Source organism: Sorex fumeus, unplaced genomic scaffold, assembly GCF_029834395.1.
Source record: "Sorex fumeus unplaced genomic scaffold, SorFum_2.1 ptg000018l, whole genome shotgun sequence".
In the NCBI taxonomy this organism is placed as follows: Eukaryota; Metazoa; Chordata; class Mammalia; order Eulipotyphla; family Soricidae; genus Sorex; species Sorex fumeus.
In genome coordinates, this window is record NW_026606075.1 from 29,156,007 (window position 1) to 29,368,766 (window position 212,760).

Sequence of the window (212,760 nt, forward strand, 5' to 3'; positions counted from 1 at the left end):
CAAATTAAACAGTTGAGCAACTGAGAAGGTTCCAAGAGAAGGGCCTGACTCATAGATTTACAAACCATGTGAATTTCTCTCCCAACCCCCGGCACTGACCAGAGCACAAAGTGAGATCATGCCTTGGGAATGATGACTCTGGGTGAGGAAGGAATCCGGGGTTGCTCTTCTTACTGAATTCTCTTTGTTTCCTTCACATGGTGTATCACAATGATGCCTGCATGTGCCTGACTGCCCTAGAACCTGCTCAGCTCCTGGGAGACAGATCCCTTGGCCAGGGCTGAGCATCATTTGCATTCTCTTCACATCAGCCTCATCTGAGGGCCTCTGGAGGGAAAGTTTCTTTCCAACTGTGACAGACAATCAGGCGGAATGACAGAGCCAGGTGCACTCTCTGGTGTTCCAGCTTCAGCACCAAATTACCACACATTAATGCTGACTTCTGAGAAAGTTCCAGATTTATGTTGCTTCCAGTACATTGGAGAGAATTTTTTTAACTGTTAATGGAAGAGTAATTTAGCAAGTGAGAACACAGGCTTTTAGGTGTTTTTTTTTTTTTTTTGGTTACACAAGGTGAACACCTGAATTCTACCCTAGGCTATGGAGTAGTGTAGAGAGCAGTGGTTTTCAAACTACATGTTATGACCCATATGGTTCACAAATCAACTGGGGGTGAGGCCAGTATTTTCACAAAAAGGAATTTACTGGAATAGATAATATCAGAAAGTATGATGTATCCTATGGCTAAGTGCTTTGGGTGTTTTTTTTTTTAATCTATAGTTAGCTAATGGATAGTTGGTTGGATGGATTCCAATGTACATGTTTTTCTTACTGATGTTGAAGGTCAAAATAGCCCTAGAGTCACTGAAATGAGATGAACTGAAACATATGCATGTGTTATCAAAATAAGTGAAGACACCTGCCTCAGTTTAGAGCTATATGAAGATAATGGAACACCCAGATCACTCAACCAAGTCATACCTTATCATAAAATGTGTGTGAGTGTGTGTGTGTTTGTGTGTGTGTGTGCATGTGTACATCACTTCAGGGCATTTGCCTTGCATGCAGTCAGCCCAGTCGAGCCGGGTTCGATTCCTCCACCCCTCTTGGAGAGCCCAGCAAGCTACCGAGAGTATATTGCCCGCACTGTAAAGCCTGGCAAGCTACCCATGACATATTCAATATGCCAAACACAGTAACAACAATTCTCAAAAAGGAGACATTACTGGGCCCGCTTGAGCAAATTGATGAACAATGGGAGGACAGTGACAATGTTCCAGAGGCCTTAATGTAATTTCTTCTGGGTAAGGGAAGCTGTTATCAGTTGGGAGATCAACGAATTATATTCAGATTTAGTCTCCAACTAGTGGGTACACTTGATTTTCATTTCCTGAACAATAATGACCCAGGCCCCTCTTTCTTTGGGTTCTCTCATAACATTTATTGCAACAGGCATTTGAGATTTTGTGTTGACCTGAATGTCTGTGCAGAATGCAGTGAAGGACTGATTGAGAGCATTCCCTTTGAAAGCCTTTATATCAACTGCCCCATAAGGTTTTCAGGTATTTTCTGTGAGCTCACATAAAGCACCCCCTGAGTGAGGAGTGCAGTGGGGTCTCCAGGCAATTCCCAGGGGAGAGAGCTCCTAGTGCTAATGGAACACCCAGATCACTCAACCAAATCATACCTTATCATAAAATGTGTGTGTGTGTGTGTGTGTGTGTGTGTGTGTATCACTTCAGAAGGGATTACGTTCTCTTTTCCAGAGGCCTTAATGTAATTTCTTCTTGGTAAGGGAAACTGGTCTCAGTAGATGATGGGTGTACAGAGATAAGAGTCAACTCCATCTGGGCAGAGACTGAGAAGCCAGGCAGCAGCCATTCCAATTCTAGGGACCTGATCTATGCTTTTACAGGCACTTATGCAAAACTATACACAAAAAGATTGTATACAAGGTTACCATAAAGCATACTTTAAAATACCAAAGCAATCTAAATTACAAAGGGTTATTAGTAAGAATTTCCTACATAACTGATACTCAGTGACATACTAAATAGCTTTGGAAAAGTCTAAGAAGATGGTATATTAATGTGAACTTATTACCCATAAAAAGGGTAAAGAAGTACAAAAAGAGCTCAGATAGAGAAGGGAAGACCAAATAAAGGGTGTTGGGAGGATCCTCCCAGGATGGGAGATGCATGCTGAAAGTAGACTATAGACCGAACATGATTGCCACTCAATGCCTCTTTTGCAAACCACAGCACCCAAAAGGAGAGAGAGAACAAGGGGGAATTCCCTGCAGGGTAGGATGGGGAGACGGGGGAGTGGGAGGGATACTGGGATCAGTGGTGGTGGAGAATGGGCACTGGTGGAGGGATGGGTATTCGGTCATTGCATAACAGAAACCCAAGCACAAAAATTTGTAAATCTACAACTGTACCTCATGGTGTTTCACTAATAAAATCTAAATAAAAAACAAAACAAAACAAAAGAAGAAGTGCAAAAAGAATTGCTTAAAAAAGGTAAACTTGCCTCAGGAGCCAGGCTCACATCAGAACTCAGTGAGTTCCTCAAAACCTGGACCTTCACCACCTGTTCTATGGGCTATTTATTGCTTTGTCACCGATCTCCTGCAAATGTAGCAAGTTGAGACATTTATAAGCATTGTCACTGTCACTGTCCTCCCGTTGTTCATCGATGTGCTCGAGCGGGCCCAGTAACATCTCCATTTTGAGACTTGTTGTTACTGTGTTGGCATATTGAATACATCATGGGTAGCTTGCCAGGCTTTGCCATGTGGGCGAGATACTCTCAGTAGCTTGCTGAGCTCTCCAAGAGTGGCAGAGGAATTGAACCCGGCTCAGCCAGGCTGGCTGTGCGCAAGGCAAATGCCCTACTGCTGTGCTATTGCTTCTGTCCTTATGAACATTATTTTCCTTTATCCATTTCTTTAGGCATGAATTATGAAGCTGCTTATCTAGGTTCTTTGGTTTTTAAGGTCTCTCATAAGACTGCAGCCAGGAGGTGAGTGTATTAGTTTTCTGCATCCCCCAGTGAAGCAAGCTGCTGGCAGTTGCAAGTGCTTCTCATGCCAAGGCATGAGATGTGAGAGGGTTGGGATGCAGCTACATCAGACCAAGATCCCCTCCTGTTCACATATACCCTGTGGAGGAGAGTCTATTACCCAGACCCAATCCCCCTCTGACTGTGACTTCACTCTCTTTTCTTGAAATAGTTTAAATGTACTGAGATAAATACTCCTTCATAGAAGTCTGTGTTTAGAGACTGGGTAGATAGTTCAAGAGGTTTTAACATATGCCTTACATGTGCTCGGCCCCAAATTCAATCCAGATCACAATGTGAGCCCTGCCCTCAGCACCTATGGGTGTGGTCTTATTGATCCCAGCAATGCTGAACAACACTGAATCATGGGGCCCAAGCACTGAATGCCAGGCCTACACAGCCAACTGTTGCTAGAAGTGGTCCTCAGACCCCCAGAGCACTGCCTTTAAGTCCCTTTCCTACAAAAAAAATTAAAAAGAGAATAAATGTCTACATGTATTAGGGGTCATATATTACACGCACCACTTAAGTGCCTATATCACATCACCACAGTCTCTTCCATACCTAACCCAACCCCCTCACCATAACTAATATCAGTTATGTTCTCAGAAGCTATGGATTTGTTTTTCTGGGGCATTATCTGTCTCCTTGCTTGATTTCTTTCTACACTAAGTATGACTGAGATTATTTGATATTGATTTAGATATTTCTAATTTATTTTTCTTAGCAAGGCTCTTTCCAGTTCAATCCAGTATTGTTTAAGGCAAGGCTTCATGTTCCCTCGTAGCTGAGTAGCATTCCATTGAGTATATATCCCACATCTCTTCATCCATTCATCTGTCAAGGGGTACTAGGTCCAGCTCTAGTTTTCGAATCTTGACTATTGAATCTTGACAATGAACCTAGATGTACCTATGTCTCCAACTTATTGTTTTTATATTCTTGGGATAGATGTTCAGGATTAGAATTACTGTTGCATGTCTATCTCAGGTGTGGAGAATATATATAAATCATTATTTTCCCAATATCCTTTAAAGATATTCCCAATATCCTTAGTGATAAATGCTTTCTCCCTCTTTTCCCTGGAAAGGAACATTCATTATTTTCTTTTGTACATGGATTAAAATGGAAATTCAGCTTGGAAATCTAAACTGTATTCCCTTGCAGTCAATATGTGCTAAATCAGTATTTAATTTATTGACTGTTTATTGCTGTGTCATAGATCACCTTCAAATGAACCAACCAAAACAATAAGGTAAAGGTAAAGGTAAAGGCCCTCCCGTTGATCGTCGATTTGCTCGAGCGGGCCCAGTAACGTCTCCATTGGAGACTTTGTTGTTACTGTGTCTGGCATATCGAATACTCTCGGTAGCTTGCCGGGCTCTCCGAGAGGGGCGGAGGAATCGAACTCGGGTCGGCCATGTTGGCCGCTTGTAAGGCGAACGCCCTACCCGCTGTGCTATCGCTCCAGCCCAACCAAAACAATAATAAATATTATTTTTCTTTTATCCATTATTGTAGGTCAGGGAATATGAAGTTGCTAATCATGGAGCTACTGCTCAGGCAGTTCCTTTGTTTGTGTTGTTCTTTGCTGCCATCATTGCTCTTTGGAAACCTCTATTATAAAGCTCATCTCTGCATCTTCCACAATACTCCTTCAAGAGTGAGGGAGTTTATGAATTCAACTCTGAAATGGAGAGGAACCAAGAGGAGACTTGAAGACTCTGGGCTCTATAGAGACCTCAGCCCCATCCCCAGATTTTAAAAAAATGGAACTAAATAGGTCTCTCCAATTAGGTCTCCCAACTCCTTACAACACTTTTCATTCTTTCAATCTATGTCCTGCATAAATTCAAGCATGTCTGATAGTTTGGGTACTTTGTATGTCAAATCACCCACCACTCTGATTTTTAACCTTCTGTTCACAGGGAGCAGCTGACTTGGATGCTAAAAGAAGGTCTCTAGATATGCACTTTGCTAATCAAGTTAAGAGCATGAAGTCTGCTTGTTTCTTTGATTAATTTCCAGATGAGTATGTCTCTGAAACTAAAAGGTCACACCACTGACAGATTGTGTAAAATCCTAAAGGGGCTCAAACTCATTGACTCTTGTTCAAGATTCCTAGTGCCTTTGACCAGCCTGTAATACCCAAGCCCCAGAGAGTTAGTGAAATTAAAAAAAAATTCCAGTCTCACAGAGGGCAAAATGGTCCTAGCCTAAGTCTACCTTTTCTCCTCTATTCTTGTGCTGTTTTGAACTCCTGAACAATTAATGTGATTTCTTCTCTTTGGCTCAGCACACTCATGCAGATTTTGTCACCTTCTGCTCTCTTCAAATCAGATACCCCAGAAAACTAGTTCGCCTTGTAGTGCTAGAGTCTAGTAACCTCCTTGTGACAGACTGCTTGGCTATTTCATGCAGTCAGATCCTGTGACTTACAAAAGGCAGATAAAAGGAAAGGAAAACTGAGTCATGGGCAAAGTTCAAATTTCCAGATTAGTATGTGTCTGAAACTCAAAGGCCACACCACTGACAGATTGTGTAAAATCCTAAAGGGGCTCAAACTCATTCGAGCAACTACAATTTCTCAGAAGCCACCAACTTCTCTAATAACATCAAATGTCTCTATGGAGTAGATTATACCCGCAGGTGACATTTAGGATTCTGTGAGCCATGCACCAGTTTCAATGCAATCTCTGGAGGTCAAAAAGTTTTAGAAGATGATCTCCTACCTCAACTGTATTTAACTTGTCAGTGAAAGGAGCTCCAGGAGGACATGGAAAAGATTCATTGACAGAAATTCTTATCAAAGAGTTCTTGTTCTATTGCTATGTCCTTCTATGTTCTTATTCTTCTGCTTTCAACCACTATCACCATCTCTTATGACTTTGTCTTCATGTCAGTGATTCTAAGAATTACTTTCTACTCCTCCAATATCTATAGGCTATATTTGGGTTTCCAGGTACTTTGTGGCACTTATATCAAGTGATGGTACAGAGATGACTGTAGCTAAGCTGCCTGGTGGGGTTAGGACTGGTTTATCTGGAGCAAATTTACAAAGGAGAGCCTGGCTGAGTCAGCAGCCTTATGTCTGTATGATCACACGACTACAAATGGTAAAGTTAGACAAAACTAGAATCTAGAGAGGAAATGGAAAAACTAGATATCACATTTAATTCTTTTTTCTTCATCCCAAACATACTGTCTTTAAAGGAACAGGTCCCTGAAAAATTAGGAACATATAGTAGCTAGCTTATATGACTGGCATACCAGGAATTAGGAGCAGTTTTTGGCAAGAATCAATAGTCACTTGCAAAGCTTTAAAGGAACATTTTTTAAATTGAATCACCATGAGATATCGTTACAAAGCTTTCATGACTGAGTTTCAGTCATACAATGAACACACCAGTGCACATTTTCCACCACCCATGTCTCCAGTATCCCTTCCGCCACACTCACCCTACCCCATCCCCTGCCTCTATGGGAGACAATTTGCTTCTTAGTCTCTCTCTACTTTGAAGAATTATGGTTTGCAATACAGATACTGAGAAACCATCATGTTTGATCCTTTGTCTGCTTTCAGCACACATCTCCCATCCTGAGCAATCCCTCCAACCATGATTAACTTAGTGATCCCTTTCCTATACCAGCTGCCTTCTCCCTAAAGGAACATATTTAATAGTATGTGAATGAACAGCATTCCTGAGACGTCAGAGATGAAGATAAAAATCCTAAAAAAACTATTACTGCAATTATTTTGAAGGTATGAAAAAGAAAAATATGAAACAAGATCAGTAAGATCAGGGTCAGTGTCCCTGTGGAAGAAAGTATTAATATTATTGAGGGGATAATTATTTTTAGGAGGAAATAATGGGAAAGACTCAGAAACAATATTTTATGATTCTTAAGTTCTACTGAATAAGCCCACAATATGATTGTTTAAAAAATCAATATTTTAATGAGGCAAATGCATTCATTTATTGATATTTCTGACTGAAAGACTGGGTAGCACAGGTAAATAGAATGGCAGAGATTTTGTTGCAATTGGCACAAAGATTACTGGTGTTCCTGGAACTTCCACTCATCAGGCACTCGTGGGAAGTCCCATCCCATCCTGCTAAAAGCAGAGCATCTCATAAATTCCTAATGCCCCTCGCTAAAGCTCTCTTTTTCAGAAGCAGATGGCTTATAAAGGCAGTGCTGAGCAAAGCTTAATGTTGAGAAAAAAAAAGGAAGATGTGGAAATGGGAAACTGTAGCTAGCAAATATTTGCTGTTCTTTGATATTCCATCATGAATTCACCCCAGGTTGGGGAATTGTATCCTGATTGTATTCTTTCTAGATGATTACCCCCACCCAGTTGTATGAAATCTGTGGGTTCTCTGCCTTTCTTTAACCAGTCAAATACCTCTTCCAGAGCCTTTTAAAAATCTTAATTAGATTGACATAAGGACAGAACAACTCCTGTGGTGTAAACTCCTGGTCCTGGGGCCACCCAGATTCTGTCTGCTTCAGAATCTGCTTCCAAGTCTTTCCATCAGTCCAGGCCCTTCCTGATAACCCTCCCAACAAATTCCATTTTCATTTAAGTTAACCATGGTCTGTTTTTGCAGATCCCAGTATAATAGCCATATTGCAGTGTGACATGCACCTATTTCGTTTTGTTTTGTTTTGTTTTGGGGCCATACCTGGTGATGCTCAGGGATTACTCCTGTCTCTGTACTTAAGAATCAATCCTGATGGGCTCAGGAAGCCATCTGAGGAATTGGGGAGACCAAACCTGCAGCTGCAGCTGCTGTGTGTAAGGCAAGCACTCTGCCCACCATACTATCTCTCTGGCCCCACTCATACTTGTATTTGTTTTTCGCTTGGGGGGTCATACCTGGCAACGTTTCGAGACTACTCCCAACAATGTGTGCAGGAAACCACAGGCAGTGTTGGAGATTGAACCGGGGTTGGCTGTATAAAAAGCAACTCCTGTCCTAGCATTAGGGCACGATTCTCATACACTCTCAACTGAAAATGACATGCCATGCCAATCTTGTGACAGCACAGAGAAAAGCAGAGCACGAGGAAGAATCTATCTGAGACCGCAAAAAGTCATAAAAGGTAGAAATGTTGACACAGTTAGAGCCTATAAAAGGAGAAATGATTTTCAAAAAATAAATCTGAAAGTATTTTTTTTAATTATCCTGGTGTGACAGGAAAGAGAGAGACATGTAAGGGAACTGATGAGTAGCTAATGGGCCCCTTCAGTAAAATCCGATTCCAAGAGATCACACACAGAAGGGATCAAAGACAGTACATTACTAGGAGAAAAAGAAATATAGGTATAAAAGGAGGGAGCAGAGATCACAGGTAGAAGGCAAAAATCAATGGGTGGTGGGTGAGGAGAATCAAAGCCGCTGAAACATCTGGAGATATCCGAATGATCTTTCGTTGGTTAGGACCAGAGCAAAAATGGGTCTGTTCTGAGATCATATTCTAAGGCTGATGGGTGGTGGAGAGAAATAGAATTTCTTCACAGCCCTCATTTTGCTCTCATTTTCTCTATGAAAGAGAAAGATCTTTACACCTGAGAAGCAGAATATAGGGAGTGAAGATGTAATTGAAGTGCAAGACAGGGGTCTCACCAGTAAGAAAACTGGGAGCCTTTCTAGAAGGCTGTATTCCTCAGGGTTCAATTGATTCTAAAACAATAAACGGAGAGAACTAACCAAAGTCATATCAAATGGCTGCCAATATATTTTGAAATTTAAAAAAAAATAGAAAAGGTCACCAAAAACTGAAAATGAAGAGATGGCTATTTCCGAGAAGAGCAAGTGTAGCAGCTCACTGTGGTTTGGAATCTGCCAGCACATGACTGATGGCACCGCCAGAATTGTAAGACTGAGATCAAGTCTGCAGGCTGCAGAGTGACTACAGTGACTTGCCCTGGCAATGTTTTTCAAGTTTCTGGGATGCAATTACACACTAACTTTTGGGAATAACAAACTTAAATATTAAGCAGAGAGACTGTAAAAATCAGTTGTGTAAGTCACTAGCAGTGTTATCACAATCCCCTCATCTGTATAATGAGAATGGAAGTAAAATCTACCACATACTGGGTGGTGTGGCAATTAAACACACACACACACACACACACACACAGTAGTTAGAATGACAACTCTGAACAGTGTTAGCAAACATTGCTCTTATTAGGAGTTGTTAGAATGGTGGAAGTAGAACCAATACTCATGCTGCAGGATGAAGTCAGGAAGTTTGAATTCAAAGATACTTTTATTCAAGTTCCAGACTTGCCTGTTATGAGGGCTAGGTACTTCCAGCTGTGGAAAGTGGACAAGTCAGAGACCCAGATGTATATTTTAACAGTGTTATCAACAGACAATGTTTGAGTATCATGATGCCCTGTTTACTACTCTGAAAAAGCAAAACCAGGGCTAATGGATATAATATAAAATGGTTTTCAGACAATGGTAATGGAAAGACCCATTTCCCACAAAATAGGTTCTGGTCAGTGAATAGCTCTTATACTTGAACACATGCCCAGCAAGCATGAGGCCCAGCCCCAACCTCAGCACCACTTGACCCCTCAAATCCTCAGGACCATCAGGTCTAAGAACTAGGTCTGCAATGCCAGAAGGGAGACTCAGGTCAGGATGCCCAACCCTGCTCTGAGAAATGTTTTTTGAACAGATTATTATTATTTTTTTTAAGTAATGCAGACACTATCCTATTGTATACAGGTAGTCAGATGTAGCCTGGTCAACATTTGCAGGGAATATCATGAGATCTATTACTGATTTCAGATTTATCTTCTTTTTTCCTAAACTGGGAGGCAAGTAAGAGTCTTGGTGATTTTTTTCCCTGTTTAGACTCCAAGAGACTGGACCTTGGAACGCTTAACCTGGCTCTAGGCCCCTGCCTTGCTGTGAATGCCATTTTTATTAGTGTAAGTGCCCCCTGCCCCAAAGACACTGATTTTTTGGGGCTCACATTCATTTCAGGTTTGGAATCCAGATATGATCTGATTCTTAGTCTGGGATAAATTAATAAACAGCAAGAGGGGCTCTTGTAATATTAATTGTTGCTGTTTTGTTTGTATGTATGTTTATCTCCTGACTATAGATTTTGGGAAAGAAACAAAGAGGATTTTTATCCCTCTCACTCCACAGAAAAGGACTGAGCAGGTAGGCCTTGATTTTTACCTTCAAGGAGGAGTTACCTGCAGTTTTACATGCTTCAGTGATGCTACTCTGCCTCGCTGTCTCTGTCTCTGTCTCTCTCTTTCTCCAATGCACAGGAGGAACTTCAGGCACCAGGAAGAAGAGTCTAAAGAGGCCTATTTTTTTGTATACATTTTCAAATTTATCCAATACTTACATAATATTGGTATTTCTTTTTTTAAATTTTTTTATTAGTGAAACACCATGAGGGACTTGCAAATTTTTGTGCTTGGGTTTCAGTTATACAATGATCAAGTACCCATCCCTCCACCAGCGCCCATCCTCCACTACCACGGGTCCCAGCATCCCTCCCACCCCCCATCCCCCCATCCCACCCTGCCTCTGTGGCAGGGCATTCCCCCCTTGTTCTCTCTATCTTCTTTTGGGTCCTATGTTTTGCAAGAGAGGCATTGAGTGGCAGTCATGTTTGGTCTATGGTCTACTTTCAGCATGCCTCTCCCACCCTGGGAGGATCCTCCCAACACCCTTTATTTGGTGCTCTCTTCTCTATCTGGGCTTCCTTTTCCCCTAGCACGTGTGGCTGGCCTCCAAGTCATGAAGCAAAATTCCTGGTACTAATCTCAGCCACTCCTGGGTGTCAGTCACCCATTTTGTTGTTTATATTTCCCAGATGAATGCAATCTTTCTGTGTCTATCCCATTCTTTCTGACTCATTTCACTTTACATGATACTTTCCATGTAGTACCACTTGTATACAAAAGCAACCGGTGCTGGAGCAGATGTGGCGAGAAGGGACCCTCTTTCACTGCTGGTGGGAATGCCGACTGGTCCAACCCTTTTGGAAAACAGTATGCATGATTCTCAAAAAAATTAGAATTTGATCTCCCATTTGACCCAGCAATACCACTCCTGGGAATATATCCCAGAGAGGCAAAAAAGTATAGTCGAAGTGACATCTGCAATTGTTTGTTCATTGCAGCACTCTTTACAATAGCCAGAATCTGGAAAAAACCTGAGTGACCTAGAACAGATGGACTGGTTAAAGAAATTTTGGTACATTTACACAATTGAGTACTATGTAGCTGTTAGAAAGGATAAAGAGGCCTATTTTTAAGGTCTGGAGATTGCCTTGCAAGGAGGAGGACAACCTCTAATATTTTGAAAATAAAAAAGGAACATAATTCTTATCAAGGACGATATCTTTCAAGATCTCAAATCAGACTGGAGTTTGTGAGACAGGGTCTGACTTACAAAGTCTGGATTATGCCAAAAGGGCACACCAACTAGCACAGGCCCAGCCCACAGTGTGCGTGTATGCATGCACACACACACACACACACACACACACACACACAAATGCCTAAATCTTTGGAGGCACATCTACGAAGAGCCACTGTCTAGGCAGAAAGAAAGAAAGTATAGATATGAAGCTGACAATGAGGTGATGTCCCTTTGAAGTGGGATGTTGAGGCAGCATTTGTTGTAGAAAAACAAATCACACAGTATGTATACAGCCAACCCTCATTCAATCCCCGGCACTGTGTATGATCTCTTGGACACTTCCTGGAGACTCCTGAGTACAAAGCCAGGAGTAGTCCCAAAGCACTAAGAAGTGTGTTTCCAAACTCCAGGAAATAAAAGGAAAGAAAAACAAATACAGCTGTTATATCTCAAAGCTGAAATTATCTAATGCAAGTGGTTAGTTATACATCAACAAATCTGCATTGCGTATCTAAGAAGTGACCAAGCAGAAAACATCATGGGGGATAACTCCTCTCTCCTTTGGAAAAATCAGGGTCTGGAAATGCTTTCAGAGGCACCAGAAAGATGTAAATGCCTCCTAACCCTTCTAAAGTACCATGGGAGCTTTCTGTCACACCTTTAGTGAGTGGAACATAAAATACAAAGGGGATTCTGATGAAGAGAATATCGAGCGTGTCTGTGCCTTTAATTGACCTGAGCTTCTATTCTATCTATTATATTCCTGTGTTCCAACGACAAAGGACCAGGGTCAAACATCTGGCACTGGCTCACTTGCTGGAATGAATGCCAGCCAACTGCTCCTTTCTATAGCTCTGGGCTCTAATGGATTTAGGGAGATGCTCTCTTCTCTGGTCTGAATAGGGCTGTCCTGTTGGGTTGTTTCATTTGAAATCTGATCCTTGAAAGCTGTGTAGACACAAACCTAAGACAGCAGACTGGCCAGGTAAAGGTAAAGGTAAAGGCCCTCCCGTTGATTGTCGATTTGCTCGAGCGGGCCCAGTAACGTCTCCATTGGAGACTTTGTTGTTACTGTGTCTGGCATATCGAATACTCTCGGTAGCTTGCCGGGCTATCCGAGAGGGGCGGAGGAATCGAACTCGGGTCGGCCGTGTTGACCGCGTGTAAGGCGAACACCCTACCCGCTGTGCTATGTAAACTTTAACCCCTGTGACACATTGCAAAGCTGAAGGCCCATCTCTTCTGGTTTCTAAATCTCTTACAGAGCACTGGTAGCACCTTTTAGATGAGGGCAGAAATAATGTTTACTAAGTTCAAATACCACTTCTAGCTAAGTGTGAGTGTGCAGTAGTAGACACTTTCTGAAAAATCGGGCCATGGAGATGTCCTAGAAATGCCACAGAATATGGACATCTGTTCAAACTTCCTCTGCCTGTCCCTTGCTCACTTCACAAGGGCTGATCTCTGTGGTCATGTATCTGCAGCTCCCTGGCCTCCTGTTTGTGGGTAAAACACTAAGAAACTGGGAGATGGGATTAGAGGAGGAGGCTGAGGGATGAGAGGAAAGGTGCCGCTCTTTCCCTGGGCATCTCTTTTGAAAGTCCCTCCCAGGGATCTAGCACTGCCCCAGACTGGCAACTGCTCTAGATCTCACGAAATGCTCCCAGCAGTTGTAGGAATCTCCCCTTGAAATTCTGGGTTGCCTTTGCTACTGATGGCTCTTCATAGTCTTTTCTGGAACCCATGAAACCCATTTTCTTACATTAACTTCTCACTATTCTAAAACTTTTAGAAGGCTTTTGTTTTCCTCATTCAATTCTAAATGATACTCTTTCTGACCCATCATCTGAGAAAACAACATGGAAGGTCTCTGTTGTGGAAGTGTGGGTTTAACCAGAAGGTAAGTCAGAGGATATGTTCAAGTCCCCACCCCTAGGACCTGTGAATTGTCTTTCTAGAAATAATTATGTTAAATCATGTATTATTAGATCACACTTATTAGGTCAAAGTGGACCCTACGTCAATGAATGGGGTCCTTATAAGAAAAGGGAAGCAGGCATAGAAACACTTAGGAGACTATCACATGCCAGTGGACGCAGAGGTTGGAATGAGGCAGCTGCGAACCGAAGCCCACCAAAGCTGCTGGCCACGCTGTGAAACTAGAAGAGGCAAAAAAGATTCTCCCCGTGAGTTTCCGAGGGAGCTTGGACTGACTAAGTACTGTATTTCAGATGCCAGTGTTCAGATTATTAAAAAATACAATTGTCATTTTGTGTCACCTTGTTTGTGGCGATAGCCCTAGGAAACTAAGGCAATGACTTGTAAACTCTTGAAGAACTATAATTTACTAAGAGAACTGATAGTTAAACACACATAAAGTTATACATGCTAAAAATAATATATAATATAACTGAAAGGATTCATTTCAAATTCCATTTCTTAGATTCTGATGTAGATTACTTCATTTCAGTAAGTCTGGCTTAGCAGCCAGTAATGTGTTCTTGAAATCTTCGCTATGATCTAGTGGTCGACTTCACATTCACTCCCAGCTTCAGCCAATCACACTGGACCTTAAACTTGCTCCCTGGCAAAGAATTTATATTACTGAAGAAAAGGAGAGGGAGAAAATGAAGAGTGAAAAAAAATTAAAGAGAGAGAGGAAAGAGTGAAAGGAAAAGGAAGTGAAAGAGAAGAGAAAGTGATGAGAGAGTGAATTTCTTGTTTTTCACTCACAAGTAGTCTTAAATTTCAATGGAACCTTAATTTCCAGCTAATTAACCTGTCAGTCTGACTTTGAAGAAATTGTTTCCATCAATGAAAATTGCAAAGATATCATTGAAACCTGAGTAAGAAGTGTTTGCCAGCTTTCTGACAGTCTTAGACAAGTATCTTCTGATCCCAAATTACAGAAATCAACTCTAACTAAATTAAAAAGAAAAGGTAGATAAGAGGAAAGTATCAGGAAAATCTGAACCAGCACAAAGGAAGGGTAGACCACAGCTGCTCCAGTCATTAGCATGACTATTCTGCACCACCATCCAAACCAACACCTTTCTGAAATGTCTCCTGAGTCCTTCCCACATGAGTCCCATCCGTGTGAAATTTGGGTTCTTGTTCATCTTTCTCACTGAAGGGTTTCAGGGAAATTCCCTTTTTGGAGGAAAGTCCTTTAGGATCTATGCAATGACTACTCTTCAGATAAATGACACCAGGAAATGGGAATTCATGAGTCTGGGCTTGGGTAATTTTTCTTGTGGCAGTGGTAGGTCATTCTGAATCATACAGACTCATTCCCCTATGACAACCATCATATTTCAGAGAGCAGATTGGCAGTTTAGGAATATAATCTTTGACTACTCTGAAACAGGGGTTTTCCTAGTAGAAAAGCAGGGAGAGAAAAGTGAGTCTGCATCCAACATAACCAGACCCTAAACAGAATGAGTTATCTGTTTGGAAACCGACTTGTATTTGAACCATGCCAACTCTTTTCCAACCCCTCCAACAAGGAGATGCTGATCACCCTGTGAAACATTTATGCTTTATTCTTTCCATGGAAACGTCTCTCTCCAGCTATCACATCATTGAGCATCAGATGAAACAACACAGCTTGTAAGAGTCGTGGCAAGGTGCCACAGAACTTGGTCAAGTTGTCCACTGAATGGAATTTTTTAAGAAAATGTTGTGGAAAAGCTTATGCTAACTTTGTGGCACTGGGGCCAGTTACATAATCTTTCTGTGACTGTTTTCTTATCCTAAAATGGCATAAATAAGAGTCCCTCCTCAGTGGATTGTTGAGATGATTAAATCAGTGTTTTAAAAAATTAGAGCAGTTCCTGGCATGTGGTAAGTGCTCAATAAATGTTAGTCTTCATAATCATTTCCTGCACCCTGGGGGATGGCTGGATGCTCATCTTCATGAAAGCAGCCTACATAAAAGTTATTTGCAATGTCTTTCTCATCCCTAAATGAGGGACTCAGGTGGAAACCCCTTTATCTCTATGTCTCTCACATCCACGCAGCTGAAGCAGACAGGTAGAGAGGAGCCTGTAGCAGTGAGTTTATGGAAGTTATAAAACAAAGCATGAAGGATGGATCCCCTTTGCAGATACAGGAACTGAAGCTGATGAGACTCTAAATGAAGTGCCATTCCAGAGAAGGTTAGGCTGGTTGAAACCCAAGCACAAAAATGTGTAGGTCTACAACTGTACCTCATGGTGTCTCACTGATAAAAATAACCAAAAAAATAAGAACATAAATAAATGGAGCTTGAGCAATAGTACAGTGAGCAGGTAGGGCACTTGCCTTGCATGTGGCTGATCAGAGTTTGATCCCTGACACAAAATATGATTTCCTGAATCCTGTTAGGTGTGATCCCTGGGTGCAGAGCCAGGAGTAAGCCCTGAGCAGTGTCAGGTGTAGCCCCTTAAAAACAAGAATATGAAAGAAGACCACCAAAAGTCCAAAGTCCTTTTCCTTTCAAAACATCCTAGCAACAGACTTCGATCTACACAGAAAGTCCCAAATGGGGATAGCTGGGGGAAAAAAACTTATAAATCCAACTTGGCAAAAGCAAACAAGAACTCTCTTCTGGAGAAGCACCCTCTCTCTTCCCTTTTCCCTCGCATCTCTTTCTGTGTGTCTGTCTCTCTGTATCTCTCTGTCTCTGACTCTGTCTGTCTCTCTCCCTCTCTTTCTCTCTCTCCTCCTTTTCTCCCCCCCACTCCCAACCATGTGAGAGCTCACTCACTCATTCATTCTCTCTGAGAAACTTGAGTGGAAGTCAGGACTGACTTTCCTTTTCCTGCAAAGATCCAGAAGCCTGAAGCTCTGGGCCACTCAGAACACAGCCTGTGGGCATCAATTCTGGTGCTGTGCAGAGCAAGTGGACCTCAGATGCAGCCTGACAACTGCCTTGTGAGGCTGGTGGGAGGCCAGCAAGCACATGGCAAACTTTTACCTGTCCTGACCACCCCTCCAACCCCCAATCCCCATCCTCTGCCAGACATTTCCTCAGGGAGACTCGTGGTGGACAAAGCAGGAGAGGGGCAGCAATCTCTCTTTTTGAGGCTGTGACCTTCCTGGCTCCCCACCTCCCTCACCTGGAGTTCAGAGCCAGTGATACTGGATAAATGATTTCTGTGGTATTGGGCTGTGTCCTCAGGAAGGGGATGGTTAGAGAACCGTGATATATGAGTCTAACCTGCAAGACAAGTGAATGGGTTATTTAAGAGCTTTGCTGCAAGATCATACAGAGTGGAAAGAACTAATTAGGAGTGACCGTCAACTAACTATTAAATTAACAAATTAGCTTACCAATTGTTAAGCTCAGGGGTTTTTTAAATCTGTTATTATCTAAACAAGAGTTACTTCATAGCATTTTGTGAGAATTGAATATGACCCAATGGGAGTAAAGTCCTCAGCATGTGCTAGGCACAAGTAACTATATACATAATTCTTTAAAGCTAAACAAATAAGAGTTTTCTTACCAAAGGATATAACCAAAGCTGGAAATATCACTAGCCAGCACCTCTAGCTGCAGTTCTATATTCACCACGTAGACAAAGAATTGCCTTCTAGGTAGTGATTGAATTTTCCCAGGCCTTTCTTATATGAGATATGTATGGGACGGGTCAATCGACAGGAATCTACTTGACTCTTTGGAGTCTTGCTTTAGGTCGGCAGTTATAAGTGTTCTCTAAGACTCCCACTGCGCTGAAATAAGTCCTGGAGAAATAAAGAGATGCTTCTGCATCTGCAGAAATCTTGACCTAGTACAGGCATGTGAAAGTCCCCTCCTGTTTGGCCACCTGTCCCAAGCGCATTCCCCAAAGTTCCCAGTTCATCAGTACCTGCTTCCATTTAACACTTTTGGGGTAGAAACAGAATGAAGCTTAGAGACAGTACAGAGGTTGGGGTGCATGCTCAGTGTACAATGACCCAGGTTTGATATGTGGCACCATATCCTCCCACCACATACCCCACACATACACCAGTGTCTCCTGAGGGAAACCCCTGAGCACTACTGGGTGTGGTCCTGGAGGACCCCAGAGCCACCAGAGTGACCCAGGTATCCCCAGCATTGCTGGGCCAGAGCATCACCACATCCATGGGTCCTTATGCTAAACTATAGCCCAGATGACCAAGAATTAACAGTTTGGTCCCTGGGCCTCCTGAACACCACTTGGGAGCTCCTCCCCTCCCCCCCCCCCCCACAAAAAATACAAAATAGAAGAGGGCGAATGAAGCAAATGAGGTCACAGCTACATCATAGAAGCAAAGCTATACTGGAATATTCATTATTCTGGGAATGCTCTTTTAGAAGGCACACAGCTAACTCCATCTCATACTTATATGTGAAGCATATTTTTATTGGATTGAAATGCTATTAGATTTTTAAAGGAGACAGAAGACTATATATATGATTCTGGCATTTATGTGAATAAGACATTTAATTTGTTCTTATTTTTTGGGCCACATCTGTTGACATTCAGGGCTTTCTCCTGCTTCTGCACTTAGAAATAATTTCTGGAGGTACTTGGAGAACCATATGTAATGCCAGGTATTGAACCCAGATCAGCTGTATTCAAGGCAAATGCCCTACCCACTGTGCTATCTCTCCAGACCCAAATAAGATGTTTAAAAGTATAAACATCCTAGGAATATCTGAAATAACTTCCTGATCTTGGCAGCCTATGAGGAGAGGAGAGGCAAGAGGAAGCCTTTCTCTTGCATATTCTTTTGCATCTTTTAAATTTTGAACCATGAGAATGCATTCACTTGTTCAAAACCATGATTCAAAACCATGAAAAAATTAATTGTAACAAGACATTTCTACCACAGTCAGTAATCTCCTAAAAGCTCTTACAGGTCTATGGTTAATTCACAATTCATTACCTAATAATTATTTGGAGAAAACCTGCAATTTTAGTTCTGCCCTTTCTAAGTATATTCATTTCTAATTTTCTTTTACACCTCTTGCCTTTTGGTTATTTATTTCCACATTCACTCTTGTTATAATCTCAATAAAATTTCTGAGGGGAAATTTTTTAATTTGAAAGAACACATGATCACCTCAAAGACATACATTGGGGGCGTGGAGGGTGCAGGGAGTTAAAACAAAAGGAAAAGAGAAACACTTTTCAGAGACCATTTTGTTTCCATTTATTATTAGCTAAGTGTGATGATTGATGATCCTTTATTTGTTGAACTTGCCCTATGTCCACTTTCACCTGAGAAAGATGAATTAAGTCAGACATTTAACATGCCTTGGTTTAGAGAAGATTCTTCTGCTACTATTTTCTTGAGAAGGGGTATGTGGGCTACAGTACTACCCTGCCTCTTACCACGTAGTGAGCTGGACAGAGCAAGGGGAGGTGAAGGTGAGTGCTCTGAGATTGTCCACCTTTACTTCAGTCATATCCCATTCCTTGGTGTCTCCTGTCTTTCCCAGTATTCCCCTCTTCAGGCATCCTGGCATAGAAACATGCATATGTCCATACTCAGTGCCTGAGGTCTACAGTGGGTCCATGATTACCACTAGTTGATATGGAAATTTTTGGAGCATTTCTCCACTCCAATAACCTACCAACCTTCTACTTTGGGATTCTGGTGAAGCCTAGAGAGCAGAGGGGTGAGAGGTGATAGTGCACAGGAATTATTCACAGACTTATTAGAACCCACTTTTATGGGCTCCACATTCAGAGATTCTGATTTAGAAGTCTGGGATAGGAGCCCCAAATCTGTATTTCTTGCAAGTTCTCAGGGTGTTTCTAAAGCTACTGATATTATTTATATCTTTGCTCTTCTCAAAGTCTGGTCTCTTTGGTCATTTAGAAAGAATCCATGACTAATCAATGAATTAATTCTAGCTCAATAGGAAGAAGTAGGACTTAGAAGAAAATAAAGCACATTTGCAATATTGTTGTTTCCTAGCTGGGTTTTATGTACAAAACATCTTTTTTTCTCAGCCACATCTCCTCATTTTAAAAAATGGAATGCCAATGAAGTCATCTAATTCTAAATATTATCACATGTGTAAAGGTTAAGATCATATAAAATAGTCAGTGTATTGAATTTATTGACCACTACTTCCTTCCCTGATATATTTCATTTCAAATTATTGACCAGTCCAGAAATCCCAGGATGGGAATTATATATATATATTTCTATAACCTTTGTATTTGCAAATAAGTTCTCTTTAGAAAAAACTTGAGAATCTACAATTTTAAAACCCAAGACAATCTTCATATTTATCAAAATTTGAAAGCACATACAATTTCATTTAATCCTAACAACCTGAAACATGGCATTATTAACTAGATTTTATTGATAAACCGGAAAAACCGGTGCCAAAAGAAGTTAGGTGACTCGCTCAAAGAATGACACAATTCAAGACCTCTGACTTTGAAACCCAGTTTTCAATGTCTAGATAAAAATCTTTAGTGATGGTCTTTTAGGCACTAGAGACTTAAAGTGGGGCAGATATTTTTGCATCGTGGACTATTCTTGGCACTACCTGATGCCCAGTGGGTGATTTGTATGAGCATTTGGAAAGCTGATTGGTCAGTTCCCACTGGAAATTATCTGACAATATGACTTCTATACAGTGGAGACAAAGAAGGAAGCACCTGATACAGGTGTCCTGTGGCCTTTCAACTCTAGCTGATCAGGTGCCAGTTGGCTTTCTGGAATGGAATATTTAGTAATCTTGCTGACAGACAAGCTTCCTCCTTTTCCATTCCTCCTTCTGTAGCTCAAGCCTTAATAAGGGAAGGATACAGTTGATCCTAAATGTGCTTCTGGGAAAATCTTAACCCAGGAAAGAACAAATCTTGGCTTGTACCTTTGTAAGTGAGTATGGCCAGCTGCCAAATCACTACCAGTTGGGTTATTTATACTGCAAAAGGAAATAATTTACTTGTAAGCTACCTCCGTTCAGCTTCTGCTAAATCCAAAAAGTCCCAAAACCTAAAAGTTAGGGTTGAAATGAACAAAACAAAATATTTGCTGGACAATCACGTGACTTCCTTGATAATAGAGCAATCCCATGGAGTAACCTATGGGATTAGAATCTTAGCGACTAAGTGGCCATTTAAAATGGAGACTGACCTTATTCTTTCTCTGACCTTCCCATCCAGAGCCTTTTAGAAACTCTTCTATGCTCATGTGTGCGTTAGGCTACCGTGGAGCTATTGTTCTGATAAACTATTTTGACTAAAGAACGCAGAGATCAACTTAATTCTGCTACACTGAAACTCACAAAGAGAAATTAATCCTGCAGTTTATTCAGAGTTTTACGATTGGGAATGAGTTTATCATACCTAAGGATATTTTGACTTCTCTGCAAAACCCTATAAGCCAAAAATTTGTTTGTGGCAGCAAAACCCCATAAGCCAAAAATTTCCCCATGAGCTTTGAAAGGGAAATCTCACGTTTTCATACAAGAAATACAGTTTATCCCCTCCTGCTTCCAATTAGAAGCAGAATGTGAGTTTTCTTGATGTTGATATCCTAAGAATTTGCATTAAACCCCACCAGGAATATGATACCTGTGCTAATGGATATGGTCCAGTGCTTATGGGAAAGAATTTGAATACTAGATGATGTAATACTTTAGGCTTTTAATTCAGAAGTATTTCTACCCTCTTTTTTTTTTTAACAGGTAAGCATAAGCCTGGATTGAAGAGAGTTCCTCCTGAAAGAAGCAGTAACTATGAAAGAGACTATTGTATGGGTAGACCATGATGAAATCAAATCAGAAACATTAAAACCAATTTCTGCAATCTGGCTAAAGATCCAACGCAAATTCTCAGGTTGCTGGTGAAAGGATGAAAATGAAGGGGCCTCCTTGGGAATCTTCCTAAGATCACAAAAATATAAATCACAAACCATTTTCTTTACACATTATACATTTCTTCAGTTGGAATGAATGTTTGAAGATAAGCCAAGGACATGGTCTATTTTGGAAAACATTCTGTGAGCACCGGAGAAGAATGTGTATTCTTTCTTTTGGGGGTGTAAAGCCCTGAATAGGTCTATAAGTCCTTTCTCTTCTATTTCTTCTTTCAAAGCCAATGTTTTCTTGCTGAGTTTTGTTCTTGTTGATCTATCCAGAGGTGATAAGGTGATGCTGAAATCTCCAGCTACTATTGTGTTGCTAGCAATATCCTCCTTAAAATCTGTTAGCCGTTGTTTAAATATTTAGCTGTTCCCTTCTTAGGTGCGTATACATTTAAGAGTGTGATTTCTTCCTGTTGTACGTAACCCTTGATGAAGAGAAAATAGCCTTCGCTGTCCCTTCTAATCTTTTTCATGAGAAAATGCTCTACATCACTAATCATCAGGGAGATGCAGATCAAAACAACAATGATATATCATTTCACACCACAGAGACTGGCCCACAACCAAAAGAACAAAAGCAACTGATGCTGGTGTGGATGTGGCGAGAAAGGGACCCTCCTTCACTGCTGGTGGGAATGCCGACTGGTCCAATCCTTTTGGAAAACAGTATGGATGATTCTCAAAAAATTAGAATTTGATCTCCCATTTGACCCAGCAATACCACTCCTGGGAATATATCCCAGAGAGGCAAAAAGTATAGTCAAAGTGACATCTGCAATTGTTTGTTCATTGCAGCACTCTTTAAAATAGCCAGAATCTGGAAAAAACCTGAGTGCCCTAGAACAGATGACTGGTTAAAGAAACGTTGGTACATTTACACAATGGAGTACTATGTAGCTGTTAGAAAAGATGAAGTCATGAAATTCACATACAAGTGGTACTACTTGAAAAGTATCATGTTAAGCGAAATGAGTCAGAAAGAGCAGGATAGACACAGAAAGATTGCATTCATCTGGGGAACATAAAGCAACAAAATGGGAGACAAACACCCAGGAGTGGCCGAAATTAGTACCAGGAATTTTGCTCCATGACTTGGAGGCCAGCCACACACATGCTAGGGGAAAAGGAAGCTCAGATAGAGAAGAGAGCACCAAATAACGGGTGTTGGGAGGATCCTCCCAGGGTGGGAGAAGCATGCTGAAAGTAGTCTATAGACCAAACATGATTGCCACTCAATGCCTCTCTTGCAAACCACAGGACCCAAAAGGAGAGAGAGAGAGAGAACAAAAGGGAATGCCCTGCCACAGAGACAGGGTGGGATGGGGGGGATGAGGTGTGGGAGGGATGCTGGGACCCATGGTGGTAGAAGATGGGCACTGGTGGAGGGATGGGTACTTGATCATTGTATAACTGAAACCCAAGCACAAAAATTTGTAAGTCTATAGCACAGCGGGTAGGGCGTTTGCCTTACAAGCGGCCAACATGGCCGATCCGAGTTCGATTCCTCCGCCCCTCTCGGAGAACCCGGCAAGCTACCGAGAGTATTCGATATGCCAGACACAGTAACAACAAAGTCTCCAATGGAGACGTTACTGGGCCCGCTCGAGCAAATCGACGATCAACGGGAGGGCCTTTTATAACTGTACATCATGGTGTTTCACACACAAAAAAAGGTAAGACAGTCAACTTGGTCATCTGCTCTTCAAAGTTGACTTTGTACTTATATTTGTATTCAAAGTATACTGAAGGTGGGCTTCTTCTTGGCCCTCTGAGACATATTCGCCACTGGAATTTTCAGCTAATTCACAAGAAGAAGCAAATGAGGCAGAATTCTTTTCTGTTTATTAGTTTCACTACTATTTCCTTCATGCTAGCCCAACACTGATTTATACCAGGAAATTCTGGTCCAAACTTGAGACTCAGTTAAATCTGCTTCATGATATCATGAGCACAAATTATAACTACTTACTAGGACAACACAACTAGTTATGAATACATAATATGTAATCCTGAGGTGTGAGCACTTGCTTCATTTGTTCATTCAATCATTCAATAAATGTTGAAGGAGACCCAGGTCAAAGGGAAATGGCATTACCCTAGGCGGTGTGTGCCTTTCATAGAAGTGTCTGTGTCTGCAAAGGGTAACAAGGGGCTCACAGAGCTATAAAGAAAAGGAGCAAAAGGTCCAGTTCTTATATGTGGAGGAGAAAGATCTAAGAAGAAACAGCACAAGCAAGTATGGGAGCTCGCAAGTGAGGCCTTTACCCCAGGACATGGGTTCTGAACAGACTAAGAAGAGAGAGTGAGTCTAGCCACGTGCATGACAAAGATGAGAAAGAAAAAGTGGAGAATCCACAACCATATGGGACCAGTTGAGCAGAGAAAGAAAAGCAGAAAGTTGCCAAGAGAAGGAGAGGAGAGGGCAGAATAAAGAGAGAAATGAAGAAGAGAAGGAGAGGAGAGTATAGAACTAGAGTTCTCCATATCATCTGTATTCTCTGAGTCTTTTTTCTGCCTTAGAATGGGACCATATTATTCTTTATAATCAAAGTAATATTATACTTACAGGAGATAATTGGTATTCAACAAGCTGAAATAAAAATGAAATAAAAATGAAAAAAATAGTAGCACTTCCACTTTTTTTAAAAAAAAGAGTGCAGCTAACAGGCATGTGGTTTGTAAGACATAGCTTTATTAAACTTGGTCTTTTGATTGTATGAATATAAGCAGTTACTTAGAACTTGAAGGTGAAAGTTTGAGTTCTGATACATACTGTTTATCATGTAACCTCTAGTTAACGTTATTAAGTATTATTACAAACTCCCTTTGCTACTTACTGGCTTTGGTCTGCCCACTACAAGAAATGTTCTCACTAAGGTCTTTTCCATCTTAGTAGTTTAACAACTGGACATTCATGGATAATTAGAAAAATATAGGTTGCTGGATCGGTGCTGGCACTGATGTGGAGAGAAAGGGACTCTCTTTCACTTCTGGTGGAAATGCCAACTAGTTAAGCCCTTTTGTAAAACAGTATGGATGCTTCTTAAAAAATTAGAAATTGAGCTCCCATTTGACCCAGCAATATCACTTCTGAGAATGTATCCTAGAGATGCAAAAAAGGTATAGTAGAAATGACACCTGCACTTACATGTTCATTGCAGCACTGTAACAATAGCTAAAATCTGAAGAAAAAAAAAAACCGAGTGCCTGAGAACAGATGACTGGTTAAAGAAACTTTGGTACGTCTACACAGTGGAATACTATGCAGCTGTTAGAAAAGATGAAGTCACGGAATTTGCATACAAGTGTTTCTACATGGAAAGTATCATGCTATGTGAAATGAGTCAGAAAGAGACAAGCATAGAAAGATTGCACTCATTTGTGAAATATAAAGTTATGGAATGGGAGACTTACACCCAAGAATAGTAGAGATAAGGACCAGAAGGATCACTCCACAGCTCAGAAGCTGGCCTCACATGCTGGGGGAAAAGGCAGCTCAGATAGAGAAGGGACCACCAAGTAAAGGGTGCCAGGAAGACCCACTCGGGATTGGAGATGTGGGCTGAAAGTAGACTATAGACCAAACATGATGGACATTTAATATCTCTATTGCAAACTACAACATCCAAAAAGAGAGAGAGCGAGTAAGAGGGAATGCCCTGTCACAAAGGCAGGGTAGGGTGGAGGGGGAGGGGGTGGGGTGGTGGGAGGGATGCTCGGAGCATTGGTGGTGGGAAATGGGCACTGGTGAAGGGATAGATACTTGATCATTGTATGACTAAGCACAAAAGTTTGTAAGCCTGTACCTGTACCACGGTGATTCACTAATAAAAAAATAAATTAATTAAAAAATTAAATTTAAAAAAAGAAGAAAAAGAAAAAAATATAGATTTCTGGGCTGGAGCAATAGCATTTACTTTGCACACAGCTGACCTGGGTTCGATTCCCAGCATCCCATATGGTCCCCCAAGCACTGCCAGGAGTAATTTCTGAGTGCAAAGCCAGGAGTAACGCCTGTGCATTGCTGGGTGTGACCCAAAAGGCAAAAAAAAAATTAAAAAATTAAAAAATAGAAAGAAAGAAAGAAAGAAAGAAAGAAAGAAAGAAAGAAAGAAAGAAGAAAATATAGGTGGAGCAATAGTACAGCGGTTAGGGCATTTGCCTTGCATGCGAATGACCTGGGTTCGATTCCTCCGCCCTTCTTGGAGAGCCTGGCAAGCTACTGAGAGTATCTCACCAGCACGCAAAGCCTGGCAAGCTACCTGTGACGTATTCGATATGCCAAAAACAGTAACAGCAAGTCTCACAATTTGTTGTGAGATGTTACTAGTGCCTGCTCGAGCAAATTGATAAACAATGGGAGGACAGTGCAGTTCAGTGCAGTCCTGACTTCAAAGCCGGATTTGAAAAACAAAAACAAAAACACCAGGTCATTATATTCTATTGGGCAATATACTCTATTGGGGAAACAACCAAATTTTTTTTTTTTAAAAAGAAACAACAAGTGCTATCTCTTCCTAGATACTAATTCTTTTTTATATTTTATCCTATACCTTTAAAGCCACCCTGGTTCAATAAATAACTTCTTAACAACAATAACAGAAGCAACTCTGTCCTATTTTAGAGAATTCATTCTTTTCTCTTAACCACTTCCTATTCAAATCATCGTCTATTAAATGTTTTCACACCCACATTCAGAAACCGATAACGCAAAGTTACTGAACATGAACATTGCTAGTCTACCTCTTTCTTACATTTTGTTCCTCATTTTTCTTCCCACTTCCCCTTAAGGACGATTTTTCTCTCTTTCCTACATGAACTCAAGTCCATCATCGGTCCTGTGAAAACCTGCCCAGCATCTAAGCTTTAAAGGTGTTTGCAGGCAAAATCCCCTTTAGTACCCTAATCCCAACACAATAATCTCCAAAGATACAGTGGTTATTTTATTTGGGACAAAAAAAAATAAAAGAAATTTGAAAAAGCTGGAAGTCTCATAATAGACTGTGGTAGCAGTTGTGACCATAAACAAAAACATAATAAACAAACAAAAATGACCTTCTTGATAAATAACCTTGTCCTTTCTTAGCCTCTAATTATATTCATCATCTTCAAGTATTAAAATAAGGACAATGTACTCTTGCAGTCATTAATGTACTCTTCTACATCTTACTTTCTATTGTCTGCCCATGATTTTATTCCTATCAACCTTTATTCCAATCCATCTACATTCAACGAGTTAGGACTGAGGATTTAAAGGAGCATCCAACAACCAACTGTCACCATCCTCTCTCCTTCTGACCCCAGCAGTCATGGGGACCTGTGTTAACTGTCCTGCTGCAACTGGCCACATTCCTTTGAGCGAGCCATTTCCCATGGCCTGTGAACCACATTCTATCTCTACTTCTCTCTGGAAGTTTCAATTCTTAAAACTTGGTAAAACAGAATCTCTTTTTAATTTCCCCTCAGCAAATTGAATTCTTATCTACGAATAAACTTTTTTTCTCAAAAAAAAATTTTCCCATCTTATCTCACTCTTTTCTGCTAATCACTTTTTAAGTCTTTTCTCCCTTCACTTAAATCCATTTTGGATCAGTGCTAACCCTTTCTATTACTTTCAAGTGAGCACAATAGAAGCTAATTACTTTTTCTCTAATGTTCCCTCCGCCCTACCCCCATAGCCTAAAAACATCTAAAGAAAACCTGTTCTGTTTCTTCATTTCTTTTAAGAATATATATGTTAAGCAATTAGGAAGATGGCCCAGAGTTCCTGGTTTGCATGCAAGAGCCCTGGATCTGATCCTCAGCACCATGGACTGCCTCAAACATCACCAGGAATAATCCCCAGTACCAAGCTGGAAGTAGCATCTGAACACCACCAGGTGTGTGGTTTAAAAATAAATTAATTTAAAAATATACTGGGTCCAAAGCGATGGTACAGCAGGTAAGGTATTTACCTGGCTCGCAGACCCCCCAGTTTCAATCTCTTGCATCCCACATGGTCCCTTGAGGACCATCACCAGGAGTAACCACTGGGCATCACTGGGTGTGACCCAAAAACCAAAACCAAAAAAAAAAAAGTTTAAGCAGTAGTTCCTGTGTGGGGGACTAAGGTGGTGGGATTAAGGATAAAGAGAGCACCTTTACATTTTACTTTGCCTATGTCTGCTTGAAGCTGTTATAATATTTTATTTTTGCAATGAAAATATTTTTTTCATTCAGAAATACTTTTGTACTGGTCTAAAGAGAGTGGATTACCTTTCTAGTGTTTTTTCAACTCTTCAAAGATTTTGATTATTAAGATTTTCACGACTAAATACTCCATGGAAAGAAGAGGAGCAAGAGATAATAAGATCTCAAGGAGGGGCCATTGTCAAGGTCACAGTACCCTTCACCAGTGCTTCCTCTGTAAGCAAATGACCAAGTTCTGGAAGCATTATCACCCTCTGAAGGCTGACTGCAGTGTGTTTAGAGAACTGAGAAGTAAAAACAATGCGATTTATTTACACAATGTCCCTTTGTAGCTTCTGGTTCCAAAATAGGGGAAAGGTGTTTCTTAATTTTTCCTCTGACAGTTCGAAAGACTCAGAAATTTCTCAAAATCAGCACATTGCTGTGACAACTAAACACACAAATATCATTCACCTGCCTATCACAAAGAGTAAATGTAATCAGATATCTTTCCAAAATACCTCCCAATAATATACAGTATTTGTCAGAATTCCAGCAGGAAACCAGAGGGCAAAGGGCCCTGCTTATGACCCAGGGCAGCCTTCCAAGGCCCTGCGCCAATCGGCGACCGAAAGAGAAAAGAACAAGCAGCAAGTGTGGCAAAGGTTTAGCACAGGGGTGACGACACAGCCAGTCAGGTTGTTATATTTTTAAGGAGAATCATATGCAAATATTGAAGCATTCATTAGAAAGCTCGTTAACGATCATTACATAGGGCACAAATGAGTCTACCTGATAGGTAATGGCAAGCAGGTTGGCAGACCCAGAGAACCAGGAGACTTGCCAGTCTCTCGTGAGGTCAGCCTTGCTCAAAGGGTCAGGAAGGCTCCCCCTAACCAACGCAGAGTAGGGATTGTCCCATAAGCATCACTTAGGTATGGGAAACTCACGGCAGACGAAACGTTGTGGGTCTAGGAGCGGAGGTGAATAGAAAACCCATTACTTATGGGATGCAGATTTTTTTTTTTTTAAGTAAAGAGCAGGAAAGGTTTTGGAAACTGAAAAGATTTTATCCTTTTCTCAGTGCTTTGCCCTTTTTTTCTTTCATTTACTTTCATTTTTATTTTTGACTGCCATACCTGAAGGTGTTCAGGGTCTACTCCTGGCTCCTTGCTCACAGATCACTCCTGGTGGGACTCAGAGTCCCATATGCAGTACCAGGAATTGAACCCAAGGTTGGCTGAGTGCAAAGCCTAATCCCTGTACTATCTATCTGGACCCTTTTTAAAAAAAAAACATTTAAGACAGTGGACACGGTCCTCCCGTTGTTCATCGATTTGCTCGAGTGGGCCCAGTAACATCTCCATCATGAGACTTGTTGTTACTGTGTTTGGCATATCGAATACATCACGGGTAGCTTGCCAGGCTCTGCCCTGTAGGCGAGATACTCTCGGTAGCTTGCTGGGCTCTCCGAGAGGGACGGAGGAATCGAACTCGGGTCGGCCATGTTGGCCCGCTTGTAAGGCAAACGCCCTACCTCTGTGCTATCGCTCCAGGCCATTTAAGACAGTAGAGGTAACAAAGTTAAATAGTTTTCATGTCCATGGTACTGCAGTTCTTTTGCTTTGTTTTCCTATGCACAACATGAGAGAAAGATGGTTCAGTATTTATCCTTCTCCCACTCCCATTTCACTTACAATGACAACGTCTACCTCCATTCAACTTGTAGAAAAAGACTTTGCCCTGTTCCTAATAAAAGAAGCACTCACTAGTCTGCCTTTAACTCTACAAGAACATCCTTAAGAGAGTACTACCCAAATAAGTTTATCAGGGAATCTGGCCTTGTGAAAAACTCAACTCTTCATGCTCAGTGTGAAGATGAGATTGTCCTCTTCTTGCATTTCCCTTTCCTGGACACCCTAGGTCCTTTAGTATAGTATGCGTTTTCCAAGTATGCCCTATTTTATTTTAGTGCTTATAGTCATGTGGCTTCTCCGTACATATGCTGTTAAACGTAGGCATTTCCTTCTAGAAAGCTGTCTGACTTTTTTTTATTAGTGAATCACCGTGGGGTACAGTTACAAACTTACGCGAACTTTCGTGTTTGCATTACAGTCATACAGTGTTTACCCATCCCTCCACCAGTGCCCATTTTCCCCCATCAATGTTCCCAGCATCCCTCCCACCACCCTCACCCCATCCCCCACCACCTGATTTGATTTTAACATGTTTGTTAATCCAGCCTCAGAAGACTGGGGGAGGTGGACTTGCTTCTCCACACAGACACTGGATACTTTCTCTTTGATGACAGTATTCTTTTGTGACATTTGTGAGTCATGGTATTCCTCCCAGTCCCTGGGAGGGCCTGGAAACTTTAATGGTCTCTCTCTCCTCTTGCTTTCCCAAGTTCTCATAACCCTTTTATAGCCCTCCAGTTCTTTCCAAACTTAATTTCTCTGTTTCAGTGCTGTAATCTGTAAATTACCTGTCCCCAGCACCACATTCCAAAACACAGACTTTCTCTGAATTCCTATAAGAAGAATATTCTACCTACAGAATTAAATTTGTCCTTAGTACTGTTGCTTTGTTCCCTCCACCCATATGTTAATTTTTAAGTACTGGCTTGTGTCTAAGGTAGGTATTGTTTATTTCTAATTTTTTGCTTCTTTCAAAGTACTTTCCCTTCTTAAGGGAATTATTTTGGTACTCTATCTTATCAACCCTCTTAAATTCTTCTTCTGGAAAATCTGGCGAATAGTCTCGCTTCTGTGAAATGGCTTTCTTCATGGTGGAATCATAAGCAAAACACAGTCTCAAAGGTTATCTGTACTAACCTGTTCATTTGACTTATGAGGAAAATTCTTCCCACTTTTTCCTTTTATGATGACAGTTGCTTAGATTTCAGCTAATCTCTTCCTCTCTCTTGTTCCATGATACCATTTATCTTTCAGCTAGAGTCTTGTATCTCCCACATCTCTAAAAATTTAAGATAAAAGCATAAAATGGCACGGTATCTTTTTTCCAGAGAGCTTTCCCTGGATTCTATTCCCCAAATTTTATCTCTGATGATACTTGGTAGTTTTTTTTTTCTCAGTATTAGGTTAGGTTTATTGCAGGAATGAAGAATTTTGCCACGAATAAATTGCCTTCACCTCTAGCCCACTGGCTTTTCATGCTAGCAAGTTCTCATCACACTCAGTTACACTTTGCCCCTGAACTTCTCTGGATCTTTGGGCAGAGTTCACAGGGTTCCTTATTCTGTACAGCAGTCACATTCACCATGTACCTGACCTTTACAACCTCTTGTCAAGTAGAATTATTGTTCCCATTTTTTAATCTCTTGCAGTTTTCTACAAATTAATTTTCTTATATTTTCTTTATTCCCATTTTTTCTTGGTTTTGGGACCACAAATGGTCATGCTCATGGTTTATTCCTGGCTCTGTACACAGGGATCAATCCTGGGGCTCAGGGGATCATATGGGGTGCTAGGAATTGAACCCTGGTCAGCTGATTTCTAGCAAACATCTTACCTGCTGTCCTATCACTCCAAACCCTATTCCCATTTTTAATATCTATAGTTAATTTCTACCTTCATGGCACTGTGATCTAAAAAACAATGCTTTCAGTTCTATTTTCATGACCTTACAGGTTCTCAGATTGTTCCTCAGCACGTGATCTATCCTAAAAAATGTTCCACGTGCACTGGAGAAGAACGTGTATTCAACTTTTTGGAGATGTAGGATCCTGTACATGTCTATTAATCTCAATTATTCCAGTTCTTTATTCTTGCTTCCTTACTTTTTGTTCTGTCTGGTTGATCTGTCCAATGGTGAGAGTAGGTTGTTCCTCTCTCACTACTATATGTTGCTAAAATATATCTCCTCAGGTCTATTAGAAGTTGCTTTATAAACTTATCTTCCCCTTCATTTGGTGCATATATATTGATGAGTTAAGCCCTCTTGATCTCTTAATCACTATGTGATATCCATCCTATCTCTTCTTAATTTCTTTTGTTTGAATTATATTTTGTCTGATATAGGTTTGGACATTCAAGTACGATTTTCAGTCTACCATTAGCTTGTATTTTTGTTTTTCAATAGCTCACTCTGGGCCTATGTTTATAATGAAAGTTTGAATATGTCTTGTAAAGAGCAGGAAGTTAAATTTTGTTTCCTGATCCATTCAGACACTGTGAATTTTAATTGGGGAGTTCAGCCCATTGATATTTAGAGAAATTATTGACTCAAAGGAGCATATTGCTATTTATCTATGAGGAACTTGGTTGCTTTCGCCATTTTTATCTTTTTAAACAAATAGGAGACCATTAAATATGCCTAGCAAAGCTGGTTTAGATGCAATAAATGTTCTTGGCTGTTGTTTGATATTTTCTTTATCAGTCCTTTAAATATGAGTGATAACGTTGCAGAATAGAAGATTCTTGGGTAGAGATTCCTTTTACTTACTACTTTGTACATGTCATTCCATTTTCCAATATCCTTGAAAAGCTTCATTGAAAAGTATGCTGTGGATCTTATGTTTTTCCCGTGGTATATGAAACTTTGCTTATTTTTTTAATGCTTTAAGTCCATCTTTGTCTTTGGTTCTGCTATTTTAATTTCAATATATTTTGGTGTTGTTTTGTATAGGTTTACTCCGATTGGCCCACTCACTGCACCCATCTCCCGGTTCAAATTGGGGGAATTTTCAGCTATTCAACAAACTGTTCCGGTACTTACCCTCTGTCTTCTCCTTAGGAATGTCTGTTATTCTGAGGTTATTATTCTGGTATTATCAACAAACTCTTTTAAAGTCTCTTAATTTTTCTCTAAATCTCTTTCCTACTTCTCTACTGATGGAGTTGTGCATCTTTCCATTACGGTCACTGATTTGGTTTTCAGCTTCTTCCATTTTGTTGCTGAGATTTGCTGCTGTCTTTAGCCCCTTCACTTCCATTTTAATGAGTTCTTTTCATTTTTTTCCACCAGACTCTTTCAGTTTATTGATTCACTGTTCAAATGTTTTTGTTTTTTCCCAGTTCATTAAACATCAAGGGGATTATTGTTCTAAAGCCTTCTTCAGGCAGTTAAAAAAAAATTAATGTAGTTGAGGCTCTTCCTGGACTTCTGTCACCATCTGTTGATGTGACTGAATTCCTTCATTTTTTATTGTTTCTGGTGTTGCATTGTCTGTGGAGGGAGGCTTCAGCTGTTTGTGACTCCGGAAAGTCTTTCTCTAGTGGATTTCACTCCCTCTTGGGCCAGGGCCAGGGGTTGGGTTGAGACTCCTGGTGGTCCAGATGGACCATCATGGATTCCAGTCACTCATGTCTCCAGAAGCATCTCTCTCTTGAAACTTCTCTTTTTTTATAATCCCACAGGGTCCCAATATGAACTGAAGGAGCATAGGGGTGAGCTTAGTCAGCATTTTTGCTGCTGGTTTGGAAGCCGGTGGAGGCTTTCATTCCCATTTTGTCTTATTATGGGGGGTTCACACCATGCCAGAGATGGTTTGACTCACCAGGACCACACCTAGGGGTGCTGGATGGAGCCTATGGTGACCAAGACCACAGGGTCTTGCATGTGCTACACAGGTGCTCTGTCATTTGTGCTAAGTCCTCAACCTCTTATTCCCAATTTTTTGCTCGATTTGCTCGAGCGGGCCCAGTAACGTCTCCATTGGAGACTTTGTTGTTACTGTGTCTGGCATATCGAATACTCTCGGTCACTTGCCGGGCTCTCCGAGAGGGGCGGAGGAATCGAACTTGGGTCGGCCATGTTGGCCGCATGTAAGGCGAACGCCCTACCCGCTGTGCTACCTCCGCCCCTCTCGGAGAGCCCGGCAAGCTACCGAGAGTATTCGATATGCCAGACACAGTAACAACAAAGTCTCCAATGGAGATGTTACTGGGCCCGCTCGAGCAATTTTTTGCAGGTTTTAAAAAAATTTATTTTATTTATTTTTGGGGGGGAGGGGGAAACACTTTTTTGGTCACACCCAGCGATGCTCAGAAGTTATTCCTGGATCTGTGCTCAGGAATTACTCCTGGTGGTGCTCAGGGGACCCTATGGGATGTCAGGGATTGAACCCGCGTAGGCCATGTGCAAGGCAAATGCCCTTCCTGCTGTACTATCACTCCAGTCCTTTATTCCCATTTTAAAGAAAAAAAAAAGAAATATATCAAATGTCATGAAGGCAGCAGATTAGCAGATTGGGGGACAGTGGGGTGGAGCAAAGATGTAAGAGGTCTGAGGAGCCTGACTCCATCTTGTCCATGTTATTCTTTTCTTAATAGCTTGCTGACTGTGAGCTTAGTCTTCCGTCTTCCCTTTACATTGTATTGACCCACTCAATCCCATGACTTCGGAAGAGAAAAGACAAAGATAGAGAGCAAAACACCAAGATTCCCTCTCCTGCTTCACCTAGAGAATCAAGATTCCCCCAAACTCTTCTCTATTTTTTTCTGGCATTATCCCCAGAAAGAATTATGAGGGTTGATTTGTAACCATATCTCCTATTGTCTTGATAATAGTAACTTATTGTTAGATTCACTACAATTCCCTAATAGTAACTTTATGTCATTTTTTAAAATTTTATTTCACCTTTTATTCAACACAAGTTCTTTCCCTTCTATTTGTCAAACAGTTTTATAGGAGCTGTGATAGCTCAGATGGGCCATGTCATTCTTGACACTGCAGGCCAGAGCAGCACCATATCCGTGGGCCCTTGCATTGAACCACTTGCTGTCTGGTTGACTAGAATAACCAGGAGTTGTCTCAGGACTCCTTAGCATTGCTGAGAGTCCCCCCACTAAGAAAATTTAAAAATAAGTCAGATTGGGAGAAAATGTTTGGGAATCCTATAAAGGGTTGTTTTTAGCACATATAAGGAATGTTTACAAGTCAATAATACAAATGCCCCAACAAAAAATATGCAAAAAATGTCAGTTTTCATTTCACAAAAGATACAGGAATAACAGTTTACCAAAGAACATATAGCAGATATAGAAAACATAGACATGAGCATATGAAAAGATGCTTCATATCTTTACTCACCAGAAAAATGCAAAACTAAAACAATGACCTATTACCATTTCTATGATGATTAGAAGAGATAAATTTTTTTAAAGTGTTAGATGCATTGAAGACGTGATGGAGATGGAGAATGTCATACAATGCTGACTAAGATATAAACTACTAGTCACTTTGGAAAACTCTTGGCAGTTTCTAAAAAGTTCAACAAAATTCCACAAACCCATCAATGCCACTGTGAAATAAATTAAAATCAAGCATCTAAACAAACACCATCACATAATGTTCATTGCAGTATTAATTGTAATATCTAAAATTATATTTTTAATTTAAGAAGCCAGATGTACAACAAAATACATATTGCATTTATAAAAAATGTATATAATCAGAAAATAAATCCTTGGTCACAGAAAATGCAGAGGGCAGAGGGCAGATTTATGGCAAGCAGGCATAAATAAACTTCTGTGAGACAATGGAAAGTTCTCAAACTGGGTGTGGTGAGGATTGCACAACTGCCAATTGGTTAAAAATAATTGAACAACTCTAGTGGATAGGTTGTATGGTAGTAAATTAGACTACTGTTCTCTTATTTTGACTTTGCTAAGATTTATGATTTATAAATTCCCCAGCCCACTCTACTTTACTAAGGGTTCATGCTACTTAGAGTTCAGAATTATTGCCTTGCTTTTTGGTGTCATTTATCTTTTCCTGGGAACTTATTGACATAAACTACAACTATATTTTAGTGGATGTATCAAATTCTACATTGTTAGTTGATATTTTTAAATTCTAACTTGTGATAGACGAACACATTTGGAATATAAATTCTAAAAGAATGTTTTTCTTTATTGAATCAATTAAAATAATTAAACACAAGCAATGGAAAAGAGAGCATATAGCTTGCCTTTGCCAGGGAAACTTCTTTTATAAAATCTGGGTTTTCCATTACCTTTTGGATTTGACTTCTTTATACAAAGAGGACATCAACCTATTCTAATTTCCTGTTGGAAGAAGGTCAAGAATGTCTGCCATGTGTCCTCATCCCAATTAAACACCCTCTGGCCTCCTTTAGAGCTGTGCTATTTTTGTAATAAGAATCATCATGCTTGGGAAAGGAGCCAGTTTGACTGAAGAAATCGGACTAGAAGTGGTTAATGGGCAGAATCTCCCCATTTTATCTTGCAGTAACTGGAATGAATTGATAATTTCTTGTCATATACACAATTGATATTTCCACATAGCTTATAACTGTACTCTACACCTGAGGTAGTTTATTTATCATCTGACAAATAAATTTAACAAGTTAAGCAATTGTTTGCTTGCGAAAACAAAATTTTCATGAAGAATGGGGGAAATTAGATTGGGATCTATTAAGCAACTTCAACATAAATGCTGTGATTTTCAGGGACTCCTTGAGTATTGTGAAACTTGAATTCCCCCTTTTTCTATAAAGGTCATTGGTACAGTTGGAAATGAAAGGGGATCTCATAATCCATGCTTGCAGAAGGACAGCCAGTTAGTTTCTAAAAGATTAACAATAAGGTATGCACCTTGAATGTTTCCTAGAACTTGTGTATTCGTCTTAAGTTGAATTGTATCAACCCATTGTTTAACTGATATTTAATAGACATGAGAACAGTATGCTCCCTCATTGAGACTCATATTAACCAAATTCACAAGGACATATAAACAAACCAGAATGATCATTAATTAATTGTTATCTGGAAGCCTCCAAGACTTGTGTTAGCAAACTGCTACATCCTCTCCAATCCTATTATGAGAAGTCAGTACTACTAATATGTTCAGAGTATTCATTTTCAATGAGAAATAAAACTGTGAAGTCGAAGTAGTTTCAGTTCAACATCACCTCCATAATTTTGATCTCTTTCTCAAATTGCTGCCTGGGGACACAAAGGTGAGAACAAAACCACAACAATAGTGATTAAGCAATCCTAAGGAGCATTTATTTCTCAACTAAGACATTTGGGTGTCCTCTCACCCAGGGGAGGAATATTTCTCCATGAGTGTTTGAGGATCTTGGTCCAAGAACTCCAACCCCTATGTAGGACTTGATTAAGTATCCCCAACCTCAATCTTCCCCCACTATAATCTCCTTTTTCTTTATTTCCATGAAAGTGTCCATCCTGTTTGGACTGGCATTCTTAACCAATGACAGTCATTTCCAAGGGGCTCAGAATTTTTTATCTCCTTCTGGGTGTAGGTTTCTGTCTCCTTCTAAAATGTAGGTTCTCTTTACCATAAAACATGGTGTTTTGATTCCAGAGGCTAGTTTCCAGTCAATATATTAAATATGAACAAATCTCAGAATGTACTCAGCACACAGCTTTATCTTTTGTCCCCACACTCTCTTTAATTCTAGTCTATGGGCCAGTTTTTCTCTAGTCTTTAAAAGAAATCTCCATAAATGCCATGTCACTTCTATTTATTGTCTTGGGAGAAAAAAATAACAAGTTATGATCTCAATTTAATAAGCAAAATACCCATTTTTATATAGTTGTTGGAATGCTTGGCTTGGTAGGAAATCTGAAGAAATCCTCCCTCCAGCTTGCAAATTACTGTCTGACAGAGAAGATGACTTACTAAGCTTCTCATTGAGTTAGTTTGCTCAGGCTGCCATAGAAAAATCCCAGTGGAGATTCCAACAGAATTTATTTTACACAGATCTGGAGGCTGGAAGTCCAATTTTATGGCTAACTCTTCCTGGTACAGACCATCTTCCTGACATGCAGACAATGTCTTGCTTTAAATGCCCTGCCAAGGTTTCCCTTCTTAGAACGGGACTAACAATTCCATCCAGGCAACATCTTTATAACCTTGTTCAACTTTAAAAGCCCTGTCTCAATTACAGTTATGTTGGGGAGCTGAGGCTTCAATATATGAATGGAGAGGGCCTACCATTCAGTTCACAGTAATCACTTGCATCACACTGCTTCTTCTCCTTCTTTTCTTGTACCTAGTGTGTGACTCATGAAATGAACGAGATAGATTTAAGGAAGCATGGCGATTTGTACTTTTCTAGAGGTGACATGAGCCTGGAGTACACCCTCAGGGCCTGGCAGAGTCTGAGTCCTTCTCTTAGGGGAAATGTTTGTCAGTTTTTTATATGCTTGCTAACTATCCCCTGCCCTATGCTTCTAGCTCTTTCCTTAATAACTTCAGGGCTGACCTCCAGACTCTTTGTGCTGAAGGCCCTCCCTGTTCCAGAGAGCTCACTTGCATAGATATGAATCAATTTTACAGCAATGCTCTCTGGTGTGGACTAAGAGGTCAATTGGAAACCCTCCTGCTACCTTTATTATTCTTCCTATATATTCCAAACTCGGAGAATAGGCCATCGCAATACAGCTCAAAACCCACCTGTGCTTCTGCAGTTAGATTGTGCCTCATTTTTTGATTCTCCAGGCAGGGATCAGAAGCATTTCGCCCCTTCCCTACCCCAGCCCCACTCACCCCCACCTGACTGGGAGAGAACACATTGCCAATAGTCCTGCACCCCTTCTCTCTTCTTCTGAGCAAAGGGAGAATAAGCCCCTGACACTCAACTCTTCCCCTGTACGCCAGATACAGTCCTCAGCGTCCATTCTGATCTCTTGTGTGCCTTTCAATAATGCAGTTGAAAACCATCACTTTCAGTTTCTCTTGCAATTAGAGATCTGGATGCAGATTGGGTCCTGCCAATGGATGGTGTTTGAACTTTATTTGGAAAGTAGAGTGGAATGGCAGTGGAGTGGGGAAGCTCCCCACAGCAATACAATGGCATGGAGATGGAGTGAATGCTCACACATTTCTGTGCTCATGACATGGTTGCAAACCACTACTTCATACACATTAAGAAACACTTACAGAACGGTGATAGGTTGCTCCTTATTTCTAGATCCCAGTTCTGTAAGATGAACTTGACACGAATGATATCAGTGTTCTAGTCCTGATCTCTAGACTCCTCACCTCTAGATTATCACCCAAGAGGCAGACCATTCCTGACTCCATTCTGAAGATCATCTCTGCAGGTCCGGTCCAAAAGGCAGTCCCCTAGGTCTTATGAAATGACCCAAGAACCCAACTGTTGAACTAAATCTGGTTTTACTTAAATTCCATGGAATGGTTTCGGTTTCCTGCAAGAGGTCCTTGGAGGCACCTCCTACCCTTAGTAGTTGATTTGCTCGAGCGGGCCCAGTAACGTCTCCATTGGAGACTTTGTTGTTACTGTGTCTGGCATATCGAATACTCTTGGTAGCTTGCCGTGCTCTTCAGGAGGGGCGGAGGAATCGAACTCGGGTCGGCCATGTTGGCTGCGTGCAAGGCAGACGCCCTACCCGCTGTGCTATCGCTCCAGTCCTGATATTTCCTGGTACAACAACAGAAAGGCTGAAATGGCTGTGTGTAGCCCCCCTTTCAGACTCAGTGACGTGGTCTTTCAACCTTTGAAGAGGACTTGCTTTATCATGCGAGAAGGACCAACTGAATGAAATAACATGTCTTGTTCAAGAAAGCTTTATATATTTCATACATTTTCTATGTATTGATATGGTCTATAATGCACATACATATTGCCAAAATAGATGAACTTTTCTAGAAGCCCAGGGGTCTGCAAAGATCAGTGTCTCCTTCAGAATACTTCCTCCACTGATAAGCAACACTTTACAGAGAAACTGCTTCTTTGGCTTGACTTTTGTTTTCTGACACAAGGAAAGCAGCCCAGTGCTTGGGACCAGCGAGACTCTAACCAGAGGTGCCTTATCAGAGCTTGTCCTCAGCAGCAGCACTCAAAGCCCAGCTTGATGAGGAGGAAACAACTGCAAAAGGTCAGTGGTCAGTGGTGTCAGGAATGCGTGTGGCCAGTGAGGGTTTCACTTCCTCACTTCCCTAAGCCACTCCACATAAAAGAAGAGAAAGGTTGAGTTGAATAACTAACTTTCTCTTCATGATAGGTAGGGTGTAAATAAAAAAAATATTTAGGGGAGGCTGGGGATGTGCATGACACTAGAGTTCTTCTTGCCTTACACATGCCAGGCCCTGGGTTGGAGCCCCAGCACTGTTAAAAAAAAAAAAAAAAGAAAAAGAAAGAAAAGAAAAAAACTTTTTTAAAAATGTGAAAAAGTATTTTTGGAGGCTTTGCTATTTGTCATGTATTAGAATCCCCCCTAGGTGAAAAAGTGATTTGCATGCCCTAGAGAAAGAACTTCAAAATTAGACCTCTAATCATCCCCCTTTTATACTCCAATGCCTACACCAATCCTTCCACTATAAAGAAAAATTGTGACCCATAGTATTAGAGATGGGAACACTCTTTAAAAAAGGAGAAGCTGATGACAGAAACATGGAGACCCTGACCAGGTGAGACTGCCTTTGCCATTTTTCCTGGAACTAAAATGCATCATTTCTGCATCCTTCATCCTGGCCCACCCCAAACAATATTAAAAATTAGTCCTGTGGGGGCTGGACCAATTGCACAGTGGTAGGGTGCTTGCCTTGCATGCAACCAACCCAGGTTTCATCCCTGCCACCCGTATGGTCCCCCAAGCTCACCAAGAGTGATTCCCTAAACACAGAAGAAAGCTCTGAATATGGCCGGCTGTGGCCCAAAAAAACAAAAACAAGTTAAAGAAAAAAATGACTCTACAGCCTATGTTGTATTTTGTTGTTGTTGTTGTTCCAATCTGAATCAGAGTCATCAGTGTTGAATCGCCTGCCAAGACTTAATCAAAATTTCACAGTGTCCTTCCTATGTGAACACTCTGGCTTCTCCTTTCCATCTTATTTTGGCCACAAAAATATCCTTTGAGAGGGTGGTTCTGGGACCTGCATTCCAGGGGTTTAAACACTGATTTGGGTTCCTCCTGGCTCTCCCCGAGCTTGGCAGGGCCTGGCAAGGTCAGCTGCTCCCTTTGTTCTTTCTTATTCTCTTGCTTGTGTCACTTTTCTACCTCCTTTCCTTGTGTTATTTTTCCTCACCAAAAAGCTTCGTGCTGTGAAGAGAGAGAGAGAAAGAGAAGAGAGATGCCTGCCATAGAGCACCTCTATGGTGGTGGGGGGTGACTTGAAGGTGTGGGAGGGAAACTGGGGTCACTGGTGCTGGGACATTACACTGGTGAAGGGACGGGTATTGGAACATTGTATGACTGAAATCCAATCATCAGCAATTTTGTAATGCTCTATCTCAAGGTGATTCAATAAATGAATGAATTAATTAAAAACTTCCGCCCCCTCTGAGGGTGTTTCCAGCCACTGATGGATAGTGGCTCTTCAGGGCTTGCCAGGGAATGCTGGGAATCAGGCAGGTGGCTCAGTGCCTTGCAGTCTTTGATGCGCCTTGGATGCTCAGACACAGATTTTCTGTAAATGTAAATCACTCTGGGTTCATGTCCAGAGTTGGTTTAAAGGGTTTTGGGTAAAAATTGACCACTGCATAGGTATACTCCACTTCTACCATTCCATAAAAACTTGATTTCTGTTCTTTCTTTTTCCTTTTTAAAAACATTATTTGTGTGTGAGGGAGGTGAGGGGCTGGCTGACACCCAGCCATACTCAGGGGTCAATCCTGGCAGTGCACATGGGACCATATTTGGTGCTGGGAATACAACAGGGTGTGGGTGGGGGATTATGTTCCCTAACTGCTATGCTATCTCCAGCCCCAGAACCTTTCTTAGTTGAAAACAGTTTTCTGAATGCTTAGCAGCAGGACCTTATCAAATAATGATGCAAGTATTGAAAAACACAGAGACAGCTCTTAAAGTACAGCACCTGGAACTGTGGTTTGCAACCATATTATACCTACTCACACCTGAATTAACATATGCACTCTATGGTGTCCACCACTGTTATGTAGTCTATTACATGTAAGTATGCCTGTGGCAAGAAAAACTCTGACCAGCTAGAGACCACACGTAACCATGACTACATTACGTGAGTTGAGGAGGTGGAGGAAGTGATAAAGGAGTTTTTCCTTTTTCTTTCTAAGCTTCTAAATTGTTTTAAAATTTTACCCTTATTTCTTCAGTACTTAAATGACACCTATTTGAATCATTTTACAGAAATATCTTCTATCTTCTGGATCAAAGCTTGATGGACATGCTTAAAATCATATAAAATTAAGGATCTTATGATAAGCATTCTCGTCCCTAGAGATGAATGATTGATTATTTGCTTTAAAAATGATGTCGGCTGGAGAGATGGTACAAAGGGCTGCAGTGCCTTCCTTGTACTTGGTGGCCCTAGTTTCAATCCTGGGAGACCCCTAAGAAAAAGACAAACAATCTATTCCTTTGTACACTTTGCCCGTGGAAAGTTTCCAGTTGTTTTGACCCCCAGCTTTTGTTCGGCACTTAAGTAGTATCCCCCCTTTAAGTCTTCTGCCTTCTTCTACCTCAAGCATCTATGGCCCGCACAGACCACAAACTGCATGATTTTATTTATTTATTTATTTATTTAGCTTTTTGGGTCACACCTGGCAATGCACAGGGGTTACTCCTGGCTCATGAACTCAGGAATTAGTCCTGGCGGTGCTCAGGGGACCATATGGGATGCTGGAAATCGAACCTGAGTTGGCTACGTGCAAGGAAAATGCCCTACCCACTGTGCTATTGCTCCAGCCTCAGACTGTATGATTTTAAGAGAGGAAATGGGGTTATAGCACAAGGGAAAGGAGAGAGCGAGAGAGACTCTCTTTATTAGGTTCAAGTCCAAAAAATGCTGCTTTATGAGATTTGTTCATTATCCAGAGAACAGACCCAATTTCTGCCTCAGAGACCAGACTTTTTTTTTGGCAGATGGCCTCTTACCAAGTTATTTATCTCAAACCCTTTATCATTGCTGCAGGCCATTTAGCTAGAGCATAAAGTTTACTCTAGTGGGGTTTTTAGTTCTCCTTTGTTTCCAAATGAAGCCATTACTCTCTGATCCTTTTCACTAATCTCAGTTCTATAAATTTGATTTTGTTTATAAGATTTGTTTGGTCTAAGTTCTGTTTTGCCCATAACTAAAAGCAGAATACTGAAAGCAGAGAAACACACATGCACTCAGTCCAAACCTCATCTCCCAGGATAACCTGATACACCTTTAATAATAGATCCCTCTGCATCCAAAGCTCCAAGGAGGAAATTAGTCAGAACAAGGGGGATGGGGGGGTGGTGATTTCCTCCTCCTTCCCTCATTCTCTCCAGCCTATTTTAAGACAGTTGTACATAAACAGGCCTGTTGACTGCATGACTCAGCCTCTGCTAATCATGAAGAGCAGGAGTTTGCTTGGCAGGAAAATCCATCAGCCTTGCCATGCGCCTGCGCTCACGGCTGGTGTGTTTTGTCCTCTCCTGTACTGCAGGCAGACCCACAAAGGTACAAGTCAAATCCTGGACACTTATGACAGTTAGATATTACTTGTTTTAGAGCATTAGTGCTTTTCTTGAGGACAACATCGAGCTCAAAACATTCCTTTTCATTATTCTAGAAAACCACGTATTCAATAGAGCTATCCAGGCACGTGAAACCTTCATTCCCTTTCTTCCGGAGGGTGTCACTGTCACCAGCCTGGTAGAAATCCCTGCCTCTCTCACAGAGGGCAGTGAGGACTCTGGTCTGGACTCTCTGCTTTTGATCTGACTGCAATCCAACCGCAATCCAACCCATCCTGGACCTGAAAAGGTGGACCATCATTAGAAATGCAGATCAGACAACAGAAGATGAGTAGATAAAGAAGTTGTCTACTACTTAGCTATGGAAATTCTGTGGTCTCCTGCAACTTGGATGGACCTGGAGTACATCAGGCTGAGCAAAACAAGTCAGAAGGAGAAGCACAAATACTGGATGGTCTCACATGCCTATGGAATATAAAGAAACACAGTAAAAGAATCAATAAAAATTAAAGATGGTTGACCCCGTGCATCAGCATTCAGAATTTCCAAGGGTGGGGGTGGGAGGAGCCAGGGCAATGGGAAGGGACATAGAGTCAGTGAGAGAGGAAGAAACTCTGGTGACAGGTGTAGGGCGATGACATTGAATTTCTGAAACACTAATATTAATACTGTGCTAAATCACCATAACTCCTAAAAAAGAAACTATAAGCTAACAAAAGCTCAAAATGCAGATCCATTTTCATTCCAGGTTGGTCTCTAAACTCTCCAATGGCTTACCATAAAGAACCCAGAGTGTCCATGGCATATTTGGGCCTGGCTCTCAACTTTGGCATAACGTGCTGACCACCCTCACAGTCACACTGACTTTGCCAGGCCTCTGAGACCACAGCAGACTGACCACTCCATCCCTGGCTGGGCACTCAATACACCAGACCTTTCCTCGGCTTGCCCAGTCTCTATCTTCAACATCTCCTGGCACCTCTTCTTATGTTGGTACAAAGTGAATTCTCCTCAACACTTTTCTGTGGTATCTGTAAGTGCATTTCGTGATTCCTTGTTTATTTCTCTTCACTCCCTACTGACTCCAATTCCTACACGGGGACGGCCCATTCCAGCTGCTTTCCTTCCATGCTTAGTTCACTCGGGGATCCACAAAAGGCCCCACAACTCTGGGAGGCTGACACAGATTCTTTACTTGACCATACCTGACTCAAGCTTCTGAACCTTCTTTCAGACTAACTGAGCACTTCCCTATAAAATCCAGTTTTAGCAAAAACCCTGCCTAGAGCATTTAGCTGAACTCTCCTTATCTGATCACTCTCCATATCTGCCCATGGTCTTTACTCTGAACCGTCCCTCTGGTGTTGTCAACTCGCTGGCCCCTGGCCACCTTCAGTAAGAATCCAGCTAGATGGGCTTAGGGGAAAAAACATTTCTCCTGATGTTTCCTCTGAGTAATTTTCCAGAAACTTACCCCATTCTATTCTTACTATAAATTCCTACTTACCCACTGTATTTAGAAATAAGCCCAATCCCTCTCCCCAATTGTAAAATCCCGATGCAGTGGTCCTGGCACCAATCATGATGGTCCCACCTACCACCTATGGAAAGTCATTGATTTTCAAGGAAAACCAGGTTATGAATTGCTGACTTACTATAAGTGTGTGAGTCATCACTAGCAAAATTTGACTTAATGTTTTCATTAGTAGCATCTACTTTTATCAACTTGTATCAAATTTTACTAAACAATTTGAAAGCATTTGTCTAACTCTGTTAACTTTTTCTTTTTAATGAGGCTGTGAATTGGGACACACATAGCCATACTCAGAACTGCTCTGGTTGTGGTCAAGGGTCACTCCTGGGGGTACTTGGACCATATGTGGTGCTGGGGACTGACTGCATGCAAGGCAAACACTTTAGCTCCTCCACTCTCTCCGCTTTAAATTTGTTTTTGTTTTGTTTTGCTTTCTGATGCAAATCTATAAGCAAAGTGTGTAACTAGACACCGTGGATATGAGATATAGAAAACAGCTTGAAGAGTGGTTCTACATGGAAAGTATCATGCTAAGTGAAATGAGCCAGGAGGAGAGAGGGACAGACATAGAAAGACTGCACTCATCTGGGAAATAAAAAGTAACAGAATGGGAGTTGAACACCCAAGAATAGTCAGATAAGTACCAGGAGGTCTGTTTCATGGCTTGGAAGCCTGCAGCACATGCTGGGAGAAAAGGCAGCTCATATAGAGAAGGGAACAGCAAGTAAATGATGTCTGGAGGACTCTCAGGATGCGAGATGCATGCTGAAGGTAGACTATAGACCGAACACGATGGCCACTCAGTACCTCTATTGCAAACTACAAGACTCTGAAGGAAAGAGTGAGCAAAAGGGAATGCCCTGCCACCCTGCCACAGAGGCGGGGTGGGGTGGGGGGATGGGATGGGGTGGGAGGGCTACTTGATCATTGGTGGTGAAGAATGGGCACTGGTGGAGGGATGAGTACTAGATCATTGTGTAACTGAAACCCAAGCACGAAAGTTTGTAAGTCTACAACTGTATCTCATGGTGTTTCACTAATAAAATAAATAAATAAATAAATAATATAGAACAGACTATCAGTAATAAAGCAGAATTAACTGATCTGTCAATAACTTAAAAAAAGAGAGAGAGAGAAGGAAAACAGCTTGAAGACAAAGGCATTATGGGCAGTCCCTTCCCCTCATTTTGAGAGGAACTGTGTCTCCTCTTAAAAAAAAAAAACTTTATGATGGAGTAACGCTCAAGGAACAGCTTTGGAGGACAGGATACAGAAGCATTACTCAGCTCTCCTGAAATCCAATATTTGCACAATGACTTCATTATTTTATTTAAAACAATGGGAATTCCAAGATCATTGGCGCATCTGTGCTCAAAAATAGTCAGGAGATTATTTTAAGGTTCACCTCAGAGTCTCTGTCTGTGTCTTCTGTTCAAGTGAAAAAGCAGTGTGATTTCTTATGTAAGTTCACCCAAGGCAAGTGTTTATTTAACTAGAGTTTAAATTTCTTTATTTTTCAGTAATAAAGTTATTTGCGTATTTATAAAGATTTAGTCAAAGCTACAGATACAAATTACTGCTATTCTGTGGGAACTTCGATTTGAGACACATAAAATTAAGTATGGAGCTATTATAAGATATGCTTTATGTTGGGTACAGAGTTCTACTCTGTAATTATTGTTACTGACACAAAATAGATGTTAATTAAGACAAGGATTTTAAGTAAACCATAATATGACCATAATTAGCTAAATTAACATATATTTATTGATTTTCTACTAAGCTATTAGGAGACATAGAAAGGTCCCAATTTTAAGCACCAAATTTGGACGGGAAATATGGTAGGGGATTATTGTATCTCACATTTACTACATTGTTAAATACCTACTTTAATGAACTTACTGCTTGCTACTTCCAAGTTCTCTGCTACGACATTACTTAGTTACATTATTTAATCTTCTTGACTCATCAGGCTCTCTATTTAAATAGCAATTTAACATGTAAGACAATAAAAGTTTAAAGCAGTTCCTCAGCCTGTCTTTTGACATACAGCTAGTTAGAGGCAGAGCTAGGATGTCACTAAGGTATTATAGCTGATATTAGATATTAGAGCTGATATTAGAGTTGACTCAAAATTAGAGCTTTTTTGGACCTTCCAAAATATGAAAGAATTGGAAAAAAGTGTTCCCTCTTTCTCCAAGAATGTGAAAATAAGACATAACATTGATTAGAAGATAAACTTTATGAAAAAGTGTACTATATCCATTTTGTTTTCCACAGTATCCCCAGGACCCCAGATTTGACAAGCACACACAACATTTCTCTTAATAAATATTTTTTAAATGAATGAATAAATAAAGTTTTGAAAGCTGCAGTTTCCATCTCAGTATGGGGATGAACAGAGAATTTACAAATAACTTGCCATTATGTAAAATTTGGGGCAGGGGTGGGAGAGGCAAGTGAATGTATTGTTGTATTAGAAAAAAGATTTAGATCAGTCAGCCATCAGATTGGTTAGCCTTGAAAACACAGAAAAAGAGAATGAAGCTAGAGAGACAAACTATACATGGAAGTTCCCATCTGGGAATTCTGATTTATGAGCCAATTTTACAAGTCTGTTTAACAAGAACTCATGTCTGAAAGATGAGACACTCTTTTCATGTGGGGGGTATGATCAATCTTTGAAGCAATAATTCACTGAAAGGAGGGTCTCAAGAGTAGGCACATTAGAGTTTCCTTGGGAGATCCTGGGAGATCTTGCCAGCTCCCTCAACTCTGTGAGACATCAGAGGAGCAAACCACTCAGGATGCTGGAGCAGATTGGGCCACTCTGTGGAGGAAATGAACTTGGTGACATTTCAGCCTATCGTTTCCAGGTCCTAAAATGACATTTTTCAATAACATGCAAATATTTCATGCACAACGCAGCAGTTAACCTAGGATGAGCAGAATATGAACTAAGGTTGATGCTCAAAAAAAATGTTGATGAGAGAGTTGACTGGGGACAGATATCAGCTGTGGGAGGCATGACTCTGAGGGCACCATTGGCAACTTTGGCAAGAGCAGTTTTAGTTAGGTGAGAGAAGTCAGTCTAGGTGAGCTGAAGAGAATACAAAAGCGGAGGAAATGATGGTGAAAGGGACCACTCCAGAGACAAAGCCAGAGGGAGCTGTGTGGTTTAAAGCATCAGTTAGAAGTAGTTTTCCTCTCAGTGAGGAATACCAAAGGACCCATAAAAGAGTTTGGCATAGCTAGTGAGATTATCAGAACAGTGGTTGGACACACGAACCTCTGAACAGTTATAAACATTCTGTCTAGGAAGACTTTTCTGGAAAAATTTTCATAACCTCCATCATATTTTCAAAACTCATGGGCTCAGCGAGGTTTCCAAGCTATGAATCTAATCATAGCTTTATTAATTTACAAAATGAGAAGATGAGTGCTTGGGAAGACATATGGCAGTTTCAAGGTTATACAACTGCATAAGGGCTGGCTCTGACCGCAGAACACAGATACACTGAGAAGTTGGATGTGGTTTTCTTTGTAGGGTTGATCTCTCTCTCCTTCTCTCCCCCTTTCTCTTTCTCTTCTCTCTCTCTCTCTCTCTCTCTCTCTCTCTCTCTCTCTCTCTCTCTCTCTCTCTCTGTTGGTGTTGGGGGCAGGGGAGGTGTTGGAGAGACAGTGGGAGAATAGGGAGCTGACAGGGTACCCTGACATTGGCATTGTGGAGTGAATTTCCCTGGTTTTGTATTAGACCCTGTGGCCTGCTCCAGGATCATTAGTGAGATATTTGTCACTGTAAACTAAGGAATCAGGAATCTGGGTTATCTATTCATTCATTATCTGTAGGGGATATTTTTATATATCCTGAAATCTCACACGGTACCATATTTACATAAGCCCTTTATAAATTGTTTTCTCTTATATATGCACTGGGATGGAGCGACAGCACAGTGGGTAGGGTGTTTGCCCTGCACGCGGTCAATCCGGGTTCGATTCCTCTGCCCCTCTCGGAGAGCCCAGCAAGCTACCAAGAGTATCCCACCCGCACAGCAAAGCCTGGCAAGCTCGGTATGCCAAAAACAGTAACAACAAGTCTCACAATGGAGACATTACTGATGCCCACACAAGAAAATCGATGAACAATGAGAGGACAGTGCTATATATGCACTGTTCAAGCAGGTGCCAGCAACGTCTCCATTTGTCCCTGTCACATACTAGTGTAGCCCAATGGCGCCCACTCAAGCAGATCGATGAGCAATGGGATGACAAGTGATACAAATGATATGTACTGCTAAGATAAAGCTTGATTTATAAATTAGACATAGAGAGAACTGAACAATAATAAAATTAAAAAATTCATATTATACTGCAATGAAAAGTACTTGAATACGATCTCTCTCAAAGTACCATATGATGCTGTACCCACCTTCTCTCTGTGATGATGTGATAATGTTGCTGATGAGATGAGGGGATGTGAAGTGGATGCTTCATGACCTAGAGCTCGGCTGCTATGTCCACAGTGGAGGAAGGGATGACTCACCTCCTGGGGGAATAGATCAGGCTCATGCAAGGTTTCAATATACAACTCAGAACCACTAACAACTGAACACTTAGAATTGACTGCAATTTTTAGTTTTAATGTTTTTGCATTGTACTTGATCAGGGATAATCAAAAACCTGGAAAGCAAAATCACAAATGGGAAACTATAGTGAACCTATGAAGTCCCAGAGAAGTATACCTGCCTTCTGCCATCGGTATCTTTCATATCTTTCTTGTCTATAGGTAATCTGTGAATTGTGAATGTCTTTAGTTTCTTTAGTTTAGTCAACTTTAGTGTATTTAGTTTAGTCAACTATCTCTCTAGGCTGTTTTGGTTTCCTTGTTTTGGTTTTCTTGAATATTGTTTGTTGTGTGGGTGAAACAATGCAAGTCAATGACCTTCAGGATCTTGGGATCATTTCATTTTTGACTGAAATTTCTGGGCACTGATGTGTCTTAGTTCCTGTTCTTTTTCTTTGGGCCTATACCACTTTCATCCATGACTCGCAAAACACCTTCTACTGATCTGTGCGCTATTTTTTTTAAAGACAACTAAAGTGGCCTTGAGGAATGCTTTAGGCATTCTCCATGTCTTTGTTTTCTATGTATGGATTTATGGTTATCTGAGGGGATAAGGAGATATCTTCCTGTATGAATATGTCCTCCCTTTCTTCCTAAATTTCACACTTCTCCAACCACAATTAGGAGAATGTGTCCCACCAAGAACCTTAATCAGCTCACATGTGTATTTCAAGCTGCATTAGACTGAAATACACCAGATTTAAATATTATCTATACATACTGAACATGGGCTGGAGTCATAACACAGCGGTAGGATGTTTGCCTTGCGCGTGGATTCGTCTTCCCCTCTCGGAGAGCCCAACAAGTTACCGAGAGTATCTAGCTCGCACGGCAAAGCCTGGCAAGCTTCCTGTGATGTATTGGATATGCCAAACACAGTAACAAGTCTCACAATGGAGACGTTGCTGGGCCCGCTCAAGCAAATTGATGACCAATGGGAGGACAGTGCTACAGTGCAGTGCTACATACTGAACAAATGGAAAGTTCTCCTGGGAATTATCACAGCTGTCTTCTTAATCAACAAGGGTCGGAATGAAAAACAAGGCATTTTTTTAAGCCATTAAGAGGCTTTGAGATCATAGTGTCATGGCATTGGAATGAAAGTGACCTGCGTATCCAAACCAATCCCCCTGTTTGAGAGCCAGAGAGGTAGTAGAGCAGTGCTTGCTTTGCAGGTCTATGCAGGTTCAATTCCTGGAATTGCACAGGGTCCCGTGAGCACTGCCAGAAGTGATCCCTGAGCATAGAAACAGAAGTAAATCCTGAGCATCACCAGGCATAGTCTAAAAGCCAAAACAAATAAATCAATCAACTCCCTGTTTTCTGGGTCTGCTGTCTGTGAGACCAGCACTAAATGCAGATTTCCTGAGTGCTGAGCCAAAGTCCTCTTTTCCACCTATCCTGTTTTCTCCGCAACTGTAATTGGAAGAAGTCCACTTAGAAAGTTCATCTATTGTTCATTCTATAAGTCACTGTGGTGATCTTTTTTCACAAGGGAGGAAACGAGGTCTCTTGCTTGGGGTCCTGGGAGGTAGACACCAATCCCAGAAGTCATGTCTTCTCACTGCTGAAGAGTGCTCCCTCTCCCAGCTTACCTGGGCAGCCCTTCATTGGTGATTCAAGTTCTCTGAGGTGTAGCAACATTTCAGAAGTATCAGATGGTAGCCTCGAGCAGGCCCAGTAACATCTCCATTGTGAGACTTGTTACTGTGTTTGGCATATCGAATACGTTACGGGTAGCTTGCCAGGCTTTGCCGTGTTGGCAAGGTACTCTCCGTAGCTTGCCGGGCTCTCCAAGAGGGTCAGCCACGTCCAAAGCAAACACCTTACTTGCTGGAGCGATAGCACAGCGGTAGGGCTTTTGCCTTGTATGCGGCCAACTTGGTCGATCTGAGTTCTATTCCTCTGCCCCTCTCGGAGAGCCTGATAAGATACCGAGAGTATCTTGCCCACATGGCAAAGCCTGGCAAGCTCCCCGTGATGTGTTGGGGATGCCAAACACAGTAACAACGAGTCTCACAACAGAGACGTTACTGGGCCCGTTCAAGCAAATTGATGAACAACGGGAGGACAGTGCTACAGTGCTACAGATGGTAGCCTCAAAAGGTGAAGAAAAGGCCCCTTCCTCCTTATGCTCTTGGAAAATGTTCTGGCCTTGAAGGTGGTTTGCTTCTGTCTTTGATACCTCATTGAAAATCTGTTTTCTTGGGGGGCCTTTTGGTTTGACTTATAGACTAGGGGATCTGTATCCAGAGTGGGTTGTGGGATATTTCATTAGTGAGCTATTTCTCAGCTTTCCTAGGCTCTTTTTTTCTTTTTGGGTCACACTCAACATTACGCACGGGTTACTGCTGGCTCTGCACTCAGAAATTACTCCTGGCGATGCTCAGGGGTTAGATGCTGGGAATCAAACCCGGCTCAGTCGCCTGCAAGGCAAACACCCTACCCACAGTTCTATCGCTCCAGCCCTTAAGTTAGGCTCTTTAGTTTATACATAATATTGCATTTAGCAGCCATTGACAGGGGATTTTACTATAGGAACTGAGATAACTCCAGAGACAGTTGACTTGAGGAACTGACCTGTCCCAGAGACCCACTTGTCTCTCTATCTCTTTCTCTCAGCTTCCTGCTTCTCCTTATTCAGCTTTCTTCTCTCTGACTTATCCCATTTACTGGGGGGAAGGTTCTGAACTTCTTCATTCAGGCACATCCATAGCTTTCTCTGTCTTGTTTGACTCTCCTTTAGGGCATTTGTAATCTACTTGCTATAGCTGATTTCTTCTGTGTTTTCTAGTCCCACTTTTCGAAAGACAGGGAACCAGATGGACTTAGCCTCTCTATTTTTTGCACTGGACTGGAGCGATAGCACAGGGGTAGGGCATTTGCCTTGCACGCGGCTGGCCTGGCCGAGCCGGGTTTGATTCCTCTGCCCCTCTCGGAGAGCCCAGCAAGCTACCAAAAGTATCTCGCCCACATGGCAAAGCCTGGCAAGCTACCCGTGACGTATTCAATATGCCAAACACAGTAACAACAAGTCTCAAAATAGAGACGTTACTGGGCCCGCTTAAGCAAATTGATGAACAACGGGAGGACAGTGCTACAGTGCTTTTTTTTTTTGCACTAGGATGAAAGTCACAGCTACTCTTCAGACCCTGAGATTTACTGCCATCAAGAGGGGTCATTTGAGAGACTGAGATGATACTGGAACTTTGGTGGCTGACACACAAACAACAGTGTGCAGCTACATCGCTGAAAATCTATAGCACTGTAAACCTGTGAGAAAAATTTGAAAATTCAAGTCTAAGAGAGTCAGTTTCCATCTGCCTCATTAAGGGAAGGGTATGTGTGTGTGTGTGTGGGGGGGGGGGGGGCGGGGGGATGGTGGCTATTTTCAAAGATAAACATATCTCTGACATTTGCATTGTTTTTTTTAAAGGATAAAAAATAAAATATCATGAAACTGAATCTGTTTATTGGCATCTTTTGTAAATTTGGGAGAATTATAAAAATACTTTATTCAATAACTTTTTAAACTCTAACAGTGAGTCATGGCAATCCTATAATTTCCCATCTATGGTCTGATTGACTCTGTTGCAAGTATATGTGTTGGGTTCCATAACCTTGAAATTAAAATTTTCTGTTTCACTGGCAGAATTATCTCACGTACTTTGGCATCTGAGTTTCATTCTGAAAGAGTCTGATGGTGTCTACAGTCTTGACCTCGTCTGTTTGTACATGAAAGCTTTACTGCTCCTAAACTTTATTCCCAGATGTAAATCCTATGCATGGTCCATTTGATAGAAACTAATTTAGGATTTTAGGAGTGTGCATAGGAGTTGGAGAGATGTGTAAAGAAAATAAATGAGCTTTGACTCAGCACCTAGTACTATCCAGGTATGGACATTTTCATTTGTAGACGAAAAAGCTAAGATTTGGATAACATAATACAATTGTCCAGAGTCACACAGTGACATAGGGGGCAGTGCTACAATTTAACCCAAATCCAGATAATTCCAATTCTCCAGATTGGTAAACTAGCAATTAGTGCTTGAGAATAGGGAGTGGAAGGAGGAGGACACTACCTGAGAGAATGGAGACTACCACAGGTAAAGGTGGAGAGGAGCGAGACTAGAAGTGTGGTCTATATTGCCTGGAGTGATAGGTTTCTAGTAGAAACAGGAGATTGAATGTCAGAGCCAGCCAAATTCTTGCCAGCCCAAGTGTAACTGACATTTTTGAAGGCCTAGGAGTTAATAAAGGCAAGGCATGACAAGACAGAGGCAGCTGTTTACATAGAAGGATTAGACCAGAGACAGGTGTCAGATGGTTGGAGGAAGAAAAGACTCAGGGTGATGTAATCATGCAGATGATGCATATTGGTGGACCTCCATAATGTTTGGGAATTTTTTTGAGGAGCCTCCGAAATGGTGCTCTGGGTGCCCTTCTGGGCAATTTTTGGTTGACTTTGTGGCAAAATTTGGTTGGATAGAAGGGTCTGAGGATGTGATGCCATTGGGCTCTACAAAGGCAGGGAATACCAAGGTCACTTCTGGAGGCAGGAGAGACCTCCTAGCTATGTTCAAGAGGTCATGAGGTATTGGAGATGGAACCAGGGTTGGGTGCAGGTGCCTTTACCCCTGAGTCTCTCCAGTTCAACGCTGGGGATGCCTCACTGCTGATCTCATCATCTCAGGCAAGGTCCCATTCAAGTACTCTCTCGCCTTGTTTTCTCCGTAAAAGTTACACATGTGAAATTGTCTCTCCTCTGGGAACTGAGGTCTTCTATAGAGCAACACCCTTGATGGAGAGTATGGCGCACACTTCTTAGAAAATATCCTACTTGAATCTTCCAAATGTTGCTTTTCTTTTCTTTTTTTTGATTTTTTTTTTAAAAACAGAACTTCTTCAAAGGGTAGTAAGCACTGGGAAGCTGAGGCTGTGGTCTAAATTTCCCCTGAAAGTCTTGACCACGAGTGAGATTTTGTCTGTGTTTCAATCATACCATTTCCATCTTCGCTCTCTGTTCCCGTCACTCCAAGTATAAGGAGAAACAGACAGTTGAGATAAAGGAGAAGTTCTCAGAATTTTACCTTCTTTCTCCCTTCTGTCTTTTCTATTGTAAAATTACCATAAAATTACTTGTTAGGTGTTGCAAGCAAATTGGCTAGGGCACTCACGCATTTGTCTTGGGAAGAGTGAAAATCAGTAAATTTTATTTTCTTCCCTGTGTTTGCAGCTAGAGAGGCTATTTATTTAATTTAAGCATGCCAATAACATCAATAACGCTGAAACATGTCTGCCACGAGAGATTGAGTTTTAGAAAGGAGGTGTGGTAGTTTGTCAGCTTTATTGATGAAACTGAAGAGGAGAGAGATTTTTAACTTAGAGGTGGGAGCTCAGTGGGTAAGAACGGTGCTAGATGAGCCTTCCCTTTCCTTCTGCCCCCCCCGCCCCCACCGGAAGCCTTTCTCAAGAAGCTGGATTCATGAAAGACAAGCACAATGTAAAAGAAACCTGAGGAAGAAGTGGACTGTGCAAAAGTAAAAGTGGTGCTTCTCAGCCCCTCCTCCCAACACCACCACCTCCCTCCGCCACCACCTGCATATGAGAGTAAAGAAAACAAATCAAAACCATTAATGGGTTGGCTTCAATGTGTACTGCACTAGAAGTAAACACTAAATTACCTTTCTTGAAGTTTAGAGGCAGAATGAGTGTATGGTCACAGTAACAGTCTGCATGAAGGTTGAAGTGAGTGAGTCATTATGATTTCAATTCCAAGTAATGACCCCAAGGACACTCTGTTCATCCAGCAACTTATCAGTAGAGTGCTCAAACCAATGCACTGCAGTCTCCAGTGCTGAAATCAGGATACTCCCAACATCCTGGATTCCTCAAATAGGTCCCTCTCCCATTTAGGTGGGGCACGCCTAGCAGTTATAGGGCTATCTCCAGTCTCAATGCTGAGTGATAATTCCTGGTGGAGTTCCAAAGATTGTGTAGTGCCAAATATGGAACCCAGGTTGGTTGCATAAAAGGCAAATACCCTGCTTGATTTACTATCCTATGGCCCCCAAAGCCACTTTTTCAGGGGACTGGGGGGAAGTGGGGTGTAAAATCTGAGATTGCTGTGATCTTCTGCCTCATAAGTGGTTTGCCTCATAAGTGCACCTAAGAGTTGTTACATTTTAGGAATGAATTATGAGGCATAGAGTACATACAGCCCATAGACTTGAGTTGGATAGGGAAAGCTTTGTGCACAGTCCTTTGTATCTAGTTCAGAACTATGGGGTGCATCCATTGATGTGCATCTCCAGAAGTTCTGGGATCCAAGATCAATTTGGATATATTACGGTGGAAGAGGGGATAGGGAGGTCCATCTCAGATGAACAATATAAGTGCTATGGGAAGGGTCAAAGCTTGATTTTTACCATGACCTAGAGTCAGACTGGTTCTTCTTGACACATTTACTTTTGCCAGCCCCCAGGACTCATATCCTATGGGAAATGGAGGGGGGGCTGCTGTTATACTGCAATCAACTGAGAAGAAAAAGTTTCACAAGCCCATGAGGACATTGGCTACATAAAGCTAATGAGAGATCATAGACCTCCTCCACTCTTGCTGGGTCAGTTGATGATGGAGCAAAGGAAAACATTAGGATTTGCCTCTGTGACATTTGCACATTTTGCACCTCCTGTGGCATGAACATCTGGTGGAAGATTCTTTAAGAATATATCATTGCCATGTATTTGATTCTCTGAGAAGCCATGGCATTCTTTTTGTTTGTGATAGATCTGCAGTTGCCTCTTAAGAGTGTAAGCAAGTGAACAATCTCCTTCATACCTATGTATTGTACCTATAAACCAAAGTCTGTAATATACTCCCCTCTCAATAAAGGAGGAGGGATGCCAACTATCCTTAGCTTGAACTAGATGCTTGTAGAGATCCAAAAAGAAATTACTATTGCCTTGTTTAAAGGCCCCATCATCATCAATTAGATATACGGGTTGAGTAAAACTTCCCCAGAAACAGCCTCGGAGGACTTAGAAGCAAGATCAGCTGCCTCGTAAGTGGAGGTTAGAAGTGTCATCCCATATGCTGCTCATTGTGCCGAGGGTTATCCCAGAAGCTCTTCTATTTGGGACCATCACCCCCCAACACCACAACATAGTTTGTGATCTGCTCCTAGTCAAGTGTGTACAAGTGCTGTAGCCAAAAGATATTCTAGCACCATCCCTAAAGAACGCTCCCTGCAGTAAGCTCCATAGCTAACTGTGTGTATGTCCCTGGTCAGCAAAGCAAAGGGAATTCACCCCACCACCCAGTAAAGATTATATAGACAAAATCACATGTGTATGTTTTATATGAATAACAAAACAGGATATATTAGTCTCTTGTAGAGCTGTCACCACCGCTTCATTAGGTTTTCATTTCCTTATTTTGCCTGGAGCCTTAGTAAATGAGACCCACATTCCTTTAGAGCCTCAACTGCCATGTGAGTAAGCCCTTTCCAATACTAGGGTTCTGTTGGTTCAGTGCTAAGTCTTGGATATGCCCCGTGGTATGCCGGCACCTGGACTGCCTTTGTGCCTCTAGTTATGAGAACATTTTCTCTCTTCTGCTCAAACCAGTTCAGAGGTGAAATTTGGTAATCCTGGATTGGGAAGTGAAGATCACCTTGTTCTCTGGAAAGTGAAAGAGGAATTGAAGCAAGGAAGCGAATAATCATTGAATAGTTCCAGAATCTCCATGGAGCACTCCTGTCAAGGCCTCATGGCTTTGCTTCGTTGCTTTAAAGTTGGGCTTGAAATACTTGATGTGGTTGAAAGAAAACATTTCAGTACCAAAATCTCATCTATTCTTGAGAAAAATCTTTGTGGCTTTTTTCCCTAATTCACATAGTATAAAAGGAAGATTTGTTGGAGCGCAATTTTATGAGTTTTGTTATATGCATAGACTCATGTCCTACCACCATAAACAATCAACGTAACAGTTTTATCATTTCTCAAAACTCTCCTCCTGGTCCTTTATGGTGACACACTCCCTGTCACGAGCTCTGGGTATTAGCTGATCTGTCCTCACTCCACTGCTTTGCCTTTTTCAGAAAGTCATTTACTGGAATCAGGCAGGATGTAACCTTTTCAGACTATCTTCTTTCCCTCCACACCATGCCTTTGAGATTCATCCCGGTGGCTGCATTTATCAATAGCTTATTTCCTTTTATCACTGAATAAGAGTCTGTTGGCTGCATGCCTATTTCATTTGGCACATTTCAGAGTAGCACCAACTCCAAGAGTCCTGAGATAAAACGACACTTGGGCAGCCAAGTGAAGATGTAGCTAAGGGTTCTTCTTCAAGTTCCAGAGCGACATCATAATGGTGTTGGTGAATCACTGGAGATGAAAAGAAACTGGCAGCCAAATTCAAAAGCAAACCAAGACCAGAGAAAGCAGAGGCTTGATTCCTTTAGAAGGCGTTGGAGCTCCCTCCACCCAGCATTTATGGTTGCTAACACATTTTTCTTCAGCATGTTTTACTGGGATTGTCTTAACTATTACCAGGAGTGACTTTGCCTTTCCCCAGGAGCCAGTAGGTAACATCTGGACATAGGTTTTTGGTTTTGTTTGTTTGTTCTGGGATCACAACTGATGGTACTCAGGGCTTATTTCTGGCTCTGCACTCAGGGATCACTCCTGGCAGAAAGTGCTTGGGAGACCTTAAGGGATGCTGAGAGTCAAATTTCTCACCTGCTGTATTATCTCTCTAGCCCCTGAAAAAAGGTTTTGCTTTTTGCACTGGGGAAGTGCTACTAGTTTCCAGAGGGAAGAGATCAAACATGCCCCTAACCCCCATATGTTTGAGGTAGTCCCCTCACTAAAGAGTACTCTAGCCCCAAATAGTACTGGTATCAAAGTTGGGAAACTCCCATTTACTGGAAGTTTACAGCTGTCCCTGCTGAAACCACATTTTGCGTTTATTCGGAGGTCTTGGGCAACACCCAGAATTGCTCAGAACTTCCTCCAGGTTCTAAGCTCAGGGATTACTCCTGGTGGGTTCCGGGACCAGACAGGGTGCCAGGAATCAAACTCAGGTCAGTCACGTGCTAGGGAAGCACTTTCCCTGCTGCATTACCTCTTCAGCCCCCACCTTTGTGTTATGGGAGTTGACTGAAGACATCAGGAAAAAGGTGGGGGAGAACACCCTTTTTATTGAACATCATTATTTACTGAATGACAACCAAGGGAATACAAGTCAAAAAGATCAGAACAGCAATTACTCAAGCCCCAGCTTTGGACAACTATTTTGTTCCTTGAAGAAAACTGCAGTTGCCTGACCAGGTCATGGTCTGCTCCCGGCCCTTCACACACCTCACCACACAGAGGAACTTTCTTAGGGCTCACTGTCTAGGGCTGTCATGTCTGGTCATTTTCCTTCCAGGTCACAAGACACCTATGCCTTCACCTGTCACAGGATGTGCTTTCCAATACTTTTGAGTATGTTGCTCCGTCTTCATTGGGGTGTCTTTGCATGAAGAGTGGGGATGGCACAAAGGGTCCTCAATGACTTAATTTTGAAAAAGCATTTTTTAAGGTATATGTGGCTATGCATTCATTCATCTATTCCATCATTTAACCAGTATTTCCGAACACCCACTAAGTACCAGTTAGAACAGTAAGAAGGAAACACCCTGTCTTCAAGGAGCATTCAGAGCAAAGAGCAAGATTTTCTGTATAGAGCCACTTAACAAATCTTTTGTGGACTATACAGTGCAGCCTCTATTGCAGCTTCCCAGCTCTGCAGCTTTTGTGAAAGCAGCCAAAGAAGATGTATAGACAAAGGAGATGAACCATCGATGAGGTCCTAATAAAATTTATTGACAACAACAGGCATGTGTGATTTGGTCCTTAGGCTAAAGACAGATTTGGCAAATGACAAATACGCATGGAATTCAACAGGGAGTGCCCTTCCTTTGTTGACTCCAGGATAAGGGCTGGCGTGGAGAAGAGGTATGATTTATACCAAGTCATCAGGGAAGGTGTCTCTGAAGAAAAAATATCTGATTAAGGAGACAGACAGTGGCAATGGACAGGCCAATGGCCCAGAAGCAGACGCATGCTGGAGGTCTTCAGGATACATGTAGGGGCTTCTGCAGTAGGAATGATGAAAACAAGGGAAGGACATGAGGTTGGTTGGGGTTGGGGAGTTCAGTGAGAAGCTTTTTTTTTCCTTTGTAGACTTTGGAGGTGATTCTCACTGTGATAAAAAGCCTCTGGATATTTTGAGAGAGGGAATAACATATCACTCTCCAGTAGGTGTCAAGATCACTTTTCAGAGCCCCCATTTGTCTGCAAAATGAGTTGAGGTGAATTAGGAAAAATGATTTTCAGTGGAGGAAGGAGCCTTGGATTTCTGAGTCCACTTAGGCCCTAGGTCATATTCTTGGTGAGGGAATTCCTAAGATGTGGCATACCAGGGCTCAAAGTGGCAAATGTTATTGAGGTTCCTTAAGGAATTCCTAATCAAGTGGTATTCAAGACTTTTTAAATTAGCATGTAGGTAACAATTACTACAGTATTTAAGTTTATAGAACTGGTGTACAAGGTCACTATACCACTGAAGTGCCCACCTCGACCACCATCCCCATGTCACCTCTAGTTCTTTTTCAAGTGGTGCTCTTGAGCCTTTCTAGAACATTAATTTATCTTGTATGTAACTCTCTAGAGTTTTGCACAGAAAGGACTTTCATCAATGCAATAATCGATAGCATTTTGATATACTGGATACGCAGTAGCTTTGGGGACAAACAGAAGGGGTGGAATACTTCCTTCCCCTGCTAAAAGAATTCACTGCCCATTCCTGAGATCTTGCACTCACCCACGCAAGCACTTCTCCTTTCTCTTCCTTTTGAAGTACCACCCGAGCCCTAGAGATGAGAAAACTGGGTGGAGAGTCAGCAGTGAAGGTCTCCCTAAGTTATGGAAACCTGCTCAGAGGGAACCTGGTGGCCACAATGAGGGATTTCATTTCCTAGTCTTTACTGAGTGACAGGTTGCCGAGAAATCCCTGTCACACATCTGCATGAACATTAGATGTCTCGAAGTCAGAGCCACCAGAGCCCAGTGGAGATTGTGAGGCAAAGGCTGAGTTCCGCCATGGTGCTGCCATCACCATTGGTGCATCAATCACCTGAGAAACTTGATTGGTCCTGTTGGGTTTTCCTGGAACACATCCATCCAAGTCATGGCAACACTCATTGTTATCATCAAACACTATGATAGGAGAGGAGTTTTTAAAAAATCCCTATTTTAACTCACCAGAGAGTAGCATCTACTTCTTATGTGTGCTTTGGAGGTTTGAGATCTGGAATGAAGCAGTGGTTTCTAAAGAGTTTGGATTTTACCTGTGTGTGTGTGTTGTCAACGGATTCAAGCTGAGCAGAATGATCTGTTCTTTTACTGTAATGGTCCTGATGAGATGTGCAATCTCTCTCTCTCTCTCTCTCTCTCTCTCTCTCTCTCTCTCTCTCTCTCTCTCTCTCTCTCCCTCTCTCTCTCCCTCTCACACACTCCCATAAATCTCTCTTGAAATTAGCGCTTTGGACTAAGGGGAAGATGGGACTGAAAAATCAACCTCTGGTGTGCTCTAAGTTCCAGTAAAGTTGTCCGCACTCTGAGTCAGTGAGTGAGAGAGAGTGAGAACACAGGAAGCCAAACTCCGTCACCAAAGAACCCAAAAGGGGACCTAAAATGTATTTTTTCTAAGGGAGAAGCGTTAAGAAAATGATGGGGAAGACACAAAATAGAAGAACAGAAAAAGAAGAAAGAGGAAGTAAAATTCATAGAGGGGGAAAAAATAAGACATTGGTTTATTGAAATGCGAATAAAAGACAAAATTGCTTTCTATCCATGAGACCAGAACACTTTCAAGCAAAGATAGGGGCACACAGGACTTACTTATCTCATAACCTTCAAACTTGTCAGGTTTCTATCTGGTGGAAGCAACAGGGAACTGGTTATTCTTGGTTTCCCCCTCTGTGTCTCCCCAGGAGTTTTGCATACAAAAGGATTCCAACAGAGTATGATAATCAATAATTTGTAAGTCACCTCTACATTTGCAAAGTGAAATGTGGAACTGAGATGGTTTGGAAGCAGAGAAGAGATTTTAGAAAGAAACCCAGAGTTCCAGCAAATCAGAGATTTATACTTTAGGATTATACTTAGTCTCCGTGGGGACAGACCCATGATCCACTAGGTTCAGTATTTCAGCTCTAAGAAGAAACAAATGTGGAATGTGTTGGTGGTTTCAGAATTCGGAGCTTCTATCCACATTCATTCATTTTCTTGTTAACTATCAAACTCTCCTTTTTGCCAAGATGGATCCTGCACAAGTGAATTTCATGCCACTGACATCTTTCTTGCTTTGCAGGAGACTCCTCAATAGACATGCCTGCATGTGGTCATCTTTCCATACCATCCAGAAAGGACTAGAAGTGCCCAGGAGAACAGAGGAGTCCTGGCTATTCAATTCTGGACTTCTAAAGTCAGCCAGATAGCTGTCAATGAGGTGGTATTTTGTTGATAGTGTTTTTTATTTTATTTGAGATAAACCACAGGAAGTGTGTAGGAAATTGCATTTAATATAGGATTTTCCTCCAAATTCCCCACCAATCCCTTCTTCTCCCTGAGTGGATATGCCAATACTATACTAGCTCAGTGGGGACACATGTGGCATAATTGCTGGTTTCCTTCTTTTGTGTCCATTCATTGTTGTAGGCTGTCCAACTGCGTAGACTCCACCATGTTTTGGGGAGGTTCTCAAAGTTTACCCATTGAATGGTCATGAACAAATCATCTTGGGCATCCAAGAAGGGCCTCTGTCCTCCTCCAGATACTGGCCTCTTTTATGGATTGATAAATAAAAGAGAGCCCCAGTCCTATCCCCATGGCAAACCCCCAGCCCTGTCCACATGGCAGCAATACTACTCTGTGACATATGAGGGTTAAAGGTTTGTGGTGATAAAGATCTGGTCTTTAACCTATTTCTAAAAATAAATACATTAGGATACCAAAATTCTCACTTAGAAGGAAGAAGTTAGACCCTCCCCAGTCAGCTCACTATCTTTGATAAGTGAGTTGGGTAAAAAGGCAGCAGAAATAGTTTAAGATCCCAATTCCCTTTCTCATAAACCAACTTTCTTTCTCTCTCTCTCTTTCTTTATTTCTTTCTCTTTCTCTCTCTTTCCCTCCCTCCCTCCCTCCCTTCCTTCCTTCCTCCTTTCTCTTTCTCTCTTCTTTCTCTTTTTTTTCTCTTCCCTCCCTCCCTCCCTTTCTCTCTTTCTCCCTCCCTCCCTTCATTCCATTTTCTATCAATGGTTTTTGGGCCACACTCAACAATGCTCAAGGCTTACTCCTGGATCTGAACTCAGGGATCACTCCGGAGGGAACTCAGGGGGCCACATGTGGTGCTGAGGATCAAACCTGGGCCAGCCGAGTGTACCTTAGCCTGTACCATAGCTCTGGCCCAGCATCCTTTTCTTTTCCTCTTTAGCTGAGCTGGGTGTTTTCTGACAACACATCCAGGAGGCTCACACACCCTCTAGCCGGGGTTTGCGACCTGCAGAAGAGCAGCCTCACTGTTTTCTCTCTCCTTTGCTTGCAGCACCGACTCGTTGCTGGGGGAAGGGCCAAGCTTCCTCTCTCCTCCAGGCCTACCGATGGCTGTCTTCTCTGTGCAGTCAGCAGTGTGGACCACTGCTGTCTCCCAAGTCTAGAAAAGGAAGATGCTTTTAGAAACTAGTCTCTTTGAAAATTAGTGACTTTGGGCGCCCTCTGCTGTCTGCTGCAAGTTCTGTTGAAAACATGATAAAGTGAGGCTTGAACCCTTCCAGGAGTTAACACAACTCATTTTATATGTGTACGTGTATATATGTATATGTTATGCAAATAAATATCATACATATGTGTATGTGTGTTCTTACATATATATTTACCATTTTGCTCAGAGACTCTTGAAGGTTCTAGGAATCAACAGAATAAATCATCTCTCCTGAAAAGTGCACATACAACACTGTATACACCTGGAAGCATGAATGGTGTGTGTGTGTGCATGTGCTTGTAAGCACGCGTGTGCACTCACGCGTTCCACCATTTAGGCAGGCAACACAAAGATAGAGTGAAAAATCATTGAGTTCTTGTGGCTCAAGCAATAGAGCATAAGCCTTGCATGCTCCAGGCCCTGGGTTTCATCCCCAGCACCATCTAGTTCCCGAGCACCTCCCGAAACAAAACACAAATAAAAATGTGAGCTATGCATCGGCCCATTGGTGCTCCTCCACTTTCTAGATTTACATCCATGGATGAGTAAGTTAACCTCTTCAGTCTCCTCATCTGTGAAGTCTCATGGGGGAAGGAGGTGAGTGTGGGGGTGGGTCCTGAGAATGAAGAAAGATCCTATACACAAAGTCTTTTGCATGGGGGGTTGGAATGATAGTACAACGGGTAGGCTGGCTGCCTTGCATGTGCCTGACCCGGATTTGATCCCGAGCCTGCCAGGATTATTTCCTAAGTGCAGAGCCAGAAGTCAGTCCTGAGCACCACCACGTGTGGCCCCAAACCAGTCAGACAAGACAAAGTGCTTTTCACAGGGCCTGCCAGATGGAAGGCCCTTATTCTATGTTACTGTTTCTTTCTTTTTAATGTACGAACCCTGGCTGCAAAGTCCTGTTAAATTAACACTGAATAAATCTCATTCAGAAAGTGTAAGCATCTAAATGGGAAATGAATTTTCCTCTGCTCTCTGTGGTTTTGTAGAGACAAACCCTTCAGCCTGAAAGTCTCTTGTTGAGTTTCCTGGGTCTGTCCTGGCTTTTCAGAGCACAGCATTCCGGTGGAATCCTCTTTGGACACACGAGGCCATGCTGCCCTTTGACAGAACCAGAACTCCTAAAATGAGCTTCCTGACACATAGCCAATAGACAATTGCTTACAGCTATATGACAGAAAAGGGCCTTCGTTTTCTTGAACCCAAATAGCTAATGCGGTCCCCTGAGGTACAATGGGATGCACCAGGAAATGATGCTCCTTTAGTTGCAGGAATGTGACTCTCGGACATAGATTCAGAACTAATTCGAGATTGTGTTCAGGATCCCGAGGCAGCTGCTCACAGAAGATGCTCCTTCCTTTGTGAGAGGCTGGGAATTCAGCAGGGTACTCTAGCTGGCTGGGAGAGAGGGCAGCTCTGGGCTCTCATGAGCAGTTGGTCCTGACTGTGAGGGTAGATGAGAGGATCCAGGACCATCACCCCCTGGTGATGCGTTTTGCAGACAGATCAGCAGCTGACATCCACTGATGGCCTTGATGCCTTCCAGGCCACTTAGGGCTCTGAGATACTTTGTTTTCAGAGCCTGAAGCCTGATTAAATCAGGCTTTATCTGGCGGCAGCCAGCTTTGGAGTGTTTTAGCTGTGGCACTGATCTGCAGCTAGGCATGGTTCCTTCTTTCCCCAGCGTCAGTTCTGTGAAATGTGGCCACCAAGGCCACAGCCCTTGATAGCGGGGAAAACTGCGCAAGGCAGGTAGGAGAGTTAGGGGTGCCGTTCTGCAGTAGCTCAAAATCTCTCCTGAGACGTCCTGTGCCCTGCATTAATCCCTTCTGTCTCACATTGACTCTCCAGAAATACTGGGAAGAGGGGTGTCATGGAGTTGAAAGTAGAAAATAAGAGGGGCTCTGGACCAGCGTGCTAATGCATTGACCAACCCAGGGCCCCCTGGGCATTCCTTTCCTCCAGGGCCTGGCTGCCTTGTGCACACTGGGAGAGGAGGAAGAACCAGGTGAAACTGTGGCACTGCTAGCATGCCACCCACTGCATATGCCACAGCAGGACAGGGGCACCTGTGCTTAGCATTGATGCCAGTTAGTCACCAAGTGTTGCTGTTCTCACAGATGTAAGCTCTGGTTAAGAACAGAGGGCATTTCAAAAGGCTTTCCATGTTTTATTCTATATTTAGAAATAAAATGTTTGTTAGAAATACACCATTATTGGTTGACTTGGGTTCAGAGGATACCCCTTGAGGTGATGCCATTGAAACCAGCTTCATTCCTAGATCCATTTTCTATGCACTCATTGCTGTCTTTCTTTCATTTAAGAGGTTTTTGTTTTCTAGCTGGAGAGACAGCTCAAAGAGCTTTGCATGCTGGAGGCCTGGGTTTGAGCCTCAGTACTGCATGGTTGCCCTGAGCACCACTGAGAGCAATCTCCAAGTTCTGGGCTGGGAGTACCACTGGGTGTACCCCCTCCCTTTCCCCCACCGCCAACAGCAACAACAAAAATCACAAACACAAACAAAAAGGCTTTTTATTTTTAATTTTTGGAGATGATCTCATTGGGATCCCACAGTGATTTGGCTCTCCCTTTTATACTGCAAATCAAATTTTAATGACCATTGCTTTGGCCATTTGTGATTTTTAAAATGACTAACCTACTGAGTTTGATTTTCCCAAGTCAAATTGCTAAGAAATGGTATAAAGGAAATGTGAATCTTGAGTTATTTTCATCAAGCTTTCTGCTGTTCTGCCATATGTTGCCATGGCTCTCGAATATGTGTGTGCATGTGTGTGTGTGTGTGTGTGTGTGTGTGTGTGTGTGTGTGTGTATATATATATATATATTTGAACATATTATGTGTATTTCTCAGTAATCTTAAACCAAGATCAGGAGCCCTGACCCTTGACTCACCTAACTGCAGGGGAGGCCTGGGATTGGTCAGAGGCACAGATGCCAGCGTGGAAGCCTGCTGGGTTGAAGTCTGCTGAACAGATACTTGCTCAGGAACTGGGTCCCCTTCCCTATTCTCCCCCTCCCCTTGCAACAGAGGACCCAGAGGCCCGCGGTTAAGTCTAAGCCTCCCTTGCCCAGGAGGTAACTCTTAAATTCACCATTATTAATTTCCCAGTAATATGATGATGAATTAGTTCAAAGATTGTACTAAAGCACACGTCTAGCATGTGTGTGGCCTTATGTTCAACCCCTAGCACTGCAGGCCCACTTCCTGAGCAACACCGGGTGTGGTCCAAAAACAAAAACAAAAACAAAATAAAAAATAAAGTAAGTGTGAAGTGAGGAAGCCTGGGAGGTGTGTCCAGGCCACGCCACCATCTGTCTATAACTGACAGAGAAGCTGAGTAAGAACCACCTGGCTGAGCCTAATTGAATCTGAACTGATATGCCGCACTGATAAAAACCACAGTGGCTGTGTTGGGTACGCCACATGCTGGAGGAATTTTGAAACAGCAAGAGATACCCCAAATACTATCCTGATAGTATTAAGGAAGTAACTCTTTATTAAGAAGACAGTGTTCCAGCTCTCTCTCAGACGGTGCTGTATTTACCATAAGATTTTGAGATTCTGGGCCAACATCTACGAAAGGCATGTAACAAAGTTGGGGAGTAAAATGTTCTGAAAAATCATACATTTATACGATAGGCACATAATTTAGGCAACTTACCGAAGAATTAGTAGGTATGTTAAGCAAATCATCAATTGCAAAGAAACAAATTTTTCAAAGAAATGTCCAAATTGAAACCATAAGATGCTCCTCAGAATCTACAGTGAGTGAGTGTCCTTCAGGAAAGTAATTTTCTCGTCTTCAGAATGGTACTGCTTGGGGTCCACCCCCTGCACATTAGCTACTTCTGCACGCAGTGCCCCTTGCAGCAGCTTCTGGGATCAGCGAGCAGAGCCAGCAGACCTGAATGCTGCCTGTGCCTGGAGCAGCAGGGCTGGCAAAGGTCATTCTATTTATTGCACACAACTTCTTTCTTCCTTTTCTTTTTTTTTTTTTTTAACTAATGAAAGGTTGTTAGCTAACAACCAGCAGCACTTTCACCCAGGACATAATAGCCACTTGAACTCTCTTTGTGAATGTTGGAGAAGATAAGACATTAAGTTGGGGGACAGGAAATATGCCCTATTATTTCCTAAGACTTTGAAGCTAAGAAATACAATCTTTTTTTTTTTCTCTTAGAACAACAGACACATGAGAAACAAGATTCTAAGAAGGCATAGAAATTTTCTTTAAATAGGGTAATGCAAGGTAAGGTAAAGGCCCTCCCGTTGATCGTCGATTTGCTCGAGCGGGCCCAGTAACGTCTCCATTGGAGACTTTGTCGTTACTGTGTCTGGCATATCGAATACTCTCGGCAGCTTGCCGGGCTCTCGAGAGGGGCGGAGGAATCGAACTCCGGTCGGCCATGTTGGCTGCGTGCAAGGCAGAAGCCCTAGCGATAGCACAGCGGGTAGGGCGTTCGCCTTACAAGCGGCCAACATGGCCGACCCGAGTTCGATTCCTCCGCCCCTCTCGGAGAGCCCGGCAAGCTACCGAGAGTATCTCGCCCGCACGGCAGAGCCTGGCAAGCTCCCCGTGACGTATTCGATATGCCAGACACAGTAACAACAAGGTCTCCAATGGAGATGTTACTGGGCCCGCTCGAGCAAATCGACGATCAACGGGAGGGCCTTTACCTTACCTTAGGGTAATGCAAAAGAAATGCCTCTGCAGGGCTGGGCTATGGCTCACGAGCACAGTGTCAGTCTTGCAAGTACAAGGCCAGGAGGTGGGTCCCAGGGCCTCTGCCCAGGCAGAGCACGATCCCGGCAGCTCTGTGGGGAAGGTTCTCGTCTGTTGTCTCTGATGTATGATTTCAACCAAGGGTGTGTGTGTGTGTGTGTGTTGTGTGTGTGTGTGTTGTGTGTGTGTGTGATCCTGGATACTGCAACAGCAAGAGAGGGAAGGAGAAGAGGAGTGAAAAAAATAAAATAATGACGGTAATGAGTTATTTTGCTATTTCTGAGCAAGGGGAATAATTCATTAATCATTCTCCAACCAAGAGCAAACATTTCAAATGTTAGCAAGAGTAATAGTAACTGTCACTGTTTATATAGCACTTACGCCGGGCCTTGTCGGGTTCTGGCTTGCCCCACATTTGCTCATTCATTCTCACAGTAAGCCTACAGGCAGGGGCTGCTGTCCCCTATTAAACAAGAGGAAACATGAAGCCATGGGAGCACTCAGATTCTCTCTTAAGTCTCCTTTCTCTTCTCAGAAGGGGTGCAGCATGCTCTGACAAGAAAGATGTAGGGGGGCTCTGATGGAATGTGGATTTCCATCTCAGTTCCCCTATATCCTCTACATCACCCTCCAAACTAGCAGCATCATTTGGACACATCAGTTCCTTGGCCTGAAAAGATGAGGGGAATTAAATGAGGAGGTTCAGCAGATCCCTTCTCATTTAAAATTTGCTGATTCTAGAAATGGTTCTTGCCTCAGAACAAGAATGAAGTTGAGGTCAGCCAGAGGTTTTGAAGCAGCATGTGAGGAAAGAATTGGTTGTGCTCTAGGAAGCTGTCCAGAGGCTGCAGCACAGTGAATGCACGTCACAAACAAGAGGCACAATGGAGGGAGGCGGTGGGATGTGTTTTCCTCCTGGTCTGGAGGTGAGACTCATCAGGGCCTATTTCCCAATGTAGGGTTAGCATGAGCAAGATTTGACCCACTCCCCTGACACTTATTTTATTTTGGGGTGTGGTAGGGAGCACACCCAGCATGTTTGGAGATGATATGGGATGCCAGGAATCTAACCTGGGACTGTCACATACTGGGCAGAGGCAGCAGACCTGCATGCCGCCTGTGCCTGGAGCAGCGGGGCTGGCAAAGGTCATTCTACTTATTGCGCACAACTTCTTTCTTCTTTTTCTCTTTCTTTTTTTTTTTTTGCTAATGAAAGGTTGTTAGCTAACAGCCAGCAGCACTTTCACCCAGGACATAATAGCCACTTGGACTCTCTTTGTGAATGCTGGAGAAGATAAGACATAAGTCGGGGGACAGGAAATATGCCCTATTACTCCCTGGCCCTATGACACACTTCTTGCTACAGGACAGTAAAATGTCCAATGAACAAAGAGAGAAAAATCATTTAAAAATGTTTTGAGATATACGACAAAGTATTTAGCACCCACAGAGGAAAATACTGATGTATTTTTTCTTGGCTTTTGAGAAGGACATAGCTTGCCCATCACCAAAGCAGTCATCTTTGCATTTAGGCTCACTTACCACTTCTGAAGCTAAATGTTGGTTTTGTTTGTGCTGCTGAGAAAACAAAACATCACCGCAAGAAGTTTTCTCCTGGGTCTCTTTATTTCTTTCATTCTAGAGAAAATTTGACCCTGCTGAACCTTCTATGAAGATTCCAAATGAAGATGCAGATTCATTTTGCATTTTATAATCACAAAACGTAGGAACTGTTACTTCATGGTGGGAAAGTGAAGGTTCAAGTATCTCATTCAGAGTGCCAAATAAATGATGACAGAGGTAGGGGGGAAAAGGATCCTGGGTTCTTTCCTAACATGGGGGACTAGAGATTTGGACCTCCCAAACTCAACAGGTAATGCAAGTAACTTCTTCCTTAAAAATCAGATTTAACCAATGAGAGAAGTTCCTCTCCACTGGGACTCACTGGTCTCTGCTTCCAGGGGATGCTGTCCTGGACCATGATGCATTTCCTCAAGATTCTTCAGCAGCTGCACTGGGAAGCCTGAGCTGAGCTTCCCGCTCACTTCAGTCTAGATCTTCAGCGTTGCAATCATATTGACTTCTCAGGTCTACAGACGCAGGCATTCCGCAGACTCGGACACACGAGGATGAAATCAAATGCTATTTAGGAGCATGTCACGGGAGTCGGATGTCCGATTCCCATCCACCCTACTTCCCACATGTGGGTGGTGGAACCTTGGGTCACTCAGCCCACAGGGACTGGCTGAGTGGCTGGAAGGTGCGGCGGCTGACTGTCCTCTTACTGAACAGGACTGTGCGGGAATTCCTGTCCCTGGGGATGTGGCACAGCAGATCATCCAAACTGCAGGCAGTCACCTGGCCACTTTCGTGCAGTTTCCCATAGATCTCATCAAAACTGGACAGAAGGGTGGGCATGTCCTTTACTTTTTCCCTCACTTTGGCCAGCTGGAAGAAAACAAGAGGAGGAGATCATTATGTCTCAGCAAGCTTTCCGCTTTGCTCTTCCTATCCTCCAAGAAGCAGAACTTGAGATGCATTAAAAATGCATTAGGCACACTGAAAGTGGTGAAAACCAGGAGTGCCAGAGTCCACAAAGGTATGCCTGACTGACTATAAGGAAGTCCACATACTGCATACAAAATTCAAAATTAATACACGAGGACCAGGGTGACAGCACAGCAAGTAAGGTGCTCACCTGGGATGCAGCTTGCCCTGAGCACCACAGGATGTGGCCCCCAAAGAAAATAAGACAGAATTAGTAGATGAAAGTTATTACCCTGTATTGTCTGAAAAGACAGTGCAAAGGGTACATAGTATACAGTGAAACTTAACAGGAAAAGGTCACACAGCAATGGAATCAAGGAATCAAATTTGTTCAAAATGAGTGATTATAGCAGGAGGCAGGGCTCAGTCACCTAAGGCCCACAATAAGAGTTTGAAAATGTATTTGGAAAGTCACATGTGGTTGGAGTGAAGTACATGGCAGACCCGGGTTCAATTCCCGGCATCCCATCCCCGAGTGCTGCCAAGAGTAATTCCTGAGTGCAAAGTCAGGAGTAACCCTTGAGCATTTCCAGGTGTAGGCCCCAAACCAAAAATCATGAAAATTTAAATTGGGACAGGATCCAATTTAAGTTTGAAAAGTTTGGAAGAGGATAGAAGGTTGTGGATACTGAGTGGAGGACCCCATCATGGCCCCGACGTGACTTAGATTTGGAAATGGAAAGAAAAGATGGATGAGATGTTCTGAGATGTGTTTGGGAAGTTAAATATGGGGTTCATCCTCGCCCGCACGGCAGAGCCCGGCAAGCTCCCCGTGACGTCTTCGATATGCCAGACACAGAAACAACAAAGTCTCCAATGGAGACGTTACTGGGCCCGCTCGAGCAAATCGACGATCAATGGGAGGGCCTTTACTTTACTTTTACTATCCTTGAAGGAGCGAAGGAGAGTGAAGAGTCAAAGACAGCTTCCCATTGCAAAGAAGCAAAGCACATGTGTCAAGCTGGAGGCGACCTCGATCCAACTGCATATGCCGTATCAAGCCTCTTACTACACTCAAAAACATTAAGTAATGTCAGAACCATTAGGAGGTGTAAGTGGAAAAGACTGAATTGTTTGCTAACTGAGTTTTCAAAAAAAATGATGAGATGGCTGTTCGAGTGATTTCAATATAATTACTGAAAATAACCAAGAGCTCTCTTTTCCACATTCCTTTAGTGGTATACTGGCACCAACAGTAATTTAGTTATCCCCACTAGTCACTGTTGGTATAAACACAAAACACAGCATTTGTAAATGCAGAGTTTTGAATATCAGACTCTACAAACACAGAACTAGCTCAAGAGCTCCTTAGGTCTCGCTAAATCAATTCATTTCTCAACATGCATTTCCCTGAGAGGACCAGAGGAACAGACAGAAAAATACACTGGCCTAGAGATTTCTAAGTAAATCTGCCCTTTTTTGTTTGTCTGTTTGTGGGTCACACCCAGTACTGCTTAGAGGCTATTTCTGGCTCAGTGCTCAGAGGACCATGCATTGCTAGAGATGGAACCTGCATGCAAAACATGTGCATGTGCCCTTTGAATTATCTCTCTTGTTCAAATAATTCTTGGATTATTCGAAGCCTTCAGTGTCTTTGGGGAAAAAAATAAGATAAAGAAAAACAGTATAATGGGTGCCGCCAGCAGGTCAATCTGTACCTGTGAGGCGAGTGCATCAGCAGCCTCATGGTGCCTTCAGACTTCCAGATACGCCAAAATTGCTGCTGTGCCTTTGGCCAGACCCCAAAAACTTGGGGCAAAGTTTACCAAGAAAGTAAATGGCCAAAAGTTAGGTATGTGGGAAACACACCCACCAACCACCTCCAGCTCAGCTATATAATTGGAGGCATGGCCTCTCTGGTTCCTGATTGAACTGCTTTAACGGCTATGATCCCAGAGGCTCAGAAACGAATCTCAAAACCCAGCGGCTTTTGGCAGAAATGAGTCCGGTCCCTGCAGTAGGTTACCAGTGCTGGGCCAACCCAGGTGGGAATAGGTTTCGTGCCTCAGCCTGTTCCCCTGGGCGGCCCAGTGGCCACCATCCTTCAGAGGCCACTGGACAGTCAGGTTTGGGTCCCCAGTGACGAGACTCGCAGAGCCTCACGGGATGGGGGTGGAGCCGGTACTGTCCTCCCCACCCCAATGAGACCCCAAGTCATCCCCCACAAACGATCTCTCTGGCTCCTGATCAAGCTGCTTAACGGCCATGATCCCAGAGACTCAGAAACAAATCTCGAAACCCAGCGGCTTTTGGCAGAAATGTGTCCAGACCCCGCAGTAGGTTACTGTCGCTGGGCCACCCCAGGGGGAAAAGGGTGTTGTCCCTCTGTCTGCTCCCCCTTGGTGGCTCGGTGGCCGTCATCCTCCAGAGGCCATTGGACAGTCAGGTCTGGGCCCGCAGTGACAAAACTTGTTGTGCCTCACGGGATGGGGATGAAGCCGGTCCTGTCCTCCCCACCCCAACGAGACCCCAAGTCATCGTCCACGAACGGCCTCTCTGGCTCCTGATCAAGCTGCTTAACGGCCACAATCCCAGAGACTCAGGAGCAAATCTCGAAACCCAGTGGCTTTTGGCAGAAATCCCTCCAGATTTAAGTGTTAAAATTTTGGAATTTCAAAATCGTGCAGCCACTACTACAGCCACGTGACATCAATATGTTATTTATAATCAGCAATAGAACACAAACTGTCTGTTGACTTTTCAGCAGATCTGAGTGTTGGGGTAAAATCTCAAATAATAATGGTGGGTCTGGTGTCAAAATATTGAATGTGATCAAAGTAGAGAGAGAGTAATGTGGAAATCATCTGCCCCACAGGTAGGGGGAGGGTGTGGGATGGGAGCATACTGGGGTTTTTGGTGGTGGAGAATGGGCACTGGTGAAGGTACAGGTGTTTCATTGTATGACCAAGACTTAGACCCGAAAGCTTTGTAACTGCTCTCACGGTGATTCAATAAATAAAATTATAAAAAATGAAAAAAAAAAAGAAAAAGAAAAGCAGTATATTTCAATGTGGGGTTCGCCTGTGTTAGTAACATAGGGCTGAAGCAATAGCACAGTGGTAGGGCGTTTGCCTTGCACGCGGCTGACTTGGCCCACTGGGGTTCAATTCCTCCACCCCTCTCAGAGAGCCCAGCAAGCTACCAAGAGTATCTTGCCTGCACAGCAAAGCCTAGCAAGCTACTGTGACACATATTCGATATGCCAAAAACAGTAACAAGTCTTACAATGGAGACGTTACTGTGCCCGCTTGAGCAAATCGATGAACAACGGGAGGACAGTGCTACAGTGCTACTATAATTAGTTATAGCAGCATATTAATAGACTAGGTCTAAGAAAGAGTTATCAACACCAGTGTAGTTAAAAGGAACCCAGATTCTTGCGAGCAGTACCTGAACACAAGAATATGCACTTTAAAATATATTTATGTTTCCAGTTCCCCTCCTGCCTAAACTTAATTCTAAAGGGCTTAGCACTATCTATATAGGCTATGACCTCCAACAGAAAGAAGCTTTAGCTTTAATCACATCCAACTGGTTGCTGATATGCCCCTTTTCCAGGCAGCAGTGGGGCAGAGGGCACGGGCTGGGATGGCGCCACTCCACAGGAAAGGAGAAAGCAGTTTCCTGCTTACTACTAACCTGTGTCTCTGACCCAGCTGAGACCCGTACTGAAATAAGCAAGAGAAAGAGGGAGAAGTGGGGGAGGCCAGACCCCCGAACTCTGCCTTATTAACCAAAACGGGATCATTATTAACCACGTGATCACAGCCAATCCCTGACAATGAATGTCTCCACACCTGCCCCCCTAAGCTGTCTACCACAGAGATGTACAGAGCCTTCCATGTCTAAGGCTTCAATTACAGTAATTCCTCTCTGTGTAGTTAAGCCATCGCTATGATATGTAGGCCCATTTCTTTCATCTGGCTTTCAATTTTTTTAAATTTTATTTATTTATTTATTTGTCTTTTTCAATGCTTTTTGGGTCATACCCAGCAATGCTCTGGGGTTACTTCTGGCTCTGCACTCAGAAATTACTCCTGGCGGTACTGTGGGGACCATATGGGATGCTGGGGATGAAACCCAGGCTTGCCATGTGCAAGGAAAATGCCCTACCTACTGTACTATCACTCTGGCCCCTGGCTTTCAATTTTTTAAAAAGTATTTCTCAATCTTCACTTTTATTTAATTTGGCTTTCAAATTTTTTTTGGCGGGGGGGGGGGGGGTTGTGTTTCGGCTCTGTCCGGTGATGCTCTGTACTCAAGGATCTTTCCTGGTGGGCTTGGGAGAACCATAGTGGATATTTGGATTGAACCTGGGTTGTTCACGTGTAAGGCAAATGCCTTACCCACAATACTACTCTTTCAGCCCCTGTTTTTCAAATTTTACAAAGCATTTTTTTGGTTCTTTTAGTTGGCTTCAGAAGCTCAAAGCACAATTTTAACTATAGAAATTTCACCAGGGTTTCATGTCTGGCAGACAGAGTAGACATCGTTATTGGTCTTCTTCCATGGAGTTTTCTTAGCTCCTCTTGCAAATTAGTTCTATCTACTAAACTTTACAGATGTAAGCCAGATGATACTTTTACTGGGAACCTATTACCCAGGAGACGGTGGCTGTGAGGTAAGAGATACCCCGGGCTTTGGCTGCTGACTGGAATGCACCTATGTTATGGGAGGAGATACTGAGGGTGACACAACCAGGCTGATGCCCTGGAGTGAGCTCTCAGGCACGAGTGAGCGGGCTCTGGAGAAGTTTCATCACCCCAGCTTCAGGGGAGATGGCTGAGGCCCAGGAGGGGAGCAAGCAGGCCGGCAAGGCGCCACGGGCTCTTCTGATGAGTTCTGTTTCTTCCATAGGTCAGAAAGTAAGGGTCAATGACTGAGGGGGAGGGAAGGGCTTAAATCTGGGAGACAGAACAGAGAAGAGGGATAGGATGTGTGAGAATTCCACAGGGGAAAGAGTGAGTAAGAAGAAAGAATGACAGAGACTCTGCAGTGTTGGAAGAAAAAAACCTTTGCCCTTCCCACAGGAACAGGAGAGTGTTTGCCAAATCTGTGATCTCTTTAAGGAGTTGGGCTAGAGTTAAGAATGCAGATAAGAAAGGGCCAGAGTATAGTGGGTAGGGTGCTTGCCTTATGTACTGCTGACCTAGGTAGGAAAGAAGGAAGGAAGGAAGGAGGGAGGGAGGGAGGGAGGGAGGGAGGGAGGAAGGAAGGAGGAAGGAAGGAAGGAGGAAGGAAGGAAGGAAGGAAGGAAGGAAGGAAGGAAGGAAGGAGGAAGAAAGGGAGGGAGGAGGGAGAGATGGAGGGAGGGAGGGAGGAAGACAGTGAGGGAAAGAAGGGAGAGAGGGAAGGGAGAGAGGGTAGGAAGGGAGGGAAGAAAGGAAGGAAGGAAGGAAGGAAAGGAAGGAAGAAGGAAGAAAGGAAAGAGGGAGGAAGGAAGGAAGGAAGGAAGGAAGGAAGGAAGGAAGGAAAGAAGGAAGGAAGGAAGGGAGGGAGGAAGGAAGGGAGGGAGGGAGGGAGGGAGGGAGGGAGGGAGGGAGGGTGAGGAAAGGGAGGGAGAGAAAGAATGGAGGGAAGGGAGGGAGGGAAAGAAGGGAGGGAAGGGAGGAAGGAAGGAAGGAAGGAAGGAAGGAAGGAAGGAAGGAAGGAAGGAAGAAGGAAGGAAGATGATCTCGCTCATATGTGGAGCATAAAGACATAAAGCGAGGGATTAGAGAGCCCTCTATGAAAACAAATCCTGAGACAGGGACTGTGGGAAAGTGACGTGTGTGAGGATGGGGCAATCCTGAAACAGGAGGGATGGGTGTGCAAAAGGATGTGTAACTCTGTAAAAGGATGACATTAATTCTCCTGTAAACTAGGGTACCTCACAGGATAATGAGTAGACATTTTTAAGAGTGCCCTTTCAATGATTTCTAAGACCATTACTTACCACTTCTTCTGAGAACTTCTGCCTTTTCACAAATTTTGATAAATTTCCCTCTGCAGCTTCCTTTAGGATCTCTATCAGCGTTTCCAACATATTGGACTGGATGTGGATCATGATCTGAATAAAAGGAAAGAACAAGCAAAACTATGACTGAGATAGCGTTCGGCACCTTATTAGATAATCTACATTATAGGCACCCAGCCCACTTTCATGCTCTTCCCTAATTCATTTCCCTTGCACAAGTTTAACAGCATGAATGCTTCAAATGTATATCAACCAGCCAAAACTCATTTCAGGTAGTGATGGAGGTAACTTGGGTCTCTTGGATTCTTTGTATTTGGGCTGAATCCTGACATGCTGATTAGCAGCTATGTGACGCTAGCCAGGCACTTAATCCTTTTTAAAGTCCTCCTTGGTAAAACGAGGAAAACACCTGTATAGCTCACAGCTTACATGACTGTGAGCAGTGAATGAGAGACTAGCAGAGAGGAAGTGCTCAGTAAACATCACTGTCATTTTCTTCCCAGACCCAAACAATCTCCTAAGACTAAGTCTGGGACAAATGATACCTTTACTTATTTTACTTATTCTTTTTGGTCAGGAAATTACAGATACACAGACTGCTGCAGATATAAAGTGGGACCTGGTTAGTCTCTGCAAGACACTCCTACTTCTACTGCGGCCAATGAGAAACTTTGAAAACTGGATATTTTACTCTGCTTTCAAAATGGTGTATCAGACATGACTAACATGAACAGAAAAACAACCCATTTTTTTCCTTATTACCAATGTTCACTAGTACAATGTGAAAAGTACAAAAGTTTAAAGAAAACAAGAAATAAAAATCAGAATCTATCAGCAAACATCAACCATTGCTTAAAATTTCATGTATTATATCCCAAATTATATCATTTCTCCATAAATGTTGACCCTTTTTGGTCAATTACTATACAATGAAAATTTTCTCATCACATTGAGAATTCAGAAAAGATGACCGTATTCTCTTTTGTAATCTTTATCTTTGTAATGTTTAGTTTGTTTTAATGAGTGTGAGAACCTAGAGGCTCACCTGTTAGCTTGGATGTAGGTAAAATCTCCATCTCTAAACAGTACAGGGTGGTAAGACACTTGCCTCCCGTGCAGTGTATTGGCCACCACTCTGGATCAAATCCTCAGTATCACATGTGGTCCTCTGAATATCACCATGGGTCACTCTCAAGTAAAGAGCCAAGCATAGACCCTGAGCACTGCTGGGTGAGGCCCAACAAAAATAAACTTTGGGGCCAGAGAGAGAGAGAAGAGAAGGAAGATGTTTGCCTTGCACATGACCAGTCTAATCCTGGGCACCCTGTATGAGCCCTGCCAGGAGTGGTCCCCAAACACAGTGCCAGGGAATAAGCCCTAAGCAATGTAGGTCTTAAAAACCTAAAAATCAACCAAAAATCAAATATCTTTAACTCTAAATAGTTCCCAACACCCTTGTTAATAAAAACCAAACTCTAGGCCAGAGTGACAGTACAGAAGCCAGGGTGCTTGTGACTGACCCGGATTCAGTCCTCAGCACCCCACCAGGAGCGATCCCAGTGCAGAGACAAGTACAGCCCACAAACCGAACTCTAATTGAATGGCAGTGGTCTGTCCTACTGGGGATACACGCAAGTTTAACTTATTAAACATGACATTTTCTAGCCTGGCATCTAGAAGACCAGCAACGATAATTAATGTGGAGGGGAGCTGAGTGTCTCCTTGTAGAAATTTTCAGAGATGAATCTCCTGGAGTATCATATTAGTCAGGAATTATTAATGATGTAATAATTCTGGAAAATTCTAACTTTTCTTTCTAAGTTTTCCCACCTTCTCTTTCTGTCTCTAGCAACCACCTTTGATTCAGTAAGGATTTCATAATGAGACAGTTACTGATGAAAGGGGAAAAGGAAAAAAATCAAAGTGAGAAGCTTATCTCAAACCAAAGTTTCAATAAGAAAGCTAAATCAGCATAGAGTACAAAGCTTTTAATCTTACAGATTTCAAACAAAAGGCTGGAAAGAGTGAATTAGCAAGGAGCAGAGAAATTTGATAAGAAAAACTATTAAAATAACAAATACTTCCTGCTCCTGTGGTTTTTCTGAGACCTGAAAAAATGTCCTAAGACTCTGGATAGCTTTGACTACAAAAAGGAAAAGAAGATCTGATATGCATAAATCCATATTTCTTTTCCTTTTTAAGTTTGCTATATTTGAAGTGGAACACTGTTGTGTGGCAGAGACTGCTACTATTCAACCAGTATCATTCTCCCTGTCTCTGAACATAGATGATCTCCTAACTTTAACTGATGTAGCCAGACACAGAACTGAAAGACTGTATTGCTAAGGTGTCTTTGCAATGAGGTGTGGCCATAGTATTAAGTTCTGGCCAACACCATGGAAGAACAAATTGTTGGATGAGTCATTGGGAAAACATCCTTAAAAGAGACTGACTTTCTCTGGCCTGCTCTGCTCTTACTTCTTCTTGCTAGAACAGAGATTATTGGGTGAAAGCTGCATGTTTAGGTGCTTCAGATTAATAGGATGGAAATTCTGGGGGCCTGTCACTGGAGATACCATGGGGTACTACCCGAAATCTGGACCAACCACCTCTGGTTTTCTAGGGAAATAAAGTCTCTGATTTGTATTAGACTCCTGCTATTTGTTTTGGTTTTTGGGTCACACCTGGTGATGGTCCAAGCTTCCTCCTGGTTCTGTGCTCTGGGGACTAATGCCAGGGATCAAATAGGGGTTGGCCACTTGCTAGGCAAGGCAAATGCCTTAACCCCTGTATTATCTCTCTAGTACCCAAATGCAATTCTTAACATTTAAAGATTAAATGTTTATCTTAAATTAACACACACACACACACACACACACACACGTTTATGTATACAAATGGGTGAGATGCTAAAGGATTTGTGAGAATTGCGTTCTATCTCCTTTCCTGTCTGTGGACTCAAAAAGAACTCCCAGTGTGTATTAGGTCTTCAGTGTGACCTTAGTGAGTAACAGAAAGAGGCACTGAACATTCACCCCTTTTAACAAACTAATGGTAGGGGCTATAGCTATAGTATAGCGGGTAAACCTCTTGCTTCTGATACAGCTGCCCTAACTACCTAAGATGCCCCAGTGTGCCAGGAGTGATAGATGAGTGCAGAGCCAGAAGTAAGCCCTGAGTATTGCTAGGTGTAGCACAAAATAAGAGGGTGAGGGAAGGTGGGGGACCCATAAATAAATGGTAAAAGGCAGTAAAACTACCTACTTGTCAATTCCTTCACAACGTAATTCAACTCCAAAATGGGTCCCAATTTGGAGACATAGCAGATTTCTAGAGAAATGGTTAGAAATAGAATCAGGGGCAAAGTTATCAGTGTTGATCTTTGCTACTTTCATACATACTAGGAAGTTGAAATTAATCCTTTGATATTAAGTAGCATTGCTAAAGAGGAGAACATGATTGTTTTGAGAATGATGGGTTTAAATTCAGATGGAAAGTCAAAATACATGAGCCTCAATGAGATCATCTGCTGAATCAATGCCCTGGGTAGCGAGTATTAGCCAGGAAAATGGGAAACCAAGTCCATGGGGGTACTGTTGGCAGCAGGAACAACTTCGATGAAAAGAAAATTAAGTGGTGGTGGTGATGGTTGGGGGGAGGGTGAATTCAAATTCCATTTGGCAGCAGGAAAAGATTTTAGTATAAAGCATTAATATTTATGTAGATCTGGGAAAAAAATCTCCATTTATTTCTGCTAATAGTGAGCAGACTCTGTACTCAGCCCATTTGTCAGGTTTCCATTTCTTAATAATTAACAAATTGCCCTGAAGGATTCCAAGTCGATGACTCAGTCTTGGAGAAGCTGGGGCCCATTAAGCCGTTTTCCAAAGACCTGCACTAATAATGGAGACGTGGACCCAGAGAGATGATTAAACCCGAGACTGAGAGAACGGCCATCACTCTCTTTCACCCACCCGGAGCAGGATGGAAACAGGCTTTGGCCTGAAATATGAGAAAGTTGAGATCGGGCACTTGGAAGAATTTCCTGAGTGTGAACTTTTGAGCACTGAAATTACCTTTGAGTTCCCGGCTGCAGATAATCCTGTGACCCAAATTCATGCAGAAGCTATTCGTCCTCAATTCAAGGGCCCCTCCCCAGTGCCTGCCCTGCAGGCTACTCAGCTCCGGCTGGCGGCTACCTCTTCTCCCAAGGTCACCGAGCACAGGGGGGCTTTCTGCTGCCCCCTCACAGCACCTGCCCGCCAACTCCCATCTCTCCTAACGCCAGTAGGCAGCCTCCTCCACAGGATCATTTCTTCCATCTAAGCACTTTACAAAATAATCATGTCTCGTTTCTGCCAACTGGGAGAAACTGCAAGAATGGGACAGATGAGGAATCTAAACTCAAGGGCAACAAACACCTGGAGTAAGGGCATCTTCCCTTTTGACACATGCCTCTGCCTGTTCTATTATTCAGAAGGACCAGCCAAGTCCACATCCTAGAGAAACGAGACAAGTAGTCCTTATCTGTCAGTCTGACATAATCGGGGAAACCCTGGGCCTTGGAGTTAGGTAGATTTGCGAGTATCAAAATTCTAACTCCAATTTCGTTAACTGTGAGGATCTGTGGATTGTACAGAATCTTTGAATCTTCAATTTCCACATTAATAGCATGAAGGAAAAGTGTCCTGACAGGGTGTAAAAGAAAAACAAAATGAAACGATAGATGTAAAATACCGAAGGCCAATTAAAATCCTGCTGCCCTCCTGCTCTTTGATCTCTTAGGAACTGATCCATACTGATCCTCATCTCAACGCTACGAAAAGCAACTGGGGATTTATACAGCACCCCTCTCATTCTTTTCTCCCATACTTCATTTCCTCGGTTTGGGGGCAACACGTGGCAGTGCTCGGGGCTTCCTCCTGACCCCATGCTGAGGGATCACTTCTGGCAGTGCTCAGAAGAGGACAATATACAGTGCTGGGAACTGAACTGGGGCCAGCTTCGAGCAAGGCAAGCGCCGCCTCCCCGTACATCTCTCAAACCCCATTTATATTTCCTTTCTGGCCCGATGTGATGAACTGCTAGGAATCCCATCAATTTTACATCTGCCCTCTGCGCCCACCACTCTTGGAATCTGCCGGAAATTGTCTCCTTGGAAACTGAGTGTTGTGCTTATCCAGTAGATAGGAGAAAAGAAGATAACATGTGGATGGTATCTGCTAAAAGACCAAGCTTCCTACTCAGCTGGGCTCACTGGCATCTTCGGCTCAGATGACCTTAAGTTCTAGAACACTGAGCCATTGCTCCCTCAGCCCCCCGCCCCACACACACCTACTTTAACTCGCAAGGTATTCTGGCCAGCCATGCCTCTGACCTGTAGTCTTGAGGTGCGGTGTCAGGTAGGGCTCTTGGAATCAACACGCGGACGCTCTGCTCTGTGCTTCCATCTTTTCCCCATGCTTCCTTTGCTGCACTTAAGTACCTGAACAAAGCCTATTTTTTAAATCCGTGTCTTCCCCATTTTGTGGACTTATGTGTTCTTATCAGCTTCATTACCACGTTTATACACTGTGATTCTTTTTTTGTTTGTTTTGTTTTGGGGTCACATCTAGGGATGCTCAGGGGTTACTCCTGGCTTTACACTCAGGAATTTCTCCTGGTGGTGCTAAGGGGACTAATACAATGCTGGGGATTGAACCTGTGTTGGCTGTGTGCAAAGCATGTGCCCTACCCACTCAACTATCTCTTGGGTCTCTTATATACCATGATTCTTAAATGATAACATTGAAACTCAGCCTACCTCCAGGTGATATTCTGCTTCCTTCCTTTCATACTCATTTCTTTATTTCCAGGCTCTCTGTTACCCTGTCTCCCTCTTTCCCTCGTTTCAGAGTCCTCTAAAAGGAGAACATGAAATCAAATGTAAGGTATTCTTATTTCAAATCTCTTAGTGGAGTTTCTTCTCTGAAGTCTGCCATATATATCTAGCCCTTTTCTTGAAAGTCATTTGGACATTGGTGTGGGTGGGTGTAATATTTGAAGATACTCACTGTGCACTGAACTGAAACCAGGGAAGGTTGGTGTAAGGCTTAATTCCTAGTCACTGGGTTCTAAGAATTATGAAAAATCTGTTCAAATTAATGTACTTTATTTCAAGTACGTACTAGTACTTGAGTACTAGCAAACATTCATGGGAATGTTCCATATGCATGCCAAAACGGTGCCGACTTCGACTTCTTTATGTCTCTGTTATTCTTTCAATTCTCCTAACAAAAGATAGGAAAGTGATGATGGCTACTGCTGTTTCAGATCAAAGGAAACTGAAGTCCACAGAGGACTTGCCCAAGGGCTCAAGAGTTGTAAGAGGTGGTGACAAACAGTCCTGCCCACAGAACCCTCAGCAAAATTAACCTCCCAACAAAGAATGGTCTTCCAGCTCTGTCCCTTTGATCATACAGCCCCGTGCTCCGCTAGGACCACGCTGGACCATGACCTCCAGGCTACAGTCTCCTCAGTTTGCTCCTGCAGACTAACTCTCTCGTCTTCCTATTTTCCTTTCCCCCAATCTAACATCAACTCAGCCTCATGGTCATTATGTCTGCTCTTTGATAACTGTTTCCTCATTCCGACTCTGTGATGTCTTAGGAACTGTCAGTTCTTGAGAGTCAGGAAGCTTTCTTTTGCAACCCTACGACACCACTGTACTCATCACCCAAGCAGGACCTCAAAAGATACTGGCTGGGGCAAGAGGGACAGTACAGGGTGTGAGGTGTTTGACTTGCATGGGACCAACCCAGAGCCATCCCTAGCACTGCATAAGGTCACCTGAGCAAGTCCTAAGTATGACAGGATGTGACCCAACTCCCACCCTCACACCCTTGGAGGGAAAACTGTTGGCCGAGTGGGGCTATGATACCATTAAGGAAAAAGAAATGCCACTGATGAGAAGAAAATCCCTTTTCTCCCCACTAGTCTCAGATGAAATAGGTGAGTAAGTGTTCAATGGGGGCAGACAGATCATGGTGGGAAACATCAGAATGAAAACAGCTACCACGTACTGAACACATCAGACACGATTTTATATGCTGTAGGTTCAAGTTAGGGCCACAGATGGAGGCAGTTAACAAGCAGGTTTCTCTCCAGTCTCAGAGAACACTCCAGAGTCCCCCTCCATTCTCTCCCTTCTCTACTTCAGAGCCTTCCCAGAGTGACACTTTCTGCAGTGACACTATAGGAATGCTGGTTCTGCAACGCTTAGCTACATTCTACATCTGAGATATCGACATCTGTGCCTTATTCATAAAGTCTGGGAAGCATAGGCTGCGTTGATATTTCTCTCAGGGGCTATAAGGTAACTTTCTTTCATGCAGAGCTTGATAAATGAGTGATTACATATAGACCTTAGGAGAGCAAAAGTCCTTGCACACAAACAAACAAAAAAAAACAAGACATCACTTCAATATGTTTCAGCCATAAGAAAGGTTACTTACATTTAAATTAGTGCAGATTATGCTTTCTGACTTCATAATATGAGAAAAAATGGATGCAGCTTTTGCCACCTGGTTCTGGAAAGAAAAAAAGAAAAACCAGTCATAACCCAAATCAGATGACTATTGCCTGCTATTATAGCAATCATTTGCTGAGATCAGGATATGACCATGTATAGCAGCCCAGGATCTGAAATCAGCAAGAAAAAAAGATTGTTGTTGTTGTTGCAATAAAAAAATGAGGATCTTATCAAACGCTTTCTATAGTGGCATACTGTTGAGTATTTTAGCAGTATGAACTAAATTCCAGTTTTTAAGACGGGCAAATAAAGAAAAGCAGAACTACAAATCCCACCCCTGATGTAACTGGAGAAACACAGCAGAAAGCTCAGATCACAGGAGAGGGAGAAGCACTACCAAAAACCCTGAAGAAGGAGACTGGGAAAGAGGGAGCGACAGGAGCGAGAGGACACACTTGTTGCTCAGAGAGAGCCCAGTGCAAAGTGTCACACCAATTTCCTGGGGGCCAGGAATGTGGCCGATGAAGTGGCGCACATGTCCTGTATGTGCAAGTCCCTGACATTCCCCAACCCTCCTCCAAAGCCCCCACAGCAATGGCAACAACAGCAAAACGTGTATATCGCACAACCGTGAACCTAATCAAAAAAGACAAATGAAAACCAACGGAAATATTACTATGAGACATTGCTGAATTCCAGGCATAAAGACCACGAAGGCTTGCTTTTTTATAATCCTCTCTATATCAATAGATTCCCAGAAATGACTTAATAATTCTGATTTAACACTGGTTCTAGAGAGGGGCATTAAGTGGCTTGCCTTAAACACGCATGAAGGAAAATCTACTGGAGCTACAAAAATAAAAATAAAAATAAGCAGAAGCAGAAAGACACCCCTAAGAATCTTGGCACTCATCTCCCCTAGCCCATGGCAGGAAAGAGGACCAAGTAACCTCCTTGGTCAGAGAGCAGCTTAGGAAATTAAAGCTGCAGAGGCCGGTGCCCTTGTGCCCTGTAAGTCTGTGTGTAAGGACTATCAGCAGTGGTGGAACTGGATCTGCTGGTGTTTTCATTGCTAATTAATGATAAACAAGACTTCTCCAGCCATACTTTACAAGCTGTGTAAGGTGTAAGTAAGCTGGCTTACTCATTATTATTGTTGTTGTTGCCATAAAATTTCCTTTTACTACTTATTAATCATCTAAGGGTCTCACTCTTTACAGTCCTTGGAACAGGACATGGTGAACAGGGTACTTTGGGAGAGGGGGTGTTCCTCAGACAGCTGCAACTCTTCTCCTGTGAGATGCATTTGCGGGGCCTTGGCTGCTCCAGCTGTCTGGTGAGAAGGGACTTAAAAGATGGCAGGGAAGCAACTTTGGAAGAATGGAATCTGGCTCTAATGTTCAAGTGTAAGATGTCCCCCACCCCAATCAAGCCTGGGTTGACCCAGGAGTCCTTGTTCTATTTAGGCCTCTGCAGAGCATAAGCTATTTATTGAGACTATGACAGCCCAAAAACTATTGATATTTTCATCTTAATTACTTGAAACTTTTCCCTCAAAGCGCCACTTCCCCGATTGTCTATAGGCTCTTGGCACAACCCATCTAAATTAGCAATGCTCGAAGGATCCAGCACTGTGAATAAAAGCACTCTTTAGGATACCAAGTACCAGGATACTTAGGCAAAGAGAAAAACAAATAAAAAGAGCCCTGTGCTGCCCACTCCCAGTTTTACTGCCCCAAACTCCTACCTGATTCAGAGCTAACGCCACGGCAAAGCAGGAAGCTCTCCTAGAAAGGACTTCTCCTTTAACCAGGGCTTCTTCTCTTAAAGTGGTACAGATCTTTAGGGACTCTGGGTTATTCTGGAATGAGACAGGATTGTTCAACAAATGATCCTATAGTTCAATAGTGATTAATAGTGTCTGTATTTCAGATTTCCTTTTCCAAGATGTTCCCAGGACATAGCTCAGATTTATTTAAGATTAAACCTCATTGGAGACTGGAAAAAGTAGTACAGTGGATACCCCCATGCCTTGCACACGGCCAATCCCAGTTCAATCCCCAGCACCAAATACGGTTCTCTGAGCCTGCCCGAAATGATCCCTGATCTGAGAGCCAGTAGTAAGTACTGAGCACAGCTGGGTATGGTCCCTAGACCAAATCTAATACCAAAACAAACAAACAAATGATTAAGCCTTATATGAAGATTAAAATAAGTTATTTATCTTTATATTAGCAGTGCAGGTCTAAATGAAATTCATCTTTAAAGCTCTATGTCAAGTTTTCAACCAGGGATGGTTTTACCAGCAAAGTTACAGTTATTTAAAAAAAATATCTGGGCAGGCTGGTACCTGTGTAGGAGAGTCAGTCTGCTACTACATTAAATAACAGAGGAAAGTTCAGCAACACTAAAAAATTTCTCCTGAGGGAATTTCCAATCTGCAAATAGTCCCATATGTGAAACATTTCAAAATGTAAACACCGATTTAAGTGTAAACCATAAAAGAATTCCAAGTACAGTGGTAGAGTGCTTGTCTTGCATTTGGCTTACCAGGGTTTCATCACTGGCATCACATATGACCCCCCAAACCCTGCCAAGAGTGATACTTAAGCACAGAGCCAGAGTGCTTGCTGTGGGGCTGGAGCTTTACTACAGTGGGTAGGGCTCTTGCCTTGCTCGTGGCCAGCCTGAGTTCAATCCCCAGATTCCCTGGGGATTGTACTGTTCCCTGAGCCTGCCAGGAGTACAGTCAGGAGTCAGCCCTGAGTACCACCAGGTGTGGTCTCAAAACAAAAACAAAAACAAACAAACAAAAAGTAAGCCCTGAGCACTGCCAGATAGAGCCTCAAGACAAAACAAAACAAAATAAATTTTAATATCCTTATTATATAAACTAACAGCTAGCAATGATTATGTCAAATGATCTTGCGTGGTACATCATATAGGCAGATTATGACAGCAGTACCATACACTATGTCATAAGCATATGTGTTTGTCTGTATCTATATATCTTTTATAACATGATTAATTCCTACTTCAAATCCTAAGAATCACCTTCAAATTTGTAATGGCCGTTTCAATGTTTCAGTTTCAGTCTCCAGTGAGTGAAACCAGTTTCTCATGGGCACAGTCCAGGCAACGGAAATCCCCTGGAGCTTTTTAGGTTGCAGAACTAAATTTTCTCCAGTTGGGTGTATACACTTAAGGAAACTGTGTATCAGAATGCTCAATTGATGTTTAAGTGTGTGTTTTGACCTTCTGTTTCATAATATCATAAAATGATTGAAAGGGTCACTTAAGTAAAATCATGAAATGATTCAAAGGGTCACCTAATAATCTTTTCAAACTAATAATCCTAGTAATACTTTCAAGCAAATAAGGACCCTGATGCTATAACCAGCCCATATTTAAAAAATGGGATTTCACCCGAGGAGACAGTACCAGTGTGAAGAGCACATGCCTGGCACTTGTGAGGCTCGGAATTCAATCTTTGGTTCTATAAGATCCTGAAAACAGCTGGATGCAGCCCTGAGCTTCGATGGGCATGAGCAATGCTGTGTGGCTGGATCAGTTCAACGAAATGGGAGGCTGGATTTTACTAGGAGTAGCCCCAGAGACCCCTCGAACTCCACAGGGGGTATTCCTAACAGGGAGGGGGGAAAGTTTTCCACTTTTCTTTTTTTTAGGTCTTTGGGTCATAGCCAGTAATGCTCAGGAATCACTCCTTAGGAGAGCATATGGGATGCTGGGAACCGAACCCAAGGTTGGCTGTGCACAAGGCAAATAGCCTGTACTGTACCCTACCCCTGTACCATAGCTCCAGCTCTACGCTTCTTGTTTATTTTTGAGTCACATCTGCCAGTGCTCAGGACTTACTCCTGGCTCTGCACTCAAGGATAATCTTGGGGGATCAGGAGCCATATGGCATTCTGGGGATCAAACCCGGGTAGACCACAAGAGAGGTAAGAGCCTTATGCACTGTACTATCTCTTTGGGCCCTGGTTTTCCAGTATTAAAGGTCTATGAGAAGAAACACAAAGAATATGTGATAGCAACTACATGTGGCAGAAACTGTACGTGGGCCTCAAAGTCTCAAAGACTTTTATTCTCTGTTCTTTCAAAATTTGCTCTTTATTTTGCAAATGAGATAAATGAACCCTTTAAAATTGGTCACAAGTTTCTCAATTTGCAACTGTTGGTTTTCATTTCATGGTAACCCAATGCCCTCTTGAAGTTTCGGAGAATTGGTACCACAGTACTTCTCAAGGTAGTTTTCAATGGCCTAGATTCTTCTACCTTGCTTGGGATTCCTTAATTTTCAGCACTGAAGGTTTTAGTATCCAAGTGTCCAAATTTCCAAGAGCATGGCTGATGAATGATAATAAAGGACCAAAACTTGGTCTCTGCACTATTTTCAGTTATCATTCCTTCATTCAATACATAATGAAGAAACAGCACCTCTGTGTAAGAAGTTTCCAGATGCAGGAATGACCTACAACCATTGCTCAGAATTCATGAATTCAAAGAGTTCATCTTCAGGGGTATGGTGCCGCCAGCAGGTCAATCTGTACCTGTGAGGCGAGTGCATCAGCAGCCTCATGGCGCCTTCAGACTTCCAGATACCCCCAAATTGCTGCTCTGCCTTTGGTCAGACCCCAAAAACTTGGGGCAAAGTTTACCAAGAAAATAAACGGCTAGAAGTTAGGTATGTAGGAAACACACCCACAAACCACCTCCGGTTCAGCTATATAATTGGAGGCATGGCCTCTCTGGTTCCTGATTGAACTGCGTAATGGCCATGATCCCAGAGACTCAGAAACAAATCTCAAAACCCAGCGGCTTTTGGCAGAAATGCATCCGGTCCCTGCAGTAGGTAACCGATGCTGGGCCAACCCAGGTTTCGTGTCTTGGCCTGTTCCCCTGGGCAGCCCGGTGGCCGCCATCCTTCAGAAGCCATTTGACAGTCAGGTTTGGGCCCCCAGTGACGAGACACGCAGGGCCTCACGGTATGGGGGTGGAACTGGTCCTGTCCTCCCCACCCCAATGAGACCCTAAGTCATCGCCCACGAACGGCCTCTCTGGCTCCTGATCAAGCTGCTTAACGGTCACTATCCCAGAGACTCAGGAGCAAATCTCGAAACCCAGTGGCTTTTGGCAGAAATCTCTCCAGATTTAAGTGTTCAAAATTTCGGAATTTCAAAATCACATGGCCCTACTGCAGCCACGCGATATCATATGTTATTCATAACCAGCAATAGAATACAAATTGTCTACTGTTGCCTTTTCAGCAGATCTGAGTGTTGGGGTAAAATCTCAAATAATAATGGTGGGTCTGGTGACGAAATATTGAATGTGATCAAAGTGGGGAGAGAGTAATGTGGAAATCATCTACCCCACAGGTCTGGGGAGGGTGTGGGATGGGGGCATACTGGGGTTTTTGGTGGTGGAGAATGGGCACTGGTGAGGGTACGGGTGTTTCATTGTATGACTGAGACTTAGACCCAAAAGCTTTGTAACTGTTCTCACGGTGATTCAATAAATAAAATTATAAAAAATGAAAAAAAAGGAGTTCATTTTAATGTCATTTACATTTCTCTTTGGTCTATTGTATTAGGTGCTGTCAAACCAGGATGCGTCACTTGCTTGTCAGTGAAGAGGAAATGTGCATCTGTTAGTACGCTCTGAGGCAGTGCTCTATGTACCATGGGTGTGACATAATTAGAGCACATTCAAGGACGTGGCAAGTGCGAGGCATCATTTCCAACTCAGCGGCCACAGAAAACCTACGGAGGACAAAGCTGAATTTAAACCTGCCAGTGAACAGTGCATGCAACACAGCACAGCTGCAGCCCAAGAACAGCATGACCCCAAAGCAGAGTTTGAGCTCACTGTACTGTTCTGGGTCTCCATGATCCATGCAACTGTCGGGAAAGGGTGAGAGATAACTTTGCTTTTCCCATGATAAACTGACATGGATAACTTGATTTTTCTAAAATGAATCTGTGGAGCCGAAGCAAAGGTATAGTGGATAGGGGGCTTGCCTTGCATAGGATGACCCAGGTCTCATCCCCAGTGGTTCCTCATTTGGGACCATACCACATATGGTCCCCCAAGCATGGCCAGGAGGGATTCCTGAGTCCAGAGCCAGGAGTAATCCCTGACCACCGCTGGGTGTGGCCCCAAAGCAAAACAAAATGGACGAATAAACAAAAATGTATCTGCACCAGATGGAAAATAGACATCAGAGGGAAACAATTTTACTGGCATTAAATAATAATAATAACAATAAATACAAGTATTACCCACAATGCTCTCAAAGTTAAGGAGAGATAGTCTTACCAGTTTGTAGCAAATTGCAAAAGCAAGAACATAGGTATCTTTGCTGAACTTAACATCTTGATTTTTCATCTGAATCAATACTTCCAATGCACCTGCCAAAAATGAAGAGTGATTACTGAGTGCAGAGTCAGGACTCAGCCTTGAGCATCGCTGGATATGATCCCATAACAAAACAAAATAAAACAAAAACCTGGTATGATTTTAGCAGAAGTGAAATCTGGGGTACTTCATTTAAGGTGTGACAGGCTACACAATTGTGTTTTTCACACTTAAAGAATAGGGTTTCCAATATTCAGTCACACAACAAAAATACAGAGAACATTTTTCCATGACCCATTATTTTTTGTAACTGCTCTACCAGCAAAGATGGCAGAATTTGTTAAATGAATTTAAACTGCAATACTTACTTTTATATTTGCCTTTGACAAACAACATATCCATCAAAATATTGAAAGATGTAACATCTGAGAAGAAACCCTGTAAGTGCTAAGGCAGAAATACAGTACAGTTTGGTTAAAAGTTAAAATATTAAGGGATGAAGCATACTACATCTTATCTGCCAATGACTTATTTTTGCTCATACTTTATCATTTTTGCTTTCCTGAATTCCCTGATAAATCTGTTATACCAAAGCTTTTATTTCATGTGTTGGGTTTGGGGCCACACCCAGCAGTACTCAGGGGTTACTTCTGGCTGTACTCTCAGATATTCCCGGATGTGCTGGGGGCACCATTTGGGATGTGGGGGATCGAACATGGGTTGGCAGCATGCAAGCAAGTACACTCTCTGCTGTGCTATTCAAGGCTTTTATGTTTTAAAAAACTGAAAATACTGTCTGGTTTCTTGACTACTGTGCTTTTAGCCATGGAGACACTGAACAAGAAGTCAGGGGTGGGACTGGAGACATGGTACAGGAGTTCAAGTCTGCATGTGGCAAACCAGGTTCAATTCTCAGCACCACATACAGTCCCTCAAGCACCATCAGGAGTGATGTTTGCACACAGACATAGAGCATAAGCCCTGGGCACTGTTGGGTGTGGCCCCAACCCCCTCCCATTCATCTTCCCCCCAAAAGAAGCCATCGATAGAGAAAGAAATCTCTGTTTCATAAACACAGAAAAGAGCACCTTCATGAAGCATGTCATCTGTCACCCAGGGGAGAACAGAAACATGCCAATTCCCCCTTGGTGGGGCCACGACCTGCTGGTGGTAAGTTTGCCTGCAATGAGAGGCACAGTAGACTCAGGACTAAGTAAGGAAGGAGGGTCTCAGCCCGTGCTGATGCACACGCAGCAAATAAGGCTTTTAAAATGAGCTGATAAGTAACAACTATTATGGCTAATACTGATGAATTAAAAAAATCGCACACCTGTGTTATGTATGTAGTGACTCACGCATAAAGACATCTTTAAGTTTTATTTATTTATTTACTTTTTTGGAGTAAAACAGATTTTATTTGGAGGTTTTGAAGGGAAGGAGGAAGAGAAAGGGGGAGAGAGTGGAGAGTCATGTGCTCAAGAGAGAATCCGGGTTTCTCCAAGGGCGGCGTGAGCCCCTACACACATCCCAGTACTAGACATGAAAGCATGAAAGCACACACCTCAAGAGGGGAGATGTGGGTGCCACATGTGCTTGGCCACAAAGACACAAGCAGCACATGTGCTCGGGTATCATATGTGTCAAAACATTCTTTTTAAATGCTCTTGATTTTTTTTTGCCCTCAATGCTTTGTACACTGTGGTAATGTTCTGTGATAGTCAATCACATCATGAAATGTCTTAGCCAAGTATTCCTTTTGTTCCCTTCTATTCTTGTGGGAAACAAAGTTGGTGACACTCAAGGGCCATGGGCCACTCCTGGCTGTGCTGAGCCCTATAGTGCTCAGACCAGAGGTTCTTAGGATCCACCAGCACCAAATCCAGTGGTACTGAGGGAACCATGCAGGGTCAGATTTTGAATCCAGGGCCTTGCACATGCAATGCATTTCTGTTACCACTTGAACCAATCCCTAGGTCTCAACTTTTCCTTTTTGAGAGCCCTCAATACAGATGCTATTTTAAATGATTAAAAAAGCAAAAGGCAAGAAATATGAATGAGGCTTAAAACTAGGAAAGTTTCCATTCTGGTAACTGGAGAGAAAATGAATAAGCAAATGACACAGAAAAAAAAAACTGAGATAAAATTTGAAGTTTCAATAAGCAATGACATAAAAGAAAAGAATTGAAACAGTGTTTTAAGTTTCCATATGGGCTATGAAGAATGAAACAGGATAAAGGGATAGAGCAGGGAATGGAATTGGTCAGGAAAGGCTCTCTAAGAAGAGACCTTGCTGAAGTCAATCAAGGAGAGAGTCCCAATGAAGAGGCTGCAGCCAATCCAGTCTGAGACCACAGGTGTGGCAGGTCCCAGAAAGAACCAGAAGGGCCAGAGTGGAGTGAGCAGGGGATCACTGAGGCTGCCCGGGTCAGGGTCCAGAGCTGAGATCTATTCTGAGCGTGAAGGGGAAATACCAGAGAAGCCGGTCTAATGGGAAGATACTGCAATTCACAAGGGTGGTCAAGTGCAGAATTCTCATTTTTCAACTACCCTCACAGGAAAACAAGTAAAAGGCAATAACCTGAAACCAGATTTAATAGTATACTTAACTCACGAAACCCCAAGTACAATTTCAACGTGGAACCAATACTCAGATTAATAAGATGCTCTGTGTTCTCTTTTTCATGCCAACTATTTGAAATCCATCCTGCATGTCTCACTCAGTGCCTCCATCAGCTCAAACCAACCACAGTACACGGATTCCACAGAACACGTGACCTGTGGCCCCCAAGCTGGCAGCTCTATACAGCTTTGAGAAGTGGACACAAGAAATTAGGATGGAATCAGAATTAGGCTTTGTCACTTGACTCTGATATTTCCAGAAAACTCCAGGAAACTCCTATTACAGAAATATTTTCATGCACAGGTCTATTTAAAACAACAGCAAACAAAACTATGATTTCCCTTTTATGTTTGTTCTTATCTTTCTTTTACCTTTTTTGTTTTTATTGTTACAATGTTATTATTTATTATGGTGAAATTGAGGAGGGGGGTATGGCCCAGTGGCCTCTTCTGGTGATTCTTGGCCAACTAGGCGGGGGCAGTTAAGCGCAATGGCTAGAGCATACGATGCTACCTGGGGCTCTGCAGTGACAGGAATCTCCTGGGCTAACCTGGTGGGGCTTGGGGGTCTCCAGGGTGACATGCAGCGGCACTCAGATGACCATGTGGCACTAGAATTGAATGGGGGTGGCTGCATGCAATGCATAACTTACTTCCTGTACTATTTCTCTGGACCCCATACCGTAATTGTTTTTAATTATAACATTAAAAATTATTATAATAGAAAAGTGTATAAAGTGAAAAAAAAGTTTTCTAATTCTATCCTGTAAAGCTAAGTAGTGGTTTAGCGTGAGTCCATCCAGATTTATACTCATATGCAATCAACTAAAAACATGTCAGTATATTCTTTGAGAAAACAAAGCATATGTGTGTGTGTGTGGGAGGGGTGGGTGTGGAGTGACATTACAGTGGGTTGGGGTAGTGCTTTTGCCTTGCATAGGGGACCTGGGCTTGATCCCCAGCATCCCAGATGTTCTCCTGATCACCACTGGGAGTGATTCCAGAGTGCAGAGCCAGGAGTAACCTCAGAGCATCTATTGTTGGGTATGAACCCAAAACAATAACAAACAAGCAAACAAAATGGGATCAACTGACCTTACTGTCCAGAAACCTCCTTTTCTCTGCTACTACATTATGAGCATCTTTCTAGTACTTGGGAGTCTGAAATAAGGGGCAGACCAAGGGTCAACAGCCACAACTTGGACACTCCAGATGAGAAAGAGAGGGCAACAAGTCATGGAGTTTGTGAAAATCACTAAAATGAGGCCAGGGATGTAGTTTGCATCTAAGCAATTGCCTTGCATATAAGAGGACCTCGGTTCAATCTCTGGCACTTGGAGAACAAAAATAAATCCCTAGTGACCATCTCTGATTCCCAACTTTAACAAACATTTTTGGTTATAGATCAATAGCACAGCGGTAGGGTGTTTGCCTTGCACGCAGCCAACATGGCCGATCCGAGTTCGATTCCTCCGCCCCTCTCAGAGAGCCCGGCAAGCTACCGAGAGTATCTCGCCCGCATGGCAGAGCCTGGCAAGCTCCCCGTGACGTACTCGATATGCCAAACACCAGTAACAAGTCTCATGATGGAGACATTACTGGGCCCGCTTGAGCAAATCGATGAACAACGGGAGGACAGTGACAGTGACAGATAATACCTGAGTCTCACTGGCCTCATTTATAAACTGGAAATTATAATAGTATCTACCTCAAGAGGACTGTTGTGGGAAATATATATAAAGATATAAATAAAAATACAAATAATATTTTATAAAAAGATAAAGAAAACATGAAGAGTATTTTATAAATAGATTTGAAGCACAAGTTAAGGACAGAATAAATTTTCAACCAATGACCTCATCAGAGGCCTGGGAGAAGGCTCAAAGGGCAGAGCGCAGGCTTTAAACTCTCCATGCCCAGCACCGCCTGGTATCCTGAGCAGCTCTGGGTGCAACTCCCAGCCAGGAGCCCCTGGGCACCACAGAGCGTGGCACCAAAACTCCTCCAAAATGAAAAAAAAAAAATGACCACAGGAATTATTTTTGCTTTCGTATACAGAAAAAGAAATTAGAATATGTGAAAATAAATATAAAAATGGAAAAGCATTTTACAAATTTGTCTTCAGTCAAAAATAAAACTGCAAAACCAAGAGAGCACATGAGAAGGATAGATTAAGAAAAAGTTCTAACGTGACTTAGGCCTGTCCTAATCCATCTCTTACTAGAGGCTCCTGACTGTTCAAGGTAGGCAGGCACCTGGAACAACGTACTTAACCCCTTCCACACCTGCCTGACTCTCTGAGTAGAGCCGTAAAGAGACCTCTACCACTTCCTAGGTCCCCACTCCAAGGGAACTATGGGAGTAGCTCTTTCCATTGGTCCAGCTGCCTTTCTCTGAAAATCTCTCCCAGGAAGAATGTGTGCAGGCGAACTGCTTTTCCTAACACCACTAAACCCCCATCCTGGGCCCAAGGGAATCACAATGGCAGGAAACGCAATCAGCAAATGGTAACCTGGTCTTTGATGAGCTCCACTGCAGATTCCTCAAGATCCAACTCGTAGCACAACCTCATGAAAAGTGGTCCAAATTTATATTCCCCCAAAGTGAGATTTCTGTTCTCTGCGTGGTACCTGGTAATCAAAATGATCCAATGAGCCAGCTGGTGGGGGACACAGGGAAAAGAGCAGACTAGGGTACATATCTATCAGGTGCTCAGGATACAGTCAAGAATGAGGCCCTTTAGTCTGAGGGGCAGAGGGAAGAAATGCAGACAGGATGTGGATGCGTGCTCCACGGGCACACTCTGGGCACTCAAATACATGGTGGGGAGGGGAAGTAATAGGGGAAAAATGTACGTGGCAGCTGCCTCCATTCACCAATGCCCTGCTAGGCCTGAATGTGAGAGCTACGTAGCAAAGAACAGGGACTCCCAAGAGTACACCCATATGGAATGGCGCTGTCTCTGCGGACAGGCCTACCCAGAGAGGAACAAAGGGAAGGAGGGGGAGAGACTTTGTCCTCCTTGTGGCTGGCTTCATCCCCACACCGAATGGCAGACAACCAACAGACGTATTTTTACCACTTAGCACAGTCTGTTTGCCTCATCTTGAGGAAAGGCATATGTGAGCTCCAATCACCTAGTTAAACAAGTTAGCAGCAGTTCCGAGATTTTGGGAAAAGGCTAACGTCAAAGACGATAAAGTCTTCCAACGTGGCTGGAGGTTTCCACGCACAGTCTGTCATCTAGTGTAAATTTACTTTCAGTCACCAACTCTTTCTGCTTGAGACACCAAGAAAACAATCTGGAGACAAAGTAAGGAGCTCAGGATTCTACGTAAATCAGACATTGAGCATGATTCAGCCTTTCTGTGACTGGATCTCAAATACCCTCGGGGAACAAATCCCACCTTTTAAAAACAGAAAACTTCTGCTGAAGTCATCAAGAGAAGGCACAAAGGCACAGGGATTGTTGATTCTAAACAAAGGTACAGCCAGATGAAATAGCGGTGTGTGCTTTTAACTAAGGAGGCTCCCCACTGATGTTCAGGCCTGACCGTGCTTTTGAGTCACATGGAGTTTGGGTGCCTAGGCAGCGAGAGGAACTTAGGGCTGAGCATGTGCTAAGGACAGGCTTGACCCCTGGAGCCGCATCCTGGCCTGGAGGAGGTGGGATGTGTGCTTTCAAAGACACAGCATAAATCAGCTATAGAAATTATTTTAAAAAAAAATTCATGGGCTGAAGCAATAGCACAGCAGGTAGGGTGTTTGCCTTGTACTCGGCCGACCCGGGTTCGATTCCCAGCATTCCATATGGTCCCCAGAGCACTGCCAGAAGTAATTCCTGAGTGCACGAGCCAGGAGTGACCCCTGTGCATCGCTGGTGTGACCCAAAACTCAAAAAAAAAAAATTCATTGCTTTGTGGTAACATTTCTGAAATATTACATCAAAGCATCGTCTTAAACATATATAACTTTTATCTGCCCATTCTCGGTAAAGCTTGGGTAGGAGGAGAATTAATTACAAAAAAGGAACACAGTATAGTGATTAAGAACTTTTACGTTCTGGTTTCAAGCTGACTATTCAAGGAGCTGGAGAGATAGTACTGCAGCTAGGGTGCTAGCCTGGCCAACCCATGTTCGATCCCTGGCATCCCATATGCCAGGGAGGGAACAATCAATCAGGAGTAATCCCTGAGTACAGAGTCAGGAAGAAGCCCTGAGTACCACTGGGTGTGGCACCAAAGCAAAACCAAACCAAAAAAATCAAGAAAAAAAATCCCAAATTGACTATTCAAGTTCCAGTTCTTCTACTTACTTGTGCCACAACAATGAGTGAATTAATGAACTACTCTGTGTCACAGTCTCATCATCTGTAAAACTCAGGAAAGAACTAAAGTCCAAAGAGTTGCTGAGAGGATTCAGTGAGACAATAAACTGAATGCACAATGGCACGTAGTTACTCTTATAAAACTTGAGTATGTTGAGCAAAACATCTTTTAAACTCAATATAGTTCAGCCAATATGGGCATGAGACACAAAACAGCTGAAAATTAAAAGAGTTAAAAAATCAAGGTTTTCCCAATTTTAATGGCATTTACACATGGAAAGTACTAGAAGTCACAGAGATAGCATCACTTTTCCTTGACAAGAAATGTTCAAGTTAGGAGCTAAAAATCCCCTCTGTTAAACAAACCACAGCATAAGATCAAGATGACGTGGGGATTCTGCTGCTCCTCGGTTTTGCTCAGCACAGAGCTCATGTTGGTTTATTAGTCCTCTTCCCCCATCAGGGGTGCCTGTCTCAGGGAGGAAGAGGACAGATTGTCTAGGCAGGAACCCAGCCTTCATCACACTAGTCCAAGTCCAGCTCACTGCCCACGAGGAGAGGGCAGAGTCAGGATCAGGCAGAGACCGAGAAGTATCATAAACCAATTATGCGTCAGATTTGGAATGTTTATGACAAAAACGAAGAGTAGAGACTTTAGAATTGTATATTGTTTTGTTACTCAAGCATCTGAATGCTTTGGGTAGTAAAAAAGGAAACTGATAGCGAAATGGAACAGAGGGTCTCAAAACAATTCAACGTTGTGAAATGGAAATAACAGAACCAGCTTTACTGATACAGTTGGACAAGGGATCAGCACTTCCCTTTTAGGAAAAAAAATCTGGTGACTTGCACTGACAAGCTTTCTAATTTCCAAAAGTAAAGTAAAGTAAAAGTAAAGGCCCTCCCGTTGATCATCGATTTGCTCGAGCGGGCTCAGTAACGTCTCCATTGGAGACTTTGTTGTTACTGTGTTTGGCATATCAAATACGTCACGGGTATCTCTGCCATGCGGGTGAGATACTCTCGGTAGCTTGCTGGGGAAATAGATATATCGGTTTTGGGAACAGAGAGTAGAGCACATGCCTGATACAGATAAGGCCCTAGGTCACCCCGCCAAAGAGAGCAAGTTTTAGGCATAGAGCAGTTCATCGTGGCATTGATACTGGTGAAAATTTTAGGAATTTTCTAAATAATTTTCTAAAAAATTTTCTAAATAATTTAAACGTTCATCAGTAAGGACACAATGCAAATACAGATTCAACAATGGAATATTTCAGTCATTAAGATATGACTCCTGGGATGGAGATGAGGCTTGGAAGCTGAGCACTGGCTGTGCTGTGCAGTTTTCAGCATCCCAACCACCCACCAAAAATTAAAAAAATTAAAAATTCACCTGGACATAGAGAGAATACAGTGGGTAAGGTGCTTACTTCGCACTTAGCCAACTCGGGTTCGATCCTGGACACCACGTATGGTCCCTGAGCACTGCAGGGAGTGGTCCTTGAACACAGAGCCAGGAGAAAGCCCTGCTCACCACTAGGTGTGGCTCCAAAACAAAACAGCAACTTGGCATCACCAAATAAGTGACAATGATACAAAGATTACTATAAAATTATGCTGAAAATTATTTTTAAAAGTTCAAAATTATGTACAGTGAAATCATTATAACTACTAAAGCCACAAGATCTTAGCATTAAAACAAACGGTGCGGGGAAAATGGCTTCCTAGCCTGCCTGCTCCTAGTCAGTCACAAGTCGGCAAGAGACGAGTGAGTGGCTTCCAGGCAGAAGGGGGACACTTGTGAGAAATGTAGACAGTCACTAAAGTCTGCAGTGGTTTGTTGTGCAATATGAGAAAATAACATAAATCTTCCTCTCTCCTTCCCTCTTTCGTCCCCTTCCTTGTTCCTTCCTTCCCTGCACCCTGTGGTATTCAGGGCTTAACTTCTGGGTCTATGCTCAGGGATCACTCCTGGTAGTGCTTAGGGGACCTAAGTGTAGCTGGAGTTTGAACCTGGGTGCATCACATGCAGGGCAAGTGCCCTCCCCACTATACTATTCTCTCTGGCTCTCCCATGACTTTTTTTCCCCCCATGATAGAACTGCTAATGTTCACTATGGATAAGACTGAGAAGAAAAACATACATCTAGACAAGAACAACAAAAGTTTATTTCCTAGCAAATAAGTCAATTTTTGGTATATATTTTTCCAGAACATGTAGCAGTAAGCCCACATGTAAAAGTTATCCTTAAAAGAATGGTAAAAAAGAATCAACGAATATCACATCAGAAATGAAGTGTATTGTTTTGGTGCTGCACTGCTCCTGAGTTGGCAAAACCTTTGCTGGGTATCCTGGGTGCAGATTATGATTTGTGCCTTATTGTTTTGGACATGGGAACCCCTCCAGTGCATAGGAGATGCACACTACCCACTGAAGTGCAGTGAGAACAATTAGTAGTCCTCTACTGCGAAGGAAACAAAAACATTGGTAATGGGCACGGGGAAAAAATGCTTAGGGATGAGACACAGTGTGGAAGGGCCAGGGTTCATCCTGTTGGGGAGGAGAGCAAATGAGATAAGGGGAGGAAAGTTCCCAGATATTTGTGTTACTGTTCAGTGAGGCATGGAGCACTGCATGGAGAGTAAGGTGGGTGAGTGTGAAGAGCCAGGACACGAGTACAGGGATTAGTGAATAGATGTGATTTCCTTGGGCCTCAGTTTTCTTATTCTCAACCCCTGGCATATAGTCGGAGCCCAACAAATGTTAAAGAACAAATAGCAAGAGATAAGAACAGGGATTTAGATAAGATATTTTACTATCCTTTGTGCATAAATAATAGCTAAACTCTTAGAAGCAGATCATGAGGTCTTACCTGTAGATGACATTTTTGGCCAGCTCCACATCATCCCGGGTCTCACACAGATGCAGCAGGGTTCTCAGTTCCTCCTTCAAGATGAGCGTGTTCTGGGTCAATTTCTTCTTCAGGTTTTTCAGGAAGGTTTCTGAAACAAAGTACAGTATGACGGCCATCGCTTAGGCTGGTGAGGGCTGCCGGACTCTGAGCTCAGAGAGAGGAAGAAGCTAGAGCCTCGCATCTCACAAAGGACAAACAAGCTGCCATTGCCGGCTGGTTTCATGAGCTGAGTGTTAGAGAGTGAGTGAAGCTGAGTGTTGGGGACAGGATGCGCACTTCGAGCACTCCACAGGGCGCACACTCAATAGGCCCCACTCAAGGCTTTTTCACACAGAATCTCTGGGGTGAGGGCACAAGGCTTTGACTAACGGGGTGATCTGTACGCACACTGACGTTGGAGAACTACCTTCATGAATTTACCTGCAAACCCAGTGTATCAGATCATCTATCAAGCCGTGGGACAGTCTTCCTGACCCTTATTTTAACTGTCCTTACGTGCACATCATGATATTTACTTCAGGGATGGAAGGACCTGGTGTAAAACCAAGGCTCTGCTGCTTGCATGCTTTGGGGTGGCACTTTAATCTGTGAGACATGATTCAACACATGCCAAAAGAGGACTTGATACCACCCAGTGGGGTTAACCCAAGGTCATGTGAGTAAAATACCTGGCACAGAGCCTGACAAACAGTAACTGCGACTGCTACTACATCACAGACGTCATGGTTCTTACTTTCATTCTTTCCATCACCTGTCTGATTTAAAATCACTTCTCTAATTAAGAAAGACAAAAAAGAGGGGGAGGGTAGGAGTTTGAGTCACACCAATTGGTGCTCAGAGGAACATAGGAAGTTTTGGGGATTAAACCTGGGTCAGCCACAAGCAAAGCAAGTGTCCTGCCTGCTATATTATCTCTCTAGCCCTTTAGTTAAATATTTCTAAACTATTTTCAAACTTATAAGATTTTAATGAGATTACTTTACAGCTTGTACTTAATCCTTCTTAATAAACTTTAAGAATTCAATTTTTCAAGGTTGGAGATATAGTATAGTAAAAAAGGCAACTGTTGAAACACAGTGGATCCTGGTTTAGTCTTCAGCACAGCGTCTGATCCCTAGAGCACAGAGCCAGGAGTAGCCTAAGCAGTGCAAGGTGTGGCCAAAATCAGTACCACCCCCCCCGCCCCCCCCCCCCCCCCCCCGGCCACACACACACCAAAGAATTAGAAATTTTAATACGGGGCTGGAGAGACAGTACAGCAGGGTAGCATGCAGGCAATCTGGGTTCAATCCCTGGCATCCCACATGATTCCTTGAGCCCTGCCAGGAGTGATCCCTGAGTGGTGCAGAGCCGTGAGTAAGCCCTAGGCATTGCCCCCCCCCCCCCCAAATAAAAAACAACAACTCAAAAATTCAATTGGTGTGATTAGTATTTTAAAACAAATCTGTCAACATTTAAGCACTCATTATACACATATTCACATGCAAAGATATCCTTCTCTGTGGAAGACGCCAAAGATAGTGGTTACTTCCCTGAACGAGCTTAAAGTCTATTCAGAACAAGATATATTTATGCAAAGGTATTCGGAAACAGTGATGGAGCAGGGAACATGTAACTGATGACAAAGATGAGAGGAGAGAAATCAGGGTGACAGAAACTGATAAGGCTTGGTGGGGGCAGAGAGGTGCCAGGGAGAAAGGGTGGGGCTGGATAACTGGCGAAACTCAGGGGAGACGTTCTTGGGGGAGGAATTCGCATGAGCAACAACAAAGAGCTGAAAGGAGAGCGAGGACGAGCCAAAGTAATAGAAAATCACAGTAGGTTCCAGAAAGGAACATGATGAAAGCACATGATGGAAGAGTTAGGAAGCAAGGGGAATGTTTGTAGATGATATGGTTACTATAAAGTACACTGGGGGTACTGATAATGATGGAATGTTGGCAGAACTTTATAACTATCAATGGAATAAGCGGTCACTTACTATATTAGTTGTCCTTTAAAATATATGTCTTACCATACCATAATCTGGGAAGATTATGATAACTGGAAATAAGAGTCACTCAGGAGACCTAACACTCCAAATCTCACAGAGCTCCTAATGATATAAGGTTGAAAGAAAAGACTGAAATAACATCTAGTTTTAGTCTACTAAACTGGAGAGGAATACTTTTTGCCTCTCTTTTTTGTTTTAAATTGATTTACTATTGGTTTACAAGACTGTAAATGTTTGAAAGTACAACTTCACCCCTCTGTAAGGGTGTATAAGCTTCACCATTTCCAACACCATTTCAACTATCAAACTAACAAAGTGACCTCTACCCATCTCCCACGCTCTTTCCCAATTGCTAATATATAATCTGAGAGGTGCCAGGAACTGTTCTAATCCTATTATAACTCTTAACTCAAGCCCTAAAATAACATTGTCTTTATCCTCAATAAAGAAACTGCTTCTCAAGGTTAAAAATTTGTTATAGGTATTTTGGTCACTGTTTCGTTTGAGGTGCAGAAGCTTCTTAGTTTAAGATAGTCCCATTTGGATAGACACAGAAAGATTGCATTTATCTGGGGAACATAAAGCAACAAAATGGGAGACTAATACCCAGGAGTGGCTGAGATTAGTACCAGGAATTTTGCTCCATGACTTGGAGGCCAGCCACACATGACAGGTGAAAAGGAAGCTCAGATAGAGAAGAGAGCACCAAATAAAGGGTTTTGTGAGGATCCTCCCAGGGTGGGAGAAGCATGCTGAAAGTAGACTATAGACCAAACAAGATTGCCATTCAATGCCTCTCTTGCAAAACACAGGACCCAAAAGAAGAGAGAGAACAAGGGGAAATGCCCTGCCACAGAGGCAGGGTGGGATGGGGGTTGGGAGGGATACTGGGACCGGTGGTGGTGGAAAATGGGCACTGGTGGAGGGATGGGTACTGGATCATTGTATAATTGAAACCCAAGCACAAAAATTTTTAAGTATATAACTGTACCTCATGGTGTTTCACTAATAAAAAAAAAGATTGTCTATCCCTGTTTTCACTTGCTTGGCCAGTGGCGTGACATCTTTGAAGATACCATTGGGATGAGGGGGTGGGGGTTGGGGGGTGGGAGGGATACTGGGATCATGATGGTGGGAAATGGGCACTGGTGGAGGGATGGGTATTTTATTATTGTATAATTGAAACCCAAGCACAAAATTTGTAAGTCCACAACTGTACCTCATGGTGTCTCACTAATAAAAATTAAAAAATTAAAAAAATAAATAAAAATTTAGACCAAAAATAAATAAATAAATAAATTGTTATAGGTGGGCTGGAGTGATAATATGGCAGGTAGGCCTTACACATGGCGAACTGAGTTTGATCCCCAGCACCCCATATGGTCGCCCAAGCTCACCAGAAGTGATCACTGAGCATGGAGTGAGGAGTAACCCCTGAGAACTGCTGAGTGTGGCCCCAAAACAAACAAAAAAGCCAAACCAAAACCAAAATAAAAAAAAAGAAACCTTGTTATAGGTCACATAATGAGAAAGTAATTCCCCTATTCTTAAGATTACCTATCTCATGGTAGATAGTGTGCAGCCCTATAATTAACTTGAGGAAAGACTATTTCTGTACAGCTAAACTATGAGTGCTAAGAAGTGTTGACTAGGTGCTCCAAAATATTTGACAAAAAGGAAAGAGAAATGAAAATCAATAGACAAAATAAAAGACTAATTGAAAGAACAGAAAGTTGTGCTGTTTTCATTTTAAAAAAATGTTTGGAAGGCTAAGATGGAGAGATAATACAGTGGTAAGGCACTTGCTTTGCACACAGCCAATCCCTGTTTGATCTCCAACCCAGGAGTGAATCCTGATCACACAGTCAGAGTAAACCCTGAGCACTGCTGGGTGTGCCCCCCAATCCGCAGGAAAAAAAAAAGAGTTGAATTACTGAGTTTGAGGGGAAGACAGTAGAGAGAGAATTAATGAAAGATTTCCCAACAGGGGATGCAGAGATAGCACAACAGGTAATGAATTTGCCTTCAATGAGGCAGACCTGGGTCATTCCCTGGAATCCGAAACAGTCCCCGAGTCCACTAGGAGTAAGCCCTAATCACCACAAGGTGTGGCCCCAAAACAAAACAAAAATAAAAATCCATGGTGGCTTAATTAAAGAAAAAATTTCAGATGCTACAAGAAATCAGGATGTAGGGTAGGGTAGCTATTAATATAATAGGGTAATTGTTAATATAATTTTTTTTATAATACAAATGTTCAAACACATCCCAAAAGAGAATAGTGCATGATCTTCTACAGGTCCATCACCAGCCTCAACAATTACGGATGTTTTGCTATCTTTCAGAATAAATCTTTGAGCCTATTGACTTCCTCTAGCACTGAGTACAAAGTATAAAAATAAAAAATGCATCAATGTATATCACTGTTTTGTTTGCATGCATTTCATTTACTTATAGATATATATGTGTGCCGAAAAGGCAACGCAAAATATATTTTTTACCACGGGCTGCACGAAAAAGTTTGAAAGTCAGGCACCTGGAGCATTTCTTCTCAGATTTTATATTCATACAGAAGTCTATTGAGGTTTGGAATTTCTATCAACCTCTTCATTGGTGCAGATTCTCACTCCTCATTTTGAGTGGTAGAGACCTAGAGATGGCTAAGCACAGCTCTAGTATCAGTAGTTCTCTGGGTTCTCAGGAAAAGGGAAAGGTGAGCAAAAAGGGTTGATCAGGAATCTAAGGCTAATTGGTTGCAATTTTCTTCTAAGCCATGAGGCCCAGAGAAGAAACTGTAGAGGGATAAAGCAGAAGAAGTAACAATAACAACAACAAAATCAATAGATTTTATTACCTTTAGTGCCTGATAGATTATGTCCAATAGCTACCTTCTTGTGCTGAAATTCTTTTAATTTCACAATATTATCTGTTAGTAGATATCTTTTAGCTAAAAATTAAACAAAAGAGAAACAAAATCATTTACTGTTTTATACTTAGCAGAAAACTTGAGCAGACAACTTGATTGGCTCTGATTAATCTAGTATAAAACGCCCCTTTACACAGTCATCTAGATGTTTATGGTCCTATCAAGTATAAACCCAGTGGGAACAAATACATCCAAACTATGAGAGAATGCAACACTTTTTGTTTGTGTGTGGGAGGAATCCGTAATTAGCTGGGAATTGGTTAGCAGAAATTTGAGTTCTGGAATATAAATACACTTGCATCGTGACGGTTATACAAAGATGACAAAGGAACATACAAAGCTATTCTTTAAACACAAAATAGGCACATCTAACTTTGCTTTATCTTGGTTGAAGCCTACAGAATAATGCAATTAAGAGAACCCTAATTTTTTTTCTAGTGACCCCTAGGATTCCCAGTTCTGTCGTTTGTGAACTACGTTACACCCTCTCAGAGGGTTTCTGGGTAGGTAACTTGAAGATGCGCCTTAAGACACAGACCACGACTGAGCAGGTGGGAAACAGCCTTGAGAAGATGCACAAAGCGAAAGATGTTCTCATCCCTCACCAGCACTTTCAAATGCAGTTGCTGTTATAAACCGATGGCGGGTAACTTTCTAAACTGAGGGGAAACCGGTTCCAGATGTTTCAGATTGTTCCCTGCAGTGAGACTGCGCCCTCGGTTCCCAACTCTGCAGGGCTGTAGACCGGGGGCAAAGCTGCTCCCGGAAACGTCTCCTCCCACGGAGGCCAGGGGACAGGCAAGACCCCCACACCCTGCCAGCCCGCCTGTCCCCTGACTCCCCGGCGCACGCAGGCAACCACGACGCCCAGGGACAACCTCGCGCGCGACCAGAGGACAAGGTCACAGCCTGCACGCCCAGGCCAGGGAGTTGTGGATTCGGGGCAGTTATTCTTTAGAAATGACCGCCGCGGCTAAACTCCCTCGCGTCCCATCCCTCCCCTCCTTCAAAGCCCGAGGCCAAGCCGCAGTACCTCCGAGCGGGCAGCGGCAGCAGGTGGAGCCTAAGCCTGCCACTGCGGGATACGTGGACCTCCGCAGCGTTTGCAGCAGCACCGGCCCCGGGGGCCGAATGGCGGCCGCCATGCTGCCGCGCGCGCGCCAGGTCCCCGGCCCGGGAGCGGGCGGAGCGTCGGCCGCCGTGGCCACGCCCCTCCCGAGGCCCCGCCCACGGGCCGGCCTTCCGCTGAGCACGCTCCAAGATGGCAGCCCCCGTCACGCGGTGCGGGAGCCTCCTGGCGCGCAAAGGTGCGCTGCCCCGGCTCTCCTGGGCAGGTCAGTGGCTTCGTCTTAGACCCCGGGAGCTTATTCCTTGAGAGAGGGATGCGCTGGTCTTGCAGAAGGAAAGGAGATGTTTCTAGGATCTGCTGGCTTAAAGGAGCCTTTGGAGTTCTTGGTAGCTTGCGCAGGGGATCAGGTCTCTGACCGAAACCCTTTGCTAAGGTCCTAGCATCCTCCCCCCTGCAGTTGCGAAGAACAGAGGGAGGAAGTGGCATCATGGTTCTTGCGTGTGACTTGCAGGATTTGTGTGTTAGGGAACCTTTTTGCTCTCTCGAAGAGCCCAGAATTTCACCCATGGGGGGGGGCATGACATTTGTCTTTCCTGCTAAGGTTTCCTTGAGGGGCGTTTGCAGAACTCGTCACCTCACTTGGGACAGACCGCTGATCTTCACATTGTGAGGAAGGTTTCTGAATTCTTAGGAAAGTACTTCGCCTAACCTGATGACCTTGGACACAACTCTGTTTTGACCTTTTTTCCACTGTCGTTTACACGTGTGGACGGTTAATGCTATGGGTTACTTACAAAGTATGTTGATTTCCTAAGTTGAATGGCAACTCACTCAATTCTTGTTATTTCATAGCCCTGCTAATGAAGGCATTTGGGGAAACATTAAGCATTTGTAAAAGCTAGATTCTGACTGCTCTGACTGATTTTATATGATTTAAGTGCAATTGCTGTTTCCAGTATCTATTGTCACTTCTTCCCAGCCTACCTTCGCTTAGCCCATATAAGAAAATCAATACCCACTTGCACGTGGTTCTTTAAGAAACGCCATTAAATAACAAAAGGAAACATCATATTTGACCACCAAAAGTTCTAGCTGAATAAAATATTTAATATTACATGTTAGATAAAAGTGGTGTGCGTAGTGATACCTAGTAAGAGTTGCTGTAGCTCTTACCTAGCATGCTTAAATATGGACGTTAGCAAATGCTTTTCAATTTAAGTAAGATCCTGTGTTATCTCTCAGAGTAGTAATGATTGCTCAGAGTGTTTCATCCTAACAAAGGAAAGCAATTTAGGTAGGACATGAATATTAGCTAAGGATGCTTTGAAAGAATTTTAAATTACTAATTTGATATTAGTTTGAATTGAACTTTCAAAAGATTACACTTGTACTAATACAGTGTGATAGCACTAGCTGCAGATGGTTATTTAAATTAGTTAAAATTAAAGTTGAGGGAGAAAAGTATATGAGGTGAGGCCTTGCATGTAGTAGACCCCAATTGGATTCTAGGTTACCACATGTGATCCCCCAAGCACCATCAGAAGTTATTCCTGAGCACAGAGGCAGGAATAAGCCCTGAGCATTGCTATGTATTAAATCCGGGTGCTTGCCTTGCACTTAGCTGACCAGGTTCAAATCCCCAGCATCCCATATATTCCCTTGAACTCTGTTAGGAGTGATCCCAGAGCACAGAGCCTAGAGTAAGTCCTGAGCACAGCCATGTGTGGTCCTCTCTTCCCCCTGCCAAATAATTAAAAAAAGAAAAAGCCCCCTCAAACAAATGTTGCTATACTTTATGAATGGGTTGATTGAATTTTTTCTTTTGAGTATCAGAGACCCTTCATACATGTCTGGACCTTACAGATTGCCCACTTCAGCTCCTTCATTCATAACTACAGAATCAGTAGTTTTCTTTCTTCCTACCTATTTTTTCACTAGTTTCTTCACTTAGTTTACAGTATTATAGAACTTTTGGGGATATAACTGAATGCTTCTCTCTGTGTATAGGATTCTCTCATGATAAGACTCAAGCCTCCTCACTCCTGACTCAACATGCAGGCACTCCTCACATAGTATCTCTGACATTGTGTATGTGTGTGTGGGGAGGATAGCATATCTGGCCGTGCCCATCACTCACTCCTGGCTCAATCACTCCTAATGGGGCTGGGAGGAACATATGTGGTGCCAGGGATTGAACTTGGGTCAGCTGTATGTAAGGCAAGGGTCTTACCTGCTGTATTATCTCTCCAGCCAAGTATCACTGGCTTTTTTTATTCACTCTTCAGGTCAGATCTAGGGATGTAACCAAGAATTTATAACATTTCTGTGAAAAAAAATGTATTTTAAGTTTCAAACATCTGCTCAAAATATTATACTGTGTCTTTGTGGTATGTAATCCATTTAAAACGAAGGTTCGTTTTCATAGGTACTGTTTTTAGAATCTTCTTTCCCCTTTTGAGACTATTGTGAAGCCTTTTTTATATTCTGCAGCATTGCTTCAACTTTAGATCTGAAATCCAGAAATATTATTGTTGTAAGGTAAAGGAAAGATCTGTTTGTTTATAAGTTTATATTTGCTTGTGTGGGAGATGGAAAAAGCATGGTGGCATACAAATTGTGTTTAATCGGCCCCCATGCCACCTAGCATTTGCGGCCACGCAACATCTTATTATGACATCTTATTATCTCATTCCTACTTTGGACAAACTGGCAGGCTACCGAATGTAGCCTGCCCACACGGCAGAGTCTGGCAAACTCCCTGTGGCGTACCCAATATGCCAAATACCAGTAACAATGATGGGTCTCATTCTCCTAAAGAGCCTTGAATATAATCTCAGGGCTAGGATGAAGGAGACGTTACTGGGGCCTGCTCGAGGCAATCGACGATTAACAGGATGATTTGTGATTTTTTGTGATTTGTAAGGTAAAGGAAAGATCTGTTTGTTTATAAGTTGATATTTGCTTGTGTGGGAGATGGAAAAAGCATGGTGGCATACAAATTGTGTTTAATCGGCCCCCATGCCACCTAGTTATATTTGATGTATGTTCTACCATTAGGAATTATCTGTCATTCCTTTTTTTCTCTCAATAGCTTTATTGAAATAGAATTCGCCTATATAGTTCATTCATTTAAAATATTCAGTTCAGTGTTTTTTTTTTTGTATATTCAAAGGGTTGTGCTGCCATTACCATAACAAATTTAGAACGGTTTCATCTTTCCTGAAAAGAAACCCTGAATCAGTATTAATTACATCCCATTTACTCCCAATGCTTTTTTTTTTCTTGCATCCTATTCTCTAGATCTAGGCCATTTCTAATCTGTTTTCTTTCTCTGTAGATTTGTCTATTGCGGGCATTTTATATAAATATATAGTCTTTTTGTAAACATTTTTTGAGATTCATTCATGTTGTAGAACATGTCAATACTCATTTTGTTTTATTGCTGAATAAAATTGCATTCTAATGTAAGAAAATTTCACATTTTGTTTATCCATTCATCACTTAATAGATATTTGCATTGTTTCTGCATTGGGTTTATGAAGCAGCAATGCTATAAACATTTGTATACAAGTTTCTGCATGAAGGTTTGATTTCGCTTCTCTTAGGCATCTACTTAGGAGTGAGATTACTGCATTGCGTGGTAACTCCATGTTAATACTTTTAGGACCTGCTCGACTGTCCAGCGTGGCCACGCTATTTACACTGTCGCTTGCAACAGTGAGGGTTCTGGTTTACATTCTTATCAAAAACTGTTACTATCTATTTAATTTTTTTTATTTTTTATTATAGCCGAGTATCATGTCAATGCATTTTGCATTTCCTCAATGGCAAGCTCTATTGAAATATCTTCCCATGTATTTGACAGCCACTGGAGGATATGTGTACACTCACATATACTTGATATATGGCTGTTCAAACCCTTTCACCATTTTTCAATTAGACTATCTTTTTTTAATTTTTGAGATGTAAGGGTTATTTATCTATTCCTAGTTAAGTTACTGTTTAGTTTTTAACTTATTCCTTGAGAGCTCATGTTATTTGATCTCTGCCATAGTTCAGGCATTGTTGCAGGTACTGGGAGAAGAAATTTGCCATCCTGTAGGGTACATCAGGTTTGGGTATGCTATGCCAGAGTTGCTGTATCACTGGGTAAAAAAAATCACTCTTCATTTCATGTGTCATAGAAATAAATCTACAACCCAATTCAGATGGAAACAGTTTTAGGTTTTGGGTTTTTTTTTTTTTTTGGTTTTTTTGGTTTGGGACCACACCGGGTGATACTCAGAGCCAGTTTGTCTTCCTTTTTTTTTTTTTTTTTAAATTTTTTGGTTCTTTGGGAAAAGGTTTTAGGACTAGCTCATGATTATGTAGCATTACTTCTTCAGTGTGCAATAGTTCACAAGAATTTAAGGGTTTTTTTTTTTTTTTTTTAGTGAGACATCATGAGGTACAGTTGTAGACTTACACATTTTTGTGCTTGGGTTTCAATTATACAATGATCAAATACCCATCCCTCCACCAGTGCCCATTTCCCACCACCACGGATCCCAGTATCCCTCCCACCCCCCATCCCATCCTGCCTCTGTGGCAGGGCATTCCCTTTTGTTCTCTCTCTCTTATTGGGTGTTTGGTTTGCAAAAGAGGCAATGGGTGACAATCATATTTAGTTTATAGTCTACTTTCAGCATGCTTCTGCCATCCTGGGAGGATCCTCCCAACACCTTTATTTGTTGTTCTCTTCTCTGTCTGAACTCCCTTTTCCCCTAGCATGTGTGGTTGACCTCCAAGCCATGGAGTAAAAACAAGAATTTAAGTTTTAAAAAGGAGTTTGGGGGCTCACCAAGGCTATAATTTAAACAACTCCTATAGGGGACTGGAGCAGTACACAGCGGGTAGGGTGTTTGTCTTGCATGCCTATCTGGGTTCGATTCCCAGCATCCCATATGGTACCCGGAGCACCGCTAGGAGTAATTCCTGAGAGCAGAGCCAGGAGTAACCCCTGTGCATCACCAGGTATGACCCAAAAACAAAAAACAAACAAACAAAAAAGAAGACTCCTATATGGAGGAAACTATTAGCATTTTACTATAATGTAAAAAGATTTCATTTCCGGCATCTAGTATATGTTAGAGGTTGAATATATTTTATCATAAACTGACGAATTATGCAATATTGGTTACTGTATCCTAATTTTAGTATTCCAGTAAACTGAAACTATGACAAATAAGCTAACTACAAAAGACATCGAAACTGAGACCATGCCTGTTGAGATCATTGTCTTTTTCCTCAGGTAAAAGATGCCTTCTCTCTGCAGCATATGTGGACAGCCAACGCTGGGAGGCGAGAGAAAAAGAAGTGTGTCACCTTGGTAGGTGCCTACTGGGCTAGCAGTGTGTCATTTTCAGTTATTTTGTTTCTCATCCTGTGTGTGTGTGTGTGTGTGTGTGTGTGTGGTGTTTTTATGATTACCCACTTTGGGACCACACCCAGCAGTACAATGAAGTGGGCATTCATGGTACTACTGTGGACTGTGCAGTACTGGGATTGACCTGGGGCTCCGAGTGCGAGCATGTGCTCCCGCCCTTTGAGCCATCACCCACCCACATTTTAAATCTTAAAAGGAATTAGACTCTTGTTTCATCCATGGAAAAATTATTTTTTGCTATCCTGCAAATTTCTTTTTCTTTTGATAATTAATCTCCCTAAGCTATGTAATTTTTTCCTTGCTTTTTGACCATTTTTATCATACCGCTTATTGTCCTATAGCCTATCTTTATTTTGCATTATCTGCATATATATATATGTAACCACAAAACAATGAACAGCTCTTGATGAGATTCTGAATGAATCTAAATGCTGTATTCACTTTCTACTTAGATTTGCATTTATGGAAGATTAGCTTATTTTCAAATTAGGCCTTCAAAAGTAGGTTGTAATTCTATGTAAAATGAAGTTCAGTTCATTATAAACAGGTTTTTGTGTGTTTTTTTTAATGGTATGAATGTCTTGTCATGTTGCAGATGCCATAGTTTGTGTAGGAAGTTATATTTAACTTTTTTTACTAAAGCACCGTGCTTCACAAATTTATTCATCGTTGGGGTTTAGACATTCCAGCACTTCATTGTTGGCTTGATTTGGATTTCCCTAATAATAAGTGATAATGAGGATTTTTTTTTTCATGTGCCTATTGACCATTCATTGGTCTTCTTCAGGGACGGCTTTATTCATTTCCACTTCCCATTTCTTGGTGGTTTTTTTTAAAATTTTTTTTGTTGTTAATCATTGTGAGTACTTGATATATCCTGGAAATCAACCTTTATCTGATGTGTTGACTGCAAAGATTTCCTCCCATTCAGTTATCTGTCTTTGAGTTTTAGCTTGTGTTTCTTTTGCCACACAGAAACTCTTTAATTTTCTTGTAGTCCCATTTGTTTTATTTTTGATTGTGTTGCCTTTGCCAGTGGCAAATTTTGATTTTAACTTTTGAAGGAATTTTAAACTTCATAATTTTAAAGTTAATTTTTTTAAATGTAGGGGTACTGCTATTTATTCAGCCACTGATTAGCTGATTGAATTGGGCGTGAATTCCACCTTACTTTTTTTTTTCATTTTTTATAATTTTATTTATTGAATCACCTTGAGAGCAGTTACAAAGCTTTCGGGTTTAAATCTCGGTCATACAATGAAACACCCATACCTTCACCAGTGCCCATTCTCCACCACCAAAAACCCCAGTATACCTCCATCCCCCAGCCTCCCCCTAACTGTGGGGCAGATGATTTTCATATTACTCTCTCTCTACTTTGATCACATTCAATATTTTGACAGCAGACCCACCATTATTATTTGGGATTTTACCCCAACACTCAGATCTGCTGAAAGGCAACAGTAGACAATTTGTTTTCTTTTGCTGGTTAAGAATAACATATAATGTTGCGTGGCTGCAGTAGTGGCTTCACGATTTTGAAATTCCGAAATTTTAACACTTAAATCTGGAGGAATTTCTGCCAAAAACCTGCTGGGTTTCGAGATTTGTTTCTGAGTCTCTGGGATCGTGGCCGTTAAGCAGCTTGATCAGGAGCCAGAAAGGTCGTCCATGGGCGGCGACCCAGGGTCTCGTTGGGAGGGGGAGGAAAGCGCCGGCTCCACCTCCATCCCATGAGGCCCCATGTGTCTCCTCACTGTGGGCCTAAACCTGACTGTCCAGTGGCCTCTGGAGGATGGTGGCCACTGGGCCGCCAGGGGAAGCAGGCCAAGGCACAAAACTTATTCCCACCTGGGTTGGTCCAGCATTGGTAATGTACTGCAGGGACTGGACGCATTTCTGCCAAAAGCCGCTGGGTTTCGAGATTTGTTTCTGAGTCTCTGGGATCATGGCCGTTAAGCAGTTTGATCAGGAACCAGAGAGGCCATGCCTCCAATTATATAGCTGAGCCAGAGGTGGTTTTGCATGTGTCTCCCACATACCTAACTTTTGGCCATTCACTTTCTTGGTAAACTTTGCCCCAAGTTTTTGGGGTCTGGCCAGAGGCACAGCAGCAATTTTGGGGTATCTGGAAGTCTGAAGGCGCCATCAGGCTGCTGATGCACTTGCCTCACAGGTACAGATTGACCTGCTGGTGGCACCATATCCCCATAAAGTTAATTTTTTTAAGAATTGTCAAGAGTGATGCAAGGAGCACTGTATACCTTTTGTCCAGATTTACCTATAATCATTATTTGGCCCATTTGGGTTTATTTTTACGTCACACCCAGCAGCAATCAGGAGCTACTCCTGGCTCTGTGCTCAGGGTTCTCTGCTGGTGATGCTTAAGGGACCGGTAAGTGCCCATGAGCCAGTTCTGGCCTCCAGCTTGCCAAACATAGCTCAGCCCACGGAGCACCCTCTCTAGCCATGCACCATCTGGTTTTACCTTCTTATTCTCTGTATGCACATACACGTTTTATGAACACTTGAGAAATTGTTGCTTTTTATGACAGTTATTTATCCTGAACTTTATTGTATATAACTCACTTTTTTTTAAGGCCAAAATTTTTTTAGTAGAATATTTGTATTGGGGTTTCCTCTTGCATTTTCTTATAATTTGATTCAATGCATTGTTCTCTGGTAGACTATTTCACGGGATATCCAGAGATAACTTCGTGTAAATCTGCTCTCATTGGTGATGTTAACTTTTGTGCGGGAGAGGGCTTTGGGGGCCACACCTGGTTCAGGGCTTACTGCCTCTGTCCACAGGGATCACTCCTGGCGATACTCAGGGAACCAGATTGGATGCTGGGGACTAGTCAGCAACATGCAAGACCAATGTCCTACCTGCTGTGCTATGGCTCTAGCCTTGCGAATGTTCACTTTTTATCATCTGTTTCTTCCTTGTTGTAGTAGCCACTGATCTTTACTATGCAAAATGGTCGTTCCTAAATGCCCTTTAAACCAAAATAGAATTTCCTACTCCATTAATACCTTCATATTTAGTAGCTATTCCGAATACTCAACAGTAAGCGTGGCCTCTCCCATTGTTTCCATTTCACCTTCGATTTCTATTTATTATCAATGTTATTATGAATTTATCTCTTTTTCCTTTGTCACTCATTACCATGCGCAATTATTTTCATGTTCCTATTGTCTTAGATTCCTTTCATGGCCTTTTTAAGATGGCTCACAAGTCTCCAGATTCATCTTTCCAGCTTTTGTCCCCGCGTCAGTTATTTTCCAAGGAGTCCTTTCCTGCATTGGAAACCAAGATCTGTGTTTTTGGCATCCTTTTGCCACTGTGGAGTTTATTCATCCCGTCCCTTCCAGGGGACAGGGAAAAATCTGATTACACTTCTGAATAAGTTCACATTAAAAAGTCCCAATTCCAGTTCCTCTCCAATGGTTCTTTGCTTTCCTCTAATCCACCGTTCTTCCAAGTGGTCAATACTGTCCCTTGGGGTTGACTGGACAGATCCAGAAGGGCCGTGATAGCCTTAGGTATAGTTGGAGGTAGTTTCTTTTGTTAGTTTCTTGGCCTCATCTGGCAGTGTTCAGGGAACCATATGTGGTGCTGAGGATTGAACCCAAGTCTGCTTTGTGCAAGATAAGACCCCCTCCTCCCCCATTCCATCCCATCTCTCTGGTCCTCTGTTCTCTTAAGAAGATAATTGTTGTTGTTATTCTTTTTTTTTTCTCTTTTTTCCTTCAATGGAGGCAGTAGATCAGATAAGTTTGGTAACTTCTGCTCTAATTCTTTATTTGTATCTCCCTTCCAAACCAGAACCCCCTTCCTAACAGAAACAATATCTTGATGTAGTTGGCAATCTCTATGTTACAAGTTATCTATCTAATTTCCCTTTCTATTTTCCTGTTGCCAGGACACCCCCCCTGTAGTCCTTGTGGCTGCAATAACAAACAAAAAAACCTTGAATGGGACTCCTTTTGGTCTAGTGAAGAAGCCAACATAAATCCTTCATTTAGAGTGCAAAGTTCATTTTAATATATATTATGTATGAATTTTAAGAAAAGTGCTTTGCAAGTGCAGAGAGAAAAAAATAGGGTTTTGAGAAAGCTTTACATAAGTTTCCTAGCTATGAAGGGAAGATTAGGAGAGCAAACCAGTCTATTTGGAACTTTTAAAAAAAATTTTTTTTTTTTTTTTTTTTTTTTTTGCTTTTTGGAAACACATGCTCAGGTGTTCTTCTGACTCTGCACTCAGGAATTACTCCTGGTGGTTCTCTGGGGATCATATGGGATGCAGGTCTGTGGTGTGCAAGGCAAATGCCCTCCCGGCTGTACTATCAACCCTCTGTTTGAAACTTTTGTATAATATAAGCAACTGTTATTCTGAGGAAAATCTATGGGGGACATTATTGTGGATTTCTGAATAAGCAGAAGCTGTTCACCACATAAATAAAATTTGCAGGAATAACTACTACTTGCAGATATTTGTTTCCTTGTCTATTAAGATTAGAAGTCATAGAGAAAAAGTGTCGGCTGCTATTTATTGAATACTGTCGTCCTCCCTCTGTCCCCCTGTTCATCCTGAATCCCGATGCAGTCAGATTGCTATTTCCTTTGTGCCCTCTTTATGCAGTAGACGTGATGTGTCTGTATTTGAGGTGCTGATATCTCAAGCCCTCCTACTTTCAGAAGCTTTGTCACTTAACCTCAGTCCCAGTACTTATAAATTAGGGGTGATAATCCCTAATCCACAGAATTCTAACAGAATAGCTACTTCAGAAATAGGCGGACTGAACAAACTCTTGACATTACCCAAATGGAAGCCAAGAAGTTTTGAAACCCAAACTGGTTTGAAGGAGAGACTAAGGTTCCCTCTCCCCGCAGCCCCCTCGTCCTCACCCTACCTCCCCCCGCCACACAGACACATAGAGAGTATCATAATATAATTTAAGCTGACTTCGGACCTTAGGACCAGTTCTTTCGTCTTTTCCTAAATTTCATTTAGAACAACGAGTGTCCTAATACCTGGAGCAAGTGGTTTGGCTGCATCCCCCAGTTTAGGCAGTAGGTGGCAGTGCTGCCCTTGCGAGGCCGCTGCTCGCCTAGCCTAGCCAGTGGTCGGCATCCTCGGGAGGCCTTCCCGGTCTGGCATGTGGAGCGCTGTGATTGGCTGCTGGGGCTGGCGCGGGTTCCCTGATTGGGGGAGGGAGGGGCGGCCCGATGAGGCCTGGACTCGGAGTGTTCCCATTGGAGGGCGCGGGGTGGTGTGCGGTGGGAGGGAGGACACCTGGGTGTGGGTGTGGGTGTGGGTGTGGGGCGGCCTTGGCTTTCGTGATTTCAGCCCTGCCAATGCTGCAGAAGGTGGAAACGCTCAGGGAGCGCCGCCCCAGTGCATCTGTAATCTGTGTAATGTGTGTTATTGTTGTTGAAGCCTTTGGGGAGGACTCCGGGGCTCCAGCTTTCAGATTGGAGGCAGTTTGTTGCTTGGTTAACACCGGCAGTGCTGTTTATTACAGCGTACCTGCACTGCAGTCCAGGGTGCTGGCGAGCTGTGAAAGCCGGGCCTCTAACAGCAAAGTGGGAAAGCACTCTTCCTTCACTCAGTGTGCTGGGGTCTGGTGCTGGTCGCCGGCACCTTCCCGTTTATTCCTCCCAACAGCAGTCTGAGGCAGCTTCCACTAAGAATTCCGTCGAGATGAGCAAACTGGCATTTGCCTTAGGTTGCAATATTCTGTTACTTTTCCCTCTCAAAAATCAGTGGCTTTCTCAGGGATGCTTGTGGTATGCAATTTTTCACATGCCTTCTTTTAGCTTTGAAGCTGTATAGTGACATACACACACACACCTGTTTGATTGCAGTGTGATCTGTCCTGAAAAGTATGCAAGTCAGAAGGCACAGATTGATGAATTATCATAAAGTGAACAAACCTATATGTAAGGAACAGAACACCTCTACCCTGGTGGAATCCTTTCTCATTCTTCAGACTTACATCAGCGTAGTTCATTGTTTTAGAAGTTTTACCATGGAAGATTTAAGCCATATACAAAAGAACAGCAAATAGTATAAGCAAGTTCCTTTGCTCATCACCTGGCTTCAACATTAGCAGCTCGTGGTGTATCGTAATCTCTACTTTGCACATTTTACCATCTGATTCTTTGAATTGTTTTGAGGCAAGTATCAAAGATACACCATGTCACCCATAAATATTTCGATACATATCTTCTACATAGAAGGATATTTGCAATACCATCTTACACCCAAATTATTCAAAGTTATCTAAATATAAAATGCCTGGTCAGGGTCAAACTTTGCTCTCATGGAGTTTTATTCTTTATGAGTTTAATTCCGTATATTCATGTAAAATTCTCCAGTGGAGTTGTCTCCCCCCCCTTCTGCTTCCACTTTCTCAATTATTTTTATAGAAATGTACAAGAATACAGAGAATACTATAATAAACCTCCATGTATTATCACGTACTTTTATTTATTTATTTTGGTTTTTTGGGAACACACCTGACAGTGCTCGGGGCATACTCCTGGCTCTGCACTGAGGAATTACTCCTGTCAGTGTTCGGGGGACCCTGTGGAATGCCAGTAATTGAACCCATGTTGGCCGCATGCAAGACAAGTGCACTATCTGCTGTGCTATCTCTCTTGAGCCCCATTGTCACGCACTTTCATTTCATTTTGATGTATGCTTCAAACTTCTGATGTTTTTTGAAAGAGACATAGTCGAGTGCAACGCTCTGGAAGCCCAGGGGCCACTCTCAAGCTAGACTGTGGGATCTGATGGTTGGGTGCCAGGGCAGTGCTGCTTGGGACCGAGGCCATACTGTACTGGGTGATGCTCAGGGGTCAGATAGGGATTTTTTTTATAAGCATTATACCGTTCTTTTAAAACCATTCATAGTTTATTGAAATAGGATCTGGGCAGGAGTCATACATTGTGAAGTGTTGAGAATGTGCTTAAGTCACACATTCTCTCTCTCTCTCTCTCTCTCTCTCTCTCTCTCTCTCTCTACGGTGGGAGGCTTTATTCTACTGCAGAGCTTCATCCTAGGTCCAGTTATATTTTACTCTATAGTTTTTTTTTTCTCTTGCAGTTTATTTCTTGAAAAAAAATTGGTCTTTTGTCTCAGAGTTTTTCATGGTCTGGGTTTATTGTTTTGGGGCGAACTAGAGCCACATCCAGCAGTGCACAGGGCTTGTGACATATCTGCTGGGCAGCCTATGATGAAAGTCATCTGCAGTCACCCATAGGCATTGATTTACAGATTAAGGCCCACCATGAAAAAGATTCGGGAGAAAGCCATTTGGGGTAACTAGAAAGGGAACCAGCAGGAGGGCAGGCCTGTCCCAGGAGAGGGCTTTGCTCAAGTGTAGGGGTCTTGAACGGAATTGAATCCTGAGCCCTGTTGAGCTCATTTTTTCCTGATTTCTCTTTTAGATTTCAAATAATAAACTAAGGCACATGTTTTAATTGGCTGTTTTGTTTTTTTGTTTTGTTTTGTTTAAGAACTCTCGTTCCACATTCAGACAGAGTTATACTACTGACACATTTAAATTCAGCTATATGCATCCTGGGTCGTTTTGGAAATCCAGTTAAGTGCATTTTGAACCTTATATTGTTTTTGTGTTTCTCTTCAATCCTTTTATATTTTTGGGGGGTTGAGGGGTAGAGGTGTGGGCCATACCTAATGTGCCCAGGACTTACTCCTCCTTTGTATTCAGGGATCAATCTTGGAAGGACTCAGGGAAACACATGGGGTAAGGGCAGCAGGGGATCGAGCCCAGTGCAGCTACATGCAGAGCAAATGCTCGACCCACTGTACTATCTCCCTGGCTCCTCTTTCTGATTTTTTCAAATTTTATTATTTATTTATTTATTTATTTTTATCTTATTATCTCATTCTTACTTTGGACAACCTGACAGGCTACTGAATGTAACCTGCCCACACGGCAGAGTCTAGCAAACTCCCCATGGTATACCCAATATGACAAATGCCAGTAACAATGATGGGTCTCATTCTCCTAACCCTGAAAGAGCCTTGAATGTGGCACTTTTTAAAATCTCAGGGCTGGGGCGAAGGAGACGTTACTGGTGCCTGCTCGAGGCAATCGACGAACAACAGGATGATCGTGATCGTGATTTTATTTTGTTTTTAAATGGGCTGGAGCGATAACACAGCAGGTAGGGCATTTGCCTTGCATGCAGCCGACCCGAGTTCTATTCCTCCACCCCTCTCGTAGAACCCAGCAAGCTACCAAGAGTATCCTGCCCTGGCAAACTCCTCATGGAGTATTCGATATGTCAAAAACAGGAACAACAAGTCTCACAATGTTACTGGAGCCCACTTGAGCAAATCAGTGAACAATGGGAGGACAGTGCTACAGGACAGTGCTATTTTTTAATGAATAACCGTGAAGTGCAGTTAACAGACTTACAAACTTTTTCGTGCTTACATTTCAGTCACACAGTGATCGAGTACCCATCCCTCCACCAGTGTCCCTGGCTCCTCTTTCATATTTTTACTTTTATTGCCTTCTGTGCGTCCCCTCCCCACACCCCAGCTTATTCTTTCCTGGCTTTTGTCTAACATCTTTAAATCATTCATCATGTTTCTTTTTACAACATTGTTGAGGCATTCTGTCACTGTCACTGCCCTCCCATTGTTCATCGATTTGCTCAAGCGGGCCCAGTAACGTCTCCATTGGAGACTTTGTTGTTACTGTGTCTGGCATATCGAATCCGTCACGGGGAGCTTGCCAGGCTCTGCCGTGCGGGCGAGATACTCTCGGTAGCTTGCCGGGCTCTCCGAGAGGGGCGGAGGAATCGAACTCGGGTCGGCCATGTTGGCTGTGTGCAAGGCAAACGCCCTACCTCTGTGCTATCGCTCCAGCCCAAGGCATTCTGTATATAAACTAAACTAGTGTATTTACAGTGTCCAGTTCAGTAAGCTTTGGCATGTGTGCCCGAAGTCATGCAACCTAATGAGCACGCCTGTCTCCTGCACCCCATCCCCACCCCCCACACACACCACCAAATTTTCTTCAGTAATGTTTACAAACTCTTGCCTCTTGCTGCCCTTCCCAAGTCCCCAGGCAGCCACTTTCTGTCCCTACAGTTTACATTTTCTAGAATTCTATGCAGAAAACAACACTTTTGTGAGGAGTGGGGTGGGGCAGAGGGGGATGCATCCACCCCCTGTGCTCAGCCCTGGGCACAGGGGGTGGATGCATCCCCCTCTGCCCAGGGCTTGCTCCTGGCTCTTTGCTCCGGGATCTCTCCTGGCTCTGTGCTCAGTGATCACTCCTGGCGGTACTCAGGATTCAAACTGGAGTTGGCCACATGTAAGGCGAGCATCTTACTCTTGTGCTGCCTAGCTCTCTGGCTCCAGATCTCCTCTTTAGCCCACTTTTAACGAAATTCTGAAAGTTGGTGTGTCTGGGGTCAAATAGGTAGTGTGAATGGGGCATTATCGAGGCCTGGCGGGCCTCTCTGCAGTTAGCACCATGGCTAGCTCCCGTGCTGCCTGCCTGTACCTGAGCCAGCTCTTCATATATGAACCCCGTAATGAACATGGGCCTTAGGTATGCTCGGGGTGACTCAGCCTCTATGAGGGGGTATGCCTACTCTCTTGAAAGCTGAGATCTTGTGTTTGAAAAAATCTTAATTATATTTTTACAGTAGTGGTTTTTACACGGTGCATAGCCTGCTTTATTTCAGAAATGCAATTCAGCTGGACGCTTGCTTCAAGCTTAGGAGTCACACCCACGATGGACTTCACGCTCCTTCCGTGGCAGTTTTAAAATGACCTGGTCTGCTCTAGTGCTTGAGAGGGAGGCTGCAGCCGAATTTCCCCCCGGGTGGTTTAAAATTTGGACTCGCCCAGGTTCCTCTCAGATCTCTGAAGCTTAAATTGCCCTCTGGGTGTGAGGTGAGGAATCTGGGGATTTAAAGCCTCTTGGCCCCGGGGATCCCCCCGGGAACCATTCAGAGTTGTCAGCCAGATCTGCTCCCCTGCACCGCCCACAGGAAGAGCCCCTTTATACAAATGCACACTCTGCTTTCCGGCCTGCCTGGGCTGCTGTGTCTGTACATTTTTCTACTTGGTTAAATGGGCACATTTCAGTTCTGCTGTTCCTTATAGTCTTGATTGGCCCCAGCCATTTGCTCCGACTATATTCACCAGGATGTGAGTGACAACAGGCAAGGAGAAAGTATCACCTTTGGCACAACCCTGTGAATAAAACCTGGACATCTGCTGGGCCCCTGGCTGCACCATGCGGCGGGATTTTAACTGGCAAAATGCAGGTCCAGAAGCCTGTGGTGGCAACCCCCTGTGGACCGCAGCTGCCCCGGCTTTCCTGGCCGTCCCTGCCCTGTGCTGTTTTCTGCCTCATTCATCACTCCAGAGAGACCAGGGGAGGCGCTTGGTCATGTAGTATACTCAGCAGCCACCCTTTCTTTGACTTGCAGTGTGCAAATGCTCTGGGCCCGACACCAGCTCTGCAAGCTGTTGCCTTTTGGGTGGGGGTGGAGGGGGCGCTTGACGGCGGGGCTGGTAGTGGTGGGGTGAGTCGACCAGTTTCACTTGACTGATGGTATCTTGGTATGAAGGCTTAAAATGGAATCTTGAGTTAACATGCTGCAGAGGTGGTCAGAAAAATGAGTTCAACCCAATGTTTAGTTCTATACTGCACATCATGTGAATTCTGCAAGTGAATGGAGTTTGGAAGGCCATTTGATTTGGGCCAATGAAGCCTGATCCTACGTTTTTTAGAGAAAAGTTTTAAAATTTTGAGTAACAGAAAGTGATTATTTATATTACCTATAATCACAGATAGAGATAGCATTATAAAGTAGCCATAAAGATTATGTAGCTTTGTCATGCTGTTCAGTCATTCTGTAATCCAATGGATTCAGCAAGATTAATTTGCCTTGTAAACACGACTGCACTCGGACCAGCCAGCTAGAGCAATAGCACAGAGTGTAGGGCGTTTGCCTTGCATACGGCTGACCCGAGTTCGATTTCTCCGCCCCTCTCAGAGAACCCAGCAAGCTACCGAGAGTATCTTGCCCACACGGCAAAGCCTGGCAAGCTACCCATGATGTATTCGATATGTCAAACACAGTAACAAGTCCCACAATGTTACTGGGCCCGCTGGAGCAAATTGATGAACAACGGGAGGACAATTTTGTAAAGTTACTCTCCCCCAGTAGCTTTTGAGTCTTTGTGTTTCTCAGAATAAGGAAGGGAGAGATGGTTAAATGCTCAGCACTACTTCTTTACCGGATATTTGTGCACTGAATGCCTCTGTCTTTCCTTGATACTGATTATCTTCCTATTTATTTCCGCCAGGGAGTAAGAAAACTTGTACATCCAGTTACTTTACGTTTCCTTTTTTCCTGTTGTTTTTTCCCTGTCCCTTCTTTCCTTTTCCTCCTGTATTTATTCCTTTATTTGGGTATTAAGTGCTTTTCATGGGATTGTTTGAGAACTGAGAATCTCTATACCTTCAGCCCTCAACTTCCTGGGCTTTACTTCTGGTAGAAGAGTCAAAGAAATAAACATGTATCAGCTTGTGTAGACAGTCACAGCTTAGAGAAAATGTTTTGGGCTCCCCCCCTGCCCCCTTTCACTGGTTGATAAAAAAAACTGAGCAGAATCTTTTCTTTTTTATCTATTTTTTAAAATCAGGAGTGACTCTTGGGAAGTCTTGCTGATAAGGAGAGCATAGCAAAGGAGAAGTTCCTAGAGGAGAGAGAGACATGCGAGGTCTTTGCCATTTTTGTTTCTTTAATAAGGTTCATCATTTGTTAAAAACAAAACAGGAAGGTACAGTAATAGGCACTGATGTTAACAGTCTGGACTGAAGTTTGTGTGATTGGTGATTGCTTTTTTATACTCAGGAAAAATAACATACTCGGGGTGGGGGCGGAGGGTATATTGTTAGTTTGAGACACAAGAAGGAGATGCGAAATAATAATTTTGGGGAGAATGTTGCCTTGGATTTCAGATCCTGTGGGACTGTGAGGTAACACTGTAATCTGAGAATTACATTCCCTAGAAATGTTACTCTGTATATGACAGATCAGTGAGAACATCCAGTATTTGTTTTTCTGATTTACTTCACTTAAAGCGCAGTCCTCCAGTTCCAATCCAAGTTGCAGTGAATTTCCTTAGTGTCTTTCAATAATGCTTTCCTGAATGTCCTTTCCGAAGTATCTTCTTGATCCATTTTTTAAAAGTTTGATAGATGCTAGGATTTTTTTTGATAATCCTTACTTAAATAATTTTAAAACGTTATTAATGTTCCTTTGCATGATTAAGAAATCATGTAGTAATGATTTCTTAAAAGAGCAAGAAAAACCATCTGTCTTAATACCAACTTCATAATATTGGTAGCCATCTGGTAGGAACTGTATCTGTGAGATTTTTTAAAAATATGTATATTTAACCAGGTTTCCCCCCACCCTTTCTTTGTCTTCACAGCTGATCTAGCAGCCTTAATGGATAAAACATATGACAGAAAGTTGCCGGTTAGTTCTTTAACGATATCCCGGGTAAGATAATTTAAATATATATGTTTTCCCAAAAGGGAGGTTCTTTATATCGATGAGACTCTGTAAATTAATATATATATATACATATATGTATATATTGCATAGGAAATAGTTATCCAGAAAATATTTTTTAATAGATATTTTTATGGTGAGGTCACAGATTTACTCGGCTGACCTAAGATAATAAATTGATGGACAACTGTGTCAGTGATCACTATTGTTTACCTAACTTACCTGATTTAGTTTTTTCAGGATATGATATTCTGCTGTATGGGACCATGCTTTTTCAAAAGATGGATCATTCTCAAAGTAATAGTATTTACTTAATATCGAAATTGGTTTCTACGGCCAGACAGATAGTACAGTGGGTAAGGCTCTTGCCTTCCATGCAACCAACTTGGATTTGATCCCTGGCACCCCATTTAGTCCCCCGAGCCCTCCAAGAGTGATTCCTGAATGCAGAGCCAGGAGTAGGCCCTGAGCACTACTGAGCATAGCCCCCAAACAAAAACAAAAAGTGGTTTCAGTAGCTAAGAAAGTCTATAAACATCTACATTAATGTTAGTGTTAAACTGAATGCCTTCTCAAAGATTGACTCATTTTGTAAAATACATTCTCTTGATTTTCATTTTGGCCATGTGACTTAAATTGTTATCAGTTTACATGACAAAGTCAGAATGCTTGATAACCAGGAAAAAGTAGCATTCCAAACCCAGTACTAAGTGATATCAAAGTGTCTTTCCAAAGTTGCCTCTGAAGAGACAGGTCTGTTCCTGTCTTTGATTGTGACCTCACTAGCAAATTAGACTGCTGACCTTCTCCTCAGTCCTAGTATGGGGAATGTCTGGCCAAATGGGCTGATGGGATGCTAGGACAAGACCTAAGCTATGAAAGTTCTTTATAAAAATTAATGACATCACAGAGTTCAAGGCAGTAATCCATCTAGAAGAGAAAAGAAAAGAAACTACAGTAAGTCCTTGCTTAACCTCATGGATGGATTCTTACAAACTGCCACTTGAAGTGAAACCATTTTCTCATAAGAGCCCCAGATATGTCGTGGCAGGTGCCTTAATTCTCTCTGTGCAGATGGAGCAGCTAAGATGCAGAGGGGCGATGCCATCTGTTTGTGCCACACAGCAAATGAGCTAGCTCACAACATCACGTCCCGTGCATGAACTTGATGTTTTTCGGACCCTTACTGAGATTTCTGAATTTATAGCTCTCCCATGTTCTTTAGGAAGTTTGTCGCTTCTCCTTTTCCCTCTTTATGAGGATTTAATTATATTCACAACATATTCTTTTTAGCCTCTGAGTCTGCTTTAGAGTCCATCCTGCAAATAGTCCTTTTTGTTCGTTTGTTTTAGACTTACAAAGCAAATGCAGGAAGTTTATTGGTGAGAGAGACTTAGCAGAAGAATCACAGGTTGTCCAGAGCAGAGTTTAAGTCAGAGTAGGGGTAATGGTTTCCAGACTGAGTTCTCTCAATTGAAGTTTCCAACTCTTGAACCATATTTTTTCAGCCATTAGATTCTTCATCCTTTCAGCCATGTTTCCTTTGTTTTAGGAATTGGAACAAAGGAAAAATTTCAGATTTGAAGGTCAAGGGGAATGTTGATAGCTAGTTAAAAATGTACCAGAAAACCCTTTCTCTTCTGAGCAGGGTTTGTTACTGGTTTTCAAGTTTTGTAACCAAGGTCATTCTATACATAGAAGAAAGGGGTCATCAGCATATTTTGCACTACTGTGAATAGATTTTAAGGAGCACCTTATGAACACTGCTATTTAAAATGGGAATTTGCAGGGCTAGAGAGATAGTACAGTGGGGAGGGCCCTTCCATCTAGTTTATCAGGAGTAGTTCTTGAGTACAGAGCCAGGAGTTACTCACAAGCATCACCAAGTGTGGCCCAAAAATCAAAAAAAGAAAGGGGACTTGGTGTTTTTTTTCCCCTAAGGTTTTTGTATAAATTAGGTCTAAGATGTGACATTTGTATAGAAAGATTCCTTTTATGTTTTTCAGTTTGTGGACAACATTTCATCTCGAGAAGAGATAGACCATGCTGAATATTACCTTTACAAGTAAGTTTTCTACTTTATTGGGTATGTGCTCCTCTAGTTTATATGTTAAGTATGTGTTTTAGAGCTACACTGATGACAGTATATAGAAATTCCTAAGTTTTTTATAACTGTAGCACTGTCGTCCCGTTACTCATCCATTTGCTTGAATGGGTACCAGTAACGTCTCCATTGTTAGACTTGCTGTTACTGTTTTTGGCATATCGAGTATGCCACAGGGAGCTTGCCAGGCTCTGTCGTGGGGGCAGGATACTCTGGGTAGCTTTCCAGGCTCTCCGAGAGGGACGGAGGAATCGAACCCAGTTCGGCCGCATGCAAGACAAACCCCCTACCTGCTGTGCTATTGCTCCTATGATAGTCATATTATGAACGCTATTCTATTTCATATTATGGATATATTATTTAAGTCCGTGTTCTATTTTTTGTTGTTGTTGGCTGTCAGAATTATTTACTGTCAACTATGAATGAGTCAGTATTCTATTTTTATTTATTTATTTATTTATTTTTAATTAGTGAAACACCATGAGGTACAAGTCAGTATTCTATTGAAGAGTCTTTTGGTTGGTTGATCTGTCTTTGTATTATATACAATATAAAAAGCCACACTGTCACACTGCCCTCCCATTGCTCATCGATTTGCTCGAGTGGGCCCAGCAATGTCTCCATCGTGAGACTTGTTGTTACTGTGTTTGGCATATCGGATACGTCATGGGGAGCTTGCCAGGCTTTGCCGTGCAGGCAGAATACTCTCAGTAGCTTGCCGACTCTCTGAGAGGGGAAGAGGAATCAAACCCGGCTCTGCCGGGCCAGCAGTGCACAAGGCAAACACCCTACCCACTGCTATCACTCCAGCACAATATAAAGAATAATAACATTTCATATGTTATTTTGTACATAATAGTTATAAGTATAGACATTTATAATTGATAACTATTAGTTGCTTTCCACTGAAACTTTTACCTGTTAACATTCTGCCTTTAGTAATTAAAAGAGGCCTGTTTTGGAGCAATAGTACAGCGGGTCGGGTGTTTGTCTTGCACATGGCCAACCCTGGTTCAATCCCTGGCATCCCATATGGTCCCCCATGCTCTGCCAGGAGTAATTTCTGAGTACAGAGCCAGGAGTAACCCCTGAGCATCGCTGGGTGTGATCCAAAACACACACACCAAAAAAAAAAAGGAAAAGGGAGGCCTGTCTTTTACAGTTGTGTGGCCATCAGAATTATTTCCGATCTTTGGATTTTTTTTTTCTGTGATCGGTGAGAAATGAATATAGCTATCTTTTCTCTCTTTTATTCAGATGGCACTACACTAATATGCTACTTGGCATCCATTTTCAATTAACACTATACTTGAAACATTTTTTCTGTGTTGCCACATTTATTTTATTCTTATGGCTGGGAGCAATTCCACTGTGAAGTATAGATACAGTCACCCGGGTGGAAAAGGAAGCATGTTCAGTATATATACCCTATATGGTAGCAAGAGACTGGCACAGCATCAAGCTTGTTAAATAAGATTGGTCAAATAATTTATGATTAATCCTTTTAGTTGCTTTTTCTAGCAGTCAGATAGCTTTTTAAATGGTCCCATCCCACACAACTAATTTTAATCGTGATTCTTTATGCTTTAAAAAATTTCATTTAAGACTTTCTAATTCCTAGATTCCAAAAATAGACACATATTCAAATGTGAAGTGTTTCAAGTAAGCATTGCATCCAAATTTCCCATTAGATCTTTGCTTTGTTGCAAGAAAATTTTCAGCTTTTTCTATCTAGTTGCATTTTTAAAAGATTTTCTTTATATTAGTAAAAATTCATTTAATCTCCTCTTACTTGCTTTTGCTAAATAATAAGGTTTCTTTTTTTTTTCTGAGTTGAGTAAATTCTGCCACCTTTTTGGTGTTTTCTGTTAAAATATGAATCTCAAGTAGATTAGATTCTCCATCATAAAAATCATTTATTTCACTTAGTTTTTAATTTAATGCGCTTACTTTTATAGTTGGAGATTGAACCCAGAACCTCACACATGCAATTCAAGTGCTCTACTGCTGAGCCACATCCCCAGTCCCCAAAATCATTTATTTTACATCAAAGGTTACCTTCACCAGTATCTTGAACTTAATATTCTAGGTCCTGAAATCATAATTGCCAGCGCCCTTTTACTCACAGTTCAGCCAACCATGAACAAGCCCCTTGATGGGACCAAGATGGGAACACTAATCTTTCCGTCGTGTTCCGTGACACTCTTTGATAGTTATTTTTGCTGATGGTGAAAGGTCTAGCTGGGCTGACATCTGCTCAGTTCTTATTCTTTTGCTTTGTTCATGGCAAAACACAGAAGGTAAAGGTAAAGGTAAAGGCCCTCCCGTTGATCGTCGATTTGCTCGAGCGGCCCAGTAACGTCTCCATTGGAGACTTTGTTGTTACTGTGTCTGGCATATCGAATACTCTCGGTAGCTTGCCGGGCTCTCCAAGAGGGGCGGAGGAATCGAACTCGGGTCGGCCATGTTGGCCGCTTGTAAGGCGAACGCCCTACCCGCTGTGCTATCGCTCCAGGCAAAACACAGAAATTGGTTCTAATTTCTGAATAGAACTTTGGGATTGGGGAGGAGGAGAGAATGACATCCCCAAACAGTTGGGAGGCGGAGGGGGCATGGCAGGGGAGGGCAGAGACAGGGACCCAGAGACACTCAGCCAGTTTGGTCGATGGTTCAGTGCTAGGAGGAGGAAGTACAGATCAGGAGCTGCTCTACCTGATCTACCTGTCCTCAGCCAGGGCCACCCTTCTGGACACTCAAGGCCTCCACCCAGCCACTGCAGAGGCCACGCACCCTAACTGCTGTAACCCCTATAGTGTCTCCCTAGCCCCGAGAGAATCTCCTAGAATTCAGCCCTGTGGGGGCACAATGTTAGAGTCCGAGGCAAAACAATGTCCTGGTCTGCTGTACATGTCCTAGAACCTCATGACTCCATATCTGTTAAGCCTCTGATGCATGCCCAGGCACTGTCCGAGGTGCTGGACATACAGTGATGAGTGCCCCGTTCCTCTTGCATTAATATTAAGCTGATCACACTAAGTCCTACCTTTAGGACCTTCCATGCTTAATTCTTTACTTGTTGTCTAGTTGTGTTTCAACTCTTATAAAATGTATTTCTTCCTTCCCTGTAGATCATTTCAAACAGGGCTTCTTAAACTTTTTCCAGTCACTACCCCCTTTTGCCCAAAAAAAAGCTATATAGGCAAGTGCTGCCAGAAACACCTCGAATTCACTACACGGTTGAGTTTGCATTATATTTTTGTTGTCATGCATTTAGAAACCCTTTACCATTGCCAGATTTTCCTCATCCCCCACATTTAATTAAGTAGCAGCTCACAGTTTAAGAAGCTCAACTTCAGGACTGGAGAGATGGCACGAAGGTCAAGATGGTTGTCTTTTTGCCCCCAGTCCTGGCTTGGTCGTTGGCTTCACATGACTGTGTACCACTGGAGTCCCCTGAACCCTGCTCAGACCCTCACACTGAACCAGTGGTATGGTTGGCTGAGAATCACCGGTGGGGTCTCCAGACTTCCTGACCACCACTCAGGATGATCCCTTCACCAAAACATAACAGGGACCAGAAAGATAGTACAGCATGAACAGTTGACACGAATTCAGGCCCCAGCGTATGGTTCCTTGAGTGAGTCTCCACTAGGAGTGATCCCAGAGCACAGAGCCAGGAGTAAACCCTGAGCACCACCAAGTGTGGCCCAGAAACCAAAAGGACAAAAGGAAAAAAGCAGAGACTGTGAGATGCGGGTCTGTCTCCCCCAGTGTTCATGGAAAGCGAATTAGAGCCACAGAGATTGGGACCCATTCAGTGACGGTTACATGGATGGTCTCAGGTGCACAGCTAAGCAGTGCCAAGGCCAACAGCTCTGCCAGCTGTTGTCCTTCTATCTTCCCAGGAGGGACGTAAGCCTTGGACACACCCGAGGTTCACCGCTTTTTCAGTTTAGTGGCTTCACTACTGAGGATTGCCCAGGATGGCGAGTTTGAAAGACCACTATTTAGATGCAGGAGGGGGGCACAAATTGCCAAAAAGCCCTTCTATGCTTCCCCCCCGCCCCATCCCTTTTTTGTTCTGATCAATAGAAAGAAAAAGCACTAAAGAAATAGAAATGATGCTGTCAACTAAAAGCAGCCAGTATCTGGAATTACATCGTTTGGCAATTAAAAAAAAAATCTTGGTAATACCCTTTATATCTAAGACAACAATAATCCAGGAAAAAAATAAAAATATTAAATTTGTAAAAAAAATAAAAGGCTTACATTGAAGCAAAATAAAAAATACATACAGGCTAAGAAACATAACTAGTATAACTTTTTAAAAATAATGTAAGTAGGAGAACAGAACAGTGAAAAATAAAATTAATGAAACATGGGATATAATAAGCAGGCACTTCATCAGCTTCGGGTCGTGATGCCCAGGGTGGGGAACACCAGCCTAAGAATGATGCAGGCTGCTGGCTGGATACTGGCCCCCTGCCTGTGGTTGCAGACTGTCTTCCCAGAAGGCCTTGGCAGGGAGGGGCCTCAGGAGCAGGGCTGGGGCTTTGCTGTGAAGGAGGGGACCAGCATCAGCTCCAGAGTCTCTGCTTCTGCTGGAACCAACCATAGAAGCTGTACTGCCAGCTGCTTTGTGTATTGGGGTCTAGAGAGAGTTCAGAGGAGATTCTGACAAGAATAACATTCTTATTTCCGTGAGTCTCTCATAATTGTCACTTCCTTGGTCATGAATGTAGGCAACAGGTCATAGTGTTACTCAGAGCATCTGCAGCCACCTCACCAGTGAGAACCATTGGTTTCTCATCTCTCATTAGGTTTGCTGCAGACAGACTCTGTGACAAATCGTGTGCATCACCGTGTGTGATGGTTAGATGTACTCCTTCCTTTGCTTGCCAGCTGCTAGCCAGTGTGACTTCATGCATTGATAAAATAGCACCAGCGACCACAGCTCGGGCAGCTCATACTTTGATCCTTGTGTTTCACTGCCCCTGGTTTCCTTTGTGATTCCCTGCGTTTTTATTTCATGTGTTTAAAACATTCTTCCAGGGTTCCTCAGACTACCAGAGTATTCAGCCACACAAAAGGATTAGCTAAGAACCCTGCTGTGAGATTACCTCTGAAAAGGGCCTTTGTGTGTGTGTGTGTGTGTGTGTGTGTGTGTGTGTGTGTGTGTGCTCTTTATTCTTGTTTTTTCCCCTAGCCCCTTTGAAGTTTTCCGAGTCTTTGTCTTTTAACTGAGTTCTTCTTTTCTTATTTAAGTTTAGACCTTAGTGCCTTTGAGAGGTTTTGTGTTCTGTTTTCCCAATGTAAACAGAGATACTGCCAGTCTCTGAAATAGAAATTTTTCGTGCAGGAAGGAAGAAGGCACTGTCAAAAGTGAGCAGATTTGAACAGGCCCTGAAATACTTATGGAGATACCTGCAAGGATCCTGAATGGAGATGGGTGGGCAGGAACACTTGATTGGATCCTTTTCCCCACCCCTTACAGGCTCAGTGCTGGGGGTGGGAGTGGGGCGAGACCTTACCCTGCAGGAGCTGCAGAAAAGGCTTTGGGACCTGAGAGGAAAATGGGGCCCTCCTATGCTCACCTGGTGAGGGAGCCTAAGAAGTTGATTGCTGTTTGATTCATTGTTGGTTTATTGGCTCTGCATTCACATCTAAGGAGTAGGAGTGATAGTCCAGAGGGGAAGGCTCTTGCTTTGCCTCCCTCCAAACCCAAGTTGGTCCCCACCCAGCACCACCAGGACTGACGCCTGAGCATTACCATGTGTGGCGTAATTAAGTGAAATACTGGGGGTTTTTTTCACCTTGGGCATAGGATTGATTTCTTTCACCTGTGTGCAGTCCTCCTCTCATTAGCATTTGGGAGAAGGGGTATGCAGGGGCTACTCTTGGCTCTGTGCTAAGGGATCACTCCTGGCAGTGCTCAGGTGACTATGCATCATGCCAGGAATGGAACCCGGGTCAGCCACATGCAAGGCAAGTCCCTGACTCCCTGTGCTATTGTGCCCTCATTAATATTAGGAGCAAAAAAGGCTCTCTGTTATTGCAGTACGAGAAATTATGGCATTCCCGAGTTAAATTGTCATCTCTATTTTACTGATGCAGAAACAAAGGAATAGAGATTTACCAAGCACACCCCACCTAGAGGAGGGGCCCAGAGCAGAGAAGGGAAGCCCCAGAATTCATGGGAACTTTGAGAAGATTCTGCGTTTCCCAGTATAAGATGTTATCAGGGAGGATCCTGGGTCAAGCTATAGTTTGTCTTTCACAGTAAGCATGGCAGAAAAGGATTCCGTTGAGTCTTAAGAACAGAGTATGGCATAGCAGGGGGAAATGCCAGTTAAGGCATGAGAAGAAATCTATTATATTTATGGTACATCTGTAGTCTGTGTTTTCTTTTTGAAAAACCATCATCTGTTGGGGGAGCAGGGGCTGGAGAAATAGTACAGCAGGCATGGCGCATGCCTTTCACAAAGCCCTCCTGGGTTTGAGCCCCTGCTCTTCATTTGGTCTCCTAAGTCCTGCCAGGAGTTTTTCTGAGTACAGAGCCAGCAGTAAGCCCTGAGCATCTCCAGATGTAACCCAAAAATCCAACAAGCAAAAAAGAGCCAGCTTGCTGTATTTTTTCCCCCCAAGCGGTCTCCTGGCATCTGCCAGCTTGAGGTTGTTTTATAGTGAGCTTCTCTAGAGAAATGCCTATATTGTTATGGGGAGAGTGTGTCTTTTGGGGGCTGCCTAGCCCGGAATTCTGAACTCGGGAGTCTCCAAGTCCACTGGACTCGGATGTCCGCTTTCATGGACCCACAGCTGAGCCCTGACACAGGGTCTGTGTCTCCATCTTCAGGGAATAAAACTGCCTGACTTCAGTAAAATGGTGGCATGACTAAAAGCCATTATTTTCATAGTTATAGCAAGTTTTAACCCAGTTCCCATATGAATGCTTGATTGCATTATCAGAATGCAAACGGAGCCATGAAAATCCCTTCTGTCCCAGTGGCATCACCCAGTTTATCATGGAGGATGTTTGCAAATTGCGTTTTAAAAGACTGATTTTTATTCAGACTTTTCAGTCATTTGGGGACCACACCAGTTTAAGAGAGACATGAAATTAAACCTCCTGTCACTCTCAGTCTGTGATCAGAAGGGTTCATTTAATCCGCACCGTGGGGGTCATTCCTGAAAGAGAAGTACTAGAAATGTCTAATGTAGCTAACATATTATCTCCTTAAAAATATCGTGTTATCAAAAGCAGGCTTTTGGCTTTTAGTGGGAATGTTGGGGACAATGCTGAATTCACTGTCATACAGCGAGCACAGACCGTCGCAGAGCTCCTTGGGAAGGTGTGTGTTTCTAGAGTCTAGAAACATCTGTTTCTGTCGCCATGGAGTATGTGTGCCCACCCTCCCTGCTAATGAGAGGGGTGGGAAAGGCTGCAGGGCAGGCTGTGCCACCAGCACATTCGTCCACTCCGTACCTTGGCCTTAAGCATCTTGCATCAGTTGCTTAACTGACCTGGCAGATACCAGACGTCCCAGTGGGAGGCGGATGGCAGGTCAGGAACAGCTGGGGCTGGGCAGATGGCAGCCTACACGTCTCCGGGTCTCAAGTTGGCAGCCAGCCTTAAGGAAGGAGGCTCAGAGCAGACTCATTTCTCAATAAGCCAAAATATCCCCAACTGTTAGTTCCTTCGAAGGCGAGTGTCCTACCCCAGGCCTGTGTTGTAATAGTTCACTTTTGCCCATAGGCAGAGGAGAAGGAAGGTGGGTGTTCATTGGGAGGGAATACCGTTTTTTGGTTTTGGTTTTTGTTTATTGGTTTTTGATTTTTCAGTTTAAGCCTGGGGTCACGATTGTTTTATAGCAGTAAAGAACATTTAAATTAAAATTGTTTTTCTATTAGGGCCTAGAATTAATATAGTACAGTAGGTTGTGTACTTGTCTTGCACGTGGCTGTCCCAGGTTCAGTCCCTGTCACCCCACATGGTCCCTCGAACCTGCCAGGAGTGAGCCCTGAGTACTGCCAGGTGTGGCCCCCAAACCACAGCAGACAGTTTTTTTTTTTCTGTTACAATGTCTGGGTCACAGTAAGTTTGAGCACTGTTAAGAAGAATGAAGAGTCCAGGGGCAGGGAAATGACTATTAGAGCTTGTTTTTGAAGCATCTCCATAGTCTTGCATTATTTCATTTGTAGTGGCTGATTCTTACCACAGGCCTGAGAGGGAATTTCTCACTATTCAGGGCTCTGCAGTAGAAAAGTGCAAATGGGCAGGGCATTCTCCACAGTGGCCCATTGGCTCACTGGTGAGAGTTAGGGTGAGAACCAGTTGCCTTACTGCCTTTCTACGGGGCACTTCTCCCCACCTTGGGTTTGTCATTTCAGCCTGGAGACAGGTCCTCAGAGGACAGAAATTCCATCAACGGATTTCTCCCTTGAAAGCTTTGGTTCTAACCTTCCACCTTATGTAGTAACTATTTCTCTAGTGATGAATGGGTCCCCTTGGAGGCTTTGATCCTCGGAATCCACACAGTTCCTGCTGCTGCAAACCTGTGTGCTGAGCATCTTTTCATTCTATCTCTCCTGTGGAGAAGTGTCTGTTGATGTCTTTTACCCACTTTCTAAATTGAGTTTGTTGTCTTACTACTGAGTTTCAAGAACTTTCTTTTCTGAAAAATAGTCTTTTTGGTCTTTTAATTCACTCAAGTGTTTTTCAGAGAGGAGTTTTTATTATAATCTCCTGTTTTCATTTTTTTTAATGAATCATGCATTGGTGTTTTAGAAATCTTTGCCTAACTCAACACACACTTTTTTTTCCTGTAACTTACAAGTTTCATCATTTTAGAACCACTCTTCATTGGTGTTGTTCATTGATTTCTGTTCCATCATCTCTCTTGATGTTAATAACATATTTTCAAGATGGCTGTAATTTATATCTATCTTAAAATTTGTAAGTGTAAGTCTTCCAGTTTAGTTCTTGTTTGACAAAGACATTTTGTCTAGTGTAGGTTCTTTGTACTTCCTATCAATTTTGGAATCACTATGTGTGCACATATGTACATACATACATTATTAATGTCAAGCAGTGATCACCAAGATCAATCAAGTAATGTGTACTGAATGCCTGGGATATATTTAGAAATGAGAGGAATAGAAAGGGAAATTGATTTTGTGAAAGTTTGTGATCTTTCTTTTCCCATTGAACTGCCTGACAGAATATTAGTACTTCAAGAAGACAGACTCTCTGCGTGTAAGAGAAATGTTTCTTGATTGTTTATAAAGGAGGTTCCAAAGATAATGGAAGGTGTCACTGTCCTCCCGTTGTTCATCGATTTGCTCAAGCGGGCCCAGTAACGTTTCCATTGTGACACTTGTTACTGTGTTTGGCATATTGAATACATCATGGGTAGCTTGCCAGGCTTTGCCATGTGGGCGAGATACTCTTGGTAGCTTGCCGGGCTCTCCAAGAGGGGTGGAGGAATCGAACTCAGGTGGCCATGTTGGCTGCATGCAAGGCAAACGCCCTACCCACTGTGCTATCACTCCAGCCCATGGAAGGTGTAGGAGAAGTATTTTTTTAATTTGCCAGTGAAGTGTTCAAAAGCGGATAAATCGCAGTGGTTAAAAGATTATAAATCACTTGGGATTAACTACAAATACAGAACAATTCAAAATGAATGCAAAACTAAGGTGTAAATAGAGAACTTGGTTGTATTTATGTAACCAAATGTGTTTTTAGGGAAAACACACTTTTGGCAGCCTGCAGGGTGTTCATTAACAGCAAAGATTCATAGACGAGGTAGTAGCCTTTTCAGTAACATCAAAGACCAACCGATAGAAAAAACAGAAGCAACTGTTAAAGCGAACAGTCAGCCGAGATGGAGGTAGTAGGGTTTGGTGAGGACCAGCTGTGTGAGGTTCTGGGGACCTCCCTAACTGAGAGCACAGAACCTCTTTGCAGCAGTGAGAATCTAGGTGGGCAGAGGAAGTAGAAAGTTGGTAAGGCAAAGGGTTTAAGAGTTGTCGTTGTGCCTTGCTTGTAGACAGATACAACTTCTGTAGAGAAAACCTTCACATTTTCTATCAAAATTACAAATTTATAGCCGCTGACCTAATAACTTGATGATGTGGAATTTAGCACCCTAGTTAGTTTACATAAATGTGAAATAATAGTCATTACAAAAAGTAGAGTACAGTGCTGCCATAGAGCCTAGTCAAGTTGTTCTACAGCTCTATAAATGGAATTATAAGTGGAGTTCTATGTACAATAGAAATTGTTCTACAGCGGCATAAGTGGTGGTTGAAAGAAATTAGATACCTCTATTTGTATTTCATATGAAAGAATTTATAACATTAAGTGCAAAAATAAAAGGTATATAGTATTTTATATTGCTACAGTGGTTCCCATGTCTGTAATATGTGTATTGATATGCTTTGGCATATCTGTGTATGTGTGTAGAAAGTGTCTCTGAAATGATGAAACCTGGTATTTTTTTTTTCGAATCTCTATGAAGTCACTGAATTTTGTCTTGTACCTTTCAAATTTTATTATCATAGATCTGTATTATTAAAAATGTCTTATCATTTTTAATGATCAGTAGATTTGTGAGAAGAATATAGCATAAAAGTCATCAGTAGATTTGTGAGGAGATTGTATCATAAAAGCATTTCAAGAAGTAACGGTAAACTTTGGGTTGAAAGTGGCAAATGTCGCAGAGAAATTGTGGGCAAGGGAATAAAGATCTGCCTTTGAAGTAGTTGGTACTGGAAATGAAGAGAGAAATGTTTTGCACGGGAAGGAGGAATAATTCAGCAGGACAGTTGGATATAAAGATAGGAACAAGCAGGGATCCAACATGAACTAAAAATCACACCTTAGTGAGAAAGTGGCTAGGTCATGGATTGAAGCATTTATTGAATGGGAAGATGGCAAATGGGTGGGGTTTTGTTGCTTTTTCGTCATATGTATACATTTTTCTAAGTTTGCTGCATTACATTTTTTGCCTGCTGAGCATATTTGAGCGATTACGAAGAACTAGCTACAGGTCTTTGGAGAATATATAGCCAAAACATGCCTGCATTAGACTTATAACTGTTCTCCTGATACCAGCTGGGATGTTTTAGAATGGGTGATTTCTGAAGTTCTGCTTTCAGAATCTGTGAAAATGAGGCCAAGGAAATCTAAGTGATGTCCTAGAGCCCATGACAGAAGTCCAGGCTCTGGCTGTAGAAGGAGGCCTAATTGAAAGTTTAAAGCCTTTTCAGCCAGGGTTGGAGCAATAGTATAGCAGGTATGGCACGTGCCTTGCAAGTGGCCGACCTGGGTTCTATCCTCACATAGTTCCCATAGCACTGCCAGGAATAATTCCTGAGCACAGAGCCAGAAAAAAGCCCTGAGCTTCACAGAATGTGATGCCCTCGCCCAAAATACAGCAAAACCAAAAAAACCTTATCAGCTAGACTAGTCATTATATCTCTTTGTTCAAGTGTGTTTTTCCTAAGTCGTTTTAGGTAATCAGAAAGTATGGGCTCAATAAATATGTACATACCTCATAGAAAAGTGGTACAAATTAATTAAAAATAGCATCTGGAAACTTGCACAGGAGATAATGCATAATCATGAGGGGAAATGGTGCTGTAAAGACTCTAACGGAGCCTGAAGGGGAGGAGCGTCAGAATACCTCAATTTTTAGAACCAGTTTAGCTTCTATTTTGATCTGTAACTTAGAACCAGTTGGCGATCTTGCTGGACATCACCTTCCTAGATGCATAATCATGATCTTATATACCTCCCAAGGCCCTTTTCTCTGTGTCACTCATTGATGCTAATCATATTCATCAGAAAGAAGACCTATACTTTGAAGCATGAAGTTCTGGCCTTTCTTAGACTTCACTTAAAGAATGGAATCAAAGTTTTAACAGTCATCATGAATATCAAAGGAAAACATAGGAAATGAAAAATTCAGCAGTGAAAGGACAGGGAATCTCTTCATCTCTGCTGGATTGAGTGCCAAACTTCATTTCACATCTTAGTTATAAATACATTTTGTTAATTCATTGGTTATGAGAATTCGGGTGATCACCCTTGTTTTCTAGGAGACTAAACTTTATGCCATATGTTTCACTTTTTCCTATTTTCTTGTTCTGAAGGACCCACAGAGCACTTGCTTTGATGCTTCACTTATACATGAAATTTAAAAGGAGAGGGCTAAGGCATATGTATTTTAAATAGCTGTAAAAATCTTGCGTGGATTAATCCTTTAAAAGCTCTTGGAATCTCTGAGTAAAAGATATTCTCTAAGTTAATTTCCAATTCCAAAGATCTTCCTGGCAATTTTCCTTGCTGAAAAGTCATAATTAAATTACCCAGAATTATAGCTGTAGGACAGAGAGAAAAGGCATAACTAAATACATCAGCTTACATTTATCAAAGGCTTCAGGAGGGTTTTGAATGTAGGAAAGTTTGATCTGAAGATAATTAAAAAAGCTTTTCAGTAGTTGGTGAGATATTTAAGGGTAAGACACCTTACCCTTAAATGGAAACTTCGGAAAGAGCTTGAGGGAACAAAAGTTGAGTTGATTTTCATCATGAGTTTTGAGGCCATTGGCACATACATCCTTGAGTTTTTCCAGTTGCCATGTATCTAGGAAAGAGGATATTGGAATAGCCAATAATTCTTGGTCAGAATTCTTTTTAATGATCTTGTATGTTATCATTTTCACAATCGGTTTCCAATTACGTTTCTCTAAGACTGATTTTAAAATCTATTCTATTCTGTTTAAATAACATTGTTGATTTTAAGGCTGGAGCAATAGTACAGTGGGTAGGGCGTTTGCCTTGCAAGCAACCAACATGGCTGACGTGAGTTCGATTCCTCCACCTCTCTCAGAGAGCCCAGTAAGCTACCGAGAGTATCTCGCCCGCATGGCAGAGCCTGGCAAGCTCCCCATGACGTATTCGATATGCCAAACACAGTAACAAGTGTCACAATGGAGACATTACTGGGCCCGCTCGAGCAGATCGATGAACAATGGGAGGACAGTGACAGTTGATTTTAAGACAAATGGAATGATGATTTATAGCTAGTAATGGATAAGACTTTAGTAATGGATAAGAATATCGCCAAACACAGTAACAACAAGCCTCACGAAGGAGACATTACTGGGCCCGCTCGAGCAAATCGATGAACAACGGGAGGACCAGACCGTGAATGGATAAGACTAGGACTTAGACCCCCAGGTCGTTATAGTGAGTGCACAGTATACTTATGCACTGGTTGTTACATGACTCATTGGTGGATGCTATCAATAGATGAAACTCACATCAGTAATCCGTCTTGATTGATAAATTCATGGCAGAGTTTTGATAGGAAGAACATTGAAATTGTTAAAATGAAAGCTTTATGGATCTCATAGTTATAAATTACTATACCTCTCCGTTTTCTGTCTCAGAGAGCCCGGCAAGCTACCGAGAGTATCTCGCCGCACAGCAAAGCCTGGCAAGCTACCTGTGATGTGTTGGGTATGCCAAACACAGTAACAACAAGTCTCACAACAGAGACGTTACTGGGCCTGCTCGAGCAAATCAATGAACAACGGGGGGATAGCGCTACAGTGCTCCATTTTCTGAATTAACAGTAGCAACGATAAAAGATTATATGTGTGGCCTGTTAAAACATAGAATTATAAGTCTAGCCAGACAGATTGCTGTCCCCTGAATGTGCCCTGTACTTCCTTACCTTTGCTTCCCCCCCTCCCCCATTGCCACTATAATGGGATATAAACTGTCTTCTGGCCTGTTCCAAATTCTTCTACATCCAGAAATTGCCCTGAATTCCACCATTTGAGTGTGATCTCTCTGAATACCTTCTGTGAAATTTTCTTTGATTTGCTATGCACTTAACTGGGCTGTCAGTACTGTAAAATTTAAAGGGCTGTGCGCTCCAGGACCTATGGCGCTGGAATGATTGATTTAGTGACTTGGCAGCTTGGTGAGGTTCAGTTGTGGGGCTGGACCATTTCTGTGATTGAGGGGGTGGGGTGTGGATGGGGCTGCTGTACCTGTAGGCAGAAAGAGAAATCCCTACCACCACCACCACCACCACCTCCACCACCACCACCACCACCACCACTACCACCAACACACACACACACACACATGTACACACCCTGTTCCCAGAAGGCCCCAGAATTCTCAGCTCAGGCCAACCTATCTGGGATGACTCAGCAGCATCATGTTCTTTTCCAGATTCTGTCTTTGAGTAATCAAAAATAGTTTTTTTTTTTCTTTTTCTTTCTTTAAGTAGAAAAATGTAATAGATAAGAGCATGGCCTCTCAACGTAGTCTGTCTAGATTTGATCCCAGGTAAGCCATCTTAGTTGTATGGTTCTGGTTCCTGCCACCTTCACTCCTCAGTGTCCTCATCCATGAAAGGGTGATTCCAGTAACCCTCTGTGTTTTATAGGATAGTTACAAGACCAGGAAATTGACACATTATAACAACTGTTTGGGGACAAAAAAGGCCAGGGCTCAGTCCATTTTAACTTCTGTATTGGCTTTGCTAGTTGGTAACATTTTAGAGAATGGGAATAGTTCATTACCCAGACTTTTTCTCCATGGAGAAAGTGTACATCATACTCAAATTTAGGTTTCAAGGGCCTGACATCATATTTAATACTCTGACCCCAAGATCACCAAGGGACAAAGATTATAATGATCAAGGACTAGGGAGAAAAAGTTCCTTATGAACATTAGTAGTTAAACACGCAGATGTAAAAGAGTTCATATTGGGTGGGGTGGGATGGTTGCCAGTAGAGGCAGGGTTGGGTGCCTGGGGTGAGGGTGGAGGGTGATTCCTGACCCTAAAGCTTGCTGGTTTAAGGTGTCATCCATGCAATAGTCCCACATTAGCTAGAAGGACAGTGGCCTGAAACCAGAAGGGGGCAGCAGAAAGCCGTCGTTTCCCGTCTGCTGCGAAAGGGAGAAATCTTAACAACTCAAACTGATCTGGCAGGATGGGAGGGTTCAGTCAGCAAAGGCAGATTAGAAACAAGAAGAGAAGTCTGTTTTGAGAGCTTGAGCATGACAGAAAAACATTTAGACACTTGAAATAGAAGAAAATGAGAAATTTCTAGAGATTTTAGCTCTGATGACTATAGTCCCCAGGGCAGTTTAGACTGGCTAAAGATGTTTAATGTTGTCCGCATCTCCCACCATTTTATTGTGTTTCTCCCAACTGCAGGGACTAAAAATTCCTAATTGTATAATCTATATGGTATCTGGAAAACTGCTGCAGGATAGGTTAAAATATTCAATTAAATTTTTTTTACATAAGAAGTAATTCTATCTATATATACACACTCTTATTTTTATAACTATATCTATATGTGTATATATATCAGCTGTAAGAAAAAAATCATTCCAATTTTAGCTTGTTTTCTGCCAAGCATCTCACTCCATCTTGCTTTTTTGGTTTAAAATATGACACTAACTCTCAGATTTCACCTACAATTGCATTTCCAACCCTAACTCACCAGAATTGGTGATAGAACTCCAGAAAATAATTGGAAATTAAGATGAAAGAGTAAAATGACCAAGAAAAACTAAGACAGTTTTAAGAACACCAAGATATAAGACTGGTCTGCTAGAAAAGTGGAACCCTTAGAGAACTATGAAAGATGAAAGTGAGACATCTTAAACAAATGGAACAGGACAGAGAGAGCCCGAAGTGACCCAAAAGCATCTGGATGCTAGAGATGCATCACACTGCAAGGGAGGCAGTTTGGGTTAGTTAATAAATGGCGCTCAGACAATTGCTGAGCTCTATGGGGGAAAAAAAATCACTTCCTACATCATCAGGTACACACGTACATTTTTTTAAAGGTGGATTAAAATGGAAAAAGAAAATTCTAAAGTTCTTTGATATGTAGGAGAGTATTGATGACATGTAAAATATTCTTATGACAAAAATATAAGAAAATATTTATAAATTTTAATGTGTTAAAGTTTCAAAGTTCTCTTTCACAAAAGGAGTCATGAACAATTTAAGAGACAAGAAAGACAATACAGGATCAGGGTGTGGAGTTCCCTGTGAGCACTTATGTAGCATGCGTGAGGTCCTGGCAACACACACACACACACACACACACACACACACACACACACACACAATTTGCAGTGTCTTTAACTTAAAAATGAGTACCTAGAGCATATCTGTAGACCATTAAGAAAATGGAGGCTATGAACTAGCAATTTATAGACTCAAAGTGCAAAATGAACTTAAGTATATTGAAATGATGCTCATTCTAGTAATAGAATAGATTCAGACTGAAGTGAAGGAAATTTGAAGACAAATTTCCATATTTATCAGTTGCAGAAATGAAAGGCCTTCACAATAATCACTGTGACAAAGAAGAGAAGGAGTCACACTGATTTACTTGATAATCTGAAGGAAAAGTGAGGCCCAGTATTCTTAGCATTCTGCCTCTAGGTGTATTCTTTGAAAAATATAAGCAATTCTTGATTTCTTTTTAGTGATACTTCCGTATAGTAACATTATAATCCCCCAAATAAACATTTACAGTGTTGTAAGACAGAAAAGATGATTTTAAATCCTGGCATGTTCAGAAAGATTCTAAGAATATTTGTTGTAGCTTTGTTTGTACTAGGAAAAACCTAGAAGTGGAGCTAGAGAGCATACAGTGTATAGGATGTCTGCCTTGCATATGGACAGCCGGCTGGGCTCCCCAGTAGCCCTTAAGCCCCGACAAGCACCTCCAGTGGTGACCCCAGACCACAGACCCAGGGGTAAGTGCTGAGCACCACCTGGTGTGCCCCCCCCCCAAAAAAAAACCAAAAGCCCTAGAAAGAATCTAAATATTCATCCATAGGAAAATGGACAGTGTCATGGTCTCAATAGAATATCATACAGGGGCTGCAGCAATAGCACAGTGGGTAGGGCGTTTACCTTGCACGTGGCCGACCCGGGTTCGATTCCCAGCATCCCATATGGTCCCCTGAACACTGCCAGGGGTAATTCCTGAGTGCAGAGCCAGGAGTAACCCTTGTGCATCATCGGGTGTGACTCAGAAACAAAAAAGAATGTCATACAGCAGAGAGAAAGAATAAACTAAAACATATTGGCATGGTTGTCTCAAAAATACAAGCAAAAAGATGAAGAAGACTCCTACTTACAACATGATATTATTGTGTAATTTGAAAACACATAAAGCAGTACTGTAGTATTTATATGAATATATGTATAAAGTTTAAGAGTGTAACTAGTTAAATAGACAAGTATTGTAGTTGTACTTTTCTGAATATTTAAAATGCTTCATGTTTTAATCTCCTACCACAAAGAAAAAAGTCCATTTTCACATTTTTCTAATGTATTTGGGCAGCTTTGAGACAAATTCCTTTTTCTCTGAAAAATCTTGAGCTAGGACTAGCACAGCTTGGGTCTGAGTCCAGTTTGACAAGACAAATATGGTAATGGACTTGGAATCGATAACTACCCATATTGTAGCACTGTAGCACTGCACTGTCCTCCTGTTGTTCATCGATTTTGCTCCAGCGGGCACCAATAACATCTCCACTGTGAGACGTTGCTGTTTTTGGCATATCAAATATGTCACGGGTAGCTTGCCGGCTTTGTGCCGGGTGGACAAGATACTCTTGGTAGCTTGCTTGGCTCTTCGAGAGGGGCGGAGTAATCAAACCCGGGTCGGCCGCGTGCAAGGCAAACACCCTACCCACTGTGCTATCACTCCAACCCACTCCCATTGTAAGGGTAACAATTATCAAAACCAATATGGCACTGATTTCTGTATAAAACCCTGTAAAACTATGGAGCTATTCTTAGCTCACCAGTTATACAAAAACAGGTTGCTGGCCAAATATGGTTCAAGAGCTTTTGGTTGCCTGCCTTTCACCTGTTCTCTCATCTACATCCCTCTCCTTTCAAATGTTTTTGGAGGGAAAATAATCCCAGGGTATTGGTCCATCTATTCGTACTGATCTATTTTGTTGGAGAGGAGAAAAGTTAGACCAAAATTGGAACTCCCTAGCCATCTGAGATTTGTCACTTGGCACGCGGTGAGGAGCAGTCCATTGGCTGACCATTGTGTATCCCAGGATGAGCAGAGATATAATTGTCAGTGGCCCTGTAACAAATGCTGGTCACAGCAGGTGGCTGGCATGCCTTCCTTTTATAACACAGGTTCCAGAAAAAGAAAGATGACCTTGCTACCTGATAACCGTCCACCTTGCATGGATGTTATTTATTGATACTGATCCTCTGCCCTTTTATTAAAGTCATGCTTTTACAGTAACTGCAACACAGTGGATAAAATCAGAACATTTAACTGTGATACAATAGTATGATCTCATATACAGTCCATACTCAAAGTTTGTTAATTGCTTTGTAAATGCTCTTTACAGATGCATGTTTTTCCTGGTCCAGGATCCAAACCAGAATCACACAGTCTATTCTTTCTTACATCTTTATTTTTCTTTCATAGGGGTGAGATAGATTCTCAGCCTTTATATATATATATATTTTTTTTTAATTGTTGTTGATTTTATTCACTTCCCCTCCACTCTGTTATTGTTGTTTATGTTGTTTGGTGATAGGAGGTTCCACACGCTGGGCTGGGGACTCACACACATCTGAGCTGTGGTTCTCACTGAGACATGTGAATCAGGTACTTGGCCACAGTGCTCACTGGGGCTTTCACTCCGTTAGGTACAGTGTTTGCATCTGGTTGAGGCTCACAGATTATGGGTGTGTTGCTCGCTGGGGGAAATCACCTCCGTGCTCACTTACTTGTTTGACAGAAGTCAACATTTCTGGCTGTGGCAAGCACAGGTCTTCATTATGGTGCTTGCTGCAAGTCATACCCCTTTTTGTGATGCTCACACACACTTGGCTGCCACGTGGCCAAAAGTGGCCTGCTGTCTCTCCGGCCTTGACTTTCACCTTTGTTTTGTTTTGTTTTGGGGGCAATGCATGGTGATATTCAGGGGTTACTCCTGACTCTGTGCCAGGAATTACTTCTGGATGTGTTGGGAGACCATTTAGGATGCCAGGGATGGAACCCATGTTGGCCTCAGGCAAGGCAAGCACCCTCCCCACCGTTCTATCTCTCCTGCCTGACCTTCACATCTCTTAACAGTGCAAGACAGTTATTCTGTAGCATGTCCCTCAATTTAGGTATCCTAGATGCTTCCTACAATGAAGAGTTTGTGGCAAGAGTAGAACAGAGGTGAGGTTCTCTGTGCATTCAAGGGTCTATGGAGGCCCTTGTTGATGGCTTGTTCCTATGCCATTTGAGTTACTTTTGATCATCTTAGCTCTCTACCAGGTCCATCCACTATATAGTCTTTATTTTCCCTTGGTAATCTTGTACCTCATAAAACTTACACCCACTGATATTGACATCCTTTCATGCTTATCTCACTAGCATTGCTCCTATATTTTATTCACTTAGTGTTCTTCTATAAAATAGAACATTGTCCTTTCATTTTTTAAAGAAAAAAGTTATTTATTTATTTGGTTTATGAGCTATACCTGGCAATGCTTGGGTTACTCCTGGCTTTTCACTCAGGATTTACTCCTGTGTTACCACTCTGGCCCCACCTTGTTCTTTCCTTTCATTAATTCATTTGTTTTTATTATAAGCACTCATAATTTTACTAATAAACTATAGTCCATGACTTATGTTAATGCTCCAAATGTCCCAGATTTGGTCAGTTAGGAGACCCTCTCTATCTCTTACATGTATATGTATGAGACTATGTTTGCTATGTATGTTCCCATTATTCTTGGAGCATTTTCTTATTTTTCTAGTACAAAAAGATGTTTATTTCCATCTTATACTTTCTATCTCTGCCATTATCACTGCACTGAAGCACTGCTTCTTTTTAGAGGTGTGATTGTTCCTGACTTTTTCAGTGGATCAAATCACTTCGTTCCTCCAGCCAAATATATATACATATGTGTGTATATTCAAGACCATTTTCTCGCTAATGCCACTCCAATTCCTGTCTGCCATTTCAGATTTCGTTTTAGTCTTCTTAGCTCCCCTACTTGGTGATTCCCTTCTCTTACAGTGAGATCAGATTCCCGTTATTCTTGTTTGTTTGTTTGTTTGTTTGTTTCAGTCCAGTCCACACCCATTGGTAATCAGGACTTACTCCTGGCTCTACTTTCTGGTATCAGTCCTGGCAGGACTCACGGGACCATATGGGAGGCCCGGGTCTGCAAGGCAGACCTACCTGTTGTACTATCATGCTGGTGCCAGATTCTCATTATTCTTTGTCTACTGCAGATATTTTCTCATTAAAGGCTTTTCCATACAGTTTCCTACTGGTTATTCATTTATCAAGCAGAAGATTTCTGTTTTGACTGTCTCTTATAGTTATTGTTCTCTATGTCTCCAGGACCACAGCTAGTGGTGTTGAGAGATTCAGAGCACTGCAAGTGCCAGGAGTTAAACTCGAGACCTCTCAGATGCGAGGCATATGCCCTACCATTTCAGTTATCTCCCCAGGCCTGGATATTGTAGATCATGAAGGATATCAGAAAAGAAACATTCCCAAGGTTCAAGCAGCTAGTGAGGGTCTTGGCCCTCAGTCTTTTGAAATTTCTGTTCTCCCTTTGAAACTTGAAAGGATTCTTAGGTCCCACACCACCCAGGCTAAAAGCCTGATAGGTAAGCTCTACAAATGTTTAGGCAAGTTGCATTTAAATCCTCATGGAACTGTGCTATGTTTTGTCCTCCTGAAAGTATGTTCTTGTATTTCTCTTGTGTTCACATCACCTTCCCGAGTGGTGAGAAAACACTTTGTTTCATCTTCATGTTCACTCATGTGCAAGAAGGATAAGAAAATCTTGTAAAGGTAAAAAGCTAAAGTAAAGTAGCCTAGTACCTGTTTTGACTTGTTAGTCTGCGAGCCTCTGGGCATTTTTAAAGATTGAAAAAAAAAAAGCATTATTTTGAGACTAAAGTTATATTTCAATATATTTTTGGTTTATCATCATCTCTGATTCCAGTTTTTAAAATTTTATTTTAAGGTACTAATGTTTAGACTCTTTTGGGAAGGTTGGGGGTTGGGTTTTTTGGGTCACACCTAGCGGTGTTCAGTGCTTACTCCTGGTTCTGTGCTCAAGAATTACTTCTGGCGGGACTCAAGGGACTAAATGGTATACCTGGGTCTGCTGCATGCAAGGCAAGCTCCCTGCTCACTGCCCTATCTCTCTGGCCCCATAGGCATTTTGTTTTAAAAATGTTCATTGGCCACTATGGAAGCCCAGTTAATTTTATCTCCTACATAGGACCAAATGTCCTATAAAAGCAACTCAGGAGACTGCTGTGGTGGGTTTGGTGTCCATGTTAATTGAGGTTGGGAATGACTGTGAGAATGGTCTTGAATATCCCTAAATTCTTTCTGTCCTGTCTCTGTAAGTATAGTTTTTCTCCACAGATAGTTATCATTTGATTTGGATTCTATTGTCAGATCTTCTTTTGCCAAGTATTTTGTAGTGATTCACATGATTCACTTTATTTGGAAAGCTGCATACTGAACACCTTTTTTTATTAAAGAAAAAAAAAAAAGAATCTTGGTGTCTTCTTACCAGAGCCTTTTCCATTTGTTTTGATGTCTGCACCTTTGGCAGCAATAAGTTTGATTTTGACTTCAGGCCTTTTAAAAGTTTTGGATAGAATGTATTTCTGGAGAACCACCAACCTAAAGTGAACTTTTTAAGGATACTGATTGCATCTTATTTGACTTGATATTCCCAGCACCTCACCAGGACTGGAGTGTAACTGAGCCTCAATAAGTATTTAGGAATGAATGAAGACTATAAGCAAATCAGATGCCCTTTAGATTCTTGATTCTTTATACATTCTTTTCCTGTGTCCATAAGTTGTTGAACTCATCTAGTAAGCAAGAAAGGATGAAGTCTTCATGCCATATCAATAAGTTTTATTGTGGACACAGAATAAGAGGTGGTGTGTTTTCAGCCCTGGGCTGGAGCTGTAAGTTGGTTTTTTTGTTTTCTTTTTGTTTTTTGCTTTTTTTGGGTCACACCTGGCGATGCACAGGGGTTACTCCTGGCTCTACACTCAGGAGTTACTCTTGGCGGTACTCAGGGGGCCATACGGGATGCTAGGAATCGAACCTGGGTCGGCCACGTGCAAGGCAAATGCCCTACCCGCTGTGCTATCTCTCCAGCCTCAAGGAGCTATAAGTTCTTGTGCTTTAGCATACAACTGTAGTCTAATCTTACTCAGCTCAGTTAACCTTGCTAACCTTAGTTTCCTCATCTCTAAGATCAAGGTGAAAGTTGTGTGGAAATCATTCTGCTCACTCTTGCAAAATGCTCTGTGAGGATCAAAGCCTTCTGGAGGTACCAAGGAGGACTGCCCCCTTAGAGTGCAAAGCCCAGTTGGGGGAAGCTTTGGATGCCCATTCGCTGTAAAATTCAGCAGGCTTCTTCTAAAGGGAGGAAACATTCATTGCCTCCTTCTAGCCCATATCACATTACTGATTTCTTCTGTATTGCTGCTTCTCCTCTAGTTCAGTAGCGTTTTTGTCTTTGCCGATGGCTCAGAATGGAGTGAGCAGCAGATATTTAGAGTTATGAGAAAGTACAGTTTGACTTGGGGGCGATTTTGCTTGCTTTCAAAGAAAAGGTAAATCTTGGAAAGGTAGCTGCTCAGCTTCTGTATCCTATAGGCATTGGGGCAGTCTTGGGCATGGCGGCTGCATTTCCTGATCCTCGGAGGAAGCTGCCACACATGCACTTCATTTGCACCTTAGCTGTGGGCCAGACAAGGATGGTGTGCATTGCACTCACAGGAAAGAGCACAATGGGTGACATCCTCTCCACACAGTGTCTTCCCAGTTCTTTGGGAATAAAGCAACTCCTGCCCACAAGGCTCTATATACTCCCTCACTGCCACTCATGCCATTTCTCTTCTTTATTTACATTTACTATCCCACATCTTTGTGACTTCTCCCTTTACATCCTTGTGTCTTCTCCCATTTTTACCTTATGGTAGACTATCCTAGATTATGCTCCAACCTATTTTCCAAATTTTGTTTCTGGCATCTATGTTCAATTTTTATTTATAGTAGACCTCCAAAGAAGAGCAAACACCGTTAACAAATTTCTGGCCTATTTCCAGCTTATACTTTGTAGTCTGATAATTAAACCTTAGTTCAATTCACTAGTGTTTTGTCTTGCAGATCTACTGGAAGTTGTATTCTTGGTTTTTATAACAGCACCAGACTCCTTTTTCAATGAAGATACTTGGTGTTGAGCCAGAGAGATATCTCAGTTGACTAAGCATATGACTTGCATGCAGAAGATCCTGTATCTCAGGGTCCCGCAGCTCTGCTGGCAGCAACCACCGAGCAGAGATGGGAATCGGCCCTGAGCACCTCTGCCAGTGGCCCATAAATTAAGCAAACTGAAAACAAGATGCTAGATATCGCATATATTTTATGTTTTATCCATGGCTTCTTGAATTTCCAAGTCCCAATTTCAAAATAGAGAAAGGAAAATCATTGTTCACTTTATAACTGTATGAGACATCATTCCGGGCAAGCATTCTTTATTGAAGTGATAAAACTTTGTGATTCATATGTCCTGACAGTCATCACTAGGTCCACTGCCGTTTACTCGATTAGAAGTTACAGGAGAAATAAAATGATCATCCAGTCGTGCCAGCCCCACAGGCTCAGTCTTATTCTTGATGCCACATCCTTCAAGGATAGCCCAGACTGTTTATATAATTTGGTTCCAACCTAATTGGCCATCCAGATAGCACTAATCCCCAACATAAACCCTACATTTGTGGAGTTATCTGTCCCAACTCATTCCTCTATGCTTGACATCTATTAAGTGTATTTCCTCTGCAAACCGGACCCTGCTCTTGCTCTTGGGAGTCATTCCTTTCCTCATAAAAGTCTGCCAGTACTCACTGTCCAGACTCCACGCTGCCTTTTCTGACATGATCCCTCTGGCCAGCGGTCACTAATTTACACTCCAGTTGGGCCGAGTCGCTATTGCTGAGCTTTCATTGGTCATGTGTGATCCCGCTCTAAAAGATCCCCTTGTAAGATTGCCTACATTTGAAGTAGATTTTGTCCAGTCAAGCCCGTAACTAACAAAGGGAATTAAAAATACCCTGTTGGCGATAAATACCCAATGGTTACCTATTAAATAAAGGAGCATCTGCAGTTCATTTTGCCAGGAATCTTGTCATCTTAAGTGATCAGATCAGATAATTTTTTCCAGCCTTCCCCTCGAAGTACTCTGAATTTTGTGTCTGGGTTCTCATCTCCTGCATCTCATATTGGCTTTTTGTTCTCCTCATCCTTTTTTCTCTAAGCCTCCTACCGAACTTTTTTTTTTTCAAGTCTTAGTTTCAGGCTGCTGTAACGTACTGCAGCAGCTTCATTGCAGTTTGAAACAGAAAGTTTTCTTATCACTTTTTATTTTGCGAAAAATCTGTAATCCGTGACCTAAGGGCTATTCCTCTTATAAAGAGTGTGGTGTTGTCATAATCACTTCATCATCATGTGGCATTCTGGGTATGTGAGACTTTCTCTTGATTATATCTGCAAATACCCTGTTTCCAAATAAAGCATGTTTAGGTACTGGTGGTCAGATCCTTAACATACCTAGGATCACATTTCTCCCCCTATCCTTGACATTTTCAGAGGAAATTCATAATGACGTATTTTGTGACATTGGTTATATTCATAACTTTGTTTGACTATATCTAGTTTCATAAAATTTTAAGACCTCCCCCCACCACCAAGAAAGTCCATACTCATTTCTCATTACCACCTCTTCTCGGTCACTGTCAACCATAGTCTACTTCCTATTACGTGGATTTACCTAGTCCAGATATTTCATATGAGTAGACTCATTCTGTATATGACTTTTAATGTCTCGTGTAAAATAATGTTCTTCAGGTTCACCCAGATTGTAGCAAATATCAGTCCTTCATTTCATTGTATGATAGAGCAGTATTCCCTTGCATGACATACTTCCAATAGTTATCCTTTTATCTGTGTGCAATTTGTTTCCATCCTTCGGCTATTGTGAGTAATGCTGTTATGAACATATGTGTCCATGGATTTGTTTGAGTGCCTGTTTTCAGTTCTTTGGGCAAGGGCTGCCAGGTCATATAATAATTCTCTTTTATTTTCTGAGGGACTGCCAAACTATTTTACATAGTCACAGAACAATTTGACTTCCCTAACTGCAGTGTACCAGATTTTCTTTCCTTCTTTTTTTTTTTTTTGATTGTTATCTTAGTGGATATTACTCTCTGATCAAAGACTCATTTCAGCTGCTCTTACTCAGTCTTCGAACCCTTCCTAATAGAGTGGCCATGACCCAACAGGCTGAAATTGGCCTCAGCAAAGTCTCAAGATTGTGTTTCCCTTAAAACATTGGTAGCCTGTTGGTAATAAGATAATGGACGATTTACTGGAAAGAAAATATGGATAATTATGACTACTCTGTTTTACTTCATGGTACAAATATTATATTAGGAATCCTTTCATAATACTTAATACCATGTGAGTAGCAAAGCTAGTTATACTGAAAAATATATCAGTTACATTTTTTATTCTGTTCATAATATAGTACAGAAAGGCAGCACATTAAACATTTTTTGCTTTGGGGGTTTTTTTCCCCTTAAGTGTATAGCAGTCAAGTATTTTTTTAAAATCAGTTCCGTGATCAACATTTTAATCACACCAATGTAGCAATCTCCAGAAGCATGTGGAAGGTGCCACTTAAATGTAAATGGTTTAGTTAATTATTGCAGAAAGTAATATGAAACTTGGCATTTTGTTGCCTTGGAAACACAGCTCAGCATTCCATGTATATTTTGAACCACCTATAATTACTTGTGGCAACATTTTGACTACTTGACTGTTTCTGCGTGAGACTAGATTATTTTATATCTACTGTATTTTATTATGTAGTGTTTTTACAATACTTATCCATTTTTTCTTTCTACTGTTTTTAGCACAAAAGGAAAAATAGTTTGTTTTTTTTAATGGGTGTAGAATAAGGAAAGGGAGATGCCTTCTTTCCTTTCTGATTATATATAGTAAGCTTTTTTTTTTTTTACATAATATGTGATTTAAGTGAGGTCTTGTTTGCTCCAGGACTCAACAACTGAAAGTAAATGTGATTATCTTAAAATTAAAATTCTTTCGGTGGGAAGGAGAAGTCATATAGTAATGAAGATAAAAAAATCAATGGCTAGAAGACTAGATATATAACTTCAGAAACAAAAACTAGGGAGAGATTTGTAAAGCATTCGTCTCTTCTTCTAAGTAGAATAAATTGCAAGTAAAGATTTAAATTTAAAAAGAAAAACAATCCAAGTATACGAAAATATAATAGCCAAATGTTTTTTATTCTTTTGATACATAAAATCATATGAAAGACTAAATTAGATTTGCTCACATAAAAAAATTTTAAAATAAAATATGGGCAGAATGCCTTGATCTAAATAAAATTATGCAAAAGTTGGGTAAGTGATATGGCTCATTGGTAGGCACCCGCTCGAGCAAATCGACGACTAACGGGAAGTTAAGTGATTAAGTGAAGGTAGAGCATTTGCCTTGCTGTGTGGAGTCTTGGGTTTGATTCTGAGCACCACAAGGTCCCTGAGCACTTCTGGGTGTGGCCTCAAAGCCAAAATAAAAAGTAATCTGAAAGTGAAAAAATAATGATATTCTTTTATCAGTAACCTTACTAATGAATTCTAAATTATCAATAATAAAAAGATTCCATAGGAAAAAAATAGTGCAGTTCTAGGAACAAGGAAGACAGATAACCTTTAAGCCAAGCAAATTAAGTTCTGCCTAACCACAAAATTTAATATGCAGGTTAAAAGACATAATTAATTGCTTTTTGCCTCTCATATCGGAGATTATGAATTTACCAGTAGTAGGACTGGAGAGATGATATAGCACTTGGGGTACTTCCTAGCAAGGGTTTGATCCTTGGCATCTCATATGGTCCCCTGAACCCCATCAGGAGTGATCTCTGAGTGCAGAGCCAAGAGTGAACCCTCAGTACTGCTGGTGTGACCTTAATCACTTAATCACTTAACTTCCCGTTAGTCGTCGATTTGCTCGAGCGGGCGCCAGTAACGTCTCCATTTGTCCCTGTCGCGTGCTAGTGTAGCCCAATGGCATCTGTTCGCTCCGGGAACATGAAGGGCCTCAAACCGATCGTTCATGATCTTCAGGAAGAAGTCTGACCATCTGGTAGGTGGGCGGCCACGCGGTCTCTTGACATCCCGTGGAATCCAATCAGTAACAGCTCTAGTCCAACGGTCGTCTTTAAATCTCATTACGTGACCAGCCCATCTGATTTTCGACACCTTGGCAAATGAGACAGCGTCCCTGATCCTTGATCGACGGATGTCAGAACTCCGGATTCTTTCTCTCAATTGAGTGAAACGTGATATTCCAAGCATAGCTCTTTCTATTCTTCTTTGGGAGACCTGAATGGCGTTCTCATCTTGTTTGCGTAGGGCCCAGGTCTCTGAGGCATATGTTAATGCAGGAAGAACAGTGGAATCAAAGAGATGTGCTTGGAGCCGGAGGTTCTTCGTCCTCTTAGCTATTTCTTCGACGTTCTTGAAGGCGTTCCAAGCCGCTCTCTTCCTCCTGCGCAGCTCGGGTGCCAGGTCATTTGTCATGTTGACCTCTCGACCTAGGTACACATAGCTGTTGCATTCGGAGATGGTCGTTCCATTGAGAGCGAATGGGGCGTCAGGAACAAGGCTGTTTCTCATAAACATTGTCTTCGTAAGATTCAGCTGTAGTCCTACCTTTCCACACTCACGGTCAAAGTCGGCCAGCATTTGTGCCGCTTGGCTGATGTTTGGTGTTATTAAAACAATGTCATCAGCAAAGCGGAGGTGGTGTAGTTGCCGACCATCTATCTTCACTCCCATTCCTTCCCATTCCAGTCGTCGCATGATGTTCTCGAGGGTGGCACTGAAGAGTTTCGGTGAAATGGTATCACCCTGCCGCACCCCTCTCTTGACATCAACGATCACTTCTTTGTAGAATGGTGAGATCCTGGTAGTGAATCCGCAATACAGCTCACGGAGGATCCTGATGTATTGGGCTTGAATGCCCTGATTGGCTAGGGCTTCAATGACCGCTTCCGTCTCAACAGAATCAAAGGCCTTCTTTAAATCAATGAACGTTAAGCAGAGCGGCATCTTGAACTCCCGAGAAACCTCAATGAGCTTGGTTATTGTGTGAATATGGTCGATGGTGCTGAATCCTTTGCGGAACCCTGCTTGCTCGCATGGTTGTCCTTCATCTAGTGTTCTGCCAATCCTATTCAGGATGACTCGAGTGAACAACTTGTAGATGACAGACAATAGGCAGATCGGGCGATAGTTGCCAATGTCATGGATGTCTCCCTTCTTGAACAGTAGTACGGTCCTGCTGGTTTTCCATTGGGACGGAACCTTGCATTCAGACAGGTAGCGAGTGAAGAGCCGAGCCAGTGTATTGATGAGTACTGACGGCAGGTTCTTCAGGTGTTCAGGTCTGACCTTGTCTGGGCCGGGTGCTGTTTGTTTCTTTACTGACGAAATGGCATGTCGGATTTCGGAGGGGAGAACGTTGGGAACAACATACCCATCCTGTGGAATTTGGTATGTTGGCAAGTGGACATGGCTATCGAAGAGATTTGAGTAGAAGTCATGGATAATCTTCTCCATTGCCGTTCTGGAGGATGTGATGGATCCATCAGGACGTCGGAGGGCAGCTTCGGCTGAGACCCACGCACAACTGAAGACCCACAGAACAAGATAAGCGGAACTCTCTGAGACCTTGGACTCCAGGCTCGGCGGACCCAGGGACAGAGCTTCTCTGCTTGCTCCCACCACCACAGGTGACAAAGGGATTCTAATCAGGAGCCCCACCCTACCCTGCCCTGTCTGCTTCCATCAACCACCCAGGGATCGAATTGTGCACAGGAGACCCACCCTACCCAGATAAATACCCCACTGGCAGACTTCCACTCTCGACACGACTTCCACTACCCAGCCGTCGCCACACTCCAGGATGCTTTCCGGACCCGCGCGGCCGCTTGCGACACATCATAAGACACTAAATACCCATCTTCTGGAATTGTCGTACCATATTTGATAGGGTTCAAATATGGTAACACCTACAAGGGTGATTAGAGGTCACCCCAAAAGCTTCTATCCCTCTCGGAAAGACTGGCAAGCTACCGAGAGTATTCCGCCCGCACAGAAGAGCCTGGCAAGCTATCCGCTGTGTATTCGATATGCCAAAACCAGTAACTACAACTGGTCTCATTCACCTGACCCTGAAGGCTTCACCGACATGGCAGCACTGAGAAGGATGAGAAAGGAGAGGCCGACAAAATCTCAAGGCCGACCTAGGCTGCCACAACGAAGGAAGACAAAAATGATCGTCTGTACTTTCAATGCACGTATGCTAGCATCAGATGCATCCATCGAGGACCTGATGGTACAAGCGCGAATGATCAAGTACGACATCATTGGTCTGACCGAGACAAGAAGGCACGAATCTCACCATGCCGTTTTCGACACTGGAGAAGAATTGTTCCTCAGAACATGCGATAAAAGAGGTGTTGGAGGCATCGGTGTCCTTGTCAACACAAACTTGGCCAAGAGCATTGATTCATTCGAATGCCTAACAACCCGAATCGGATGTTTACATTTGAATAGATGTGGCTCACTGCCTGTAGTTTCTATCTTCGTTGTCTACGCACCAACATCTCATTATGATGAAAGAGAAATCGAGAAGTTCTACATGGAGCTAGAGAAGTTCTATAAAGAAGACCACACCTTCTACAAGATCATTGTGGGTGATTTTAATGCCAAGATAGGACCGAGAAGATCAGCTGAAGAACTTCACATCGGGACCCATGGCCTAGAATGGAACGAACAGGGTGAGAGACTGTCAGAGTTCATCATGTTGACCAAGACCATCCATGGTAACTCACAGTTCCAGAAGGCAGAATCTAAACGATGGACATGGGAGTCTCCCGGTGGACGATTCCACAACGAAATAGACCACATCATATTCAATCGACGGTTTTGCCTGACTGATGTCGCTGTTGTCCCAAAATTTCGAACGGGATCGGACCACCGTCTCCTTCGTGCAAAATTCTACTTCACAGAGCGGGGAGAAAGGGCTGCAAAGTTCAAAAAGAGAACTCCCAGAATGACCACCAACTGGGAACTCTTTGGTACTATTGCGGCAACATGGGAAGATGCCATTGTTGACAACATTGACAAAGAATACGATCGACTGGTTCAGCACCTCCATGAATGTGCGAGGAACGCCAAGAGAGAGATAGCCACAAAAAGTCGCCTATCTTCGAAAACTCTTGAGCTAATTCGCCAGCGTGGTTTGGCGCATGCCTCAGGCAACCGCAAGCTAACGTCCGAGCTTGCAAAGCAGTGCAGAGATGCGATCAAGGAAGACCTCAAAGAGAGAAGAGCAGAAGTACTGGTAGATGCGGCAGAAGCCGGGAAAAGTATTCATAAGGCCCGCCTGTCCTTCGCCAACTATAAGACCAAGATGACTGGTGTGACCTAAATATGAAAAATAATCACTTTTTTAAAAAATCAAATAAAATCTACCTTTCTGTCCTGTGATCTTAATGATTTACAGTCATCATAGACAATGGGAAATGAATAGAGAGGCTGAAAATCATGATGGAGTGAGGGAGGTAGAGCAGATATTAGATGCTCTGTTAGTGAGGTGTGTTTTTAAAGCCTGTGGGAGGCCCACTTGGAAATGTCTGGGAGGCAGCTGAATTTATCTGTAGCTGGGTGAGACATTTGGTCTGGAGATGTAGATTCAATGGGCATTTTATTACAGATGTTTTGACCCCGGGACTTTTTTTTTTTTTTTTGCTTTTTGAATCAGACCCGGAGATGCTCAGGGGTTACTCCTGACTCTGCACTCAGGAATTACTCCTGGCGGTGCTCGGGGGACCATATGGAATGCTGGATATCGAACCCAGGTCAGCTGCGAGCAAGGCAAACACCCTACCCGCTGTGCTATCACTCCAGCCCCGACCCCAGGACTTCGATTGTTGAAATCATAAGCTGAAATTATTTGCTTTCAGCCTAGACCATAGAAATACTTGGCTTCGCAAACACATAATATTTGATGTCTTGACAAACACTCTGAAAACAAAAGTCAGAGAATAGCAGCTTTCTACTATCATTCATTAGATTTTTTTTTTCCCTATTCATCAGATCTTTGTGCATCTTGGAACAGCAGGTTCGTTCACTTAGATGCAGGGGTTCCCTTGTCAGTTCCTTGGTGTCTTTTATATTTTTCCTGGGCTCTCGATCTTTGAAAATTCTCTGTCGTCAGGGACTTGCAGTCACTTTCCGAGCCTTGAATCATCTTGTATGTCAAATTCTTAGATAAGTTGTCATTTTCCTCTGAGTAGTCACAAAATTCCATCTCAACTGAGACAGCCATTTCTAAAATCTTTTTACTATCTCTACTCGAATCCATTCTAAAGGTATAGTAACAATAATAAAATATTAGTGGATTAGGCATGTCATACAAATCTAGTTTTCACTCTTCCTTCCCTCTACAATCTGGAATAGGATATTTTGGTCTTTGAAAACAAACCACCCATAAATTGTACACTCATGGATCTCTGTGGGAGCCCTGGCACCAACCCCCAGTTCAGATAAAGTCAGTTCAGGCTTGTGGGTAAGTGGACCCGGGGTAGTGGTCATTTAAAAGCCTGTGGTGAGAGGCAAAAAGGAAAACTTTATCGTCCGAGGGAAAAAAATACCTGCAAGCATTTTTGCATAGAGAGAAAATAAGAGTCTCATTTGTAGACCTCCAGCAACAGATTTATATTATAGATTAGATTGAGCTGTTTAAGATCATCTAATTTACAGAGCTGGAAACTATAATACAGAGGAGTAAAAGAATTTTCCTAAAGGCACATAGCTGTTCAGAATAAGGTACGGAAGTCATTACCAGACTTCCACCAGAAGTCATTACCATGATAAATAGAAGTGAATGAAGGCTGGGAATCATGGCTGAACTTAGGAGCAGCTCTCCTTTCTGCCATGTCAGTTTCTCTTTTACTTCTTGCATTTCTCTTTTACTTATTCTTGTATTTGTTGTTCTTTAGGAAATCATCTGATGGGCTGTTTAAGTCCTGAGTGCCAAGAACGACATGTCTAGTTATTTTGCATAGGAATATCCCACAAAATCTTGTAAGATGAATAATATCCTCTGATGATGGATGGGTGAATGCATTAGACTTTAAGGAGGCTCATAAAGTTTCCCTCCTATTCTTGAGACCCGATAACAGCATCCATTGGCATTGAGCCACAAGTCAATGAGCACAACAGAATGATTCATTGTTTTGAGAATTCACTGAGGCAAACGCCTAAAATCAGAACACATCAACGAATTGAATTCCCTTTCCTCAGAGTGAGACTTCCTTCTGAACTGTTTCTTCTCTTTCTCACCCATATCCTATATACTTCTGCAGCCTTATCACGACAGTGTTAAATGACTTTGGTGCCTGGGTGAAAAGGAAAAGGGGAACCCATCAAGATATAGCTTATATGATTTGCATGATGAAATCATCTAAAAGCTTTTGATCAAATTTGCATCATCATCTTAAGCTCACTGTGTTTTTAATGAAGCAGGTGCCAGGATTGAAAGGATAATGTGGAGGCCCATTGCACCTCTGCACTATTCGACAGTAGGGTGCCTTACCACTAAGCCAGCAAGGATTCTTTCTTTGACCTCTTCTTCTTAAATTATATTTCATTTACTATTAAATTTATACCTGTATGTATTTAAGCTCAGGTAATAACTATAGCTCTGCTTCTTAAGGATAAGGTACATCTTCCAACTGACCACATTTTCTTATGTGTGAATGTGTATAAATCTGTAGGAGAACTCCTTGTACAATTCTATAATGTATGGAATATATAACATGTACACAGGGATGCATGTTGTACAGTTAGTTTTGTATATTCATTGAAAGGATGTAATAGCAAATGATGACATTTGATTGACACTAGAAAATGATAGTAGAAAGTCTAGGAGTGAGGTAGCTTGCTGAGCATCCCTTTATAATATGGGAAAGAAACACAAAGGACTTTTATTCAGTATGATTCAAACCAAATGCTTTTATCTCTCACTTTGGAGGCTTCTCTGGGCTCCGTGCTCAGAAGTTACTCCCTGCTCCAGAGTTACTCCTGGCAATGCTCAAGAAACCATGTGTTGCCAGGAATCAAACCCAGATCTTCAGCATGCATTACTACAGTCTGACTTTTCTTGTCTCTGTTCGGCCCTGGCTGTCTCCTTCATACTCCAGCTCATTGAGAATCTCTTGGGCCCAGTTTTATCTCTAACTTTAGAGCTAACATATTGTAAAGTGTCTAGCCAACTTCCCCTTCTTCTGGGGGTAATACTTGTGGATATAGCGCTTCTATATTGATGCCCTAAACAGGTAAAAAGCTCCCCCCTTAAAAAAATATGTAGCACTGTAGCACTCTCCTCCCGTTGTTCATTGATTTGCTCAAGTGGCCCAGTAACGTCTCCATTGTGAGACTTGTTACTGTGTTTGGCATATCGAATGCGTCACAGGTAGCTCGCCAGACTTTGCCGTGCGGGCAAAATACTCTCGGTAGCTTGCTGGGATCTCTGAGAGGGGCGGAGGAATCAAACATGGGTTGGCCTGGTCGGCCACGTGCAAGGCAAATGCCCTACCTGCTGTGCTATTTATTGCTCCAGCCCCCAAAAAATGTATGTCTTTTTTTTTACTGAGCTAACTGCTGGAGCAATAGCACTGCAGTAGGGCATTTGCCTTGCGCGCAGCCAGCCTGACCGAGCCAGGTTCAATTCCTCCGCCCCTCTTGGAGAGCCTGGCCAGCTACCGAGAGTATTCAGTATGCCAAACACAGTAACAAGAAGTCTCACAATGGAGATGTTACTGGGGCCGCTGGAGCAAATTGATGAACAATGGAAGGACAGTGTTACAATGTTAACTTTGGTTTGCTAGAATATAGGCGTAGTGTTTCTGTACCATACCCCCTGCCCCCACCAGAGTGCCAAGATCCTTTGACCACAAGCCATTGAACCTTTCAGCTGAAAGGTTGAACCCCCTCTCCCCTTGGCTCCTCCTTCTGCTGTCAGGGCCTCAGAGTTTGTTTTCATTAGACATTTTCTGTTCTCTTGAAGAAACCCCGGTATTTGATAGAAAATTAGTAGAGGCTTCATGCCTGAAGCCACTTGATTTTAACATGGGGTATATATAGCTCAGTGACTATGACCTCTAGGCTCATACCGTCTAGATTTAGTGGTTTTTTTTGGGGGGGTTTTTTTTTTGCTTTTTGGGTCACACCTGGCGGTGCACAGGGGTTACTCCTGGCTCTGCACTCAGGAGTTACTCCTGGCGGTGCTCAGGAGTTACTCCTGGCGGTGCTCAGGGGACCATATGGGATGCTGGGAATGAACCCAGGTCGGCCGCGTGTAAGGCAAATGCCCTACCCGCTGTGCTATCTCTCCGACCCCCCCCCCCCCGGTCTGTATTTAAGTCCTCGTTTCATATTAACTCTGTGGCCTTAGGCAAAGCTCAACTTCCTGATGTTCAGGTTCCTCATCTGTGAAATTTTTAATATCTGTATTGTGAATGTAGTTATTCTCATGTCACCTTGAGGGTCTGAAGAAAAAAGAATTGTTGAGACCTGGGTCGTGGTGATAAGGCTGTATTAACTCAGTAAGTACTTACATCTCAGACACGTTGCTTGTCGCTTAATATATGTGCATTTAGCCCTTTGATTGTCCCACCTGCTAACCTCTTCTTAGATGTATATGTGTATATTGAGTATAGCACTATAACACTGTCCTCCCATTGTTCATCCATTTGCTCTAGCACGCACCAGTAACTACTCCATTGTGAGACTTGTTGTTACTGTGTTTGGCATATCGAATATGCCACGGGGAGCTTGCCGGGCTCTGCCGTGTGGGCAGGATTCTCTCAGTAGCTTACTGGGCTCTCCGAGAGGGACGGAGGAATCAAACCTGGGTAAGCTGCGTATAAGGCAAACGCCTACCTGCTGTGCCATCACTCCAGCCCATATTGAGTGTATATTAAGAAATTAGTAATTTTAAATATGAAAGGTGAACTCTTGTGTATAGAGCTACCTAATCCTTAATGATTCTTTAATTTAGTGATTGAAAATGGCTTCACATTTCTTGACAGCAAGCACTGCTGAAGGAAAGAATGATGGTAACCAGAGGCCGATTAAACATCACACAACAGACCTGATTTTGAATGAATTTAGATTCACTAAAGTAGAATTTTTAACTCAAGCCTTTGAGTCTTTTCATACCTTAATTTTTTCAGAATAATTTGTGCCTAATCACATGGCTTGTGGATAATGTCACATCCTGTGTGTTAGTTCAGGGAACAAGAATTTGGATCCCATTTCCTAGAGGAAGTGGGTGCTATACAGTGCTATGTTGCTGTGTTGGTACTGTAAGTGGATCTCCGTAATGTGCAGAGGAGGAGATCCTTGTTCCCTGTGTTGATATGGGGCTGAGTTTACTACAGTCTGACTTTCCCGTCTCTGTTAGGCCCTGGCTATCACTTATCACTTAACTTCCTGTTAGTCGTCGAGTTGCTCGAGTGGGCGCTAGTAACGTCTCCATTTGTCCCTGTCGAGGGCTAGTGTAGCCCAATGACATCTGTTCGCTCTGGGAACATGAAAAGCCTTAAACCAATCGTTCATGATCTTGATGAAGAAGTCTGACCATCTGGTAGGTGGGCGGCCACGCGGTCTTTTGACATCCCATGGAATTCAGTCGGTAACAGCTCTAGTCCAGTGGTCATCTTTAAATCTCATTACGTGACCAGCCCATCTGATTTTTGACACCTTGGCAAACGAGACAGCGTCCCTGATTCTTGATAGTCGACGGATGTCGACACTCTTGAAGGCGTTGCAAGCTGCTCTCTTCCTCCTTCGCAACTCAGGTGCCAGGTCATTCATCATGTTGACTTCTCACCCTAGGTACACATAACTGTTGCATTCGGAGATGTTTGTTCCATTGAGAGCGAATGGAACGTCAGGAACGAGGCCATTTCTCTTAAACATTGTCTTCGTGAGATTTAGCTGCTGTCCGACCTTTCCACACTCATGATCGAAGTTGGCCAGCATTTTTGCCGCTTGGCTAATGTTTGGTTTTATTAGAACAGTGTTACCAGCGAAGCGGAGGTGATGTGTTGCCGACCGTCGATCTTCACTCCCATTCCTTCCCATTCTAGTCGTCACAGGATTTTCTCGAGGGGTGGCACTGAAGAGTTTCAGTGAAATGATATCACCCTGCCGAACCCCTCTCTTGATGTCAGTGATCAATTCCTTGTAGAATGGTGAGATCCTGGTAGTGAATCTGTAGTACAGCTCACGGAGGATCTTAATGAATTGAGTTTGAATGCCCTAGGATCCCAATGTATTGAGTTTGAACGCCCTGTTTGGTAGGGCTTCAATGACCACTTCAGTCTCAACAGAATCAAAGGCCTATATATATATATATTTTAGATTGAGCAAATAATTCCAAATATAGTCCTAGTTTTGAGTTTTTGTTAAAGAAAGTTAGCATTGAAAATTATTTAAGCTCTGTTCTAGCCTTTTGTTGTATAATTTATTGAACTTGGAATCCAGAAGGGTTAAATCTCTTGCTCAAAATATTTCATTCTGCTGAAATTTATTGTAATGTTTTGTCATCATTGCTGTCATATTATTATGAATGTTTACTAGTTCATGTATCTAGCAAACACATTTGAATTTGATTTTGCCTATTGAACATATGTGCTTTTCTCCATTCTTTTCCAAAATCTCTACAAATATGACCAAGAAGTGGTAAAAATAGTTTTTTTTAAAAAAAACTGCAAAATCAAGAGAACAGGAGAAAATAGAAAAAAAAATTAGAAGAGAGAAAACAGCTGCAAAAGTGTTAACAGACTTACTGAGTAGAATGAGAACTCTAGAACTTCAGCCATCCTGAGAGGATGTCAGGAAGCAAGAAAACTTCGATCCTAGACAGGCTCACAAATGAGAAGCAGATTTGATTCCCAGAGTGGATATGTGGGGGATACAGAGAAGAGGCCTGATGAGAAGTCTTCTGAAGAAGAGCTGAAACACTAAGGTTGCATCTCTCTAACCTTCACAGAAGATTGGTGATTTTCTTTCCAAACAAACAGAATCAGAACTCTGGACTTGAGGATGCAAGGCATACCATCTTCTTGAAAATTGGATTGACAGATAAATCCAAGTCTTATCTTTTTAGTTACAAAAGAAAGTGAATATGGAAGCCTACACGAAGAGCTCATGGCAGGACACAAACTTTACTTTGTGAGGCCCTGGGTTCAAGTTATAGCATCCAGGACACAATAAAAATAGGTTATATCTTTTTGTGGTTTTGGAAACTGGCACATACTGTATTAGTATCCCTATGACATTACCCATGAGGCCTAGCCACTCCTGCCTACTCTGTGAGCTGCCAGAAAAAGGAATTTGATGCCAAAATCAAGTAATGTATAGCAACTCGTGAAATCTAGATGGCTAAGATTGCTTAGGCATCATTTATTTGACAGATAAAGTAGCAACCTCCAAAACCATTTTTGTCTCATGGAAACATTATTTTGAACTTCTGACATATTAAATTGCAGGTGTAAAGTACCCACTTAAGTAGAAAGTATTTTACTAATAGAGGGATAAATTGCTAAAAATTTGATTTCCTACAAAACTTGAACCTCAGTTAAAATACACTTTAAAGTCTGTAAGTTTAACTTTGATGAGTGTGTCGTTTTGTTTTGAAATGTTGGATGCCAGTTAGCAGATCGCTGTGTCCATAACAATCCATGTTGACTGTCTGGAGGGTGTGAAAATGGAGATCACATTTTTTTTTAGATAGAGGCTTCTAGAATAGGGTACAGTCAGCTGTGGGCTGAATGAATGACAGCTTGTTTATCTCAGAGTCACTATTCACTTATTCCTATCACTACTTTTCTCATTTATTAGAAACATGTAAATGATTGATGTTTGAATGAGTGGATACAGACTTATTCTTTGTTAGAGTTAATTATGCTTGAGTGCTGGAAGGTGTTTCAGGAGTCTGACCTAGTCCAGAATTCCAGTGTATTTTGTATACAAAGTTTTCAAAAACAGTATGACTAGGGCAGCTACTTTGTGAGATTATAATACATGTAGCTTTGAGGTATTGTCTTACTTGGTTCTTCCTGCACAATGGCCCCTATAGACGTTTGAGCTTATGGTCCCGGCAGCCGACGTCTTCACTACACACTTAGAGGAACTGAAACCTTGAAGTTTGGTCACCTGATTTCCACAGTCAGACAGAGAGTTCAGGGCAGCTACAAGCGTTTCACAGCCCAAGTGTTTCTCAAGTATGTTGCACATCTTTGTGAAACTGCAAAGATGCTTTTATAAAAGAACTTATACATAAAAGAATTGAGAGGCACACTGGAGGGAGGACTTGGAGGGCTGCAGTTCGTGCTTTGCGAGCAGGAGGCCCGGGTTTGATTACCCAGAACCTCTTGCAGTGCTCACTGAGAACCACCAGGAGTGGTCCCCGAACCAAAAATCAAAACAAAATTTAAAAAATACTGAAAAATTCAAAATAAACACTTTAGGCCCAGCTGTTAACTATGCTAGTCTCGAGTAAATTACTTCATCTCATTGAACATCAGGATTATTTATAAAGTAACAGAGCAAAACTAGGCGATTTCACAAGAATAGTAAGTTCCCCATACTTGAAAAACAGTATTGAAATCTACACTAATAAAGATGTTCTAATTTTATTTATTTTTCTTTCACTTATAATCTATAAAATTTTCTGTCTCTCTCCCAAATTTACTTGGCCTGTATGACTCTAATGAGGCTCTTCCTGTGTAGAAAGAAAACTAAGTTGTGTTTTTTTAATTTAGAATTTACTAGGGGAGTTCTTTGAATCCATGTGCTCTGACTTCAGCCCTTATCTTTTTAGTTTCATCCTACCAGCTTGTCTGTTCCCTGAACTTACTGCACTCCAGAATTTGTATCCTTTTATGTATGATTCTAAGAAGACAGCAGGGTAGAGAAGTAAAAAAAAAAAAAAAAAATAGCATGCCCAGTCTTCATTAGTTTATAGGCAAGATGACACTTCAAAACTGGAGTGGATTACTATTTCGATTATAAATAACACTCAAGAGTTACCACATACATTATTGGTATTTATACAATCTTAATAGGCCTGTCACTCTTGCCAAATCATTAAGCACCTGCAGGATAGAAAGCCTGTCCTTTTTAAGAGCTTAAAGTCTTATTAATTGGGGAGCCAGCAGAGTCACAGAAATAGAATCGACTTATGAAGCTGATTTGTATAACTGGAAGTAAGTCCCATCTTACCTTTTGCTATAAATGGAAAATCCCTCGGGATTCAGCTTTTCCATGCATCAGAGAAGCAGGATGTTTAAAATATTGAGACGCTTTTCTTATTAAATAAAAAAAGCATCTGATTAAGAAATCCAGCTTAGTGCTGAGCTTCTCTTCCCTAGAAAATACCCCTAAGAAATTCATAATCTCAGAGACAAATGCATACAAATCTGCTCAGCACCAGTTGAGTTCTTCTCTGCTTTCATGGGTGCTGTGGTCCCCACTCTGCCTTGCTCATGTCCATTGTGGCTGACTTAATCCTGACAACTTCACTAAGCCTAGAATACGATGGAATTTCTGAGCCTTTGTTTTCTTCCTTCCCCGTTCCCATCCACTCCTGGGAATGATTCCACTGTACCGCCTACTGGTGATTAATTAATACTGTAATTTTCCTTTCGAAGTCATTGTATAACTCATGGCTTTGCAGTTTTGCTTGAAGTTCCTAGCCAAACTTGAGAAGACATGAGGAAGTCTTTGCCTTTTTAAAACTGACTTATTGCTTGCTTGTTAATTACCTCACAAAATCAGAAATAACCCCTTCTTCTCTGCCCAAAGTGTGCCAGTTCTCACTTCATAGCCTTTTTGTAAACAGAATTGGTTTCTTTGTGCTGTCAGAAATTAGGAAGCTACTATGGCTATCCACTCACAAATACATGTAAATCTACCCAGCGGGTTTTATGCCATAACCTTACCCAGTGATAAATGAATTAGAAGCTCAGAAAAAAGTAATAATGGGACTGGTTTCCAGGTTCAGTTTTTCTCAGCACCCTGCTGTTGCTAGCTGAAGGCCCTCCACACTTGGTCAGAGCTTGCCCTTTGGTGCCTGGGAGGTGGGAAGCACCTGCGTGTCCAGCTTTCCAAAGGTTGGAGAAGCTCACCAGACACTTCTAGTGCATTCTCTGGAACTTGTGCAGCCATCGGCCACTCAACAGCTCTTCCCTGCTTTTAGGACCTTTGCAAAGAGCGCCTTGGTGATTGCTGTAAAGTGCTTTTCTTCTCCAATTCTCCTCACAAATAATTCTGTTTCCTATGTGTATTGTGTTTGGGAAGGGGATAAATATAACATTCCTGGCTCCTCATAAAGAACAGTTGACCCATTTTGTCTGGCTCCTGACTTTTATACAGGAGGGAGGGAGAGGAGGAGGAAGGGAGAGAGAGAGAGAGAGAGAGAGAGAGAGAGAGAGAGAGAGAGAGAGAGAGAGAGAGAGAGAATAAGAGCAGAAAGAGCCCTCAACCAGGGTAAGAGGAAGAGAGCCAGTAAGCCTCAGGTCAGGGGTTTCTCCTGTCAGTGCTCAGGGGACCATGTGCAGAGAATCAAACCCAGACCTCCTACATGAGAAACCTGTGCCCCTTTGAGCTCTTTTCAGCCCATCTTTTTATTTTTAGAAGACGGTTTGGAGTTAGAGAGACTTGGCTAGACCAGCAGGGATAGTACAGATCACCTGGCACAGAGTAGACACGAATTCCATTAATAGGAACACTAGCTCCTAAACTTAAACTGTGGGTCACGACCCTTTATGGGGTCACATAACTGAATGTGGGGATAATGAAAAATTTGGCCACAGTAAAATGTTTTTGAACACGCACCAACCAGGAATTAATTCAGAATTGACCTTATGGTCCAAAGAGGTAGGTAAATGGGCTGGGTGCATGCTTTGCACATAGGAGGCCTGAGTTTGATCCCTTGCACTGCATGGGCGCTGGGAGTAGGCTCAGAGTACTGGTGAGTATGGCCCCAAACAAAAACAGACACTGCCCTCCCTTCCCCCCAACCCCCCACCCCCGCCCCATGACCTTATAATGAATCCTGAGTGTTTCTGACAGTGCCTCGACCTTGCTGTATTTCTCAGCAAAGAGGAGTTGCAAGTGGAAGGATTTGCAGCAGCTGCCCTAGAGGGTGGAGGCGTCAGTCTGGCAGAGTGACAGCCTCTCTCAGAGTTCGAGAAGGGGTGATTACTGGGCATGTACGTTCCTCTATCTCTGTGTTCTTTCTGTTCCATGAAGAGGACATGGGAACATGTGAATCCACCTCATGAGTTTCTCCCATGCCACACTTAAACCCCTACTCCCAGGTGAAATGCTAATGACCCTGTTTTGAAGCCAGCGGCTGATAAATTTAGACTTTGTCATCCCACAACTCCCTCTATATACATCTTCACTTCAGAAAATGTGTTATTATGCTGCATTTATTTAGCACTTCACATGCGCAAAATTCCATGTCTGTGCTATTCTTTACCAAAAATCCACTTACTTACCCTCCTTTTTGAAATGGCAAATCAGGGTACCAAGAAGGTCTAATGACTATGTATAGGACTTAGAGAAAAAGACTTGCAGCATGCCTTTTAATTGAATTTTATTGTTTATTTTAGTTTGGTTGGGTTTTGTTTTGTATGGGAGCCAGACCCGATGGTGCTCAGGGCTTGCTCCTGGCTCTGCCCTTAGGGATCATTCCTGGTGGTGTTCAGAAGATGATGTGGGGTGCCAGGGTTTGAACCTGGGTCAGCTATATGCAGGGCTAACTCCCTGCCCTCTTACTATCACTCCAGTCCCTGCATTTTTTTCTGACTTTTTTGACACAATATAATTGATAAATAACCAAGATATAAGAGTAGTGTTTTTATTACCTTATTATCATTTTCTCAAGAAATTAATAAGTTTGAATTTAGAAGACCCCTCATGAAGTTACTATATAAAATTTTCTTTCACTGGTGCAGTTGACCCTGATGCGATTATCAGAGACTTTTCAGGAGTGATAGACAAGTTCTTGTATCTTGATTATTGTGATGGCAGTGTAGCTGAGAGTGTTTGTCAAAACCCGAGGACCCATGTGCTGAAAACTATGAATTTTACTGTTTACACCTGTATTTGTGTTAGAAAACTGCGAAAAAGTAAAATAGGATAACTTTTCACTAATAGCCTTTTTTTTTTTTGTTACTTCCTGAGGCAGAGAATGAATTCATGGGGTGAATTCTTGCTCAGGCTGCATCACATAGTATGTGGGGGAGGGAAGGTTCTTGTTAAAACATAAAATTACCTGATGTTCCCGGAGAAGAGTAAAAGTCTGGGATCACAAGCAGGAGAGAGATTTGAATACCCAGTACTGGCATCTTCACTGCCAACTCCTATATAAATTCTATACCCTTTCTGCTTTTTATTTTTTGAAATTAGTTTATACTGCTGTTGTGGTTGTTGAGGGTTGTGTATTTTGTGTGCAGTGCAGTGAGCACCAGGATCAAATGGGGTGGAGGGGCTTGAGGTTTTTCTAGGGAGAACATGGCGGCAGTGATTAAATCAGATTCTGGTTTCAGATGTATGCATCACCCTCTCGCTCTTTGGTTCTGTCTTAAGAAGGGTGCATGCCCTTTTGCAGTTACATACTTTGCTTCTTCGATAATGGTTTCCATCTCTCACTGCGGCACTGTGAGCTCTGCAGCCAGCAGTATTTTCTCCTTGACTTTCCTTCCCCCCCCCTCCTCCCTCTCCATCCCCCAGGCCTCTCACTCGTCTCTGAATCTGCCCTCCACCCTCACCGAGGCTGAGGTTTCCATCTGTGAAGCCTGTTGCCCAGGATACAGAGTACTCCGGGGAGGAGGAAAAGCAGCATGCTTGCGTTTAATGCTGGTGGCTCCCATAATCAGAGCAGCATTGTGGAGAGCTTGTGCATTCAAATGCAAGAGCCGGTGCTGTGTACCAGTGGTGGCGAGCAGGAGCACAGGCTAAACTGGCCTCTGGTCTCTGTGCGTGAGCTATGCTCCTCTGAAAACGCTTTGATTGATTGGTGACCCTGACAGAGCTGAAGAGCACTGCCACCTTCTTCATGCTGCGTGAGCCTTTATTTGAATTCCAAGAAGAAAGGCTGTGTCTTTTTTTTTTTTTAACCATGTGATGAAACTGGACACAAATAGGAAATCCTGCATGGCTTTGTCATACCTTGTGAACTCCCTTCTGTATAATCACAACAAAACCTCAGTTTTCTCTCTTCCTCTGGACTGTGTTGATAGAGCTCTTTTCCCATTTAGAACTCTAAGATGTCGGAGACTCCCAACTCCTTACCCCGCCCACCACACACACACACACACACACACACACACACACACACACACCACACTACACCACACCACACCACACCACACCACACCACACCACACCCCATTCCCCCAAACACATGAATGTAATTTCTTAGCCTTGACTCTCTGTTTCTTCCATCCCGGTTCCATCCATTCTCAGTGAGCATTAGTGCAGGTGAACGCCCTGAAGAGTCCTAAAGATGGATAGCTAAGGGAAGCAGCAGCATCCCTTCCCTGCCTTTTGATTGCCCAGGATTTGCAAGGTCAGTCTTCAATCCAGAATGCTCACAGACACTGTGGAGAGAGATCCCTGCAGCAAAGGGTACCAGCTTTGAGAAGTAGGGCCAGAGCCTCACTTTTTCATTCTTTCCTCTTCCCTCTGCCCCCCACTCAAAAGCACTCCCCTGTCCAAAACACGCCCATCCTTTGAATTGTTGGGAGTTTCCCATTTCATTTAACTGGAGCTCAAAGGGCCTCTTACCTTCCTGAGCCCTGGCACTGTTGGGATTTTCGGGTTGCATCTGTTTGTCTTTTCCATGCCCACACTGTTGGCCTAGCATGGCCGCCTGCGGGCCTGCACAGTAATCCAGCTTTTTTGGAGATGAGCAAACAGCTGTGGCCTGAGCACTGAGGGGGCTGCTCCCGAGGCAGCTGTCGTCTGCCAGGCAAGTGGAAAAGCCAGTCTGTTTGCAGGCAGCTTGGAAGATCAGCGTGTTGACTGTTCTTCTCTGAGCCTTTCTCCTAGCTGATAGGGAGTCTACCCATCCGGCCATCTGCAGCACCGTCCAGGCAAGAAGCCCTGCCAGATGCTTCCCCACCTCACTTCCAAATGGCAGTTCTGAAAAGGGTCTTGATAGCTCAGTCTGTCCTACTTAGAAAAGCAAGAATTCTCTACCTCACCATTCAAACGTGAACCCTACTAACTGGAGTGTGTTGAATTGCTTATAGTCTAGATAACTGCTCACTTTGTATGCTCATTTCTTTCACACTAATAGGGAATTTTTAAAGAGTTCATGAGGTACATAGCTGGGAAATGTAGGATTATACTTTGGACAGCATATTTCAAATTCACTTGATCCCTTGACATCCCGTTACTCATCGATTTTCTTGAGCGGGTGCCAGTAACGTCACCGTTCATCCCTGTCACGTGCTAGTGTAGCCCAATGGCTTCTGCTCCTTCTAGGAACACAAAGAGCCTCAAACCTATCGTTCAGGGTCTTGACGAAGAAGTCTGACCGGGCGGCCTTGTGATCTTTTGATGTCCCATGGAATCCAGTCGGTAACGGCTCTAGTCCAACGGTTGTCTCCAAATCTCATTACATGTCCAGCCCATCTGATTTTTGATGCCATGGCAAATGAGACAGCATCCCTGATTCTTGACCATCGACTGAGGTCGGAACTCCGGATCCTTTCTCTCATTTGAGTGAAGCGTGATACTCCAAGCATAGTTCTTTTGATTCTTCTTTGGGAGACCCGAATAGCGTTCTCATCCTGTTTTTATAGGGCCCAGGTCTCTGAGGTGTATGCTAATGCAGGAAGAATAGTGGAATCGAAGAGATGTACCCAGAGCTAGAGGTTCTTCATCCTCTTAGCTATTTCTTTGACGCTGCTCTCTTCCTCCTACACAACTCAGATGCCAGGTCATTCATCATGTTGACTTCTTGATCTAGGTACACATAACTGTTGCACTTGGAGATGTTCGTTTTGTTGAGAGCGAATGGAACGTCAGGAACAAGACAGTTTCTCATAAACATTGTCTTCGTGAGATTCAGCTGTAGTTCGACCTTAGCACACTCATGGTTGAAGTCGGCCGGCATTTGTGCCCCTTGGCTAATGTTTGGTGTTATTAGAACGATGTCATCAGCGAAGTGAAGGTGGTGTCGTTGCCGACTGTTTATCTTCACTCCCATTCCTTCCCATTCCAGTCATCGCATGATGTTCTCAAGGGTGGCACTGAAGAGTTTCGGTGAAATGGTATCACCCTGCCGAACCCCTCTCTTGACATGGATGATCACTTCTTTGTAGAATGGTGAGATCCTGGTAGTGAATCTATAATACAGCTCATGGAGGATTCTGATGTATTAAGTTTGAACACCCTGTTTGGCTAGGGCTTCGACAACCGCTTCAGTCTCAACAGAATCAAAGATCAATGGACATTAGACAGAGCAGCATCTTGAACTCCTGAGAAACCTCAATGAACTTGATTATTGTGTAGATATGGTCGATCATGCTGAAGCCTTTGCAGAACCCAGCTTGCTCACATAGTTGTCCTTCATCTAGTGTTCTGCCAATCCTATTCAGGATGACTCGAGTGAACAGCTTGTAGACGACAGACAACAGGCAGATCGGGTGATAGTTGCCAATGTCATGGATGTCTCCCTTCTTGTACAGTAGAACAGTCCTACTGGTTTTCCACTGGGACGGAACCTTGCATTCAGACGTGTGAAGAGCTGAGCCAGTGTATTGATGAGTACTGATGGCAGGTTCTTCAGGTGTTCGGGTCTGACCTTGTCTGGGCTGGGTGCTGTTTGCTTCTTTATCGACGAAATGGCATGTCGGATTTCGAAAGGGTGAATGTTGGGAACGACATATTCATCCTGCGGAACTTGGTATGTGGGCAGGTGGATGTGGCCATCAAAGAGATCCAAGTAGAAGTCATGGATAATCTTCTCCATTGCCGTTCTGGAAGATGTGATAGATCCATCAGGACGTTGGAGGGCAGCCATCTTGGTCTTGTATTTCAAATTATTAATGTGTTTTGTCTTTATTCTAAGTTGATTTAATGTTGTTCACTTAGCTGAAACTGTTCTAGGTGTGACTGTGTGTCTGTTTGATTGGGTCTTCGAGAGTGCTGATCATACCAAGAATCCCAGTCCCAAGATGAGAAAGTATTTGAGAGACTCCTATGAGAGTCAGACTGACGTGGGAAAGTGAGAGGCAGGACCTCTGAGTGGCCCATTCTAGCAGCTGGGCAAAGATGAATAAGCCGTAAATCAGAAAGCTCCAACAATGGGGCTGGAGTGATAGCACAACGGGTGGGGCATTTGCCTTGCACATGGCCAACCCGTGTTCGATTCCCAGCATCCCATATGGTCCCCTGAGCACCACCAGCAGTAATTTCTGAGTGCAGAGCCAGGAGTAACCCCTGTGCAATGCCAGGTGTGACCCAAAAAGCAAAAAATAAATAAATAAATAGATAAACAACCAGAACAGAGCAAGGGGGCAGATTTGCTCAGGTTGCTTAAACAGGAACAGGGACACAGAAACAATTAGTAAATGTCTGTATGGAATTTAAAATAAATTGTACTAATCACTGATTGAACCAGTTGTATATATTAGCAAACATTGTATCTATTAAATGAAAAGCGATCCCACTAGAAGCAGTGTAGCCTATAACTAGCAAGTTAAAAACTCTTTGTGAACTGTGCTCTCTTTTCAGGCCTTAGGTCTCTTTTCAGGCCCTAGGTTGAGTTTGCATGTATAAATATATGGCAGTTCCTTCCTCTTACCTCTCCAAAGCCATTCTCTTTCTTAGTCAGATTTCTGTAACCGAATCTCTCTTCCAGAGTTACTCGCCCTTTGAGATGCTATTTATACTTATGCATATGGATTAGGTATGAAGATGGATGATAGGTGTGTGAAGTCTTAGGTCACTTGCCTTTTAGTCTTCTAAAAAATAACTGGAGGAGAAAATAAGACTTCACTGTTCATCTTTATGTTGACAACCTAAATGGCTTTCAACAAATTTTCATTTGAGCTTTGAAGTCGTGTCAGCTGGGTTCTCCAACCTCTGGTTTCACACTTCAAGTCTGAAAATGATGTGCTTTTCATGATTCATGATTATCAGTAGACAAAAGGGGTATTGGTTGGATTTGGTCATTTTAAAGGCTGTCCAAAAGAAATGCCAAATATTTTAGTTGTCATTAGTCATGTTTAAGGCAGTAGATATGATTGAAAATGAGGATTAGGTTTAAAATAATTGGGGGGAGGGGTTAAAGTGACAGTACATTGAGTAGGGCACTTCCTTGGCATGAGGTCAATCCAGGTTTGATCCCTGGCACCCCTTATGATTCTTTGAGTACTTGAGCACAGAACCAGGGGTGAGCTCTGAGAACGGCTGGGTGTGGCTCCCAAACCAAAATAAACACATTAATTAATCTTCGATAAAGGGGACAGTTGATGTTTTAAATTCCATCTTGTGTATTGTTTCTAAAGGATAAATGAACTAACCTTTAACCACTACTGATCCCAAAAGCAGTTCTAGCACCTAGGGTGCCTTTTGTGTCTTGAGCACTTCCTGTCTTCCTCCTAGGACTGCTGTTAAACTATAATTGTAGAAATTTTGTCTGAACGTGAGATTGTTTGAACATGAGATTCTGAATGTCCCAGACAGGAAGTCACAACCCTCCCTGCATCCGTAGATTTCAGATGACCCAGTGCATCTGATGCTTGTGGTGATTGAAGCCCTTTAATTTATTTTTTGTATTTGCCGGAAGCCTTCTGTGAATCAGGCCAGACTGGCAGGCATCAGTGCCGAGCAAGTTCAATGCTGCGCCTTCCTGCCCAGCATACATGCAGACTAAAGGCGAGAAAGCACCATACTCACTGAGGCAGGACTCCAGGCATTTCTCTTGACTTTTTTAATGTAACAATTTCTTTGGTCATTTTACTTTACTTCAAATCTCTAGTTTTTCAGAGTAACAAGTACAGGAGCCCAAGGAGTGGAATTCTTGATTTTAAAGTGTAAGAGTGGGCCAGAGAGGTAGTACGAGGGTTGAGGTACTTGCCTTGTATGTGGCTGACCCTCATTCAATCCCCATATGATTCCCTCAAACCCCCATTTGAGCAGTCCCCACCAGACATTACTGGGTATGGCACTCAAAAAACAAACAAATTAATAAATGGACATGAAAATGTGACTGAATGGACTGGAAAGATTGGACAGTAAGTTGGGCACTTGCTTTTTATGTGGCCAACCCAGGTTTGATTCCTGACACCACATATGGTCCCACAAACCCCACCAAGTGTGATCCTTGAGTACAGAGCCAGAAGTAATCCCTGAACACTGCTGGGTTTGTCCCCTACCCCCAAAAAAGTAAGGAAGGTGTTTTCATTAAAAAATTAAAATGGGGGCTGGAGCAATAGCACAGCAGGTAGGGCGTTTGCCTTGCATGCAGCCAACATGGCCGACACAGGTTCGATTCCTAGCATCCCATATGGTCCCCCGAGCACTGCCAGGAGCAATTCCTGAGTGCATGAGCCAGGAGTAACCTCTGAGAAAAAAAAAAAATTAGAATGAGGGGCTGGAGTGATAGCACAGTGGGTAGGGTGTTTGCTTTGCATGCACCGACCTGGGTTTGATTCCCAGCATCCCATATGGTCCCCTGAGCACTGCCAGAAATGATTCCTGAGTGCAAAGACAGGAGTAAACCCTGAGCATTGCCAGGTGTGACCCGAAAAGAAAAAAAAATTAAAATGAGAAGGAGAGCATATGGAATATAAAAGGTCTGGGGGGGTGGAGCAATAGTTCTGCGGGTAGGGTGCTTGCCCTGCATGCAGACCACCCAGGTTCGATCCCTGATATCTCATATGGTGCCCAGAGCACTGCCGGGTATTACCCAAGAAGAAAAAACAACCAAAAACCAAACACACACACACACACACACACACACACACACACACACACACACGTATGAATATGTTATGCAGGAATTAAGTCTTGTATTTCAGGAAACCTCTCCAGTGCTTTCCTCTGGCTAGGTCATTCTCTTCTGAATATGACTTCACATTTTTATCTTTCTACTTTTAAAGGAGTTGACTCTATAAGAAAATATAAAGAGAGTGACCTTTTTCAGAGAAAGTTAATGTGCAGGACATTCAGAAGAATGGGCAGGACAAGATGACTAAATCCTTCAAACATCTTCAGATCTTATTTTTATCAACCCTCTCAAGAGCACTAATAGTCTAAATTAAACACCGCTTCTTACTTCCTCTTTTTCTCAGCTTTTTGCTTTGGCAGCGAACCTGCTCAGCAGTAAGGTCTCTTGTAAGTGGCTGATTGAATAACCAGCCTCTAAAAAAATAAGCTGTGTTAATCCGTGGCCCCAACTCTCAGATCAGGTGCAAAAATCAGTCCTTTTGTCCCCAGGTGTTTATCTTACCTGCCTTTTGATGTTTGTACATGGTTAAAGAGACAATGAGGACCTTAGCTAACATGATGATGCTGTCTGAAGAGAAATAGGTCAACAAAAGGTGGGGGCGGGGTAATAAAAGCCCCTTAGACAGCCCTGTGTCCTGTGTCCTTGTGCCTTCTTGTGGTAGAGACCCCCAAAGCTAGGACAAAAGGCAGCTGTAATCCCGATGGTCCCACGAGCAGGTGTGAGCTCTAAACACGTGCAGCCTTGAAAAATCCTTTCCAAACGCTATTGCCTGTGAGAATACTGTCCAGCCCTCAGCTCCAGCTGTGGGGCCCTGTAAAACTAGGTGGGGAGGGGTTGGAAGCAAAGCAGTGAGATGGACTGGAGTTATGAACTTACGAAAAGGCAGAGCAGTCGTCCTGCTAAAGGTTAAATTTTACCCCATTCCTCTCATCCTTTGTTTTCCTTTTCTTTCAGTTCCATGAAGAATGCCCAATTTCGGCTCAGTATCACAAGAAGTGCCCATAGAAATCAAAACTGATTTCTCTCTAGAGTTGCCATGTAACTCCTCATGTTTGCTTCGTGTTTTGATGTAAATGTCCATTTTTTTTAAATAGAGATCACCCCCCCAGCAGTGCTTTGTTGGGGTGGAAGCGTGTGGGCACATAGTGCTAGAATTGAACTCAGCCAGGTTTATGCTCTGCTCTTGAGTTTAGGCTTCCGGCCTGACACCTTCAGCTTCATAGCGCTCATCTACAGAAATATGTATTGACCTAACACTGACTAGTAGAAGTTTCTCCATAATCCTTTTCAACAGCCTCATATTAAGTCAGGATATTGAATTAGGGCATATTAAATAAGGGGTAAAGTGCTGTGCTATTGTTGTTATTTATTATTGGCTTTCTTTTTCTTGCCCCTTAAATTTTGTCGCTAATATGTTTTGTTTGTATTTTGTGGTATTATGATTTGTTTGTCTGTTTGGGGCCACACTCAGCTGTGTTCAGGGCTTACTCTGCACTCAGAGATCACTCCTGGTGAGGCTTAGAGGACCACATGCAAGGGACCAACCCAGGTCAAGCACCCTGCCCTCTGTTCTATTTCTCAGGCCTTCGAGTTAATAAGTTTCATCCTTGGGTTTATTGTTGACCGCTGACTTAGGACTCTTGGTCACATAGACTGCACATATGTAAGTAAATGAGAGAAGAACCTGTTAATGGAAGTTGTGTTTTTGTTGTGGTGGTGGTTTTGGTTTTGGTTTGGTTTTGTGCCACCCCTGGCAATGTCCAGGAGTTGCTTGTGTCTCTGTGCTCAGGGATCACTCCTTGTAGGGCGCGGCGAACCATATGAGATGCCAGGGATCAAACCCAGGTTGGCCACATGCAGGGAAAATGCCCTACCCTCTGTACTACCTCTTTTCCCTGGAATTGGTGTTTTGGCAGTGATATTTAAGAACTAACACCACTTTCCCCCTTATGTTTTGCTTAGATTTCGACATAGCCCCAACTGCTGGTATCTGAGAGACTGGACTATCCACACCTGGATTAGGCAGTGCCTAAAGTATGGTGCGCTCGACAAAGCCTTATATACTCTTGTAAATAAGGTGAGTGGTTTTCATAGAGTTCCTGGAGTGAAGCTGAAATCAGATTAGCCTACCCACTAAAATTAATCGCTGCGTCTACTTGCTACTGCCAGCATAGCGTCTCAGAAGCAGACTGGTGAACATAAAGGGGAATCAAACCAAAGAACTCTGCTCTGAGAAGCATTCCTGAGCCTGAAGCCTTGGGTTTCTGGCCAGACTCTCTTCAGTGGAGTTTAGGGAATAGGCTGTGTCCATTTTGCAGGAATGTCATCTCCAGTACTTAGACATTTTCAGGACTGTTCTTAGATTACTCCAAACATGTCTTCAAATTCCCTAACTCCTCAAACCTTCAAAGGCTCCTATGATTAGTTTTTTTAAAATATTATTTTCCTGTGGAAGGTTTGAGTCTTTATTATGTTCATAGTGTGAAATAATAAAAAACTAAAGTTTATTAAAAATTGATTGCTTTGAATCTCAAATTGGAGCATAAATTTGATCTATAAAAGGACTTTTAGAGAATTTCATTGAAATTGTATCATTCCTATAGTGTTATTGGACCTTGTGTGTTAGAACTCATAAGAAAATGGCATTCTGGGTTTTGAGAGGTTTTTACTTGGTTACAATTCAGCTTATCTAACACAGCAGTTTGTGAGGGAATGTTGCATATATTGTGCTGGATATGGCATTATCTACAAAAGTGAGTAATATCCTATCCTTTCCCTTAGGAAGCTTATATTCAGGTTCACTGAGAAAAATAATATTGGGCCCTTTGGGAATGAATGGATTAAATCTGGTCTCTTTAGTTGTTCAAAGTATAAGGACACCGAATTTTTAATTTTTTGTTTATCTTAGGATTGTTTTGGGGGGGTGGGGAGTTGATTAGGGTGTATTTTTAGTTTAGGGTCCACTTCTGCAGTGCTCATTGTTGGGTAACATTGCTTTGTCCTTCAAGAAGCTTAGGTTTATCTGGTTACACCCATCAATCTGGTTACACCCATCACAGTGCTCCTGAAGCACTTCCACTTCCATTGTGTTTATCTGTAAACAATCTTCCCTATGCTCTCCTTCCCACCCAGTTAATCAGCTTTCCCCTTAATCAGACTTTGTTAATTTGTAAGATCAGTTTCCCAGAAATCTATGATTTTCTATGTATGAGTGAAATATTACCTTTCTCCATTCCTTATGCCTTATGAACATTTTACCTTAAAGTAATATCTTTTTTGTATAGATACAGGAAGACCGTTAACATCATGCTTTGTAACTTAGGATTTGATTGGCCTTGAATATTATTCACTCCCGGGCATCTGCTTTCTCGACTTAAGACTCAGTTGCCCTTAGTTCCTAACCCCCAAAAGCAGGGTCCCGACGAGGGACTGAATGGACCCAGGGCAAGCGGTGAGCTACCCTGGCAGCAAAATGGGCCAGGCCAAAGTGCCACGATTCTTCACTATAAGTTAAGAGTCTGATCATAGACAAATGCTGTCATGATCCAAAGGTAACGACGAGACTAGGATCCTGCTAGGGGTGGGAAAGACTGTCTGGCCTGAGCACTGTAGTCTGAGATCGAGATGGCCCTAGGAGAGCAATTCTATAAGTTTAAGATATTTCTTACTGTATCCATACAAAATGATTTATATTATATATGCTTATATGCTTGTTGGACAAGGAGAGGAGAGACACACCCTTGGGATTCATGCTGAGAGAGGATCTGTCCTAGGAGTGGCCTTCCCTGAGGCTAAGATTTCTACCCCTGTTGATCTCTACCCCTATTGATTGTGACCGCACCTATGTAATTGTTCCCCCAATTCCTCATGGAGAGAGGATTTAACTGTACTGTAGGAGCAGGTTGGAGGCAGAAGGAAGAAGAGAGTTCAGAGAGGATCAGAAGGAAGAGGAGGATGAAGGGGGATGGAGGAGAATGAAGTAGCATGGGAGCAGAGACAGAAGGAGAGACGAGGAGAAACAGAGAGAGACGGGAGCAGAGAGAGAGAAGGAGAGAGGGAGCAGAGACAGATGAGGAGAGAATCAGAATAAACTACGATTAAAAATACCAACCAGCCTAGCCCTCGTTCCTTCCTCCGCCTGACCATCGCCATCAACCTCTCCCGGGTGGGAGAAGGGTGAGACTACCGAACGTGGGCGGTGGGAGAGATAGAGCCACCGCCACTGTGGGTGCCGAGCCCCCCTTGTGTGAGTTACACACTCATAGAAAATGAACTCAGGATTCCTGCATCCCAAGGGTGTACTCCAGCTCTCATGACACAGACCTTACTCAAAAAAAGAATGAGTTAGAAAGAAGGAAAAAAAATCTTTCCCATGTTGGATAACATTGGGTTGTCCTTGCTCCTGCAGAGAGCTTAGGTTTATTGAGTTACCCCCACAACGGTGCCCCTGAGACACACCCAGTTCCAGCACACACTAATAATCCTATACTGCTTTTCCCTTTCTTTTATGTCACTTACATGGTTTAGCAATGTCCTTTTTGTATACACACAGGAAGACGGTTCATGCTCTTCTTTGTAACATGGGAGTTAATTGACTCCAAAATAATACTCACTCCTGGGCATTCCTATTTACTTGATTTAAGCCTCAGTTGCCCTTAGTTCCTAGTACTCCCAAAGCAGAGTCCCAATAAAGGGACTGTATAGACCCAGGGCAAGCTGTAAGCTACCCTGGCATCAGAAGGTTTCAGGCTAAGCACCAGGAGTATAATAAAGAGTTTTGGAACAAACTCTGTCATGACCCAAAAAGAAGTAACTGAGTAAGGATCCTGTTGGGTTAGGAAAGACTAACCTGGCCTGAGGACTGTAGTCTGGGATATATAGCGAGATGTCCCCAGGAAGAGCCAACCTTTAAGCTTAATATCTCTCTTACTGTGCTCATACAAAATGACTAGAAATATTGGGCTGGAGCGATAGCACAGCGGGTAGGGCGTTTGCCTTGTGCACAGCCAGCCTGACCAAGCCGGGTTTGATTCCTCCGCCCCTCTTGGAGAGCCTGCAAGCTACTGAGAGTATCACACCCACACGAGTGATGTATTTAATATGCCAAACACAGTAAAAACAAGTCTCAAAATGGAGACGTTACTGGGCCCGCTCGAGCAAATCAATGAACAATGGGAGGCCAATGCAGTGTTACAGCCTAGAGGTCTCTCTAAAGAAATATTATAAGAAGTAAATTTACTTTGATTGTTTAAATGGATTACTAGGTGAGGAAAGGATAAAGTAATACACCCTGGATGGAATCTCACTCGAGCAAATTTCCTAGTAATCTGGAGTGCTGAACCCTCAGATGAGATTTTGTCCTTGAGTTAATCCCCGAGAACTTTGCCTGAAGAATGGCTTTACCTCTGTTTGTTGTTAAGATAATGTTCAACCCCACCTATGTGTACCACCACCCTTCATGATTTCTATATAACTATGCTGTAAGGGGTAATGAAGTAGAGGACTTTGAGGTCTGTGAGGAGACTAGAATGATGGAACTCTGATGACTGGGACTGTGATCAAAACTACACCTGTGATTGTGCTGTAAGGGGAGAGATCAGACTAAGCTGGTGAGGAGAGAGAAATAAACTGACTACGAAAAGCCTGGGGCCCTGTCCTTCATCTATCTATTGCTGTGGGCCAGCCAGGGGAACAGTTCTCTGGTTCTCTGCCACCAGGATTCCAACACTTCAGTCCTGTGCACGCCCCCATGACTTTCCCTTGAAATTCACATTTCCATATTCTGCTGTTCCTTGGCTTTTAGTCCAAAGGACACTGGACAAGGGCTCAGGAGACCCAGACTGTAACCCCCAAAATTCTAACAATACCCACCACTTCAGGCAAATATTTTTATTCTTCTAGGTTTTTTTCCCCCCCTCTAACTTTTAACTCCAGTGAATTGTTATAAAGCAGTGATTTCTAATCCTGGCTCCCTTTAGAATCATATGAGAAATTTTTAAAACTTGCAAATGTTCTTCTCTACTCCCAAATTCCAATATAATTGATCTTCTTGGAGCAGGCACTTGGCATTTTTAATAGCTTCGTGTTGTTTTTAATGTGGACTTTATTTTTTAGAGCAGTTTTGTATTCACAGCGAAATAGAGCAGAAGGTACAGAGACTTCCCATCTGTTTCCTGCCCCCACACACGCACGTAGTCCCGCCATCTCCCCCATTAGCAACCTGCCCCACCTGCATGGTTATCGTTGATGAGCCTACAATGACACATTATTGTCACTCAGATGCAGAATTTACATTAGGGTTCACTGTAATGTTGGTGTCTGACACATAACAACCATGATCATTTCATGCAGAGTAATTTCACTCTCCCCCCTCCCCCAAGTCCTTTGTGATCTGCCTGGTCAGCTGTCATTGGCATGTTTTTAAATTTTCAGACTGATTATCATTTGTGGCTAGGTTGAAAATCACTCACCAGTCCATTTCTTACGGCTCTTTCCGCTTTAATGATTTATTACTCCAAAATACTTTGTTTTTACTCTGCCCCCAGAGATTAGTGATCATTTGGACGCCTGCTTTGAGATTCTACCAGCTGTTTTTCACATCAGAGGCATCCCACACTGCCGCCTAGTAATGGTGACTCAATTTAGCAGTGATTTGCTACTGGTGGTCAAGACTGTCAGCAACTCCCAAAGGGGTGATATGCTTTGAAAAAAAAGTCGTCAGCTATTTCTAGTGCTGGGGGCAGGTGCACTGGGAAGAACAGGGCAGTTGAGAGGAATCGTGACTAATTTTACTGAAGTAAAGATTTAAAAACAAAAATGCATTTACTCTCTACATCATAAAATGCACACACTATCTAGTCAAACTTGATTGTACATGAGCATCACTCAGTGACACTAGGTCTCTGTGTCTCCTTCCCAGACATTCTTATTCTGTGAGTTGGAGGCTTAATAATCTGCATTGTTAAACACACTTATAGAGAATTCTTAGTGAGATGCTGACGGAGCCACATTTTGAGAAATTGTGATTAGTAAGTATTCAGCTGCTGTGAACAAAACAGCTTAAGAACTTGGTTAGTTGTGGTCGGTGGGCAGATTTCTTCAGTCTTTCAAAACCAATCTAAGAGACAAGAAATATAACAAGAACTGGTGAAGATCTAGCAGAAAGGGAACTCCTATGTACTCTTGGTGGGAGTACCTCCAAAGATTAGTGGATTTCCCGACAGATTAAGATGGATCTGTCATGTAATATGGCTATTGACTTCTCAGTAATATGTGAAGGAAGTGAAATGATTATCTTGAGTATCTATCTGCACCCACATGGTCGTTGCAGCATTATTCATAGTAGCCAAATCACGGGAACAATCCAAGTGCCCATGGATGGATGAGCACATAAAGAAAATATGCTCTCTGTACACAATGGACTGTTTTCAGCTATTAAAAAGGACAACCCGTTTGCTGTAATGTAAGTGAACCTTAAGGGCACTAAGTAAAAGCTAGAGAAAGACAAATACTGTATGCTCTCACTTACATATGGAATCTGGGGGCCCGGGGGTGGGGGGGACTGAATACATAGAAACACTAGAAGAATGGGTGCAGGACCTGGAGGCAGGAGAGGCTTGGAGAGATAGTGGTCATGGGTACAGTCTTAATTCAGTTTGCAAGAGGAATACATTCTAAAGAGCTAATGTACAGCATCGTGCCTATAGTAGCTAACAGTACCATGTCCTTAAAATTTGCTTAGAGATTAGATCTTAAATATTCTAACCATTATTGTCAAATCAACAAAAAAATAATTCTGTGGTGATGGACTATGCAAATCATTTTGCAGCACATGATAAGCAGAATATATATTTGCTAGAATATATGTGCGTACCTTATATTTTATACAGTGCTATATCCCATGGAGGTAGGGGAAAGCTTAAGGACGAGGCACTGGTGCAGAGTAAGAAGCTGTATTCTTTCTCATGGGGTCCATTCTTGTGCTGATCTTCCTATCTGATGAAAAGAACCACTAAGCCAGTGCGAGGTGAGAGGAGTTGGCTTGATTTGGTGCTTGTAGCCTCAGGGAGGCTTTAGAACTGAGTTTTGTTTTCCACATTTCAGTGTTTCTCTGTCAGACACCCACTCACAACTTTCTCACCCCGAACAAACAGTTGCAGCTCCCAAACCTCCTGAGTCACACTATCTCTGTCACGGTCACAGATGCTGTGAAATCAGGCAGATACTTGCAAGCTCATGGTGGTGTGGCTCTGCGTCCTGGATGACACATAGGCATATAAGCCCAGTGGATATGTTTCCCTACTCTTCCTTATATTTTTATTTTTCTTACAGGTTCAGTATGGAATTTTTCCAGATAACTTTACATTCAATTTACTCTTGGATTCTTTCATAAAGAAAGAAAATTACAAAGGTAAGAAACGAAGCCCAGATCCTTTTCTAAATGGGGCTGCACTTCCCAAGACAGGTGTGAGTGGGAATGAAGGGGCAGTAGAGGCAGTCCCTTTCCCCTCTGAGTCCTTATTGACATCTTTTCTGTTGTCCTTTTAAAATATGTATTTCAGATATGTAGAAAATTAGCCACATGGGAGAATTATATCTAGTTGGTTTTTTGCCCCTTCTGCGTTTCTCGGGCTTATTTGTTCCTGTCTCTTTAGGCAAGGGAGATGTATTTAGTTCAACAGTATACCCTGTCTGAGCTTCCGCTGCTAGAGAAGATTATCATAATACCATTACTTTAAAAGCCCAAAATTTGGATTTTTTTATCATTTTTTTGAATCGTTATCTCTGAAGTCTCATTCCCCTCGAGACTCCTCTGATGCCATGAAATTAAAAAGTGGCTCTCACTTCCCTGAGAAAGGAAAGCTAAGAACAGGGTTTGCTCAGAGCAGTGGGGCGGCCGCCACCAGTGGATGTCTCCAGTAGACAGGGAGTCGTAGTGGAACACTCAGAGGCCTCGTCACCCTGTTCATGGTGAAATAGGCAAGGCCAGGCGGGGCCTTAGTGGAAAGACACACACTGACTTCTCCCTTCCCCCATCTGGTCCCCACCCTCAGTTCTGAAAATCCTGAGGCTCCAGCCTAGGTTAGAGTGGTCCCCTCAGGAGTGGAGTTGAGGACTGCAGATCACTTAGGCATTCGGGACCTTGGTGGGTGCTGTCATTGGGTCCCAGGCTTCTCCCCTGTATAAGTGCTCCCTGGGCAAGCTAAGAATGGGCCTCTCTGTTCTTCCAAGGATGCCTCTCTCTCTTTCGTTGTCTCTGGATCTCTGCTTCGTCTCTCCTAACAATGGCCAAAGAATATTTGGTCTACATTAATTTTGAAGTATTATTTCTTACTGTCCATTTTTTCACCAGTTTTAAGGATATATTTATGACTTCCACTGAAATATTTTGTATGTTTTCTAATCTGTTCTCTAAACAGCAGATTTCAGGGCCTATAGTCGATCAATAAAAAAATCATGTGGTCACACTTTTTTCTCTCCTTACTCTCTCCTTGAAAGGCATGTTGGAAGGGACTAAGGATTATTTTGTTAACTAAGTGCAGAGCAAATAATATGGGGGATTTTTTTTAAAGTTTTAGTATAGATTATTATAGTTTATGACAGAAATTTAGAAATTAGTGTACTTTTTAAAAACAAGATAATTCACTATTGAAAATTTATAAAATCCCTTAGCAAGTAGGAGTAAACAAAGCTTTTTAATTTAGTAGTGGGCAGTCATATGCACCATGAGTGAGTGCCATACTCAATGCCAAATGTTGGGAAGCTTGCCCTATTCTTCAAAGAAGCTCTGTTAATTCTTCTTGCAAACCAGGTTTCAAGGCTGTGAATTCTCTTGGCTGCTGCCTGTCCATGAAACTCTGTATTGTTCCTTAATATCTGAGTGATAATCTAGCTGGATAGAGTATTCTTGGTGAAGTATTACTTCGTTGAGTTTTTGTACTGTATCCTGTATAATCAAAAAATAAATAAGTGAACTCAAGGGCAGCAGTGGCAGTCTCTCTCACCTGCCATGTGCATTTGGTGGCCATGAGCCGCTTCCGCACCCTGGCCTGCAGCCACCACCAGCAAACACATGAAGGAGGGAACAGGGTCGTGCCGTTTATTCCATTCTCCCCATGCGCCTGTTCCAGTCTCACCGGAGCTCCCCATTCTCATCTCTTCCTATCTCCCATGCTAGTCTCCCCACTCCATCTACCTCCAGGGGAGTAACTACACCCTGGTGAGGTAGCACAGTCAACATATGAAAGCCCTTTCTTCCAAGGAAAGCTCTTCATTTTTTTTTTTAAATGCTCCACATCTAGCCATCAGGGAGGTGCAAATCAAAATAACAATGATATATCATCTCACACCACAGAGACTGGTACACATTCAAAAGAACAAAAGCAACCAGTGCTGGTATAGATGTGGGGGGAAAAGGGATGCACTTTCACTGTTGGTGGGAATGCCGACTGGTCCAGCCTTTCTGGAAAACAATATGGACAGTCCTTCAAAAACTAGAAATTGAGCTTCCATATGACCCCACAATACCACTTCTGGGAATATATCCCGAGGATGCAAAAAAGCACAGTAGAAATGATATCTGTACCTATATGTTCATTACAGCACTGTTCACGGTACCCAAAATCTGGAAATAACCCAAGTGCCCTAGAACAGATGACTGGTTAAAGAAACTTTGGTACATCTACACAAAGGAATACTATGCAGCAGTCAGGAGAGATGAAGTCATGAACTTTGCTTATAAATGGATAGACATGGAGAGTATCATGCTAAGTGAAATGAGTCAGAAAGAGAGGGACAGACATAAAAGGACTGCACTCATATGTGGATAAATGAATAACACAACATGAGGCTGACACCCAAGGATAGTAAGATACAAGGGCCAGGAGGATTGCCCCATAGCTGGAAACCTGCCTCATAAGTGGAAGGGAGAAGGCAGATGGAATAGAGAAGGGATCACTAAGAAAATGATGTCTAGAAGAATCAGTCGGGATGGGAGATGTGAGCCAAAAGCAGATAATGGACCAAACATGATGACCTCTGAGTGTCTGTATTGCAAATGCCCAAAAGTGGAGAGAGTATGGGGGATACTATCTGCCATGGAGGCAGGGGGAGGGAGAGATGGGGTCTATACTGGGGAGATGGGTGTTGGGGAATATGCAGTGGTGGAGGGATGGATGTTTGATCATTGTGTGATTGTAACCCAAACATGAAAGCTTGTAACTTTCTCATGGTGATTCAGTAAAATTTTAAAAAAAAAAAGGAAAAGAAAAGAAAAGAAAGATTTCAACACGCAGGGGGAAAAAAAGAAAACAAGGGAAATTCTTCTAAGATAAGACAAAGCAGATCTGCTCAAGGGCGAAATACCACCTAGGGGTGTGTTTCTCCTTTCCTTAGCCCAACAACCATCTTAGATTTACTTCTAAATAATCTTTGTAGTCATTTTATATGGACACAGTAAGAGATACATTAAACTTGTAGGGTGGCTTTCCTGGGGACATCTCGATATAGATCCCAGACTGCAGTGCTCAGGCCAGATTAGTCTTCCCTGATCCTAGCAGGGTCCTAACCCAGTTATTGATTACTCTTTGGATTATGACAGAATTTGTCCATGACGTACTCTTAACTTATAGTTATGTATTATGGCACTTGGCTGGGACCATTTCGATGCCAGGGTAGCTCACAGCTTGACTTGGATCCATCCAGTCCCTCATCGGGACCCTGCTTTGGAGGTGCTAGGAACTAAGGGCAACTGAGGCTTAAGTCAAGAAAACATATGTCCAGGAGTGAATATTATTCAGAGTCAGTTAACTCCCAACTTACAAAAGCATAGCATTAACTGTCTTCCTGTGTCTCTACAAGAAGGACATTGCTTCAAAGTAAACTATGCAAAATGACCTAGGGAAGGAGAAAAGCAGTATTTCACGTACAAATACAAAATCAGAGATTTCTGAGGAATTTGACTTTACAAGACACAGTACTGCTTAGAGGGAAAAGGTGATTAACGGGTTGGGGAAGCAGAAGTTAAAGGTAAATGTAGAGGAATGGGAATGCCTCGGGAGCACTGTGAACAGTGTAACAAAATAAACCTAAGATCCCTGCAGCCAGGGAGAACCGACACACCAATGTTATCCCACAAAATTCTTCCATTTTATTCTAGCTCTGGAATCTCATTTGATAGATCTACTGTGAATATTATGGCCTTTTCTTTGTAACTTCCTTTTTTGTTTTTGCTGATTTTAATATTTGGACTCTATCTTTGGCTTTTGTCATTTTGGGTATAATGTTTCTTGGAATTTTCCTGGTTGAGTCTATTTTTGCTGGAACACTTAGGCCTCTTGGATCTCATTCTTGTATACTCAACTCTGGAAGCTTCTTACAGATGATTTCTATAACTTTTATTTCTTCATCAAATTTGCCTTCCCGTTTTTCAGAGACTCCAGTGATTCTTACATTGTTCCTCTTGAACTCTGGTACACTGTTCATTTATTTTCAGACTATTTTCCACCTTCTCTTTTTTCCTGGCTGTTTCCTCCTTCTGATCCTGGAGTTCCTTACGCTCAGCTACTGTTAACTCTGTTGTTCAGAGCTTTTATTAGGATTTTCGTATCACCTATCATGCTCTTCATTTCTAATTGTAGTAGTTTTCTCATTTCAATTCATATTTCTTGCACTTTGTTGACTCCCTATGCCATTGTTTCTTTGAACTCATTAAACATCTTCCTCACTGTGTCACTAAAGTCAGTAAGAATTTAGTGAGCTGTTTGTGTTCATTTGGGAGGGAGGGGATTCACACCCAGCGATGCACTGGGATTACTCCTGGCTCTGAACTCAGGAATTACTCCTGGTGGTGCTCAGGGGATCATATGGGATGCTGGGAATTGAACCTAGGTCAGTCATGTATAAGGCAAATGCCCTACCTACTGTGCTATCGCTCCAGTACCCATTTTGTGTTCTTTATGCCTTCAGTGATACCATTTTTTGCTTGTTGAACTTTTGTTACTTTCTATGTGGTTTCCCCATTGGTTTTCTATTGTTCTTGCGCTGGGGGGTCTTTGTAGTTAGACCCCCTGGAAGATATTGAGGGAGAAGGCTGAGTGTTTCTCTCCTCCTCTGCCCATCCTCACTGAATGGCAGGCAGTGTAACTGTGAGGAGCACTGGGTGTGCAGGTTGCTGGGGCCAAGCCTCCTATTCTGGTGTAGATCCAGTGCTGTCCACTGGAGACTTGCCTCACTGGGGATGGCAGAGAAGGAAGATGTTCAGGAGCTGGGGCATGGGCCAGCAAATATGGCACAGGTCAGGATCAAAACTGGCATACTTTCCATTGTTAGGCTAGGAAATGTCACAGTACAGAAATAACTATGGAGGAGACTCTCATAAATTAATTCTCTCCCATCGACTTCATTTTGCTTCCCAAGCTCACTGAAATGCAGAATGAAAATAAAGGGGAAAAGTCAATTCAGCTTATGTTTCATGTATAATTTTTGGATTCAGTAGTGAACAGCTAGCAAAACAGATTTTTTAAACTTTATTTTTGGCTGTATTTGTGTCCTTTTGGTTACTTTTTAGGCCCTTCCCCTAGTTGGTGCTAGAGGCCCCTAGGACCCCTCCCAGTGAACCTTTTCTAGCTGTGACTGTAGTCATGTTCAGTACCAGCCAGGACCTCAGGACCCAGCAGTGCTGGTGCGTGGGAGCCCACATGGTGCCAGGGATGGACCCTGATGGCCCTGACTCTTGTGCTCTCTCCCTATCCCATGGCGGTTCTTTTGCAATATTGGTGAGGGCTTTTTGATTTTTTTGTTTATGTTTGTTTGTTTTTATCTTTTTTCTGTTCTTTGTTTTAGAGTCTTCTTGTCTGCTTGGGTATCGATTTCCCCAACTGCAAAAAGAAGATAGAAATTCTTGCCTGTGGCCTCATTTTAAATTGTGACAATATGTACAAGTCCAGCTGGCAAGAAACCGTTGCAAAAATTTCTTTTGATCTTCCATAATTATGAGCCTGTGCAACTATCTTGACAGTCTAAGATTTTGTTGTTTTTGTGTTATATTCAGGCCCAGTATTTTACCCATCTGAACATGCATAAATTTAACAACAAATATTAAAGAAAGAGATTTATTTGAACTTGATTTTCTTGGTTTCCAGCTATCTTGTGGAATATTGAGGAAAAATAATTCTATGACCAGTATTTGTGTGGAAACAAATACCAAATGCTATGCTATAGATTATATTCTGAGGCTTTATAACTTATGACAGAGCCTTTTCCGTTCTCTTCTTTCAAGTCTTTTTAGCCCATCCTGTTTGTTCTTTAAATAGTCATCGATTCTCCAACTTCAAAATAATATCTGGAATTTAAAATTGTTTCTAGTATAACATGGAGACCAGGACATAGACTGAGGCAGTCAGCTTGACCCTGCTCTGCCCATCAGGGTGACTTAGCTCTCCTAGCAGATGGACTTGGCACCTTAACTTGGCTTCCCCATTCCTCAGATATTCCCATGTATATTATCCTGTTCACCTATTCAAAAAATACATTGAAATAGAGATGGTAAAATGGTATGTCACAATCACAGAGATGATCATGGTTGCTGAGTGAAATGACATGATATCATCCCTGTCCTTGGGCGGGTGACCGCCTCACACTTGATGTAGTGCAGTGCAGCCTGCACAAGCCAAGCTGTGAGGCTTAGGGATACCCACTTGTGTGGGAAAACTAACACTGTTGCCAGAGTTCACTTCTTAATTCTGCTTGGCTTTCTATCATGCCCCAATTTTTAGAGAACATTTACAGCTAAGCACAGATTTGATGATGTTACCTCCAGCTAATTTCCTCTCGTTTTCTCTTTGATTGTCTTTTGCCAGATGCTTTAACAGTGGTGTTTGAGATCATGAGACAGGAAGCCTTTGAAGCACCTTCCACCCAGCTTCTCTCCCTCCATGTCTTGTACCATTGCCTGGCAAAGAAGACAGACTTCAGCGTAAGTGATCTACCAAGGGTTCTTCCATGGGGCAGGGACGTGGTACAGCAGTAGAGACTTTGCTCTGCAACTGTAAGGCTCTGGGTACCATCCCTGGCACCGCAGAAACAAAATAACAACAACCAATCCTTAATCTTAGGGCCAGGAAAATTAGATCAAAGGGTTGAATACCTGCTATGCATTCATGGGCCTGGGTTCAGTCCCCAAGACGGCGTGGATTCCCACATATCAAGCTGGGAATGATCCCTGAGCACCACCAAGTGTGGTCTAAAAACAAACAAAAACAAAAACAAAAAAAAAAAAGGTGGTACTCAAACCTTTGCAAAGGTTGAATGATGAGCTCATTGTGGGTGAGGAATTCGAGGGAAGCCCAGTGCTCTGGGCCTGGAAGAAGGACTCAGCATGCAAGTGTGTGGCCGTGTCTACCCAGGGACAGTGCTCATTCTGTGCAGCTCCATTTCTGGTTTTCTAGCAGAGCAGAGTGGGAGGGTGAGAGAATCCCCAGTGAAGATTTTTCTGCACGTCGTGAAGCTTGAGCTAGACTGAATGCACCTTGGAGCGGAGTTGCTAACTTTAGAGCTGGACCTGGCAGAGCAGAGATGCAGCAGGGCAGCCAAGGATGACCTCAAACTAAGGTGTTACTGGTTGATGTGGATTGGATACACACAAGTGGGCATCCCCAAGCCTCACAGCTTGGCTTGTTCAGGCTGCAGTGCACTACATGAGTTACAACCTAAGGCCAGTTATTCACCAGTTTGGGAGGAAACTGAAACTTAATTACTCTGGGTCAGTCCAGAACAGAATAAGACCGGCAGCTTGGCCCTGCTCGATTTCACAGTTGAGATTGGGTATTTAGCCATTGTTTATTTTTCTTATATCCACTCTTATAAATTGTAACAAAACAACAATAAACGAATATTCGAATAATACCCATACTAGGTAATACTTTTAATAGTTTAAGGGGGATATTTTTGGAGGGGGGGTGAAGAAGTGATTCAGTGGGGTTTTTCCCCTCCACCCTCACCCACCCTGCTTTATTGTTGGTGCCGTATTGGTGGTGCTCACCAGGGTCCTTGGCTTCTGGCCATGGCACTCACACACTAATTTTAACTGCAGTGTTACCCAGAGTGGCACCCCGTGTGATGCCCACACGGTGGATCACAGAGAAGAGCACAAACAACACAGACCAAGGCTCGGATGGCAAAACAGATAGGACCACTCCAGGGACATGTGGGCACCAGAGGTTCCGGCTCGTGATAGGCTTTGTGTCTAAGCCTGTGCCATATTTGGGGGTGTATAGTTTAAGTCCACATATGAATATATTCTTCATAACAGCTCTGAGCTGATGAGGCCTGAGACCAGGCCATAGAGTCATTCAATAATTAATAGCCAGCCAGCTACTAGGTAGTGATGCAACCCTGAAAAGACAGTCTGGCCTTAGAGACTGCTCTTAACTCCAGTGGGATACCAAAAAAATCAGTTTTGGGAGGAAACTGAAAAGATCAGCTGACCTAGCCCACATCTATTCTTATTTAGTGTGCTGTACTGGCCCAGTATATCTCAATCTTTCCCCAACTGTGACTTCTTCTAAATTTTGTTTTATTCTTTGTCATTTTGGGTCACACTCGGCAATGCTCAGGGGTTACTCCTGGCAGTTCTCAGGAGACCATATGGGATTCTGGGAATCAAACCCACTTTGGCAAATCCCTCTCCGCTGTACTGTCCAGCCCCAACTGTGACCTCTTCTACCTTATATCCTTCCTGTGTGTGGCTTCTCCCTCTCTCCTCCTTCCCTACCTGTTTACCACCTGGATCTGTGCTTGACCTCATTTATGTGATTTTTTTCCCTTGGACTATTTTAGCCTTTGGTGTACCTTGTGTTCATTAACTCATTAGCTCCCTGTTGAGTGCCTATCTCATCACATATTGTACCAGCTTGGTGCTAGTTTGAAAACAGCCGGTGTACTTCTCCTGCTTATAGTCACAGACACATCAAGCAGGACCAATACCAGGGTAAGACCATGACTGTAATGAGCACTGGAAAGAAGTCATCTGCGAAACGCCTCCATTGTGGAAGTTGTGTTTGAGTGTTAACACTGTTTCTCGGGTTCATGTTGAAGCTGAGTGGGAATGAACTGGATGAAGAGGGGGAGAGGGTCAGAAGGAAGAGCCAGCAGGCACAGAGCCTTGTGGCCCTGAGCACAGCTGAGGGTGGCAGAAGGAACCCAGGAGCTCATTAGTGTCATTGTTCCCAAGAGCACATTGAGGAGCATGGGGAGAAGATCACGAGGCAGAATGTAGGAGATGCTAAGCTGTTGGGTCCACACCCGAAAAACAGCGGGGAAGGTTTTAAGCAGAAGCAGAGATGGCATGGCCAGATGTGTGTTGCCTGTGAATGAACTCAGGATAGGTCAAGGCAGGGGCAGGATGCTGTGCTCAGGGCCCATAGGCTATGCTCATTGTTCAAGCAAGAGAGAATGGTGAGGTGGGCACCAGAAGGTGCTGGCACTACAGTCGCTGGTGGGCATGGGCCTGAGGGAGGTGGGGAGGGCAGCAAGAGGCAAATGACCTGATGAGGTCAGGTGTGGAGAGGCAGGAAACTGGAATCAAGTCTTAGCGCCTGAGTTTCTGACTCGGGAACTTGGACAGAGGGTCACCTGTGTTTGCAGTGGACTCTATGACTCTCGGGAGAAAATCATTGATTTAGTGCTGAGCATGTTGTGTTTTCAGATGCCTTTGAGGCCATCAAGAGATACCATGGATTCTATTTCTGTCCCTCTCTTTCTGACTCATTTCACTGATTCACTGATACTCTCCATTACCTATCCAAATATAAGCAATTAGTGACATATCTTAAAAAAAAAAAAAGCTAACAAACCAACAAAGTATGGGGGAGAATAATAAAAGAATACTTTATTTTCAAAAAAAGAGAGAGATACCATTGGAACCTCAATAGAAAACTGAACCACAATTATGATTCGAACACCCTTGTATAATTGTTTGCGCATGAGCCAGAAAGCCAAAAGGAAAAATCAAGGAGCAGAGAAAGAGTGCAGGTAAAGGCCTTACCTTGCTTGGGCTAACCCTAGTTCAGTCCCTAGGCAGCCATGGTTCCCCAGCCATCAGGTGTGGCCAATGGGGGCACCCAAGCATGTCCGCGGTGGCCCAGGGGTCCCCGGCACACCGAAGGGATGGAACAGCATTGCGTCCTCATATCCTTGGGTTAAGCTGCTGGCCCAGTTGGTGAAAATCCTCTTCGGAGGGGCCCCTAGGCCTCCTGAGCACTGCTTGGGAGAGAGCCTCTCTTGCAAAAAAAAAAAAAAATTGGAATATGTGGAACTGTAAAAACCTATATAAAAAAGCAAAAAAAAAAAAGTGTTTCTGAGGGGGTAGGTAAGATGCGAACTTCAACAAAGTCCATTGAGATGATGCATCAGGTCGGGTAGGGCATTTGCTTTGCACACAGCCACCCTGGGTTCGCTCCCCAATACCCACGGGCACTGCTAGGAGTCATTCCTGAGTGCAGAGCCCGGTAACCCCTGAGCATCACTGGGTGTGGTTCAAAAACTTTTTTTAAAAAATTGAGTTTAGTGTTGTGAAGGAGGGACATGGAACCAGAAATTAAATTGGGGTTGAGTGAGGGAGAGGTAGGGGGACAGTGGAAGTGGGGAGGAGAGAGGAGGAAGGGGAGGGTGTACCTGCAGGAATGGAAGAGGAAGGGACAGACCCGGTAAAGTGGAGCCTTGAGCACTTAGGTACAATGGCACCGACACTGCAGAAGCTTAAGGCTAGGAAGAGGCCTAATAGTTTCTGTGAACCTATAATCAGCATTTTCTAGAAGTGGTGGTGGTCTCATTATTCCTAGACTAAATCATCAAAGCCAAAAATCTTTTCAGACTTGAGTTTCCCATTCCTTCTGCCTTTCTTTCAAGTCCTTTTGCAAATGCGCCCATGTCCATCACCAGCCCAGCCTGGCCGAGCCCCCACCCCCTCAAGGACACTGCCTACGCGCCTTTTACCTCCTAATGTATGTTCAGAGCATAGATCATTTTTCCCTGAAGAAAGAAAAACATAACACTTAAGCCTCCTGATTTATTATGCACTTTGTGTAGTGTCTGCTGGGGGAGGGGCAGGAGGCGGGGTGGCCTATCTATCATACTTGGGAGTGATTTTGCTTTGAAAGTGGAATGACCCGCTCCTTCATTACCGGCTCTCCTGCTGATCCATACTGCAGAAGTACCTGGGGAGACTTTGTTTTCCCCTGAAGGTTTTTTTTTTCCTCTCCAAGGTTTAGAAATTACACTTACTTAGAGTTGAGTACACAAAAGTCCAGAGACTTGCCTGCCCATTAGTCCCTGGGGTGCCTCTCTCACGCCTGGCTGCGGCTCTTACCTGCCTGCCTCCTTCACGCTTCTCTTCCTTCCGGACCTGTGAGAGCACGGCCCAGAACAGGCCAACTGGAACTTTCTGTTCCAGAATTCCGAGCCAGAATCCGCCAGGGCACAAGCAGACTCCCATGACACCTGGTGGATCACGGCGCCCTGGAGAGTGTCCTGCCCTGCTCCTCCTCTGGGGCCCTCTTTCCTGTGAGTCATTCTCTCCCCCGCCCCCCCCCCCCCTTTGCTGCTGTGATTACTCTGCAGCAGGCTTTAGCAATCCTTACATTTTTGCCTTTTTATATTTCCACGTCTCAAAAGGATCCAAAGGCACTGAAGTATAATTTTTTTTTCTCGCTCCCTGGGTTGAACGAAACAATCACTTAAGTGGTTTTGATTGCCTGATTTCTTCTCGAGAGGCACAAATTTATCTAAAAGCAACTTAATAGTTGTATTTACTTTAACACTGTGAAGTCGAAGGGAGCTTGTTACTGCTGAATTGGGTAAAATGCAGAAGTTCCTGCCAGCCGGTCAGAGCATAGGGGGCGAGTAAGGCAGGTCCGACGCCTTGTGTTGCAACCCCTCATTCATTGATGGTCTCAGCCAGGCTGGGTCCAACGTTCTCTTTGTTTCTGTTGTATTTGGCTGTTCTTATTGTGAAAGGAGTCTTATGCCTGGACCAAAATTGGCAAAATCATAAAGAAGAAGAAAACCAAAATTGCTCATAAATACTCATCTCAGGAATGTGTTCTTATACAGGGTATTTATTTCCTGCACTTTTCAAACATAAATACATTTTATGTACAAGTCTTGGATGAGAAAGCTCTGGTTTTGTTTGTTTGTTTGTTTGATTTAACTTAACGCTTTTCTCTTTTAAACTTAATGTTTCCTTCTTAGCAAAAAACACACGTTTGCATAGTGCTAACTGCTTGCCCAGACCACTGTCCCCTGTGCTCTGTTGCAGTGGGAAGAGGAGCGGAACTTCGGCGCCTCCCTCCTGCTCCCAGGCCTGAAGCAGAAGAACTCTGTGGGCTTGAGTTCCCAGCTGTATGGCTATGCCCTCCTTGGTAAGCTATGTGAGCCTTAGAGATACAGATCTTCTTTGTAGAATCACTCCATTCCTCTGCCTTTAACAAAATGATTCCAATGTGCTAGTGACTTTCCAGTACAGCTCTCACTTTTGGCGTTAAAATGGATGTGAAAGTCCTTAAGTTATAACCTAAGACCATAAAGGGATTTTTAGAACCGATCACCACTGATTAAGTTAGACCTGGTGGTCCTCAATGCAGGAGACAGAGGAGGAAAAGAAACTTCTGACCTCCCTCTGGTGAAACTCGCCAGTATAATCTTGCCCGGTATTAACAAAGACCTTCCTGGCAAGAGGTAAGAAATGACAAGTTGAGGCTGAACTCATTTTCCTGGCATGCTGGGAGTACCAAGGTAGGGTGAGGGAAGCGATGGCCAAGACACACTGGCAGTGCTTTGGGTGACCAGAGAGCGACCCCCTGGCACGCAGTGGTGGTGCCCTGCAGTGTCTGTCGCTCTCCCTTTGGGCCCTGATTGTATGAGAAGAGATGGGTGAGGAAGCTGTGCAGATAACGTCCAATCTAAGTGGGCGTGAAGTGTGTCCTGACATATGCTAATGTTTCATCATTCTTCCTGTCTCTTAAGTAGATCCATGTTTGAGAAAGCATCTGTTCTTGGTCATCCATTGCTTCTACCAACAGTTGTTTCCAGAAAAATCACCCAAGTCTGTTTGCCTGTTCGTTGAGGTTATCTTCACCCCCTTCCCCCATGTTGTTTTGCATTGGTGGATGCTGACTCTGACATAAACTGACGCAGAAAGCCCAGAATTTATCAGACTTAGCCAAAGAGTTGACCACTCTTGTTGAAAGTCACTTTCGTCTCTTTGGCTTTATTTGCTCTCGACTGAGAAGGCTTTGCCTTTGCTTTCAGCTCAGCATCCTGGTCTTCTCAGCATGAGCGATTCCAGTTGTCAGGATGAAGGAAATCTAGCTGCTGCTGGGTCCTGAGCAGAGCCTGGCGCTGGGCTGGGGGGCCGTGGCGAGGCAGCTCCCCCGGTGTTCTCCTGGGCCCCTGACGGGAACAGTTTCCCAGAGCTGCGGCTGCCGCAAGCCCGGAGCCTCTGCAAGGCCAAAATTAGCTGTCACCTGATAAGCCTGGGCTATTTATGGTTTCCACAGCCTTCCAAATCCTCCTTCCCAGCAAAGGGAAGTGAAGGTGGCTTTAAGAGCTGGCCGCAGAGGTGACTTTGGTCACAGAGGTATAGAGAGGGCTTCTGTCTCCCAGAACATGGAGGCACCCCCTTCTGGACCCCAGGACCCTGCTGCCAGCATCCACATATTGTGGTCCGGTGGAGATGCTTTGCAGAATGCTATTACCATAAATACACAGTTTGAGGGTCCCCAGGCCCCCCAATTACTCATGTATCCATTCAAATAAGAACATTCTTCCAGAGAGTAGGGGAAGCCTGTACTTAGAGAAGCATTCATGTTCTGAGAGTCAAAAGGACGATGAGGATTTTCTGATTAAAGATGCAGTGAAGTTCAGATAAAGGAAAGGAGAGTAGCATGAGATTTCCCGCCGCCCCACCCCCCTTCATACAGGGTATTTGAGAGCAATTTTGAAACATTTAAACATTTCTTGGCGGAGTCGGTTGTCAGGTATTGAGAAGATTGTCACAAGAGCAAAGATGTAGAATAGGTCTTGCTTTTTCTGTAGAGGATTTTGTTCTTGAAGCAAAATCAGTGTTCCATTTCTTTGATTTGTTTGGCAAAGGTAGCCCCTCTTGGGGGTTGACAGCATCAGCCCTGAGAGCTTCTCGTCCTCCGAGAAAGCTCCCTGGCCTCAATGAAAGGGAAGGGAAAGTCTTCATATGGTTTAATAGTAAAAAGTGTGTGCAGGGGCAGGAGTGATAGTATAGTAGATAAGACACTTAGCCTTCCATGCTGCTGACCTGGGTTGGACCCCCAGCACCCTGTATGACCCCTCAAGCACAGCCAGAAATGATCCCTGGGCTCAGAGCCAAGAAGTAAGCCCTGAGCTTAGACTCCCCACCCCTGCAAAAAAAAAAAAAAAGTTTGTGTGGGCTCCCAGAAAATACTTAACCTGGCTAGGCCATGCTTTGTCTGCAGATGGCCCAGGTGTGATCTCACTGCAGTGTCCCTCGAGTGCCTCTGTAAGTGACCCCTGAGCACCAGTGGGTGTGGCCCCAAACCCCAAAACTAAAGATCAAGTGTAGGTAGTAAAACCATGGCCACATGTGTCATCCATCTAGACTCCCGGTGTGACATGCCCCTCTCTGTTTCTCGAGCTGCCACTAGAATGTTCTGTGCCTCAGATGCCTGGCACAGCCATTACAGAGTCTTCTCGCTTGTTCTCTCTGACACAGGGAAGGTGGAGTTGCAGCAAGGGCTTCGCGCTGTGTTCTACAACATGCCTCTGCTGTGGCGGCCAGGCTACCTGGACCGGGCCCTGAAGGTGCTGGAGGACGTTGCCGCCTCCCCCGAGGACAGTGGGAAACTGTGTAAAGAAGCGGTAAGCCCCAGCCGCCTCCTGGGCCTGCCGAGTGCAGCTTCCAGTAACCACCACTTCCCCCCCACCCCCTCACCCCCCACGCCTTCTTCGCTCTCCTTGCCAGCGTTTTTTTTTTTTTTAATTTAATTTAATTTCTTTTGCTTTTGGGGTCATACCCAGCAATGCTCAGGGGTTACTCCTGGCTCTGCACTCAGGAATTACTCCTGGTGGTGCTGGGGAGACCATAGGGGATGGTGGGGATCGAACCTGGGTCGGCTGCATGCATGCAAGACAAACGCCCTACCCGCTGTGCTATGGCTCCGGCCCCATGCCAGCGTTATTTCTATGACGCACCCTTGAGGCATGAAGAACCATGTCCTCCTTTTTCTGAAAAAAGGGGCGGGGGGGGAAGCCCTAGAGGATGCGATGAATGTTGTTCTAGCTCCCCACACAGGAAGAAGACTCTCCAGCCCCCCCTGAAATTCAAACCGAGTTCAAGACAAAATCCTGCCTGACCCACTGCCCCTGACCCCTCTCCACCATCCTCAGGGGAACCCAGCGGAGGACGACATGAGTTCAGGGACATTTTTCAGTTTTTTTTTCCCCTCATGGAGTCCAGGAGAGTGTCCAGCGACTGTCCCCTCCGGAACCCCCACAGGAAAGGCCCACTCTGTGGTGAATGTGGGGCACTGAGGAGTTCCGGATCAGGTTCCTTTTGTGGTTCTGAGGGGCTCACTTCTCTTCTCAAGGAAGCCATCCTCCCGCGGGCCTCAGGCTCTCTGCGTCCCAACTCTGCATGAGCCTAAGCGCATCATGCTGGGAGCTTGCTCCACTTAGGAGACCGAGGCCTTGTGTCCTTCTGCTGGGTGACAAGCCATAGGTCCCCCGCAATCCCCAATGTCTGCCCCTGCCCAAGGTCCCGTGTAGCCAAGTGAGACCCAGAGCACCAGGTATTTATTTTCTGGCCAAGGTGTACCTGCAACCATGAGCTGCTTATTTGCTCTGCCTAGGACTTACCCCTCTGTAGATTCAGTTGTGAGATGTGTGAGTCAGGTGCCTAGCAAATTAGTGTCCAGGGCACCCCTGTGCACCCTGCCCGACATTATAACCTGATATTCACTTATATAACCGAGGATGTGCCATTCTAAACACTTGTCGCCATTCTAACCCTGCTGATGTCCCTGTGGAGTAAGGGAAAGCACAAAATTTCATGCAACCCCTTGCTGGGAAAACATCCCTTCCAGGTTTGCATTTTCCTGAGTTCCAGCTTGAGGAGAACATGGCTCACATGTCAGCAAGAACAGCCCGTGGGCTAGTGGAAGCATAGCACTGACGTTCTCCGGGTTTTCTCCTCGGGTGATATAGAATGTATCTGACCAGCAGGTGCTAATGCTGCCCTCGAGGTGATTCCTAGTACATCGCTGGTGACTCGGCCCTCTGGAAGGTGTAGAAAGTGGCCCTCAGAGTGGAATTGGTAGAGGGAGAAGGAGCCAAACTGATAGAACCCCCTTTTCTTGTTGACTTGCGAAGTCACAGCAGTCTTTCTGTTGAAATGAACACATGTGCCTGGCTGGTCTTTGCTGATTGGGCGTGCTGGGCCCTGAGTCAGAGCTACAGGTGACTTAGCAAAGCTGCCTTGCCTGTACCCAGAGCGGGGGCCCTGCACGCTCAGAGTGACCCTTTTGTTGGTTGTAGTTAAGTTTTGTTTTTCTTTCACTTTCTCCCTCTCCTTTTATTTATTTGTTTGTTTGTTTGTTTGTTTTGCGGGGGGGAGGGGGGTGGTGTTGGAGCAGGTAGAGAGAGAGGGGTTGGGCCACACCCAGCGATGCTCAGGGCTTACTCCTTCCTATCTCTGCCCTCAGGAATTACTCCTGGCAGGCTCATGGGGCCATATGGGATGCTGGGGATCCAACCCAGGTCAGCCATGTGCAGCGTCAACACCCTACCCTATCCTTTGTACTGTCTCTTGGCTTCTCACTTTTTCCCACTTCTTACCCATTGAGGAAGCAAGACATGGAAGCGGATGGCCTTCAGTACCATGCCCCTTGGATCCCTCCCCAAGTGATCCCCAGTGAAGTCCAGAGCCCCTGGTTCACTTTTACAGAGAACCCTGAACTTCCTTATTTGTGCCATTTGTTGTTGACTAAATTTTAGTGCTGGGGCTGGAACCTACAGAAACGAGACATGCTCTCTCCCACTTGAGCTATACCCATGCCCCTGATGGGTAGTTTTGATTCTGTTCTGTTCTGGAGTGGGGCATTGAGAGACCGTACCCAGCGGCAATGCTCAGGGCTTTCTCCTGACTTTGCACTTGGGAATCACTCCGTAAGGGACCGTAAGGAATGCCGTGGATTGAACCCAGGTTAGCCACGTGCAAGGCAAGTGCCCTACCCACTGTCCTGTCACTCCAGGCACGCCCCCCTCCCCCCACGGGTGTTTCTAAGTGAACAACTCAGGAGATAGATATCTCGGTGTCCCCTCCTATGCTGATGGAGCTCTCCACATGATTGGCTCACTGCAGCATTTGCCTCTGTCCGTTGGGGCCACCGCATGCTCAGTCTCTGCCCCTCTCTCTGTCTGCAGCTGGACGTGCTGGACCAAGTGCTGAGGGCCCTCACAGCTCCAGCCGCTGAGCGTTCTGAGAGACAGCCCGAGGAGGGATCTCCCAGCCCGGAGCCGGAAATGTGGACGGAGCAGCTGGACATAGAGGAAACAGAGCAGTCCAAGCTTCCCCGGTACCAGGAACGATTTCAGGTGGGTCGGAGCAGCATGGAGACCTTCTTTAGCGCTACATGCAACCAGCACGTCCCTGGCCGTGGCGACAGACAAGCATTCCTGTCACACATCACTGTCACACATACAGGCATTCGACACTGACGCCAAGAGTGACATTTTTATGGCCTCAGGCACGAAGTGGTCTTTAAAGAAACAAATGGCATTTTTATGCTCCTCTTGATACCTGCGCACATCAGTCACCGTTTCGTTCACCGCGGCAGCCTGTCATTACCCAGTCACCCCTGACGGGTGCTGATGGAGGGGTAATGGCTCGCCTGAGTGCCCACTGTAAAACCCTGGCCTGCAGAGCCAGACTCGACTGCTGGAGCTAAGAGGCGTGCATCTTCCTTGCTCCTCTGTGCACGCAGCCGTGAGAAATGCTCTCCTGTGCTCCACGGAAGGTGGAGACAAAGTGGCTGTTTCTTGAGCCCTGAGCACTGGGCCCCGAGCACTCTGGGTAAGGTGCCCTTGGTAGCCATCAACTTTGCAGCCCACAGTGCTCTATGGTCAGATCAGGCAAGAGGCGCCATGTTCAAAGTGTAAACACTTCTTTTGCCTCTTCCTGCCTTTGTTTCTCCTCTGCTCACTGCCACAACAGAAAAAAAACGGCAGGAACCGGAGCCATAGTACAGCGGGGAGGGCACTTGCCTTGCACGAGGGCAACCCCGATGCCATCCCCGGCATCCCATTTGGTCCCCCAAGCCCTACCAGAAGTGATACCTGAGGACAGAGCCAGGACAGGAGAAAGCCCTGACCACCACTGAATGTGGCTCGAATAAAAAGTGAGAGAAACAAAAAGCAACCCGAAAGGGGATTCTTCAGAGGAAGCAGAAACCTTGCCAGCTGACCCACTATGTCATTTGATGTCCCCAGAGAGATGTCCCCAGTTTTGCTAGGTGGTCACATTTGGCTCTACATTGGGGCAGCTGTGGGAAACCTCTGTCCCTGTCTGATGGGGTCGGCCCTGGGATTCCAAGTTTCTCCCGGTGCTTCTCAAAGATCTTGCTCAGCTTCCCTCTGTTATCATCCGGAAACCGGGGAAGGTTAGTCAGTGTTCCCAAGCCGGGCAGCCTCAGCTAAGATGACACGCATCCTCTCCTTGGTCTAACTTTGTAAATTTGCGAAGACAAACACGAGAAAAGCACCACTTACTTCTTCAGATGGTCAGTCATCATCACTTTCTCTTGTTTCTCCCACAAAGAACCTCAGAGGATAGAAATGTGAACCTGTATGAATTCTCAGCCCACCTGTTCCACATGTGCATTTTCAAAGATGAAGAGACAGACATTGAGGACTGACTGTATGAGGCACCACTTCCTGTCACCCTGTAAGCTCTGGTGGCTGGTTCTGCATGTTACAGGGCAGAGAAGTCAGTCACTTTGGGGACTGATGAGATTTGAACACATGGCTTACTTCCTCTGGTGTCTCAGGCTGTCTCCAGGGTCTGAGCACAGGGAGAGTGAGAACCAAAAGAAATAACATTCAGTTTACATTTCTGTTGCTTCCTGTTGCCTGACTGTCATTAGTCTCAGGTTAGCTGGGGCTTAGCTGGGGCCCCTTTTCCTGTGGCTGACCCATCACATGAGGTCTCTGGCTCTTCCTAGAAGCCGTAGGCCTTGCCCGTTTCCCTCCCTGAGTGGGCAGGGCTTCTCACCTGGACCAGTGCCTCACCTTGTCTGGGAGCATGGTAGAAGCTATAACTGGGACCCTAAGTGGCGCTCTCTGATTGTCTCCACATCTTGAAGCACTTAAGTAGGTTAGTGTTTTTTAGCACTTCTCCAGGAGTACAACATCAGCAACCTGGGGCCAGTTTCAACTGGAGCTGCAGGCAGTGGGTCTGCAAAGGCCTGCCTTCAACAGAGCACAGCAGGAGGAAGCTCTGAACAGTGCAGCCCCCACCCCCCAACCCCCAACCCCCCACCTCACCCCTCCCCCTGGGAGCTGTTAGCATACCATTAGTTAGAAACCCTCCAAACAGGTTCCCGGGTGTTGAAAGGCACCCACTCTGTACACCGGCATTATCTTGGTTAATGTAAAGGCAAGATGGGATGGACATGCTCCCTTGTGTCAGCTGCTTATACCGTTTTTGTTTCTTGGTGCTTGGCCATTGCTGCTTAGGGTAAGACCACTCAAGTGGAAGCTGTTATTTGTCTTAGTCCTGCTCATTTTGTGGTTGAAAGCAAGAAATGACAGCAGGAATCATGCATCGTTCCATTTACTGTGAGTGAAAAGGGAGAAACCACACAGGCAGCTTAGCAAAGTGGCTGGTCTGAAAGAAAAAGAGATTTAAAAAAAAAAAAGGCCCTCCCGTTGATCGTCGATTTGCTCGAGCGGGCCCAGTAACGTCTCCATTGGAGACTTTGTTGTTACTGTGTCTGGCATATCGAATACTCTCGGTAGCTTGCCGGGCTCTCCGAGAGGGGCGGAGGAATCGAACTCGGGTCGGCCATGTTGGCCGCTTGTAAGGCGAACGCCCTGCCGCTGTGCTATAAAAAGACCAAAACTCGCAGGAACCCACAAAGGGCTTTTCCCCCCATGCTGTGACTGGGGGGTTTGTGCAAGTGACTGTCTCTCTTCCTCCCTTTATCCCTCTCCCTGCTGCTTCTCTCACATTCTTTTTCCCCCCTTTGTTGCCCACAGGCCTTACAGTCGAAGCTTCAGGCTTTGGGCAGAGTTGAGTCTGGAAGTCTCTTGACCCTGACGAGCAAGCTGGTGCGAGAGCAGCTCCCTGGCTGCGAGGCAGAGGACATCCAGGCCTACGAGCAGAGGCTGCAGCAGTGGCGGCAGGAGCAGGTGCAGCTGATCCAGAGGGAGCAGGAGCAGAGGGAGAAGGCAAAGCAAGAGCACCGGGCGCGCAGGGCTGCGAAGGCGTCTGCCTAACAGGGCACGGACCCTGCCCGGGAACTTTCACGGTGACCCCAGCCTTTTCTATAAGAGCCAAGGTGGGGGTCCCAAGAGAGAGTTTGGAGGGTAAGGCACTTGCCTTGCACGGGGCCGGCTCCAGTTCAGTTCCTGACACCAGATATGCCCACCCCCTCTGACCCCGCCCCTGAGCACCACCAGTCATGATCTCTGAGCACAGAGCCAGGAGTATGAGCATCATCGCGTTTGGCCCCACAGTGAAAATAAAAGCCAGGATGTTCTGCAAACGAAGGCTCCGGGTCACCTGCCTAGATGCCAGGGAGGGCTACAGCAAATGGCAAGTTGTCAGAATAAGACCACCAGCTGACTAGCTTTAATTAGGAACTCTTGCGGGTGCTGATGGCATTCGAGGGAGACAGGGCTCACTTGTGAGCATTGGAAGGTTCCTGATTTTGCCTCACGGCACAGTGGTGTGCTTTCATTCAGAATCGTGCTCTTTTTGTCAACAACGTACGGACAGAGTGCTGGGAGAGGCGTTGGATTTTTACTTTATTAAAACAATATGATTTTACAAAGTTGTTCATAAGTTGTTTCAGACGTTTAGTGTTCCAACACCACCATCATCCTGGCAGCCACAGGGTTTTTTTGAACACAGGGGTTTTTTTGTTCACTTGGGGCCAGACCCAGCGGTGGTCAGGAGCTACTTCCAGTGGTGCTCGGGGGACAGTGTGGTATTGGGGTCAAACCTGGATGTCCCGTCTGCCAAGCATCCACTCCAGCCCTTTGAGCCATCTCGCAGGCCCACACACTGATTTCTGAGTGGTGCCCAGCAGAGGGGAACTGCTTGTCCAGTTCCCTGTGTCCCTTTTCATCTCCTCCTTAGTACAAGTCCTCCCCGGAGCTGGGGTGCAGTGCCTACATGCCCCACACACATACCCCACCTTTCCCCTTCCCCCGGGCCTCTCCCTTCCAGCCTGACCTGGGAGTTTAGTACAGGAACCGACAAAATACCGTTGATCCCGCTGACTCTTACATTTCAGGACCCACCGTGGCATTTTATGAATAAAAGCTTTTGAGTGAGTTAGCCTCAGTTCCAGAGCCCCCTTAGCATCTGTATGTCGGTCTCTGCTCCTTCATCAAGTAGGTCAAACAAGACCCTTGTGTAGACAGGGGCCTGTTCACGCTCGGGCACACATACAGCTCGTGCCCATATGTGACAGAGAAATTGGAGAAAATGAGAGCGGGGCCAGTGCCAGTAGTTCACTGGTGACCAAAGTGACTGGACTCTTCAGTGTGAGCTCTGGGGTCCAGGAGAACAGCTCCTGCTCGCTCTGTGATTTTGCCTCTCAGTACAGTGGTGTGCTTTCACTCAGAATCATGCTCTTTTGTCCACATATGGAAATAAAAACTCTGGGATTTCTTGTGGTGTTTTCTTTCTCTGTGGGGGGAGAGGAGGAAGTATCATGCCATTTTCATTAGGATTTTGAGTAACACATTTTCAGTGCTCTGTTAAGTGATTTATAATATATAATCATAAATGCCATTAACAGTAATGAGGGCTTAGTGTGTGCCAAATATTTCCTGCAGCCGGCTTGTCCCTTTTTTTTATTATTAAATTAAATCACTGAGATACACAGTTACAAAGTTGCCCATGATTGAGTTTCAACATCCTCCCCTTTACCTGTGTACATTTCCCAGCACCAATGTCCCCAGTTAACAGGTTACACCCTTACACCCCCCCCATCCCCAATCTGCCTCTGTGGCAGACACCTCTCTCCCTCCCTCTCTCTTTCTCCCTTCCTCCCTCCCTCCCTCTCTCTCTCTCTCTCTTTCCTTTTGGGCATTATTTGCCATCCAGGTACTATAAGGTTATCACGTATATGCCTTTACCTAACCTACTTTTAGCACTCCTCTCTTGTCCAAAGTGGTCATTTCCAACAGTCATTGTTGCAGTGGTCCCTTCTCTATCCTAACTCTCTCTTGCCTCCACTTGTGACAAGCTTCTAACCACGAGGTGGTCCTCCTAACCCTCATTTTTGTCATCCGAGGATAATAGTGTCATACAGCGTTCTATATCCCAGAAACAGTGCAATCTGTCTGTCCCTCTCCTGTGTTTATTCAGTTTTTGAATGAAGTGCCGAAGCCCGGCATTGTCTTCATCCCAACCTGCAGTCCACGTCCAGCATGGTCCCAAGAATGGCAGAGCCTGCTCCTGTGGAAGGTCATATCCAAAATCATTTCTAACATTCTGGAGTTACCAAGCGTAGGTTTGGTTACCCCCCTCCCCACCCCCCGTCACTCCCTACTGGATCAAGAGGAAGGTTCCACAGCAATCAGAAGACACTTTTGGCTCAGTAATCTAATGACCTTGACACAAGAAACATCTGGCTAACACTGCATCTCCAAATTGTGCCTTCATGGATCCTCGCCATAGATGTACTGTTTCCAGGCCTCCCCAGAGGCCACTTGAGGAGCCCCTAAGGGTGCTGCTGCCCGGCTCCCGGGGCTTCTCCACTTGTGTCTTGTCTCCTTCAGAGCACTCCCTCGCAGGGGCGGGGTGTGGGGGGTCTTCTCTCCATTTCTCCTCTCAGGTATAGGGTGCTCTCCCACTCAAGATCTGACGGATGTGGCTGAAGTAACTGCTTTCAGTCCTGTGGCTGCCAGGATGATGGTGGTGTTGGAACACTAAATGTCTGAAACAACTTACAAACATCTTTGTAAATCACAGCATTTTAATAAAGTAAAAATTTTAAAAAAAATGATTAGGCTCTTCTCTTGTGACCTAACTCCAGTCCCTAAACCATCGAGCCTTCCTTTTCTAACTTGCAACATCCCTGATTTCTTCCAAGTCTACCTACCCTCTCATTCAAGACCCCCTTCCCTTTTAGAAAGAGACTTTCTGTCTGCCACCAACCAAGCTACTATCCTCAGTGCCTCTTTCTCATGTATACAAACTACAGGGGTACTTTCCTTACAGACTAGCTGGGCATTCATTAGACCTGGAGAATGGGCTTTCACTCTGCTGCACATCAACTACAATGATCCTTTTTTTCCACTTAACTGTCATCCATTTAGCGCTGCCTATCACCCTCATATATGCCGGGCAACTCCCACAGTATGTGCAGCTGCCTTGCTTCCACGGTCAAGAGTGCATTTGTCTGTACTGTGTGCGGGGCACATACTAAGTATGTGCTTACTATGGAGTTTCCACAGACCATTAGACCCCATTCTCAAAGAACATTGATCCTGCTGAAGGCTAGGAGGCAGCCACATAGGCACCTAACACCAGAGCTGGGAATCATCATGGAAACATGGTCATTTAGGACAGAGACAACATGATATGGGTGGCTAACAGAAGAGCACTTCAAGCCCAGGGATGGGAGAAGCTCTACTGAAGGCAAATAATCACAATCAATCTCTTTGTGCTGGGCTCCGTCACCATGGGTCTGACTCAGGCCAGTCCTCTTCTCCATGGAGACTCGTGCGCAGTAGACGTTCCCCCAACTTATTTTTAAACTGAACAGAAGTGAATAGCTTGAATTAGTCTTCTGTGGCCAATGCCCCACGTTCAACCTGGGACTCCAAAAAATAGGAGGGACAGTAGTGAAAAATAATCCTAAAATACAAACCCTTCACTCTCCTCTAGGGACTTTGTGGCCTTGGTCAGCACTACAATTTGCGTTTTGTTTTTACGTTCCAGGACTGTGATGGCATGTGCGGTGGGGGAAGGGGCCATGTAGATCTTGACAAGAAATCGTCAAAGGCCTGGGAAATGTTCCTTAAATAATTTTTGTGCACCCTGAATGAAATAGCATCTGATGTGTAGAGGCCCCTAGTGCATTTCACAGGGCATGGGCATAGCAATCCTTGCCAGGGAACTTGCTGGTCTGGATGTCAGCAGTGCAGAACGGAGAGTCCTGGCCTGGGTGGCAGTGCCGGGCACAGAGAGTTCTGCAGAGATGTTGATGACACCAAATAATAATGTTGGCTCATGTGGCAGCCTTACAAATGCAATTTCTCAAACAAGTGTTAGCCACAGATTTTTTTTTTCTTGTTGAACTGAATAGGAACCTGAAGTACTTAGTGTTTTGTGAAGGTGTTATTCTTTCTAAACAAAGTCCATTTGTAGAAATAAATAGATGGTGATTTATATGATTTTGCTGTTGGGGGCACCAGGACCCCTGAGTTCCTAAACATCAACACCCTTACACCCCTAGCAGAGGGGAACTTGTCCAGACCTGTGACGTGACCTTGTATGAGTCAATGAAACCAGAAGTCAAGGTGACCCATCTCTTGTGGAGCTCGAGAGAGGAAGGGACAAGTTTGGGAGGTGCTCAGAGGGCTTTTGTGAGTTAAAGAGTGCCTGGTGGGACTGTTTCTTCATGGAATGGTTGCCAGCCTTCAGAGATAAGTCTTTACTACTATTTTGAAAGGTGGGAGTAACCACAGGGGCGTTACTTGGAGAGTCTGGTGCCAGTCCCAGTGATACTTAGCCCCACACTATGGTCCTTATATTGCAGGGATGAACTGTAAACTCTATTTTTAAATCCTTTAATTAAATTAAAATTGTTAATTTTTTAAACTCTGAAAATTATTCAGTAAAAAAAATTTAACTTTAGAAAATGGGGAGAGAAGAGGAATTTTCTCACATAGTTGTGCTAGGGAAATTGCCTTTTATTCTAGCTTGACCAGCATTCTCTGCTTCAGAGAGGAAGTCATTACGTCAGTGGTAACAAGAAAATCCAAACAAAAAATGGTGGCAATGCCCCTGAGGTGGTGGCAGTTACCATGGGATCTTTGTTTAAAACCAAACAATTAGAAGTGGGCTGTGCTGTGTCGTTATGATTGTGAGTGTAAGGGACATGTTCACAGAACAATTTATTCTTACAAAACACATCTGAAAATAAAATCAGTTTGAGGCTTTCAACGCTAGATGAAAAACTAGAGAAGATTTAGGAGGGGTGATAACAGGGACATTGAGTCCTCTGATGTATGAAGGTATGAAGTAGGAAAATGTCACTTGCTTTTTTTTTTTTAAGTTTCTGTGATGCTTTGGCTTTTCAGCATTCAAAATTTCAATCCTTAAATCATCATCAGAAGCCAGTATGCCTGGTAGCATGTGGACTAGAGCAAATATGCCCACTAAATGCGGGTAGTGTCACTGTTTCCCAAGCTCTGACTCCTGATGTAATTATTTATTCATATTAATCATTTAAAAAATTATAGAGAGGTATTATTATTATTATTATTATTATTATTATTATTAGTCTCCTGCCCCCATGCCTGGCTGTCCTCACCAGGGCCCCTTGGAGGGGGGCGGGTTGAGTTTCCCTCTCTGCCCCAAGCAGAACCCCTGAAGACCTCTGGGACCCAGCCACAGCAAGGCTAAGACCACTATCCACATGCTCGGATGAGCCTCACACATGATGGAACCGGCAGAGAAACCCAGGTGTGCAGGACCCGGGGCTGAGATCTCTAAGCCTGCTCAGTTTGGAACTGGGCCTCCTCCACCCAGATCTCCCATCTTCCAGTAGCTAGACAGTTACACCCACCAACTTCCATGTAACCCCATCAATGACCAAGATCCAAAGACTATAAAACCAAGCTCCAAAAGTGCGCAGCCACAAATGCGGCCATGCGACCTCTTATTGTCTAGTTCTTGCTCTCAGAGAACCCGGCAGGCTACTGAGAGTATCCTGCCCACATATATGCCTGACTGAGAACACCTGTAAAGGTGATTAGAGGCTTCCCCAAAATCTTCCATCCCTCTTGGAGAGCCTGGCAAGCTACTGAGAGTATCCCGGCCACACGCCAGAGTCTGGCAAGCTACACGTGGCATACTCGATATGCCAAAAACAGCAGCAATAATGGTCCTCCATTCCCCTGACCCTTAAAGAGCCACCAATATGCCATCGGGCTACACTGGCATGTGACAGGGACGAATGGAGACGTTACTGGTGCCCGCTCAAGCAAATCCATGAATAACGGGATGATAGTGATATTATTATTATTATTATTATTATATTTGTAGCACCAAGGGATCAAACCCAGGGCATGCATGCAAGGCAAGCATGTATGAGTTGCATCTCCAGTCCACTCAAAACATATTTAACAGACTTTTTTGAAATTACCTATTTAATTCTACCAACCTTACATGGCAAAAATTGCTGCTTTCATATTTCTGAGAGGAAAAACTGAGAAATTGAGATGTCTGTGACTTGTTCTGGGCCACACAATAAGTGGCAAATGCAGTTTGAACAGAAATTTGATTCCAAACTCTTTCCAACAACACCATACATGCCATTTTGAAATTAAATATATTGTTCAACAGGTATTTATTAGCACCTACTATGTGTCACATCTTTGCTTATTTGCCCAGGAGACATGAAAAGAAGAAATGGAAGCAAAGTTTCTTCCAGTTTACAGACACAAACCAGTTGAAGGGGCATCATCTCTGCCTCGTCGCTGCTGGACATGGTTCTTGTGAGGGAGGGTGGTAAGAACTAGGGAGATGGGTTTACCAACCATCAGGTGTCTCTGGGGCGAAGGGTCCTCCTAGGACTCTCAATACCAAAACCAGGACAGTCCTGGGCAACCAGCAAACCAGGATGATCATTCACTCATTTGAGTTTCAGAAAGGAAGGTAGAGTCTCTAGAATGAAACTTTGGCAATGGAACACAAAACAACTTATTTAAATTGAGTCTGATAGATGTAATTCTAACCTCCTGGTGGTGATTTTACACCCTGCGCCTTCATGTACCCTTTCATCCCCTGAGAAATTTCAGACTCTTCGGAAACTTCTAGTAGAAATACTCTCTTAAGCATGATATAAATATCAAAAGGAGTCTCCGGGGTCAGGGATGTGACTCAGGGACAGTGTGTATGAGGCCTGGGTCCAATCCTGGCACACACACCTGCCCCCTATATAACGAGTGTATGTGACATGACAGGCTGCCATAGTCCTTAGAGTCAAACTTTGAAGTCAGGCGGGGATGATACTTTGTGGGCACATTTTCCATGGCTACGTGGAGGGGATGGGGAACTGAGATGCCAGGGACCCATCTGATGCCATGTCAAGCACTCTGAACTCTCAGACATGCTGATCCTTGTCTCCTCTGATCCTTTCCATAAGCCCAAGTTTCTTTCTAGAACTTGCTTTTACATAAGGTCTCAGACACCAGTACTAGTGCTTTTCCTATGATCACTTTACTCTTGCCCTTGAAGTTTCTGGAACCCCCATTAGGGTAGCACATGCATTTTGCTTACCTTTAAGTTCCCATAATATCGCCCACTGCTGAATATAAAAGTTACAATAAATATCTGAAAGACTTGGGAAGTCTTCTGTTTTGCCAGGTACTTTCGGTTATTATGATTATTTCTACTAAACATATTTAGTTTGCATGTGAATCAAACCCAGTGGGGGAGTAATCATATTGTGCTAATTCGTTTTGCTTTTTAGATGACACCCAGCGATGCACAGGGGTTACTCCTGGCTCTGCTCTCAGGAATTACTCCTGGCAGTGCTCAGGGGACCATATGGGATGCTGTGAATTGAACCCCATGTCGGCTGCGTGCAAGACCCTCTATTGTGCTTATTTTTAAGCAGAGTAAAACACCAAGGAGAGGAGAAGTATTGGGTCTAACAACCCAGAAGGGCAGCTACGGTGTGCTCCAGGAAGTCAGCCTGGGGAGAAACCATCCAGTTCAATCATCTAACCAAATTCTCTCATTTTGCAGAGGAGAGCAAAGGAAACTCCATATGAATATGGTGGCTGAGGTCATGCAGCTGCGTTTGACAGAGCTGGAACAAAACCTTTTGGGAATTTAACTTAACCCTCCTTCTAACTGCCTTGGACTATTTTACTTTTACTTTTCAAGAAATAATATCTCTTACCCACAGTTTTTGTCCTTAAGCCCCCCATGTCAAGAAGTAGCAGCTGTAGAAATCAGTAGCAAGTCTCCTCAGCTTTGCCAGAAGTCAGAAAGCTCTCGCTCCAGGCTACCCCTGAGGCAGGACTCTTGGCTGCCTGCTCCCTCTCCCTCCAGGTGGCCAACCTTAACTCTGGGTGCGCTCAACTCGGGAACAAACACAAAATGAAAGACAGCACAGCACACACATGAACTTTTGCCACTTTTGTATTTTATTGTGGAACTGAGTTTTTTTTTCTTTTACATCAAATATCCTCAATGGAAGAGGGGATATTGCACACAAATATCATAAAAGCACTACATATTACTTTCACTGGAAACTAATTTTCTACATTAGATATGACTGGATAGGATAGAAGTGATGCAGGATTATAAGACGTAATACCATACACAGCTGCAGACTGACACAAACACCATTCAGAACAAGAGAGAGGAGTGGGAGGTGCTTCTCAGCGGGGGCTCAGACCACATCTTCCCAGGGCCACAGAGACAGAGAGCTACAGGCCCCCGGGCCCACTGGGCTCTGCTGGGCCCCTGCCAGGCTCTAGCCAGGCGCTGGCCAAGGGCCAAAGGGCAGCCAAGTTTACACGCCTCCTCTCTACGGCTCCTATTTCGAGGAGCTCCAATTGGCTGCAGAGAAGCTACTAATTTTTCCCCCTTCCTTTTCGGTTTTTGATGCTGCCTTTTAAATGAATGAAGTCACAGATTTTTTTTTCTTAATCGTAGTTTTAATACCAGGTGAATAACCTAATTGCTTTCAAAGAAATACTCATTCCTAGGCTGCTTTCGGTGTGTTGTTCAGTTGGTTAGAAGACAAGCTTACAGTTCCTTTCCAATGGAAACAGGATCTTTTCTTCTAAATCTCAAGCGCCAGAAAAGGAAAGAAAAAGCTATTACTCTAACTCACAATATCATTACTGAGCAAGAACCTCCTGTGACAGGTGACTAAAGAGAGGCAAAAATAAAATAAAGTCATTTCAGAATTGTAGAGCAGCTCCTGAGAGCTCAGATTTGATAACAGAGGGGAAACGGTAGGTGGTAAAATTTCCATGAGCA

The 212,760-nt window shown here is 43.1% G+C and overlaps 2 protein-coding genes across 3 annotated transcripts; one reads left to right on the forward strand and one right to left on the reverse strand.

Annotated features, from left to right (window-relative positions):
- Window positions 1–69,157: 69,157 nt before the first annotated feature.
- Window positions 69,158–105,992, reverse strand: PTCD2 (pentatricopeptide repeat domain 2). 2 transcript variants are annotated; one of them, XM_056112600.1, is made up of 10 exons: window positions 105,803–105,992; window positions 104,698–104,790; window positions 99,809–99,938; window positions 95,121–95,238; window positions 90,358–90,436; window positions 89,951–90,042; window positions 85,359–85,472; window positions 83,595–83,669; window positions 76,081–76,194; window positions 69,159–70,046 (listed from the first exon to the last, which is right to left on the reverse strand). In XM_056112600.1, the coding sequence occupies exons 1-10, from the start codon at window positions 105,912–105,914 to the stop codon at window positions 69,822–69,824; spliced, it is 1,152 nt and encodes a 383-aa protein (XP_055968575.1). In that variant the 5' UTR covers window positions 105,915–105,992; the 3' UTR covers window positions 69,159–69,821. The 2 variants fall into 2 exon arrangements, with proteins under 2 accessions (XP_055968576.1, XP_055968575.1); XM_056112601.1 differs by lacking the exons at window positions 95,121–95,238; window positions 104,698–104,790; window positions 105,803–105,992 and having other exon boundaries at window positions 69,158–70,046; window positions 99,809–99,939.
- On the forward strand, window positions 105,984–205,294 carry MRPS27 (mitochondrial ribosomal protein S27). The gene is made up of 11 exons (XM_056112598.1): window positions 105,984–106,103; window positions 111,129–111,206; window positions 123,773–123,843; window positions 125,862–125,920; window positions 177,213–177,327; window positions 183,582–183,660; window positions 190,109–190,224; window positions 195,565–195,667; window positions 198,013–198,158; window positions 200,721–200,891; window positions 203,553–205,294. The coding sequence occupies exons 1-11, from the start codon at window positions 106,031–106,033 to the stop codon at window positions 203,790–203,792; spliced, it is 1,251 nt and encodes a 416-aa protein (XP_055968573.1). The 5' UTR covers window positions 105,984–106,030; the 3' UTR covers window positions 203,793–205,294.
- The last annotated feature ends 7,466 nt before the right edge of the window (window positions 205,295–212,760 follow it).

Bases quoted from the DNA above. Each gene is read 5' to 3' on its own strand.
- PTCD2 (XM_056112600.1), bottom strand. From the start codon at position 105,914: ATGGCGGCCGCCATTCGGCCCCCGGGGCCGGTGCTGCTGCAAACGCTG. The intron at 95,239-99,808 runs GTAAGACCTCAT...TTTGATTACCAG, and splicing joins GCCAAAAATGTCATCTACAG to GTACCACGCAGAGAACAGAA. The intron at 83,670-85,358 runs GTAGGAGTTTGG...TTTTCTTTCCAG, and splicing joins TGGCGTTAGCTCTGAATCAG to AACCAGGTGGCAAAAGCTGC.
- MRPS27 (XM_056112598.1), top strand. From the start codon at position 106,031: ATGGCAGCCCCCGTCACGCGGTGCGGGAGCCTCCTGGCGCGCAAAGGT. The intron at 106,104-111,128 runs GTCAGTGGCTTC...CTTTTTCCTCAG, and splicing joins GCCCCGGCTCTCCTGGGCAG to GTAAAAGATGCCTTCTCTCT. The intron at 190,225-195,564 runs GTAAGTGATCTA...GCTCTGTTGCAG, and splicing joins CAAAGAAGACAGACTTCAGC to TGGGAAGAGGAGCGGAACTT.